The 275959-nt window shown below is 36.4% G+C and overlaps 37 protein-coding genes, 2 non-coding genes and 1 pseudogene across 72 annotated transcripts in view; 25 read left to right on the plus strand and 15 right to left on the minus strand.

Moving 5' to 3' along the window:
• Positions 1 to 458: 458 nt before the first annotated feature.
• Positions 459 to 4955, plus strand: LOC113726719 (histone-binding protein MSI1). Its single transcript, XM_027250583.2, has 6 exons — positions 459 to 1000; positions 1984 to 2310; positions 2872 to 3024; positions 3718 to 3842; positions 3959 to 4054; positions 4560 to 4955. Exons 1-6 carry the CDS (start codon positions 656 to 658, stop codon positions 4786 to 4788), a joined length of 1275 nt encoding a protein of 424 aa, XP_027106384.1. The 5' UTR covers positions 459 to 655; the 3' UTR covers positions 4789 to 4955.
• Positions 4956 to 10002: 5047 nt separating this feature from the next.
• Positions 10003 to 13816, plus strand: LOC113726720 (uncharacterized). Its single transcript, XM_027250584.2, has 2 exons — positions 10003 to 10336; positions 12434 to 13816. Exon 2 carries the CDS (start codon positions 12447 to 12449, stop codon positions 13575 to 13577), a length of 1131 nt encoding a protein of 376 aa, XP_027106385.1. The 5' UTR covers positions 10003 to 10336; positions 12434 to 12446; the 3' UTR covers positions 13578 to 13816.
• Positions 13817 to 14325: 509 nt separating this feature from the next.
• Positions 14326 to 30699, minus strand: LOC113726721 (separase). Its single transcript, XM_072076813.1, has 28 exons — positions 29764 to 30699; positions 29335 to 29506; positions 29141 to 29248; positions 28046 to 28174; positions 27556 to 27956; positions 27300 to 27417; positions 27009 to 27134; positions 25738 to 26037; positions 25546 to 25659; positions 25165 to 25386; positions 24890 to 25038; positions 24615 to 24798; positions 24151 to 24510; positions 24001 to 24048; positions 23813 to 23902; positions 22666 to 22926; positions 22417 to 22540; positions 21484 to 22290; positions 20223 to 20454; positions 19658 to 19760; positions 19130 to 19324; positions 18626 to 18681; positions 18311 to 18537; positions 17665 to 17884; positions 16676 to 17060; positions 15461 to 15700; positions 15152 to 15239; positions 14326 to 15016 (listed from the first exon to the last, which is right to left on the minus strand). Exons 1-28 carry the CDS (start codon positions 30429 to 30431, stop codon positions 14493 to 14495), a joined length of 6651 nt encoding a protein of 2216 aa, XP_071932914.1. The 5' UTR covers positions 30432 to 30699; the 3' UTR covers positions 14326 to 14492.
• Positions 30700 to 32298: 1599 nt separating this feature from the next.
• Positions 32299 to 32649, plus strand: LOC113724040 (protein FAR1-RELATED SEQUENCE 5-like). The gene has a single exon (XM_027246990.1). It carries the CDS (start codon positions 32299 to 32301, stop codon positions 32647 to 32649), a length of 351 nt encoding a protein of 116 aa, XP_027102791.1.
• A 9-nt stretch (positions 32650 to 32658) lies between these two features.
• Positions 32659 to 35516, plus strand: LOC113724041 (protein FAR1-RELATED SEQUENCE 5-like). The gene is made up of 7 exons (XM_027246991.2): positions 32659 to 32860; positions 32972 to 33405; positions 33586 to 33855; positions 34541 to 34615; positions 34789 to 34860; positions 35248 to 35316; positions 35445 to 35516. The coding sequence occupies exons 1-7, from the start codon at positions 32659 to 32661 to the stop codon at positions 35514 to 35516; spliced, it is 1194 nt and encodes a 397-aa protein (XP_027102792.2).
• Positions 35517 to 54544: 19028 nt separating this feature from the next.
• On the plus strand, positions 54545 to 58577 carry LOC113726724 (uncharacterized). Its single transcript, XM_027250587.2, has 8 exons — positions 54545 to 55314; positions 55470 to 55635; positions 56197 to 56287; positions 56407 to 56465; positions 57027 to 57087; positions 57631 to 57721; positions 57804 to 57880; positions 58044 to 58577. The coding sequence occupies exons 1-8, from the start codon at positions 55287 to 55289 to the stop codon at positions 58158 to 58160; spliced, it is 690 nt and encodes a 229-aa protein (XP_027106388.1). The 5' UTR covers positions 54545 to 55286; the 3' UTR covers positions 58161 to 58577.
• On the minus strand, positions 58409 to 63710 carry LOC113726725 (uncharacterized). The gene is made up of 3 exons (XM_072075086.1): positions 63579 to 63710; positions 62291 to 62819; positions 58409 to 58758 (listed from the first exon to the last, which is right to left on the minus strand). Exons 2-3 carry the CDS (start codon positions 62374 to 62376, stop codon positions 58653 to 58655), a joined length of 192 nt encoding a protein of 63 aa, XP_071931187.1. The 5' UTR covers positions 62377 to 62819; positions 63579 to 63710; the 3' UTR covers positions 58409 to 58652.
• Positions 63261 to 67281, minus strand: LOC140004543 (partner of Y14 and mago-like). The gene is made up of 6 exons (XM_072075085.1): positions 67146 to 67281; positions 66740 to 66996; positions 66535 to 66657; positions 65972 to 66196; positions 64757 to 64920; positions 63261 to 64428 (listed from the first exon to the last, which is right to left on the minus strand). Exons 1-5 carry the CDS (start codon positions 67264 to 67266, stop codon positions 64771 to 64773), a joined length of 876 nt encoding a protein of 291 aa, XP_071931186.1. The 5' UTR covers positions 67267 to 67281; the 3' UTR covers positions 63261 to 64428; positions 64757 to 64770.
• A 714-nt stretch (positions 67282 to 67995) lies between these two features.
• On the minus strand, positions 67996 to 72180 carry LOC140035180 (uncharacterized). The gene is made up of 5 exons (XM_072075087.1): positions 71725 to 72180; positions 69935 to 70871; positions 69729 to 69824; positions 68680 to 68816; positions 67996 to 68497 (listed from the first exon to the last, which is right to left on the minus strand). The coding sequence occupies exons 1-5, from the start codon at positions 71961 to 71963 to the stop codon at positions 68362 to 68364; spliced, it is 1545 nt and encodes a 514-aa protein (XP_071931188.1). The 5' UTR covers positions 71964 to 72180; the 3' UTR covers positions 67996 to 68361.
• A 7986-nt stretch (positions 72181 to 80166) lies between these two features.
• LOC140035181 (U3 small nucleolar RNA-associated protein 18 homolog) lies at positions 80167 to 82882 on the plus strand. The gene is made up of 2 exons (XM_072075088.1): positions 80167 to 80309; positions 80764 to 82882. The coding sequence occupies exon 2, from the start codon at positions 80781 to 80783 to the stop codon at positions 82455 to 82457; it is 1677 nt and encodes a 558-aa protein (XP_071931189.1). The 5' UTR covers positions 80167 to 80309; positions 80764 to 80780; the 3' UTR covers positions 82458 to 82882.
• Positions 82883 to 85201: 2319 nt separating this feature from the next.
• Positions 85202 to 95199, plus strand: LOC140035182 (sterol 3-beta-glucosyltransferase UGT80A2-like). 6 transcript variants are annotated; one of them, XM_072075091.1, is made up of 16 exons: positions 85202 to 85339; positions 85817 to 85888; positions 86788 to 86884; positions 86993 to 87135; positions 87623 to 87693; positions 88296 to 88377; positions 88695 to 88796; positions 88921 to 88976; positions 89555 to 89589; positions 89940 to 90156; positions 90748 to 90963; positions 92067 to 92126; positions 92213 to 92252; positions 92752 to 92973; positions 93890 to 93968; positions 94177 to 95199. In XM_072075091.1, the coding sequence occupies exons 1-15, from the start codon at positions 85274 to 85276 to the stop codon at positions 93962 to 93964; spliced, it is 1554 nt and encodes a 517-aa protein (XP_071931192.1). In that variant the 5' UTR covers positions 85202 to 85273; the 3' UTR covers positions 93965 to 93968; positions 94177 to 95199. The 6 variants fall into 6 exon arrangements, with proteins under 6 accessions (XP_071931192.1, XP_071931191.1, XP_071931190.1 ...); XM_072075090.1 differs by having other exon boundaries at positions 94662 to 95199; XM_072075089.1 differs by having other exon boundaries at positions 93890 to 95199.
• An 838-nt stretch (positions 95200 to 96037) lies between these two features.
• Positions 96038 to 97148, plus strand: LOC113731840 (basic blue protein-like). Its single transcript, XM_027257304.2, has 2 exons — positions 96038 to 96284; positions 96843 to 97148. Exons 1-2 carry the CDS (start codon positions 96110 to 96112, stop codon positions 97037 to 97039), a joined length of 372 nt encoding a protein of 123 aa, XP_027113105.2. The 5' UTR covers positions 96038 to 96109; the 3' UTR covers positions 97040 to 97148.
• Positions 97149 to 101084: 3936 nt separating this feature from the next.
• On the minus strand, positions 101085 to 101280 carry LOC113733576 (U2 spliceosomal RNA). The gene has a single exon (XR_003459081.2). It is a non-coding gene; the product is annotated as a U2 spliceosomal RNA (small nuclear RNA).
• Positions 101281 to 101838: 558 nt separating this feature from the next.
• Positions 101839 to 105137, plus strand: LOC113731839 (probable plastid-lipid-associated protein 4, chloroplastic). Of its 3 annotated transcripts, none has more exons than XR_003458605.2 (6): positions 101839 to 102330; positions 103008 to 103121; positions 103389 to 103487; positions 103673 to 103747; positions 103825 to 104059; positions 104925 to 105137. XR_003458605.2 is itself a non-coding variant. In XM_072075096.1 (6 exons), exons 1-6 carry the CDS (start codon positions 101995 to 101997, stop codon positions 104995 to 104997), a joined length of 765 nt encoding a protein of 254 aa, XP_071931197.1. In that variant the 5' UTR covers positions 101849 to 101994; the 3' UTR covers positions 104998 to 105137. The 3 variants fall into 3 exon arrangements, 2 of the variants coding, with proteins under 2 accessions (XP_071931197.1, XP_071931198.1); XM_072075096.1 differs by having other exon boundaries at positions 101849 to 102330; positions 103992 to 104059; XM_072075097.1 differs by lacking the exon at positions 103008 to 103121 and having other exon boundaries at positions 101865 to 102330; positions 103992 to 104059.
• A 2779-nt stretch (positions 105138 to 107916) lies between these two features.
• Positions 107917 to 111918, plus strand: LOC140035183 (uncharacterized). Its single transcript, XM_072075098.1, has 7 exons — positions 107917 to 108594; positions 108720 to 108863; positions 109441 to 109513; positions 110205 to 110310; positions 110396 to 110492; positions 111145 to 111240; positions 111325 to 111918. The coding sequence occupies exons 1-7, from the start codon at positions 107986 to 107988 to the stop codon at positions 111478 to 111480; spliced, it is 1281 nt and encodes a 426-aa protein (XP_071931199.1). The 5' UTR covers positions 107917 to 107985; the 3' UTR covers positions 111481 to 111918.
• A 1779-nt stretch (positions 111919 to 113697) lies between these two features.
• Positions 113698 to 113893, plus strand: LOC113733565 (U2 spliceosomal RNA). The gene has a single exon (XR_003459070.2). It is a non-coding gene; the product is annotated as a U2 spliceosomal RNA (small nuclear RNA).
• A 102-nt stretch (positions 113894 to 113995) lies between these two features.
• On the minus strand, positions 113996 to 117686 carry LOC113731841 (probable plastid-lipid-associated protein 4, chloroplastic). Of its 3 annotated transcripts, none has more exons than XM_027257305.2 (6): positions 117303 to 117685; positions 116979 to 117092; positions 116783 to 116878; positions 115848 to 115922; positions 115289 to 115356; positions 113996 to 114347 (listed from the first exon to the last, which is right to left on the minus strand). In XM_027257305.2, the coding sequence occupies exons 1-6, from the start codon at positions 117642 to 117644 to the stop codon at positions 114275 to 114277; spliced, it is 768 nt and encodes a 255-aa protein (XP_027113106.2). In that variant the 5' UTR covers positions 117645 to 117685; the 3' UTR covers positions 113996 to 114274. The 3 variants fall into 3 exon arrangements, with proteins under 3 accessions (XP_027113106.2, XP_027113108.2, XP_027113107.2); XM_027257307.2 differs by lacking the exon at positions 113996 to 114347 and adding an exon at positions 114535 to 114786; XM_027257306.2 differs by lacking the exon at positions 113996 to 114347 and adding an exon at positions 114997 to 115189 and having other exon boundaries at positions 117303 to 117686.
• A 2146-nt stretch (positions 117687 to 119832) lies between these two features.
• Positions 119833 to 132079, plus strand: LOC113731842 (uncharacterized). Of its 4 annotated transcripts, none has more exons than XM_027257309.2 (11): positions 119833 to 120391; positions 121321 to 121543; positions 123174 to 123321; positions 123523 to 123630; positions 124335 to 124492; positions 124659 to 124824; positions 125050 to 125186; positions 125527 to 126214; positions 127118 to 127230; positions 128237 to 128492; positions 129810 to 132079. In XM_027257309.2, exons 1-11 carry the CDS (start codon positions 120142 to 120144, stop codon positions 130092 to 130094), a joined length of 2532 nt encoding a protein of 843 aa, XP_027113110.2. In that variant the 5' UTR covers positions 119833 to 120141; the 3' UTR covers positions 130095 to 132079. The 4 variants fall into 4 exon arrangements, with proteins under 4 accessions (XP_027113110.2, XP_071931200.1, XP_071931201.1 ...); XM_072075099.1 differs by having other exon boundaries at positions 119858 to 120391; positions 129914 to 130168; XM_027257311.2 differs by having other exon boundaries at positions 119952 to 120391; positions 121327 to 121543.
• Positions 130607 to 132725, minus strand: LOC140035185 (pathogenesis-related thaumatin-like protein 3.5). 2 transcript variants are annotated; one of them, XM_072075104.1, is made up of 3 exons: positions 132589 to 132725; positions 130971 to 131649; positions 130607 to 130841 (listed from the first exon to the last, which is right to left on the minus strand). In XM_072075104.1, exons 2-3 carry the CDS (start codon positions 131642 to 131644, stop codon positions 130706 to 130708), a joined length of 810 nt encoding a protein of 269 aa, XP_071931205.1. In that variant the 5' UTR covers positions 131645 to 131649; positions 132589 to 132725; the 3' UTR covers positions 130607 to 130705. The 2 variants fall into 2 exon arrangements, with proteins under 2 accessions (XP_071931205.1, XP_071931204.1); XM_072075103.1 differs by lacking the exon at positions 132589 to 132725 and adding an exon at positions 131785 to 131920.
• LOC113731844 (uncharacterized) lies at positions 132590 to 133587 on the minus strand. The gene has a single exon (XM_027257313.2). It carries the CDS (start codon positions 133434 to 133436, stop codon positions 132630 to 132632), a length of 807 nt encoding a protein of 268 aa, XP_027113114.2. The 5' UTR covers positions 133437 to 133587; the 3' UTR covers positions 132590 to 132629.
• A 2175-nt stretch (positions 133588 to 135762) lies between these two features.
• On the minus strand, positions 135763 to 141181 carry LOC140035184 (uncharacterized). Its single transcript, XM_072075102.1, has 8 exons — positions 140651 to 141181; positions 139267 to 139431; positions 139062 to 139154; positions 138873 to 138988; positions 137333 to 137431; positions 136932 to 137237; positions 136681 to 136845; positions 135763 to 136314 (listed from the first exon to the last, which is right to left on the minus strand). Exons 1-8 carry the CDS (start codon positions 141041 to 141043, stop codon positions 136026 to 136028), a joined length of 1626 nt encoding a protein of 541 aa, XP_071931203.1. The 5' UTR covers positions 141044 to 141181; the 3' UTR covers positions 135763 to 136025.
• Positions 141182 to 142618: 1437 nt separating this feature from the next.
• LOC140004280 (E3 ubiquitin-protein ligase RZF1-like) lies at positions 142619 to 144786 on the plus strand. 2 transcript variants are annotated; one of them, XR_011839179.1, is made up of 3 exons: positions 142619 to 143778; positions 143872 to 143979; positions 144245 to 144786. XR_011839179.1 is itself a non-coding variant. In XM_072075105.1 (2 exons), exons 1-2 carry the CDS (start codon positions 142767 to 142769, stop codon positions 143904 to 143906), a joined length of 1047 nt encoding a protein of 348 aa, XP_071931206.1. In that variant the 5' UTR covers positions 142619 to 142766; the 3' UTR covers positions 143907 to 144786. The 2 variants fall into 2 exon arrangements, 1 of the variants encoding a protein (XP_071931206.1); XM_072075105.1 differs by having other exon boundaries at positions 143872 to 144786.
• Positions 144787 to 145816: 1030 nt separating this feature from the next.
• Positions 145817 to 149593, plus strand: LOC113726726 (RHOMBOID-like protein 10, chloroplastic). 3 transcript variants are annotated; one of them, XM_072075107.1, is made up of 10 exons: positions 145817 to 146246; positions 146934 to 147187; positions 147439 to 147493; positions 147624 to 147704; positions 147786 to 147882; positions 147979 to 148046; positions 148367 to 148465; positions 148813 to 148854; positions 149073 to 149139; positions 149234 to 149593. In XM_072075107.1, the coding sequence occupies exons 1-10, from the start codon at positions 146067 to 146069 to the stop codon at positions 149305 to 149307; spliced, it is 1017 nt and encodes a 338-aa protein (XP_071931208.1). In that variant the 5' UTR covers positions 145817 to 146066; the 3' UTR covers positions 149308 to 149593. The 3 variants fall into 3 exon arrangements, 2 of the variants coding, with proteins under 2 accessions (XP_071931208.1, XP_071931207.1); XR_011839180.1 differs by lacking the exon at positions 149073 to 149139 and having other exon boundaries at positions 145819 to 146246; positions 148367 to 148640; positions 149234 to 149376; XM_072075106.1 differs by lacking the exon at positions 149073 to 149139 and having other exon boundaries at positions 145837 to 146246.
• A 4210-nt stretch (positions 149594 to 153803) lies between these two features.
• Positions 153804 to 158345, minus strand: LOC113726727 (uncharacterized). Of its 2 annotated transcripts, none has more exons than XM_027250590.2 (5): positions 157808 to 158345; positions 156419 to 156528; positions 155964 to 156335; positions 155004 to 155655; positions 153804 to 154391 (listed from the first exon to the last, which is right to left on the minus strand). In XM_027250590.2, exons 1-5 carry the CDS (start codon positions 158073 to 158075, stop codon positions 154375 to 154377), a joined length of 1419 nt encoding a protein of 472 aa, XP_027106391.1. In that variant the 5' UTR covers positions 158076 to 158345; the 3' UTR covers positions 153804 to 154374. The 2 variants fall into 2 exon arrangements, with proteins under 2 accessions (XP_027106391.1, XP_027106390.1); XM_027250589.2 differs by having other exon boundaries at positions 153804 to 154359; positions 157808 to 158338.
• A 6048-nt stretch (positions 158346 to 164393) lies between these two features.
• On the plus strand, positions 164394 to 166795 carry LOC113726729 (F-box protein At1g10780). Of its 2 annotated transcripts, none has more exons than XM_027250591.2 (4): positions 164394 to 164664; positions 165174 to 165940; positions 166034 to 166314; positions 166415 to 166795. In XM_027250591.2, the coding sequence occupies exons 2-4, from the start codon at positions 165199 to 165201 to the stop codon at positions 166649 to 166651; spliced, it is 1260 nt and encodes a 419-aa protein (XP_027106392.1). In that variant the 5' UTR covers positions 164394 to 164664; positions 165174 to 165198; the 3' UTR covers positions 166652 to 166795. The 2 variants fall into 2 exon arrangements, with proteins under 2 accessions (XP_027106392.1, XP_027106393.1); XM_027250592.2 differs by having other exon boundaries at positions 165195 to 165940.
• A 1368-nt stretch (positions 166796 to 168163) lies between these two features.
• On the minus strand, positions 168164 to 170919 carry LOC113726730 (transmembrane emp24 domain-containing protein p24delta3-like). The gene is made up of 4 exons (XM_027250595.2): positions 170562 to 170919; positions 169167 to 169379; positions 168609 to 168685; positions 168164 to 168493 (listed from the first exon to the last, which is right to left on the minus strand). The coding sequence occupies exons 1-4, from the start codon at positions 170775 to 170777 to the stop codon at positions 168349 to 168351; spliced, it is 651 nt and encodes a 216-aa protein (XP_027106396.1). The 5' UTR covers positions 170778 to 170919; the 3' UTR covers positions 168164 to 168348.
• Positions 170920 to 173120: 2201 nt separating this feature from the next.
• Positions 173121 to 174025, plus strand: LOC113726731 (uncharacterized). The gene is made up of 2 exons (XM_027250596.2): positions 173121 to 173255; positions 173336 to 174025. The coding sequence occupies exon 2, from the start codon at positions 173402 to 173404 to the stop codon at positions 173849 to 173851; it is 450 nt and encodes a 149-aa protein (XP_027106397.1). The 5' UTR covers positions 173121 to 173255; positions 173336 to 173401; the 3' UTR covers positions 173852 to 174025.
• A 2227-nt stretch (positions 174026 to 176252) lies between these two features.
• On the plus strand, positions 176253 to 182150 carry LOC113726732 (ankyrin repeat domain-containing protein 2B). The gene is made up of 9 exons (XM_027250597.2): positions 176253 to 176440; positions 176730 to 176814; positions 178244 to 178398; positions 179379 to 179591; positions 179732 to 179880; positions 180252 to 180417; positions 180636 to 180728; positions 181633 to 181772; positions 181858 to 182150. The coding sequence occupies exons 1-9, from the start codon at positions 176432 to 176434 to the stop codon at positions 181955 to 181957; spliced, it is 1110 nt and encodes a 369-aa protein (XP_027106398.1). The 5' UTR covers positions 176253 to 176431; the 3' UTR covers positions 181958 to 182150.
• A 3784-nt stretch (positions 182151 to 185934) lies between these two features.
• Positions 185935 to 192135, plus strand: LOC113726733 (uncharacterized). Of its 2 annotated transcripts, XM_027250598.1 has the most exons (5): positions 185935 to 186111; positions 186292 to 186494; positions 187777 to 187989; positions 191293 to 191512; positions 191694 to 192135. In XM_027250598.1, the coding sequence occupies exons 2-5, from the start codon at positions 186358 to 186360 to the stop codon at positions 191958 to 191960; spliced, it is 837 nt and encodes a 278-aa protein (XP_027106399.1). In that variant the 5' UTR covers positions 185935 to 186111; positions 186292 to 186357; the 3' UTR covers positions 191961 to 192135. The 2 variants fall into 2 exon arrangements, with proteins under 2 accessions (XP_027106399.1, XP_027106400.1); XM_027250599.2 differs by lacking the exons at positions 185935 to 186111; positions 186292 to 186494 and adding an exon at positions 186497 to 187656.
• An 11024-nt stretch (positions 192136 to 203159) lies between these two features.
• LOC113726734 (phosphatidylinositol 4-phosphate 5-kinase 8) lies at positions 203160 to 212901 on the minus strand. 8 transcript variants are annotated; one of them, XM_027250603.2, is made up of 11 exons: positions 212804 to 212901; positions 212600 to 212633; positions 211284 to 211428; positions 210107 to 211168; positions 209840 to 210007; positions 209475 to 209640; positions 207595 to 207705; positions 207298 to 207485; positions 205314 to 205471; positions 204424 to 204592; positions 203160 to 203714 (listed from the first exon to the last, which is right to left on the minus strand). In XM_027250603.2, exons 3-11 carry the CDS (start codon positions 211298 to 211300, stop codon positions 203435 to 203437), a joined length of 2319 nt encoding a protein of 772 aa, XP_027106404.1. In that variant the 5' UTR covers positions 211301 to 211428; positions 212600 to 212633; positions 212804 to 212901; the 3' UTR covers positions 203160 to 203434. The 8 variants fall into 8 exon arrangements, with proteins under 8 accessions (XP_027106404.1, XP_027106403.1, XP_071931211.1 ...); XM_027250602.2 differs by adding an exon at positions 211563 to 211757 and having other exon boundaries at positions 212600 to 212867; XM_072075110.1 differs by having other exon boundaries at positions 211284 to 211757; positions 212804 to 212858.
• A 4201-nt stretch (positions 212902 to 217102) lies between these two features.
• On the plus strand, positions 217103 to 228169 carry LOC113726736 (pentatricopeptide repeat-containing protein At1g10910, chloroplastic). Of its 4 annotated transcripts, none has more exons than XM_027250606.2 (11): positions 217114 to 218228; positions 218550 to 218634; positions 219474 to 219737; positions 219958 to 220260; positions 221528 to 221632; positions 222196 to 222295; positions 222549 to 222868; positions 223809 to 223985; positions 224062 to 224190; positions 225191 to 225428; positions 226638 to 228169. In XM_027250606.2, the coding sequence occupies exons 1-10, from the start codon at positions 217930 to 217932 to the stop codon at positions 225416 to 225418; spliced, it is 2010 nt and encodes a 669-aa protein (XP_027106407.1). In that variant the 5' UTR covers positions 217114 to 217929; the 3' UTR covers positions 225419 to 225428; positions 226638 to 228169. The 4 variants fall into 4 exon arrangements, with proteins under 4 accessions (XP_071931216.1, XP_071931215.1, XP_027106407.1 ...); XM_072075116.1 differs by having other exon boundaries at positions 218094 to 218228; positions 218539 to 218634; XM_072075114.1 differs by lacking the exon at positions 219474 to 219737 and having other exon boundaries at positions 217111 to 218228.
• LOC113726737 (3-ketoacyl-CoA synthase 7-like) lies at positions 226297 to 228010 on the minus strand. The gene has a single exon (XM_027250608.2). It carries the CDS (start codon positions 228008 to 228010, stop codon positions 226634 to 226636), a length of 1377 nt encoding a protein of 458 aa, XP_027106409.2. The 3' UTR covers positions 226297 to 226633.
• Positions 228170 to 229484: 1315 nt separating the features above from the next.
• LOC113726740 (probable 3-hydroxyisobutyrate dehydrogenase-like 2, mitochondrial) lies at positions 229485 to 230698 on the plus strand. Its single transcript, XM_027250612.2, has one exon. It carries the CDS (start codon positions 229621 to 229623, stop codon positions 230530 to 230532), a length of 912 nt encoding a protein of 303 aa, XP_027106413.1. The 5' UTR covers positions 229485 to 229620; the 3' UTR covers positions 230533 to 230698.
• A 3934-nt stretch (positions 230699 to 234632) lies between these two features.
• On the plus strand, positions 234633 to 235997 carry LOC113726739 (probable 3-hydroxyisobutyrate dehydrogenase-like 2, mitochondrial). The gene has a single exon (XM_027250611.2). It carries the CDS (start codon positions 234873 to 234875, stop codon positions 235782 to 235784), a length of 912 nt encoding a protein of 303 aa, XP_027106412.2. The 5' UTR covers positions 234633 to 234872; the 3' UTR covers positions 235785 to 235997.
• An 849-nt stretch (positions 235998 to 236846) lies between these two features.
• Positions 236847 to 239107, minus strand: LOC113726738 (glutelin type-A 2). Its single transcript, XM_027250609.2, has 3 exons — positions 238757 to 239107; positions 237905 to 238634; positions 236847 to 237437 (listed from the first exon to the last, which is right to left on the minus strand). The coding sequence occupies exons 1-3, from the start codon at positions 238959 to 238961 to the stop codon at positions 237284 to 237286; spliced, it is 1089 nt and encodes a 362-aa protein (XP_027106410.1). The 5' UTR covers positions 238962 to 239107; the 3' UTR covers positions 236847 to 237283.
• Positions 239108 to 245428: 6321 nt separating this feature from the next.
• On the plus strand, positions 245429 to 251046 carry LOC113726741 (kinetochore protein NUF2 homolog). The gene is made up of 11 exons (XM_027250613.2): positions 245429 to 245748; positions 245857 to 246075; positions 246639 to 246729; positions 246806 to 246985; positions 247426 to 247515; positions 247888 to 247995; positions 249087 to 249140; positions 249724 to 249838; positions 249921 to 250078; positions 250161 to 250256; positions 250762 to 251046. The coding sequence occupies exons 1-11, from the start codon at positions 245588 to 245590 to the stop codon at positions 250846 to 250848; spliced, it is 1359 nt and encodes a 452-aa protein (XP_027106414.2). The 5' UTR covers positions 245429 to 245587; the 3' UTR covers positions 250849 to 251046.
• Positions 251047 to 252505: 1459 nt separating this feature from the next.
• Positions 252506 to 256111, plus strand: LOC113726742 (pentatricopeptide repeat-containing protein ELI1, chloroplastic). The gene is made up of 2 exons (XM_027250614.2): positions 252506 to 255414; positions 255798 to 256111. Exon 1 carries the CDS (start codon positions 252716 to 252718, stop codon positions 254762 to 254764), a length of 2049 nt encoding a protein of 682 aa, XP_027106415.1. The 5' UTR covers positions 252506 to 252715; the 3' UTR covers positions 254765 to 255414; positions 255798 to 256111.
• Positions 256112 to 256713: 602 nt separating this feature from the next.
• On the minus strand, positions 256714 to 259656 carry LOC113726744 (uncharacterized). Of its 3 annotated transcripts, none has more exons than XM_072075118.1 (8): positions 259280 to 259656; positions 258778 to 258862; positions 258498 to 258597; positions 258270 to 258390; positions 258045 to 258166; positions 257599 to 257720; positions 257344 to 257503; positions 256714 to 257141 (listed from the first exon to the last, which is right to left on the minus strand). In XM_072075118.1, exons 1-8 carry the CDS (start codon positions 259307 to 259309, stop codon positions 257024 to 257026), a joined length of 858 nt encoding a protein of 285 aa, XP_071931219.1. In that variant the 5' UTR covers positions 259310 to 259656; the 3' UTR covers positions 256714 to 257023. The 3 variants fall into 3 exon arrangements, with proteins under 3 accessions (XP_071931219.1, XP_027106417.1, XP_027106416.1); XM_027250616.2 differs by having other exon boundaries at positions 258778 to 258851; positions 259280 to 259419; XM_027250615.2 differs by lacking the exon at positions 258778 to 258862 and having other exon boundaries at positions 259280 to 259655.
• On the plus strand, positions 259594 to 261147 carry LOC140035547 (isoamylase 2, chloroplastic-like; annotated as a pseudogene).
• A 12728-nt stretch (positions 261148 to 273875) lies between these two features.
• Positions 273876 to 275959, plus strand: part of LOC113726745 (uncharacterized) — a 7330-nt gene continuing 5246 nt past the window's right edge. For 2 of the 3 annotated variants that reach the window (XR_011839181.1, XM_072075119.1), the window contains exons 1-5: positions 273877 to 274416; positions 274565 to 274697; positions 274997 to 275133; positions 275237 to 275282; positions 275794 to 275959. The exon at positions 275794 to 275959 is cut by the window's right edge and continues 47 nt beyond it. Coding sequence is in view for 2 of the 3 variants with exons in the window: in XM_072075119.1 (XP_071931220.1) it covers positions 274142 to 274416; positions 274565 to 274697; positions 274997 to 275133; positions 275237 to 275282; positions 275794 to 275959 (757 nt within the window). In the remaining variant the exon portion in view is untranslated. Of the gene's footprint in view, positions 274417 to 274564; positions 274698 to 274996; positions 275134 to 275236; positions 275283 to 275793 lie in introns of all 3 variants that reach the window. The other variant, XM_072075120.1, reaches the window with a different exon arrangement.

The following is a 275959-nucleotide window of genomic DNA, read 5'->3' on the forward strand; positions in this document are numbered from 1 at the left end:
TCCTCTTCTTGACCTAGAAAAAGAAAAAGTGCCATCCTAATTTACTCATGTGCAAAACTCTAACAATAAAATACCCCAAATAGTAGTGAAAAATTAGAAACTTTTTAGAGTGTGCAAGGATGATAATAAGTTTCGGTTGAAAATTTTTGAAATATTCTCCCAACACATTTTTTATTATTTTTTTACTTCAATCACATTACTAGAATTATTTCTATTAAACTTCAAAAATTTGCAATCCATTACATACAAAGTTTTGATGATTTTGTAGAGGCACCAAATCCAAGGTCAAAGTCTAATTTGGGGTCGGCATATGTTTTTTTTTTAAATCTTTTATATATGTAACCCAATTTCTGTAAATCGAGAAATTGTGAAAAATAGGCTTGGCCCAAAAGTGAGAAGGCAGGGAAAAATCCCTCTTCCCTCCAAATACTCCCAAACCCCTGCAGGCTGCAGAACACAAAATCCCTCTCCCACTTCAAAGCCACCCCTCCCAAAATATTAAAAAAAAAACTCTTCCCACATCCAAAGAACCGACCCCGCCAACCTATTCCGTCCTTCTTCTTCTTCCCGCGAGAAATTTCCCTACCGTCAAAAAAGGAGAGAAATCTCTTCTCTGCTCAAGTTTACTGTACTGTTGTCAAATAAGCAGATAATAATGGGGAAAGATGAGGATGAGATGAGAGGGGAAATTGAGGAGCGGCTAATCAACGAGGAGTATAAAATCTGGAAGAAGAACACTCCTTTTCTTTACGATTTGGTCATTACTCATGCCCTCGAGTGGCCGTCTCTCACCGTCGAATGGCTTCCCGACCGGGAGGAGCCCCCCGGAAAAGACTACTCCGTTCAGAAGATGATTTTGGGGACCCACACTTCTGAGAACGAGCCTAATTATCTCATGCTTGCTCAGGTTCAACTCCCCCTCGAAGATGCCGAGAACGACGCCCGCCATTATGACGACGATCGGTCCGATTTCGGCGGATTTGGCTGTGCCAACGGAAAGGTTTCGGTTTTTGGAGGTTTTTTTTCCATGGTCAATTGTTTCTGTGTGTCGATTTTTATCTAGTCTTTTGGGTACCAAATGCACTACTACTAGACTACTAGTGAGGATCTTTTATCTTAAGTGTTCTTTTTTTTTTGACCTTTTGAAATGGAATAGAAGGAGAAAAAAAGCAATCATAGGCCTATAGCTGCTTACATGCTTTACTGGGAAAAAATTTAAAGAAAAATAGAAAGAATTGGTCTCAGCTTGGAATGATTGGTTAAAGATAGAGCTAGTTTGATGTTACGTAATTTTACTATTTGGTTTTGGGAGTTTAAGCGTTAGAGGCCAGAGAATTATCCAAAATCATGCGAATACGTCATAAGAGGAAGAAATTGTGCACGTTATTGATGAAAGATCTAATTTTATTAGGTGTTAGAGCTTCTTTTTTGGCTTTCTATTCTCAGCAAATAGAGGCTGTATTTAAACCTCATGAAATGATCTACAAGCGTTCATATAACAAATAGCAGCAAGATACAACTTAGCTCGTATTCATACTGCTGTATAATCTGGATATGTTTATATACTTGACTTTGGGTATTTGGCTAGCTTAATTAGGCAAAGCAAATTTGCATTACTAACAACTAACAACTAATGTCTTTTTGCAACATTTGCTCATAAAAGGGGACTTGGTTATAGAAATTTTTCCTTTTTGGCAGGAAGAATTTGCAACCGGTCGTGTATATAGAAACTTGTCAAATTTGCATAGGTTATATGTCCACAACTAAAATAACATTTACTGGGATCATTTATTGGGACAGTTCGTGTTAGACTTTCTTTCTGTTACTTGATCTATCAACTCCAGCTAGTTTTTTTGTTTCTTTTTCTTTTTGTGGATGTATGTCGAAAGGCTGTCTCATTCAAGAGACAACATATCATTAGTCAGTGTTGTTGAGGCAGATTTTGAGGCCCCTGCTAGATAATCCTCTACATGTTTCTTGCAGGTACAAATAATCCAGCAAATAAATCATGATGGTGAAGTTAACCGTGCTCGTTATCTGCCCCAGAATCCGTTTATTATTGCAACTAAAACAGTTAGTGCAGAAGTTTATGTCTTTGATTATAGCAAGCATCCATCCAAGCCTCCTCTAGATGGTGCATGCAATCCTGATTTGAGGCTGAGAGGCCATAGCACTGAAGGCTATGGTTTATCCTGGAGTCAGTTCAAGCAGGGTCATTTATTGAGTGGTTCTGATGATGCCCAAATATGCTTGTGGGACATCAATGCTACTCCAAAGAATAAGGCTTTGGATGCCATGCAGATATTCAAGGTGTGTAACATTTAGCATTGGACATGTTATTATACTAAAAGACATACACCAGCAATTATCAGTTCCTAAAACTTTATCTGGCTACTTAATTTTTTTTTTGTTAGCTGCAGAGAGGTGGGATTTAAGAAGCAGGGAGGGGGGGAGGGAGGGGGATTAGAACCACAGACTCTAAGTCCTGCAGTCTCAATCTTAGCCACGAGACCAAGGCCTCCTCAACATCTGGCTACTTTACTTGTTAAAACTAAAATGAAAATATGGGGCAACCGTGTGGCTCATTCTGAGGGAGACTGAAAAAGTAATCAAAGAATATCCAATAATTAAGCTGAAACTGCCACTGAAAGTGGACTCTCAGTCAAGAAGAATGCGTTCTCCTGATTAATACTGGGTGGCTAAGATGAACTTGATTCAAGTTATGTTGATAGTAATGTTGTTTTGTTATTATTTACATGCTGATTAATAGCAAACCTGAAACTTTGTCCTTCCAAGCTCAGGCTATTATGTTGTAGTTGTATGTTGAGATATGTGGCTTACAGACAATGAATGCATGTATGCTACAAACAGATCCATGAGGGCGTTGTAGAAGATGTGGCATGGCATCTGAGGCATGAGTACTTGTTTGGTTCAGTTGGGGACGATCAATATCTTCACATATGGGATCTACGCTCTACAGCATCTACTAAGCCTATTCAGTCTGTAGTTGCTCACCAAAGTGAGGTGCGTATTGTCTTAAATTAAAAGTTCTCTATATTTCCATATGGATTTTTATTAATGTTTAGTGTGAAAACAATTAATGGAATTTTTTTGATAAAGAATTTTCTAGTCTATTAGTAGATCTTATCCTCTTCCCTGAGGGTTATTTCCCTAAACTTGTTTGAAGAATTGGTGAATATCCAAATAAGCTGGCAATCACTTGACAAATCTTGCGGGAATACTATGGATGACTGATTCATGGTGTAGATTCATTATTATAGGCAAAGAGAGGAAAACAAGAAAATAACAATCCAATGGTCTAAAGAGGATTTTATTTCCATATGAAGAAACAAATTACGAAGTCATTATTTAAGGAAAAAAAGGGTTACCAAGTCCTTAAGTGTGCAGTCTGTTAAGTTTCGTTATGGGTTTTCTATTGCTTGGCTTTAACTTCAAATACTCTGTTGTACTGCATCATTTGAAGATTGTGAATTAGGACATGCGGCAGAGTACTACAATTGAGAAATTGGTCAATCATGAGGTATCATGTTTTGCGAAATCATTAATTGTATGTGTCAGAATCAATTGCTTTTTGTGTACAGACATGATCAATACAACTATACCCTTTCAATTTTGACATCTTTAGTTTTTGAGCAGCATAAAATTGTGTGTTACTGGAACTTAACACAAGACTTGTCTGATCTGAACTCTTTGTAGGTTAACTGCTTGGCGTTCAATCCCTTTAATGAATGGGTTGTGGCAACTGGATCTACGGACAAGACTGTCAAGTTATTTGATTTACGCAAGATTACTACTGCTCTTCACACCTTTGATTGTCACAAGTACGAGTCTTTGCTGCTCTTCTGTTACAGTCATTATTGATAATCTTTTAAGTCATTTTGGCGGGTTATTTTTCATTTTTTAATCATTGATCAACGTTTGAATGCTTGTCCAATAGGGAGGAGGTTTTCCAAGTGGGTTGGAACCCAAAGAATGAGACCATCCTAGCTTCTTGTTGTCTTGGTAGGAGACTCATGGTCTGGGATCTTAGCAGGTACATCTCTTCATGGTTTTATCTAGGTTGAAGCACGTACTTTGCTTCGTCACATGTTGATTCTTAAGGTTAATATAACAAGATCTTCCAATGGCACCTTTTTGTGCTTGTTAAATGTCAACGGTCGATGGTGGCATTCATTATCTTGCTGCAACAAATGCTTATGAGATTATCCTTCTGTCTAATGTGCTGCAAGAAGACAAGCCACATGGTTTAGAAATTTATAATGTTATTCGGGAACTTTGTCTTGCTAATTTCTTTTACGTTTTGCATGCTGTTGTTCAGTAAAAGCCTTTGCTAATTATGAAGTTGGTTGCTGTCTGTCTGTGCTTTCAAAGTGGGTGAGGCAATCTGTGGGTTTCTATATCCAATGCTTTTAAGCGGTAGCGGGGAACTCTATCATGATTGGGTTCATTGAATCTGCTTGGGCACAAATTTTGTTGAATGAACTTCAGATGGTTTACCATAACGCCATAACTGATTGATAATTGGTATGTCTTCCCAGAATTGACGAAGAACAAACACCAGAGGATGCAGAAGATGGGCCGCCAGAGTTGCTTTTTATTCATGGTGGTCATACAAGTAAAATTTCAGACTTCTCATGGAACCCATGTGAAGACTGGGTTGTTGCTAGTGTAGCAGAGGACAACATACTTCAGATATGGCAGATGGCAGAGAACATTTACCACGATGAAGATGATCTACCTGGAGATGACCCAACAAAGGCCCCTTAGTTTAGGCTTACCATCTAATTGCAGCCCAATGGGCGGGATGTATGATCATTTACGTGGATAGACAACTAGAGTTGCACATTTTTCTTTTGTACCATCGTAGCTTTGTTACTGATATATGAGTGATTCTATTGTTCTGATCTGCTGGAAATTGAACTGCTTAATTACCACTTTTGCTGTATGCGGTTATTTGCCGCTTGCGACTGCATGGTTGTATTACCTTCTTTAGTCGGCCTACACGTCAGGGGGTGGCGGTAAAATATGAGATACTTATTTTAAGCCGCCAAATTTTGGGTCATAAATTTTTGATCCATGCTAGAGCTGAAGGCAAATTATTTTTGAGGGTCATTTGAATCTTCGTAATTATGGTTGTGGGGCTAATTGGATCTGAACGTAAAGCATTTTGCCTTCTACACAGGAGTTCACATCTTCTATGGTTGAGGAAGTGGATGGCATTTAGGCGTTTGTTAGTTCTTCGGAAACGACCCATTTTGGATATGGAATAAAAATCCTTATTCTTTGAAGGATACGAATCCTAGCTTTGATGCCATAACATTTTGCATGCAATTTTCCCTTTTCCGCATTGATTTCTGGGACCTATTAGCTGAAGAATGGAAGCAATTTGTTGCTATTCGATTCAGAGTGATGTTCTTGCAACCTCCCATTTCGGAGGAGGATTAGGTTGGTTGATACGAGGAAAAGAGTGCAAGTGAGGAGGGGTCTAAAATCTACTTGCACTACCATAATCCAAAGCAGTACTTTACAGATCAACGGGCAGCTAAAGGTAGCTAGTTTAGCTGTAATTCTGATAATGTCACGTGAAATATCAAATATGTCCGGGGAAGAGGAAGGCCCCAACCATGCCATGCCTTCTTTATGTTCTTCATACGTAGAACAAAACCTAGCCTAGTTATGCGTTTTTTATGTTTTGGATCTTTTTGGCATATTCTCCCCTTAGAAGAAAGAGAGAGAGAGAGAGAGAATTATTGTTGTCGTCAGAGCGTGAATGTTGTAATCCTGAACTGATCGATCTTTTGCCACAAGTCCGGTAAATCAACTGAGTTAACGCCATCTCATAGATTTTTACCTTTCTACTTGACCAATTACACATTCTTGCCTGAAAACTCAAAATGATGTACCGTGGAGTATTATTATTATGACTGAAAACATACGCATTATTAATTTTGCTGCATCATAAATGTCAAAGACTGAAACTTTCAGAGGAAGAAAGAGCCTCAGATTTTTTATATGGAAGTTGTGGAAAGATGTTTGAAGAAAGTACTGTTTTCATGCTTTGAAATTTGAATAGCTAGTAGCAGTAGAATGGAAGTTGGATTTAGCAAGGACAGCGACGCATGCCTTTAATATATACTTATTTATTATAGAGAGATAAGAGTTTAGACAATTCTTTTTTTTTTTTTTTGTCAAAATTAGACAATTCACAAATCCAACCAACATTCCAAAACTTGAGAGAGAGAGAGAGAGAGAGAGAGAGAGAGAGAGATTCTTTGATGAACCAACCACGAAATTACTTCACCAAACTATTTGGAGCTTTTCTGGTTGCAAATGTCGTCAGCATGTGCCGGATCTTTCTACCGAAAGCTAGCTGGAGATTGTCAGTATAAACCAAAATCAATTTTGAAGATGAAAAAATTGTAGCTGGGTAGAATCTTCAATACTAGTCGCTGTCTAACGATGGTATGCACTGTTGTCCTGAGAAGGACGGAGGAGAAGAAAAACATGACAACATGAAAGAGCAATCGAGAGAGCTTTTCAAGATGTTACACGAATTTGCCAATGACATGTATCCAGCAAAATGGACGGAGGAATAAACCGGAGCGTGTCCATCGTGTCAGTTTTTTTCGATATACCGTACACACCAAGCTACATCTGTAGCTCATATTATCGACTTGAACACGAACCTCAAAAAAATGGAAAAAGAACTCGCCCCTCTAAAACCCCTTCTAGATTCCACACAATTGAGCAAAATGATGAAGAGAAATTTTTACGCCGGTACGGAATAACTACAGGACCCGGTGGCTACTCCATGACCAAAAAAAATGATGAATCAATAATGTTATTTTCGCTCTTTTAATATCATTTCTTAATTATTGATTGGACCTAAATATTATAAGATAATTACCCTCAAGAAAGGCTGGTGTAATTTTTAAAATCTCGGGGAAGGCCAGTGAAATAATCAAAAAATTCAAGGGAAGTTTCTAAAATTATTCCTAAGTGGAACCCTCGTATATTTACATGAAACATTTTTAATAGGTGCAGAAAATAATTGCTAGACTTAGCATTTGCTCCGGACCAACATAAAAATTCTCCAAAATGGCTGCCTAGATCAAAGAAATAAAACCAAGGTCGAAGCATTTTACTTTCCAATTCTACGATTTTTTGGTCCCATAAACGTACTCATGAGTGTTTGGATAGAACATTAACTGTAGCACTTTTTGTGATATGATGCATGTGAGATAAAAAGATGACTGAAAATATAAAAAAGCAGGGTTAAAAAATGCGCTTGCGATGCAAGCGAAATATTATTTAAAATAATATATCCAAACAAGGCCAATACTATGGCTCCATGATTTTGAATCTGAACGAGAAAGAGACAAAGTACTGTATAAAAAAGGTAGGAGTGGGTGTAGAATAAAAATAGGCATAGTCTGAATCATGTGCTAAAAAAAAAAAAAGAAGTAAATGTACTCGTATATGTCGCCACGCCTCTTTGGAGAACTGGTTCCGCTTTTCGGTAGCTTTTCTATCATGGGAGAAGAGAGGAGTACGAAAAGTTGGAGGAGTAATCACGGGATTGCCATGAAATTGAACCATCCAAGACAACTACCTACTTGGCTCTGAAAATTATAACAAATAGTCATCGACGATAAATGTATTTAGGTATTTTCACTGCAGTATCTACTTTTTTTTATTTGGTTAAATACATGCACTATGTGAAAAGAAAAAATAGTCTTCTGAGTACAGAAGAATCCATGTCCATTCTTCGCTAATTACACTTTTAACTCAAATTTTGCCAACCACCATCCTCTAACCGTATAATCTAAAAAATAACAGGGTTTTTTGGATTGTAAGTTATTTGGGATATTTTTACTGTAGCACTTTTTGTGACGCGATGTATATGAGATAAAAAGGTAATTGAAAAAATAAAAATGTGTATTGGAAATTGTAATGATGATGTAAGCAAATAAAATTGGGGAAATAATACTCAATCCAAAGATTCCATGATGTTTTACTAATGTTGTAATGATGTGGTAATTTAGGGGTTGTTTGCATGTGTACATGTTGAACTCAGATGGTATCATTTTTATAACCATTGCATCTTACCTGCGACCCTTTTGATGTCTCGATAAATTTGTCATCATGTGGTTATTTTGAAATTACCCGTAGATGTTGAATTCGAACAACATTTAACGTCTCTCACGCACTAACTTTGTTTTAATTGTAATTTTTTTTTCAAAAAATTTTACGATCAATCATCATTTTATTTTATATATATCAAATTATTATCATATATTTTTTGATAAACATTTTAAAAAATAGCAATCCAAACTTGCTGTGAAGGACTTTATATCGATACCAAGACAAAGGGCAATACAGGAAATTTCTTTTTTTTTTAAAAAATAAAATCAAGTCGCGAATATAATACGACTAGTCTGATTTTTTATTTTTATTTTCAAATTTGCTGCTAAGTTTACATTACGTGTTACTTACTTTTGGAACGAAAAAAAAAAAAGGAAAAAAAGACCATGCTGTTAATATTATTGTCATGGTCACGCCTCCCCATGTTGATAAAAACTGCTACCAGTATAGCTCACGTCACCTTACTCCCAAATTCTCCCACCTCCCCACTACGCTTCGCGTGTATTCACTTTCACATCGCCACCCGCTCCCTCTTCCAGACAAGGTCGACGGCTGTGTTTGGATAAGAAGTGTTTTTTTTTTTCCTTTTTTAGAATGCTCTTTTTATTCATCATAAACGCTTTTTAATTATTTTTTTATACTTTTAATAGTAATATTTTTATCTCATATACGTTATATTATACAAAAAATTTCTGCATCATTTTAAAAAACAAATCAAAGCATCTTTGACACTAACAGATTAATTGAATTTTAAAACAAGTTCAACTATAAAAATGTGTTTGGAATTTCATTTATCATCGAGTTGTGGCCAATTCAAATCAAAACCTATCATTGCTTTAATTTTTTAATATGGACTTGAGATTTGAGCTCAATTATCTAAGTTTGAAAATTACTAAAAATCATTTGCACTTCTACCACTAATATTTACTAATTTATTCATTATAGACACGATTTTTCGTGAAAAAGTATTTACAATTTCTAATAAAATTTAAACTAACATTTAATACAATTCTCCTATTATCAAAATAACCTCACATATCAAACGCACAATTCTCACTCTCCCATTAAAAACTCGGCCTCGAGTATTAGAGCAAATTATCTCGATGATCACTAAATTTTTGCAATCGTCGAGTTTTGGCCACTGAACTAGTAAATGTCTGATTTTGGTCACTAAAATGTATAAAAGTTAAGACTCGAGGCCATTCTGTTAAATGTAATCGTTAAGTTTGCCAATCTGATTGCCCGCGCTATTTCCAAGACGAAAGAAATGGGCAAATTAAGAAGTTTAACACGTATCTTTAGAAACTAAATTAGACTTTTAATAGTTCAGCGGTCAAAACTCGACGATTGCAAAAGTTTAGTGGTCATTCAAATAATTTGTTCCAAATATTATTACAACTAAAATTTCAATATCATAACTCAAAAAAAAAAAAAACAAGGGACTTCTTGAGTTTAAAGATTCATTGAATTCAAGATTCATCGTCCTCCTATCAAGGAGTTATTTAGACTTTAGATTTTACTTCTAATTTTTTGTTCTTGAAACAAATCTTATTTTTACGCTTTCACTGCTGCATCAAATCTTGTAGTATTCATTTAGAATATATACTGAAGCTGAAATCCAACATAATCGAAGTTTTAATTAAATTTAGGCATGACGACAGAATGTGGCTAGGCTGCCCAGGCGGAAATGTGTATCTAACTCTCCCCTACGAGAGCGTGAAACTGCCATCCCCAAAGTAAAGCCCCTTCTTCTTCTTCTCTCTCCCACCCTGGTTGGACCAGTGACTGAGAGAGTAGCGTACAAACAACTCTCAGCCGAATCGCATAAATCAACCGTTCCCCCTTCCCCTTCGCTTTTCCTTTAAATATAATCTCTCTCTCTCTCTCTCCCCATCTTTTGACTCCTTTATTTATTTATTCATTCATTCATTTTTGCCATTTCCAACTCCTAAAATTGTAGTAGTAAAACATCAGCGAACAGGGAAAATTAGAAAAATGCCCGCGCTCTCTCATTTCTGTTTTCCCTCGACCTCTCCGTATCCGTAACCCTAGCTTTTTCCCTTTCTCTCTATCTGTATCTTCCTCTCTTTCTCTCTCTGTATAAATTATCCCTCCAGTTGTCTCTGCGCGAATTTCATCCCGCTATCATCCAAATTCAAGAAATATCCCGGTAAGATGAATTGGATGGAATTTGTGATGGCTTTAGTATTTGTAAATTCGTGTTAATTATATTAAGTTGGATGAATCTCAGATGTGGATTGCAAAAATGTCAGAAGCCATGTGCAATGGAGATTTTTCTTTGTAATTTTTAAATGAGCAAACTTTCCTACTTTTTTCTCGTCCAGGATTATTTTATTTGTATTACCGCGATTAGTTTATTCAATTATCTAACTGTCTAGTCGCGTGATTATTTGGGTTTTGCACGTTATCTGGTGATTTGGATGTATTATTCTGATACGGCCACTCTCAATACTATAAAAAGGTTGATTTTTTTTTTTGGGGGAATGTATGAGGAATGCTTAGGTTCATTTCATATCGGTAAGATCCAGATACGATCGAAGTGCGTAGGTGGGTTTGCTTGCTTTTGTCAAATTTAGATTGCATGTTTGTTGGAGGATTAATTCTTTGTTTCGCCATTGTTTTTGTTGTACTGATCAATAGTCAATTATTCGAGGTGAATGAAGGTATAATTTGGCTACAATTGTTCTTTGATTGAATCGAATTACTCAAGACATGTTTGTTGTGTGCCATAATTTGGGGAGAAATGATGATTTGTTGGTGGGTAGCATATGCATAACAAAAAAAAAAGAAGAAAAATTCTGAACTTTCTAATTGTCAATTATTCACTCATGAATGATGGCTGGCAGTGAGGTTAAGCAGTCTAGAGTAAACCGGATAAAGAATTGGAAGAGACCGATATTTTTGTACTACTTTTTTGTCCTCCCATTTACACCTTGAGTTGTCGTGCTGCTGAAAGAATTAATGACCAGTTGTTAAGGTCATCTTTGTTTTCTGGATCATCTGCATCTCTATTATTCAGAGTTTATATGTTTAAGGGATACATGCCTCCAATTGACCTGTTTATCTGCTTATTGTTGCTGGTTAATTTTGTCCTCTACCATCTGTTAACTGAATGCTATAGAATCTCTAAACATTGAAAACTGGTTTGCTACATGTTTTACTAAGCATGATATATCTATATACAACCAGGTCATTTGCTTTATGGCTCTTTTCTAGTAAATTCCAATTGCATCAGATTAGCATGTTGGGAAAATAGGTAGCAAGTTTACAGCAAGAATACATGGTCTTGTTCTCTTAGATGCAATTCGGAATATCTTGTCTTTTATGTGGGCCCTGAACCACCAATCTTTATGTAGTTATTTGAAAATTTTCAGTTATTTGAATGTTGATATTTTTAAGCTGTATCACATATTTCATCTATCATTGATGTGTGGAAGCAGTTCTTTTGAGTGTAATAGAGGGTGACTTGTGCTTGAAAGCGGTAGTTTGTCTGTAATTGCAAACGAGCAAGGCGCAGCTAGTGCTTGTTAGTTTGGGCACTTATTTTCTGATCTGATGGTCCTCTATGTGTGTAGAGGCAGGATGCATGTCCCTTTATCATGATGGTGGGAGCAGTAGTGGTTATCAACTATTGTTTGTTGTTTTCACATGATCTTTTGAGTCATACAAAGGTTACAGGATTTGTTCAGATAAGTTGAGAAATGCCTGTTTGGAAAAAGGAGTGTTTCTTGTCTCTTGGACGAATTTATTATCAGTCTGTTATTTAGTTAAATAGTCTTTGGTGAAAAACTAGGAGTAATTTCTTTGCCTGAAATGGATCTTTATATTCACTATATTTGGACCTGTCCAGATGTGATATGTTCTTTTACATTGTACAACAACTTTTTTTGTGCTTGGCGTGAAATGTCCAAATGTTCAGTGGTCTTCGAATATTATTCATGATGTCCCACTATTCACTGTCGATAATTGTGCCGAATGTGAATTTATAACCGTTCTATTCAACTGACAATTGTTGCATATGGTGATATGCTTTCTGATGCATGTGTTTATTGATGCTGTGTGAATCTTGTTTGTAGTAGGGGAAGATGGTTGGTGCAATAAGTTAATAGTTCAGTGCTAGATTGATTTGAGATGTTTCTTGTAGTTGAGCTTCAAATGTAGATTTTAGAGATGTGCTACATTGCTTTCTTGTTTGTCATTATCAACAGGGTATATTGTTTGATGATGTTTCCAATTTTACTTGCAGATTTATTAAGGAAATGGCAAAAGGTACCAGGGGAAGACGCAGGTTTGCTTCTCGCCAGTGCAGGCAAACCCCATACCCACTACCATGTGGTAATCAGTCTGAGAAGATGCAGCGGAAGAAATGCTCCAAAACACTTGTCAAGAAAGACTGGGAAGATGCCACTTGTTCTGTATGTATGGAGTATCCCCACAATGCTGTTCTCCTTCTGTGTTCTTCACATGAAAAAGGTTGCCGTCCCTATATGTGTGGAACTAGTTTTCGCTATTCCAACTGCCTTGACCAGTATAGGAAAGCCTACACAAAAGTGACATCAGCTGATCACAATCAACATCTTGATGGTACAATTGACAGCCCAGCCATGATTCCACCAGTGTCTGGTTGGCCCATTGATAAATGTGAAGTCACTGAACTTGCATGTCCCCTTTGCCGGGGCCAAGTGAAGGGCTGGACAGTGGTTGAGCCGGCACGAGAATATCTGAATGCTAAAAAACGAAGCTGTATGCAGGATAACTGCTCATTTATAGGAACTTACAAGGAGTTGCGGAAACATGTTAGGGCAGATCACCCTTCTGCTAAACCTCGTGAGGTGGATCCCCTTCTTGAACAAAAATGGAGAAGACTTGAGCGGGAGCGAGAAAGAGAGGATGTTATCAGCACAATAACATCATCAATGCCAGGGGCAGTCGTTTTTGGTGATTACGTGATTGAAGGAGGTCATTATGGTTTTATTTCGGATGAGGAAGACGGTTTTGATGATGATCACCTGGACCAAAGTGAAGGTTTTGAGTTTGGTGTTGATAGCAGTTTGGCAAGGATTGAAAGCAATTTGAGGAACGTCTTCCTTGTTTTGCAGAGAATTGATCCTGCAGGTAATATTGGATCAAATAGAGGTATCAGGCGGCAGGAGAGGAACTCTAACCATACATTGGAGGGAGGAACTGTGGTAGGTAGTCGCACCTCCCGTATTGGGAGCTTTGACTATTCAGATCAAGACAGTGAAAGTGACAATGATGACAATGCAGGTATTCCTCGTGCCAGTGATCGTTTGTCACTTGTGAATCGTCTCCGTAGTCAAGGCAGAGTCCTTTTAGGGCGTTCTGGGAGGAGACGGAGGCGTAGGGAGGCCAATCGGAGCCGCAGATGAAGTTTTATTGGTGGTTGGAAAATGTAGAGTTTAGGATGGATGAATTTTAGGACCTAGTTAGCCATAGAAAAAAAATTTAGCTGTACTTCTGACATTGTCTTTATATTGCCAACACCGATTCATGTTCAATGGTTTGATGGGGTGTATGATGGTGTGATTCCAGAACCTTGAGGGTTGAAGAAAGGTAATTCTTCTGTAATTTTTAGTTGTAAGTCTATGGGTACCTCTCTCTTTTCAAACGCTCGACCCTCGTTCCTGACATCTCTACTTCTACGTCTCTTTCCATATTTGTCTTGGCTTCTCCACTGAGCTTTTCTTCAGAACTGTTTTTGTTCCATCAGCGTTCGTCATTTCCTTTACTTTCTTCTCCGAGCAAAGAATTTTAGCCCCTAGTACTGGTTTGAATTTTCATTTATGACCCGGAATCCATAGCCACTCGACATCAGTCTAATTATTCGAATTCCTTTGTTTAATGATGCGTTTTAGACTCCCAGGCACCGTTTGGATTGAAGGAAGGGAAGGGAAATCAAAGGAAAGAATATCAATGGAAAATTTTAAATTTATTTTATTTTATTTCTCTCCGTTCCCACCTATTTTTAAACAAAAATCATAACTCAACAAAATATTTCCTTTCCCAAAAATTAATCCAAACAATAAAAGTCAACTCATCTCCCTTTCTTTGCCTCCCACTCAAATCCCAACGGTGCCTCGGTCATTTTCCACCATCATCCTCATAGTCAATCACACGTTCAAAAGAAAATTGCTGGAATTTTCTGGAGTTAGCAAGCCAACTCAAAAGCAAAAATGTCTAGAGGTTTTGGAGTTCGCATGGACAATAATGTAGAATTGACTTGTAGATTTGTTGGCGAATACTAAGCTTGTCAAAGAATGAAACTATTCCCTGGCAAACAAATTTCAGGGGGATAATACGACAACTCTTTTCTTTTCAGCTATACCTGTCGGAACACCATAGCAAACGGGAGAAGCTCCGATCAAGAAAGGTAGATTACAAGCTTTGCGAGCTTGCCCCATGAATGAACCAATCTTGGGTCTGCGGTTACAAGTACTACACACACTCACACAACTATCAGGTGATTTATTTCTTGTTCTTTCTTTTCCATTTCCTCTAGTCTCACCGATATTTATGGACTTAAATTTGTCCAAGAGCATATCACATCTAGTGCATCTCTCTGAAACAACCGATCTTTCTCTCAACCATGCGTCCAGCATAGCTTTACCAAATCTATCAATGTCCTTATCAGTCACTTCCCATAAATTTGCTACTGTAACAGGAGAACCAGCTAAGAGATAGCAGAGTGGGGTACCATGGGGAGCATAACATCCGCTCATAGACAAAGATCCACTACAGCAACCCATGAGTAGAGTAGCAGCACATCTATTGAGCTTCTTAATCTCGTGCTCATTAACATATTGGGATCCTGAAGTTCAACAGGTACATTCAAGTGTCATTTATCAACACGGGTAGTCTATAAAGATGCAAAGAATAAGGATAAACTAGCCACGGAAGTCATTATCCAGTCATAGCAATTGCAAAAAGTTCAAATAATCCATACCACTTCCATGGCCAATATAAATGAAGAGGTCATAGATTTTCAATGCCCGCACCAATTCTTCACTTTTAGGCACAGTTCCTGTCTTCCCCTGTAAAGCAAGTCAAGCAAGCATTTGATGTATATGCTACGGCCTTGCATTTCAAGTTTCAAATAAAAAGTAGCAAACTAGTACAATGCAGTAAAAAACACTTGACTAATGACACACGTGAACAGATGATCGTTGTCTATTCCCAGAAAGCATAGATTTGAATGTAATTTGAACTACATATTCCTGTTTTCCAACTGTCTAGCTAATCAAGAAATAATTACCTCAAACTTCTGATCTCTGAACCAATTCTCAAATTCAACCTGTGTGCGGCTAAGATCACCACTGGGATTCAACACATAAAAGGAATCCAAGGGATCTATAACTGGGAAAGCTTCACCCTGCTCAGGCAGCTGATCCTGATAGTGATGACATCTAGCAAGTGTGGTACAGATACTGCCAACAGAAGGCATGCGATAGACTTCTTCATTTCTTAGTATTGGTAGACTCTCCCAAGGAAGCATCTGCATGGAGTTTTTGATCAATTACAAGATCTACAAATTGCCTTTCCTTTCATCCATTTATTCCAAAAAATATATGTCAATGAACATGGTATGATTTGTCACCGACTGCACAAGTCACTCAAGTAACTGATTGAGCTGTATCCAGCTAGGGTAGTTGAAGAACAAACAAGCTTATGTTATTTTGTTAATACTTGCAGTTAATGTCAATCAGATTATCCAAGCATATATCAATCTTAATGTGGTTCACTTTACAATTCAAAAAACCACCAAAAGATCTACCCAATTAGCCTTTTAAAACTGTATTAATCATTATTTTACCCATATTTTGATTACACTAAACTTTCCTCTTGCTGGTTTTCCAAGGGACTTGTTCACCTGTGCCAGTTTGGGGTATGAAAGAGTTCTGCTAACAAGATATGAAACCCGAGATCTTTTGAGTAAAAAGTATCATTGTCAGAATGGACGTCTTTGAGATTATGATAGGACCAAGAGAGGGTTCCAGTTTCAAAAACTAATCCTACCATATTCTCAACTTCCACTTCCAGAGCATTTGGTTCTGAGGGAAGTGTAGACAGTGAGGGAAAATATGTTTTCTCATGTCTGTTAGGTTGATAGGAAATGTAGAAATTTTTTTTACTTTTTTACACTTTCCAGCATTTAGTGTACTCTCAAATTGCAGGATTTTGTAGGAGAGTTTTGTTACAGAAACTGCAACTATCTATTGCTACCAATTTCCCTTATAACTTTGTTGACGATACACAGTATTGTGCATTTTCCTTCATCTCATCTTATTGCAATTTGTTTTTTTGACATAACTTTCACCGTATTCAAACAAAGGGGTTGATATTGTTCATAGACTCTGTCAATCCCACACATAACTTTCCCCTAAGTACAGTGCTCCAGGAAACTTTTAATGATAAAAACAAGTGAAAAAACACTGAAGTAAACAGTAAGTGAGAGATAACCAAATCGCACCTGCACCGCAGAGTCCAAAACAAGAGTGACAGGCTTCCGGCCAAGGCTTTCAGTCTCTGCAAGTGCAAGTCCTGTTTCAAGGATTGTCTCAAACACTTCCAGGGAAAGTCTTCTGACTTCAGTAGACGCATTGGATAATGCCTCACAACATCCACCAATGTAACATCCTTTGTTAATAATAAGCTGTAACCCACATTCTCTTATTTCAGAAGAATACAAAGCACCACCAAGAATAACTTCAGCAAGATCCTTATCAACATTCACTTTACATTTGTGCAAAAGACTATCCATTAGATTCTTTCCCAGAGACTTGACATGTTTGCTGTCCAAACAATCCCCTAACAGTAAGTATTTCCAAGGACCTAGCCATGAATCTTCCAAGTACCTGAGTCAAAAAGATGCTGTATTGTAACATTGCTTGCCATAAACATCAGGATTTCAAAAGGATCTTATCAAATTCAGGAAAAAAATTGCTTAAGCCAATAATTACGGTATAACATAGAATAGGGAAGCCTAACAAGGGAAAGATTCCCACGCAACCAAGTTGCAAGGGCATGGAATATGGCTTTCATCGAAGCTAATGGTGTCATATACATGTACATATATACAAACACATGCAAATATGTGTATATGGATGTGTTTGCATACATACATATGCTTGTGTGTATGTATACAAGTAACCGTCCTCTTCATTCCAATCTAGACAACAGATATCACTGTCATTTACAACTTAGATATAACATTGCATGAGGTCCCCATCACATAAATACTCCAGATTTTTCTCTTGCTAAAACTCATTGAGATTTACTTTAAACCAAATTAGACATTACCTAAGAAAAATAGACATTGCAGTCAGATTATATCTGAGATCCATCTTAATCAGTTGTATGATCGATCACAAACAAATGAAAAAGTCTCAAATGACAATGCACACATTCATTTCTCCTTAGTGCAGGCAGAATTATATTTCCAGGGGGAGAAAGACTTACTGCAAAAATTTACCAAAGCAATCATCAAGCCTTTTCCTCTGTGACCACCATAGTACCCTGTTGCTTGTAGAGTCTTCTTTTGGAGATGCTGAAGACAAGTAATTCTCCCTTAGTATAGATCTGAAAGCTGGGGCAATTTCATCCACCACGGTATAGACCCATGGACAGCGCCACTGGCTGACAAAATCTTCGCCTTGTAGGGAAATATCAAATGATGCTTCTGCAAACAAAGTATCAGACAAGTGAAAAGGGGTAGCCTGATATTAATGTCTTATAAGAGATCCTGTATATAGTATTCTCCCAGGTTACACAAGGAGACACCAATTTTGGTGACTCAAAGTTGAATTAAACATGCAGATTATAAACTGATGATTTCCAATTTTACATAATAAGCTAAAAAGCATTTAAGACAACTGTGTACGTTAATTTGAAAATAGTGAACAGATTTCAATGCCATCCATGCTAGTTTTCCAATTATCCAACATAGGGTAAACTTTACCAAGGCATTCTCAATGTTGAAGTTCTTTTTGTCAAAATTACTCCTTTATTCAGGATATCAGAACATTCTTACCGATATTCAACTCTTTTAGTCCTCATTTGGCTCAAACATTTTCAAAGCCAACTTAAAAAACGCAAGCATGGTTACCTTCTAACAGTGATTCTATAGGCAGAACTAGGAATATGGGATGGCTTTTAGAATTCAAGCGGGACAAGAGGATCCATGCTCGAGCAGAGGTACAACACAATAGCTCTCTCAACAGAATGGCATCAGCACCTCCTATAACACTAATACAGATTATGGTAGTGCAAGGGAGTTCCTGGAAGAATCTCATCACATATTTGCCCAAACCTTCTAGTGAATCAGGTGCAAGCCTGCATCAGGAAGAAAGATCTTAGAAACATGGAAATGACTGAACTTTGTAAAATAGTGAAAAATTCTCCCAACAAGGCAAATCAAAACCTGAGGAAGCTAATGGCACTGAGGGAAACAAAATTTGAGCTAGAAAAAGAACAATCCTGTAACAGAAACACGAGGAATGAATATCAGGAAACACTGTTAGCATTCAAAACAATATGCAACTCAGTAGAAGTAAATAAGAAGAGCTATTATGAGCAGAAAATATGCACATTAGACCAGAAATCATGTTTTTAACAGCCGAAAGTCTGCTGTAGCAACAAGAAAATCATGAAACAGAGAGGCCAGAGTTCAAGAATTAACAGTTTCAGACCAACCAAAGGCAGTCTGTCATAACTGCCTCAAAACTTACTAAGGAAACAAAAGGTCAGCACCATTTTTCCTGTCCACAAAGATGGTTGTTGATCTAATGAAGGGCAAGCAAAGCCCAGTATGGTGCCTACCAAACGGTGGTATAGTAAAAGCAGAAAATTCAAAGAAATCAACAAAACATCAAAGAGATACCAACACACTACTGCAGAAGAACAAAGCATATATCAGAACGCATACCTCAAGACCCATCATGCCTTCAACTTTTGGCTTCCTCATCATGCTAGAAAGTAGCTGCTGGTTAAAATGACTACCAATCGAAGCTTGGTGGAAAAATGTAGCCCAGTGACTTTGAGAAACTGCTTCATCAGGTGACATAGAAAAAGCCTCAACTGAGGTCGAAAGCATGTAGAGCACAGTAAGCAACCTGGAAACCTGTTGCATTGCATTTTGGGTTGGATGTCAATTACCAAATGCTATCTAACTAAATGGAAGGTAAGACACCACAGTTAACCTATGTTAGACCAATCCAAATTCAAATCTGATTGTCAGAAACTGTCATTGGCAGATTAATGCATGATCGTGGTGTCCCATACTGGTACACGATGGGAACCATTATCACTAAATTCTAATAACTAACCAACCAGTGATTTCATTAATAATAAGCCAAGAGGCAATATATGGCATGGTCATCGTATCAAGCCTGAATCTGCTGTATCTAAGTTGGTTCAAAGCATGAAAAAATATAAAGCTCTGAAAAGACCTAACCTTCTGAGAAAGTAAGGGAACTTGACAGCAGAGCATAAATGCCAGCTTCAACCAAGAAAAGATTCTGGGAATCCCAATACATGACAATTGGCAACCATTCTCCCTGGTTGACATAAGAGAAAAAGTGAGACAGAGTAGCACACAAATATTAGATGGGCTCAAGAAGCACCAGTGTGAAGGCAATCCTCATCTATCAGGCAAATCGAAAATAATCACAAAGAAACAAGTAGGAACAAATTATACAGAAAAGAATAACATCATTTCAACTGGAATTGTTATCTCTATAAGGTATCCCATATGTGCCTAAACCAGAACTTATTTCCACAAAAAAAAAAAGAGCTCATTTAAACAGCTACAACCTTCTTAGTCATATAACCAGTTAACTCCTAAAGTTGTTCTCACTCTTGTGAATTTTAAATCAAAAGGAACTCCATTAATTTTGACAAAAATATCAGTGACTACTGGCTATTAAGTTGACCTTCATGACATAGCATGTAAGAGATGTATGCACATAGTATAATGTGTTGGATAGACAGATTATTGAGTTATACTCTGCAACATATACCTGGCAAACCCAAAAGAGTAGTGTTTCACAGCAATCCGGCAGATATTGTAAAGTAGCATTGCATGCTCAACAGCAAATACATCTCCTTGGATATCCTTATTGATTGAATCAATTAAGGACATAGAGGAAAATGAACAGTACTTTGGACAGGATGGATTCCCCAGCAGTGATACACTCATCAAAACAATCTTATGTGCATTATGGTCATCAGCATAAGTGCCCAAACATTGCCCTGTAGCCAACAGAGAACATGCATGGTGTAAAAGTTTCCAGACTAGTGAACAAGAAAAGAAATAAGCAATGAAAGTGACAAACAAAAATGTTAATTTAGAACTGAAATTTATGTTTTTAGATGCTTTGTACACAGCGAGTATCAGCCTAGCATGACTATCTCCATGTTTGTCCAAGCATATGCAAATACTACATTACCAAATATTCTAGCAGCCATGCAGCAACACATGCATTAAGTCCTAGTCCGTGCAGCAACACATGCATTAAGTCCTAGTTAGTTTAAGTCAAACGATAAATTTCAACTCATGCTACACTCACAACTAATATCACTATGCCCATCTTTGTCCAAGTATACTCAAAAAGAACCTGACCAACATTCTACCAGAAGTGCTGGAACACAAGCATTGCTTCAGGTTCAAACTGTAATAGATGCTCAACTTAAAATTAACCAGACAAATATGCAATCCATTTTCTCTGAAAATGATTTAGTGGTAATCCGATCTGTCTATCCTTTTTTTGACAGGCATACGTGCTAGAAGCAGTAGACAGAGCAATAGTGGCATTTCAGCATTTCAATATGATATCATGTGCAGGTATCACAATTAAAATACTTATAGATATTTAGCTAGAACCAGAGAAAGAACATGTTGATCATGGTTCCCTCAAACTATGAAAACTCTGACAAACTTTAGCAACAAATATGGTCTAATATTATCTCTTCTGCCACTAGATTGGTTGCCCCAGAAATGACACCCTAGAGTCCCTAATGTTGGAAACCCAATTCACACACCCAGTGAAGAAAGATTGTTAAAGACAAGCTCTAAAACCAAAGCTCAAGTAATTTCAGCAACAGCAATTTAGACATATAAAGAAATATAAACCAGTTAGATGCAACTGCTTTATCTGGCTTTCAACATTATTGAAGATGCTCAAGACCAAATACACAATATTACAGTACACAATATGCAACTCCCAAGACAAGTATTGCACCATAAACATAGCAAGGATTTTTCTTGGGGTTTTACTGTACCTATGCTGATGAGCAAAGTTAAGGAGCTCCGTCTGTGGACGAGGTCCCAGTTCATATGCACAAAATCTGTCAAAGACTTAGACTTGAGGGCTTCAAGAGCAAGACAATGCCAACATTTGATTTTGTTGCAAAACCTTGTGATTTCACATGCAAAGTCATCAAGAAACAATTTAGCTTCTGATAAGAGTCCTCTTTGATTAGGTGCAACATTAGAAGAAAACAAGTGATCATTGTTTGACTTTATGGGAGGCCCACATTGATCACTGCTTGATAGACTTCCACCACTTTTTTGCAAAGACCGACATCTAGATCGAGTCATCCTCAAATGATGGCCTGCAACCAAGCACTGTCCATGCAGTGAGGAAGCTTTGTCATCTTTTTTAGTCTTCCTAGGTCTTTTCATTTGAGTTTTTCTGTCTGGCAATTCATTTTTGGAAGGGAGCTCTATTGTATCCAAAGGGTCTATCGAACAGCTGAAAAATGAGCTTCTAGTTCTATACTCATCCTGCTCACTAGTTGCATCTGGAAAACAACTGGTAGAATAATCCCACTCAAAATTATTCAACTTATGCAAGGCTGATCTGTGCTTTTCTACAGCATAAGATAACATCTCAAAAGAAGGATTAGTCATGTTACTGCACAAACGGCTTTTGTACAAATCCCCCAGTTGTTGATAAATGGTACACTCCAGAAGCATCCTGCACTTTGAGCAAGAAATCATGTTGCAGTTGTCAGCCATGAGCTGTGAAGCAGCTTTTAGTTCCCTTTCTGCCAATTCCCAGAGCATCCTTTTGTGGTAGAGCTTCCCTGACAAAATTGCAACCAGTAACTAAATACACTGTCCAATCTCCTTTGTAGCCAGGAAAAGTCCAGAGATTTCCCAGGCACAAGCCTTGCATGACAAATGAAATAAGCAGTTAAAGAATTCAGTACCTAGCATTGAAGTAAAAGAAATCACAAAAAGGGGCAGACACTGACGAATGGCAATATCTTTTCCCCACAGTAGAAGAGCTTCAGCTTCCAATGCCTCTCCAAGTATCTCATGAATATTTGCTACCTGTTACAACAAAGTAGTCATTGAAAAAAGTACCCTCAGGGGAACAATCGCAACTCTCGCTGTAAAAAGAGTGTGTGCAATTTGTTGGATTCAAGTTCCTAATAAATGACGGGAAAAAAAAAAACCTGCAGTGTGCTTTCAAGATAACACTGAAGTATATTCCAAGAAGTCAAAACAAAGCTCTCAAAATCACATGGAGCACCATAATTCCAAGCTTCAGTAGCCACTAAATTGTGCATTTGGAAGTTTTCAAGGCTATAGCAATGCTTTTGGGTGCCATCTCCATTTTCATGATTAGTCTCAGCCTGATTCTTTACAGAATATAAGAATTTCTCTCGCAAGAGTTTAGTACGACATTGGTAGGCTTCCCTTGCATATGAAAGAGCCTGAAAATCCAAAAAACTTATCAAAATGGTCGGATATGAACCAAAATTAGCATGCCAGTTTCAAGAAGATAATTATTTTAGGAACATTATAGATTAACCAGAAATCACCAGAAAACAACTAGCTGATCAGAAGGTTAAGATTTCTGCTGGCCCACATTGCAAGTTACAAGTATTTTAGGCTAAATTGTGTGAAATCTCTTATCAACTTACTGCCCTGGATAATCAGCAATTATCAAATTGAAGAAATTAAGACATCCACTTTATGATTATACATCACTTATTTTAGCTAATTGTTAAATACATCATAGATCACAGTGACTAAGGCTGAGAAATTGGACCAACCATCAACACAATGCTAAGAAATTACACCAATCATCAAGACATAAGGCTTTGAAATTGCCCTGTATCTCTTCAACAAGCATGAAGGGCTCCTTTGTCAAGACATTTGACCTTTAGTATTCAGGTGTATGGGCATTATTCTTTTGTTCTGAAGCATAGACACAATAAATTCCAACTTAAATATGGGATAAGTGTAAGCCTTATTCTTTCTGGAGAAGCAAGTAAAGATTTCCTTTTAGTTTCTTCCCTATAACCTGTTCATGCTAATTGCATCCTATAATAACATCATTGCAATACACAAAAACCAAAAGCTATTCCATATATAGGAAAACAATTGAGATCTCATCAAATGCAGAAGTCATTCCATCATTTTCCCAGGTTCATTAATCTTGTTTTCAAGACCCAAACAGAAAGTAATGAATCTCAATTTCGCTGTCTCTCTCTAAGCCAGCAAGATGCACTAATAATTACCAACTAGTTCCTTCTTCCAGCAAAATGCAAATTAAAACTGAATAAACATCATTATGGTAGCGACTGTTTAGGATACCTCAACTACTTGTCCTTGCATAATTAATCTTTCACTCAAGTCATAGTAGAGATGTGCAGAAAGAAAACATCCAGTGCTGGATTCAGGCACCTAAGACAAGAAAAACTTTCAGGTTTAAAAGGTCTGAGGACACTATTAGAGCTGCATAAAGGAAAGGAAATGCAAATTCTTTCTCAAGAGGGACTCACAGGGGAAGTAAGATCAGAAGCAGCAAGTTTGACTTCTTCTATAGAAACCTGGCAAGAGAAAAGGCAAAAAGGTCAACAAGTTCCTCAAGCAAGAACACACAAACAAACAAAAAATAATAATGTGTATCGCCAACATGTTAAAGGCCTTACATGGAAAGTAGGATCAGAAGCAACTGACTTGATTTCATCATCTGTGATCTCTAGACTTTCAAGTTCAAATGAGTTTTGCGCAGAGACAGGTAATGTTGAAAAGAACCTTTGTTTGAATCCAACTAGCAGCGCATGTGAAGGCTGCATACATTTTATCCAATACCCAATAAACTCAGAAACTTTACCATAATGCTGTGACAACTTTGAGACTAAGGTTTCGCTTATAGGTGAAGCACAGATGGCATGTCCAACCCTTCTACTTCTCCATAGCATAATTAGAACCTCCTCCAAAGGAAGTTTCTTCCATTTGAACAATTGAATAATTATCTCATATATGTCTGCATGAATTTCCATATAGCCCTGGAACAAATACAGGACCACTAATTAGACCATATTTGTCTAAAGATGTTGACAGACATGATGTTTACTGTACAGATTCAGAGTTGGTAAGGTACAAAGTTTACCTTTATAGCTAAAAAATCAAGAACATGATACAACAACTTTAACATGCTCTCAAAAGACAGAAGGGGGTGAAGCTTCTGGTGAAACAACTGTAGTACATCTTCGAGAGTATTGCAATGATTAGAAGCAATGCTTTGATGTCGGTGCAACCACAGATTAACAGCAGCATGAATATCTTCAAAGTAGCTGCTCACGACAAAAGCAGGTGGAAATTAATAACGAAACAATTTTTTTGAAAAATGATCCATATAGATAAAAACCCCTTAACATATACTACTCAATGCTGGAGACTAGCCTTTTAAGCAATAACACCTTTGAGTTTGCTTCAATTTTCTCCTGTGCAGACAATGCACGTAAACAATAAGCGCAGGCCATCAGATGGAGAGCTTGACCATCATACTTTGAATTTCTATCACAGAAGTCCCTCTGGATGATTAACAATTTCAGACCACCACAACCACAAGAAAGAAACCACAGGATTCCAAATCAAAATTCAAGAACCTAAAGGGGGCTAAAAAGAAGAGGAAGAGCATCATTGAAGATAAAGCTTACTAATAACAAAATTGCATCACATAAACACTGTATGCACTCATCCAGACTTTCAATTCCAAGTTCTCGGTATTCCTCTCCTTTTGTAATTAGAATTCTTGACCTCTGGACATAGGTATCACTAGAGACGTATATTTTCTCCAAAAGGATGCCTATGATCTTCATTCGCATTTTCAGACAAAATCTTGGATCCACAGCACTCTTTGCTTTATAGGCAACTAGTTCCTGATAAAGGTTTACCAGAAATGATCAACATTGTTTCAACAAATACATGTAAAAAAGTGTATAGAATGCAAAAATAGAAGACAGTGAGACTGTGTGTGTGGGGGAGAGAGAGAGAGAGAATTATCAAACTCAGCCATTAAAGGAAAAAAGAAGCCAAACCTGCTCCAATAGTACACCGAGAGCCCTTTCAGACACATTTACTGATGATGAAAGCAAACAATACAAAGTTGGTGCGCTATGCTCACTTAAATTCTTACAGAGTTTATTTTGTATCTGAAAAAATGAGAAAAGTAAGATTCTGAATATGCTCAGAATTTGTAAAAGACAAATAACGAGGCATTTATAAGTTACCTTTACCCAACGTCTGACTAAAGCTAAAGGGGGTGGAAGTGATTTGAACACATATTCTGCAATACACCATTTTTCAAGGCTATCTTTGAGCTGTCTGTTAATCTTACATTGATTGTTTTCAAAAAGTAGGTCCAATAGAAAGGCTGTTTTTTCAGATGCGTCATTGACCAAATTCATGGCCCCATCCACAAAAGCTCTAAAACAATGTCCTGACTGATCTCCCCGAAACTCACTGGATTTGCAATGGTATACTACATGATTCCAGGATGCCTTGCAGCTTAGTGTTAGAGCTTTTGAAGCCTGAGAAAGGGGGAAAAACTACTTGATGGAAGCCAAAGCATCTAGAAGTTCATGAACACAGGATTCCATATTGTTGGTACATAACCAGATTACATTCACCAAAAAGTTAGTCAAATTCAAGGTTTAGAGACTCATAACTTATAGCATCATGCACATGAAGAAAAGAAATGGCAATCACCACAGCAAAAAATAGTTAGGATTTCATTGAATACATTTAAGACAAGCATGAATAACAAAATCCTGTTCCAGACTTTTAACAGAACTAAAGATTAATCATCTAACATCTGAAATAACTTTCGAGATTCATTAGTATAAGAACCAACCAATCACCTGTCACAAAGAAAAGCACATTTTGCGTTATGAAATCCTACAATCTGAATAACTGAAAACACCAACAAGAAGTTTTCTATTCATGGATACCTAGAATCAATTAGAGCTACCTATTCACAGTAATACCCACAATTAAATGTTTGAATTACTATGTAGCATTCTCAAATTTTCCTGCATGAGACAATAATTCATCATCTAGATCAATCAGAGAGAAAGAGGTTGCAAAATCTCAATTTCCAGACCACATAACTGGGAATTGTATTCACATCAAACAAGATTCATTGACTTCATGAAGCAGCACTTTCACATGAAAAGTATGAAACTATTAACTCCAAATAAAAATTCTTTTTATCAACAAACAACATAATTGCAGAAGCACTGAAGAACCGGTTAAACCACTAAAAAAGCTGATAACTGGATGCCATTAATCACAAATTACCAATAAACTTTTCAATTCACAGAATCTGGATAAAAATTCCAGAAAACTATTACAGAACATTAGTAAGAAGAAAAGCAAAATCAAACCCAAAAACAGGGATATTAAATATGCCAGCTTTCATTCATACAAACAGCACACTACTTAGCATGGTAGTAGTATTGAGTTTCATATTACTGAAAACAGTATCTTTTTGTGCATGTACCTCCTTCATTTGCTTATTCCTATATAAAACAACAGCAACATTGTAGAGTGAGGCAAAGAGATACTTGAATCCATCAGCCTCAATCCAATCACTTGAAGCAACATACTTCACAAGGTTCTCACTTTCCTGAACACAAATGACAAGCATAGTTCTTAATATGATTATTCTGATATACCAATAAAAATTATCAAGACAACATTGATTAACAATGAAAATCGCAAAGAGCAACAATAACCAACATCTAATTCATCACAATTACCCTACTTGGGCAACATAGTTTGCAATGCGCACCTTAATGTGATATCCTGTTTTGAGAGAGAGAGCAAAAGTCGCAACAGATACATGAGTTATCACTTTGGTATTATCATCAGATGAACAGTTCACAGATACATTACTGTTTGCACCTGTGCTGCATACAAGAAACAAGATGCATCCAAAGCTTAAAAGAACAGCAGAAAGTGCATGTTTATAATTTATACTGTTTCTAAAAATAGTATAATTTATAATCTTTACTGCAACAATTAAGACTTTGACACATGGCGCTTACCCACAAAACTGGCGACAAATGTAGCAGAACTGATTGAACACATCCTGGATGATTTTTAGATTGGTAATAAAGATTGCATGATTTCTTACAGCAAATATCTCTTTCCTCTCTTTAACAATGAAACTAGCAAGTGGTTGGCACAAGAATTTGAGAACATTACAATAACATAGCACGTGTGAAATTTGTTTCTTTGACAAGCCATTCCTACTGCCTCCAATATCGAAAAATTCTTTCATCAAATCAAGATAGATGGGCAATTGTTGGAGCATCTCTTCATCATCAAGGAAAAATCCTGTGGATCTTCGGGTTGTAGATTCATCAATTCTTGATTGACAGTCAAATGAAAAGATTAACAATCCAGCAGAATAAAGCGCCATTGTAGAGCCAATAAGTGGTATAGCCTTCAGAAAAAGTCAAATGTATTTTACTAATAAGAGCACTATTCCCAGCAGAGAAAAGGACTATAACATAGAAATGAACTATGACAAACCTGAGAACCAGCTAACCTATTTAACTGTTCTGCAACAGCAGAACAAACTACTGGAGATGCATTCTGACATCTTTGAGCACAATAATGGACAATCTCCAAAAACTCCATTATTGTGTAATCCACGTTGAGCTGTTGATTAAAATTAAATTATAGCTAATGAAAACTCACTTCAATAAAGTATAACCCATTGCTGAATCCAACATTCTCAAGATAATGAATAATTGGATAGTCATCTGATCAATATAATTACAATAAGTGTCAAACTGCATTAATTGCTGTTTATTGTGATGAATATTGCACCAAAGATTTCTTTGTCCAAGATAGCTGCTGGAGATCGCTTAATAACCTCTATAGTACAGAACAAAATACAATTATGAAAAACAGGCATTCTGTGTAGTAAGTGGCTTGTAGTACAGTAATATAACCATCATTAATGAATTGAAAAATCTACTCTAGAACCTAAAAAATTCAAGCCAAGGTGAGCTTTCTGAAAACTACTGCAATAAGCATACATCCAATCTCTAGCCAGGAACTGAAAAAATATCTCTAAATGAACTACTAAACAACAATCACTGATTTTTTATTGCATAGGGAAGAACAAAGAGTTACAATTAAAGCAAGCAACTAAACAGGTGAGGATGGAAGCTGGAAAGATGGCAAAAAAGAAGTTCAAATTAAGGGGGCAAGAAGAGAAGTTCAACTTAAAAAAAAGATAAATCAAGTTGCAAGGTCTATCGAAACAAATCAATTTGCTTAAATGTAACCAGCCTCTGGAGAAAAAAATGGGAAATCAAGTCACTCAGCCTTCATACCTCCAGTTTAATGTTAGACACATTGGCCATTAAGTTGGTACAACATTATTAGGAATTGGTTTAGCAACACTCTTGAACCTAATACTTCACTTAAGTTATTCCACCCATATTCAGTGGATTTTGCAAATTAGAAGCATCCAATTGCTTCAAAGAGTAAATAATTTCCAAATTTAACTCTAAATTAACAAAAATCAGCAACTAATCTCAAATTTAAACAACAGCAAAACAAATGGTATTGAAAAATTAAGGAAGAAAACTTGTTCATTAATTAGTCTTTCATTACCTTGCAATCAGAAGCTAAGGTGCTCAACACAAAATTTAGTATGCCAGTGATATAAGACAATTGGCAACTCTTTTTTGAGAAAAGGCAACAGCATATTCTCAAAGCCAACTGTCAAGGGACCCAAAAAAAAAACAATTAGACATAGATCCATCACCTAAATCAAAAGCTCAAACATATAATAATCTGTATTTCACCTTGTAAACTTGATCTTGAGATCTTTTGAACACAGAAAATGTCACATCACAAAATTCGAGCACCAACTCCAGATCAAAAAACGCCAGTTCCTCAACCAACTTCACAGCAATTTTAGATATATGCCCAAGAAGTACCTTATGCCATTTCTCATATGCATTGCCATCTAAAACACTGAACCATCAAAATTAAAACAAATCCTGTCAATAAACGACCCCATTACTCTAAAGCTACGACTATTATAACGACAATTACGTCCATAGGCCCTCAAACCAACAGGCAAATGCAATCCCGAAAATAGCAACGCATTTTGAACAATAAGATTGTTTCATGTGAGCACACAACACACTTGCATGTGCACAAATTGCGGTGTAGATTAGTATTCATATGGGAAGGAAGAGACCAACAAATAGACGGCGAGAGAATCTTACTCAAACCAAGGTGTGGCTTCATGAATCAAAGCTATAACTCGCTTATAATCATTCCCATCTTTACTTTGATTCACCAAAGCACATTTCGTCAATCTGACGACGGTCTCCACAACCAAGCCAGCAAATAATTGATCCGCGTCCTCTTCGTCCAACCTTGGCAGCAAGAGTTTCTTGAACTTTGCCCCCGATTTCCCAGAATTGATCCCTCTAAGACCATCTAACACTGAGAAACATTCTGTTTCCGCCTCTTTATACAATTCCCACGCCTCCAAACAGTGAACTAGTCGAAGCTGTTGAAGGTAAATAGCGTAAGTCTTACACTCTAACTGCGAAGAGACCAAATGTAGGCAGTTGAGGCAGAGGCGGTAAACATCGAACAGTTTAAAGGCTGAATCGCGGGAAATCTTGTTGGGGCTTGTGGCTTGGGCTTCGGAGGAAAGTCGTTTGGGGAGAAAAGAGATGGAATTGTTAAGAAATGGGAGGAATTGCTTCGCAAGAGATCGAATGGTGGTGGTTTCTAGGGTTTTGGGGGGCCTTGACGAGGGTTTTTTGGGTGCTAGGTGGGGTTTGAATGGGTGGAGGTAGCTGGAGAAGAGGGTATAAATGTCGGCAAGATCTGCGGAGGACTGAAGTTTGGAGAGTAGGGAGGACTCCGCGGCGGAGTTCATTGATTGCTCTGCCGTCACGGTAGTCGTGGAAGTGGTGGTGAAGAAGGGTTGGGAAATCTGAAGATAAGTGATGGTGGACTTGAAAAACAACTGGAAAAAAGTGGATGAGCGGGAAAGTTAGGCGCCTTGGATTATATTCAAACCAGCTTTGACTTTTGAGGTGTATGGCTAAGGGACCTGATCCCTGGCTGCCGCGGTGTAACGTTCAGTAGCAGTAGGATACGGGGCAGGAGCGATCGTCAGGCCGACCGCTCCTGAACGGTCCTCTCACAAGCAAAAATATGAGGAGAAAAATGATCTACGTCAAGAAGGCTTAAGAAGGGGTAAAAACGACGCCGTTCCAAATTAAAAAATTCGGGCTTCCAAACGGAATTAGACGGAGCAAACGGTAGAGTTGAAATTTTGAAAAGCAAATTGAAATTTTGAATTAGCCGCACAAAACGAAATTGAGGGAAGAGGCCTGGCGTACTCCGTCTAAAGATAGGGAGCTCAGTTTTTTTTTTTCAGAAACCTCGTATCTCAGTTTTCTTTCTTAGAAAACTGTAGCACAGAATTCAGAGAGCTGAAGGAAGAGGCTTGGCGTGCTCCGTCTGAAGATAGGGAGTTGACAGAAAACTCTTATCTTAGTTTTCTTTTCTCAGAAAACTCGACACAATTTCCGTCCAAGAGTGTTACCGAGAAACTGAGAAGAGACTTTGGTGACTGGGTCAGCAAATGTTGTATCCATTTTAAATGCTTACAAGGCTTGCAGGAAGGTAGAAGCAAACAGAGGAAATTCAACATGTCATAAAACACCAGATTCTGTCCTTCAACTTAATAGCAGAAGCAGCTGCACTCTCTGAATTTGGTGAAATGTAGAGTGTATTAGCAGACGAAGGTAACGTGACTGAACCATATAACTAACTGTGGCCAATTATTTGTCATCCAAATGCACATCTGTTAAATGAAAGATGAAATTAGATTCACTGAAGACATCATATGAAGATGATAGAAGAATAGTAAAATTGTACCGTATCTATGTGTGTGTGTGAGCATTTAGCTTTTCAGTGATGAACTATAATGGGATAGTAGTCATCGGAAGACCCAGGGGTATGTATTGAAATCAAGCGGAATTAGTGAAAGATGAGAGAAATAAAGTCACATTTAATAAGTGAACGAATGTACATCCTGTTGTAAATTAGTTACAGGTTATAGGTACTGTATTACAATTGATATGAATCATTGTGCATCTAATAGTTGGTCCATACTCATGACACAATCTTAGTTTGCCCTTCTCTCCTGACCATGCAGTGTGTATATAATGGAGGTGCAGAATTAAATGAGGTAAAACAGAGGAAAAGACCGACCTATGTGAATAATAAATGGGTGTACCTGGTGTTGTAAGTAAATTACATGATGTAATAAATATATTACAATGAGTAGAAAATATTTATTTGGCCCTCAAAATATAGAAATAGTAAAAAATACGGAGTTGGCTTAGGCGGTTGTCATTGACGAATGACATAAGGTCCAGTGAACAAAGTACCTAGAACCTAAATATAATCATTCGAGTGGATGTACATGCAGTTAAAATATACTTACAACATGTGACCAACACATTACAATATGTATAACTTATTGTACACGGAGTTGTATTTGTACATACATAATATCGTTGTCTTAGAGTATAATAGGATTTGGTGTACGAGTATTTGTACAATATTAATCATATTGATGAACGTAATAATAGGATTTGGTATACGAATAATGTGTGTAACACAACACATTATGAATGGTAATATACATTTATGTTGTCGTTTATGTACATACCATTCATGAACTGCTGCAAATTAAGGTGTTTGATGCATAATTAGTAGGAGCAGAAGTAATGGATTGTAACAAATTGGTAGAAGATAGGACCCCTGAATTAGAAATGGAGTTCAATAGTGAAGAGGATGCGCACAAGTTTTACAACAACTATGCCTTTAAAACGGATTTTAATGTATGCAAAGACTATCTAAATAAAGACAAAGACGGTGTGACGACGTCTAAGAGATATAGTTACTGCAAGGAAGGTGTAAAACGCAAGTACGAAGGTGATGTGATGCCAAAAAGGACACGAGCGCTGACGAAAACAGGGTGTGGAACTAAAATGGTTATTGTGTTGCTTAGAGAGATAATGAAGTACCGTGTACATGACCTTATCTTAGAACATAACCATGAGTTGCATATTGCTTAATGTTCGCACATGATGCCATTACAAAGAAAAGTGAGTGAGACTCAAGGATTCCAAGTTGAAACAAGCGAGAATGCTGGGATTTCATTGAAGCAGAGCCATGAGCTTATGGGAAAGGAGGCAGGTAGGATGGAAAATGTGGGATATACTCGGGAAGACCTGAAACGATATCTTCGTACTCGACGGGAAAGGAGTTTGAAATATGGAGAAGCAGGTAACATGTTGAATTATTTTCAAGAGCAAACACTCGAGAATCCATCCTTTTTTCATGCCGTACAACTGAATTGTGAAGGGCAGATAACTAATATCTTTTGGCCTGATGTAGGAATGTTAATTGATTACAACTTTTTTGGAGACGTAGTCACATTCGACACAACCTACAAAATAAATAAAGAATATCGCCCACTTGGAGTGTTTGTGGGTTTTAACCAACATAGGCAAATTGTGATATTCGGTGCTGCCTTTATGTATGATGAGACTATAGATTCTTTCAAATGGGTATTTGGTACATTTCTAGAAGTAATGTGCGAAAAGCGTCCAAATACCATATTAACCGATCAAGATCACGCCATGGCAGCCGCTCTTTCAGTTGTCATGCCAGAAACATTTCACGGTCTATGTACGTTTCACATAAGGCGTAATTTTATGAAACATCTTGGCAATCATTACAAGAAAAATAGTGATATTCCATACATGTTTGGTGCCTGCATGTATGAGTTTGAAGAAGTGGAACAGTTCAATAGGGTGTGGGAGGCGATGGTGAAAAAATACAATCTTGAAAATAATAAATGGCTTTTCGAGTTGTATCGAATTCGTGATAAGTGGGCAATGTGTATGATGAAAGAAAGATAGACCGCGGGAATGCAAAGCACCCAATTTAGCGAAAGCCTAAATGTAGCAATTAAAAATCATTTGAAACTGGATCATAATCTTGTGCAGTTCTTTAGACATTTCAATCGAGTGATTGATGATAAGAGACATAATGAACTCATCGCAGAATATGAAATGAGGCAAAAGCTCCCTATGGTTGGGTTGAGGCAAACACCTGTGCTTGTACATGCAGCAGAGACGTATTCACCCACCGTATTTGTTGCATTCCAAAATGAATATGGCGAGTCAACAGCTATGGTTATATTGAGACAACAAGATGCAGGGATGTTTGTAGAGTTTGCGGTCATGAGATATGATGGAAGATCTGAAAGAATAGTGGTATTCATTCGGAATGATCTAAGTGTACATTGTAGTTGCAAAAAATACGAGAATGAAAGAATTTTGTGTGGACACTCATTGAAGGTGTTTGATACCGTAGGCATAAAGACAATTCCTCTTGAATACGTTAAGAGACGATGGACAAGAAGAGCTCGAGCTGGAGACTGTTTTGATCGGTAAGGACGGGAAATTATAGCTGATCCAAAAGCAATCATTTCAACTCATTATCGGGAGCTCGCTCCAGCCATGATTAAGGTTGCAACTCGAACAGCAATGTCGGAGGACACCAGTAAAATAGCAATCACTGTCACATCCGATTTGACAAAGAGAGTTGAACTTTTCCTCTCAGAAAGCGAAGAGCAACCTTTGCAAAATCAAAAAAAATCTGAATATCGAGAAATAGGATAAAATTGAAATTGTAAATGAAATAAGGGAGGCAGTAGTCGCAAGAGGCATTAAAAAATGAGGTGGTGGGAAGAAAAGTAGAATGATGCGAAGTTGGGTTGATAAATTTGACAGAGTAAAAAGAAAATCTAGACTGTCAAGGACTACACAGACTACGGTATGGATCAAATTTTGGTACTTGGCGAACATTTATGCTAAAACTAAGTTATCGTTATACTATTAACTAAAGTTTAGGTACCATTAATTATGAAATAATATTATTGCCGTGTCAATACTGTAGGTCTCAGAATCGGAACCAACATCTGTTTCATTTGAGGAATACATGTTTATGGGATGCTGTTCATCTACTGATTCTGTTTCGATTAGTATAAAATAGACATGACTGTTGCTTTTATTTAGATGTTTCTAACAGCATAAATAGTTACATTGATGTTACATTGTGTGATAATGTTGTTACGCCCGTCATCCCTCCTGATATACCTATTTTATTTGTCTTAAACAATGATTTGGCCCATACGAAACTCGTAGACCCATTCAATGAGTCAGACAGTGAATGGCCCTCTAAACGCTGTTGCTCCTGATATCGATGAAAGTGAAACGGTATGCATATATTTAGTAGTTAAAATAAAGACCTTCTTGTTCGTGTAGTAGAGCTATCTTTTTTTCTTTAATTGTAATTGTGGGCACCCGAACGTTGTCAAGTCATGCAAATTATGTAGTTAACGTCTGTTCGCTTTAATAACATATTATTTTTTATTATGCGAACCTCCACCGTTTGACTAATCAGGGGCCTCCTACAAGTGTCCCTACAGAATGGATGCATCCCAGATTATCTATTTTTTTCAAACATAACGCCGTCAGAGATATTTTAATGGTCTGATATATCATTTTTGTTATAATGTCTAGTCTAATTTAACGTTATAAGTGAGCAATATAGGCACTGGTAATGATTTGTGGACAGCCAATTACTTATACTACGTAATGTAGGAGGAGCGTGCGGCAATTTCAACACACTGTGATGTTGATGCATATCATGTATTTGCACCATCACCGCAGGTGACAAACTTTTATCATTAAAGCACATGTTTATGTAATATTGTTAATTGGAGACTTGGATATCGTATATCATTAATTGTATGTTTCATTAATAATATTTGCTGATTTGCCATTGTTTCGCATTTCAGGGAGGAAATAACACTCAGGGATTGCAACTACGCGTTGATGTGGCCTCTCCCGAGAATGAGATTGATGAATGATGTGTAACTATACTTTTTTAACGAGACATTAAGTGGCTGTTCCAACTTGAAAATTCTGCATATGTATGTTACAAGCAATTAATAATCTGTTACAACTTATTGACGAGGTTGTACAGGCACCATTGATGTACGAGGATCTTTGTATTACGAGGATGAGTATTACGGATAGTATCACAAGCTTATATCAGTAGGTATTACTCCTTCAGTATAGAAATGAAGTTACAATTGATGGCTCGGCTTGGTTCCCATTGACCACATAATAAGTAACAGTTTCGTAGAAGAACATGATATTTCGTTGGAACTAATTTGAAAATAGGGTAACTAATATTTAAAATACAACAAATTTTGATTACGCGATATACATTTTGAGTTACAACCAGTTATGTATATTTTACAAATCATTACAACTAATAAATTTGCAATTGACAGTTTTTCGGATATCTAGTTAAAACTAGTGATATTATAACTAGAAATTTCCTGATATTACAACTAGTGATACTACAACTAGTTAATATCCGATGAACATTTCCTCTTTTCTTGTTTGTGCTATTGCCCTCGGTACAAACAATAAGTCCTCCCCCCAACACATAAAATTTCTTAGACACTTTAGTAAGTATCTAATAAGAACATAGAGATGGCCGATTTGAACCCCAAAACAATTGATGTAGCGAGATCTTCTCGAACATTTCATTAAATTAGCGAGATCTTCCTGAACATCATGCAATCTACTGGCTGTTCTTTGGCACCCAAGAATTTGATTTCTGTGTGAACCCTCTATTAATGACACTGCAATTGAAATTAGAGGAGGATTGAAGAATACTAATAACAAATTTCAGGCACGGGTTCATTGTCACCCTTCAGTAGAATAAAATGGAAAGTGTGAAGAATAAAACGGAAAAATTTTTCTCTAACTGGGATATAATACTGCAACCACGCCCTTTTACAGTGCGCAGGACCCTCACAATGTGCTAAAATATGCCTAGACAACGCATTCCAGGCCAAACAATTTTGTCATGGCAGTAGAAACTGTAGAGTTCGATGTATGCCATTGAACTATGTCAAATCTGTTCAGACAATAAAACAAATTATGCAGATTTTGTAATGAAATGACCTGTGCACCAATATTTAGAGTCACGTGTATAAAGAGTTACACATCAGTGACATGTACGTTTCACTATGTACGGATTGTGTTACAACCAGTTAGGTGTGTGTTACAATTCATTATAACCAATGAATTTGCAATCAGCAGCTTTTCGTCTGCTGTATTTAAAACTGAATAATATTTCAACTAGATATTCCCCGATGTTACAACTAGTTATAATACAACTAGTTAATATTGGATTAACCTTTCCACTTCTCTTGTTTGTGCTATTACCCTTCAGATAAGCTGGCAGATAAGCTGGCATCAGACAGCTTATCGAATTTTTTCATTTTTAAAATTCCTTCCTGCAACCAATAACATGGACGAGTATGAGCAGTGTAAAAGACATCAGTAATAGTGCGTTGGCTCGTAATACCAATTTAGATATGATGCTGACAAAATTTAGCACATAATAGGATACAGTCCAAATTTCAAACTCACAACTGCTAGAGGTTCAATGATGTAGCATTCAAACTTCATACTTTTGGTAGTTCTTCCACCCCAATTCATGAGACGGGCAAACATGTCAACCACCTAATCAATATCTAATGGTTTCCAAAACATGTAATTGACTGTTACAATTGCGTTTACGTATCACTAATCAATCAATAAATTGACGCTCAAATTTTTTTAATAAACATAATAAACTACTGATCCGATTCGATACATGCATGCCATTTTCGAGTGTCTTCAAGTCAAGCCGTGTCAGTGAGAATTGAAACATTTGAATAAGTATGTCCCTATCAAATCCGAGCCACAATTGAACGATTTACTAATAAAAAATAATCGTACTCCAAAAAACGGACATGTAATAATGAAGTCAATTCTCATCCATTTTCATACTATTTTCCTGGGCCATCTTACAATGAACCACATGCGTACTCATCGAAGAAAATGGCTCACAAGATCGAATTAATAGTTTTGTCAAGAATCTTACTTGGGATTTTTGTTGGGGTCCCATGCATATGCAACCACATTTTTATCGTACATGCTTACTGTCATAGGTGCAGGTAGAATGAACTCCGCTGACCGCAGAACGATGCTCTTCTTTGTTGCACGTGTAGACTTGTGCTTCATCTCAACGTCAGGACCTCCTAAAAAACAATACTCCTCCCTTAAAGGCAGCCTTGACCTCAAGGCTAGAACTCAGGAAATTGCCTGGTGATAAAATATTAATCCTCCCACGATGCCTCTTCTTCCCCTAGCTGATGCCACTTTATGAGGTACTGGATCACAGGAACACCATTGCACATGATCACTCTCCTTTGTAAGACCTCTGCAGGCACTGATCATAGCCATCAAGTTCTGGTAGTGTAGGAGTAGTGGACTGATGGGGTCCCAACTTAGGCTTTAGAAGTGATACATGAAAAACTAGATGCACCTTAAGCCTGGTGGAAGCTTGAGTTTATATGCCACAACCCCAATCTTCTCCACTATTTGAAAGAGTCCAAAGAATTTTGCAGTTAGCTTTAAATTTTTCTTGAGTGCCACCATCTGTTGTCTATAAGGTTGCAACTTCAAAAAAACCCAATCTCCCACCACAAACTGCCTTTCTGTCATGTGTTTGTCAGCAAAGGTTTTCAATCTATTCTGAGCCTGATGCAAGTGCTCTTTGATCCTGTGAAGCATTTGGGCTCTTGTCTGCAACATGTCATGAGCTGCTGGTATCAGTGTATCATGGTAGGGTCCCAAAGGTAGTGGCAAAGGCTTGTGCCCATATAGAGCCTCGAATGGGGAGACTCCCAAGCTAGTGTGGTATGCAGTGTTGTACCACAGTTCAGCTAAACTGAGCCAGTGGCTCCACTAAGTTGGACTCTCACTGGTCATGCATTTCAAGTAGGTCTCTAGACATTGATTCAGCCTCTCACTCTGACCATCAGTCTCAAGATGGTAGAAAGAACTATAGTGTAGCTCAGTTCCAACCATCCTGAACAGTTCCTGCCAAAACCCACTAGTGAACACCCTGTCTCTGTCTGTTATGACGGATTCTGGTAAACCATGGAGCTTGTAGACATTATCTAGGAAGACTTGTGCTACTTGGGCAACTGTGAAAGGGTGGGAAAGTGGTATAAAATGACCAAACTTTGTCTGTCGATCTACTACTACCAGAATAGTGTCAAATCCCCTAGAGGAAGGTAATTTCTCAATAAAGTCTATAGTAATATGTGACCAGGCCTGAGTAGGAATTGGTAGAGGGGTTGCAGTAGCCCTGGATATGGCACTCATTCACTTTTGTTTCTTTAGCAGACTTCACACTCTTGTATGAACTGTATGATATCCTTATTTATCGCTGACCAATGGAATATGTTGTACACCTTCTGTATGCAAGCTCTTTGACCAGAATGTCCCCCAATGAGGGACTCATGTAGAGCCTTGATTATTTTCTATCTAACTCCCTTGCTATTTCCCACATACAACTTCCCCTTGTATCTGAGTATCCCTTGATTGAGTTGAAAATCAGAGTCTTGTGGTTTAGGATCCAGCAGTAGTTGACTCATCAACTCCCTGCAATGTGTGTCTTCAGCAGCTATCTTGTAGCTCTTGCATCCATAAGGGTTGAACACTAGTAAGGGCCATCAACTGCTGTTGTGCAGGTTGCTGATCCAACATGGTCCTCCTGGATAGAACATCAGCAACAGTGTTCTCTGATCCTTTCTTATACTGGATTTCATAATTCAATCCTAACAGCTTTGTCAACCACTTGTACGGAGCAGTAGTCGTGAGCCTTTGTTCCAGTAGAAATTTCAGTGATTTGTGATCTGTTCTGATAATAAAATGATTCCCAATCAAGTAGTGCTTCCACTTTGTTACTGCAAAAACTAATGCCATTAACTCTTTCTCATAAACAGATAGCCCCATGTTTCTGAGGAAGAAGGTCTTGCTGATGAATGCTATAGGGTGACCCTCCTGTAAGAGGACAGCTCCCATGCCTTGCCCACTTGGATCAGTCTCTACTACAAAAGGGATACTAAAATTGGGCAGTCGTAGCACTGGGGCACTACTTATGGCTTGTTTGAGGTAGTTGAAGGCTTTGTCAGATTCAGCATTCCAGTTGTAAGCATCATTCTTCAGTAAATTAGTCAATGGCTTGCTAATGGTTCCATAGCCTTTTATGAAACATCTGTAGTAACCTGTGAGGCCTGGGAATCCCCTGAGTTCTTTAACATTCCTGGGAATAGACCATGTCTGTATGCACTCCACCTTGCTCACGTCCTTACTCACCCCTCTGCTAGACACCACATGTCCCAGATACTCCATCTCTTGCTGAGCAAAAGAGCATTTGGAGATCTTAGCATATAGCTGATTGTGTTGAAGCACCTCCAGTACTTGCCTGAAATGCTCCCTGTGGAGATCCAGGGTAGCACTATAGACCAGGATATTATCGAAGAAAATCAGAACAAATTTCCTCAGGAATTGTTCAAAAATCTGATGCATTAATGCCTGAAAGGTTGTTGGTGCATTTGTGAGCCCAAAAGGCATCACCAGAAACTCATAGTGTCCCTGATGAGTTTGGAAAGCAATTTTGTGAGTATTTGCTACCTTAACTCTGATCTGATGGTAATCTGACCTCAGGTCAATCTTGGAAAAGAATTTGGCTCCATAAAGTTCATCCTGGAGTTCATCAATGTTAGGAATAGGATATCTGTCCTTAATTGTTTGGTCATTGAGGTGCCTGTAGTCCATACAAAAATGCCATGTATTGTCTTTTTTCTTGACCAGCAGCACAAGTGAATCATAGGGACTATTGCTTGGCTTGATGATTCCTGATTTCAGCATGTCTGCAATTTGTCATTCAATTTCTGCCTTCTGTGAGTGAGGATACCTGTATGGTTTCATTTTGAAGACTCGTGCTCCTAACTTGAGAGGGATCTGATGATCCAAGGGTCTGTTAGGGGGCAACTGAGTAGGTTCCTGGAATACTTCTGAAAATTGCTCCAACACTGTAGCTATTGAACCTGGAACCCCTTGCCTTTCTGTTTCCCTATCTCCACATTGTGCTGAAATGGCATAACATTTCCTCTTCTCCTGCAGGAAACCCCTAAGATCCTTCCGTCTAACCAACTCCATGGTGACATCAGTAACTGCCCCATACAGAGTGACCACCTCTCCTTCATGATACATAGAGATTTTTAGTTGGTGGAAATCAAAAGTAATGGGACTGTAATTGTGCATCCAATGCACCCCCAAAATGAGATCCCATTCACTTAATTCCATAATTCTGAGGTCAAAGCAAAACTTGTAGTTCTGAATATTCCATAGAACATTGGGGCACTGATCCCCATTGGTTACCAAGCTCCCATCCCCCATGGTAACAGTGAAAGGTTTGACATATTCAAAGGGAATGCCCTTTGTAGTCACCAACTTGTGATGGATGTAACTATCACTGCTGCCTGTATCCACCAGAATCTTGACAGGTTCCCCTAACAGCTGTCCTTGCAGCATGATTGTATTTCGCCTGAGTGAATATGAGAGAGCATTCAGTGAAATTTCCACTGGCTTCCCTGGATTCAGTCAGCTCATCCTGTTCCCCTTGAGCATCCTGAAACTCAGTGTCCTTCTCTTCTTTATACATCATGAGATTCAAATGCTTCATCCTACACTAGTGTCCTACCCCAAATTTCTTCCCACACTTGAAGCACATGCCATTACTCCTTTTGAACTGCAGTTCCTGGGGGATAACCTCTTAAATTCTGGACTCCTATCTGGAATCTTGGAAGCTCCTTTAGGTATATTATCCTGTGGTAGTTTATAGGTGCTAACTCCCCCATTGGTAGAGGTCGGATGTTTATACATTCCAAATTTGGGTTTAGCCATTACCTTGTGGCCATCTTTGACTGTTTTCCCTTGTGACTTGAGAGCTTGTTCCTGCAGATGAGCTATCTCCATGGCTCCTGAGAGAGTGTTGGGCCTGAACATTTTGACCATTGGCTTAATCTCCTCCTTGAGTCCGCTTGTGAAACTGGAAATAAAGTATTCCTCACTAAGACCTGGATTCTGGATCAGCATTAGTGTTTTCAATTCCTCAAATCTCTCCTGGTAAACCTCTATTGAACCAACCTGCTGCAGTTTATTAAACGCCTCCACAATATCTCTGCAACACGTACCTTCGAATCTTTGGCACAGCAATTCCCCAAATTCCCCCCAGGTCAGCATTGGCTTCTCTAATTTGACCCCTTGGAACCAATTGTCAGTTCTGCCTTCTAAAAACATTTTTACTACCAATAGTTTGTGTTCCTCAGGTACCTTATTCAACAGAAAATATTTATTGCATTTCTGAATCCATTCTCTAGGATTGTCCCCACTGAACATAGGTAACTCAAGTTTTGGAGGATTATAGTTAGAAATCTTACTCAGGAATTCGCAACTTCTTATTTCCTCCTCTGCTCCTATGCTCAACTTCTGATGAATGGGAAGTGTTGGCAGCAAGAGTGAACGGTCTCTCCCAACTTTACCTCCATTATCTGAGTTCTTTTCCCTGGTCATTAGTGCCTTCATCATGGAATTGAGTGCTTCCAGCTTCTGATCCATCCATAGCGCAATCGTGTCCATCTTTCTGTCTCTTCCCGCCATTTTCTCCCTGACTTGCAGTTGCATATTCTTCACGTCCTCCAACACTTCCTGCAACTTGAGCTCCTATTTCTTGATATGATCCTCCAAGGTTTTGAAACGTGTACTTTCTGCCATTGGTGGATCTTGGAACTGCCGATGACTCGCTGGCAACTCTGATACCAGCTGTCAGGACCTCTCAAACGAAGGATGAGAGAAGGAATTGGTCCAATAGATTTTGGGGTGAAAGAAGAAGAAAGTGGAGAGAGGAGATGAGAGAATCGAGTGAGAAGGGGATAAGAATTTGAGAGGGAAATTTGAATTCTATTTCTTGTTATTCAATCCATTCAATTGTCTGGATTTATACAGCTCAATTGGTCCGAATCTACCTGGCACAGAATTTCCATGCAATGAATTGATTCTAACAGAATTCAGTTATAACGAATTTTAATAACTTTTGGCTCTCCTAAACTAATTATGCTAGCGCCCTTGAGACTTTCTATTTGATTGCAATTGGGCCCCTGGTCCTGACAGGTTTGCTTGAATTAAGATGATTTCGGATAAAATAATTTGATTTATAAATTTTAATTATATTTTAAAATTTTTTAATCATTTTTTTATCTCATATATATCATATCATGAAAAATGATACAGTAATTATCTCAAATAAATCATCCAAATAAACTCTTATGCAAACAAATCCAATATTATTTCCGCCCCTATAAATAGCACCTTCCCGTATCACGTATGTTCACAAGTTGAAAGCATGATACTAATCTTAGTGGACTTGGAGTAAACTTGGAATAATTATTTGAGGGATATTAGACTTTTATTTTTAGACTATTAAGAGTGAATAATAATAGTATGAATGGAAGTGCATTACAGGTTTAGAATATAAGTGAAACAAACTCGAGAGAAAACGAGCACGAAACGCGCGCGCGCATTATTTTCTTAGTGGACTTGGAGTAATTTTAGGCGACATATTTTAAGCTTCATTTAGAAGCCAATAACATCAGATTTCCCTCCATCACATGCACTCAAGCAGCCGAACCTCACAAGGAGAACAAGACCAGAATTTCTTTACATTCTCTCTCTTCAATCTCTTGCTCAAATCACTTCAAAATTTAACCATAACTTGCAAATTACTTGGTGATCATCTTAAGTTAGGAAAAGAGCTGCATTTCTACGATTTTCTTGGGTGTAAGGTAACCAAAAATTTCTGCTCTAGCCATCTAAGAAGGTAAACGATGATCAACATCTTGAATCTTGGTTTATATAAGTTGTATTGTACTTATGAACTCATAGATTCATATGGGTAGGTTTATATTGTTGAAAATTTTGTGAGTGGACTCTCTAAAATCCGACAATGGCTTTGATGATCTGATTTGATGAGATTGGATGTTAATTGTGTTAATTAAGGGTTAATTTGGTAGAATTAAGTGTTAAAAGTGAAAAAGAAATCAAATAAGGGGTTGCATGTTGACATGCCGATTCTACCCCTGCTTTGCCGCATCTGTTGGTGCAGTTTTTTGTGATTAAATTGACTTGATTTTGATATATATATGTTTGTATAGGTTGTATGGAAAGTTTTCACCAAAAATCATCCAATTTGGTTAGCCAAAAGTTGAGATTTCGAAAATGTAGTAAAATTGGAAACGTAACCAGAGCCTTTCTGGCAGTGATTTTTTTTCGGTCATAACACTTTGCTCTGAATCGAGTGTTGTTCTCGACATTATTGTAGACACCAAATTTTGAATAATTTTATGTAGCATCTATTTCATGATTTTCATTTTAGATTGCTTGCATTTTAGTTCGTTATTGCGTGTTTTGCACTATTAGTTGTTATGATATTTTAGTTTTATTCATTTTCGCCCTTTTAGTTGACCTATTTCATTTGCTATTTATTCTTATTTACTTTTAGTTTTAGTTTTTAGTTTTAACTTTTGAGTTTAAGATTAGCATAGAGTTTTTTTTAAAAAAAAAAAGAAAGAAAACATTAAAAATATGTTTTAGTCATTTTGTTTTTATTCAATGCTTTCTCGAAGGAAAAATGGAAATGAAAAATTATAAAAAAAGGAGAAAAGAGAAAATTAAAGGAAAAGAGGAAAAAGGAAAAAATTAAAAAATAGGCTTTAGTTGGATTGGAAAAATGAAAAAAAAAAAAGAGAAAAAAAGGAAAATTTGTTCACAAAAATATGTTTATTTCTTTTAAATTCAGCTTTTTGGCATTTTATTTTATTAAGTTATTTTAAAAAAAAAGTGAAAAATGAAAAAAATGAAAAAATGGAAAATTGCATTTTTGTTGTTTTTAGTTTATTTTTATCTAATGTTAATTAAGTTGTTTTCATCATTAATTATTATTGTTTTACTATTATCATTTTTATTGTTTAATTAATTAATTAGATTAAAAAAAAAAAAAACGTCGCGGCATGCACGCTGCAATTTTTTGCAGCGTGCAAAGGACACTCACGGAAGATCCTTTGGATGGCTGGATGTGAAGGAAGGACAGGCCCTTCATCCTCACCATTGGGGTGAGGGTTTAGTAGCCTTAAGTTCCATATAAAAGGTAAGAAAACATCAGCCGCAAGGGGGTTGGATGGAGAGCACGGCTGAAAGAGAAATTCTGAAGGAAACCAGAAAAAGGGAGATTAGGGAGTGACGGATATGCCTGGGGGAAGAAACAGAGAGCTGTACAAAAGGTTCAGGCAGGGAAAAGGGATAAAGATCTGAGAAAAGAAACAAGAGGGAAGAGAGGCTTGGGAGGCTGAGAAGAAAACGGCAAAAGAAAAGCTACGGGAAGGCCATTTGGTGGCTGGAAGAGATAAAACAACCGAGGACTACAGGGGTCTATTGGAAAGTAAGAGGCAGCTGAGCTTGAAGATAAACCTTGCCATCCCCGGATTCTTCATGTCCCCTGGTGTTTTCAAGTATTAAAGGTGATTTTTTTTATCTTTTCTATTCGTATCTCATCAGATTTTAAAAGAAAAGTAGAGTCTTTTGCTGTCTAAGTGCATTTCAGCCATGACTACAACTTGAAATCTGTTTGGGTTTGTTGATTTCATCTTCAAGCTGTAGTTTAGGATGTAAAGATGTTAACTTTTAAAAAAAAATAACATTTCCTTGGCCGATTTCATTTGATTGTACGCCTGAAATCACGTGTCGGATGTTTGTGAAGGTTCCCAGTTTGCATGTGTTTTCTATTCTGACGTTCATGCTGAGGTTTCAAAGTTTTACATTTGCAAAGTTTGAGGATTGTTTGAGGATTTTGCTGGCTGAGTTTAAATGGGGTCCGACTGTTTTGCGCATGAAAGGAAATTTGCTGCAACAAGTTTGAAGCTTTAGATCGTTGCAGCAGTTCTTTTATTGTTTTCCTTTTGGTCCGTTGAAGTATTATTTTCCTGTCGTCAACAAAACTGTCTTGTGTTGTCTTAATTATATATGATCTGTTCCGGAAGCCTCGTTCATTTGATTTAGCATTTTAGTCAATATGTGTTTCTGATATGAGATGCATGAAACAATTCGTTTGTGGAAAGTGTTACTGGAGCCATGTTTTCTTTTATATCCTGTTTTTCGGTTGTTTGATCCTAAGTGAGTCAGTTTGGGCTTTGGGGCATTATTTTGAGGTTTCTACATGATCCATTGAAGTTTATAAATATGTCGTGTGTGTGTTGAAGCCGTAGAAAGAAAGCTACGTTGGCTGCATTTTGTTTCTTTTCCTCGTTTCCTTTGGTAAAAAGCCTGGTTTGCGTTCATGTTTGCGTGAAGATCCTTAGCTTTTCTGATTTCACCATCCCCCGGCATGCCTAATGTGAACTTGAAATGGTTTTGTGATTTGAGAATGAGTCCACCATGTGAGATGCTGAATCCAGAGAGCATTGATTGCCAAAATTTCTGCACGAAAATTTTCCAGCACTTGCATAACTTCCTTGCTAATTTTTTAGCCTGTTTAGACGCGGAAGTTTTTGATTTGGTTGTTTAGCTTTTCATTGTTGATGTCTAGTGGATAAAGTTAGATCAACGTTGTACATTTGGATGGGAATCTGCGTTTGGAAATGAATTTTCCAGCCAGTTTTTTCTGCTGCAATGGCTCCTGTTTCTTTGACTCTCGGTTGGTTGCAGCAGCCTTTGAGTTGTTTAATTGCTGGAGTTTGTTCGCTGTTTCTGGGTTGTGTTTGTTGGGTAGTGGGTAAGGGCAGAAGTGTTTCTTTGCAAAAGGTTAAAATGTTTTCTTTCCTATTGTTTGTGCCTTTCTCTGTTTCACACATTCTTATCTTGCTGGCCGAAAGTTTCATGGAGTTGCAAGAGCTGTTGAATAAAAATTGCAGCAAAAGAACATAGGAATGATTCCAAACTTGCCAGTTTTCTCATCTCCCCTTGATTTGCATGTCTAAGCTAACGTTTCATGATGGTTTTGGAATCTAATGTGAGCTCCCTGGTTAGCTAATGAGGTTGTAAAGTCCCAGAGAATAAGGAAATGTTGGCTGCACTTTTGTTTGGCTGTTGCTGCATTTTTGCTGCTATCTCTTGCATCATAGTCAGTTTTCAGTCCGTTTTTTTTCTCTCTCCCTTAATCTTGTAATAAGAGTGGGGAATCCAAGTGGGCTGGTGTTTGGGAGTTGTCTTGGGGTTTGTTTGATTCAAGAGATGATTCTTGTTGATGTCCTTTTCAGTTGGACATGCTGCAGAGGAAAGGAAATCAGAAAATTGTGTTTCTTACGTATGCATGCATGGAGTTTTTTTGGAATTTTCGTTCTAACCCCTCAAGTCCCCCTTTATTCTACTATGGCCCAAGAAATTGAAAAGATTAATCAATTTGGTCCTTCAAATTTTCTTTAATGTTCAAATTGGAATTCCATTTGATGAGTATGGACTTGTTTGATTATTTGAAGAACTTAATGGTTAAATTTTATAGCCACTAGTGGTTCCTTAAGTTTTGTTTTTGAAGAATTTGTGTTGTTTGATTTACTATTAAATTGGTGCATTAATCCTCTGTTTAATGGTTTTAGCCCAAATTAGAACCTTTTCCATTTACTAGCTTCACAAGCGGGGGAAGGTATAACTTTCTTTTATCCTCTTTACCTCTCTCCTACGTGCTCTTACGTGTTACGTGAATATGCATGTCTACTTTGCTTTCTTAATTCCTTGCATTTATTTCATTTACTTTTACTTTTATTTAAGTTATTCATTATGAGGTATGTGTACACCTCTTGGCTTGTAATAGATATGGCGTAGCAAGTAATTTGGTCCATTTTCCCTTTCCCCTTTGTTTTAGTTAGCAAATATAATGGTTGCATGCCTACGTGTTATATGTTAAATGCTTTACTAGGATCTTGCATCTAGTCGAGCATGATAAGTGCTACATGATTTAGGTGATTTGCATGTCTACTCGCTTTTTATAGTGTGGATGAATGGAATGGATGAATGTATGTCACCACACTAGTCCAACGCTAGTTGTGGCTTCTTTTATCGTTTCCACTAATCCAACGCTAGTCGGAATTCATAGGAGGGGCTAGTCCAATGCTAGACCCAATAGGTTTTTTTTCCCTTTTTCATGAAGTGCATGATCACCACATATCATGCATTTTTCCTTAGTTTATCATTTGGTATGTTCCTCAAACCCCTTCCCCTTCACTTTAGGACTTGCATCTCATGCTAGTTAGGGTTCATTTGCGTGAAAATCCCCTTCCGATAAGGGAAACGAGCGAGTGTGGCTACTCGATAGCCTTAGCACGCTAGTTTCGCCTTCTAATCCGAGAAAAAATCAAAGTCGAAGAATTAGGCGTCATCCCCATACCCAATTTGTTGCATTCCCCTAGGGTCATACTTTCATTTTTATCACATTCATACACTTTTAACCACAATTTTGCACATTTCTCAAGCCATACTTTCTCACTACATTTTTCCTATCACTCGCTTATTTTCACTTCACAAATGAAATTCCACTTTACCTTATATATCTATTATTCTATTTTCACACACTTGCACACAAAAAACACTTGAATTTTATACAATTTCACACATGCACCTTTTTATACATTCGCACACTTGCACTTACATTTCTTGCATCTTTCATACACTTTCACACTTGCACACTTGAATTCGAACTCTCATTTGCATTAATCGACCTCTATGAGGTTTTCCTTTGTTGGCCGCCACAATTCATGTGGTTTGGGACCAAAAACCTCACAAGAGACATCGTAGAATTTAGGATTGCATTTTCCTTTCCGTTTTGCATTCATATAGTCATATCCAACGTGCGATACATACATTGGGTAGAAAATTAGGAAAGGTAAGGTTAAGTCGCGCAACTAGCCTTGGATAGGTCAAAGGGGTGCCTTGGATTCTATCCTTGCCTTCCCCTTTGTCAAACGTGACTCCCGAACCTTTTTCTTTGGCTTACGTGGACTAGGAGTCGTTTTAAAAAGGGTTTATTATTTGACTTTAAAACTCATTTTTTAGGTGACTTGGTACACCTTAAATCATTACCAAGTGGCGACTCCAAACTTTTCATTTCAAAACCCTTTTTAAAACTATTTTTTGGGTCGAATCGTCGCTTTCCAAGTCCCATTGAGACCCATGTCTTTTCAACTCACAAAAATCATTTTCCAATCACAAAAAATACATTTTTTAAACTATTTATTTATTTATCAAAAAATGGGGCGCGACAATTATAAGCTAGACATTTTCAATTTTTTAACGGTATAAAATACATGCCCTGATTCCACTTGAGTGAGCCGTACCAACCTTGTAAAATTGCCTATTCTGTTTCTCGTCTGTATTTGAAGTCCTGTTTTGAGCTGCGCATTGATGATCAAATATGAGCTAATTGTGGATAGAATTTTAAAATAATTCCTTCTGAGAAATTTTAGCCTTATGAATGTAGTTTTCAACGCCACCAATCATGCTCAATTTTGAGTTGAATTGAGTGAGTTGTGGCTGGATTTCAGAGCTGTTTTCGTGAAAGAAAACCCTAATTCTGGACTGATTTATAACTAATCTTGATTTGGGACTTGTTATTCGAAATTCTTGGTGTTAATCACCTACCAAATATATTTTCGGATGTTTTCTAGATTTGTTTTCTTAAATAAATTATGTTCGAGAAATTTTCATTGGTCATATGTTTGAGAAAAGAAAAACGAAAGTGCAAGGCAAATTTGTCTTAGCAAATTGTAGAACTTTAATAGTTTTGTTAACCGACTTTTCGAACTAATTTTTACATAAAATTTGACAGAGGAATAGCCCTTATATGGTAATGTAATCATACCAAATTTAGTGCCATTCTGGATCCATCTCGATATCCAACTAAAGCCTCAAAATTCATGCTTCAAATATGAAAAATCCCTGTTTAATGATGAAATTTCAGTAACTTTGAGTCGCTGTATTTTGGTGCTCAAAACTTCGATTCCTGTTCTACTCATTGTATTTTAAACTTTGATTGTAACTCTAATTGAATTTCATATTTCAGAGGCTAATTCACAGTGTGTGAATTTTGTCGAATTTTTAAAGTTGGCCAAAAATCAACCTCAAAACTGTCTGGATAGCCAAAACACCAACTTGAAACCAAAATTCGAATGTCTTCCATTTTGAAACATGAAAAAGTGTGTTCTAGGAACTTTTAGTACTTTTGAAGTGGTTACCAAATGTATCAAGTTTTTCAATTTTGGACTTACATAGAGTGAGATACGATTTTTCAAAGATCGCTCGATAAATCTGGAATTTTAAAACTAAAAGGAAATTAAGGGTCGCGAACTCTCTATTTTCCTTCGATATTTCTAAACCGTTTTACACTTGATTTCAAAGATAAAAATCAGATTTCGCCTGTGTTTTAAACTCCATTTTTGAATCTCAATTTACGAGTAATTAAGGTTCATTTTCGTAAAATTTTCTTAGATTGTACAAATATGCAATCTTCCTTGATAATTGAGGTTTATAAGTGATAGTTCATTATTAATTGCTCAGGTACTCAAGAGGACCTTCAAGAGGATCTCACGGGAGACGCTTAAAACAAACGCTTGTACTTGCTTCTTGATTACTTGGTGAGTGTCAAGTGTATGAGTACTTGATACATGATTAACTGTTATAAATGATTGGAGATTTTAAAAATGGAGTCGAGTGTGTATTTTACCGCACTCATTCTTATTTGAAATGAATGGAATGAAATGTATTAAATGATTGAATGAATGAAATGAATGATTGAATAATATTGAATAATTGAATGAATGAAATGGTATGCTATGATTGCATACGTCGTTGGAGTGAATCTTCTCGACTCATAAATGTACATGGGGGACGCCCAACTCTCACTGACCAATTTTGGACTCGAGCCGTCATTGGGTTAGTTGGGCTCCTTGGTAAACCATGAGAACATGTAAGCTTGACTTAGTGAGAGGTCTTGTTTGGTATACTCAAACAGTATCATCTGAAACAAATGAAGGCGGGCCCAGTGCAGGGGTATGTAATGCTGAACAGGAACATGATAAGTGTGGTTTTACGGACTATAACTTACCCGATTGACGGAATGTCAACTCGTGGAGGTTCTTGAACGTGTAAATTAAAAATAGCTCATGAGAGCTCCTATATTCTTGAATTGTTTCCGTGTACTTTGTTTGCTCGAATTGTCATTTACTTGAATATTATTGTTCACTCGTTAATTAGAATTGTTACTTTGACAATGTGCTTACATATGTGTTCTTGGCCTCACGAGCGATTGTTCACCGCATAGATTTGTTTTCCTTAACAGGAATGGACGGAGTGAAATTTGGTGAAGCCCTTTTGATGTACTTATGTATTAAGGTTTCAAATGTAATTGACTAGACTTGTGACTGCTGTATATTTTGAGAATTGATGTATCTTTTGGAAATCCGTATGTAAGGATTGGGTAACTTATGTATCGTGAACTTGTGGTGTAAGAAAGGATAATATTTATAAAAGTTTTTCGCACTTCTTTACTTTGTCTTGTCGTTCTAGAAACTATTGTATTAAACTTGAACGATAATTGTACCGAATCTTGGCGAGAGTTGGACAGGCGTCCCGCGGATACCTTTTAATTCGCCTTAGGGAGAAGTGAGAGTGTCACAGGCCTTCAAATGAGAGTTTTGTCATTTATGGGCGTGATACATTAGTGTGTTTGGATGAGAATTTATTTTTTCTAAAATAATGTTTTTGAGATTAATTGAAAAGTGTATATGTAATATAAGTAAAATAATATTTAGGATTATTTTTTGCTATTCAAACACATTTTAATTGTGAATATTCATGAAAACGTTACGTTCAAATTGCATTTTCAGTTGATAGTTCATGAACCTAGTGTGATAGGCTTTATCCTATTTCCAATGCCTTATTTTGAGCACTAGACATTAATAATTATCTTCTTTTACTTTTCTTAAAAGAGAATAAAAGTCCCCAAAACTCAAATTTAATAACATAATTCGTAGAGACATTAATTATTGTGAGATTTTTGATTCAATTATCTGATCATTCCTTTCTCCTTATAAGGCCTAAAAAGCTCCCCTGTTCCCCTTCTTTTGCTATTGATATTTCAAAATTCAACAAAAGTCCATGTATGTTTTTTGAAGCTAGTCTAAAGCCAAAATGATTTGATGATCGTACATACAATATTTTATACTATATAAGATTGAGTTTTGGTAAAGAGGGAGTTGAATTTTAACTGCATGGGTGGAGGCATTTTGGAAATTTTTAAAATATGTTGCTTTTTTCAACCTTTTGATACAACTGGTTGCAGCACGTATTTGGGTGTTTTTACATTAAAATTCCTATATTTGTACATTTAAAGTTTGTATTTATAGACACATCTGAGTATTTGTGAAACGTGGGCTTATTTGACGATCATTTATGCATTTTGTTCAATTCACATAAGCATGTGTTTTTGTGCAATTACTGAAATAAGGTTATTATGTAATTAAAATAGAGTCACTTTGTTGATAACTTTGATAATTGCAGTATAACTCGATTTCAATTGTCTGAAACACTTATAATTACATCAATATATACTTTCCCATGTTTGTAACTCAACAACTTATCTACCAGCAATAAAATACTATTTACATCCCAATTAAGCGCCCAATAAAAGTGGGTATGCTTATAAATTATTGTCTTAGTATCAGTTATGATTCTTTCAATTCTTCCTCCTTCACATTCTTCTGTTTTCCCTCTTTTGGCTTTCAAGATTGCATTATTTTTTTAACATTTACACTTAGCATTTCATAATGATTTTCAGTAGAAACTATATTTTTTTAATATTACTTATGCACAGTATCTTAAGTTTATATGTATTTACTTGTTCACCACAAACACCTAAAAATCCTCTTTAACCACACACGCCAAACACCTCTAGTTTTTTCAAATAAAATTCAATTTTTGGACAAAAGGGAAGACACGTGCAAACTTTACCGTGGTTAAAATTCCACAACAGGGTAGCATTATAAATAATACAACCACCTTTTCGAATTGACCTTAAGAATAGGTATACATGTTTAATTTACAGAAAAAGGGAAAATCATTCAAAACGTCATTCACATTTTGTAAAATAATTTTTTTCGTCCCTCACTTTTAAAAATGTAATTTTACGTCTCTTACAAATTTGCATTGGTCAAATTTGATCCCTACTTAGGTTTCCGACTAATTTTTTTGTCGAAATTCACCACGTACCTTGCACGTGATCATATTTTAAGGGCAAAATTGTCAAATCAAATTTGATATAATTCGATTCATAATCCCTCATATTTTATAAATTAAATTCTTTCGTTCCTTCCATTTTACAAAATGAATTTTTTCATCTTTTATTGATCATGTGTGTGAATAATTTTTTTTAAATCCATGTATATATCTATTTGATTTTACCTGAACAGTACGGATAGCATGTGAAATCAAATAGATATATTACATCCTATTCGTACTATTCGTACTGTTCAAGTGAAATCAAATAGATATACATATGGGTTTAAAAAAATTGTTAGTTTTTCACTTATATTCATTTTATTTTACTCCAAATTTGAAAATAAAGAAGACATTTAATCATAAATTTTATCAAGTATTTATATCCAATTAAATTTGAACAGAAAAAATAAACAAATGAAAAGTATGACAAAAAGAAATAAGTGATTGGCACTTTCAAATTTTAAAACAATTACAAAGCAAGTAATTCAATTGTTGGTCTTAAAAGCGTCGAGTAGAAATTCAGATTTAAACTGAAATTTGTTAGCATAATTATATAATTCAAGTTAGGACCCATTAATTAGATGACCTCATTATACAACTCAATAAATAAATTATTACCAAAAGAGAAAGGTCACAAATATTGAATAGGTTCAAACGATGAAATCATATAAATATATACATGGGTTTTAAATAAAATTATTAGTTTAAAACCCCTATATATATATCTATTGAATAGCATGTGTATAACTACGATTAGTATGTTTATATGAAATTCAATAGAGATAAATTACATATTAACTATTCAGGTAAAATCAAATAAACATATACATGAGTTTATAGAAAAAAAGCTATTCATACACATGATTAATGAGGGATGAAAAAATTAATTTTGAAAAATGCGAGAGATGAAAAAATTCATTTTTTGAAATGTGAGAACGAAACAATTCATTTTATAAAATGTTAGGGACGAAAAAATTCATTTTGTGAAATGTGAGGGACTATGAATCAGATTATATAAAAATTTGATTTGACAAATTTGCCCTTAAAAATGATCACATGCAAGGCATGTAGTGGATTCTGGCAAAAAACTAGTCGGAAACTTAAGTAGGGACCAAATCTGGTTAACGTGAATTTGTAAGGGACGTAAAATTATGGTCCTGTTTGGAACCTGAGTTTTTTGGAAATTTGTCTAAAATTTTACTGTAGTGTACTGTAGATTTTTTTGGAAAAATTTTTTAAGATGAAAAACTTTTGAAAAAATTGTTTAAGATGAAAAACTTTTTTTTTTCTTTCCTCTCTTTTTCTTCTTCTTCTTCCTTCTCCTTGGTCCGTTGCCTTTGCCTTCCCAGCACAAGGCAAGAAAGAGCAACAGTTGATAAACATCAGGTGAAAATTTTCTTTCTTTTCTTTTTTTTTTTCTTCTTCTTCCTTCCCCCTTCCTATTCCCTCACGGTACCAGACCTCTGCCTCATTGAAGAACCAGTAGCCATGGTCTCAAGAATTTTTTTTTTCTTTTTCTCTTTCCCTCTTCTCCCTCTACTCCCTTTCACCCTCCTCCTCTTCTCCCTTTCCCCCTCCCCCTTTGCCCAATCCGGTCGTTGACCAGATCTCTAAAAACTTTGCCGCGACTGGCTACGATCTGGTCGCGCGACCAGATCGCAGCCAAGAAAGAAAGAGAGTGGCTAGGGAAGGGAGGGAAGGAGAGGGGGAGGGGGAGAGGGAGAGGGAGAAAGGAAGGAAAAAAAAAGGAAGGTCGGCACCTGAAGCAGCGGCGAAGGTGGTGGTGGCCGGCGGCGGAAGTGGTGTGGCTGGCGATGAAGGTGTGGTGGATTGGGTGGAGTAGAAAGAAGAAGAAAAGAGGAAGTTTTTTGTGTATTAGATATTTTGAAGTGTGTAGGTTAAAAAATTTGATAGATTTTTTTGGATTCCTGTAGCTAAAGTTGTTAAAAAATTAGTAGCTAAAAAACTTGGCCAAAAAACTCGATTCCAAACAGGCCCTAATTATATTTTTAAAAGTGAGAAACGAAAAAAATCATTTTGTAAAATGTGAGGGACGTTTTGAATGATTTTCCCAAAAAAAAAAAGCAACTCGCATTTTGCAATTCGGAGCGGGCTCAAAGTCCTTCCGATCTGTAAATAGGTTGGGCCGTTGGGTAAGGTTTTGGAGTGTTGTTAGAGTGGGCTTACTCTCAGAGACTTGCCTCACACCTAGTAGCAAGTAGAAAAGCCCAGTATAAACTGTCAAATTAACGAATTGGCAAAAGAGAGAGAGCGGCAAAAATTTAGCAGCAGCAGCCGAGCAGGAGGAGGTTTGTAGGGTTTTAGCCTTTGCAGAGAACGCAAAACCAAAAGCCGAGTGAAGATAAAGAAACAGAAAGCCGCCCACTCACCGTTTCCTAGCAAAAATGCCGAAATCAAAGCGCAACAGACCAGGTACTTCTCTCCCATTTTTTCCCCAGTGTCGTTGCTGAAAGCAGTGGAACGATTTTAATGTTTTTAGGGAGTTTCTTTCTGGGTTTTTGTTGTTTCTGCTGCGATTTTTTCTTTTTGGGATGTGGGTTTGATGCAATTGTGTGATTGGAGTGCAGTGACTCTATCGAAGACGAAAAAGAAAGGGAGGGAGCACAAAGAAAATATAGTGAATTCAATAAGGGAAGCTATTGAGAAGTATGATTCCGTATACGTTTTCACTTTCGAGAACATGAGAAATCTCAAGTTCAAGGAGTTCAGGGAGAAGCTCAAATCTTCTTGCAGGTAACCTGTCCAAAATAAATAATTAAAACCTTCACGCGTTTCCCACTTTCTCAGGCGTGAACTGTATAATCGTTTTTGGGAGAAATGAGAAGAACATATAATGTTTGATTTGGGCACTACCAAAGAATTCAAAAGGGGCTATCGATGCTAATGTTTTCAAATGTTAAGTCGGCGTTAATCTTCAGTTGTTAGTATTCTAAACTGGCTACTTGTTGCTATGTTTGCGATTTCGGTCAACCTTCTGATATATGACGTCAAGGTGCATTTTCCTTGAATGAAATTGTCGCGCTGCAGTTTTTCATCTCTTTTCAACATATTCACGTGTTCCTATGTGTGATTATGTCACGCATAAACTAGGATGTTTCTGGTTATCTATAGTTTCATTTTTTGATTAGTCCTTCTTATGGAATTCCATGAAAAAGATTTATGCACATTATTTATTTTTCAGAGAACTGAAGAAGATATAGCATAAATTTTACACCTTGAGCTCAAGCTCCTGTGAATATGAGGTATATTCTTAGTTACTGTTCTCACACGCATAGTTCTCTTTTCATTGTTCAGATTCTTTCTTGGCTCGAACAAAGTGATGCAAGTTGCTCTGGGTCGATCTGTTGCTGATGAGCTTAGACCGGGCCTTCACAAGATCTCCAAGGTTGGGTGCGCACACACACGCACGCACGCACGCACGCACATACATATACAATTCCATTTTCTTACATCTATTTCCATGGTTTAATGCTTTTCTGAGCTAACGGATTTCTTCTTTTCCAGCTTGTTCGTGGAGATTCTGGGCTTTGTTTTACTAATCTACCAAAGGAAGAAGTTCAAAGGTACTTTTAGATTCATTCACTAGGTCTGTAAGATTTTTTTTTGAATATTTTTGTTGATGAATAACAAAGATGAGAACTGCTAAAGGCCACTTTTTTTGCTAAAGGTGGAAAAATGGTAGTTGGAATGGGTGAAGGAAAAAGGAGAGATTAGATTTTGAATTTTCATGATGACTTGGTGGTTTTAATTAGAAAACATGCAGAAAATTGCTCTTTTCAGGTTCCATCCATGGATACTAAGTTAAAGCATGTTTTTTCCAAGTTTTTTGTCTTCGAAGCCTATACAATACAGTCAACCCTTGTAGCTTGAGCTGATTGGTACAAAGAAATTGCCTTTTGGGGCTTTACTTCTCTGTGCATATGAAAAGTACTGAAGCTGTGAACTTCTGTTATGTATAGGCCTTAAAGAGTTTTTTCTTCCTTATTTTGGCTTTCCCATTCAGATTAACGAGCTAATTAATTATCATTTAGGACATCTGCTGTTGTTCTTTTCAATTGGTCAATCCATATGTGTAATTTATTCCCCTGCTTTTGGTTTGTCTGACTTTTTAAAATGGCTGGCAGACTATTCAATGAATATGAAGAATATGACTTTGCAAGAACTGGAACCCTTGCAACAGAAAAGGTATGGTTTTAACTCCCTTTCCCTCATCAGGGATTGTTTCTGTGAAACTGCCCCATCGAATTTGAGTAGCTGGATTTCGATTTGCTTAGTGCTTGTTATTTTGCTTGGTTGAAAGAATAATGCTACTATTTCTGGAATTTCTAGATCTAGGGATGAATCCTGGTAATAGGTGTTTTGCAATAGTGAGACTATCTTTTTATTTATTTATTTATTTTTGCATACTTGAAATTTGTGCCTGTGCAGCTGGCTGTTTATTAACATTTGGATCGCTGTTAATTTCGTCATCCTACGAATTTGCATTTTTTTCAGCATTTTGGGCATTTGGATCACACACAGCTCATCAGTAGGTAGTGTCACAACCATCAGCTGATAAATGCAATGACATTTTGGTTTATGCAGATGCTTCTTGGATAGTTGAGCATGTGCATTCCCATATTTGTAAATCATGTGTCGTCTGTTGACTTAAAAAAACAGGAGTGTCTTCTGTTGACTTATATGTTGTATAGCGCTATGCATAGCACTAACTTCTCATTGAATTTTTAGGTGGAGCTTAAAGAAGGACCCTTGGACCAGTTCACCCATGAGATGGAACCCTTCTTGCGCAAGCAAAACATGCCTGTCCGCTTAAACAAAGGTGTGGTTTTATGTGTATCTTTTTGTTGGACGTTTTCTTGTTAAATGCAATAAGATGTAAAGATAGTCTACTTGGTGATCAGGCGTGATTGAGCTCCTGTCTGACTGTGTTGTATGTGAGGAAGGCCAACCTCTGTCGCCTGAGTCAGCTCGGATATTGGTATGTTCCTCGTTAATAAAACCATTTCTCGTCGTCGTCGTATTGTCTTGGTCGTGATACTTAAAATGTCACATAGGACAAACTTACTTTACCTTGTTTTGCTGTGTTTGAAGAGCTTTGGGATTGTTTCGAGGCACTAAATCATGGCTTTATTGTTATGCAGCGTCTTCTTGGTATAAAGATGGCTACTTTCCGGCTTCATTTGACTTGCAGATGGAGCTCTGAGGAATTTGAGGTTTATCAAGAAGGATTGGAAGATTCAGATGTCGAATCCTCGTAACAACACTCGAACGTATGACATGTATCAATCAATATACATTGTGCCATACGAGTGTTTGAGTTTGCAGCCCCTTCCGGATCGTGTTGGAATTTCAAGTGCTTAAGTAGTACAGGCTCTGTATTCTCTCTTTAAAGTTTTAGTTGACGCTGAGTTAAAAGTTTTGCTGTTGTGATCAAGTATGGGCAGTTATTCTTTTTTGGAGACATATATTTATGTATTTTTTAATGGCATTGATGGAAGAAGTTACATCTTGTCAATCAGTAAACTTGATTGGATTTGGGGTTTCAATCAGTAACAAATACTGAATAGTGCAAGTACCGTGTTTTGCACTTGATAAGACTTCCAACTCAAAAAATGTCCACGCAAATGTAGTCCCTTCCTCTACCCTAATTCCTGGGAAACAAAAAAAAAAAACAAGAGTAGCTGGCTTCCAAGCATCCATTTGCCAAGGCTCCTTTATTTTTTTCGGATGCAAGCCATTAGCCAAGGGTCCTATTTGCGTATCTGCTTTAGAAGGCCAGATACGGAGGCACAATGTGTTGATTTGTATTTACACTCTTCGCAGCAAGCCTGCAGCAATTCAATGACCCTAACACACCTGCACGTATATGAACAAGCACAAGGCCTTAAAAGAATCAGTTTTTATCGCATGATATTAGAAATTAATCTAGGCACCATCAGTAAACTGAGCAGACACCATCGGACTGTCTTATCAGTTAATTGAGCAGCATCTTATGGGTATATAAGGCAGATACAATTGAAAAAGGTTATCCAAGTCAATTAACGATGAACCTTAAATATTCCAGAAAAAAAATGAGAGGTGGGAGATCACAAGTGGTGCTGAAACTAGACCAACATGAGCTTTGAATGAAAATTCGACATACTTGTAGTGCGACCATTAAGTAGCTTGAATGACAACCATCTCGTAATTGGCCTTTAGTTCCGTTTCACCGAAAAACCCCCAAAGAGAAGATGCCCAAGTTTTAGGTCCTTGCTTGACTACCATCTCGTAATTGGCCTTTAACTTGACTACCATCTCTCATTTTAAAATACGTCTCGGCTCTTTTGAACATGTCCAAGTTTTACAGAGTCATACAACATGACTGTATAGCACAGTAGGACCATATTTGACAAATAGGTAACATATTTACACGAAGAGGCGATAATTTATATGTGCCACCACCTATTAGTTCTTGTATCGATTAGCTTACATCAGAGGATAGTCTAAAGCTGTTCCCTTGCTATCAGTCCATCCAAGAGCACCCCTTCCTAGTCTGCTTAGTCGGTTGAGTAATCAAACTCGGATTCTTATATTGGTCGAGTAGTGAGACGGACATTTCCTCACAATCATATTGTTGATTCCAGTTAACATCAGATTGAATGAAACGGATGACCAGAAGAAGATAGCAAGGCTAAACAGATTCGAGATTATCTTTACCTGTTTCTCCTCTCTCCAGCACTCTTGCACTGATCAGCTTGCTGCAACAAAGCAGGCTGAGGAATGAATTGGATGGAAATTTAGGTCTCTGTCCGCTTGGAAGATTATTCTTTCCTCCTCAGTGAAAGAGGGCAAAGGTGTGTGGGAAGAGGCTTTAAAGAGCTATTTCCTGAGGTCTTTCGGTTAGGATTTGCTAGTAAGAAAAGAATGGGACTTTAAGCTCATATACGTGCGAAGGAAGCATTCCCTAATGCTTCCCAGTGAATGACTTTCTCGTCGGCCAGGAACTTTTTACCTGTGTTGTCCACTTTGTTTTAATGCATTATGGATAGTTCGCTGCTGTACTGGCTGTACCAGGTATTCTCACTCGCCAGCAGAGGCTAAACCTATATTCATTTTATGTTTTTCAAGCATCAGTTATGATGCAGATTTAGTGACGCTTGCGACTGGCTTAGCAGAACTCCTACTTGCTTTTCTGACAGTAAGATTGTTACATTAGCAAAGTAGCAGGTAATTCTATTTATTTCTAGCTCGTACATCGTTCCACACCGAGAAGAGGGATGTGTACCATGGGGAACTCCGGACCTAGGCCTGATAGAGGAGAGGAGTTCAAAAGCCAACCATATTTGACAATTACAAACAAGGCCTCAGTCCATAAATAACTCTCTTCAAGTGAAAAGCCACCAATAGTCTGAAAAAGTACATTATGCATCTCTTCCTTAAAGCATAACTTTCAGAAACTTTTTGTCAGGTGAAGTAGTCCACTTAACAGATGCATCGATCAAGAAAGCAAATTTAAGAACACAACAAGCCAGAAAATTAACTAAAACCAATTCAATCACTATGCACTATAATGAGTCTGCATGAATTTTTTGTTTTGAATTCTTTGAATCAGGAGAATGCCTGCTTTTGTGGTTCAGAAACCAAGCAGGGCAACTATAAGGATAATCAGCATCCATAAACCTATCGAGGAGATAATGGAGAAAAGAACAATTTTTTTTTCAAATACAAGATTTCTGGATGCATGTAGGTCACTAATATTCTTGAGTTGAAATCATACAAGAGGACCTTAATTGGGGTCTGAGGAAGGTTGGGAACTTCACATTTGACTGGATAGTCACAAAGGATTAGTTCACAAAGAAATAGGAATGATAAAGAGAGCTTTAAAATGTAACTTAGCTAATTGAAAAGATTCAATTTTGATAACAAGAGAACCTAAAGGACCACTCTAATAAAAACAAACAGGTAAATTTAATAAACAAAAAGAGTATGATACCTTTTCAAATGTGTTATTCCCTACTTCATGCCTCACTGTCTGAAACAACTAATATTAGTCGAAAGAAGATCCAGTGTTTGCAAATGCTTTGCGCCAAATTTTCCTCCCATATGTTTGATAGATTAATAAAAGATGTTTCCTTGTCCCCATAAACCAGGTTTGGTGTAGTTCTGTTTTTGTTGGAAGTCTAATATGGAGTGATAATAGACAGAAAATAGTTTCCAAGGTCATAAAGGCAACATTTTTACACAATTTACATGGACAAGGTGTCATTTCTGGGTAAATGTGTATGACTTCAGGAAGAGGTTTACAAACAATGTAGAACTGAAAGTGGCATGATTCACATCCTAATCAGAGTAAAAACCTGAAAACATGTCATACAATTTTTATCACATCCGCAATGATGAGATGCCACATCATTTAAGCCGCTGATATTTCTTTCGGTTAAAGAACGCTGAAACTAAAGAGTACCAAAATTATCCGCCTCTGTTGCCTATAAAACTGTTCCTCTATTACATATTCAACAGTCAACTGCAATTTTGTACTCATCTTCCGGCACAATAACAGTCAGCAGACACTTCTGAAGCCATCTGCAAGAGTCTTAACCACCACAACTTCCACACAGGTATCCATTCTCATCATTTTTACTATGAATAAACCTGTCAGGGGCCCACTTCTGAAGACTGTAGGTGTCTAACCAACTCAACTTCCACAAAGGTATCCATTGTCATCATTTTCACTGTGTATCAATTCTCATCACTTTCGAGTAAATCTGTCTAAATTCAAGTCTTTCTAACCGACAGTAGCAATTTGTTTTCTTGCTTTTGATGCGAAGCAACATTTCAAGAGTACCTTGACAATCTCAAATCAATTGGTCCATTATCAACACCCAAATTCTAATGGAGATGCGGACTGGGAGGATGGACTCGTCTCAGAGTAAAACAAGATTTACAAATACCTAAGAACCAGTACACGGAAAATACTTTCAATCAGCGATTTATGCACTATGAGTGATCATAAGATTTCCAAAAAGCGCTAATAGGCAATCAACTTGCCTTTAATTATGAGCTAAGAAATGCTAAAAAGGTCCACATGATCGACTAGAAGTTCCAAATTTTCTATTCCAAACGACGCATATTTACTACTCCAGTACTATAACAGAGAAAATCAAACTTTGGCGCAGGATATGTGCGTCGATACCAATATAAACAAATATCACAAACTAAAGTGAAGAGTCACCCCATCCACATTTGTATGCAAAGGATTAATGGTTCATCAAAGAAGAAAAGATGGAAAATTTTTACAGAGCAGGGGACCTTTCTTCTTCAGTTATCTGGTAGCTTTGGAAAAAAATTAGAGTACATTTTTTATTTAGAGTAAATGAGTGCAGAAATGAAATTAGAAGAAAAAGGGTACCTTTGTGGATTGAAATTGCTCTTGGCAAGGCAAGCTTGAATATCACAAGCTTGCTTCTTACATGGCTCTTTGCTAGGCTCCGGCATCTCTCTTTCTTCTCTCCGCTCGTGGAATTCTCTGCAAGCTGTTCTTCAATTCGTTTCTAGTTTCTTCCTCTTTTTTTTTTTTTTTTTTTTTTTCTGTTTTCTTGGATGGAGAAGAAATTGAAAACTTCTATTCTATGTCACTCTTCGACAGGAGTTAGCGGTGCGGTGAACGAGAACAAAGAGAAAGAAAGAGTCGCTCCCTCGCTTTCTTGATGCTCTTCTCTTCTCTTGGGGATGGGGATGATGATGATGATGATGATGATGATGCCTCCAATTAGCGGATGTGTCGAGAAACTTGGCAACCTCTTTTAATGACGCCGGCTGGCTGTATATATAGTGTTCGAGTTGGCTGGCCCTCGGCTTTGGTGGGGAATCCTGATTTTGGGGCCCCTCCAGTTCTATCCGGTTGACAATTAATTCCGTCGTAATCTTGAAATTTGTTCCTGTAATTCATATAACTAAATTAAAGTAAAATTCAAGATCCCATCACACCATTTAAAGCTGCTGTACTTATAAATTAACACCAAATATTGTAAAAATTACATCAGTTAAACTGAACAAAAATGACGTCAACCGGAGAAGCAAATCACAACATTGACCTTTTCGATTTCTTTTTATCTTTTTAGTTTTTATTACTTGCTATGATACGAGCGGCCGGCGGCCGTCTCGTGACTTGCATCACTTAGAAAAATCCTGTATTTTGATAGTAAATTATTTGAGATAATTTTGTGAACAAATACTGTAGCATTTTTTTTTGATGTGATATATATTAAATAAAAATATAATTAAAAAAATATATTGATGATACGATCAAGTCAGTGTGTGTAAATACGGAAGAAATAATAATGTGTAATCTAAAGACACTCCATGTTATCGCAAGAAAAAGAGCAAAAAAGGTTAACTTCATTTGTCCTTCACCTATATTTATCTTTGGTATCAAGACGAGAATTTTATGTTGAGTTCCCACTCCCTGCTTCAAACCTGGTAGTCAGGATCGAATCCCTAATCTATTATATCACGCAGAAGTTCAACTCTCTGACCACTAATCCCAAGACTAGGATTTATGAGATATTATTGCTCAGTTTATTTTGCTAACAGGACAGAAATGTTTGGATTTGTTACGTTCTTCACTAATGGTAACAAAACTGAAAGACAATAATATGGCGGAGGAGAGAATGCTGCAAGCTCTCTTGCTGAAGAACCTTTCCATGATGATGATGACGGGATATTAAACTCAAGACTCCAGAACCAGAAGGCCGCGTCAAAAACAAGCTCCAACTCCATAGTCCATTCTAAATCCCGAATCCAGCTCAAAGAGGTTTGGGAACCCTCGCTCGGATTGTGGGTGATCCGGAGAAGAGACGCCTCAAAATAAATGGGCAAAACTTCTGCACACAACAACGTCAATTTTGGAGAAGAAGCAACGCCAAATTGTGGTGCACCAAATTTGTTAAGACTTGATTTTCACCATCTGGTCCTCTCTTTTTTCTTTTAACTTTGTGCCAGTATTTTACGTTTTGCAGAGCGGCCTACTGTTTCTCAAGATACAAATCAATTGTTCAAAGCGCTGCTTTGAAGCCAATTGCTCCAGTTCCTATGACCCTTACCAAGTATCACCATATTTCCTAGCCACTCTCTCTCACATATCGACCCCCCCCCCCCTCTCTCTGGACAGTGCCATAAATCTTACCAAAAGCTGGTTTCATTTTCATGCTTATTAGTAAGCCACATTCAGTTTTCAGCAGATGCTAACAGACCCACTACTTAGGTCTACCATCAGGCCTCCAATGGAAGTGCATCACTTTGTTACCAGTCTCATTTAGCCTAAATATGCCAACCAAACAGACCAAAAGAAATTATAACTATGTTGGCAATTGCTATATCAATGAATCAGATTCTACTCACAGCTCATTGGGGAAGGTTCGATTCAACGAGTTCAAAAATTGTTTTAACATTAGAAAGGCCTAGATCTGACTTGCCCAACAAATTTCTGTCCAACACTGGTTCGAGCTTTTTAGTTTTTGAATTTAACACTTTATAAGCTTGATGTCCCTGAAAAAAAATAAGGGAAGAAGTTCTTCAAGAAAAAATTAAAAAAATATATAGGAAAAAAAAACCTTCTGCTTGTAAAAAATAGTAAGGAGTTGCTTTTGGGGCGTGTGTGTTGTGTGTTGCGGGGAGAGAGGAGGGAGGAAGGAAGAGAGGGAGAGGGAGAGGGAGAGGGAGAGGGAGTGGGAGTGGGGGGGGGGGGGAGGGGGAGAGAGAGAGAGAGCAGGGCTTCATGAGAACAAAATCTTGATAGAAGAAAAAAAATCTATCATGCAGTGATTACATTCCATCAACCAACATAACTAGCATCAACAGCGTCTTGTAAACCTACCACACATGATAAAATCAGGACGCTGCAGCAACCAGTTCAGCCTTCTTATCCTCCAGAAGCTTCAACTCTTCGCACCAACCTTCTAATTTTGCTACCTTCTCCAACTGCTCTGGGTTCATATCTTGCTCCATGGTTTTCTGCTTTTGAGCTTCTGTCAACCGTATCTACAGGATAGAGAACGAATGCAGCCAGAAATTAACTTCTATGGATTGGGAAGCAGATCACAAGCAATATAACCTAATATGTGTAAAAATGTAGGCCAAAGAAGTAAAGGAAAAAAGAAATGATTTTTGGATCAATAATCAGCTAGAATTTTATATTTCTGCAAGTGTAATATTTCAGCATAACTCTCTTTAACAGTTTCACTCTTTTGTCGAACCAACTACCCCTTTTGCATAATATCTTATGTGCCACGTTAAACCGTTCAGAGCTTTTGTCAAGTAAGTATAAGCTACATATAAAAACAGCCAAGGAGTTTCACATTATTAGAATGTCAATTCCTTCAAACTATCCATCTAGGAGTCTGATCCATTTAGGCACAAGCACTTTCAGGGTTAGCCTGCAGGTATAAACATAAATTTCTTCCTGCATGCAACTTGTACTATACAAGTTGCTGGCCGCTGCGATGTTAATGTGCTCATATTTGCTGCAAAAATGAGGAGTGAGACCAGGAGGTTCTGATATTTGCAAGTGACAATAGTGGCATATGCATGTTAATATTCCTTATAGAATGATCTTAATAAGGTATAACATGGCAAACAAGTAACTTAGGTGACAAATGAGTCCACCACATCATCAAGCAGACACTCGCCCAAGTCCTCAGCCTTATAAATCGAGGTGAAGCAGTAATCACCCCATGTTGGCGAGGTGAAGTAGCTATCACCCCATGCTGGTGTACCGTAAATTTCGTGGTAAATGGAAATTCTAGATTTTGCACTACTTCTCTTAGAGGACCAGCTTCCTCTTCAAGACTTGCAGTCCCCTCTTACATAGGTGCAACCATGCCATTTACTATAATCTTCCTCTCTCTCTCTCTCTCTGAGTTTGTGGAGGTTGTTTCCTACCCTTTTCATGACAAATGACCTTATCCAGAACATGTAACTCTCAGTAGCAAAAGATTGTGCCAAGGAAATCATCAGATGTAGAAATAAAGTCCGAAACACCTTAAAGAAGTCTATGCAGTCAGTCATGCAGCTACAACCACTGCAGCTTTACCTTCTTTTTCAATGCACGTATCTTCTTGTCAATATCCTGAACATGATCAGCCGGAGTCAAACTTTCTTCTGAACTTGAAGGAGGATTAACCACGGAAGGATTTGAAGATATACTGAGCTCATTCATCTGGGATGCAATTGTCCCTTCAGGCTCCAGCACGTTATTTGAATCTTCCACCGAGGAGGTATCATTTTTTTCAGAATCTTTACCCTTTTCAAGAGCAGCCTGCCATTAGTCACACAACTTAAACCCACATAACGGAAAGGTAAAATGCATGGGAGAAGCAGAGAAAAGGAAATCACTCCAAGTATGAAAAAACGATAATAACTACAAGAGTTCCCATTTTAATACTAGCGAATTGTTAAAGAATTATATGGTAAACCCTTGATGATTTGTAATCTCTAGAACTCTTATTGCAGATTTAAACAGTCACAGAGTTAATAATAGTGATTACTGAAACACAAATTCGACATTAGCTTTTGCTGGCTATAAATTAAGTATGAGAATAGCCGTAATTCACATTACGTAATTCAAATAAAAGAAGCAGGGATAGAAAAGAAAACCTGCAAACGCTTTTCCTTCTTTCGTTCATTCCTCTTAGCGGATTTAGTCTTGGGCTTGGAGGCATCCGTCACCGGATCGTACCCCGGCGGCACATCCTGCAACGACGCCATCTCCTTTTTCCACTGTTATGACAATCCACCATTCAAAGAAAATATTAGCAATTTAGTAAAGCAAAAAACACAAAAATAGATTAAAGAGGCTTACTAGGGAGCCTTTGGATTGATAAATGGCAACTTCTTCTTGAGGAACATAACCCGCCCTAATCTTAATGGGCTTACGGAGAGTGCCGTCGGGCCGTCGAGTTGGGGCCAGTATTCTCTCTCCTTCTTTTAGGGTTTTGCCCAGCTCAGCCGTTAATTGCTTCAATTCGTCTTCGCCGCCTCCTCCTCCGCCACCACCACTGCCACCATTGTACTTGGCCCTGCTCCCCATCTTGTTTAACTTAATAGTACTAATTTCTTCTGTGTGTGGAAAAAAAATACTGTATTTATTTGTACTTCAGTAAATTTAATCATGTACGAGTAAAATTGGAAGACAACTTAGATAGATGACAAAAAAAAATTTTTTTTTTTAAAAGGCAAGTGATTAGAGCATCACTGAATTGGTTTACCGGAGCTGATGTTTACTTTCGTTGTTCCACGTAGACTGTGTTCGTCGGGTGTGGTCGGGGAACTCGACCACGTCAATCTAGTAAACCAATCAGCCCAATCTAAAGTACCTACAAGGACCATGTTTCCCGGCCCACATTGTCTCTACAGGGAGTCCATTAGGCCCTCCGTCACTTTGATCTGTGATTTAATTATTGAGCCAATCATACTTCGTTCCTATTTCGGGTATATGGATTAATTTTTGATACGCTATTAATGTAATCATAATTTTTTAATTTACAGCGTTGAATATATGTACATATGTATGATTTGAATTCAATTCATATGGTATGATCTAAACCTACTAGTATTAAAAAAAATTAGAATTCATTTATGACAGGTTCAAATCAATCTGTGGAGATCATCGTCAATTTTAGCGATGGCATTCTTGTGCTTCTTGAGAAATACCCAAACACAACGAAACTACTCACCTACTACTTAATTTCGACGGTATCAAACTTCTACATATATAGAAAGGACTAATCAGAAGGATTTTGAGTTCAATGGTTTGGCACAATAGAGAATGTGTCGAGGAAAATGAGGGGTGAAACTGTTTTTTTTTTTAGCTCTCCCTGTACGCACTGGTCTGCATCGCAAACGCATACATTCTCAAATCTCATACAAACAATTTGCAACTTCAGAAGCACAACATCTACGATACTACCATAAATAGTTTTTTTACCCAGAAAATGGCACATTTTTCTCCAAAATACTCCATCAGTCGTGGCATCAACATAAGCGCATCCTTACACACAGCAAGCCGTTCCAACACGAACAATAATAAAGAGAAGGCAAGACCGAATTCGACATGGCTTCTTCAGAACTGGCCGTGTTTTGTTCAGGCCCTTCTTTTCATTCCGAAAAGCAAGTATACAGGGGTCTACCTTGTTATGAACTCACTATAATGGCGACAACAAAACTTTTACATGAATTGAATAACATCATTCTGATGCACCAAGACTTCCTTTCTCTAGGATTTCATGCTTTCAATTGATACAAAGCAACAAACAACACACTTCATCTATACAATCAAAAAATTGATCCCACCAAGTCACTATTCATCAAGTCAGAGAAGTTGGCCTCACACCCAATTTGTTATCGCTTGTTGCACCATGAGGTGATCCTTGAATGCGGCAGATGGTTACTCACAGCAATAGTTCCCCCACTTTAAACCTCCTATCAGTCGTCTTCTAAGTCAGAGGAGTCACTACCTTCCTTTCTATCCTGTTTCACTAGACTGATATCACCTTCTCTGCACAGTGCTTCACTTTCTTCATCATCAAGCTCGTCACCTTTTTCACCAGCATAAGCGTAACTGGTGATATTGCCATGTCAGAAGAACAAACCAAGAAGGAAAAGGTCAAAAAGGGGAATAGAGGACCAGTCAGAAGGTTCAACAATGAAGCCTGCACAACTTTTGCAGCTTCATGGCAATACATATGCCTTCTTAACTTGTGACATTTGAAAATTGTGGAGTTCAAAAAATCTAAAGCTTACCGTTGACAGCTCAGTGATGGTGCCCAGAGGTAGCAGATAACAGATAGCAATGCGAATGCTAGAATGTCCCAAAAGGCAGTAATAATCCAAGCACCCTGCCACTTCTCGTTGAAGGGATCTGTTGCTTTGAAATAAAGCTGAAACAGTGAAGAACAACAATGGCAAAGGCATAAGAAATTCTGAAATAATTAACAAATATTAGAAACAAAGTACCTCGCTAAGCTAAAGAACAGGTGATTGAAGGTCACAATGATCCTTTGACCTCTCACCCTCCAGTTCGAGCAAGCATAATAAACATAACAACCCATATTTACTCATTTCCAAATAACTGAGAAAGTGTTCAGGGCCGTGAACGGAAACAAAAAAAAAAATTTGAAAGAATTGCAAACAGTTTCTCATCGTCTCTTGTTGTTCTTCCAACATTCAGCCTGTCAGTGTTAATAAATTGAAAAATCTTCCACAGTAGATGTCATCGGAATTTTACTTGTCCAGATTCATGAAGTGCTTTCAGTGGACATGTTAACTGATTTCTCAGGGCCCCAAGGACGATTTAAAGCTGCATAGTTGATAAGGGACTGCAATCAATGCTAGACATGCGTCCTTGCGGAAAACATTTTAATCTTCTCCTGGCATCTTTTCTGATTAGATGACTAATTAATCAATCTTTGAAAAGTTCCCTAATAACCAAATAGTTATCAGTCAAAGAAAAATATTACATGTTGTTCGAAGGTAACATCCCCAGGTCTAATTGTAGCATCAAAAGTTTATAAAAGTTTCCACAAATCAAGAATAACAAACAATTACAATAGACAAGTAATTTAAGACTTAAATTTGCAACCAAACAATTAGAAAATGTAGTCCACATTCTAATATTATTTCCTTCGCAGGAATCACTTAACAAACAATCGACAACAGTAATTCAGAAGGGACTCCCATTAGTAAAAATTAACAGGTAACTAAATATTTTCAGGATAAAAAGGCACAAGCATAAGCCACACCATGTATTTTGAACAAATTTGAAACGTGTTTCATTCTAACAAACAATTTACCTCATAACATATCCAAGCAACTGAAGCAATAACTGTCACTGCCAATGCATTTGAAAATTTTCTGTAGATATCCAACTTTACAGAACTTCTTTTTGCCTGCAAAGCATGTATGACAAGATGGATCAGTACACTGTTGAAGAGTACAAGAATTAAGGATGACAGTTCCCATTTATTTTCAAGACAAAATTAATGTAAATATGGAGAACCTGTAGCTGCTCCAATGTCTTCGAAAGAGAAGTAAAAATCCACAAGATCAAAAATGCATCCAGCAATGCATCAGGAAGGACCAGAAAGACTCTAGCTCGTCCTGCTATATCGTTTATGGTTCCAACATACTCGGCAATATTAAGCAATTCAGATGCCAAGAAGTAAGTTATTCCGAGAAGCAGCACCTTTGTGGTAAGTCCGCCAAGAGTAGGACGGACAACACCAAAGCCCATTGCAACTGAAAGAATAAGAAGACGAAGAAGGGTCTTCCTAATGGCTCCAATTGTTACAACCAAGGTTGTAATTCCTGCAGGTCTTGTTCCAGTGCCGTTGAAGAATGCATAATCAAAGTACCAGAAAATCATCTCAAGCAATCCAAGAGCGATAACAACAGCAATGCAGTGCTGAAGTTGCAAAACATCTTTCCAATATCTCACATACTGAAAAAACCATATGGCACTGAGGACTGCATAAGCAACAGACATAAACACATAAAACTTCATGAGAGGAGACATTCTACCAGGTAAGTATCCATCAGGATTTTTCCATAATGTCCTTCCAGTCACCTTCAATCCCTTGAGCTTTGGATCACATGAGATAAAGAACAAGTTGTACATCCCAGTCTTTCTTATATAGGCCTCCTTATTTTTCATGCGGGCAGACATCAAATTTCCTCTGAAATGCACGTTCAAAACAACAGGCCAGTTGATATCAGTTGCCGAAGGTATCCTAATCACCTCTCCTTGCTTACAGCCTTCCAGTTTTGCAAGATCTGGGGTGCAGCAAATAGACCTCTGCCCACCATAAGGCGAACCACCAATATTATCCCGATCAGCTGCCTCAAAAATTACAACTTGTACCAATCCACTGCTGTATGCCATTTCAGGGTGCTGGTCTGCAGCAGATCTACCCCTCCAAAATGTGATATTCTCAAACCTATATTATTTAATTCTTAACCTTTCAGTAAACAGAGCTAATGAACGTGCTCACATAAACAAGAAAAATGCAGAACTAGCATACGAGGGTCGCAAAATTTATTACAAAATCTTGGTACACTTCAAATTCTATCGTGCTCAACAACTAAAAATGGCCAGGTCTAATTCATCAAACTTTGGTTTTGTCTCCAAAACCAAGTAAACTCGTACTCACGGTTTCCATTGACCAGCCTTCTCATTTTCCAGTCGCAATAACTTCGAAGAATACCATAGAATACAAATTTCCCACCATAAGTACACAGGGACTTTGAAGAACTATTTTATCCAACAGCATAGATTGGAACTGATACTAAAACATTCCAAAAAAGCTAAAAGAGAGAAAAATAATTATTTCAAAATTCCAGTGTCAGGACTTCAAACTCAAATAACCCATAGAACTTGTCATCTTATGTAGCTTCCGAGGATCACAAGCCCCAATAAAGTAACAAAGTCGCCGAGAATATAGGAAATTTTATACCTTTCTCGATTTTGATAAGATCGTTCATAAACTTTACTTAATGCCACTAACGAGAATTTAATTGTATTCCTGAATTTGGAAACCCAGTCATAGTTTGTGGAGTTCGCGCTACTTCACTCACTGAAGTTCAAAAAAGGCTACTTCTGAACTAAAATATCCACTCTCTTCCAATCACCGGCTACTAAGCAAAATGCTCCAAATTTTGACCCATGCATCCAAATTGTTTAATTAGATCTGACCAAATCTCGATCAATTGCACCCAAAAAAAAAAAAAAAGGCATGAAGGAAACAGTCATTCGAAAAATAGTTACCAAGTGTACTGCTAACGAGAAATTACCGGATGTAAGAGAGACCATCATGTACGGCGGAGTGGAATCCGCGGCGTGTCGACGGAGGGGAGGACTGAGATGCGAGGATGCCTTCGCTGCCACCGGAGAGTAGGTAAGCATTGCCGACTTCTCGGAATGGATCTCCATGGTAGTCGTGGATTGAGGATTCAGCTGATCTGACGGCTGATATTAATACAATGACGAGGAAGCGGAGAACTGAAGTGCAAGTATTGCTCGGCCAGCGCATTGTGGCGCGAGCCGCGAGGGAGACAACAAAGGAGAGTTAAAATCGGAAGGAAGAGAAATGAGTTGAGTACTATTTGGATCCGCGAATTTGATGCAGATTGCAGTGAGGAAAGCAAGGGAACTCAAAATATGTCAACTTCAAGCAAGATGTGAAGGCGTGTTTTTTAATATAGCTCGCCACAATTTGGCTCCTGCATCCAGCTCTTCCTCAAATATCTTTTTGCGATATCATATCCCGGTTGTGTATTGGTTATTGTTGAATATATTAGTCTTAAATTGCAAGGTTTCGTCACTGATTTTTTTTTTTTTTTTTGTCAATACGATAAATTATCCTACACGACTGAGGGTAAGGGAAAGAGGATCCAAGAGGTACAAAGATAATTCGAAAAGGACTGAACCACTGAATCAGACTGATGCACTATGCATCCACCTGAATTTTTAAGTAGAACCACTTTTAATATGGAAAATTGGTGTCCCACTCTACCAAGTTTTAATGCATTGGTGGTGGCCACCAACCTTTGAATCGGTGATTTGTTATCACTAGTCATAATGACAAATAAATTACTCCCTCCGTTCCACTTTGATAGTCTCGTTTCTTTTTTCACACAGTTTAAGAAAAAATAGTTAACTTTGTTGGAAAAGTAAATTTAGATTGCTATTTTTCTAAAATACCCTCACATTAAATATGATACAACTTTATGGGAACTTGAATTAATGGTAAAAAAAGAATCAACTCTCATTAAATGGGGTAGGTTTATAGTAACAACTACTTACATTGAATAAGGGTATTTTAGGAAAATTAAAATACAACTACATTCTTTAATTGGAAAGTGGACTACAATTTGGGATAGATAAAAAAGGAATATAGGACTATCAAAGTGAGACGGAGGAATTAGGAAGTACTACTACTATAATTTACTGCTTCATCTCTTGCTTGTTTTCGCCTTTCGGTATGGTAAATAAATCGTAGCATGCAATTCCAATTTCAAAAAACTTCATCTAGAAAAGTTTTATATATGAGTAAATCTCACCTAAAAATTAGAAAAGTGTCAAATACTAGAAACCCTCTCCTAAAAATTCGTAATGGTTGAAATTGGGAAAAAAATTTTGATTTATTCTTAACTAAAATGTTGTATTGGGTGAAACTGAAATTAAGAAATTAATTTAAGTGGCTTATAACCGAGAAAGATGCTTAGCTATGGTGCCTTATGTTTAGAAATTGCTTCCTATGCATTAGTAAATGAAAAAGCAGCCTCTCTATTGCAGCATCAAAATTGTCTCTGACATCATTTCATTTGATTTAGTACGTAATTCACCAATATTATTCGATTTAACTTTAAGCTGAAGACAAGTACATTTTAATGGCTTTGCGCCAGGAGCAATCATCAAAATGACCGTCCTTGAAAGATTCATGGTCATGATTGATCAAAAAAATATAAGAGTCAAATCATTATATGTATATCATTTTTAACATCGTGCAGGCGAGTCACAAAAATTTTTTATATTTACATTGTGTTCAAAATGAATTACACCTTGAAAAAATAAATGTACATGTTGTAAAATTGGACAAAACAGACAAAAACGGTTGACCTAACAATTGTTTGTACCCAAATCCACGTTTTAACAGATTTGCCTGATTAATAACCTTCTCTCTATCTCTCTCTCTTTTTGTGGTTGGCTGCAGAGGTGTCAGAATGAATGATTTGGGCAGATTTGAATTGGATAAAATGGGTGATGTGTATAAGTGAGTCAATCCATTTATACTCATTTAATTAGATGGAGATAAATGAATAAGTCAAAAAATGAATTGGATAATCTAATTACCCATTTATAACCCATTTATATTAACTTTTTGTAAATTTATTTTTGCAAACTAAGTTATCAATTTATACCATCATTTGCAACCATCATTAGTCTTAAATATTTACTTATAATGCACAATAAGTCTAATTATCAATTTTTTTCCCATCTGTATTCTGTGTCGCAAAATTACATACTATTTAATAATTAAACAATAATAATATAAAAATTTGAACTAAGTACTATAAAGTTAACATAAAAATTTAATTTAAAAATTTTGAACCTCTAGCATTTTTTCATGTGTAAATTTAAAATTTCATTTTGGAAAAGTAAGAAAAGAGGTTAAAACTTGTCATAAATTGGTAATGCTGAAAAATGAGTAAATTAACAAACTAAGATAAAATAAAATGATAAGATAAAACCAACAAATAATAATAATAATAATGAACAAAAGTAGTTAATATCGAAGACAATTCTAAATGGGTTAATTAAGTTTGATGGGTTATCCAATAAATGGGTATTATTGGGTAACCCATTTATACCCATACGCAAAAATTTAAGATATTCATACCCACCTATTTATGGACGGGTACGGGTAAATTTAATTAAATGGGTTTGTTTGACAGCTATAGTTGACTGGTGATGATTGAAGAAAAGAAAGAGAAGTGTTGGCAATGGACTTCGTTACACTGAAATTTTTCCTCTGTCTAGCAAAATGGGATTTGATCTTTCTCTACAAACATTCTTTTTTTTTCTCTACTAAATCAATAAAAAATAATGACTTCCGGTTCCCAGTCTTCAAGCAATTTATAAAAAAAAAAACCCATGATTTTTTTAGCTTGATCCAGTTTGATGGTACTTTAGTTCCATTATTTTGCTAAAGGATAAACAACTGGCTTTAGCTGCCGAGAATCCCCCAAATGCACTCTTCCACAAATTGATCAATAGCTACAAGTTCATCCCCCGGTCTGTGTCATTAACAACATCCAATACATGAGAAGGGGTCTGTCCTCTATCCTCGTTGTTAATTTGTCTACGTCGCGTATTATTGTGCAAGTCCACACTGCTAGGCTCACAATTATGGTTTCTGCTGGTAACTTAGCCACTTTTGCTGCTATTAGGTAAAGTTCAAAGATTTCTGTCGAGAGAAAGTGAGAAGAATCAAACGTGCAGACCAAAACCAGTACATTGGATCCCAAAAATCCACATTGACAATAACAGTACTAGAAAATGATAGTAAAAACACATTTAAAACTAGTAAAGATCCAGTATAAGTTAATACAAAGTACCATAATCAGGATAAGAGAAAGATGAATTTGTTTTTATTACATAAAATAAGCACACTACTGAGACTCTTCTTTTACAGCAACATCAGTCAATGAATAATTGTTGTTTTCTTGAGATGAGCATTTTCGCCGAGTTGCTTCATTTGTGAAATCTAAGAACTTCTCGAGAATCCAGTTTGGTGTCCTTAGAAAGAGAAGCATGTGATCGGGGCACGAGTGAACCCTTAGAAACCTTGGAAGGAAACACAGGTGGTGTGAGCCCAGGTGAAGCTTTTACTTCGTGGCTCGCCGGAGAAGAATCGCGCCGTCTGCCTCCAGTTGATGGCTTTGGCTCAGATTTTTTGGAAGAACGAGCATTGATTGCGGACACGGCCGGAAATTCTGTGGGAGGAGAAACAGCCGACTGCAGTAACACCATGCATCCGAGGCCAATCTCGTTCTCTGGTATGTAATGATTGGCACGCTGATATACTAGTACATCTTCTTCATCTTTATTCTGACTCCGAGAGATTGCTAAACCTTGCAGATCATTGCAAATTTGTTCTGGAATTCTTTCGGGAGGGGGCGAAACTAGTCGTCCAACCGCTGGCCTTTTTCGTTTGGTAAGAACCCCTAGAGGAGGTTGGACAATTCCTGTTAACGAAAAGGCAACATCTTGTTCGCCATGAATGGAGCCGTCTAAAATTAGCTTCAACTGGTATGTACAACTTCTATAAAAGAGACTACTGAATATAAGTACTGCCAAACCTCCATGGCCTGGTTGGTAAATTACTATCGAAAATTTAAGATACGTTTTTATCTTACCATATATTATATCGTAAAAAGTACTACAGTGCTAATCTAAATAAAATTTTCAAATAATCTCGTATCACAAAAGATGTTACAGTGTTCACAAATAAATTGACACGGCACCAATAATTACCATGGAATAAAAGTAGTTAGGGTCATAATGTTTGAAGTCCATTGGGTATCAAACAAAGCGAACGCATGGTTGAAAGAATCTTACCATGCACATTTTGCTTCTTAATGTAGTTCGCAGAGGATGCTGTCTTGGAAGCTGAATTTGATCCAGACTTTGCAGCATTTTTCAAGAGTGAGGACTGACCAGGCTCAGTTACTTGGTTACTCCGACTCTCTCCGTTTGTTTGTTCATGATCATTGAGAGTTTCCTTTTCTCCCAGCCTTGATCCACAAACATGGCATGACTCTGATTCTTCAGATGGCCCTAGATTCCAAAAGGGGTTGTCTGTTCCAGTTTGCCACTCTTTTAACACTTGCGTACGAAGAACTATATGACGAACTTATATGGAACAAGCAATCTAAATGAATCTTCGAGGCTAGTAAAAGGGCCTAGATAGCATAAATTGCGCATAATTTCTAATAAGTTTTGAGAAGTCCCCTCTCTTTGTTTTCCACTTCTTGAGTTCCTTCCATCCTACACTCCCTACTCCCACTAAAAAAAAAATTATAAATAAAAACTTTTTTTATTAAGTTGGGCTGAACCAACTCAAACTCAAATCGTTTTTACCCGTTCAAATTAAGGCCGAGTGTAATGAAGAATGGGTTGGGCTAAAGTTAGGCCTAAAACTTAGACCCAATATCAAAGTGAGCCGAACTAGATCTCACCTGGGCCGAGTAAGGCGGCGGCGCATTCATGTATTACTCATTTGTTGCTACTTATTTTATACATACATTCTATCTTCAACCTGTGTGAATACCGTAATATTTGTATGTCTTCACAAATAAAATAATTTCGTTGATATTTTCACGTAAAAATATTGTGTGTTGATATTATTAGTGCTTAATCCGATGCCAGCAAGCATGCAGCAGTTATTGTGTTTCATATGGAATGATTAAATAATAATATTCAACGAGGAGTCAACTATATATTCATGACCTGAGTTATCAAAAGAATTCAATATAACAAATTTTTTGCATATAAAAAAAAAGTCATAGTTAGACATTTAGACTATTGCAATTATTTATAAATGTTTTAATTGTTTACATAAAGATCATGAGAAAATTCAAGCATGGAAAATAACTGGAAGCAATAATAGACTAATTGATTTAGCCTTTTAGTCATAAAACTTTCACTAATTGAAAAAAGAAAATGTTATTTGCACTTCGTTTTTTTTTTTTTTAAATTTGTACCCCGCCATTTGTTTTATTATATTGTCTAATAAATAAAACTATATGACTAAAATAATAGTGAGGGTGTGAATAACAAAAATGGGAATGCAAATAACATTTTCTTGAAAAAAATATAAAAATAAATTTGACAAATGTCGTTTCTCAGGTCAAACTTTGAAATAAAATGCAAGTATTTTACAACTTATTTTAATTGGTATATATACATTAGTCAAAATTATTCAATCACATACTATACGGTGGTTAAAGGTAATTGGATACTTATATTAACATAATTAATTATCAAGAGGGATAAAGAACACTCACACTGATTTCTGCAATAAAAACACACAATCTCCTCGTGCAAGAGATCTGATCAGAGAATTCAAGTTCAAAAGTGTTAATTATTAGGCCAAGACTTAAAAGAAAAAAAAAAAAACAACCTAACTTATCTTTTATAACAACAAACAATTACGATTCAAGAATTCCAAATGTATAATGCTGAAAAATCTATTAAAAAAATTTCACAAAGGAGAGATAACAAGAAAAGTTAATAAATTTATCTTGCAGGTTGGAAAACAGTTAAAGATGAGGATAAAAAGGTTTTTTTTTAAAAAAAAATGAAGATCGTCATTACATACCAAGGAATTTCATTGCATCTTCACTCATTATGCATATACAAGACAGCTTGCCAGCCAATTCGAAAGAAAGATCTCCAGATGCTTGCAAAGGTATTTCAATTGTCTAAACGGAATTAAAAACGTGAATATACAAGCATTTGACCTAATCTAAAATGGCACGCCTCCTTGTCAAAATCTGAAAACATTTGTATTGACGGGCGAGCGCTAGAAAATATTTGTAACGGACGGTAACAAATTTTACAAATGGAAGATATAGTAAGAGATAATAAGTCTAAACAATCGTGAGGGGGTTGGGGGGGTGAGTTAGGCGGTAGGTGGAGAAAGTATAAGTGAAATGTTTCGAATTTACAATTTTTTACTTGAAAAAAAAAAGAGTGCAATTACACCAACTAATTTGTTTTGTCGTTTTTCTTGGAAGTATTTAAGTAATGACGGTTAAGCAGTGAGCGTAATCACAATGCAAATAACTCAGTAATGTTAAATTATTAGTGAATAATCAAAGAGTTTCGTTGTCGTGTTTGCTATTGGCGACCTGATTTTTCAAACACAAAGAATAACTTCAAATTTTAATTAATTTTCTACCCCGAGTTTTCTTGTGATAAGCAAACTAAGATGCACTGCTTCATGGTTGATAATATGAATTAGTCTATTATATTTCTTTAAAGTATAAGAGAAAAAAAAAAGAAAAGATCTCACAAATCATTTCCAGTGTCTCTCATATTTGAAAATGGTCAATCGGCAATAGCACGGGGCAAAGTCCATCCATATTTCATTCTTTGCACAAGAAAAAATTTACAATAACAGTTCTTACGCTAGTATAAAATCTTTAACAGTCGATTTAGTTCATGGATTGGATGAGAAGAAATTACTTATTTTTTGACTATTCATTATGGATTGAATCATTTTCACACAAGTAATCTCGTTATCTATCTAATGTTTAGTTGACTTTGTATTAGATGCAATATCCTAGAAAATAACTTCATCATCGTGTGTTTAGTTAGAGATGCGATGAGATATGATTACTTCAATATTCTTTATAATAGATTAACAATCAAGGGTGCATATATCAGACTAAAATACTTTTTTTTAATAGACTTACAATTAGAGGTGTATATATATAAACAACGCACATAAGTGACCTTTGTATGGTTCTGACTTGAACCAACATATAAGATTTTGTTTTGGGCTGACCGGCTGAGTTAGACCTTATTAAATGGGTTCATAAGTCTAATTTACATGTCTAACATTTGAGTAAATCTTATATATACTGGCAGTATACACATTATCACCGTTGAATTTGTGACATGTGTGTAAAAATTGAATTTTAAATTCAAAATTTGTATAGTTGTTATTCATTAAACGCTGTAGGAAAGATTAATCCCTAACTTTTTTTATAAAATAAAATTGACCAAGAAAATATGGTTATATAATTAACTAGTGGGGCCAACTTAGTAAATTTACTTTTGCTTTTAGTATGGGTAAATTAGTTCAATACTTAGTTATTTGATGAAAATGGACGAATTAGGTCAAAACATACATATTTTATTTGTAGGGACAAATTCATCCAAAATTTTGTTATGTGATTAATAGGGGCAAATTAGTCCAAAACTTATATTATATTATAGTGACAAAGTAGGTTTATATAATTATTCAAATAAAGCACTATTCTATTAGTAGGGGTAAACAAATTCCAATTGTTACACTCCACCTTTTATTCATCTTGAAATAAATCATATCACCCTTCTATAGAATTATTTTACCTCCCATATGAGAGATTAATTCAATTAGTTGGGATGTATCATTCCACACATAAACGCAACCAAACTCAATCCTATGTCATCCCCTGAACCAAATGAACCCTAAGTGTAAGATGACAATAATATGTGGTATTTGGCTAATATCAATTAGTGATTGTTAATTGTTATATATTTAGTCCAGTTTGGAGCTGTGATGCGTTTATAAAAAAAAACTTTTAAATACTAAAAATAATTTTAGAGTGTTTGGTAACTAATTTACCATTACTTGAGAGTTCCAATTTTTGATAATTAAAAACACTTTTGTTAAAAATATTTGTATTAGAAGTACTCTTCTGTAAACCATCGCAACCCCAAACGGGCTTCATTAGTAGACTTACAGGAAATGGGGAAAACAAAATAAAGAAGGCTCCTTTAAAAAATTTATATTAAAAAATAGGTCACTCAGCCCATGGTCAAAACCCACCTTAAGATCCAATTTACATTTAAACAAGCGACTGAAAAACTTAAAAGGCCGCTAGGTCCAATGTCAATTCCCAATCCACAGTCCACTCCAACCCTACGGCCACCTTCCTCAACGCCCCTCACCGTGGCCTGCCCTCTGCTATAACGTGCTCATCGTCGCTCATCACCGTCTCCTTCTCCTTGCTTATAGAAGCTTCCCGCGTCGTCTTGTTTCTTTTCCACCTCCTTGCTGTTCTTTTGAGCGTTTTCAGAGACAAGTTTGGCCTGAAAATTGGTATGGATATTACTTTCCTATCTTTTTTGGTGTATTTTTCGTACATTGATTTTGTCCAACGAATTTTACCTGTCAATCTTTTTGGAATATGTTCTTGAAGGATCATTGTTCATTCATTTTAGTAAAGCTGAATATTTTTTTTTTGTTTGGTCCGGAGTTTTAATAGTCGACTCGGGATGGCCAGCCAAGTTCTTGCGGCGACTTGTAGGAGTCAGAGTCGGACTAGTCTCTGAACCATACATTTTTTTTTTAATTTTGTGAAACTGAAATACTTTATGAAAATGCGCCTTGCTGTTAATTATGCAATTCATTTTTCTTAAGCTTAAGCAAGTTTTGTATATCCTGTTAGTGCCACTTTTTTCCCCCACAGCTGAGAGAGGGTGAAAAATTGAAGCAAATTTGTTTGGAGTGGTAAAATTTGTATTTGAGCATTTATGTTTTTTTTTCCCTGCAGCTACTTGAATTGTAGATATGGTTGACTTAATCTCTCAAAATGCTGTTCCAAAGGATAGGGTAGATAAGAGTAAAAGGCAGGCTTATGATGAGCCTTCGGGTATTGATGGCTCGGAACCGATTGATGATGGGCTGGTGTCTGATTTGCAAAAAGTTGCAACTCACAGGAAGAGAAAGAAAGAGCGGAAGGAAGATAATAAGAAAGTAGAGATTGAGCAAGAGAGGGAAATGAATAAGTTAGAGAATTTTTTGTTTGGTTCCTTGTATTCTCCCACTGAATTTGGTAAAGATGAAGAAGTTAGACAGGAGGTGGATGACAGCGCTGCTATGTTTTTTGTGGACCGTTCTGCGAATAGTGCTTTGTCTGTCTATGAAGAGCATGTGGACTCGGCTGAGACTAGTGATGAAGAGGATGCTAAGCAGAAGAAGCCTGTGTGGATAGATGAAGAGGAGGAGAGAACCAGTGTAAACATAGCTAAAGTGAACCGACTGCGGAAGCTGAGGAAAGAAGAGGATGAGAGTGTGATATCTGGTTCTGCTTATGTGTCGAGATTGAGGGCTCATCATGCTAAGTTAAACCCAGGTACTGAATGGGCCAACCTTGAGAGAAATTATCGCTCGGATGATGAAGATTCAGATGATGAGGAAGGTTACTCGGGTGTTGAAGGCATTACTGACATCCTTCGAACAGATGAGGATCTAGTTGTGAAGAGCGGCACGAAACTTTTACCTGGACTTCTTGAGTATTCAAGATTGGTTGATGCCAATGCAGAAGAGCCTTCAGGTGGTCCAATCAATTCAGTTCAGTTTCATAGGAATAGCCAATTGCTCCTTACTGGTGGACTGGATAGAAGGCTGAGGTTCTTCCAGATTGATGGCAAAAGAAACACCAAAATACAGAGTATCTTCATAGATGATTGTCCAATTCGAAAGGCATCGTTTTTGCCTGATGGGTCTGCGGTTATTGTATCGGGGAGAAGAAAGTTCTTTTATAGTTTTGACCTGGTGAAAGCAAAGGTTGATAAAATAGGTCCGCTAACAGGAAGAGAAGAGAAGAGCTTGGAAGTGTTTGAGATATCACCTGATTCTGATACTATTGCTTTTCTCGGCAATGAAGGTTATATTTTGTTAGTTTCGACCAAAACAAAGGAATTGATTGGGACACTCAAAATGAATGGAACAGTCCGTTCATTAGCTTTTACCAATGATGGGCGTCAATTGCTAAGCTCAGGTGGGGATGGGCAGATTTACCACTGGGACTTGAGAACAAGGGCGTGCGTTCATAAAGGTGTTGATGAGGGTTGCATAAATGGTACGTCTCTTTGCACTTCCCCGAGTGGAAATCTGTTTGCAGCCGGTTCGGACAGCGGAATTGTTAACGTCTACAACAGAGATGACTTCTTAGGGGGAAAGAGAAAACCAACCAAGACCATTGAGAACTTGACGACAAAAGTAGACTATATGAAATTCAACCATGATGCTCAAATATTGGCCATTTGTTCTAGCATGAAAAAGAACAGCTTAAAATTGGTCCATGTTCCATCGTTTACTGTTTTCTCAAACTGGCCTCCATCAAACAGAACCCTGCACTATCCCAGGTGCATAGACTTCAGTCCTCATGGAGGTTTTATGGCAATGGGAAATGCTGGTGGGAAGGTGTTGTTGTATAAGTTGCATCACTACCATAATTCCTAGTTAAGTTTCTTGTTCAAAACAATTGTCTGTGGATGAGCTGGAGAACTGTTGGAGTAATTTGCTTTCTGGTTTCTAATCTGCTTTTAGTAGATCAGTTTCGCGAGATCCAGGGCACCAGCAGAATCCACGGCATTGGTATGCATGAGCTATGTCCCCAGTAAAATACTCATTCTCCGAATAGGTATCGAGTTTCCACAATGCCATGAAGAAGAGAAAGCTGTGAAATTTCAGAGGCTAGGTGCATGAATCGAAGCCTTTTTCCCATCCTATATACTCCTACTTTTCTACTGTTTTTCATTGGCGTCAATGTTGCATTACAAGTATTTCAACACTTGCAAGGCAAGAATGCCATAATAGATCCAGGAATGTATTTCACTTTACCATGATCAGTTTACGTCAGTGTTGCTGTAGCTGCATCATTTTTACGCCTAGCTTGCTTGATGTTATCATGCTTTGATTCCTCCATTACAGATTCTCGTAAATTGTAGTGTAGTTGCTATGGTATTAGCTCAATTCCCTTATAAAAAGCAACTAAAAGTAAAATACGGTAATTGAGGGAGTTACCGTGACAGTATGATGGATTGGTGCCTTGCCTTGGCAATTGGCAGTACTTTGTACGAGACAATGGTACTAAAATACTAAGGGCAAATTATCCAATTGGCCCTTGAACTCTTTGTCTAGGTAAAAATAAGCCCCTCATCTATTTTTTGCTGATTTTAAGCCCTCGAACTTGTAAAATTGGGCATCCGTGACCCTTTTACCTGGTTTCTCCGGTTTTGCAACCGGAAGGTCAATTCACACTAATGTCAGTGTGCTTCTTCAAAGGGCATTTTTGTCCGCATATTCTAAGTAAAAAGGAACAACTCCTCCTTCCCTCAATTTTTGCAAAACCCTCGCCGCCGCCGCTTTTGTCTATTTCTCCCTCCCTCTGAAAAAGAAACACAGCTTTAAAATAATAATAACAATAATAAGAGAAGAAAAGTACCAGAGGCCTCAGATCAGAAATTGGGAATTGGAATGGCTTCCTCGTCGCCCGCCATCCTTCCAATCACCAACCCTTAGCCCTCCGCCGCCGCCACCACCACCACAACCGACTCCATTCAGTCGTCCGGACCCCTCCGCCTTCCGTGCTTTTATAAATCATATCAGCGATACCGTCCGCAACGGCCTCGCCAGCCGCCGCCCCTGGTCTGAGCTCGCTGATCGCTCCGCTTTCTCCAAGCCTGACTCCATCTCCGATGCCACCCAACGCATCCGCAAGAATTACGCCTACTTCCGCGTCAATTACCTCGCCGTCATCACCGATGTCGTCGCCGTTTCTCTCCTCACCAACCCCCTCTCTCTCATCCTCCTCGCTGCCCTTCTTGCCGCCTGGCTTTGTACGGCTTGATTTTGCCAGTGGTGGAGCTGATGTATCTCAAGGCAAAGCAAGGTTAAAAATCAGATGAGGGTCAGGTTGAGACAGCGGCGGCGGCGAGGGTTTTGCAAAAATTGAGGGAAGGAGGAGTTGTTCCTTTTTACTTAGAAGATGCGGACAAAAATGCCCTTTGAAGAAGCACACTGACATTCGTGTGAATTGACCTTCCGGTTGCAAAACCGGAGAAATCAGGTAAAAGGGTCACGGGTGCCCAATTTTACAAGTTCGAGGGCTTAAAGTCAGCAAAAAATAGATGAGGGGCTTATTTTTACCCAGATAAAGAGTTCAAGGGCCAATTGGATAATTTGCCCAAATACTAATAAAGTTAGATACTGAATGTGTATTTTTTTTATAGACTGTATGGAACTAAAACTATAAATTTAGATACCTTTTCTTTTTAGAGACTATATGGAATCTAAAAGTCATGTGAATAAATTGCTAGTATAATTTTTGTTTTTTTATAAAAAGTCTATATGGAATCTATAATTTTTTTTGTACACTAAATGTAAGCACAAAAGCATATTACTTGGCTGAAACATTGCATCTCTACCATTAAAAATTCAAATGGGAAAGGACCCAAAAGTCATGTGAACGAATTGCTTGTAGCAATTGTCGATGATAACAAAAATAATAACAATAAACACGGGCATTAAACACAGTAAACAGCTATATCGAGAATTTTTTATTTGCGAAACCTACTAAGGATATATTTTTTGATAAAACTAAAGTTTGGAAGTTGAAATCTGAAATTTAAAGTCTGAATCTATTAGATTATTGAATTGTTAAGTACTAAATCGAGTGAGTACATATTAAATGATAAATGACCAGTTTATCACTTATTTTTTGAGAGCAAGTTTTGTTTAGCAAATTCAGTGTTATTTAATTAATTCAAATGTTTAGCAAAAAAAAAATCTAATTAATTGATACCAAATTTTTTGGACAAAACTTGCTCAAAAATATAACTGATAAGTCATTTATTTATCAATTAATGTGATATACACTCAAATATTAATTAAGATAAGTACTTAACAATTTGATTTAGTAACTTAATGGATTAAGTGTTCAATTTGTAGACTTGAGTTAGATCAAAACGCACCTTATGACTAAATATCATAGTAGTCACACTTTCTCATGTGCAATACAATGCGTATAATTAACGGGTAATCCAAATTTTACTCCTAAGGGCAAGGGCAGCATACTAGTTACGTGAGCGAAGGCCACTGGGACTGAATGTGATAAATTTAAAATGTGGGGGGCCAAAGTTTGGACGAGCCCAGAAAATAAGGGACTGAAACAGAAAATTTTTAGAAACCGAAATGCCCCGGCCTCCTGCCCTCTAGCAGTTGGGCTTCTTTAGAAATTGGCGGGGACATTTGGAAGTGGAAGGTCGTCCATAGTCATGAGGACAACTCCCATAGCAGTATTCATGGCCTTTGGGACGAAAGGCGATGTCTATCCAATCGCCGTAAGTGTCGAACCTTTAATGGTGACTGACGTTTTAATTTCAGGGAGTTTTAAACTTTGTCATCTGCAGCAAATATTGGCTGTTGTTGATTGCTTTTCGTTGATGTCATACTAACAAATACACAGTATCAACATAGCATAAAACTACTACTGGCATGTTAATTTCTTTCTCCACTGGAACTGGTATCGTTTGATTCGTATAGAGACTTCGAACTTCGAATTCCCGCATTTGAAAGCTGAACTCTATAGTAGATTGGGTTGCGATGCAATTTTTTTTTTTTTTTTTTTGGGAAGGGGTGGTGGTGGTGGTGGGGATGCTGAATAATTCTGGAAATTCGATATGAGTTTATGACGTAGTTGGACTAGATTGGCTATCCATGTCCTTGCTTGGGTTACCTACTATTCCATTTCAGTGGGCTTTTCTTCCTTTTTTTGAGTATTAATTCTCATTCTGGGTTGACAATATGTAACTTTGCAGGCCATAGCTGCTGCTTTTGCAGTTGACATGGAGCAATATAACGTATTTTTTATAACTCATTCAGCACATGAGGTAGGTTGATGGGTGCATGGATCATGGAGATCTTGTTTTTCTGCGTCTTGCTATACTTTAAATAAAATGCATCCGAACCCTGCCTTGATTTCTTTCCAAGTGATTACTTATCTGGTCTGGAATTGAACTATCGATGTGTACTTCACATGCTTTGCCTAATCCTCTCCATGATAAAGGCCATTTGCAAATAATACAAACTTAAATTGAATAAGTTCCTCTATGCTGCCCACGGTAATTGACAACTTTGCAAATAATAAACATGCAAGCTTGTGCTAAAGACCTATGCATTTTGAGGTATTAGGCAAAAGAAACCATTTTTGAAGTCTTTGTATAGATAGCAGGTCATTCGTGTTAGTTAGACGAGGGCAAATTTTGCACATGAAACCACTTGTTTTAGAGGGGATATTGCCTTGTAAAAGATTTGGCCCAAAGCAAAAGCATTGGAGTGCTCATACAATTTTAGGCTAATCATGTATCATTTAAAAAATTTAAAGAAAAATAAATGTCACTTGTTTGCAGGAAAGCTAAGGATCATGCTAAAAACACAAAGAGAAAATCCTTTGATGGAGCTTTATTCCTTGTTCTTGGGATAATATAAATTCCATGGCATTTAATGATCTAAAAACTCCTTCACTCTGATGAAGATATATGTCTTGTCTTTTAGAGTGCTAATAAGTTCAGTTCAGTTAATTGAGAGTTGAGTGTTTTTAAATGATTTTTCTGCACACGTTATTGCTAAAATTATGAACTTTGCTGAATGTTGATGTCTTTATCATAGTTATTTAGAATCAATCAAAATGAGCTTGTATTAAGGCATAAAATTTACCCTTTTCCGTTTTGCGGTTGAAGTGACTTATACTCAACCAGTCAGTTAAACGTCATATTTCATTGACTAACAGGGCCTGAAAGTGCACTTAGAAGCAAAAACAGTTGTTTATCTCCCTGTTTCATCACCACCTGCTTTGGCACCGCATGATGATAGTGCTCCTCCTGCAGGTTAACTTCTTCATTTTACATGGTCTGTGTAGTTATTTGTGTTATTTCTGAGCTTTGTAGTAGCTGTTTAGCTTTTCTAAGAGTTGAACATTGGCTCTTTTCTCTCAGGCTCCAAAGACTTGTCTTTCTCTCTCCAGAAGAGGGAAATTACAAGAGATCACAGAAGAGAATGTGTTTCAATTGTTGAAAGGATATTTGGAGATGGCTTGAGCTTGCAGAGCGACCTTATGGTTATAAATTTCTTTGCACTGGTAATGATGCAGGCAAATTGGTATTTTCCCCAAAGAAGATTAAAATGAAATCAGTTTGGGACTGCTGCCAAACATGCACTGCATGTCAAGAATCATTTTGATCTCACCATGTGTATTCTCTGGTAGTCTGGGAGGAAAAATTTGAATCTATAGTTACTGAATGAGAGCATGTTCTGGAAATATCAAGTAAAGTTTCCTGCATTTAATCACATGTAAATGTATGCCAATGGAAGACATGTGTCAGATGGTATTAACAGTAGGGTATAATCTAACTTTTTTGTTTGTAGAAAAAGATAAAAGTGTTAACAAAGATGGGCATTTTTCTTTAAGCTTTCTGGTGCATAAACAATCAATCAAAGGAATGATAAGAAAATGCTTTTTCTCTTTCTTTAAGCTAAAAGGTCTTCCTTTAAGAGTCATTTCTTTACACTACTACAAATTTTGATGATTTTGCTTCTAAGCAATATTGTCTATCCTTTTTGTCCAGGAAGGGTGGAGCCTTGCTGAATTGTTTCACCTCCGCTGTGTTGTTGCTGCTCCCTATGTAGTCCCTTATAGGTACCAGAAGACTTTCATCTCTAGTCTTATATGCAGTGTCTATCATTGCTCAGTGTAGAGCCTTGCTGTTCTAATGGTCTATTTCTTGATGCTTATTGATGTGTAAAAAGTTCAAAAAGTCGAGAAAAAGGACACAAAACTAGTTCACTCATATAGTGCAAAAGAGAAATAGAGATATCTGACCATGGGTCTAGGTCTGCATAAACACAAAACACTTGTGCTTGACTTCTTAATATTTCCAGGATACTTTCTTACAAGATTTATCCTGTGGTCAAGGTCCAAGAGAGGTTTTATACTTGGGTATACAGAGGGTATGAATTATAAAATTTCTTGTGAAGAGCAGTGATGCTGTTCTCTCTCTCCCATGTCATTTTCTTGTTATAATTGGTTTCTTTCCTTTTTGTCTAGTTCCTTGAGTTACAAGGTGAACATTCTGCTTGAAATTGAATTTTAGAGAGCTGTTACTGTGTACCATGTACATAAAAACTTCCATGAATTGACTATAATTCCACTACTATTCACCCATAAGGTGCTTGTGCTGATTAAAGTTTTACTTTTGCTTCTTTGTTTTGATTCATAACTCACTTTTACATGCTATGCAGTGCCCCATCATCATATGAAGGAAAATTTAGGAAAGAACTTCCAGATTTATATAAATACCTTAAAGAAGCTCCAGATGATAAGGTATGTAAACTAAGTTTATTGTTACTTTAGTGCTGAAACTACTTTTGGTTTTTGTCTTTCCTGTCTTAAGGCATCCTTTGAGGCCATAATTTGGATTCACACTTGGCGAGGGCAGTCTATTCTTATTGTCATTTCAGTTTCTTTTTGATACTTAGATGGTACTTTTTGTGTTCAGATAGCAAATTATCCTACACTATCTGGGAGACTTTAAAATTCCTGCTCTCCCAGCTTGAGAAACTTGTTTCATTAGCTGCTTCTGGAAAACATGAGGGTTTGGAATTATTTTACTGGATGTTACCTGTATGTTGCCGTAATAGGTTGGTTGGAAGGACGTAATTCATTGGATGTGGCCGCTCTTTACAGATGAATGGGGATCTTGGAGAAATGTTGAACTTAGGCTGAGTGCCTGTCCTTTTACGGTTTGTCCATATTGTTGGTGAAAATTATCTTGATGTTATCTTTGAATGAGATAATGGGGCTATATGTTCTATCTTGTGGGATCATCCTTCCTTGTTGGTCTGAAATGACTTTATTCGGTTTCAGGATCCAGTAACAGGGCTTCCAGCATGGCATGATAGGCCTTCTTCCCCCCTAATACTGTAAGTTCAATTATCTGCCTCCAAAAGTTGCCTTTTATGGTAAATGATCTTAAAGACGAAAATAGAATATGGTTATCCACATCCAATTTTTTCCATAGAAAATTTTTTATCAAGGACATTTTGGCTCTTTTAGAGTTGAATGTTACATGTTTCAGTTCAATTTCTTGCAAGGCTTCGGTCATGCTCTGTAAAGTGGTTCAACAGCCTGTTGCAAATGTCTTTGGTTTCCCTTTTACATAATTCCTAATTGAATCACCATCTCAGATGACACTCATACGCTTATTTACCTTCCAGTAATGGTTGATAGGTAATGAATCCCCACTGATATTAAATGCAAGAGTGCATTTCATCTTTGTAGAGGTGTATAATGGGAAATGTAATATTGTGTAACAGAAAATTTATAGCACCTTCATAGTGGTTAATGGTTATAGAGCTATATGTCTTCTCTTGCTTTTAACTGCATTGCATGTCCATGGTGATGTATGCCGCATGATTATTTATTCCCATGGTTGTTTGTTTGTCACTAAATGGGAAAATAATGGAACTTTCTGAATTTTGTTTCTACCTTGGTATGACAGGTATGGATTTAGCAAAGAAGTAGTTGAATGCCCTGGTAATCTTTTTTCCCAAGGAAATGCTTCTATTTTATCATGTTCGTTAAATGTGATCCATGTGTCAAAGATGCAACAAGTTCTCTGAGAAGTTTTAAAACAAAGCCAGATATTATGTGTAGCTTACTAAGGAGCTTGACAGTAATAGATATCCTGAAGCCTGACTACTTTGATCTGCATCTTAAGCATTTAGTTGTTTTGATCAGGAAGAAACAAGCTGTAAGTGTTGGTTTAAAGGTGTGGTTATAGTAGTTGATTGTCTAATATGCTGATTGTCTGTGCTTGATGGCAAAATGTTTGTCATTGATATGTCTTTGTTTCATCCATTACTTTAATATCATAACAATGACAGGCTATTGGCCATCAAGGGTACAGGTATCTGGCTTTTGGTTTCTTCCCTCAGAATGGCAGTTTTCATGCAACAAATGTGCAGAAATTTCTGCTTTAGTTTCTTCAATGCCTTTGAACACAAAGGATGAGTTGTGCTCAACTCATGTTAAGTTACAATCCTTTATGTCTGCTCCTGCACCAGAGCTACCTATTTTCATAGGTCTAAGTTCCATTGGAAGGTGAGTTTCTAATTTCAGACAGATTATATCCTCTGTTCAAAAGATTGTGCCTCTACCACTTTGGTTTTAGAGACTATGGTATCCTTGTGCCTATGGTTGTTTGGACTAACAAAAAAGATAAGATTATTTAAAAATGGCCACGTAAATATGGATAAATAAACCCCAATTGCTTTGGTGTATATGTGCATTGTAGTTATAGGACTCAATCATCTAACTGTTCATTTCTCTGTGTTGCACCCTAAGCATTTAGAATACTCTCACTGGATCTTTTCTTCTTTATTCTATTTGTGCTATCTCCTGGGGGAGGCTTATAGCATCATGATGAAGTGTGCATATAAGCATTATAGGTACTTTCGTTTGCAATAGAAAGATCTTCTATGACTTGGGGTACCTTCATTCCTCATTTTGGTAGTTTCTTATCTAATCAAAATCCTTTGTGCATTCCTGTATGGTTATTTCAAATTTGAACATCTGCACAGAATGATCATCCTGATTTTCTAGTGCTCCAGGTTACATGTTTTCTCTGTTTTTTTTTTTTTTTTTTACTGTTTTCCTTCTGGTGATGAAATGGGTGTGTTTTGCCTTCTGCAGCATGGGCCTTATGAGAAATCCCCAGGCATTTCTTCAAGTAATAGAGAATGTTATAGGCATTTCAAGTCATCGATTTCTATTATTCTCAGCTGGCTATGGCCCTTTAGACACTGCTATTAATTCATTAGCACAGAATGGATTAGTTGGTTCAGAAAGAAGACAGTCAAGTAGAGATGGAGTGTCTATTTTTGGTGGCCGGCTTTTTTGTTACTCTGGGTGAGTACTTTCACCTTTTCATGTTGACTTGGGAAATGAGTAGGCTAAAGCATATGAATTGGCATGGTCGCAGTAGGAACTAAAAATGCAAGATACTCCTTTAGAATTCTTATGCACATGCTGGAATTAGGGAAGAGAAAATTTGACCAACAACCAAATAGATGTAGGGATAATGCTGCACAGCCCTCCTTAGTTTTTCCTCTGCCAATGGTGACAAGGGACACGATCAGAAAATGATGATGTTTGCATGAATAGGTGCAAAGTGGTAATAGCAACTGCATTGCAAACCCTTCAATGTAGAGTCTGTTCTGTGAAATACAATCATCTACAAGAATTAAATATAACAGTTTTCCGTGAAAATATGTTTTAGTTGAGAGTGGGAAAATATAAATGTTGATGCAGAACTTCCAAAACGTAAAGTCATTGTGATAGTTAGTGCTATCTGTAAGAACATGTACAGATCCTTTCTGCGTAAACTTTCTGGAGAATTAGTGCATGCACGTTCATGTGCAAATTGAATGTCTTGTTATACTTGTAGACAACTGGACTTTTGTCAAGTTTTGATCCTTTTCACTACTTTTCTGATTTTTTAAATTTGAAAAGAACGAGAAATCTCATGTCAAACTCTTCAATATGAAAGTTTGACAAACAAACACGTTACTGCTTTAAATAACGTTTTAATAAAGAAGTGCTACAGGAAGAGAATGGAGATTTAAGTTTTGGGATGGGTCAACTACATACAAAAAATGGAAATTCTTGCTTTTGGATTTTCCTTGTGGATGGTGGAATGGACTGATACGATTGAACAATTGGTCAAAGCTTAAAATAAATTAGAGTACCTTTGAGAGAATGAACATAGGTTTCATATGATAATATAGGAGCCTTTAGAAGGTTACACCTAGTGTGGCTTTTATAAGGACTTGAATATCATAGGCCAATATTGGTAAATACTGCTGAATTCCTTGTCTTGCTAAACAGCCTTTTACAGTTGACTGCTGGATATAACAATTGATTAAAAGACATTTGTAGGCTGTTGATACTTGTTCACTTTGGCATTTTATACATTATTTTAGAAGATTAACACCTTTTTTAGATGAATTTAGGATCATACCATACAACTGGCTGTTTCCAAGATGTGCTGCTGTAATTCATCATGGAGGAAGGTAAGAGTTCATTCTTAATGACACTATTCTGCTGCTTCTTAATATTATGTTATCTTTTGAAATTTAATGCTTCTCAATTTCAACAGTGGGTCTACTGCTGCTGCATTACGCTCAGGAACTCCCCAGGTTTGTTTCTTGACTATCTTTAAAACAACATATTTCTGTATCTTAAATGTGGTCATTCACCCGAGAAAGTGGACCGAGGATGAAATATTGCATTGACCTTTTCAGAGTATTGACTGTATTTAGGTTGGGAGTTTTATTATATTGTTTTGCATTGTTAACTTTAAATCTGTTTAAGACTACCGATTACCTGGTTTGCTGTTGAGTAGGCAATATAACTACTGATAGAAGGTAAGCATATCATCTTTCAGAGCCCTTAGCTCAGTTTTATCAAAATATCTTGAGAACATTAAGATTTGCTGTTGTTTGAAGCAGCAAAATCCAAGGTTGTTTTTAGCTTCTGATAAACAACCTTATTAGAAAGTACTAGGATTATTTGACCATTTTAGTTATCAGAAATGGAACTTGCTCTTCATGATTTAGTTGAACTCCACATGTATGATCACTCATTTGCTCCTTGCTATTGAGTATGTGCTCAGAAGTGATTAATGTTTGATATCAGGTAATTTGTCCATTTTTAATGGACCAATTTTACTGGGCTGAGAGGATGTTTTGGATTGGAGTAGCCCCAGAGCCATTAAAAAGGCACCAGCTACTTCCAGATAAAGATGAGGATTTATGCATCCGGGAAGTTGCAGAAGTAGTTGCCAGGGCAATAGGTTCTGCATTATCTGTTGAAGTGAGAGCACGTGCTTTAGATATTGCAAAAAGAATATCATCTGAGGTAAGGATGGTCACGCATCTTTAGTTAAATAACTGCAGAAAATGAATTTAGATTACCCAAATTACAGGATTGGGTTATGGTTGACATTCTGATAAACATTTGTCATCTGCACCACCAAGTTTTCTTTTTCTAAACTTGATATGTGTGTATGAGTGAAAATTTATTGTCATTTTTATCCGGCTTTACTGTTCTCCTACATAATTCTCCAAGGAGACAAATTTTCAATGGGAGAGACTATTAAACAACTGAATTTCAGTGGAAAAGCTTTGATCATCTATAGCCATTAATAAGCAATCTGCAAACAGACTGAATTTTGGAGAAATATTAGTATTGTTTTATGGCTAAATACTGATGATTTCCAAATTAAGACCTACCAAATTGGAGGCATGATGACTTGCAGATTTATCAGAAGCTGGATCAACCTTTTGAAACTGTACCCTTTTGTCTTTTGATGTTCTCATTTTAAGGTTTCACATGATTATTTTTGTCACACCTTGAATTCCAAAGAACATGCCTTACCCTGCAATGTTCGGGTTTTATTATCCATCATAGAAAAACCTTTGAATCTAACAACAATTTTCTGTGTTTTCATATGTGTTTGTGTTGGTGTGTGTCTGACTGATAGTAAATGCATGGGCAACAGCATTTGACTAAATTTTTCTATTTGTATTTTTGATAAATTGCGTGATCTGTATACATGTTCTTGCTATCATATCCTAGCATTTTGTGAACTTAAAACCTTATGACCTTGTGCTGAGTTTTGAACTCTGATGGACACTACAGCCAAAATTTAGTGTATGTTTTGTCTTTTTGGTACAGCACGATAGTGAATGTGAGATACCACTTAAATTATGCTTGTGAATTAGAACTGAAATTGACAAAGTGGATGCTTTCCGTTATACTTGCATTTTGACAGGATGGAGTTTCACAAGCAGTGCAAGCTTTAAAGGAGGAGCTGGGCTGTTTAGGTTCCAGGAAAGGTTACGATTAGCCAAGTGTGTATTAGCTACTAACTTACATTTAACGCTTCATATTATTAACTTAAATTTAACGCTTCATACTGAATTTACTAGTTTGCTTTCCTCGTGATTCATTCTCTTGTCCTTTCTGTCCCTTCCTTTGTTAACATCATAGGATGTACATTTCATACACTGAATTTCAAATTCAGGCATCTGCATACATCTGAATTAGTACTTTCTGCAGTTCAGATGTTGAAAACAATTGGCTCAAATCTAGTAGACTGCTAGGCAAACTATTCTGGGGATACATGTGGTCCGCACTCCACTCAGTTTGTGTCCATTTCGTTAGTTCAATAGTTGCTGCCAAAGTATCCTGGTGTGCGCATACTGCTACTCAGATAATGTGCTTGGGATTCCATATTTGCCATTTCCCCCTACATTTTCTGTTTTCCCTCTGGTGGTGGGACCCTTGTGCATTGATGATGTGAGGATATGTATATTGATATTCTTGACTTATCTGGTTCACCTTAGAAATGGCACAAAATAGTGCATATATTCTTGTGTTTTAGGAGCGTAATTACACTTGAGAATTGTTTTCCTGCATCTCATTTAGCCGGAGTATTGTTTATCTTTGAATGTAAAAGGTGTTTGGTGAGGTAATCATTACACGGGGATGAGGTTTGCATTTAATCTCCTTTCCTTTTGATTCTGGTTTCACTGGTCAAGCAGGAACTTCTTTTTGAGCCTCGGACGATGGGGATGCCCAGGTCAACTTTAAGCAACATTTGGACTGCTCCCACTCAGAAACATTTTCCAACGTAGGCTTACCAAGTCCAAGTTGGCAACTGTAATGAGTATGCAGAGTCGGTTGGTTGGTTGGTAGATCAATTGAATGACCAATGTCGTCAGTCTGCAAATGGTAACATTCATGTCTCAAACGTCAAGCAAGAGTAATGCCAGGACAGAGGACTGGAAGACCGAGATGGGAATCTGTGATCTCTTGTGATCCACAACTAAAGCTCGACCCTTTATATCTAAACTGGTCCTCTTGAAGTCTCGTGGACAATAATGTGCATCTACAATAACATCCTTCCATCTCGCAAGTACCCTTATTATAAAAATGCTAAAGTAAAAAAAAAAAAAATTTTTTGTTTAGAAACTACTCAAAAAACAACCATATGGAGATTTAAGGAACTTAGGTTTGTTTGGATTGCTGTTTATTTGGCAAAATATATTTGTTTATATTATTATTACAATTTTTAACACATCTTTTTATCTTTTTAATTACATTTTTATCTCACATACATCATATCATAAAAAGTGTTACAGTAAAAATATCTCTAATAATTCACAATCCAAACAAATCATTAGAGTTTTTAAGATAGCTTTTTTGAGGCCAAGAGAACCTAGCTCCTAATCGTTGTATCATTCCTCAAAAACCCATTTGTATTGTTGTTTTTGCTTGCATTTTATCAATGCGGTCATCTAGTCTAGTTTATAAAACTGATAATTTTGAGAAGTACATAAGGAGGGTTTCTTTCTTTTTTCCCCTCGCAGCTGCTTTTGTTTGACTTTCCCGGGACATTTTCAGATCCTACCTCGGAAGAAAAGAAAACAAGCAGAATCTGAATTGATCTACGAGAGTTTTTGACAATGACCACAAAAGATGGTCATTCATTTTGGGGGAAACAGTAGTGTAGCTTTACAACAAAAGATGGGTATGGGTTATCTTGAGCGATCAAAATGCTTTTGGGAGGGAGGTCTACTAACCCGATATGCTTGTAAATGTCGTCGCAGAAGTGAAAAGTCGCCAAAATCGGTAGAAAATATGCGACTAACTGGTCATTCACTGGCCGCATTGCTTTAATTAAATTCTGCCAAACCCACTACATCCACTCCACAGTCCGATTTATTTCCCTGTCCGAATGCTGAAGGGCAAGAATTCAAGGTCCGATTCAATTTTGATCAGCTCCCGTTAATGATCAAGAATGTGGGGCCTAGTTAACATTTCTTTCATTATATTTTTTGTGGTCTTACCCATTCTTCATGACCTTTTGGTAGCTGACAGAATATTAACTCTGCTATATAATGGGGTCCAAAGCCTCGCATAGAAATGCATCTCAACAACCTAGAACTGTAATCATTTCAGCTTTGCTTGTGCCGTTCTCACTTTCAGGATGTCCCAGGGAAGATGCAGTGCAACATTTGCCACAGCGATGATGCTGTGCTTGCTGGTGCTTCATTCTGGTGTGGCTGAAGCTGCGATTTACAGGGTGGGAGGAGCAGGTGGCTGGACCTTCAACACGGTTTCTTGGCCCAGTGGGAAGCGGTTTAGAGCTGGTGACACACTTGGTACGTGTAATATTAATGTCTGGCTTGAGGACTAATCTCCCTCCATAAAAACCACTCTTATGTTTAATTAGTCTCGCAGCCTTCAAACTCCATTTTAGTGCCAACAAACACCATTGAACCACTGAGTTACACTGCGAACTGAATGTTAAAACCAAATTTAAATAGAATAAATTGCATCATTAACTTACTCAAAAAATGAGCTTTCAAAAGCGCTTAATTAGAACAAGCGAGGGAGCTGAATCTTGAACAGGTTAGAATCATGGCAAAACAACACGAAACAAAAACTCTGGTGGATGCTTTTTTACGTTATCCTTTTGATTGTTCACCATGGCCTTTCCCTCACTGTGTACACGCCATACGTGAACGATGGAGAAAGTTTTTATATCTACTTTTTCAGCTTTAGTATATGCAAGTTAGTCAATAATACTAATATGTTTTCTCTACACTTGATGAAAACTGTCATAAAGTAAATAAGGAGCTTGCACAGGACAGAAGATCCTAGACTGTCTTAAAACTTGGCGGGTTTTACTAATATTTATACCTTCATGCGTCTGACAGTGTTCAGCTACAATCCAGCATTCCACAATGTGGTTGCGGTGACCAAAGCCGGTTACGACAGCTGCACTGTTCCTCGGGGTGCCAGGGTGTATCATACTGGAAACGATCAGATAAGGGTTGGGAGGGGAGCAAACTACTTCATCTGCAGTTATCAAGGCCATTGCCAATCTGGAATGAAGATTGCTGTCTTTGGTTGACTTGATCAAGAGATCCATATCTTACACTATTGTACCTTTCTGATTAAGCGCCCGATGTATGGCCATCCCACAACAATAAATAAAAGAAATGGTACATTATGCTAGCTAACCTATAGAAGCTATAAGAGTTTCGCCAGATTTCGTCTGAATTCTCATTTCCGTTGTCATTTGTTGGTCTTCGACGTAAAACAAATTTTATTTACTGCTACAACTTCAATAGCATTCCTTTCTTGTCCGCGAACTTGTTTTCTTGGGTGAGAATAGTAGTCCTCCCCCAAAAAAGAGAAAAGCATCCAGAGTATCATGTCATTTGCAAGGGACTGCATATGGAGTATCAAAGGGTTCTGAGTGTTAATTTTAGGGCAGGGAATTACGGGTCAATCATTTGATTGAGCTTACTGAATTGAAATGCTAGGATAACGCGGAGCGGAGGGAAACAGGAACTGTAGAAGAATAATGGTCATAAATTCATAACGTACCACGATGTTATGCAGGAAGTTCATCTAAATCTGAAACTGAGTAAACGCCATGCATACCCACTGACCAACCTCTGAATAACAAGAAACCGATGATGATGATGCATTGATTTGACACCCAAAAAAAAAAAGGGAAAACGATAAGGATGCATTTAGTGTGGTTTTGCATGAAGGAATTTCATCTAAAGCTGAAACTAAGTAAACGCCATGCATACCCACTGACCAATCTCTGAATAACAAGAAACCGATGATGATGATTCCTTGATTTGACACCCAAAAAATAAAAGGGGAAACGATAAGGTTGCATTGAATGTGGTTATGCATGGGGAGTATCTGATTGGACGTTTTGATTATTTGTAGACGACTTTTACAATTATTCGCATCGTCTCTATTTTCTCTCCCAGAAGAAACCTCAACGAATATTTTAATCGGGATGATGAGAATGTTATAAAAATTTGAAAATGAGAGGGGCAAGTAAGGTTGTATTTGGATTGTATTTTTTGTCATTTTTTATGGAAAAATTACTATAGCGATTTGATATATGCGAGGGAAAAAAATGATCATAAAAAACAATAATATTTTTCAACGAAAACAAGCAATCCAAGCGTGATCTAATATTTTTAGGACTTTTAAAAAGCTAGGTGGAATTGTTTAGAATCCTCAGGCAAGGTTTAGCAGAAACTTACAATCTGAAACTATTGGCCTCATAATTACTGAAGTTGGTGAATCCATGTTTAAGCAATTCATAGTCTAGAATTTTATGCAGAGCTGTCAATTCACAAATCTTGTCTGTGAAGGCCTATAAACGAAGGGTCACATTCTAGCTCGAGAAAGCAGCACATTTTTTACCCAGTACCTTTACAACCATTGACAGAATAATAAAAAGGACGAGGAAATTCTTGCTTCAATCTTACTTGAAATTCTTACTTCAATCTTACTTTATCCATCATGCTTCACACCTTTGCTTCCGTTGAAAACTTATACCATGGTCCCAAAATGTCCCAAGGCAAAAGTTATCAATCAAGTGACGTTTGGACGGTAATTTTTTTAAAGAAAATTGCTATATTTTTAGTAAATATATTTTTTAATTATTTTTTTATTTTATATATATTAAATTATTATAATAATTTTTTTTTCAAAAATTAAAAAAAAAATGCAACCCAAACAGGAAGTTTTTGGCGTAGCGGTGTTCCTGTGTGTGTTGATTCAGACTTCAGAGCACTAAAACATTGCTAGAGCAACCATCTTCACTGTTGGTGATACCGTCGTGATAGTGAGGGTTGGACTTGTTCTTTTTTTCTTGAAAATGGCGAAGGTTGGACTTTCAACGCACGTCTAGATGGCCAAGCGGTAAAATTTTCAAGGCTGGTGATGTTCTCGGTATGTCATATATATGTCATATATGTACACACTGAACACAGTTCAGTCTAGCATCCTGCCCAACATGACACGACAAAATTTCACAAAGAATTTGAGAAAATTGCGAGATTTTCACAAACTTTTTTTCTACTATCAGTGAGAGCAATCAATGATTTATTTTGGATTTTATGTTTGAGCACTTAATAAAAGTATGTGTTGAAACACTCTTAGTTTTTTTTTTTTTTTTTTTTTAATCAACAACGATACATTTGTATAATCTACGCTATCCTAATCTAGGGAAAGAAAAGAAGAGCCTGAAAAAGCTGTTGTAGGGATTAGTAAATATACAGATTCAATTAGATCAAAAAAAAAATAATATGACACAACCTCTTAAATTGTTTTTCGCTCGTTGGTGAGGGTTTCACCAACGACAGCAGCCATGAGCCGTTGGGCCAGTGGTTTGTTGAAACACTCATAGTTAGTTGCTGTCGGCAAGAGTGAGTCCGAGTCTTGCCATCCATCAGGCGGCATGACGATCGGATAACCCTCAGCGGGGGTGCAAAGCTACAAATTCATTTGTGGGTTCCCATCGTAATCAATCGTGATGGAATGAAGATGGCATCTTATAGTGCTTGTTCCCAAATGTCCTTCTTCAACCAAATCTAATAGTATATATTTATTTGTGGACACAGTCTTGAAGGCCGATGAATGAATCCTATTGAAATTGTTCCAAAAAATCAATTAGTAACAATAACGATTATTATGCAAAGGATTAAGACAAAATTTCAATTTTCAGTCATGATGGTCACCCAGAATTTGATCTAACGTCTTTGATTTACCTTGCTTCATATTTTCACATCCGTTTCGCACGAAATATCGGCCCAAGTCTCGCTTTCACAGCTGCCCAGGTACGGCCGTCCATGTGAAGTAATAATTGCATACATTTCAGGCGATGACATGATGCCGTAATCGTCCGGCCGTTAGGATGTCTGGCTTTCACCCAGGGAGGGAGACCCGAGTTCAATTCCCGTCCCGGCAACGGAAGCCGCTAGTCCTTCTATTCCTTTTGTCCTCTTCACCTTTTCTCCTGCTCTTCAAAACACCACTCGGCATTCTTCTAGATGGCACCCTTTTCGTTTTTTTTTTACCAAGCAAGTTAAGACTTTTGTGGTAATAAACTAACCGAAATCCCGAGAAAACCACAAAAGCCGGCAACTCTTGTGATTCCTCAGGAGACTAATATACTACCCCCTAACAACCCCGATATGGGATTGAACCCCCAAACAGGGCAGCTGCTACTAGGCCTAAACTTAGAACCCACTATCCCGAGCAAGGTTTTAGTCTTTTTTACCAAGCAAGTTAAGGCTTTTATGGTAATAAACTAACCGAAAATCGAACAAAAATTTGCCTAAGCATTTGTCGTTCAGCCAACCACTGAGGAGGGACTTGAATCCTTTTTTGAACTGTAGATAAAGATTCAATTCTCACTTGTAGCAGTCAAGTCAAAAAAGTTCAAGAATGATGTCAAAATATCTCTTTAATCTAGTAAGATATGTATATTTATTAACCCCTCTCTTCTGTAATCTAAGATAGAATAGATTATTATTGTTTCTGGAAAAAAAAAATTGTTGTTCAGCCAAAAAGGTTAAGAGATTACTAAACTTCTACACTTGTAACATTGGTTTAATATTATTCATAGTGGTTTTGTTTTGTACCGACACGAATCCATCCACTTGAGTAGTAATAATTAACAACTTTCACAACTCTGGTCAGTGTATAATAAACAGAAGAATGTGGTCGCAACTTTAATTGACAAATTAATGGAAGAGGCCTTCAATATGAACTTCAAAACAGACAACTAGCAGTTCATTGTATGTGTTATTCCACAGGTGTTGCAAATTTATGAAGTCCTGTGGTTTTCAATTTTTTTTTTTTTAAAAGAAAATCTCCTATCTATCAGCTCAGAATAGAGATTTGTGTCAGTGTGAACTAAAATGCATTTTTAAATAATTGGAGCATTTTCTAAGTTTAAAGATCATATTGCCTAAATATTTCAACATTGGAACCATTAATATGTGAACTTGTTTTGCAAATTCACTAAACTTCTGTTTCATTATTATTTGAACGGTAGATTCACAAAACATATTAGCCAAATATTAACACGTTTCACATAAATTATCTTACGGATAAACAAAGTTGAACTTGGATTGGTGGGGTGCGCCAGGCCCAGGCTGTAGTGCGAGGCCAAGGCGACGCTCGAGAGCCCCGGTAGCAAGCTACCGTGGTGGGCTCTCCCCCTGAAAAAATTGAGTTAATATCGTGTGGGCCGATGGCCCACGTATCAGATATTAAACTGATAAGAACAGATACTACACTTGATCTTAGCCAAAAGGCCGAGAAAGGTATGCGTTTCTCGGTATTGGGCTGTGCTTTTTATGCACCTGAGGATTTAGCGGTAGGCTTCCGGAGGCCGATGTGGGAACCTAGGATAGATAGATACTATGAAGGCTGCAGTTTCCACCCCTTCGATTTATAATAATGATGAAGAAACCAAACCCCTCAGCATCATTTGCAATTTGGCTTTCCATGACACTAACCAACTAAAATCACAACCAAAAGAATGGCTGGCATATTCATGAACCCCAAAGTTGATTCTTTATAGCATTCCCATTTCTGTTCTCTAAATCATCGACTTACAAATCTGTGAAGGAAAGTTAGGAAACCAAAGCCCACCTTGAAAGCTAATCTTGATCAAACTCAAAATCATTCGCAGGACTTCCAATTACGTTATTTATTTCCTGCGTCTCATTTTGAAGTGGTTTTAGATATTATCAGGAGAAATTTTGCTTCATTCATTCATAGTCATTTGTTGATTTATTGTCGAACTATTATTGAACTTACAAAATGACTATTGAAAATATGTAAAAGCCTTTAAAGGCGAGGAAGTTGAAAGGTAAATAAGTGGAAGGTGAGGAAATTGAGAGGTGAAAAAGTGTGGATTATTTTGTCTGGCGGGAAGTGAGCTGCAAAGCGAAGTCTATCCGCTCGAGATCTTGGCTACACATTATTATTCATTGACGGATAATCAGATTTTGAAATTACAATCAGCAGACGAAGAAAATGTCTGCTGTCTCCATCTCCTCTTCTTGCTCTCATCAGCTGCATCACTCTTCCAAAGAACTCATCACTTCACATTCTTTAGCCTCAATTCATTTTCCGCGAAAAGGGCAAAACACCAGTACTAATTTCGACGACATTAATAATGAATGCCGTGCAAAGTCATGTGTGAAAGCAGCTCCTCAACGTTTGAAGTGGAGGACTAGAGTTTCTTTCTTTCCATCGTTCTCGATCAAAGACGGAGACATTGAGACCCTAAAGCAGGAGCTTCTCGAGGCTATTGCCCCTCTTGATCGCGGTGCTGAGGCCACCGCTGAAGACCAAGAGCGTGTAGATCAGGTGGGTTCATCTCCTTAATTTGAATTTGCCTCTTGTTGGATTAAGTTGTTGAGAATTGTTCAAGTGTCTTTCTGAAACTGGCCGTTTCATGTTGGTGTTAAAGTAAACTTGAAACTTTTCTATCCAAAGGTAGAATTTTTTTTTTTTTTTTTTTGAGAATTGTTTACAGCTGTGGAATGAGGATACTGTGCCAAAATCAAGTAAAGAGCGGTTCTTTGGAACAAGAAGATATTAAGGTTGGAACATTTTCAACTGCTTCTTTGAATAAGCCAAAGGTTTTAAGAAGGAAGCCAAAATTAGCAAATGGGAACTTCTAGTCTCAAGTAGAAATTTCTTAGACACGACCCTGATCTTAAATCAATGATTAACCTTTTTATATCTTTGACAATCTCTGATGTTTACAGACTTTCCCGTTCAAGAATAGGGTGTATATTCACATCTTCGATCTATCTCCAATCAATTATTATTCTGTTGCATGGCCTTTTTTTTTTTTTTCCAAAATATTCCTCCCTGGGGACATTTTGTTTATCCTCTGGTAAACTATGTTGAAAACCAAAAGCCAATTGTTGGAAACGGGAAAATTCTTGTTTTAGCATCCATCCTATTCCGATCAACATGCCTCAGGTAATGTATATGTTTTCTATTTTAACACTCTCAGACCCTTTATTCGCGTTTAGATTGCTCGTAAACTGGAAGCAGTCAATAAAGTAAAGGAGCCACTCAAGTCCAGCTTGTTAAATGGTAAATGGGAGCTTCTCTACACAACTTCCAAGTCAGTTCTGCAGCCTCAGGTTTGACAATGTGCTACTATCACTTGCAGGTTCATAAATCTAAAACATATTAGGGAGAGTTGTTGCATTCTTGCTTAAAAGGGGTAAAAACTTTAAACATATGGTCAGGCAGGTTACTGTTGGCTACTTCAGGGGCCCAGCTGAGTATGCTTGAGAAATCACATTACTTTCATACTGGCTGTTTCTGCATCATTGGTCTAATAGGTTATAGGCATTCATTTTTGTTTATCTAATCACCGGTCTCTTCTATTGCTGTCAATGTCACAGAGGCCTAAACTTTTACGCCCTAATGGGAAAGTGTATCAAGCGATTAATGTGGACACATTGAGGGCTCAGAATATGGAAACTTGGCCATTCTTCAACCAGGTAGTTCAGAAAACAAGCAAAGCTTTTGTGCTTATTTCTTCTTAGTTGACTTTATAATATGGACTTCAATCTCTCCTTGCCTTGAGACCTATTCTAGTTGTGTACGTGCAAATGTTTGTAATAGAACTCAAAACATACATCCATTAATAATACCCACAGTTTGAGGTTTGTCCAAATTATTGCAGGCCACAGCCAATTTAGTTCCCCTCAATACAAGAAGGGTGGCAGTTAAATTTGACTCCTTCAAGATTGCTGGTGTGGTAGGTGAAGCTTTCACTGTGCTTAAAGTTCTGTATCTTGTTGTACTAGACTCACCATCATTTTTCTGGGATTGTAGCAATTTGCTGTTATAGATGTTTGTGTAGGATATTTAAGTTGGCAAAAGCAACGCAAGTGGGATGTAACTTAAACCTGGGGCATCTGCTGTGCATTGCTCCATGATCCTTTCAAGTCTTGAGCATACAGGAAGGTTGAGATAATCAACTAGTCTTTTGTGGTTCACAGATACCTATAATGGAACGTGGCAGTGGTCGTGGAGAGTTGGAAATTACATACCTTGATGAAGAGTTACGGTAAGGAATCTAAAAGCCTTTTGCAGTAACTGCAACACTAGCTAAGCGCATAAATTTTGTTGTCTCCTGTTTGTGAATGATATGAAATTCTTAACAACTAACAAGGCCTTATAAACTGACATTGAGATTGGTCTCTAAATCTAGCTGCCCTGTTCTGCTAGGTCTGTTCTTAACTTCTTCCTATTTAAAACTCCTTCATCCATTACATGCTCTTCTCTCAATCTAAGATGAAAGACTTCATATGACACATTTACCAGCTGAAAACCGTTATTGGCGGTCTTCTTTGTTGATTAACCTTGATTTCTACCTTATTCACTCAATTTTGCTGTTCTCCCTAGTGAAGTAGGTGCTCCACTACAGCTCTCAAAGATGTTTTTTATCCGTCAAATGAAGATCTTTTGAAAGCAATAATATGATAGCATGATAACTTCTTAGCATTTTAGATGTAGCGATGTGGTCCTTTGTTTTGCCTCATCATCTTTACACTGTTTCACAAGGACTTGTCTTGAAGACGACGACGCATCTACTTTAATGTGTCACAAGTCAAAGTTAAGGATAATAATAGCACGAAATCATTTCCATCATGTTGTCATATTTAGTGTGCCAACTGCAAAGTGGTTAACATCGATCATTTTTTGTGAGGATTTGTCTGTGCCCTGCTTTGCTTGGAGAGAGAAGAGGGGAAAGTGCGGTAATTGATCAAAGTTGTGTTGTTCTTAACTAGACATGGGTATGATGGTTAAGCAAATGGAGGAGGGAAAAGAAAGAAACAGATGTTTCGGATAGAGTAAAACATTTTTCAATCATCTGCTTTCAACTTGATATTGCTTGTATTCTGAAGCTTAAGTTCATCACACGCTTGCAGGATATCCAGGGGCAACCAAGGTAACCTGTTTATTTTAAGAATGGTCGATCCGTCCTACAGAGTCCCTCTATAGCGCTTACTGTAACAGTATTACAGGGAAAAGCATAGTCTTTTGTATTCCCCCTGGCTGGGATTGTATGGAGCTTTCGCCGTGATGCTCCAATATGCGCAAGGCAGCCATGCTTAATTTCTTCAAATTAGTCCATTTTTGCATTTAGTTGTCTATTTTTACCTGACGAAGTTATGTCCTTCCTTCTCGTTTTAGCCTATAGTGCTTGCTCACCCAAAAGTTTACCGTAAAAAAAAAAAAAACACGTTTCGAGGAGACTTAAAATCTTATAAGAGAGAAGAGAAAGAAGAAAAAGGAGCCTCATCGTGACCAAGGTAATGTTCATATCAATTAAAATGAGTCTTGAGATCATAGGCATTGAATTCAACCAGTATACGATTCACACATTGAATTGCACTCTCCAATAGCATTTGGAATTCATTAGATGCTGGTCATCCCCCGCTAGAGCCCTTTAAAGAGGAGTTGGACCGTTATAGACTAGACAGTCGCATTTGTCACTTGACTAATACTATGACTAGGGCTGCAAACGAATCGAGCCGCTCGCGAGCGGCTCGAGTCAAGCTCGAGTCGAGCTCGAGCTCAGAATATTAAGCCCGGCTCGCAAGCTTGGGTATATATATATATTTTTTATTTTTATTTTTATTTAATAATAAAATTACGTATATTATATATATATTTTTTTATTTTTTATTTTCAAAGTAAAATTACGTATATGTCCTTAATATTTTATTATTTATTAAGAAAAAATATTATTTTATTTATTTTTTTTAAATAAAATATTTATTTTTTATTTTTTTTCGAGTTCGAGCTCGAGCTCGGCTCGACTTGATTCGAGTCGAGCTCGAGCTCGAAATTTGCCGGCTCGTCGAGCTCGAGCTTGGTAAAATTTAGTCGAGGCTCGGCTCGATTAGCTCAAAACTCGACTCGGCTCGGCTCGTTTGCAGCCCTAACTATGACAGAGGAATGTTAAAGCAGAAGTAGACTAAGAGCTCGAGACTACTTCCTACCGTTTCGACAAAAAAAAAAAAAAGAGCTCGAGGCTACTGCGGGTTATAAAGATGAAACTAACAAGTTGATGAAATGATAAATTGATAACATCTAGGGGTGTTGGGCTGTGGTTAGGATAAGACGCAATTATTTCGAGTTTGTAAACACAAATGAGGGCACTCTTTACTTGCTGAATTTGCCATGTTGCGGACCGTTTAGTAGATGAAAAACAATTGTTTGGCTTGTTTCATATTGGTCAACTCAGCTAATAATTTGGTTAAAACGGTCCTTTACTCGGCTCCCATGCAGATGCTCCATAGATTTGATAATAATGGATGCTGTTTAAAGTATTGAATTGACTCACGCGCGAGTCTGTTTTGTAAAACAGATAAGCAGTATTGGTGAAATTAAATACGTAAGGGGACTGAAACCTAAAAGGGACACTTAGAAGGGACGAAAGCAGGACTCAGGAATTCTTTCGGGTGGGTACGGGTCATCTGCCTATTTGCGAGAGAGGCGACTGCAATATTTTTGTGCCCATTGTAATTCAAACCACTCGGCTTGAACTCAGTCAATATTAAGATTGAACTGATCAAGTCGAGTTATCGAATTCAAGTCAAATATAGATAAATTCAATTCATTCATTTGTGAGCCAATCTGATTATATTTTTTATTTTTTATTTTAATAGTGAAATTACATATGTATTCATAAATATTTTTATTATTTATTAAGAAAAAATGAATTTTTTATTCACTTCTTAAATTTTTTTTTATTTTTTAAAACTCGAGTAGGATTGAGTTTGAAGCTTGACCATGCTTGAAATTGGAGTCAAACTCGAATTCAAATTTTACATTAAAATCTCGTTGAGTTCGAGTACAAATTCAAACTTGATAAAATTGAGTCAAGACTCGATTTGATTATATCAAAAGTCGATTCAATTTGACTCGCTTGCAGCAGTAATCCATTGTCAAGTGTCAATGGAGATTCAGTAGATGGGTGAAACTGAAAACTTTGATGGATTTGGACGGGTCATAATTGGATAATGAATAAATTGAATCAAACCATTTTTGCATATTTAAATAAATAGGCATAAACGGGTATTCATTTATACCCATTTATGATTTATTTGAAAGGCTACTTAGTTTTTTTTTTTTTTTTTAAATTAACATGTTGTTTGACAAGAAATAACAGCATTTATTGTTTATCTTCTTAACATTCATTAAAAATTGAGTTTAAATATATAATTATTTTAAATAAATATAAGTGGATGAGTTGAAACAATCTATTATCCACCAATTAAATGAATTTTCTAATTATCAAGTTAGACCCATTTAAAATTAACTGACGGACTATTAATGAGAGATTGAAAGAGTCAACATAATTGGACCGTCACGATTGACAACTGTGTGAATCAGGTTTTGGAAATTTCTGATTTCTCTCGCAACCATTACCTTACCAGCTCACTAGTACTAGTAGTGCGACAGCATACGTCATACTCTCAATAAATCGAGGAAAACTAAAGTGCTACAGTATCAAAAACTGTGTTTGAATTGTAAATTATTACACCTAATTTTCATGCATTGATTTGCTTGTATTATCAATATATTTTTTAAATATTTTTTTATTTCACATACATAATATTAAAAAAATACTACAGATTTTTTTGTTTACAAAATTATCAAAACATTTTTTCAAATATTTTTTTATTTCACATATATAATATCAAAAAAATGCTACAGAATTTTTTTTACAAAATTATCTTAAATAATTTACTATCCAAACAGAATATTTGAAATAAAAAAATTTATTTCACAAATTTCAATCACTTTTTTATCTCACATACATCACATCACAAAAAGTATAAATCATCCAAACAAACTCACAGATACCACCAGACACCATGAACAGTATGCGTCATTCTGTCAATAAATCGAGGAAGTAGTAGAATTCCGTACAAATCAAAACGAGAGAGAAAAAGAAAAAAGGGAAAAAAAAAAAAACAAATGAAAAGTTGCAGCCGTCGTGTGTTCCCTGGAGCCTTGTTCAGGTTCAAACCAAACCAAGACCCACGAGTCCGCCACCGCCACGACCACCACCCCCTATTGCCCATCGCCATGGCCTCCCTCTCCCTCTTCCTCTCCAACCCTCATCGTCCTCTCCGCCCAACCCCTCTCCGCCCACTGCATTTCTCCTCTAAAGTCTCTGCTTCGGCCAAACCGCCGCCTCCACCACCCGAGAAAAAGTCCTTCGCTGTGGCCACTGGGGAGCTCTTCCTCGGCATCGCCGCCAGGCTCATCATAAGGCGTGGGGACAACAATTTAGTTGGCCAAGGGGGCGAATTTATCAATGGAGGGCTGGAACCGGGAGGCGCGAGTACGTCGGAGAGCTGGTGGAGACGGTGGAGGAAAGAGAAAGCTTCCTCTGTTGTAATTGAGGACCCCCTTCAGCCTGATGTGACGTGGGAGCAGAGGGAGGAAGACGTGGAGGCGGAGCGCCGCAGGAAGGAGCAGAGGGCGGTGAGCAGCCCTGGGTTTAGTTTCTCTGCGGCGGGACTTTTGTTTCCCTATCATCTCGGGGTGGCTCAATTCCTCATCGAGAACGGATACATTAAGGTCTCTCCCTCTCTCCAACTCTCTCCTTTATTTTTGGAATTTCATTAGTAATTTCCTGAATGTATTTATTTTCAACTTGTTGCTGTGCTAATTAGCTCTTATTGTTATTTATTTCTGCGATGCAGGAAACGACACCATTAGCTGGCTCATCTGCTGGTGCAATTGTATGTGCAGTGATTGCATCTGGGGCGAGTATGCAAGAGGCTTTAGAAGTTACCAAAATATTAGCCCAAGACTGTAGGCTCAACGGTACTGCATTTCGCTTAGGGGTATGTGTGTGTTTGTGTTTGTGTGGTTATGTCATGAAACTTGAGCTAACGACTATATGGTGCAGACATGTAACTAGATACAATTTCAATCACGTTGCCTTTTTGAGTAACTGAGAGTAAAGTTGCTCATTTAGGGTGTGTGGAACCGAATGATTGCTACAACGATGGAAATATGATGACTTGTTTGGCTTTATTTTACTTTTGCTGCAGCTGAACGTCTCTGTTTGAACATGTGTTGGAAAAATGTTAGCCTTGTAACTTAAACATGGCACACCGATTGCAAGAATATCAATTAAAGAAAGAACTATGCAAATTGTATTTTTGTTTTATGTACTAATTTGGTGAAGGAATGGCCTTCAAAGTATCATGCCTGTTAGGTGTACATTTGAAATGTTGAGGTACATAAACATGTTTTGCTTGTATAGGTTAACTGCATTCTGTAAATGTTGTCAATGTGAGCAAGCTTATGATCGTAAACATTATCTAGATGGACAATGAGCGGAAAAGGATACTCTCTCTCTCTCTCTCTCTTCCTTCTCCTTATTTGAGTACCAAATAGAGAATTTTCTTTTGTCAGGCTGTTCTTAGAGATGTTCTTCAGAACTTTCTACCAGATGATGTTCATATTAGATCAAGTGGAAGAGTTCGTGGTAAGAATTCTTTATTCCTGATGCCCATTTTGCTCTTAACAGTGATTTACGAGAGTATCTATTGATGTTGGTGAAATTTTTATATGCATAGAGTCTTTGTCCTTAAGGAATTAGGGGAAAAAAAGAGTTGAGACGATTAAATTTCCTGCTTGCCTAAACTAGGAACGATTACGTATGTACTCATGCTTCAAATTATACCGTACAATAGTGAGCTGTTGCCACTTGGATCTTCAGTAGGGTTTGGGGTGAAATGTTGTTATACCGTGTGATCTTGGATAATTATGAAATGGTTGTACCTCTTTTCGACATCTGAAGGGAAAATGTATTTGATCACATCCTTACTTCTGAAGTCTAGGCAAGTTGACTCTTTTTGAGTACTTCTCTTTTTTATCTCATCTATGGGTTGAATACATAAAAACATGGAAAAGATATGACCTTTGATGGATCTTATCAAGATCTTGAGTGCCGGAATAATGAATGCACCAAATTGCGAGAGATTTTCTATGGTCCATATAGACAGATATTCTTTAGAATAGGCTCCATTTTCTCATAATCTGATTTTTACCAGATCTGTGTTACTTCTACTTTGTTAGAATTGTTTATAAAGTAATCTCTAGCAGTATTTCACAGAATTATCTCACCATCATGTGTAAACAGCTTTCTGATAATTGGTGTTATGGTTTTACCTCAGTTGCTGTGACACAGATACTATGGAGGCCCAGGGGTTTATTGGTTGACCAGTTTGATTCTAAAGAGGACCTAATCAATGCTGTCTTTACTTCTTCTTTTGTCCCAGGGTAAGCGTTCTTAGATGCTATAATTAGCAATTACATTCTTGTGGCCTCATACATCCTGTTGAGCTAAAATTATAGTTTACCGCAGATATCTTGCTCCAAGGCCAGCGACAAGGTTCAGAAATCGGCTTTGCATTGATGGTGGTTTAACATTGTTTATGCCACCAACATCTGCATATCAGACGGTATTTTCTTGATGAATTAACTTGTTCTAACCAACTCTTGAGACATCATTTGACATATTTGCTGTAGTATATAATTTCTTTGCTTCTTCATAATTTCTTTTAATGTGAATGGATTTTCTCAGTTGTATGACTTGCATTCTTGTGTGAATTTGATTTTGCTGTGCTATATTCTGCAATAGGGCAATGAATTTTTATGTGATTAGTTTTTTGGATTCTTCTTGGATTTAATTAAAATGTAATCTGAGACCTGGCTCCTCGTGATTGTGCTAGATTTTCTGAGATTCTATGTGAGAAACCTTACAAGGAAAAGAAAATTTAATTTTTGTCAAACTCTCCTTTATGGTCTATGCTTTGAAATTCTTTAAAGCAGACAATTGATATTTGTGGCATCTGGAGAGATTTAATCTTGAATATCCTGGCATGTTTTTGAATTGAAAGTTGTTTTAAGTGTCTGTAAATTAATCATCTACACCCAGTGGTTTTGACTTTGTCTTGTTTGCGTCTCTGTTATTTACACATACATTAACCTCCTATTGATGAATCATTTGAAGGAAGAGTTACTTGTTTTAGTAAATGGGTTAGTGCTACAAGTGGAACAATCAAACTGACATCTTGGAGTAGCTAAATGATGTTCATTCTTGTTGCATTCTAGGTTCGTGTTTGTGCTTTCCCAGCCAGTCGATTGGGGTTGGCAGGAATTGGTATTAGTCCTGACTGCAATCCTGAAAATAGGGCGAGTCCCAGGGAGGTAATTGTACTGTTTGATTTGCAGCCCATTCCAGCTAAAAGACTTACTACATGCAACTAAGATTTACATGTGCCTGTGTTTCAGCTTTTCAATTGGGCACTTGAGCCAGCAGAAGATCACATTCTGGATAAGCTCTTTGAGTTGGGATACTTAGACGCAGCTGTTTGGGCTAAGGAGAACCCAGTTGAGAAATTAGTCGAGGATGATAGCTCTTCCATTCCTAGTGGCCTTGCACAATAGCTTATTGTGAAGACTGCTTTGAGTGCATAATACAAATGATACACGAGAATGCTTGGAACTCCCCAATGCTTCTCCTGAAACGAAGCCAGAGCAATGCGCTGCTGCATATTTGTGATAATGTTTATATTTTGCGCATTAGACACGATGGGGGAAAGGAATAAATGGCCAAAAGATAAGAGGAAAGATAAGTAGACAGTGTAGTGTTAGGTTAATTCTAGTAGGAAATTAAACGTTAATACCTGATATTTTCACAGTTGTATGTTTGTACATGATTCTTTCTTGGTTGTCAGCCTAGACGAAATACAAAGTCAAAAACATGTCACTTAGAGGACACTAGCGTTTTGGAACATTGAAGCCTGAGAAGCTTTTGGCTATTCAAACTGTATCACTTTGTATCGTAATTGTGAAAGTAGCTATGGTAATTTGCCTTTGGCGCTCTCCTGCTGGTTTCATGATGCTGCACTAGTCGTTGGAGATTGGTGATATTAACAGCAGTTTTTTTTTTTTTCTTGATAACAAAAAGTTTTCATGAGTTTGGCTCTGATCGCCATCATGAATCAGGACATGCCTTCAAACAAAACTTTTGTAAGGAAGTACCCGTCCTTGTTAATTGAGTTAACTTATATTGGCATTAGCAGTAGTTTATTGCAAATCGTTAGTAGGGGAAAATTTCGTAGTAAACCGCTTGATTCCAAACACGCCTTTTTTTTTTTTCCTCCTTTTTTGGGAGAAACGGTACCATAACGAGAGTACTAGTGTGATGCTAATGTTGTAATTCCCTATGAATTACAACCATTATAATTACTTTGGACTCTTGATAGTTTGTATTTGAGTTAATAAATACGTGGTTGCGTGAATATTATTACTCATTCTACAATAAAACAAAGGGAGAGCACGTGATTTGGTGTAAACAATCTATATCACTTTTTAAAATTCCTTTTTATCCTTAAAAAATTATTCTTTACCACTAACACACTCTAACTCAATCACCAACATCACACAATCAGTAAAATACATCCACTAACATACAAAACATAACTACCATATCATGACTTACAATTCCATAAAACACAACTCAACCGCTAATATTACATAACTACTATATTACAGTCTTCTGTGCTACAAATTACAACTAAATAAAAAAAATTCTTCTCCATCTTCTTCATCATATTTTTTTTTTCATCGTAAAAAAAAAAAAAAATCTTCTTCATCATAAGAAACTTTTCAATGATTGTATTTGTGGAGCTTAGTCTCAATGTAAGAGTACGTAGATTTATAATCAATCAGTACAGGTAATTACTGGATTCAATTTTTTGTTTGATTTTTATCATATCTTCCTGTATTAAACTTTTGAGAAAATGTTGTATACACTGACAGTGTACACACTATCACGGTTTGATGCACGACACATGTATAAAATTTGAATTATGTGTCATGCATCTAATGGTGAAAGTGTATATACACTGTCAGTGTATAGAAGAAGATTAATCCTAAACTTTTTACTTTACTGCTACTAAATTTTGTTGTCCAGCAAGAATTCTACGTTTATTCGATGAAATGAAGAGTTTTTCATCGAATGCGCATCAATTACTAGTAATTACTTAATGGTGATGCCCGCTCAAAATTCAAAAAATCTACCTGTCTACTAAGCTTTGTTTTTGCATATGAAGAGAATAATGAAGAGTTAATCCAAGTTTAATTGCTTTGGTCTTTTTGCCATAATACTTCTTCCTACCATTCTTTGAAGGAGTCACCCAGTACTGTTTGTTCACATCGAGCGCCTCCCGTGTTTATCAAAGAAACAAAAATGTATCTTGATCATCACCTTCAATAGAAGAACGTTTTTCGTTAACTCACGTCTCAGATTTCGTCAGATTGAACCCTCAAAATAAAAGAACCACAAAAAAAAAAAAAAGTTTCGCCAAATTTAATCACTTTTTTTCCCACTTTAAAAAATGTAATAGGACTAGTTAGAGACTCAGAGTTTGAACTCTTAAACTCAGCAGTGCCGATACACTGACAGCTAGCAAATCCCCAGCAAAATTCAAGAAAGTCACCTCAGCAAATTCCCGGCGACTCAGAGACTAGAGAGGAATCGTTGCTTAGCCGTTTTTGCATTCCGAAGCGTGGGTTCTTTTTTCTCCCACATCGGTCCTCGAAGGCAATAGAAAGGCGGAGAGCAGGCTATAAAATGAGCTATTTAGCCCCTGACAAAGCATACCTTTCTCGGCCTTTTGGCTAAGATCAAGTGTAGTATCTGTTCTTATCAGTTTAATATCTGATACGTGGGCCATCGGCCCACACGATATTAACTTAATTTTTTCAGGGGGAGAGCCCACCACGGTAGCTTGCTACCGGGGCTCTCGAGCGTCGCCTTGGCCTTTCACTATTGCCTGGGCCTGGCGCACCCCACCAATCCGAGTTGAATATTTTATGAGCTCTCATCCTTTCATGTTCCGCCTTTTTCTGTTCCTGGTGTTTTTAAAATTCAGAATTAAGCAACCTGCAAAGAGGGTGCCATAATCATTTGTATAAGCATTTGATGAATAATAATTAGCTCTGTACTCTCGAGACTGTAATGTATGTATATTGTACATGGATGCCGCTCTAGTCTATGGTTATGGCACGTTATGAAGTTTACAATATTGCACGTCTCAAGGCTAGAGGTACTTTCCAAGTATTCTGGATATGGAAAAGTAAGCAATAGTACACTCAGATATTATTCTATTCTTGCTCCTTGGTATAAGAATCAGTTTAGAACTCGTCTGTCCTGTTGCTTCTGATAGATTTTAGCTCAGGTAGGTACCCTATAAGACGGATCAACCATCTTCAAGATGAACAGGTTCCCCAGATCACCTCTTGATACTCTGCCAGGGGCAAAAGAAAGGGACAAAAATGGAAGGAAAGCTGCAGTTATTAACAGTTCTAGATGTTGCTGATCTACACAGTCATCCAATTCTATTCGCAGAAATAAGATAAGCAAGCATTATGATATCTCAATTCAGGAAGATAATTACATCTACCGACTTGAGCTGCAACGTATGCTTAGACGAGTTCTGAAAATAAAGATCAAATAGTAGGGCTTGATCCCTCTCAAATAATTCTGTTCCTACTGCACAAAAGGAGGACTCATTCTGGCAAGTTCTAGAGAACCAGAGATTCTGAACTATCCTACCAACAAATGTTTTAAAAGAAAAAAAGGGAGCAAAATCACTGGAGGGCTCCATTTTTTGGCTTTCAGAAGTAGAAACCCCACTGAATCTGTGCAAGTTGTGCTGCGAAATGGGTCCTCACAGCTTTTTATTCCTGTTCACTCCCAGAACAAGTTGTTAATTGCTATGGTAATTTGTATCCCCAACTAAATGCAACAGGTAATAGCTATGTTTGAACAATCAACCAAATCCAGACTGGTGGTTTGAATAATCTGAGTAATTTACTAATCAAGACATGGACAAAGGAGCTTTCCGCTAATGTGTTTAAGCCAATAAAACCTCATATTGAAGCTTGAGAGGATAACAAATCCTTTTGAACCTGCTTTAGTTGTTCTAATTCCTCTTACCAATTATCAGTTCTTTAGCATAATCACCTGCACTTTTGCAATCGGACATAGCAATTACTTCCATGTATATAGTAAACTAAATGGAGCTAAGTATGCCGCAACCTAATGTCAGTTCCATTTGCTGATAAGATCCTAAATTGCTGTAGATTCCTGTGTTAAGAGAAGCTTGAAGATGATGAGCGTCAAAATTACGTGGGTTTACGAGAAGGTTCATGATTAATAATCTACTGAACCAGTAATGAAGCTCACCTAAGCTCTTCATCCAAGTATGTAATCTCTAGTTCACCTTTAGCTCTTCCAGGAGCTTTGACGGGTATCTGCAAGCCAATGACATCAAGCACTCATGTTATTCTACATCTTAATTTGTTCAAAATGCCACGTTAAAAGTGCAGTCAGTCCTATAGCGTCTGAAAAAACAACAGAAAATTAGAGACCAACTAGAGGTTAGTCCCACTCACAAAGACCACTACCATTGTTTCTAAAATTAAGTATCGACCGTGAGTCAGCGATTACACTAAGTACCACAATATTGAGTGTTGCAAACATCATTAGAAAAGTTTGCTTCATTTCAAAATTCTCAGTTCAGCAGCTATTTAGAGTGATGTTATTACCATTAATATGCTTAAGGTAAACTGGGCAAAAATTCAAATTTTAATTTGTGTAACAGTTGACTGGTAATGCCATCTACTTGAAGATTCCACTAATTTTCATTATATAACCAATCAAAATAGTATAACACATATCTAATGACATGCTTTGTTCTCGCATATGTAAAAGCATTGCTAATCTGTGAGAATTAAAGGCTTACCAGTCCAGCAATTTTAAAGTAATCAAATTTTACAGCCACCTTCCTTGCATTTAGAGGTGTTAAATCTGCAGTAACCTGCAGTAGATATGAAAAAAATCCAAAGTCATTGAAGGTAGTGCAGTTGTAAAAGTTGAATTCAGATTTTGGTCTAAGGCTACTAGTTTTTTCTACTTACCTTGAGAGTTGAAAAACTGAAAAGCTTGTGGTATTCTTTGGCTATATTTCAACTACAAGACGTAATTTTCAATGGACTTGAGTTCATGGCCATTAATTATTCGTATATAACTCAAAATCCAGAATAAGGAACCCGAACTTAACAGCCTAATGTAAGGTCAACTGCAAATGGAAGGAATAAAAAAAAAAAAGGAGCCCCTGAATATTGAGGAACTCCTCTCAGTATTATGCTTTGGAGTTTTAAGAACTGCATCACTACAAAATAGTCTTTATCTCAAGCCATTCTAAAACTAGCAAGAAATTTTCCTTTAGGTCAGATTATGTGCTGAGAAGCAGTCACTAAAATCATTCTCATTGTTCATGAGCGATTTTCCTTTGTTTACCATGATAAATATGTAGAATGTGACTATAGCCAAATTCTAATTGATGACAAAAGTTTAGCTACACCACCATATGGGAAATGCTGTCGATTTAATTTGAAAAAGAAGAAGAAGAAGATGTTTATTAGCTAGAACACACTAAATCATAAGAAAAATGTATATTATCAGACAACAATATTGCTGCAACGCCACTTGATGAGGGATAAAATGCTGATTTCATCAGTCAATTATGGCACTGGAAGCCTGCAGAAGCCTACTTGATGAGTTTCTTGCTTTGAGTTAACGGTTCAGAGATGAGCTTTTAACAACTTTGTAGAACCGATATAGAACATGCTAAAATAAGAAATAAAAATGTAAAATGTAAAAGATGCCCAGAAGTACCTGATTGAAGAATGGACATGATTCCATATTTTGAGCCCGAAGTGTATCCACGTTTATCGCTTGATAATTCGTTTTAGACCTTAAGATTTTGGGCCTCTGTTTACACCAATCCATAACAGCGCTCTCATTTCACCGAAGTATAAAAAGTACTAGAACCACAAAAATTACTGGAATCGCTCAAACATCAGTTACTTACCTCGGTTTGCAAAATAGACTGGGAAGTTGTGTATATGAGTTCCCATTTGCCATTCAGTAAATCAGACTTCAATGGCTCCTTTATTGGACTTACTGCTTCTAGTTTTCGAGTAATCTAATCTAACCAAGAACAAAGTCAAGAACGAAAATGCAGAATCAAATGTCAAGAATGGTCTAATATGCATGGAGACCATTTTCACTCTTTTTTTCATGGTTAACGCTGTAGCAGTAAGTTAAGTTGGAGGGAGACTGTAGTAAATTGATATACTCAACGAAAACCAAAACGACAGGCACAATAACTAGGGAAGCTACAGAATAAGCAAACCTGATCAATGCTTTGCTGGTCTTCAGGAGTGGCCTCTGCCCCACGATCAAGAGGTGCAATGGCTTCAAGAAGTTCTTCTTTGATGGCCTTTGCATCTTTGGCCTTGTTTTTCAAGAAAGCTGGGAAGAAAGAAATACAGGTTCTCCACTTTTGAGATGGCACCCAAGTAAAAGAAGGTGGTGAGGTTGAGAGGATGCTCTTAGGATGACAGTTCTGTTGTGGTGATCTGGTTGGAAAAGAGAAGACTTTGAGGGAGGAATTGGGAGGGTGGTTGGAGCTGGTGATGTGGAGCGTTTGCGGTGGAAGGAGTGAGGATAAGGCCATGGTGCTGCTAGTCGCCATGGTGGAAGTGCTGACTTGGAGCTCTGAAATAACAGTTGAAGATGCCTTGTCTGCTTTGCTGTTTGATTCAGGATTTGGGCCTACTAAAAATTGGTCTGCAGCCGTCTGTTTATTGGACCAAAGAAAAAAGACAAGCCCAATAAAAAGACCTTTTATTTTTTTTTCCCTTCTGGGGGTTCAAATTGCGCTTTAGTTTAGCAGACAAGATTGAGACTCCAGAAAAGGCAGAGGGAGAGCACTTTCCTTCAATTATTTGTCGATTAAGTCTTTATCTTCAATTATTTGTGGTCTAATTGAAACATGGTCTAATCGAAACATGGTTCAGTTGTGATTCCTATCATTTGTAGATTAGTTTAGTAGCTATATTACTTCCTACAATCTTATCATAAAAAGTGACTAGATCCAGGTTGCAACTGTAATTAAACTAATTCTCCTAAGTAAAAGATTGTGCCACCATGGAAGGAGAGAGCACTTTCCTTTGTTTATTGTTTACATTTTTGGTGAGGCAAAATTAGATAGAGTACTTTGAATTTAACCAAGGAATGGTGTCCAAAAGCGTACAATGGTTATTGAGCTGTGGACTGTGGAGTTGAGTCCACCGAAGGTATATGAAAAATGAATCAAGTCTAAGGGTGGCAATCAACTAAATTGAGCTTGAATACAAGTGTATTCGAATTCGAAATAAATTATCTGAGTTTAAACTTGAGCTCAACCTCGACAAATATTTACTTATGAAACCCAACATCTGATTCGTGTTAAATGTAAGTGTTAAATAACAAGCTTGAACTTGTTTGAGAAGCAAATCAAGATTGACCTTAAACTCAATCTCAAGCTCAGCAAACTTTCAAGTAAAGTGTTTAAGAGGTCAAGTTTGACTCCATAATAAATTCAAGGGATAATTTCAAAAACCTCCCTTTAGATTTTTAACAATTTCACTTAGTACTTTTGAAGTTTTAAAAATTACACATACTTTACTTGAATTTATCCACTTTCAATTCTCATCTCTATTATTTTAAACTTTTCATATTCTTACATTTCAAATTAGTACCATTATCATCATGGCCACCGCTATCATCAGTTTTTAATTCTAAAATCTCAATCCAAGTCACGAAAGAAAAAAAAATCAGTACTGTTAAACTTAAAAAATTTCACTAACTATATATTAATATAACATCCCATCCCTCAAATGTTGGAGTACCAATTCATGTCTGTTATGTTTAAATCTTCAGCTTGCATCCTTTTCTATTCATCTTTAAATCTTTCAAACCAAACTAAAATTAATTTGTAATATGTTAGAATTATGTTTAGGACATAATTAGTTATTCTATAAGTGATCTTTTTTTTTTTTTTGTTTTCATTGAATATTTAATTGTGTGGTGCATTTCTATGCGCAAGATTAGGAGCGCATTATTTAATTGTATGAAAAATATTAATAATATATTAAGGTTATTATGACCATTTTATAGTATCAAGGGAGGTAAGTGTAATATTAAAAATTTTAAGAATATTAGATGAAATTGTCAGAAATCTCGAGGAAGGTTTCCGAAATTATCCCTAAATTCAAAATCGTTCGAGCTCGAATTTAGCCATCAACATATAACACACCTGCGATTTGTTGACAACTCACAAGTAGCCAATCAAATTTGACTTTCTCATTTCATTCCTAAAAAGAACTAATAAAATGATTCTCTCCGTTAACACGTTAATATTTTAATATTCATCCACGTGTCAGCCCATCACAGAGCATAATATAGCCATACCTCCTCCATGATTATCTAGTTTTTTTTTTCTTTTGGTAATAAAAATAATATATTACCTTTTATAGAGGTCTCTCATCCTCTTCTTTCATAGATTTTATTTGTTTTTGAATTTATTTTTGTCACAGGGAAGGTCCTTCTCCCTTTTTTTTTTTTTTTTTGCAATTCTTTAATATAATCATGAGTCGATTAAGTGATCAGAAATAAACGCAATTCTATGATCTCTTTAAACTATTCTCTCAATTTATATTCCTAAATGAAAATAAATATCTATATTTTAAATGATTGAAATTATTACAATCGAAGAATAAAAAAAAAATTCTTTATTTGGTCATAGAACGAGCATGTTTAATTTATGGATAAAATACCCAAAAAATTGCAATTTCAGCAATAAATAAATCCCCACAACAAACATTTCGCTCCCTTACAAAATCCGCGAACACGCAGATACAAACTGCTCGCTTCGCTCTCTTCCGTCTCTGGAAGTCCCCATTTTGTCGTCTTCACCAACAGGAAGTCCAAAGTATTCTTTCCTGCGCACCGCCGATCCCCTCATTGTTATTATTCTTGTTATTACACCCACCAATTCATTCTCACTATTACACCCCCAATAATTCTTCCTCAGCAAATAATAGTGCGACTGTGCAAGTTAACTTCATACAACCATTTCGTGTTTCTTGGAAAAATAATCTGTAGTTCTTGGGATTTCAATCAGAAAAGGAAAATACGAAGAAAGGAATATGCAGACAGGATTCTCGATAAAGGGCCACTTTAAACTTGCTAGCTCATCACCATCACCACCACCGGCACCACCTTTTGCTCTGCTCTCTTATCATCAGCATCATCATCAAGGTTCCTGCAGGATTAAGATTATTTGCTGTGACAAAACTTCTTCGTCATCTTCATCTGCCGACCAAAAGTTTAATTTCAAGATTCTGGGTCGATCTCTGCTTGATAATAGTAGACGGAAGCTCACTGAGATCGATGCGAGTGAGTTCAAATATATAACACTTGCAGCGGTTTATTTAACTTGTTCCCACTGGTGCTACTTTGCTGAAACTCTGCTGATTGTAGATTGCTTTTCTTTGCATAGAAAAATCAATTTATAAGCCGATAGGAAAATTCTCCTTTATATGGACTCCCACTTTCATTCTAAACCTTGACTGAAAATATAGCTTATCGCTGTTTGGATTTAACTTCTGGTTTTGGCTTTTTGAATTTTCAAATAGAAGCTTTCTTAGAGGCAGTTCTTGATGGATAATTATCAGCTTTGGGAAAAGCTGAACGTTATGGAGTACAGGATTTATGTTGTCTTTAGTTGCTCATTTGGTTAGTTATTGGCATATTACTCTTTTTATCCCCCGTCTATGCGTTTCACACTGACTATATATTATACGGACATGATGATGATCGAAAGTTAGACACTTTCTTGGGAGTTGACTATAAAAATTTGAAAATTTCGTGATATGGGATTGTTAATATGTTTGGAAGATTGTAAATTTGGTGGAGGTCTAGCCGTCTAGGCGAAAGATGTAAGGTTTCATCATAATGGGATATCTGCAGACGATATGTTCTCCTTAACATGCACAAAGCAGAAGCAGTTACGCCAGGATAAAGAAAAGTGAATGAAATATACTGCTAATATAATCTAGAACTAGAATGTAAATTATTTTTCTTTCATCTGTAAGTTAAGCTTTTTGAGCTACATATTACACATTACGAGTCTATTCAGAAATCAAATATATCAAAGAATGACTGAATCCAAGTTGCTGTGTTCCATGTCAGTTGTTGCTGTAGGAGTTGTAATTAGGACTACAGGTGTTTCTTGTAATGAACTTCAGTTGTTTTTGATGAAAAGCTTTGTGAATTTTCTGTATTTTCTTTCGTCTAGCTGTTCTAATTTCACGCTATTTTGGTAGATGCAGTACAAGAATCACTAAGCCATTGGATCTCAAGGACCCAAAACTTTTTGAATGAAGTCACGACTCCACTGGTAAAAACTGTAAACGATAGGAAACCTGTTGTTCAGGATGATGCTGGAGATTTGGGGGACATTTTCTTGGCTGAACAGACAATTAACAGCAAAACACCCAGTGGAGATCTGTCCCTACCTGCCATTGTTTCTATTGAGCAATTTAGCAGGTAATAAGGGTGCCATATGTGCAACGTCATGGTCCTATCTGATTCAACAGTTCTTGTCTGCTTTTTTTGCAAATCATCTGGTGGACATAAACTAACTAACTGGAGCTTTTTCTTCATTATTTTCTCCACTTGGACTAGAATTGGCCATGTAAGTTGTAACTTTTGCTGGGTCTAGTGTTGCATAATTTAGGCATCGAGTCCACCCCAGTTTTTGCTGCTTTGCCAGAATTTCAACTGGGAGAATTTCCCGAAAGTATGTTTCTGGGTTTATTAAGTATGCAGAACTGAAAAACGAGAGCCGCAAGAGCTTAATACTAACTTATCTTGTGGTGCTTAACTGAGGATTCTAACCCGAAGCTAAGAAACACTAAATACTAATAAAGTAGAGTTTCAATTATTGGACTGGATATACGCCTAGTTCGTGTGAATTCGCTGAGTTTATTGAAGAAGACGAACTTGTGTCTGCTGTCAAGCATATTACGAAATGTTGCAACTCAGATAGTTGAACTGATTCATCTCTAGCTACTTTAAGAGAGCATGGAAAGTTTATGATTATGTCCTGTATAAGCTCAAAAGAATTTGTTTCTGATGTGTAATCATCATCAAAATATATATAGATTATAAAAAGTTAATTATTTAACTTAAAAATTCAAAAGAAAATTTTTGCATTCCTAAGAACGCCCTTACTGTAAGATGGAAGGAGCTAGATGCTAAGATGGGAAGCTTCGTAACGTCACACTTTGTCTATTAGGCATCAAGGAAAGAGCTTTTTCATTTTCTCCATCTTTCTCTTTTCCTGTCCCTTTCTATTTGGTTTTTAAATCTTATTCTGTGACCTGCATAGTGTCAGATTTGCTGAGTTTCAAGTCTGTGCCCTTTCATCTTGGTTCATTTCTGTTCATGTGTCATCAACTGCCTGACTCTGTAATCATCCTGAACTAGCTTTTCCCAAGGATTAGTGTGATTTATGATTTTCTTACACTCAGATATGTTAATCTAGTGGATATGTCTCAATTTGGCAGAAAATAGATATTTCTTTACCATTAGGAGCAATGAATCCTTCATTTATGAAGGGGGCGCTATGGTAAAACGTTGGTAGACTCTGCAATTTTCTCTTTTATTCTTTGATTTGGATCATTTTTCTGACATGAATCATGAAAATCTTCAAAAAGAGACTTGCATCACAAACTTGTATCAGCTGAAGACGAGAACATTGCATCACAAACTTTAGCTTATTTGCCTGTATTATATGCGTATAAAGTTTTTGACTCAAACGAGGATATTTGTTCCTTCTAGATTTTATATCCTTTGAAAGCTTTTACGTGTCTATTACCTGTTTTAGTTTTCTTTGAAAATTTGTAGATTTTTATATCCTTTGGAAACTCTGTTTGTTTCTTCATATTATCTGTTCTTTTGGTTATCCTCTTTACTGTGCAAAACATCAGTGTGACTAATGATTGGATGTGGAAAGAAGTCCTGAAGAAAAATGAATTTTTATGAACTCAAATTATAAGAAACGTCTTGCAATGGATTCTGATAACTTTCATTATCATCATGCAATTTTGATAACATTGGTTTTGCCTGATGTCTTTCTTGGATCCATACATGAAATAAGAGTTAATTTATGCAGGATGAATGGATCGACTGGGAAAAAAATGCAGAAGATATTTAGAGCCCTTGTTCCTGGACCGATATACAACAATGCTCGTAATTTAGTCGAATACTGTTGCTTCAGGTTTTTGTCCAGAGATAGTTCAGATATTCATCCTTCCCTGAAGGTTTGTAGACATAGTACGATCGATCAAATTCCCTGCTTGTGTCTAGGTTTAGTTGTATGATATTCTTTTGGCTAACAGAGATGCCATTGTTTTGATAAAACAGAGAAGGATCAAAGTACTTTTTGTGGTTTTTATCTTATTTGTAGAAGAGGGTGATGACTTCTTTGTTGCATGAGTATTTGATTTTTTCTGTGATCATAGGATTGTGCATTTCGGAAACTTATTTTTGTAACCATGGTTGCATGGGAGCATCCATACAGCAGCGGAAAGGATTCCCAGGCTGAGGCCTCAGACAGAGACTCTTTCAAGGTTTCTACTATTTTGGCTGTTTGAGCATCATATTTGTATTGTTTCTGTACCCATTCCTTCTTTAGTCCAATTCTTTGAATGGGATATGTGCATTAAGTGGCTTATAAGATGGTGACTTGGGGTTTTATGGTAGAATATTGATGACTTGGTCAAGTTATATTTGCTGATTAAATTTCTGTACCAGTGACTCAACTGAGTAAAAAGATGTTTACTGGACTTCCTGTTACGGTTCTCAATGTCCAGTAATTTTGATGTCCTCTAGGTGACAACACGATATCTTGCTTTTAATATCCTAGCGTCTTTAGCAAAGTCTGATCCATAGAAGGATAGATATTCAGTTAGTAAAGCACGGTAATAGGGCAGAACCATATTAGCTATTTGGAGGCAAATTGAATCAATGGATTTGCATGTGACATACTTCTACCAATTTTGTCACCTAATGCAATACTCTGGTTAGTCCTAATCCTATTCTGGCATGTAAAGAGCTTCACTAGGAGTGTCATAGTTTATCAGTTGGTATGAGATGGATTAGAGTCTCAACACTCCATGCAATAAGTAACTTTTATGATTCTTCTGTATCTCTCTGGATTTTGCAGTTCCTATTGGGAAAACTCTTTTTACTTATCAAAGATATGTTACTTCCTAATGTACATCAGTATATTGACTGCAACAACTACCATGTTGCTTCTTGTTGAAACTCAAAGAGGAAGCTTGTAGGAGAAGCAGCTTTTGTTCGTATAGCTCCTGCTATTTCTGGTGTAGCTGACTGGTCCACTGCACATAACCTTTTCAAAGCTCTTGCTCGTGATGGACAAGGGATCTCATATGGCTCATGGTCTACATACATTGACCAACTTCTGAAGTGAGCATGAACTAAATTTGCTTACGAGTCTTCCAAATAGTAGATTGCATCTATAGGCATATATGTGTCAAAGAGTTATTTGATGGTATTCTCATGCTTATGGCAAGCATGTTGGTGAACCCATTCAGAAAATTTTCATTCCTTTTTCAAAATTTATCCAATATAGGATTCATGAAGGACGAAAATCATATGAGTCCCAAGGGTCCCCCAAACCTTTTGGAGAGAAAATTCTGTGCCTCAGTTCAAGCAGAAAGCCGCCAGTGTTGAAATGGGAGAACAACATAGTATGGCCAGGAAAACTAACTTTGACTGATGGGGCATTGTACTTTGAGGTACTTGCTATTTTTGCTGAATGCATGGAATGGAGCTTAGGGATGTCTACTTATTGTCTATCTTATCGGTTATGTTCATCATTAGTAAACTTCAAATTATTGTCTATGTACTCTTTTACCATAAAATGGAACTATGAAGGTTGATGAGACTTGGCGTAGTTTCCAGCATCCATACAAGGTATTCTTTTGCAGCTTAGTTCATTTAACTCTTAAACTTCTTTCCAGAGAATTGGCTTAAAAGGCCAAAGCGATGCAGTGAGATTGGATCTTACAAGAGATGGTTCACAAGTAAAGAGAACAAGAGTTGGGCCCCTGGGAACCGATCTTTTTGACTCTGCTATATCTGTTACCTCCGGGCTGGAGTGAGTAAGCTTCTTTGACCTGTTCTGTGGAATTATTTTATTCAAATTCATTCATGGGATTTTACTCATTATTTGGATTGTGAACTTGAAAAGTCCCTAAATAGTTGGTTCAAATTGTTAAAGTTTCAAGAACTGCTAAATATGTTGGAGAAACTTCCTGTTCGCTTTTTTGTTTAAAAAAAATAGATTTCATACATGAGGTTACAAGGTTTTGCCTCACAAAACAACAGAAAGCTAAGGATTTTTTAGTTGTTTGTCACTACTGAGGTCCACTTGCATCCTTATGTTGAAGTTGGTTAGGTGACAAACTTTTTGTTTACTTTGTGGTGCATCCAATTAGGTCTGAAACATGGGTCCTGGAATTTGTTGACCTGGGAGGTGAAATGAGACGAGATGTATGGTATGCATTTATTAATGAAGTGAATGCTTTACACAAATTTATACAAGAATTTGGACCCAAGGATGGTGACCAATCTGTGTACTATGTACATGGTGCTCACAAAGGGAAGGCAAAGGCAATTACCTGCGCTACCAATGCTATTGCTAGACTCCAGGCTCTTCAACATATGCGAAGACTCTTGGATGAACCTACTAAACTTGTCCCTTTCTCTTTTTTGCAACATGCTCCTTATGGTGATGTGGTTTTCCAAACTCTAGCTGTTAATTTCTGGGCTGGACCGTTGAATTCAAAAATTACAGATGGAGACAAACAACCAGGCCAACATCTAATATCCACTCAGGATGCATCTGAAAGTAGTAATCATGTGTTTGACATAGATGGAAGTGTGTACTTGCGGAAGTGGATGACATCTCCATCTTGGTTTTCTAATGCTGCAGTTGCCTTCTGGAAGCACTTCTCCATGAGAAATGGAGTAGTGCTGAGTAAAAATCATGTCATTGCTGGGGTGTCATTGGTGGAAAAGGCAGCAATAGTATGCAGAGATAAGTATATAATAGCTGAAAAAACACAAGCAACAATAAATGCTGCAATGATTGAAGGAATACCGAGTAATATTGATCTTTTTAAGGTTGGAATTGCCTGGCCTTTATCTTGGTCTTATTTATTCTCTAAATCTTCATTATGTTTCCTATATAAGCTTGATATTTCTTGCTATATGAAATCTAAGCTATCATGTATTAAAATGTCTTTACAGATCACAAGGCTGGACTCTTGGAGATTAATCCGTTTTAAATTTAATAGTGATATGTTGTGTTGGGGCATATGACATTCATTTCTACTCTGTGTCTTCCCATGCTCCTAAATTTTAGTAAACTTCTCAGTGTTAGTAAATGAAGTCTTACGTGCATTTCAAAATTTTTGGATGCTTTAGCATTATTACAGTTCAAGTTTTTGCTTACTAAACGTGCCTTTTCCTTGTTTTTCTTTTCTTTTTTTTTTGGGACTTTACAGTCTTATATTTTAAATGAAATTTCAATGTCCTAGATTAACCAATCTGCATGTCTTCTAAAATTTTCAATTTATCATCATGTCTCTTGTTATATCTCCTTGTAGGGATGCTGAAATTTTTTCTTTACTCTTTTATACCATAACTAGTGCAATAGTTGAGGTTTTTTCTATGTTTTAAAGTACTTGTCTCATGCCTATACATCTGAACTTTAGGAATAAATCTGGGTCGGCAAAATGTAATTGCTTCACTCCTTGTCCTGAGTCTAACCAGCTTGTGTCGGGGAAGATCTAGATATGCAACTAATGTGGATGTATATCTCTCGCTCTTTGTGGGATTACTTTTGCTCTTTTTGGTGCATGATGAATTAATCTAGATTATTGTTTCTGATAATCCTACTTTTCTCTCCATCAGATTGAAGATCGTCTTATTGCGTATACTATGTCACTAAGCCTCTTTATCTTTGTTTAACATGATTATTTAGTACTCTCTTTGAATATATATATGTTTTTTGGTATTTAACAGGAACTCATACTTCCTTTAACTATTATGGCCAATAATTTTGAACGACTTAGACACTGGGAGGAGCCCTTGGTGACTACATCATTTCTTGTGTTTGTGTATACTATCATCTTCAGGTAAAATGGCTGTGGTTTCATGACACTCATGTTTTGTCGTTTGAACTTCTGGTTCTTATACTAGAATAAGTTAATTTAGTAATTTTCTTACTTTCCAAATTTGCAAGTGTATTAGTTATTCCTGCTATTTTGATAAAAATAGTTTATCATTTGTTGTAGTGGATTCGAACTAATTGCCATTTTATGATCAATCAAAGCATGAAGAATCAAATTTTGTTGCCATGAATTTGCAGGAATAGCATTCTGATTTCCTTCCACATTGTGATTTTTATTACTATTTATCTTTCTCTCGAGTATGGGAGGCCTTAAACTCTGCTCTCAGTATTAATTCCTCTCATGTGATTAGGGATCCTGGCATGTTAAACAATTCATAGAAAATTCAATTCAGCTGATAAATGTCATTGCCTATGCTGATGGCTTCAACACATATAACCATCCTACTAGGGTGAATTTGTGAAGTCAAATCCTTTACATTATATTCATTTGGATAATCTCCTTTGCCAAGTCTCTTTCTTGTGGTTTTCAAATTGATTTTGTGATGACAATTTGCAGACAATGCTTTCTGTTCATACAGTAAGAAACCATCATAAGATGGGGATGCAATCCTTAATTTCTTACTTGCATGTGTGCTTGGTGAATGAGATGAATTTTGTTGAAGTGGGAACAGATTGATGAATTTTGGTGAAGTGGGAACAGACTGAGAGTTAGAAAACATTCAGTGAAGGGAACAAAAATATATTGTTTGCAGTCTTCTAGTTAGAACTTCTATACTTTCGAAAAAAAGGTATTAAAACCAACAATGTTTTTGTAATTTCCAATAATGCTTCTTTCCATTCGTGATTGAAGACTACTTTCTTAAATTGGACAAAGTTCCAACTTTTCTTTGCTCGGTCAATTTGCTAGACCACCTTGCATGACCTCAGTCCTTTGGAATTTTGACACTGACAAATGTCATCAGTGACACTTGATTACTGATCCCAAATCATTCTGCTATCTGTTTGATCAGAAACATGCTCCCTTATCTGTTCCCGATGACATTGATGCTGTTGGCTGCCAGCATGTTATTGTTGAAGGGGCTTAAGGAACAAGGTCGCTTGGGAAGATATTTTGGAAAAGTTACCATACGTGATCAGCCACCATCAAATACAATTCAAAAAATTATTGCTTTGAAACAGGCCATGCGTGAAGTGGAGAAGTTTATGCAGGATCTTAACATTTCCCTGCTCAAAATCCGAACAATTATTCTTGCTGGCCAGCCTCAGGTATGCTGGAACTTGAACTCACTTTAACTTGACTTGACAGTCAAGTTTTGAAATCGCTTGAGATGAATTTGTAGATGTATTGCATGCAATTAAGGTGAATTCAACTCTTCTCTTGTTGTCTATCCTGCTATTTATCTTTCGATTTCATTTCCTGTTAATTAATTACATGTATACCTCGACATCTATCCATATTAATACTAGATTCCACTAGACGTCAAAATTACATTTTAATATTTGACTTGAGCTTAAGATGAACAGCCCCCTAAAAATTCAGAGTTATGTCATTGATAAATGCCAAAAAGTAATGCTACACTCCAAGATAACAACTCTTCAGACAGAAGACAAGCTCACCTCTTCTTTGTAAAGCAAACAAACTCTCCTCATTCCTCTTTGGATAAAAATCCTTAACACTGCCATCTTAACACTGAAAAGATGGCAGAGGTCCACAAACAACTACAGTAGATGCACTGATAAAGAAGCAAACAGAGACAACTCAAACAGGCATACCAGGCGTAAACTGGGGGAGAGATGTTGATAGGTCTGGATTATGGACTGTGACGCAAAAATTGAGGTAAAAGGGGTGGCAGATGGTTGGGGTGGAAGGTTTCTTTTTCACCTTTTTCTTGTGTTCTTTTATCTTTTTCTCTCCCTCACATCTAGAATTCTTTCTTCTCACATTTTCCTCTGTTTAAAAACTTGTTTATCATCGTAAATTTGCACATTATATAACTCGTTCTAGTGGACAGTGGAAAACAGTGGTTCTCTTTATATGAACAAACCATAATGAAAGAAACTAAATATTATTTATCCCCTTATTTTCTCTGATAACCCTCTATCTTCGTTTGCAATCAGAAACATGCAAATACTTCTTGTTAAATCACAAGTAGGTCTAAGTGTTTCATATAAACGATTGCTCTTGATTCTTACAATAAGGTGAGGAGGGGTCTCTATCATCTGATATGCAGGTTTATCATACTAGGTTAGCTTTATAACTATTGGAGGAAAATAAGTTTTTTTTTTTAAAAAGTTGGCCATGCTAACATGATCAGATTAGTATGAAGCGTTGAAATAGCTTATTGACTTGCTTCTGAAGTTATGCAATAGAAGCTGATCCGAAAAGGTTAATGATGTATATCAAAGAGAATGTAGAGGCCCATCACTAAATGATCCGGATCTTGTTTTATTTCAGAATAGATTTTTTGGCCTCTGGGATTTTGGGGTTAAAAATTTGTGTGCGTCTTGTTGCATAACGAAATTTTTAGGATTACAGCCTTCTCTTTTTGTTTTTTCTTTCACTGGGTTCTCAATTCTTTTCAGGTAACAACAGAGGTTGCTCTGCTGCTATTACTAAGTGCTACAATTCTCCTCCTTGTTCCATTCAAGTACATTCTGGCATTTCTTATATTTGATCTCTTTACAAGGGAGCTCAATTTCCGGAGGCAGATGGTTTTAGCGTTTAGGAGATTTCTGAAGGAGCGTTGGGGCACTGTACCAGCAGCCCCTGTTGTTGTACTGCCATACGAGGTTGATGGGTCCAAGGCATTGAGTGTAAACAAAAGCACGGCAAATTCAGTAAGCATTCAGGGTAAGAGAGAGTCTTGATCAATTTTGGCAGATGATTGAATTAACAAATAAGATAGAATCAGTTTAGATACAGTCAAAACTAGTTCCCCAAAGCATTGGTGAAATTTGGGAAACAGGAAGGACCTGTTAACAGAAGCACAAAACAAATTGCCTTGAGGGTGCAAAACTACAATTTTGTAGCAGTGCTTTATAACGGTGACAGAGTGTAAATGGTGGAATCCTATGCTCTATTTGATGTGAACCTTACGCATGGTTGCCTTGCATGCTACTGATCAAGCAGAATGAGCAACCATCAGGCCTAAGGTATATAACCTTCTTTATTCTTTTTGAAGCTTTTTGCAGATGTAAATATGTAAGCCTTGCTAACATCACTTGTTTGTCGAATACAAGTGAGTATATACCTGAAATTTGTTGTCAGGTAGCATGTTTAGATCTGGATGATCAGACGGCATCATATTAAAATCTTACCAGAAATTTTTAGAATGGAGTTAGATCTTCACCCTCTTGATAAATTTATACACTTGGAGGCATTAAACGTAAAATCACCACTATAGCAAAAAGGAATTAAGTACATGATAAAGGGGAACAACATTCCATTGCCAAAATTTGTCCTGCACTAAGATTATCTATCAAAACATAGATCCTAGGTTCAATACGGCTGGTAAAGCTAGCAGCAGCATCTTCCCCACAGGAGAAAATGTGGTTGGACCCTTTGCTTCATTACAGGTAAGCGTCCTGTCATGATATGTGCACCGTGTTTGATTCCTAAAGGAAACAAAGAAACAGGTTTGGTGAGTAAATGATTGATAAATAGTTCCTCTGCACTTGAAAAGGTTCTAACATGCATAAACACTTCAGCATTAAACAGTAATCTATCACAGGTTAGTCATATACCTTGACGAGCAAAATGTGACAACATAGTCTGTGGCAGAACAGGTGATGATACTGGAGGGGTCATCGTAGGCATAGCTATAAGCTGCAGGGCATGCGGTCTTGAATGTTCTTGAATAATTTGTTGGCATGCAGGTGAGGGGAGTTGAGAATGCTCCTCTGCAACAGTACTCGTCTGTGTTGAACACATTACAAGCACTGTTGCAGGCGATGGATTTCCCACTGGAATTGACTGCAAGCTCCGGTGGACAATGGGGCCTGAGGTCACTGTCGCAACCTGCGGTGCTGCAATTTCCTTTACCGGATATTGGTTTTACCGTGATTGGCAAGTTGAAGCCATCGACAAGGCTAACATCATAATAATCAAGGTTACCGAAGGCAAATTGGGCAATTGAAGCAGGCGGTTGCCCCGGAGTTTTGCATTTTAGGGTGCTTCCGCAGTCACCAGTTTCGCATTTACCACTGCCTTCTTTGTCAAAATCGCACCCGGTTCTTCCCCATATTCTGCCATTCCATCCTGGTGGAGCTGAAAATACAACGGATTGGTCAGGCTTCAATTGAAAACCACCTCCGCTGATGTTGGTGTCAGGTGCTGAATTGTCGTTTGGTGTTATACCAGGCCATATGGTTTCGTTGCAGCCGTTTATAATGGTCAAGTTCGTGGACTCGGCAAGCATTATCCCTGTTATTCAAGAAAACATACATTTTTCATGTCATAAAATCTGACAAATTTAAGCTGAGAAGTGAAGCATTCAGCAACTAAAAATTTGGTCGGAAACATAACCACTGACGCATCCCCCGCCCCCCTTCTCTATACCTGTTACAACTACAAGGCAGGCAAACAAGATGGTCGAAAGTGCACCAGTAGGAGATGCCATGTATCACTTCTTGGTCTTTGACTGGGGTATTAAGAAGCTGAAAGATGATTAGTGTGAGTTTTATAAGAGTGAGAGAATGCGTGTTGAGGAGAGTTACGAAGAGACTACTAAGAAGCGGTGGCCTGTGGGTTAGGTAGAAAGGGAGAAGGCTTCCTTCCTTGGTTCCCAATCAACTGATACCTTGCCTCTGTCTGGCACTTTCCATACAAATTCTCTCAGAGAAACTTGTCGTCTCTTCGCTCTGTTCATCAACTTATTTTGCTACAGCTTGATGAATATTTCCCAGTACTCAAAAAAATGTTTCTGCGGGGTTCCAGTACCAAACGAGCATAGTAAATTAAGAAGCTAACTAAGCTTAAACTAATGAAAAGGGGCAACAGAACTCAAAGTATCCAGGAGCAGGGTAATGTTCCCTTTCCTGTAGTGTAGAGTTGGTTCCATCTTAACCATTTCCGATCCCCTAAACACACGTTCTTTTTGTCCTTTTCGAAAGGAAAAGGGAGGAATTTTTCCATGGTGGAGCATGGTTAGATTACCGGCTTATATGAGAAAAAAGATGATGCATAATACTAACAAGTAATCAAAATTTTCTGCCTTTGATTTTTAGTCATACATAATTACCAAATTCAGCTACTCATTAGCAATAGGAAATGTTTTTTTTAACATGCTAATTGGCAATATGGCTAGTAATACTACGTCATAAACTCGAAACCAAAGGAAAAAAAAATAGAGAGGGCAATGACATCAATCAAATCACCGGGACAGCAGTTCATCATCATCATCATCATTGTTTCTTTTTGTTGGCATAATTCTTGGAATGAAAATCAACGAAAAGATACAAAAGCGACGCATTAAACACGGCATTGAAGCACCAGCCCAGCAGCCCGGAGCATCCCGACCCGGTAAAATGATAATACAGCATCAGACCGGAAATCCCAAAGCTGAAAACGAACTGGATAATCTGACAGTCCGTCACCAGTCTCTTCCACCGCGGACGCTGCCCGAGCGCGGCCAGCAGGTAGTAGGCGTACATTAGCACATGAACCGAAGCATTGGTAACGAGCGCCACCGGGAACAGCGTCTGCGAAGTAGAGAGCCAAAGATGGCACATTATCACCACCACCGCGTGGTGGTACACGTGGAGGAACGACAGCCGTCGAGAGCGCGACCCGCTCAGAATAATTAACAGGGTGTCGATGAACTCGAGAATCTTGGACAGGTAGAAGACCTGGGCCCAGAAGAATGTGGGCCCGCGGGGAGGGGTGCGGTTGGCGGGGAAGCAGACTGCCCACGTCCAATCATTGTGGGGCATTTGGTGGAGGGTGGAGAGGGTGCAGCCCACGGCCATGACGAGGGAAGCGAGGCAGAGGATGAGGTTGTGCGCGGCGGTGACGAGGCGGAGGGTGTTGGGGCTGAGGGTCGGGAGGAGTGGGAAGCGGTTGAGAGCGTAGGTGAGAGTGAGGTAGGTTAGGACCGTGAGGGTGAGGAAGAGTGGGGTGGAGGCAAATGTGTGGCCTTGTTTCCATTCAAACTGGCTGACCAATGGCTGGTCCACGAGCCAGTAATGGATGGATGAGTAGAGGCTATCCATGTTGTGAGTTGTGTGCCCCACGCTCCGCCGTGGAAGGAGAGGAGAGTGGTGGCTCGATGGGAATCAAGATGATTGCTGGGTCCGAACGCAGATGAAGAAAGCATATACCATATGCGGCGGCTGAGTGCTGAACCTTTTAATTTGTATCTAATCTTTGAGCCTGAGGCACCCCAAATGCTGCCCATGCTAGCCTTTTAATGGGATGTTTTTCATAGTACTACTGCGAAAGTAAAGGGGAAACTGAAATTTATTGGCTATCAGTTTCTTTTTTCATCTTTCTTTCGGGAAGGCCGCCATCTTTTCCTTCGAGGACTTAAATTCGGCCTTCTTCTTCGAGGACTCTATATTATTGTTTCTTTTTTTTTTTTTTGAGGCTAATTCCTTCAATGATTGTCTAAAAAATAAAAAATCGAAAGAATATTAGGATTTTTTTTTTCTTCAATGGTCACATTTTCTTGTAACTAGTTACCCGCTTACGGATTTGGTCAAATAGTATTTGGCCATGCGGCTCATGCATAAACGACACACACACAATAACAAATGCATAAAGAAGAGTGTCTAAAATTTGTTCTACATTTAACATGTGGAGAACAGAGTTTAGGGTCTTGCAACTTACATATAATTGCTTGCTAGGATGATTATAGATTATTGACATCTTAATTGAGCACTGGAGACTAAAACGAAGTTACTTTAGTTTTTGTTTTTCTTTTTCGAGGCAAAGTTTGAGAGGATTTCTTGAAAAAAAGACCAAACTTCAGTGCATGTGGTTTGGTTCTTAAAAGGATAGGGAACTAACGAGGAGATTAAAAGAATGTGGAGAGTTATATTATATGAGTTTGGTATATTAAAAGTGGTAATTGAGTTGTTTAAAGACAAGGTGATAGTTTGTATTGTCCGCATATTAAATCAAGATTCAAAATTAGAAATTTTCATATTGTTATTTGATAGTGTTTTAGTTAAATTAGGGTTTTAGTAATTCTATTGGAGTTAGATTATGGTAGTTTTATTGTTTAGGAATCAATATCTTATTAGAAAATTTCTTATGGTTATAAGACTTGTTTATCAAGTCATCTACAGAGAGTCATATTATTGTGTTTAGTTGAGAAGGGTAAAAAATTAAGAGTCTTGCTTTTATGATGTGATTAATAGATTATTGTTGGTATTATTTCTCTTCCCTCGTACATATTTTTTATGTGTGTAAATTACCTTCCCATATATCTATTGATTTTATGAAATATATATCTTATATATTTTTTGATGAATTTTTTGGGTTCTACATGTATATTGATTGTGAATAATTTGTAGGTAAAATATGGGTTTGATTTGTGAGGAAAATAGTAATTTTTATCGTAGATAGAGGTAGATGTCTAATTAAACATGTGCACAATTATAAATTTGTGCCGATGATAGGAATTTGGGAAGGAAGCTTAGGCAAAAGCTCCTCGACGATGAAGAAGCAAAAGCTACACCGTAGCCAAAAGTCGGCAGGACACGAAATGGCCCGCTACCATTAGTCCTTCTTCAATAACGGAGGATAGTCAAAGCACAAAGTACAACATCAGTAATACACAAAAATGCTTTCTTCTTTTCAACAATGCTTGAAAAACAACCATTCAAGGAGAGACATTAAACTCATCTATTTAAGCAATTGCTGATACAAGAATGCTCTCGAACACCCATAAATGCCTACCAATATCTACAGAATTACCATCGAAACCATGGACTGGTTTCGATGTAGCAAAACTCCCTTCTCGCTTCTATATGGTTAGGATATATATTTAAATATATCAAATTTAGAACTTAATAATTTAATAATTTAATAAATTTAAATTTCAAAAACTTCAATTTTATCAAATACGTCCATAGTGAACACACCCTTAGTCAATAGTGAAATCTTCACAAAACACAAGGCCACGATAACTCAAATAAATAAAAGAAAAACACTACGATAATTCGTTGATTTGTTCTACGTTCATTTAGAAATCCTTCTAATATTTCGCCGCAGAATGTGTTTCTTCTTTACCTGCAACTATCTCGTTCCTGGTAAATTCAGATTTAGAAGGATTCAACAGCTCACCAGTCACTATTTAACATCCAACTTCGTATATTTGAATTTTCTTAGAGCTATCAAAAATCAACACAAGAGGATCCTGTAGATAAAAGACCATACGACATAGATACCTGTTACAATCAGGGACGTTGATAAAAGAATTTTCAACCCATTTTCAGTCCACAACGAAAATTTTACTCACAGCCTACTATGAGTTGTCCTCCAGAGGTTGAACCAACACAGCCATTTAACACCTTAACTAATACCAAATCAATATGACACTGGAATTCTACACCATCCATTAATCATTGAAATCGTGAAGAGACTAAAATTGGACAGGTTTCACGAAAAAAACAGAAAAAAAATTCCCCGACATCTCACTCCACTTCATCTCCTCTCCGCCTGACCCGTGATCCGCGTCCAGAATGGTTGTCGCGATTAAATGTATCCTCGCCGGTCTCCAGTCCACTGTTTACCAAAACTATCAGCGATGATACAGCAGGCTGCAAAATTGAAGTGATGGCTATTGCATTACCAAACTATACTTGACTTCTCGCCGCCTTTTTCCGCACAACTCTCTTCCTTCGAACCTTTGGAGTAGGTGCTTCACCCTCAGTTGTAGAGTCGCCCTCCAACTGTTTAATGCCCAGAAGACCAAGTCCAGAAACAATTGCATTCTTGGATATGAACCATTTTGAAGGGGAAGTCCTATTGACACTTTCTGATGGTCTATTGTACGCTTTCAAGAGATCTGACTCGGCCAGGGGATCCACCTCCACACCAAGCCAAGCCAACCTCGATGTCTCTCCTAATTGAACATTCAAGACCCTGCACACATTTGAACAACCAATTTGTTGCAACTGCTTGGTCTTTAAAAAAACTAGTAACACATTCCTGTAAAAGTTTGAATAACAAGACCAAAGCAAAACCTACCAATATAAAGTAAAACGTTGTTCAGCTCAACAAAATGATAACAAATATGAACCAATGACCGATATTAAGTAACCACAATTAAGCAATAAAATTCCAGAAAAAGCAAGTCCTAAGAGTGTTCAAGAAATAAAAACAGAATCAAAGAAGTAAAAATTAGTTTACTACATCCTGAGTGCGTATACACACATGTATCTGACCCATATAAGTTTGGTACAAAAGGTATCACACAGGATTTATTGATATATGTAAAGGAACACATACCTTAAGGCTGTGCTAAAGAACAGACCCACTCCAATGACATCAAAATAGTTCACTACTGCTCTATCGAATCCACACAATAGCTGATAGCGCAGGTTCGCATATAAGCCAAGGAAGGCTCCATAACCAAGAGCATTAGTGCTTACAGAGGGAATAGTTACAGATAACCTACCAAGACACCAAAAAGGCAAATTTACAACTAAAATTATGAATCTGATAAACAGATCTTCTTTATGTGTATATGCAATGGTTACCTTCCCTCCTTTTTGGTGGCAGCAAGATTTGAAACTGCTCCCTGCACAGCTCCAGCAGTTAACCCAACCATACACAATCCAGCAGCCTTGTAGAAGAAAGAATGAACCCTCTTTTGCAAATCAAATTCTCTCATAGGATAACTCATTTCAAAAATGTTGTTTGGAAGCTTTTGCAATGTATTCTGCAAATCAAACCGAAATGTATTCCCATATGAACGACAAGGAGCAAGCGACCAAACAACAATAGCATTGCAAGCCGTCACTGTGAGCACATTAATGAGGGCAAGATCCCATTCTTTCTTTATCCTGCAATTACAAAAGAAATTTGTCCATTAAAGGATGAGAACTAAGAAATCAAAACAATTTCAAGTCAGTTCACATGATTTAGGTAAAATTCAAACCTCTCCTTGCGATTTTTCACCTCCCACCAAACAGAGCAACCAATTGTAGTTGCCTGTTCCAGAAGCAGCTTATAAAGAAATGCTGGATCTGCAATCATCCTGCACACAATAAAGGACATAATCAAGGAAACTACATGAATAGAAAGGCCACAGGCAAATGGTGTCCAGCTGTTAATACTAGTAAAGCTAACAGAAAGCAAACTACAAATATTATCAGTACATTACTCAGATATGTAGAATGTTAGAACGTAATGATCCTGATTTGACCTCAATATTTGAAGACTTGAAAAAACGTGACCATTCTATCTCCAAAAAATGACACACATAATGGAGCTTTCACCAAATATACAGGTTCAACCTTATGAATGCAACCACAGTTATTATCACTGAAACATTACATGGCCATAAAATGCATAACAACCAATCAAAACATGACAATACTGAGAATTTCACTAGGGATGCACGTGTATTTCCAGTCAATGGGGTACTCCAGCAGACTTCAGTATGTGTTTTAGTTTCTTCATTTTGGTTCCTCCATAACCACGTTTGCAACTCATTCTACTTATCCTGGCATGTCCAACTAAAAGAGAAGTATCAGATATTTACCGCATTTATGCAAGACCTATCAGCATAAAGAAAGAATATTTGCGGATAAAACTACAGCTCATCCAGCAACATAACACTTTTTAACAACTTTTATCTTACAATCATCTAGGAGTCCCTCTCTGTCATTGCTCATCTTTCCATTTTAAATTCGTCTCTCTCAATCAATATCAGGTATTAAACCAGCCAAAGAGACAACTGATTTCCCCATCAGACTGGGAAAAAAAACTCCAGTTTCAATACTATGAGATCCACTTACTTTCAGATAATAATACATGGATATGCCAAAAGGGACATGCAATTTCAGCATCATTTTCTAAATCATAGAGCATCTTTTCTGTTAACTTCCCTAGCAATTTGATGCATGCATAACCTTAATACGAACTACAGATACACATTTCAAGCAAGATTTCCAATAAAATAAGAGGCGAATCAACACTGAAAACCAACAAATGAGTTGAGAGGAAATTAATAATAATGGAAAGAACAACTCACAAATCTTGACACCTAAAACTCAGAAGACAAGAAGTATGCCCAACTACAGCGAGCTATGTAATCAAATATCAGGCATACATTGAAGGTCTTCCATACAATGTTCAATGATAAACTCAGGAATGAAAGGAAATTCCAAGGTGCCATACTTCATGCTCTTGACCAAACAATGTTTGAAATCTTCAGGCTTTGGGCGTGACAAGGATCAAGAATCAAACCAATTCCAGCTCAGCTGCCTTCCAGTCCCCCCAACCACAAGAAAAACATAAAACCCAAAAGAAATCTCCAAGAACAAACTAAGACTTCCTTCAATGCACCCTGTGATATAACACTTACCCAAACCCATGAACATTTGTCCAAAATGCGCAACTAATCTATGCAAAAATCAAATCATGACGTCTGAAATTGCATTCACCAGTTTTAAAGAAAGGATTAGCTAAATTACCTGCCAATAAATGCCCTAGACAGCCCTTGAGGAAGCGAACGAGAAATGAACCTAGTAGTAGTAGGCCTGGCATTAATAGCCAAAAACTTCACCATTTGAGCAGAGCTCACCAAACCCTGAATGCAACCAAACATCAGTAAAACAACCTAAGGCTACTCCTGCAAATATCAATAAACAAAAATGATTTACCATTTCATAAGCTTGCCGAAATCCAGCTGGCAAATCCATCATTGTCCTCTGCCACTCACTCAATACCGCATCAACAAATTTTCGGTCAAATAACTGCCAAAATGTAGAAGGCCATTATTCATATATAAATGTCAAATCTATTATATTTAATCAGTCTAAAGTAGTAACAAAAGCACAGTTTTGTCAGTTTGTGTAATGCCTTTACCTCCTGGAATACAATCCTTCGCCTAAAAAGTCCACCTTCATCCCCCTCATCACCATCATCAAAGTCATCAAAGTAGGAATCGTCATCACCATCATCATCACCCCCATCACCACCACCATGATTAATTTTCTTTCCAATATCACCACCACCTCCACCAGTTGCCAGCTGCCACATTGACAAGTAATAGCCAAATTATTACCAAAAGAGCTGTCATGTTAGTCAACCAGTAAGATAAGCCACAAGAGAAGTACTTTTTTCTTTCTTGGGAGGCTAGCTCCTGTTTAAGGGGCAGCAAACCAGCTGTGGCTACTATTGTAGTTAAGTAAGACCAATTAGTTAACTACATTTCAATGTAGTAAGTATAGTTTTTATAGTTGTTTTTTCCAGATTGCACTATAATGCTGTATTATGGAAGTTTTTAAGCAAGTCACCTAAAATGGTAGTAGCTTGCTACCATGTAAAATGATCATTTCAAATGTATAACAAGAAGCTTCCAGGTCGAATACATGTAAAGGCAAGGGGCGCTTTGCCCCTAATGAAGACGAATGCCGCAATAAAAAGATTTTAAAATGTGAATTAAGATCCAGGTTCATGTAAAACATGTATATTTACTTCAGCAATGTCTTCAAATTAGATCTTAATCCACCCAATAACAGTACAAAGCAATTCCACAAGTTGAGCCACAAAACAAAAGGCAAATGCAGCTCCAAAGCCAACTGTTATTATTAAAGCAGCAGTACTCTGAAGAATGGGAAACTTTAGAAACAGACTCAAAAGATCACTCTCTGCTCAAATAAACCAACAGCACCCTCCTTAAATATACCAAAAACCAAAAGAAAATCTTAACAACTAATTTCTGGGTTAGTATGCCACACATATCATAAAACCTGTCACTGCACTTCTCAGCAAACTCTCATAAAATCAACCATAAACAATCCTGCTTGTTCTCAGACTAGAATTCCATTCAAACAGTCAAAAGTCCAAAAGGATATATAGCCGAAATTTCAACCTTGAAACAAACAAATACAAAAGTCTTAATTTCTCTAAAGTTGCACTTCAGCAACCGCATACTATAGGAGGAAAACACCAAACAAGTAATCCAGTTATTTCCCATACTATTTTTTATCTTCTCACTTTAACAAATAAACCAATTACTTTCCAAAAAAGAAGTAAACCACTAGTCTCGATTAAACATCACTGTCCGCCATATCAAGCCAGTCATATTTCTAACTCATACAACAGGAACAGAAAACTTCTTTAACATTGAACAAATTAACCACAAAATTAGGACATCAATATGCAAACTAAAACAAGATTGCCAGTTAAATAGCAGCAGAAATGAACCAACTTTACAAGAATTTTCAACCAAAAAAAAATCTCAAACCTCGGGACTAGACTTGGCTTGCTTCTGCGTCATGTCAAGCTTCGATTTTTCCAACGTAACAGCACCAAAAGCTCCGTAATCCTTCTTCATAACGGGAGACGACGACAACGAAGCAGCCGCGGAATCCACCGCCGGCAGAGCCTGAAAACACCGCTCCAGGTGAGGAACAGTGCCTCCAACTCTATCAACCAACCCAGACGACGAGGAGGAGGAGGTGGAGGAGGCTTTAATTAAAAGAGGCTTGCAAAGCTTAACAGCGGCGGCCTGCGACGGGAGTGGGTAGAGAGGAACAGTGGAAGGAGGTAAAAGTGAAATTTTGGACGATAAGGTTTGGGTGGACGGAATGGTTTTGATTGGCATGATTTGGGCTGTTTGAAAATTTGAGTGGGACATTGTCCGTTCGATTTTTCTTTACCTCTTTCTTGAGCTTTGGGAGATTATAAGGAGATTTTCATGGAGTATATGGGAAGGGGAACTTAATTCCTCCTTTTCCTCTCTCTCTCTCTCTCTCTCTGCGAAGGAGTCTCAGTAAGAGAGAAAGAAAGGAATTCGGGGTAGGGGATGAAGTTGGGGTTTTGATGTTGACGGAGGGATGGCGGAAATATGCGACAAACCCAATCCGGATTTGGGAGTCGGCTCGGTTGGGTATTTTGGGTCAGCTCGGCTCAACCGGCCCTTGTAGATTGGGAGAACCCGGTGTAGGCACAAAATACATCTTTTTGGACCTAATTGCCATCTTAACCCAATACCATTAAGCGTGCCAAATTTATTCATGTCTACTCAATCGAATTGAAGAATTCTAGATTGCAGATATGCTAATTGAATTACATAACATCCCAAGATTAAACAAGCAAGATCAAAAATCCAGAACTAAAGAGTTCAGATACTAATTATGCTTTATAATGTGTTGCTACATTTTTAGGTACATTAATATTGAAAAATAGTTCGGTTCAAAAAGATTTCAAAATGACACATTTAAGGAGGAAAGTTATATATGCATATAAGGATGTATTCAAGTCGGTTTATTTGAATTGATCATTATTTGAAAAAAATTTGTTAGTTGCACCATCAACACATTCTTCAATTATCATTTTATCTTCTCAATTATATTTTCATATCACATATATTAATAATAAAAAGTGTTACGATATTATTCTAAAATTTTTTTCTACATATTCTTCTATCTAAACACACAACTTATGATTAATAGCAAGTTTGATGGTCAAGAAGGTGCATTTTAATCATAAGTGCGCACAAAGATATTCGATACCTACCAACTAGGGCTACAAACGAGCAAAATCGAGTCGAATGTTGGCCTTATTGAGATGAGCCCTGACTTAATTTCATCGAATTCGAGCTCAAGCTCGATGAGCTGACAATTTTGAAGCTCGAGCTCGACAAACTGATAATTTTGAAATTCGAGCTCGAAAAAATAAAAATAATTATTTTATTTTTAAAAAATAAATAAAATAAATTTTTCTTAATAAATAATAAAATATTAAGAATATTTATGTAATTTTACTATTAAAATAAAAATAATATATATGTATATATTCTCGAGCTCGCAAGCTAACGAGCTTAAAAAATAAATAAAATAAATTTTTTCTTAATAAATAATAAAAATATTAAGGATATTTATGTAATTTTACTATTAAAATAAAAATAATATATATATATATATATATTCTCGAGCTCGCAAGCTAACGAGTTTAATATTTTGAAATCGAGTTCGAACTCGACTTTGATTCGACTAGCTCGAGTTGAGCGAACGGTTCGATTCGTTTGCACCCGGCTACCAACTAACAAGACTTTAAAAAAAAAAAAAAAAAAAAGGAAGAAGTTGACGTATCCCACTTGTTTTCCTGCAATCAAGCAGCTCCCAAAAAAAAGGAAGAAGAAAGGATGCCCGATAAAGGCACTGAAGCTGAGATGGTCAACTTCAAACACAAGCATATGTTAATGGCTTCACCAAAATGGGCATTCAGAGGAAAGAAGGAGACTATTAATTGTTACAATTTCCAGGAGGTATGTTTGGGCTTGCATCATTTCTCACACATCCTTTACTTGGAACATGGGAGACACAAAGGATTAAGCAAAGAAAGCTGGAAAACTAGCAATGCTTCTTAAATCGCATGTGCAATTCCAGAAAGCCATTCCTTTCTCTTCTGTTCAAATTATGTCCAAACTCTATAAAAGCTTCAGCCATGAATCCCTCTTGTCCACCTTTAATTCCTTCTTGCACATCAATACCAAATTGAGCATGTCGTTGACTCCTCGTTCCCGGGTTGTTGTCAATGGAGTCCAGAGAATGAGAACATACCATTTCTACTGGTGTCGCCATTGCCAAAGATCAATCAGAACTACTACCACAAATCCTTCTGAAATCATATGTCCACGTTGTTTCGGGGAGATTAGGCATGAGCTTGATGTTTCAAGGCCTAGGCTCCTTTCTGAAGATCTCGCGAGGCCTGAAACAACCTCCGCTTCTCAGTTACTGGATGCGCTGGCTTTCATGCTTGATCCATCAATTAGGCGTCAAAATCTTGATGAAAGTCATCAAAGGCATCGAGCACGCGTAATAATCCAATTCATAGGTCCTGATCAGCCTCCAAGGCATGTCCCCCAGTTGGGAGTGGGACATGCCGTCTCTTCACAAACAAATTCAAGGGAGGAAGGTTTGGAGGCTTTGATTCAAGAGCTGACTCAAAATGATAGGCCTGGACTGCCTCCTACCCCTGCTTCGGCCATTGATGCGTTGCCAACAATTGTTCTCACCCCAACTCATCTAGCCATTGATTCTCATTGTCCTGTTTGCAAAGATGAGTTTGAGGCTGGGGAAGAAGTTAGAGAATTGCCTTGCAAACACTTTTATCATTCTGATTGCATTATTCCTTGGCTGCACATTCGCAATTCTTGTCCAGTTTGTCGTTACCAGATCAGAGGTTTATCTAATAGCCATTTCCGAGAAGAACAAGCTGATAATTTCCAAGAAGAAGAGGAGGTAAGTAGTTCTCCACACCGGAATTGGCTATTGCGAGTCTTTTCTCTGTGGCCATTCAGCCTATTCGGTGATTGGGCATACCGGCACTTCAATTATCTCGACAACTGGCCTACCACTGATCATCAAGGTCTGGTTCAGTTTTAGCATATTCTACCCTGATCATCATCGTACAAGTTTCTTTCTCCAGCACTAACGTACCTACCTGCAATTCTTTGATCAGATTTGTACAGGTGGTTCTCTTGGCACATGCCATAGCTTTGTACAACTACAGCCTCAGAAGTCAATCGTGCATATGGTAGTTTTCACCTTAACTCAATCTTCTAGGCAGGTAAGCATAGCGTTTAACCCTATTTCCAAAACCCCCCAAAAAAAAAAAAGTAAAAACGAAAATAAAAGGTCAACCTCCATCTTGTGAATGGGAATGGTATTGAAGAAGTCAGGAATATAGATGGCATTTAACAGGTATGGATTTGCATACTGAACTTTTTGCTTATTGCAACAAATTACAATCCTTTCTTTTCTCTCAACTCTGCAATTACAAACTTACAAATTATAAGCTTTTTGTGGTAGATATATTCAAATTGTTTCTTCAGGCCAATCATGAGGATGGAGATGCTAAAATGCATCGTGAATGTCACATAAGCAAAGGAGAAGTCAATTTGTTCTAAGTAGATCATGCATCAAAGGATCGCGAGGACTGGTCCGGGAAAAGAAAAGGATCACCGGGGAGGACTTGGCCAGAGTTGAGCGTGTTATTCCGCCTTCTACCAAACCAAAACACAAATTCGTTTGCTCGATTTGTATCCCACAGCTGTTTCTGACATTGGAGGGCGACCGAATTCTTTGCGGGAGTCCATAAACGAGAACAGGTCACAAGCAGAAAAGAAATGGAAAGAAGCGGTTCCAGGGAGTAAAATATTTGGAAAATTTATTTATGACCTCAAAAGAAACAACTAGGATTATTATGCAATGATCCATGATAAATTAGGATTGCACGGTCTAAAGTTTTCCAATGGCCTAGGCAATTATATACTTTTGGTAATCTTCAATGTACAGATCTCAATTTCTTTCATTCCACCAACAGACAAATGTGGTTGTTGATTCGCACCTAGAAATCACACATTCTCTACCCTAATGATCCAGAAAAACAAATTTTATATATAGATTAATCTTATATATATTGACGCTATAGTAGAGATGCATGCCATCATCTAATTTTATATTAAATTTTAATTTTAATTTTTACATTTATAATATGTCACCGTATCTGCCAATGTATATCTTTTCATCCTCTCAATATATACAAGATTAATATGTTATATGCATAAGCATCAATTACTTTATATGAAAATGTTTCTTATCCACATATAAAAAGCAAAAATAAAATTCATTAATTGTGTAGTGTTAAGCAGAAACAGTAATGAAATTAAGCTACCTATCCTCCTCAAAATCCATTATTTCAAGGAAAATAACCATTGGCGGAGTGTGAATCAGTTTGTTTAAAAAGATGAGAAAAATGCAATTTTGATATCTAAATTTTGACATACGAGCGGTTTTAATTCCCAAAATTTCGACAATGACAAATCTAGCACCTGATTGATTAACTATTTAGCGCATTTAGTACCCATGATGAATTTTTTCAAAATTACTACCAAAAAAGTCACGTGATAGTCATATTTCTGACACTATTGTATAAAAAATGTCAAAAAACGTAAAATATCTTTTTGACACTAAGTGTCATGTCAAATATCCTTTTAGAACTAAGTACTAAGTTTAAAGACTAATAATTTTATCAAGTAAAATATCCTTCTAATACCAAGTACTAAGTTTAAAAATTAGTAATTTCATCAACACTATGTGTCATGTAAAATATCCTTTTAGAACTAAGTATTAAGTTTAAGAACTAATAATTTTATCAAGTAAAATATCCTTCTGATACTAAGTACTAAGTTTAATGACTAGTAATTTCATCAAAAGGATATTTTACATTTTTTGATATTTTTTTATACAATAGTTGCCGGACATGTGACTATCACATGATTCTTTCTAGTAGTAATTTGGGAAAAAAACTATCAAGGGTACTAAATGTGCTCAAAAGTTGAAAGTTTAGGTATCATATTTGTATGTCCAAAGTTTGGGGACGAAAACTGATCATTTGCCAAAGTTTGGACATCAAAACTAGAGTATTTTTCTATAAAAGGATAACTACATAAACGAGTAGCAGCTGCCCCAGTCCAGTCATATGTCGAAAATCTCAATCCAATCGCGTATTGATTGGTTGTCCACGGATCATTGCAAGAAAGAAGTGCCCATTTGAGTTCTGGGGTTGCTGGTGAATCTGCTGCTGCATTTGCAGTTTTCACTGGAACATGGGGAATAATCAATCATACTACTGCTAAATAATATTTAGTAAATATGATGGTTGGTTCAGCAGCTTTCCACCCCAAATTCTTCCCATTCCCAGTATCCCAGGTGGGCCCCACAGCAGCCCACCTCATCACCACCGCTGCCGCTCTCCGCCTGGGTGACTTCCTTCGCCACCGCATCCACCTGCACTTTCTTCTTCCCTCCGCACCCTCCTCCCCCAACTTCAAGGTATTTACTTCCTATAACACGCCATTTTCTCCCAAAAAGGGTAAGTTCCAATCTTTTCTCGAATGAGACCTTGTAATAGTTCCCAAAGATTGCAATTTGCTTGTAGCATAGTATAATTCTGAACTAGTTTACGAATATGTATGAAAATTCATCTATAGTTTTATGTTCTGATCCATATTAATGATCAATCTTTCTTCATCGTTATACACGTTCAGTAGCTTAAGTTATACGATATGGAAATGAGTGAATGGAGAGCATATATGGATGATTAGGAAAGATAACTTCATATAAAACACAAGGAAAGGAAATGGATGGAAACTTTTTTTTTTTTTCCCCTATTACTTCTCTTTGCTAATTTGGTTACGCTGGGTATATTTTATCTTTTCGCTTGTGCTGCATAAAAGAGTTGAGAATAAGAATTTACTAGCTGATTTCTGCTTAAAATTGCATTTGTGACTGCGCAAAACTCCGCAATGGTGAATTGATTTGAGATTTCTAGTTGAAGGAATTCGAACAACTAGGAAGTACAAGTGAATGATACATACTTTGGCTCTTGATATGGTTCTTCAATCTGGAAAGGCTGTCAGAATGGAAATTGTCGTGCCTATGATAAATTTTAACTTCTTCCTGGTCCTGATATGATTACATAGTTGAAAATGTAACCGCCTGGCATTGCTTTAAATGCAGAGCATATTTGACCTTGGCTATTTGCCTTTCTTGAGGGATGTTTGGAATGAAAGGGCCAACCTATATTCTGGTTCCAAAATTCTTCAATGGACACATGACTCTATATCTTCCACATGTATGGCATTATATTTCTTTAATAGTGGTGAAGATGAAAACGACTCAAGCCATGTTAGGAAGACATACTCAAAACCTTCTAGAAGATCCTCATTCAACGGAAGGAAATGGACCAACATCCTGTTAGCTGCTAATGTTTTGTGAGTATTGCTTTCTTGAAATTGCACTTGAGGATCTGCATGTAAGTAGTAAATTATGGGTGGATTTGATGGTCCTACTTGTGAGTAAATTTTTTCAGTTTCAACCACGTTGCATACCTGTCACCCCTGCCATCCCCAAAAAAGGAGCGAAGAAAAGAACACTAAACCAGACTCTCAAGTAATTATTTGAATTGCCCAAGCATTTAATGTTCGAAACAATAACAGCTTTTCTCTCTGGTTCCAACCTGCAGAATCTATGTAGCACAAATTGCAACTCAAGGAAAGCTATTATTTTGGGGTGCCAAGGTTAGTCTTATGACTGAAAATGAGAATTTTAAGCCTAAAAGGAAGCAATAAAATTACTTAAACATTTACTTCCTATCATCTTATAAAGCTTTACTTTGTGTGGTAACTACATCACACTTACCATGTGCAGATTAATAGTCTAATTGATAAAGGGCAACTTTGGAGGCTAGCCACATCGTCCTTTTTGCATGCCAATATCGGGCATCTCATGGTGCGATTTGAACTTTTTCAGCTAATTTTCATCTTTCATTTGTCTTTCACTTTTATGAATCCTAACAGTTAGGGGTTGCAGGTGAATTGCTATTCTTTAAACTCTATTGGTCCTGCAGTCGAGAACATTAGTGGTCCTAGAAGATACCTTGCTGTTTATATCACATCTGCAATTGCAAGTAAAAACCCATACGTCCTTAAACTAGGATTGCTTGCTTTTCCTAAAAGAAACAATGATTTTGCATCTCATTCTGATTTTTCTATTTAAAGATCAGGTTCTGCAATGAGCTATTGGCTATCTAAAGCACCTGCAGTGGGCGCATCTGGAGCAATATTTGGATTAGTAAGTTCTTGATTTCCTAAAGCTGGTTTTTTTCCTTTTACCCATACATAAACAAGGTTCCTCCCAATTTGAATTCCAGAATGAAAAATTGACTCCTTTATTATTACATCTTGCAGCTAACATTTATGGCATAACTTTGTCAATTTTCATGATTTGGTTTCAATGCACCGTGTTTTTGTTTAAGGTCAGCTTGTTTTAGGGTTATCTTGTATAGTATCATCAATCTAGATTACACAATGTTGAGATTATGGATCATATACCAATTTCAATAAGAAGTACTAAAGTTTTGCCTCTAATTTGCTTATTGGCTCTATCATCAGGTTGGATCTTTTGCTGTTTTCGTCTTGAGGCATAAGGGCATGATTAAGGGCAGCGAGCAAGATTTACGACATATAATGAATGTGGTTGTTCTAAATATGGTATGCCTTTTATTATCATCTAGAATTTGAATGCCTTCCTTTCACCAAGTCTAGCAAGCTTCCGAGTCAACCGAATGTCATCTCAAGAACTGTAAAACAATGATTACTCCTTGAACCTGTTGATGTTCAACAAGCAGTATCTGTGGTGTTCCTGGCTTTCTTCGTTCTCCATAAAGTACAACAATTATTTTCCCTTCGATTGTAAATTGTTCTCAAGTTTAGTCTCATCTCATATGCATTTTCTCTGTTTAAACTCTGACATCTGAGAATACGTCTGCTACATTTTCCACTTTGTTTTGACCTTGTTAATATATTTCATCTAACACCATGGGTTATTTATCCTGTAGGCAATTGGGGTTTTGTCTAAAGGCATTGATAACTGGGGACACGTAAGTGTAGAAACTTTATTTTCTGTATTATGGAATGTTGTTGATTTTTATTGGCAATCACTCTTGGCAGAAATATTTCACCAAGTAAAAACTTCCACAGCAGTTATTCGAGTATTGAGAGGGTTAATTCTAATAGATGGACTTCAAGTACAGTGTGCTGACAGCTAAATAACATTATTCATGTCCAATCTGGTGATCTTGGGTTTTGAAATCTACAGCTTGAGAAATTATTTCGTTGGGGAGAATCATTATGTTGGAAAGAAATGTTTTCCCAGTCAGCATCCTGTTAAGCATACCCTTGTACCTTTTGGCAATTTTTCCCCTTTGCATTCTGAAGAGATCCCGTATGATTGTCCTGACATGATGCTTAAATTCTCAGCTTGGAGGCTTAATAGGTGGTGTTGCAACCTCATGGTTTCTTGGTCCTGCTTGGAAGCTGGAGTCCATTTCTAATGATGGCCATGAAGTTTTTGCTGACAACGCACCCATTTTTACCGTCATTAAGCATACAAGAAATAGCAATAGATGACATCAGTCATTTGTATTGAGGGTTGTTCCATGAACATTACATCAACTTTGCTTTAGGTTTTTGTCTTGAATTTGAATCTTAGAGATCAGGATGGAAGGTTTTAGTACTGTAGGTAAGATTATGAATTAATTTGTATGTACTGGGAGGTAGTATGTTTGTGGAACCTTGGTGGCTGCTTTGAAATAAAGTGTGTTATTGGTTTGCTGTGAATTGTCAAATGTACATGCTAATGGCAGATTATGCTTGCTGTTGTAACTTATCTACATTTTGTCTTCCTCTTTTACTGTTCTTTCTAAGTAACTTTGGGACAGGACGTCAAAGCATTTGAAGAACCAGACTTACAGGCCAATACTCAAGTCACTTTTCCATACAACCGTGGCAGCTATAGCTCTACTGATAAAAATCGGAATACATCTCGGCTATGAGAGTAGGCGAGCTTTTGTATCGAGTGTTCTCCTTCCCTTTACCTTGTAATATTCTACATCAAAAGCGAACTTCCACTCACATAAAGGTGGCCATCACAAGTTTGATGATCACCCCATTGGCATCAACTATCAATTATACTGGTGATATCAGGGAAAGATGAAAGGGTTTTCAGTTCCAGTTGCAATTTGAGTAAGATAGATGTTTGTAATGCCTTATTTCCAAGAATGAATCTGTATTTATCCCTAAAGAAGATGATTTCAGGCTTCTACTTTCCATCAACTCCAAAATTATTGAAGGTATAAATAAATAAGATTCTCGACAAAAAGCCCTTCATCCTTCGACGAAGATTTGCTGTATGAAATGTTTTAAGGCAATCCGCCTAATTTTCATGTTCCTTTGAGATGTTTGATGTCATGGAAATTTCTGCAACCATAAGTTGGTTTTATCGCCAAAACAATAAACAGCTAGATTAAACAAGTGGTGAGGTTATCACTGTCAAACATTTGAAGTCAAGAGTTCAAGTTAAAGTATGCACTATGCAGGGGAGAGATATTGTAGTAACATATAAGGAATGAATAAGCAAGATACAGAAACCAAACTTAAAATGGCGATGGTGGCAACTAAAGCAACTTCCCCTCTCTTCGGAAAAGCCATGCTTATGTTTCTAGTTTATCTTATTGGCAGGCGGTGAGCAGCGCGGTCCATCCAACATATGGTGTGTAAGTGCTGAGAGATACTTACATGTCAAGAACTCAAGTTCCTGATCATAAAGAAATGCAAAAATAAGCAAGGATAGGGATAAGAATTTAGAGAGAGAGTTGAGAGGGAAAACAGAAATTGGATTTGTTATTATTCATCAAGCTTGGTTGTTACAATTCATCAGAGTTGCTTATATTCAGCTCATTTCCACCGACTTAGTAATGCATCAGCATTCTAACTAACTCTACTGGCAGTTATTAATTTTTAACTATGTACTGCTAAGGTCCTCAAAACTCATTAAATTGATGTTAAGTCCTCATGTGCCTGACATTACACTAGAAAATTTTTATTTATCTATTATCAATGTAAGCCACGGTTGAGATTCACTTTAGCAAATTTTTTTCTTTTTTCATGGGTAATATTAATTAATAAGTGTCATCCATGCACAGAATAATACAACAGACCAAGCTGATGACAAAAAAAGTATTAAAATATTAAAATGTCCCTTGGTCCTTCCCACCGAATTGTCACCAAATGCATCTATATATGAATTACGAATATATTTTTCTCTACATCATCCCACAGACTACAAAAAATGAGGCGTATTTACCGTCCACCAAAGGCAAGGGTAAGCAAAATTCCCTTTTCAGGATATGTGAAAAGACAAACTGACATTTCAAAAGTATCATCTTGCTCGTTATGTAACATAGCTTCTTGTTTTCACCATCAGAGTTTTGGAATCCTATTTGTACATGAGTTTTTGTAAAGGCAAGAGTTCCAATGAAGATGAAATAAAAAAAGAGCTTAATTTTTGTGAGTTTCAATGTATAGATAAAAATTTTTCAAATGAATTGTGGATTAAAAGTACACTGAAACGTGAGGAAGAATAAATTGATAAAATTGAGTCCTTATTGATTGATTTTGACCCAATTGTGAGCGGTGATATGGTTTTTTTTTTTTTTTAATTTTGTTGATTTGTTAAAGACCAAGTTAAAAAAAAAAAAGGTGACAAACAAAGAATAACGTTTATAAATATCTTATTGAAAGATAGTGGGACAAGACTCCATAATTATGAGGCAATAGTTATAATTTCTGCATATATATAATTCATAGATTTTCAGAGGGACAGAGGTAGAATAACCTTACTGCCCCAATGTATCTCGGTCCCTGTCTAGCCATACACTTCAGCAAATGAAACCATAAAGATTTAGGTGGACAGCAATAGAACATTTGTAATTACTTGTCAACAACTCTAGTATATTTTAAACAAATTTTGCATTTTTTACTATTACAATATGTTCTTTTATACATTACATACATCTTTTGTTTCTGATAATTTAAATTAGTAAAAAAAAATTTGTATATTTTCTTTAAGTATTATATGAATGTGTTTATTTTGTTATTAGACTTATGTTAGATTATCTATTTCTACTATTCAAAATTTCATGTTTATATTTGTGTGCCTTAGTTTGTGACGGTTGGGGTTCTTTGACTGAAAAACTTGACCTTTGAGATGGCTTGGGTAGAGTGATAGGTTGGTAAGTGTAAAAACATGTAGAATTATTAATTAATGTGGCCTTTGATATTAGATAGCTAGTTTTTTTCTTTTTAAAGTGTATAAGTGGGAGGGTTCAATCAGGAGAGTTCTCATTTGCACTTCCTTTTCTTATACCATCTAACCCATTCCATAAAATATATATATAGAATTATTGCGGTAGCTTTTGATATTAAATAGCTAGTCTTTTTTTTTTAGTGTAAGTGGGAGACCTCTCACTTCCCCCGCTTACACTCTTTCCCCTATACCTTTCAACCCATTTCTCCCTCCTATATTAGTTAGCTAGTCTTTGTGCTCTTAAAGTATTTTTCTATGTCCATCCGGATTATTCATTTTTGCTCGTAGGCTTTTTGACAGTAATTTTGTTGTATTGATATGTCAAGTCTTGGTTGGTTTCGCTTTGTTACATGACGGAGCCTTGTTTTAGTCCTTAGATTGACTATGGCTAAGTTCCAGTAATTCGTTCCTTGGCACTTCCGAAAGCTTATTTATTTTCGTAATTGTTGTTTTTTCTGTAGCTCTTTCATTAGCCTTCTTGTGCTGCTCCTTTAGTTGCTTGAAGAGGATGAAGTGGATTGTTGTTCATTGTTGCTTTATGTTGCCGAGGCTCAACTAGCCTCCGTTTCTTTTGACATTTTTAATGCTCTTTCTGGAGTTGCAAATGCTATCCTGTGGGCTGCTAGGTTAAGTTGGAAATGAAAAACTTGTTTACACAATCACTCATATCTCATGTTATTGAGAGGGGCCAATGGTACTACCTTTTATATACAAATTACTAAAGGAAGTGCAAGATTCAATTATGCATTGAAAAGGAACTAAAACATCAGAATTGCAAAATACAAATTTCGCATTTAGATTTAAAACGAACCTTACTAAAGGAGAATTGACTTGCAAAACCAAAATAATAGAAGACTTAATGAATATCAAAGAGATCAAACCAAAATAAATAAATACACCATGGTAACAGGATAAAGAGGCAAAAAAAAGAAAAATGATAAACGCTAAATAAAATATAATTAATGAAAAAAAATTAAGTCCATATATGGCAGCTTGAATCAGGGAAAAAAACAGGAATAAAAAAAATATATAATATACTAGATAGCAAGAGTAGAGATAAAAGATCTATTGTCTATGCTTCTTCTAAAAAAAGAGATGATCATGAATCATGATTTTTGAACAAAAGAAATATTCATTCTCGTGTAAAAAAACATACATCTAGTTAATAATAGAGGAAGGAGGAAAAGATGCACTGATTGAGTGGGAGGATGAAATGCAAAGAAAAATTACGATGAAGGAAAAGAAAAAGGGGAAAAGCAAAATTTTGAATTAAAGAGTTAAAATTGATAGAGGAAGAAGTGACAACATAAATCAATTAATTGTTATGATACCTTTTCATGATTAACAATAATCATCTAAAACAATAGTAAGAAAATAATCTTAGCATAATTAATTTTAAAAAAATTTTTAAGGGCAAAAAAGAAAGATGAAGAAAAAAGAGGAAGATAAGGATTGAAGGCAAAAGCAGAAAGAGAAAGAAGAAAAGAATTCGGAGGAGAGTTGTTTATGATTTTTGGCTACTGAAAGAAAGTAGTGGAGCAAAAATTCAACTTAAAATGAAAACTACCACTTGTCAAAAGAAGAGACTATACACATGGCAAAAAGCGAGATTGCTACAGTAACCTCTCTCTTTTTTTTTATCCAAGGCATGCAAGGCAGAGTAGAAAAGGATGAAAACTCATCTGCAATTAACATCCTCAATTGCTTAATAATGGTATTAGCATCAATATATACTCGAGAACATTAATTTGCGATCATCTAGCTAGTCTCCTATGTATTTGTATAATTGCGGTTAGCCCGTTGCAGATGTTCAAGGAGAGCCTGCACTGCTTTCAATTAGGCTTTCCTTGAAAGACTGCAGTGGAGTAGTAGTAGTAACTTCATCATCAGCCTTCACAGTCTCGAGGAGTTATTCCCTTCGGGAATATCATCCCAGAAAATACCGTCCAAATATTTCGCACTTAAAGAGAGTGGCCAGCCACCTTTATGGCTTTAACCTGCAGCTTTCTGATTCATAAATACTAGCATTCCTTGTCTTCCTACAAACCAAAGCCTTCTGCCAAACTTTTTATCATCCTAGCCAAAGCAAAACTGTAACCTGCCATGACGCATGCTGGTAACTCCGCTTTCAGTAGAATGTGGCACAAGTGTCATCAAAATGGGTAAGAAAGAAGATGGAATATGAAGAGGCCGAATAAGCAAACCCAACAGATATGGTAGGGAGAGGATAGCGCAGGATCTGCAAATGCACACCTTAGTTAATCGGCTTATCTGTTGTATCCAAAGACAGTCAAATCATCATGAATGTGAAGATTCACAAACTTCTGTTATCTCTATTGTACTATTGTCCCTTGTCTCCCTCTTTGCGGGTAGTAGGGTGCAAGAAATGAACTAAGCATAACAAAGAGAGACTTAAATATCATCAAAAACTTACTTAAGGCATCATGAATCAACATATAGCATCAGAAGTGAACCACAACAATAACATCCAATCAAGTGGTCAGCAACAAAAGGTCAAATGCCAAACTATCCTGATGCAAAAGAAAAACTCTAATCCTATCCCTTCAAGTGTAAATTCGAAATAAAGCACAGATTTCTAAGGTTTTGCTGGTATTCTAAAGGACAGCTTAATCCTAGTAAAGCCTGGGTGTGTAAATCCTAGGTTATCTTTGTCCTATATCTAAGAATCAATTTTTAGGTTTTTTTATCTTTAAAAACAAACCCTATTCCAGCTATCATCAGGATCAGATTAAATCCATTAAACTCAAGATCTCCTACACCAAAGTGGTGTTGAACAACATAGATTATTTGGGAATGCATTTCTCATCAATAATTACTCACATGATGGGACTAAGAATCAAAGTATTGGAAGCAGCAACTTACACATAGAGGAAGCTGAGATTGAGGGCAATGAGTGTGGTGGCGACGCCAATCTTCTGCCATTTTCATTTTCCCAGCCACGACCAGAACCAAAAGATACTACAGGTAAAGGAGAAGGGCCAGTCTGTGCTATAGATCCTGTGGAAGGAGTAGAAGAACTTGGTGATAAATTAGGACTAGGTGGATGGGCATGAGAGATTGGTGAATAACTTGGAGAAAGCCCAGAACGACACTTTGGGTCATTTTCTGCTGGTAAAGGTGCAGAAAAATAGTCAAGATCATTCTCTGGGCTTGGATCAGAAGGTGCATATACATCAAAGTTAGAGCAAGGTGCTGAAAGAGGAAAGTTGGGCACAGGAGCTGGAGGATCAGATCCATAAAATGGTAAATCTGGGGATGGAGATGGAGACGGCGATGGAGTTGGTGGCAAAACGTCAAGGGAATGCTTTAGAGAAGAAGATAAACTGACTTCCTTAACTTTACCAAAAACATACATGTCAAGGCCAAGATTTTTTGGAGACCCCATAAGTTTTTTGGCCAATTGTCTCATTCTCTGAGGTAATAGAATCCCCCAGTTTGAAGTAATTGAAGCTTCAACTACAACTGGAGGATCTCTAGTAGATCCATTATTGTTTGTTACCTGTATGTAAACGGTCTGCAGACAAGCGAAAAAAAACTTATAATCTTGTGATGAAAAGTTGTATCACTGGGAATAAATAACTTAGGACCAAGCTATTCAAGCAAGTAACAAATACAATTTCAGTTTCCTCTTTTCAAAATTGCAGACAGATTATCCCTTGATGTGAACTTCATCAAAATGTGCAAATTTCTGTATGTTTAAATATCAACCTTGGGAAATTTTGAACCACATTATTCTCGTCCAGAACAATTGTTACACTGTAAAAAGTAAAGTAAGTAAGACCTCATCAAAAAATTATCAAGTCAACAGTTTTGCGAGTATACCTCATCAGGCATCAGATCCAAACCCAACTTCAACTGTGTCTTCAACTCAACAAACTTTTCTCTAATCTCATAAATGGGGTTGTTAAGAGTAAAATTAAAGAGGATCTGTGGTACGCTCCAGATTGAAGGAGATTGCTCAGGAATTAATGTGATTCCACCAGGAAACTTCAGAATTTCAAATGAAGAGGGCTCTCCGAAAGTTGTGTTGGTCAGTGTCAAGTTGGACTGTAGAAGAAATAGCTCCACAAAAGACGACTTAAGCACGCTTATGAACACTGGGTTAATGGGAACACTCAGTGGATCAGAAAGGACGCCAAAGACCACATCCGTAACGTTAGATAAACCTGCCCGGTGCATGGATAGGACAGCAACCTATTTAAATGAAGTAATGTTATGTTAAGTGTATCTTATTTCACCAACACAAATAGAGCTAGCTATAAAGGCTTGTTGCAAACCTTTGTAGAAGGAACACCTATCTCCCCAAAGATATCATATTCTAACTCATTAATGTGAGGCAGAAGCTGTGCTACAGGCTTCTGCAGTCTTAAGTATGCTTGAACTGTGGCTGAAAAGAACAGAATGAGAAGAAGAAAAATAAGTAACCTGTCAGCTACATGTAAAGAAAAATCACCAGTTTCTTGTGTTTTTCAATTTCAGATAGGGGGTATACACAAAAGTCATGTGCTACTATCGTAAGCATGCTAATCTTGCATAAATAGAGAGAACCACTCAAGAAAAAATCAAACTCTAGCAACAAACAACAAATTTAGGCAACAAAAGAGTGGACAAACTTTGCTGTTCATATATCTTCCCAGGAAATTTTGGCACACCAACAGCAACATATACTGATTAGTTGGAAGAGAAATCTAATCCAGAATATTCAAGGATATCTTTGTTTCTCATGTTTTCAGGTAAAATCAGTTCTGCCGAAAAAGTCTCATTTAAAGCAGAAGGAATATGAACTGCCCAGGAAATTATGAGCTTCCAGGGACGACCCGCCAATTTGAACTACTTCTGTAGATAAATTTAGAGAACAAGATACCAGATGTAACACTTCAATTATGGATTTTGTGAAAACCAGAAAGAAAGGAAAAAAACTGATGGCAGTCAGCAATTGCCAAAAGACACTAGCAAGAGACACTAAACATTTGAAAGTTTAAATGTTCAAGCAGTCTTGGGACAAGAAGTGAAAAAAAAAAATATTATGCGGCATATAACCGTGCCCATATATACTCATACAATCAACACGTTTCAATGCAGAAAAACGCAAGGTCTTTAAGTCAAACCACGCTACCAAGACGTATTCATCTTCATCTTACAAATAACCTCAGCAGCCCAAAGTTTATTACCCATAATTGGAAATATCAACTCCAGTAGAGAGAGGGAAAAAAAGGCCCATGAAGGACTACATTATTGTATCTACCCTTTTTGCATATACTCAAAACAATCAGCTAGAATTGACAAAACTGCTTGAAATTTAAAACCATCTTAACATAGCTCTCCCAGTAAGAATCTCTAAAGGAAGAGAATTTGCTCACATACTTTCAAACAAAAAAAAAAAAAGATTAATCCAGAAAACTAAACAACAATCCACAGAGGTTTCCCAGGAGACATCATTCAAACAACGTAATATCTAAAAAAAGGCGAGGTGCTGCCACTTCAACAAACAACTGAAAATCCAAATTATTGATCAATATCGTGAAAAAAAAAATACCCACGAGTCCAAAATACCCAGAGAAAAAAGAAAACCCTCATCACAAAATTCCAGACAAACAAAAAGCCCTCATCACAGCGATCCAAGCGCAAAATGGGAAGTAATTTGAACTGAATATGGGAATGCATACCACGGATTTTGATGGCATCTTTTGCATCATACCCAATTTCCTTTGATGAAAGATGAACGACGGAAAACAAGGCATAGACAAACACGGCAACGCTTAATAACAAAACAAAAACGCATTTACAACCGCAATCTCTCGGAATTCTGTTGAAAGCCGCCGAACATCTCCGACAGCAGAAGATTGAAGAACCGACTCCGCCCTCCTCAGTCGGGCCTTGTCGTTGTTGTTGCTGCCGTGCGACTGGCAGTTGCTGTTGCGACAGTTTCCCCATCTCCACAGCATCTGAACCGCCCAACTCCAAGCCCACACTCCTCAATTCTTACTCTGCTCCACTTTCTCTCTGTAGGAGTTAAGTTTTGGCGAATTTTTCTCTCTCTAAAAGTGGTAGAGACAACTGGGCCTTGGAATGGTCAGGGACAAGTGAATTCCAATATTCCATAGTGAGCATATGCTCTCTCTCTCTCTCTTATTCCTTCCCTTCAGTCACGTAGTTCACTATAAGACCGTGTTTGGGTTGGGATTAGCGTCGAACTTATTCATCGTGGAATATCGCGGTAAATTGCATCATAAAAAAAAAGAGATTGATACGGACACTCCATTTGATACTATTACCCATCAGCCGTTGATTTGGGGCCAAAACTTGGACGAGCCTGATTTTTAAAAACTGGTTATATTCAAGGAAAAATTTGATTATTTGGCTGCGGAACGTTAAGGGGAAGCAAAGGTGAAAAGGAAAGGTGGGAAGAGGGGGAAAAGGCGTGCCCACGAATAATGAATAGTATTTAATAACGCTTAAACAAAACAAAGGGACCAAAGCGGATAAAGTGCAATATTTGTCACCACTCCCAGCAGCGCAGTTGTCTTTGTTGCTACTCATTTTTCATTAGAGTATAAACTAATATCCCATAATAGCTAAGTAATCTGGTCCCGTCCCATAATGCTTCTTTTCATCATTTTCTTAATTCCCAATGATTGAGATAATCCATGTTGAATTTCTTGGGGCTTACTCTATGGATCGCTTTGCGGTACGAGTAATTCCATAATTTGACCATTCACATGCTCCCAAGTGGATCCCAAAGAACTTTACTTTCACGTACGTAAACCATATGTACCCACGAGGATAATAACTGCTGCTACAATAGATTAAAAGTCATAAAAAATAGTAGTGTGTGTTTGGATCGTAAAATTATTTGAAATATTTTAAATATAGCATTTTTTTATGATGTGATGTATGTGAGATAAAAAAGTAATTAAAAATATAAAAAATTATATTGAAAATTGTAATGTTGATGTAAGCAAATATATTTAAACAAATATAATCTCCTGTCCAAACGCAGATAATGGTGGATCATTTCTTCTTCGTTTATCCGCGGGATAAGAAATGGCCCACTATACTTGTGTGTTATTACGTAATAGTATGTTTTTAATATTTCATAGAGAAAACGTATTAGTTTCGGCATAACGGAGGTCTATCTGTATCATGGGGAAAAAAATTAGGAAATCCACAAAAAATTGCAAATGATGGTCGAAATTTTGATGAAGCTATGTTGTAGTTGTGATTGGATTTGATCTTACAAATTCGATATGCGCATATAAAGATATTCATGCAAATTTTTATGTATAAACCTCATCTTTAACTTGTGTTGGAATAAATCAAACCGCTAATTAATCCTACCTGTACTATAATTTGTGACCAAGTTCATCAAAAAAATATATAAAAAAAAAACAACTCAATCCACATTTCATAAAGCGACATTAGTCAAAATGTAAATATCTATATGCTACTACTTCATTGCCATCTCACCATGACAGACGCCATGTCTCGCGATGCTCGCTATGAAAAAAAAAAAGAGCCAAATGTAGAAACGGAAATTTCTCGACTGTCTAAAAAGGGAAATTTCTAGTTATACGAACGGCTTTACTGGATTCTTACTCGAGTCATTCAATACGAATACTAACTCCCATAGTTTTTATATAAGTTTCTTGATTTTTGTTTTTTTTTGTATTCGTTAACGTCTACTTTTATTGCTATTCTAATCTATTGTAAGGGTGCGATCCAATTGAATCAAGAAGAATCGACGAAAACTGAATTACCATCGAATCATACGAATGTACTACGCATCCATATGAATCTAAGAAAAGTCAGGGCCATGTGAATGTATCACGCACTCAAATGAATATAAAAGAAGCCACATTAGTGTAGTAAATATGATAACCAACCACTCTAGTGATAGTCGATTTAGCGGAGAGATTTTCGACAGTTTTGAGAGTCACAAGAAACAAGACTCTGTCGTCGGCTGGAAAATAATTGTATAGATGCAATTTGAAGTAGCTGGATCACGTACGCTATCAGTTCGTAATATGAATTGACGTCTAACTAATAATAATGGTACGCGAATGCTGATTTATCCTTTTTGGTCAAGTTCAAGTAATGTGCATGATCTGGATCGGGGAGGACAAATAAACATGGGTATGGGCAAGATGATGATAGTTTCGCGTGTTTGTGAGGGATAAACATTGCATATGGAATCCAAAAAAAAAAAAGCATTGCATGTGTCTGGAAGTCTAAACACGTACATTTGTCTTGCAAAATGACGGCTATCATTTCTGATCTAGTTAATTTACCTATATTTTACTTTTATTTCTAATATAAACAACAGAATTACTTTTTTTTTTTTTTTTCATCATCTTGTACTGACCTGATGAAAATCAGACACTAAAACACAGACACGGTCTTATAAAGTTCATTCCTTCCTTTTATTTCTCTCTTTTTTTCGTTCATTCGTCCCCGTCTTTATTTTATTTTTTAATATATATATATATATATATATGATGGCAGGCTGCACGTTGCATGAGCAAACTATCACGAAATGTTGTACGGAGAAGGGTTGACAAAATTTAACTATCAAATGCCAACTCCCGCAGATGTCTTCTTTTTTTTTTTTTTTTCAACAAATGGCAGTATCATTATACTCCCTCCGTCCCACTTTGATAGTCTTGTTTTCCTTTTTCGTCTGTCCCAAATTATAGTTCACTTTTCCATTAAGAAATGTAGTAATCTTTCAAATTATCTAAAATACCCTTATTAAATATCTTATTATTAATACATTGTTATTAAATACTAACCCACTACATTGAATACATTGAGCTTTTCCAATACTAACCCATTAGCTGTAACTAGAGGTGGCAATTTGTCCCAAGTCCCAATGGGTTACCCATGCCCATAGGGCTTTGGGCGGGATGGGTATTGGATTTTGATATTGGGTTTAAAATGGGACAAATCCCAATTGTACCCATTAATTGATGGGAATACTTGGGAAATACGTGGATACCCATTGGACTCAAATAACAAGGGCTCTGTTTGGTTTAGCTATTTTTGGGGGGTTTTTTTGAAATATTTTATTATAACAGTGTATATGAAAAATTTTTACTATAAAATTTTTTTGAAATATTTGATATACTAATATGGATGGGATGTTTTTTGAGTTATTGTATATTACTGTAACATTGTATTTGAAAAACTTATTTTTTGAAAAAATAGCCAATCCAAACGGAGTCTTAGATTCAAAAATTATCTTTAACAATTTTTATAGTCATACTAGAGAATATAATCTAGTAGTTTTCCTAGTCATTATCCACAAGAATTTTCAACATTTCAGTCAATTTAGACCTGTCATCTTTGGACAATGATGAAAATAAATATTCAACACCTTAAGTACTTTGGCCATCTTGATATATGTTGGAATATGACTGTATATCTATTTTTTCCTTTATTTGTTAATCCAATTTTTGATGGGAATCCTGAGTATAAAGCACTTGCATGTTTATTTAATAAAACTAAAAAAAATTTAATAAATCAAAAATATTAAAATTATATAAAAAATAAAAATGAATTAAAGGAAAAAAAAATATGTAGAAAATAGATTTGGGTATTGGGCGGGATCAATCTAAACCCATCCCAAAGTGATCCCGCCCAAATTAGTCCCAAAACACATATGGGTAAGGTTGGACCCAAACCCATATAACTCGGTTCCATCACAAACCCAAGCAAATCCCGCCCATCCCGCCCATTCTGCCACCTCTAGCTGTAACTGATATTAATTGGCACTCTTCGTGATTAGTATAAGGGTATTTTAAGAAATTATTAATCTAAATTTATGTTTCCAACCAAATTAATTACACTTTCTTAATCTGTGTGAAAAAAAAAATCAAGACTAACAAAACGGGACGGAGAGAGTATATATTAACATTTACTAATACAATGATTAGTTACAAAAAGGGCAACAGCCCTCTTATCTTTCCTAGCTGCTTTTATCAACCAGCTTGGGAAATCATTTGCCCAATCTATATATCATTAACTAGCTTTGTTGCAAAATATGCTAGCATATGACTTGCTACATTAGACGTTATAGGTACAAAAGATACTGTACAATACTCAAAGCCTTGTGTTAGATCCTCAACGTCCTCTACAATGGTTGCTAGAATACCATCCTGCACATTGTTGCTTCTAATTTGGTCCGTGGCTGTTTTGCAGTCTGATAGGATTGCAATTTTCCTCCAGCCTGCTTCTCTTGCCATTTGGAGAGCCAATCTAATGGTTAAAGTTTCTTCCATTAGAGCTTCACCCGTAAATGTCTTGTTAGAAGAATTAGATCGTATTCGAAAATTTTTATCAAAATAAAAAATGCACGCCGCTCGAGGGTATAAATTAGATATACAACATAAATTGTAAAGCGTTTGCATTTTTTTTTTAAAGAAAACAATTTCAACATTAAGCATAACCTTATCTTTGGATTTTTTATTTGTGTTAGCATTCCAATAGGGAATTTACTAGCATAAGCCAACAAAAAAAAAGGGAAAATATAAGGCAGGGTGGCTTGATAAAACTGCAAATTGAAGTCTGAAATTTAATCATTAAACTTTTGATTTGCTGAATTTATATAGTCAATTCTATTTGATTAACCAGCTAAATTACACATGAAATATTTTATTTCATGTGTATTTTATAGTTGAATAGTAATATTAGATTTTAAGTTTATATGATATTAATTTCTTGAATATTACTTTTTGACACTAATGAACTACTTGCAAATATGGAAAATATGTTTTTTGTGTGTTGTGCGTATATGAAAGAATGGTGTTTTGAGTGTGAAATATTTTGTATGTTTGACTGAGAAATTATGATCTGTATGGATTAGGTTTTTTTTTTTTTTTTTTTTTTTTGTAGCCTGTTTGAATTAGGTATTTTTGAAATGTATTTTGGAATTGGAACATTTTTTAAAAATTTGTTGAAATTTCCTACAACAACCATCCACCAACCTATCCCCTCCTCCTTTCTCTACTGACACCGTCCCCCTCCTTCCCTCCCTCTCTCCCTTCCATTTTTATCGAACTTTCCCTTAATCTTCACGCTTAGGGTGCCTTTGGGATTGAGGATTCGAACAGAAAAGAAAGGGAAAGAAGAGAAAGCTTGATTTTCATTTGTTTGTGAGTTTTAAGTAAGAGAGAAAATAAAGGAAATGGGAGGATGAATAGTGGATAAAACTTTTCCTCCCAAATTTGAGAGAAAGTTGGAGAAAGCTTGTAAAAAAATTTTAAAATACCTCTTTTATCCTTAAAAATGTCTTGAACAAATATTTAATGACTTTCATATCCAAAATCATACCGCTAATTTTCAAAATTCCCAAACAACATAACAATCCTTTCTCTTCTATTCTCTTCTCTCATAACTTAAGTTTTCCCTTCTTCTCTTTTCTATCATAAACTCCCAAACTTAGCCTTAAGCTTTCTATACCATAAGAATAAGTCTAATCATCAAAGAAGACGTGCTTACAACGAAGGCTAATATGTACATGTTTCATCCAAATACTAGTAATAGTTTATAACGTGGTAGTTGTCCTAATCCAATTTGAATTTCCAAGTCTATCGTACTTGATAAAATACATCTAATTGAACCAATTTGATTAATTTTAGCTTTTTTTTTTATGAAGCAGCATATAATAGCTAAAGTAAAGAATCCTCATTACAGAACTTTATAATCATAATAGCAGACTCTTCATCCCAAAAAACTTATATTTGGATAGCTCAATTATGTCAAATAATATTTGACTTGTATCGTGAGAACATTTTTCAATATATTTTTTTTATAATTTCAATCACATTTTTATGTCACGTATATCATATCACAAAAAATACTTCAGTATTTTATTGTTTCAAATAATACTCTATCCAAACAATATTGAAATGTATTAGAGCCTATATATTGAAAAAAGCAAAAAAATGTAGATTGCTGGAAGTCAGTAGTTTTCCCTGGTAACACAGAGAGATAAAAATAAAAATAAGTTTGCTGTTGATATGTGAGTTTCATTTCAACTGAACTACCATACCATTTCGACTTTTGATTTGGTTAAGAGTCTAAAATGTCACTACTAGAAGTTTAGGAAGAGGCCAAGACCAAGACCAGACTCGAGTAAACTACAATGCCAAAAACGGTCACAAAATTCAAAAAAATTCAAAAACGAGGCGGGCCTTCGAGAAATTGCATGCTATGAGATTCAAATCAGATACTAGGGATTCAGAGGAGAGAGACGAGAGAGAGAGAGAGAGAGTCTGGCGTCAAAATGTGCAGAGCCAAAAATATTTCCCCCACAGCAAAACGCACCCTCACCTCACCACCTCACGCACAAACTTTTGAAATTTGAACAGCTTCAGCTATACCACCAGCCCCTCCTCCTTATAAACCCGCGCCTACTCTTTCCTCGTCTTCTCTTCTTCTACTGCTCTCTCTCTTTCTCTCTCCCATAAGCTCTAGCCCACAAACAGTAAAGCTCTGATTTGGGCTTTTTCTTCACGTCCTGATTGTAAGCTCCTCCAACTCTTGTTTCTTTACATTCAATTCAATTGCGATTCCTCGGTGCATTTTACGTAGGACATTATTGCATCTTATTTCCCATTTTACGCTCGGAAGAATTTTTTTTTTTCGCTTGATTTACGCAGGTTCTTTTAAGATCTTATTTCCCATTTTGGCTTCTGTTGTTGATGAATCTTCAGATATTGAGCTTTTAGCTTGAGGCAATAAGCTCAAATGTTTATCGGTTTTGGTTTAACAAATCTGGTCATAATGAAGTCCTAATATAGAATCTTCTTGTAGCATTTGAAACTTAATAGACGGTTCTTTAAAATTTGTTTTTAACTGCTTTATTTGCTTAAGATTGATTTTGTTGATTGGAGTTTTGAATTATATTCATTTGTGCTTGAAACCCAGTAAAAATCTATTGAATTTGCTCAAGATAATCATTCTTCTGAGGAATTCTTCCTCACCCCCTTGCTCAAGTTTGGATTTTTATAGCTAAATCTAATTAAACATTAGCTGTTTGATTGTTGTACCCAGATATATGGACTCTTTGCCTGATGCTGTTGTTCAATTTATCTTGTCCCATATCAATAATGCCAAAGATGTGGCATCTTGCGCTTGTGTGTCCCAGCGATGGAAGGATTCAATTCCCCATTTTCGGAGTCTTTACTTCCCTCGCAACATTTTTGATAACCTCAAATGTGGGCTGACCCCGGATTTGGTTGTGTCGCGGATGGTTTCATCCATTGATCGGTTAGAAGACCTTGTTGTCTACTGCCCTTTTACCAGTCTTGGCCTTGCTTCTTGGCTACTGCACCAAGGGCCATTCCTTCGGAACCTGGAGCTGCGTATGGACAACATCATTGATCATCAGTCTTGTGTTGATATCCCTTCCAAGTTGGACTGCATTAGGGCTGCGTCAAATTTGGAGTCCTTGAAGCTCTGGGGAGTCTTAATGATTCATTCTCCTAAGTGGGACACATTTCATAGGCTAAAAAATCTTGAAATAGTAGGTGCTAGGATGGAAGATCCCGCACTATCTGCTGCCCTACGAGCTTGTCCCTCTTTAACCAATCTCTCTCTCCTTGGTTGTGAGGGATTGGGGTCCGTATCAATTGAATTGGCTTTTCTGCAGCAATGCAAGCTTGACTTCTATGGCTTGGGTAATTGCTCGATTTCTATCACTTCTCCTAGGCTCGAACTACTTGAAGTTCAGGGCTGTAGCTGGATTAGAGTCAGAGAAACACAATGCTTGAGAGATCTCACCATTGCAAATAATTCAGGTATTTGTCATGTGATTTTAAGCCAACTCTTTGCCCAAAAAATTTCTTTATGGAGTTTGTTATGTTCACCAATCATGGCTTGTTTCGTGCCAGGTCGAGTATACATAGTGGATTTTGGAAAACTTGTGGCCCTGGAGTCATTGTCTATGAGAGGAGTGCAGTGGTGCTGGAATGCTATAAGTACAATGCTGCAATTGGCCAGTGAGGTGAAGCACCTCTATATGAAGGTAGAATTTACGGGTGATTTTGATGCCCTATTGCCCTTTCCGGAGGTTGATTTGGTTGACTTCTTCAATAGCCACCCCAAGCTGCTAACCTTTGACATACATGGTGCCATGTTTGCTGCTCTTTGCCAGAAGAACAGCCTAAAAAATGTGAGCATGAACTAAGAACTCTCTCTTGGTTGGTGATTGATGTTTAATTAGGCACATAGTCACTGTTCGGGGGTCATGTTGTTTTTCCTTTTCTTGGCAGGTGGACTCAAGGTTTGTGATTCCTTGCCTGGAGAAGCTTGTAATCACAATCAGATCTCCCTTAAATGCTGAGCAGAAAATGAGTACCCTGGAATCCTTGTTGCGGTATGCAAGGAACTTAAGAAAGATGACCATAAAGATTCTTCAGATGAAGAGCAGCCACAGCAGTGCAGATGATTTCTTTGAGGATATTTGTAAATTCAGATACATCAACCGGAGAATTGTTTCAATTGAATAATCATCACTTTGACAGGAAAAAAATTTCCCTCAATTTTCTAATTTCATGTTGTAATTTGCATTGACAGATGCATTGTCAACCCTGACTTCCGTCGCTATTCTTTCGTAGTGTCAATCCAAATTTTTTTAACTCTTCTTTGAATTCTACTTGGAGTGATGTTCCTTTTTTGGGTCATTCAGTGATGCATTTTGAATCGTAATGGACATGCAGGCACACCTTATCTTGAACTGAATAGAAAATTCAATTGCAACAATTCTTTTTGACTTGCAACCCCTCTGAGCATAGCAGTACCTCAAGTTTTGGATATTTTGCCAATTAACAGGAGTATCTCCTGGGATATTTTGGAGCAAAACATGAACGCATTATGTTATCCAATTGGCTTTGTTTAGATTGTGAATTATTTATCAAATTATATCTGTTTATATCATCATTACAATTTTCAACGCATCTTTTTATCTTCTCAATTACCTTTTTATCTCACATACATCACATCACAAAAAGTGCTACAGTACAAATATCTCAAATAATTCACGATCCAAACAAACCCGTCCCCCCCGGCCCCCTGAGGGGGAGTGCGCTTGAAGAACGACCGGAGGGAGTTGTGATTTCTATGATTGTAGCAGCTTCTGGAAAACACAGACAAGGTGTCTCCTCAATTGGGAGGTCATCAGGTACTAGAACCGAGCAATGGCTTATTAGTTAGCTCCCACGCTCTAAAGAATACATGTTTTAAAAAATAAAATATTAAATTTATTCAATTTATTCAATATTATAAATTAAATAAAGAGATAAATACATTTAAAAAAATTTAAATTATACATCATCTAATACAATAAATACTTATTCAATTATGTATTCAAACAATATATTTAAAAATATTTAAGCATTTAATAAGTGCTTTTTTTATCAAAAACTTTATTAATGAATTACTTCAATAAGTTACTGCAATCTGAATCCTTTTTTTTTTTTTTTTTTTTTTGATGATCTGCAACCTGAATGCTAAAACTAGTAAGTGCAATATATGCCTAAAAGATGAGACAAGAACTTGAAACAGTTCATGTAAAGAACCTTAACTATTTCTGCAGTTTACTGCCAAAGTAATGGATGAGGTAGATTACTGCAGTTTGGACTGCATTTTTGTACCCAAAAATTCTTACGATGAATATATTTTCTCAACACTTTTTTGCCTAACATGCATCAAATTGCTACAGTCAATTGAAGGCGTGAATTACTAATAGTAGTATGCTTGAAGTATTTGTTCAGCACTACTCATAAAGCAGACTTTAAAAGATTCATTCAATAAATCTCACTATCATCACGGAAGCAGGTCTGCGACCAAAAATAAAACAAAGAGTAGCTGAATAAGCAACCAATTCATAGACAGTAAAATAAACCCATACCGCTGAAGCACTAATAAGCAAGAAGACGAGTAGGAAAAGCTCATCATGAGAAAACAAATAGCAGCTCATCAGCGAGCCAAAAACATTTGGGGGGGCAACGGACGAAGAAATATACTATCCGAACATGGCATGTTAAATTAAATTTCTCGTATCTCTAACAGTAATAGTTGGGTGATCAGTATTATACCAAAAATTTCATTCTACATAACTTGGATAAAGAACAAAGGCAATCGAAAAGGGGGAAAAAGAACATTAAGCTCAATTTGCTAACAAGGACTAAAATCAGATTAACGAAGCCTAAATTAGTTTTTTCTTCTGGAAAAATCTCTTCAAATACATTATCTGTGCCACTGAAACTGAAATGCAGACGCCCAAGGACATGATACTGAACCAGGCCACCCTGGCATTTGTTGTTTCACTAACTGATCGCATCTCTGCTTCTCTGAAAAGAAAAAGAAATTAGTGATCAATAACCAATGAAAGAAAACAGAAAAGAAAAGATACGATTATTAAGCACAATAACTAATGGACCATTTACAACTCAATACACACTTTACCTGGACTTGAGATATATTAAATTTTCGTGAATGGCCTCCACTGCTCCTTCAAGCTTTCTTAGCTCAAGCTCAACACCCTAATATGGCCAAAGAAAAAAAGCAGTTAGCGAGAACACTACCATAACTCTTACTAAAATCAGAACATGCTTTCCACATTGCTACCTAGGGTAATCATTCAAACCACAGATAAAAGTAGGCCTCTATTTTTTCCCAAACAAAGCAGCAATATCAAGGTGGTGGTCTAACAGGTTTGAATTTTCCCAAAAAAAAAAAAAAGAAGATAATCAAAATGCATTTTACCAAAAATAAATGAAATTTGAATTTGAAGTACATGATATTTTTCATAACCAGAGTTATAACTACTAGACCGTTGAACGGATTCTTTTGACTAAAGAAGGGAAGTTGGACAAGTCAATCGCCAGACTTTATAGATAGATGATGATACATCCGTGCAGAAGAAACAACAATTGATGAATGGCTTGCATGCTAAAAAACAGTAGTAACTGAAGTTTGGGGAAATGCATGACAGCAAAGCATACATAAACTTCAACTTCGCACCTCAATTTTCTCTTTCCTGGCAACAGACTCCCAGTCCTTTGCTGCAATTCCAGTCTTCCAATCGATATTGATGCTTACATCCCCTTTTACTGAATTATGTTCAACTAGCCAAAAACATGCAAGATAGTTGCCAGCTTCGGTAGTTGTAAATGCAAACTGACCATGTGTTACATTCTCTAAGTGATGAACGGTATTCCCATAAGGTGATGTTACCTGCATGAACATATCGAGTTTTTCACCGGACTATTAAGCAAGGAAGGAACACCACTAAAGATGGGCTCTACCAGATAAAGAAAAAATATGCATGAAAGAAAGAAAAGCGTCTCAGAACATTGTGGTTCCACCACATGATGCATCAATTGACACCTTCCTTCTTCTTGCATAAATTTCAAAGGTCAATAGCAAGAATCAAGATTATAAAAAGGTAGCAGATCCATGCCTTTGCCTCACACAGGCTGATCAACATATTGTTTCAGATTAGGCATATTAGTAATAAACACTACTAAGCAGGAAGAATCCCAACCAACCACTTTGTCAGCTGCCAAGAGAAACATATCCTAACTGCTCTACCCATACCATACAATATCCTTTCTATAACACAAAAGCCCTAAACTTCAAAAAATCTTTTCAAATAATATAGTGCAAGGAGGCATTTCTGCTTGTTTTGGAAATCAGTTCATATTACAATGCTTCTTGATATCAATTATTAAGTATTGACAATCTACCCACTGTACTAATTTTTGAAAAATACCAAGTATACAACTTCATTAAATTTTTGTTCTCAGAAGGGTGGCTACTACGTTAGAATTATTAATATTGATGAAGTTTAAGAGAAGATCTAGCACTATGGCAAAGTAACTCTTATCAGTAACTAGTCTAAAATTTGTCCTAAACATCACAGCCTTTTCCCCTCCGGAAAGAAGGCTTTGGACATCAATCCTCTACACACATCATATTGACAGGAGCCTTGTGCCATGAATATGCCCTTCAGTTGCACATTCACCCAATCACAATACGTACCAGAAATCTTCTCCCACTCTCTCTCTTCGTCAGTTCATTATTCGTAGTCCTGCTCCTAAAGCTATGAGCCCACAATAACTCCAAACACATCTATAGACTTTAAATTCATGTAATTCCATTTCCTAACTTTTCTCCAACCCTGATATTACCTTGTCATATAGAAAAAATAAAAATGAACATAGAACAATCTCTACATAGTGGGAAAATATTGCAACTTTCTTGGCCATCTTAAATATCTGGTATAAACAGAGTCTAATTTCTCTAATAAACAGCTAATAAAAATAAAATGTACAAAATAAAAGTTGTAATATTAATTTAAAGAAATGGTAAAATTGATTAAACCATAGGATATGAAATATATATATATATATATACCTTGGTGGAAATAGTTGGAGTGGGATGGGAATGATCATCGGAAATTACGACATAATCGGCTAAAACGACGACGTTGTTGTGGATTTCCTCCGATACGCACTTGGTACCAGACGCCGGTAAGCTCAACCATACGGCTCCGACCTTCTCCGATAAGCATAACAGCGATAACAGCGCCGAGAGCACTAATCCCCTGTGGACGTTAGCTCTTCTCCCCATTACTCACTCCTTGTCAGAATTCGTGTTGTGGAGATATATCAATCGGATCTTCAGAACTGGATCTTGTCCCCTCTGATTGGCATTCGGGGCGGGGGGTATTTTCGTTTTTTTCCTGTTACTGTTTCTTCGGGAATAATATTTGGAAATTTTTTAATTTAGTTTTAGGTAGAAAAGATGTTAATTGGGCCAATATGGTACGAACGCTGAAGAATTAGTGTCGAATGGCCATGGGCCTGTCCTCTTTAATCAACTATCAATTGAGGCCCAAACTGAGCCTTAAAGATTTTCCTATTTCAGTTTCTTTGGCAGCCTTAATTTATTTTATTTTATTTTTCTGACAAAAACAACTGTCAAGGAAACAAATTAATATAGAATTAGGTCTTTAGACAAACATCTTTCCTTTTGCTTGTTCAAAATTTTGACTACTTATTTTTAAGTTCGTTTAAAAGGCCATATCTTCGTGATAAAGCAGCTAAGATTTATAGGAACAACTTTGAATATATTGTTAATGCGATTAATATATATTGATTAGGAATTTTAAATTAATGTCATAAATCGGGGAGATGGACGTTTCTGCTAAAACACAATCAAGTTCGGAGTTCGGACCAACCTTAAAAGGTTAGTATCATAAGTTAAAATATGCAATATCAAGTCTTTTCCACTTTGCCCATCTCCCACATCGGTTCGGTGAGGGTTGAGTGCTGAGAGTTTAAGTCCCTTGATCCCTCTCGGAAGTCAGCAATTACCTTTTGAATTGAATTGAGGAAATATGTTTAATTTATTCCTCTTAACTATTGTTGGAAAGAAACAAGAGTCATGAGAGCGCTAAAAACTAGCGATGCGTCCGTCGAGTGTTTCCCCTTTCCCCATCTCCCACATCGGTGGTCTAGTGAGGGTTGAGTGATGAGAGTTTAAGTCCATTGGTCACTCTCGAAAGTTAGCAATTGCCTTTTGAGTTTGATTGAGGAAATAGATTTAATTTATTCCTCCTAACTATTGTTGGAAAACAAAAGGTCTTTTCCACTTTGCTATCTTCTTTATTTATTTTAAAAATATATAATGTAAATCAAATACTATTGTTTGAATTGTAATTTTTTACAAAAAATTCTTTACGTTTCGTGCGAACGTATTTTTAAATTATATATATATATATCAACTTATTACAATATATTCATGATTTTTACCTTTTCTGCGGTTTCATCACTCCCAGGTTTCAACGGTCATTATGGAACACTCTTGCCAGCTAATGCCTAATTTTGTTGGCTGCCAGAGATGTGTGGGCTATGAGTCATAAATGCGCAGGGTCAACGTCATCTTATTCCAATTGAACTAATGCTGGTGCTAGATTTCTAACTTGTTGGTTATTTCAATTTTGACAAATGATGCTCCTACTGGCCCACCCTACCAGCAGTAATCTAGATTCCCCAACTATGAAAGGGATAATCTTACCCAAATCCCATAGAAAAAGGAAAAATGTAGCTACATGGGAAAAGATGCAGAAAAGGATAAGCCAACCAATTTGCACGTATTTTCATCTTCAGAATCAGTCCTAATGAACCTATCTCCTTGTAACACTTGCAATTTTTCCTTCTGTTAAAAGGCATACACTTCTTTGGGTTTTTTTATTTCTTTACTTTCCTCAACGATAGTAGAATGGTGGGCATATTGTAATTTACAGTAAATCTTGTTGTAAACGGTGCATTACATAGGTAGAAAAGAATTAACTAAGCTATATCCAATTCAATCATGCACTTAAAAATTAGAAAAAAAAAATTGTAGTTTTGGTATCTAAACTTTGATACATGAGTGATTTAAGGCCCTAAACTTTGCATAAAAGTAAATCTAGTACTCAATCTTTCAACTTTTGAGCATATTTAGTACTCTTGATCTATTTTTTCCAAATTGTAACTGGAAAGAATCACGTGATAATCACAGTTTAGACAATTATTGTATAAAAAATGCCAAAAAATAGTCCTCGGACTTGGTGCTATAATAAAATTTAGTCCTCAGACTTGGTGTTTAGTGTCAAAAGGATATTTTATCTTAATTTTTTGGCATTCTTTATAAAATAGTTGCCGAATATGTGACTATCACATGACTATTTTCAATAGAAATCTGGAAAAAAATTGTTAAGGATACTAAATGTGCTCAAAAGTTGAAAGAATGGGTACCAAATTTGCTTTTGTTTAAAGTTTAGGGACTAAAAACGCCCATGTATCAAAATTTGAATACCAAAACTGCTTTTTTCTCTAAAAATTTCACTTATTTGTGTCCTCAGAAGAAAGGAAAAATAATCTGTAATTGCAAGTATGATGTACTGTCTGCAGCATTGCAATAAACGTTCAAATTGTCAAAAAGGACAATCTTACAATAGGAGCAGAAATGAGACAAGAACCCAAAATAATGGAATGTGATAGCCTACCGTTGGAAAGTGATCTTTCTGTTCAATTTTCTCCACACAGACAAAGTCATGTGGCTGTAAGTATAGTGGTAGTATTGGATGCGGCCCTTAATATGTATGATTCTCTTTCCACTCACTGCTCACCTTTTCTCCTCAGGTAAAACCAAGCCAGCCATCAACAGCGCCATCACCGGTTGATCATCTCCGCCCCTGATTCAAGGAAATGGAAGCTCTGATTTATCAGTTCACAATTCTCTCCGATGAGGCTCTTCAAGACAAGAACTTTGATCCATCTACAATAGAAGATCTCATGAGGCTCTTCGAACTGGAGTCCTACAAGGCCTGGGCAGCCATGGAGCTTGAACAGGAAAAAGAAGTGCAAGAAGCTGAGAGTTGCGTGGAAGAAGCTGAGGAATATCTTGACTCTGTCATGGAGAGTGCCATGGAGGAATTTCGTCGGTTCGAGGAGGAAATGAACAGGGCTTGCCAGGCTGAATATGATAGCTTAGTCAATGTGGCTGAAAGTGCAAGGACGATGGGAAGGTCTTTGGAAAAAGCAGCTACAAATGCTTCCAAGAAGTATATTGAAGCTGCAATGAACTCAGCTACTGCATCAATGAAATCAGCGATGAAAGCCCTTTCTTCTAAGTATAAAAAGGTTCATCCATCTTAGGTCAATTATCATTTACTCTGCTCCCTGTTAATTGTTGGTGGCTTTTGGACTTTCCAGCGACAAAACACTAGTACCTGGCTAGATCCCTTTCAATGGATCTAAGAATTTGTTTGATTGTGCTCCTGACATTGGTAATAATCTTACTGATATCATGATTTACAGTCTGTTTTGTCATCATCTGATAAAAGATGCTCCAGTAGAAGGATATTAGCTCCTTTAAATTTGAATATCTCTGGGGATTTTCGTCCCTTGAATCTACTTGGCTGTTAGAATTAGTGAACCTGTAAACTGTTTATTACCCAGTGGGAAAGAAAGCAAGTGGTAGAGAAAACCTTTATTGCTTAAATGTGTGATCTTATGTTTTCACTCGGTGACAGAAGTTTGTCATGGCTAATGAAGAAAGTCTTCACCTCAAAGCTCCTGAAGTGCTTGTTGAGGCTCAAATTTAGAATTTGGGTCACAATTCCCAAGTCCTTTTATGCCTAGAAAGTTTTCAATCTCTCTGATTTTATTTGTTTCACAATAATGTAAGAGGATCTAAACGTATAATTTATCCCAAGATAATCACTCTGAATAACGAAAGCTCTAAATCGTCTGTTTCAAGCAATAATCACTTGTCGCAGACCCAAGTTCAGCATGGTTTCGATGATCCTATATTTGATTCCAGTTGGTGCTCAATCTTCCCGTGAAATTTGCATTTGGCATGGTTGCCATCTTTGTCTATGTTTTTTCTCAGAAGAATTACCGAGGAGCAACATCTTTTGCTCTCTACCCTCCTCCTTTTACTTGGGTGTCTCCACTGAAGAGAATTAACCATGCACCCTAAAAGCCTCCTTCTAGTTGGCAGCTAAGACCGATTCCGAAGCAGTGAATGTTGGACTTCCACAGTCTTCCTAATCTGCATGGAAAATTATGAGTATCTCGTTTGATTCTGGTTCACAATTGAACCTTGCAAGAAATATATATCCAGACATAGAAGCTCATTCAATGCATGTTTCTTGATAAAAAGCAATGATCATTTCATTGAGCTTTAAGGAAATCTGCACAAATGACAAAGTGATTACATGCATCAGATACTGCAATACATTAAGATGATGGCAATTAGGATTAGTCTTGTATATGGATTCAAATTTATGCAAAAGCATCATAATGGTTGATGCTTGCTTTCTGAGAACGACTTGGGATTATGGTCAGATTGCAGATACTATATAGTCTTTTTTTTTTTCGAAACGATAGATGATGAGTGCAGATACTATATAGTCACTTGCACAAATGATGAGTGCATCCACCATAAGTTCTTTTAAGTGGTTAACACCAGAGCAGGACCCAGCACTGAAATTGCTTTCGTAACTGGCCAAGTACAGCAAGAATTTTTCACATCCCAACAAGAAGTGATCTGTATTTAGGAAAAAAAAAAAGAAGAAGTGATCAGTATGTAATTCGCTTGACAACAAGAAAAGGAGATGAGTTAGTGGCAGTGTTTTCCATACATATATCTGTGACTCAATATGGATGTTTGGATATCAAATTTCGATAGCAAATTTCTCCAAATAATATTTCGCTTGCATCATAAACACATTTTTTAATTTATTTTTTTATTTCACATACATCACATTACAGAAAGAGTGCTACAGTAATTATTCCAAATAATAATATTTCAAACAATACTCTATCAAAATAAAAAATTTTAAAATATTATTTTACTTGTATCATAAATATATTTTTAATTATTTTTTTTATTTAATATACATCATATCACGAAAAATGTTACAATAATTATTTCAAACAGGTTGTTTTGCTAAATTAGGCAAGGGTCTTCCTTTAGACAATGGTCTTCAGAAAAAGAAAAAGAAGGGCCGATTTGGTGCACAGAATCCAAAAACGATTTACAAAGCAGGGCAATCGTCAGGAGCAATTTTTCTTCATCTTCATTATTAGAAAGCTGTAGTTGATTATCGATCCGTTAATATTTTGTGAAATAGTTTGAGGCAATTTTTATCTTCTGCAAATAATTCGCAACAAAATTTTCATGCAACTCTTTAAAAGTGATGAAATTCGTACCACTGTTAACGTGATAAATACCATAAAGAAAGAAGGAAAATAATAAATTCCAGGAAATGGTTTTGCTCTATCTGGATTTGGATGTCCTCTGCACCCCAACTTCACTTGGGAACTAATAGGCCTATCAAGAAGGCCCAAAAGAGCCAAAATTGGGTCGGGTAAAAGTTGCGCACTCTCAAACTTAAAATGCTATCCAACGGCCCAACAAGATCGTCCCAAAAATCAGAAATTGTTACTAAACGAGAAATCACGGCCATTCATTTCTCGGGAGGGATGAGGATTGAGATGGCCCACTAAAACTCTCAAAGTCCTTTGTTGTGTAGCAACCCGGGCAGCCTCGTGTACACATTTTATCACAATTCACTCAAACCAAAAACCCTTTTGTTTCGTTCACTCCCAAATCACTCTTCAATCACACACTTCCTCTCTCTTTCTCCGTCTCGCTTATATATCATCCTCTTCCAGTCTTCCTTCACAGCAAGCAAGGAACTTCCACATCTCTCTCCAATCTCTCAAGCCATGTCTGAGGTGCTTTTCTTTTCAAAATTTTTCAGTAATTTTGCAATAATTCGCTTAATTTCTCCTTGTTAATCGCAGAGCAGATAATTGCATATAATTCAATCGAGTAGTCGTAGGAAGCTAGTAAATCAGTTGCTCGAGTTTTATGGTTTTTTTTTTCCGGTGTTTTCGTTCCGAGTTTTGTCTATATTATTATTTATTTTTTTTTGTCGATGACTATAGATTAAATTAAGTAGTCAATAATTAATATATTGATTACTTTACATTTTTTGAAAATTTTTTTACCTGAATTTTGCAGGAGGTTAAAGATGCTCCAGCTTCCCCAGAGGTTGTAGATGCTCCAGCACCGTCGAAGGCTAAGGATGCTCCTTCACCAGCAGCTGGTACTCGCTCGTTCTATCCGTATTTTTATTCCTGAAGTCACATATACGTGTCCTTCGTGTGTGTGTTATTTATGTTCATAATTGATTCATATCGGAGCCGGTAGATAAATTTTATAAGGTTGTGAAGGTTATAGTCAACTCGTTTGCAACTTCCGGCAGTTGCCATTAGGGGAAGAATTGTTAGATTTCCGCTATTTGCTTTTTACTTTTTTGTCAATTGCCATTCAGCTTAATTTGTCGAAAATGTGCGCCATTTGGCAGTCATTTTCAAGGTTTGGATGCAAGATTGTGTGCTCTTTCAGGTTGTGAGTTGATTTAGATCAAATAGTTATACTTGTCAAATTTGTCCCTAGCTGCAATATGCCTTACAACGAGACTTCCAGATGTAGTGAAATTGTTGTCCATTGGTCAACTACTGGTTTATTTTCCCATTGAGAAATGGACGGTGTCCAGTAGTATTATGATTGACTGGGTATGATGACCATCGAAGGCCAAGTTTGGTGGTATCACCAGATGATGTCAGCATGATCATCTGAAGCATATCATTCAGTTTTGGGAAAGCTTTGGTTACTTAGAAAGTAAGAACTGCTGGAAGACCTTGATCTGCTTTGCAACATGTCGATGGTTCTTCTTAGAAACCTAAAAGCTTTAGTAACATGTTGGTGATGGGAAGTGAGTCAACACTGAACAGCAATCTGAGATGAGAATTCTGAAATTCAGCTGCTTATTGTTTGTTTCTAGGAACTTTGAGGGGATCTAGATAGTAATACATTTGTGCACACATATTTCCTAGTCATATCCATCTATGAGATCTGGGACCTACAAAACAACAGTGGAAAAGAGTACAAAGAGTTCTCGTAGTGCGTTAGGGCCACCATAATTTTGTAACATTTCAATGTAAAGCAATGGTGACAATAGCAGGCAATAAGGTTTTTCTTTTTTATCTTTAAAAATGAAAAGAAAAACGCGTTCATAAGGTGTAACTCTTTTCAAAATAATTCTACACATGAGAACAGACTGAGGTTTCATCTTCTAGTGGCATGTAACTTTCTTTGTGTTACAGTTGTCTGTTCCTTAATTGGCATTCCATCACCGTTCTAAATGTGAAAAGTGTGATGGATGCATGGAAGGATGAGACAAGATGTAGCATTCCAAGCTAATTATAAGTTTGATATCTCTCTCTCTCTCTCTCTCTCTCGCAAGAGGGGAGAGGAGGTGGTGGGCCAAGCAGTTTGCTACATGTGGCTTGCTGCTGTTTGCTTTTGAAAGTGATTTAACATTTTATCCAACCAGTTTTCTAAGCTATATGACCATTTGAGGGTTTATCTTGCACTTTCTGCTAAATTCTGATATCTTCAATCTCTAAATTTAAATCATCTCTGAAGAAAATTATGTATTCTCTTCCCCCCCCCCCCCCCAAAAAAATCAGAAGAAAAGGCTGGTGCCATGGAGAATAAACGTAGTTCTGAATCAACCTCTGTGGAGACACAATCAGAACAGAGGAGGGCTACAACCACAACCTCTGCAGCTGGAGTGCCGCTACAAAATCCTTTCGATTTCTCTGCAATGACGGGCCTACTAAATGTAATTCTTTTCGGCATGTCTTTTTGAGTTGAATAGTAATTGTATCATTACATGTTGAGTGCACCATAGCTTGACACTCTTCTTGTCAGTTGCTAAACAAACTTATTTTTTAATAATTCATGGAAAATGACAATGAAATTGACATCCACATTAAGGTCAATGTGTGGCTGGAATCTGAAACCTGGAACTTTCACTATGGGAAACATATATTGAGGATGGATCTGGTTGCTTTTTAACATAGAATTTTATTCTGGGTACCCAGTTAAAACATTTTTTAAGTGTACTGACTTGGATATCTTCCAAATATGTTTTAAATATTCTTGTGTAACATTTGATTTATGTCCTTATGGCTCATGGTGACATATCCATGGTGCTGTTTTGACTCTCAAGTACTAAGTTATGGATGTTTCTGATGATGCTTGTAAGAAAAAAATTCTAAACATGTTTACCCATGCCTTTCTCTCTGATGGTTGGCTTTGTCTCTGTTGTCCAGTCCTGAATTTTTGTTTTTCCTACTACGTTACATGTCCTGGTAGCTATTCTCTTGTAAATCCAATCTATACAGAAGAAATTGCTGACTACTTAGTTTTCAGTTGAAAATGAACATAGGGCTCAAGTCATACCCTGTGTCTTCATTTTAATTTATGAGGCTGTTGTCTCTCTATGAAGTGTTCAATCATGATGTGAGTTTGGCTTCTTATTCTCTCTGTCTATCTATCCTTCCATGGTTGATAGATTTTCAGGCTTCTCTTTTCATCAAGTTGTAGTATTTCATTTTGTAGCACTATACAGATTTGTCTGTGGATACAAAACTCGTTTAGCTTTTTCCCTGGAATGAACATTCTGTGACTTGTCAATAAGGTTCACAACCTACCTATCTAGTTTTCCTCATACGTTATATTACTGCATCAGCAATTATAAATGGTAAATGTAGTTATTTAATATTGCTTTCTGAAACCCCGGTAATGTGACAACTATAGGACCCGAGCATCAAAGAATTAGCCGAACAGATTGCAAAGGACCCTTCTTTTAATCAAATGGCAGAGCAGCTTCAGAAGACCTTTCAGGGTACTTCAGTGGATGAGGGTATCCCTCAGTTTGATACACAGCAATACTACACTACAATGCAGCAGGTTATGCAAAATCCACAATTTATGACAATGGCTGAGCGGCTTGGCAATGCTTTAATGCAGGTGTGTGCCAATTTACTTTATGTTGGTGCTTCATGAATATATGTTTATAGGAAGAACAGCAATAAAATAGAGTATGCTCTACAATGGACCTGATTCTGACATTTCATTTACTATTGCTGTTTTATGGAATATGAATTCAGGATCCATCTATGTCCAGCATGCTTGAGAATTTGACCAATCCAGTTCACAAAGACCAGCTTGAAGAACGAATGTCACGCATCAAGGAGGATCCTTCTTTGAAGCCTATTTTGGATGAGATAGAGACAGGAGGTCCAGCTGCAATGATGAGGTCTTATACTTGGTCTTTATGACTTTTGCCATCATCCGTGGAATCTTATATTCAATAAATATCGTGTAATAACTTTATGTAATGCCAAGACTAGAAATGTTGTTGATTTGGCTCTTTTTACCCTTTTTTTGAAAGCCTGTTCATCTGACTAAGAGATCCATATACGAAATAGTGTGTAAACCTTTCTTGAACGCTTGTTGCTATATTAACAACAACAGGGCTTAAGGGCATAAGGACTATTTCTGAGCAGTAATGTCTGAAAACTACAGTTTGGCATTTTGCTTTCCATTTACTGGCTTGGAGCTCTTTTGCATCGTGGGGTCACTGCATTTCTTGGCATTTAAAGTACTGAATTTGTTCCTGTTGTACAGGTATTGGAATGATAAGGAGGTTCTACAGAAGTTGGGTGAAGCAATGGGTTTTGCTGTTGCTGGAGAACCAGGTTCCTCTGCCGACAATGCAGAGCCAGATGAAGCAGAGGAAGCAAATGAAGATGAATCTATTGTTCATCATACTGCTAGTATTGGTGATGTAGACGTAAGACAGTTTATTTTTATTTTCTTAGTGAAGAAACTACTGGATATTTTAGGAACTCGTCAATTTTTGTCTCTATCTTTGTGACTAGATCTCTCAATGCTCATTTTGATCTTAATCTTTGAGGTGCAGAAGCTCGTAATTCTACTATTTTTAACATGTTTTTATTTGATATAAGTAATTTATAAAACTATAATTAGTTTTCTTTATGAAATTTCTAGCGTTTGAAGAACGCACTTGCTGCGGGTGCTGATAAAGATGAAGAAGATTCAGAAGGAAGAACAGCATTGCATTTTGCTTGTGGTTATGGAGAGGTAAAAGTTTTAAAAAGATCCAAGTGGTAATTCTGTAACTTCTCTATTCTTGCATGTCACCAGCATACTCTGCTGACTGGATGTGTTTGTTTGAGCTTTAGATAACTCTTGTGAGCAGAATATTTAGCTGAATCTGTAGTCTAGATATAAGAACTAATTCTATGTACTGTATGGTGTATGGATGCTTGCTCATAAATCACTATTGGTTGTAGCCTAGTCTATGGGTGTACTTGTTTTGAAAATATACAATCTTGTAACGGAAGTTTATAGGAACTTATTGTATTGAAGGTCATGGTGGGAAGAAGGGGAAATGGATATTAACTGGGTATCTTTGGAATTTGGAATCACATAATGATCACACCAAAAGCACACCTCTTGCTTTACATGGTTAGATGCTATGTAATGTGTATTCAGTTTCGTCCTGAAGATTTTGTCTCTTCTTGGTGAGCTCCATGGTCATTTATCATTTTGTTTCAGGTACCCATTGTGGTGTGATTGTCTCGTTGTCCTAGTTTGCCTTTAGTTGTGCTGAATAACTAAAGTTTATGACTTACTATTCTGATTTATTTCTGTGAAGTAGATATGCGGTTGTTATAGTCAAAATGATTTGTTTATGTCGGTTTTTTTGACATTCTTCAAGATTGTATTGCTTCCCTGTTTTGGCTACAAAATGTAAAAGCCAAAATCTCTCTCACAAATGGATTTTCTTCCTTTCATGAACTCTTCAAATTTCTTTTAGTTCAAGAGTTTGTTTATTAATATTATGTTTTTAACGATTTCATCATCTTTATGTTTCTTAGGGCATCCTTCTGATATAATTCTTTACCTTCTTAACGTGTCTCTTGATGCAAGTCCTGTTAGACTCATGAAGAAACTTTAAATTTTTTTTTGTTTAACTGTGCAGGCGAAGTGTGCACAAGTTCTTCTCGAGGCTGGTGCAAAGGTGGATGCTTTGGATAAGAATAAGAACACTGCTCTTCATTATGCAGCAGGTTATGGCAGGAAAGAGTGTGTTCAACTCCTGCTGGAGCATGGAGCTGCTGTGTAAGCATAGTCCATCTAGTTTACAATCTGCTGCTGCTTTTAATTTCTGTCAAGCTAGCTTAATCCCAATTCTTTCATTTCACAGCACTCTCCAAAACTTGGATGGAAAGACTCCCATTGATGTTGCTAAACTGAATAACCAGCATGAGGTACTTAAGCTGCTCGAGAAGGATGCTTTTCTATAAACTTGGAATATAGAAGTGAGGTACTTGAGCTTTTCCGTCTATCAGGGTGTGATTGTGTTAGCCCTATGTATTTTGAGAGGCTGTCGTCCCGACTTCCTGTAATTTTTCCATTTGCTTCTGTATGATCATTATTTTTACTGTTTCCTCCACATATTACGCACATAATTGATAGTATCTGGGGTACTTAATATCTTGTCCGCTTCCTTTTATGTGGTCGGCAAATAGCACCTGTGTGATATCTGGAAAAATGCTGAAAATAGGCTGCTCCTGTGCAGTGTATTGTGAATTTTAGGCATGTGGTCATCAAAGGCTTTGCTTGTACTACTATTTTTCTCCTGCATCCAAATGGGGAAGGCTAGAAAATGCAATAATATCACGTATCAAAGCTTAATTTAACTTCGATTTCTGCATTGGCAAGACGCGGAATTTCTGCTTTGCCTCTTTGCCCTGCACAAGGTGCATTTCTACAGTCCTAAAACAATGCCCAAAAAGAAAGGCAAATGATAAAATGATAAAAGTGTGGAGGAGGATGCATTTCTGCAATCTGAACGATACGCGAAAGGAAAGGCATATGTGATACAATAGCACGAGTATGAATGGGGATTTGAATGTTCCCAATCCTTGAAATGAACTTTCAACTACATTCTAAATAAAATATCCACTTGCTACTATTTATGATTTACTTTTCCACCGAAAGCCAATGGCGTAAAAGTGGGTCATATATTATGTTTTGTAACAGATGACTATTTATTGCAATTTTCTCATAAAAAACGATTATGATTAAAAAGAGCTAATTATATGCCCTGCATCATAGTGAGAGCTCGGCATGTGCATAGCCCATAAATTCAATTCATTTTTGACAGAGCATCTAGGGGCTAGGGCTCCCCATTTTTTTTTTTAAGGAATTAAATGGGTGATTTGGGCACTTTGAACGGGTTGAAATTGGTAATAGATATAAGTGAATCAACCTATTTATATCCATTTTATTAGATGGGTATAAATTGATAAGTTAAAAAATGAGTTGGATAACTCAATTATTCATTTATAACTCATTTATTTTACTTTTTTTGTAAACTGATTTAAACTCATTTTTGCAAACTGAATTATCAATTTATACCACTCCTTGCGCCTATCATTCGTTTTAAATATTTGCTTATAATGCTCAATAATCTTAATTACCAATTTTTTTCCATCCATGCCCTATGTCACAAAATTACATATTATTTAATAATTGAACAATAAGAATATAAAAATTTGAACTAAGTAATATGAAAGTTAACATAAAACCTTAATCCAAAAACATTGAACTTCTAGCATTTTTTTCCATGTGTAAATTTAAAATTTTATTTTGGAAAGGTAGGAAAGAAGGTTAAAACTTGTGATAAATTGGTAATGTTGAAAAATGAGCAAGTTAACAAACTATGAGAAAATAAAATGATAAGATAAATCCAATAAATAATAATAATAATGAAACAAAAGTAATTAATATCATACCAAAATGAAGAATTTGAAAAAAAAAAAAAGTAGGATATCTATCTGTGTCAAAAATGCATCAAATATTTGTTAATGTTGAAAAATAAAACAATTAACTGTATACAAGGTTTCAACAATGTTAATGCCTAAAAGTCTCCGACAATGAGTTTAATAATCAAACGTAGGCCTCAAATTTCTTTTAAATAGGTAGGGAAAGAGAGAAGGTTTTGGGAGAACAATTTTAAATGAGTTAATTAGATATGGTGGGTTATTCAATCCATTTATATCCATATACAAAAACTTAAAATATTAATATTCAACTATTCACGGGCTGGTATGGATAAATTTAATTAAATGGATTTGTTTGTCATATATAATTATAGCTATTCCCTTTTTAAAGTGGAAGATTTTGAGCCAAAAATTTCTTATTTATAATCATTTCTTTCTTACCATCAAACCCAAACCCTTCCCCATTATACCTATAGCTTAAGTGTCAATGTGACCATTTTTCTTAATAAATCAAACTATTTTTTTTTGTAGAAAAATAAAATTACATCATGTAACTACAATAAAAAAATCAATATTAATAGATTACAACTCGATAAAAACTAATATGAAAGGAAATTGTTGGGTTTTGAGAGAGCCAAATTCGAGGAGAATTTAACCATGAGTTAGAATGGGAATCACAACCATGGGTTTGACGCCACATCCAACCCAAAACCTTAAGGCATTGGATATATGGATCATTCCCACTTATATGTTTCTCCTTCTACTCTTTCCGATGTGGGACATTGATTCACACTTGATATCCAAACAATCTCCCCATCAATTATGAATCTCTTTCACATCGAACCTCTCTCCCTAGCCCATCCACTCCATCAAACCCATTTCAATCTGGAGTGTACGATTCTTGCTCAAGAGCTCACATGCCCTTGCCTCATTGCAAGTCTGCATGATTTTTTTCCCCCGCTCTTATCCAAGTCACGCCTTACCACTCCCACTGATTTTTTACCCTGGAGTCACTGCCCAGCCGAACCATCGATTCTGATACCACTTGTTGGGTTTTGAGAGAGCCAAACTCGGGAAGAATTTAATCATGAGATAGAATGGGAACCACAACTATGGGTTTGACACCACATCCAACCTAAAACCTTAAAGCATTGGATCTATGGATCATTCCCACTTATATGTTTCTCATTCTACTCATCTCTTTTCGACGTGGGACATTGATTCACACTTGATATCCCAACAATCCAGTTTGTTAGGGAGAAATACCTCGAGAGAGTCCACTAAAGAGCCCAATATGTAAGTTAGGAACCCAACTCTGATCCAAAAGGTTAAACTGTTAGGTTTTGGATTCTTACTTACATATTAACCGCTCTATCTCCATCTCTCGGATTAATGTGGAATACAACCCTTTACTTGTGAATCTAACAAATCTTTCCCTTTATGAGTAACCCCCACATTAAACTCAAATTTACAAGCTCTTTTTTCGAACCCACTTTAATACTCAATGCAAGCCCACTTTTATCACCAAGGTCACCTCTTCTCCCAAATATGGACCCACTCTTTTTTAACATCCAAATTATATTTTGGACCCTTGCCAGCCCTTGACTCCTTAGTCTAACATCAACCGGACCCCCTGCTAGACCCATGGCACACCTGGTCCAACAACAACCAAACTTCTTGGCACTTCGGTCCACCATCAAGAAGAGAATTTTCACCGGTCCAACTACGAGAAGAGTCCACTTGTTCATGAGTAACCAGTCTCGCAACTTGAAACTCTGATACCAGTTTGTTAGGGAGAAATACCTCGAGAGGGTCCACTAAAGAGCCCAATATGTAAGTCAGGAACCCAACTTTGACCCAAAAACTTAAGCTGTTAGGTTTTGGGCCCTTACTTACATATTAACCGCTCTGTCTCCATCTTTCGGACTAATGTGGGATACAACCCTTTACTCATGAATCTAACAGAAGTTTACCTCAAAACTCGTAAGTCTTGAACCAGAGCCTTTACCTCTTAATAATTTAACTTCAGTTAATTCACCACCAAATTAAAGTCTTATCGATATTATTAGTTCACCTGCTTATAAGCATGCTTATTTGAACTGCGCATATCATGGGAAAAAATGATTTGATTTCCCTTTTAATCTTACCAGAGGCACAAGCGATTGTATTGAAGTAATATCTTAGGCCTTTATCAGGTCCTTAAAAAAAAGGATTAATCTTTCCTACACTAACAGTGTATACGTTATTAGTATTGAATTAATGACAACTATATAAAAATTAAATTTAAAATTTAATTTTTGCACTCATATCATGAATCCAACGATGATAGTGTATACACTTTCAGTGTATAAAAGATTTATTAAAAAAAAAAAATCATTTGTCCTCTTTGTTTAAGTTTCACTGGACACCCGGGGTTAGGACGATTGGTCGAACCAATCGAGTGAAAAACCGGTCTTTCGTCTGTATGCTCCGTACTTCTTCGGTATAAATGTTTTTATCAGCCTCCCTTTGTTTACTTCCTGCCCTCCTCTCAAACCAAATTCTCATACAACTAAAATATCAATCTCCGGTATAATTTTCGTTATTATCGTCATATTCTATTCCGACCTCAAAAGCTTTTCGCAGGAAATACGACAAACTACTTATCTGCAATTCGTCTCTCAATTTCTAGGGTTTGTATACTTATGTGATACTCTCACAGATCCATTAAATTGCTAATTTTCCTGGTTAAACTTGTCACAATTACTAACTCGTCCGTTTCCCCTAAAGAAAATATCCAGATCAATAACTATACTAGATGTGAACATAATTTAAATTTGTTGTTTAACATTTTTTTGGGTGTTTTTGGATAGGTGATAGTTGCGTTATGGCAGGTAATTGATTAATTAATTAATCAATTATTGAGGTTGAAGGAGGAGATGGGGAGAGAGAGGGATTTATCGAGGTCACCTTCGTATCGGCGGAGGTATTCGCCGTCGCCGTCGCCCGTGGGGCATAGGTATAGCCGGAGGAGTGGTCGGAGAGATAGAAGCCGATCACCTTACTCTCACAGCAGGTGATACCCGATTGCTCGGACTCTGTGTGTGTGTGTTTGTGCATTTATAACTCACAGATGTTTAAGACTCACCTTTTTTTATGTCTTTGTTGAATCAATTACAGTTTATTCAGGCTTGTGATGTTCGTGTCTTGATCCGTTAAAGTATTGATTGCTTGTCTGCGCCTTTTTCGTGTCGAAGATATATTTTGCAGCTTCAGAATTAGGACTTTTTGGTGTACTGTGGTATAAAAAATTTGTCAAATTGGAGATATTGGGTTGATTATCTTGTCATTATATTTAAACAAAAACCAAATCAAATTGCAGTTGAAGTGGATATTTCCCCTCCTTGTGAATATGTAACTTTCAATTACATAGTTCTCTTCATTACACTCATATAAAGGCTCGAATGGAGAATGTTTAGGTTGATCTGTCGCAATGATGCCAGTTGCAACCATTACTTCCTGAAAGGTTCATTTTTGAAGGACTGCAAAGATATTTGGGTAGTGTAGATTTGATCTGTATTCTCCACACTTGCTGAACATGAGATTGTGAGAGCAAGGGACCATTCTTTTGAAGGATCATTCTTTTCGATTTGTTAAACTTCTGTTATGTCTGAGAAGCACATTGGTGGATGAACCACTAGTCTTCTGTAGTAATTCATGTTATATTCCTTCAGCAAATGGTCATATATCTGCAACAACTCACCAGCAGACTCTTATATTACGTCAAGATCTGTGATTTCTGCTATTGCATCGTGCTGTGATTCTGCATATGAGAATTGTCAACCATCTGTCCGCAATTTGATACTCTATGTGCTTGTAGTTGATGGCTGTCATACTTCTTCAACTCTTGCTCTTTCATCTTGAGTATATAAGTTGCTCGATTAGTGTGAAAGGTAGTTGTTGGACTACACCTGTTGTACACTCTCCTTTCTTTCTCTTTTAGAGACTAAAAGATCTGACTTGGGGGAGTTTGGGAAAAGTCTATTAAAACATGAGTCACACACTACTTGTCTTCTTGGCGTGAAAATTTAAATTTAAAAAAGAAACCATGGCTTCCCTTTGATATGGGAAGTTAGCAGGTGATGGGTGGCGATGGGTGTCCTCCTGTTGCTTGTTTGTGACATTAGCAGTATCTTATGGTAAAAGATGGAGCAGTCAGTTTAATATCAATTAATGAGGTAACTGTACATGTTTAATTTCTATTCCATACTATGGCGAGTTTGTATGATGCAATATTGTATAATAAGTGGCACTTAATATCTTAGTTTGATGTTCAAGTATTCTATTTTGTTACACAGAAGAAGACGAAGTCGTTCGATGTCCTCTCGACATCGGAAAAGTCGTTCCCCTACCCCAAGACGACGTAAAAGTCCCTCTCCAACACCAAGGCGACACAAAAGACAAAGAACTAGAAGTATCTCACTCAGTGCATCTCCCGGTGTTAGTGTTGGTATAAAGGAGCAGAAAGATATTAGTGAAAAATTAAGAAAAGAGGAAGAAGAAAAGAAAAGGTATAACTGTTCTTTATATCCATTCATGTTTTTTTTTTTTTTCATTTTTTCCCAGTCTGTACATGGGAGCATTTAGTTATTTCTAATGGGGGTTTGTTGTTAAAAAAGCATTTTATTGAATCATTTCTTCATCCATAAGTTGTGAATAAATGTTTCTGCATGCTGTAAGTTCTTTGGAAGTTTAGCCTTTCTTCTTGAAGTTTTGAATATGTGTCTTGTTAAGATGACTCTGTCATGGAGTTAGATCCTCATTAAGTGTGTATGTACTTCTTGTATCCTGTGATGACTGCATGTTGTTCAAATGTGTGAAACTGTCTCACCTTTCCTTAATTTTCGTGGCTCTGTGTCTAATATTCGAGCATACAATTGGTAAGGTGTAAACTCTCTGATTCAAGACTTATATTAATGGTTTCCCTGAATGGAAAAGAATAAGATGGGGGAATCAATGGATATCCTAAGTGTCTAACGATACTCATTAATCATCAAACCACCATCTCAGAATGGTGTTTGAGCGTGTTGTTAGGTGGAAACACACGTACACACGCATACATACATACATGCACACACACACACACATGTATTTTCTTTTTTTGACTTTGCTTCTTTTGCTTCATTTTGATTGAAGATTTGGTCATGTGGATGCTGAAGTTGCATGAAATTATATGCCATCCAAAACAAAGGGGAATACCTGTACTTTACTCTTTAAAGTATGTTATGACTCGGTTACGAGTTAAATTGCCTTCAGATGTTGCTTGGTTCAAATAATGGGATGGAAATCAAATAATGTGAGGAGATGTATTCAGTTTAGGCAAAATAACACAAGATGTTTACACATACTGCAATGGATAAGAGTATAGGTCTTTTTTACATGACCGGTGACACCCTGAATTTCTGTCAGCTTCTTGGTACACCTACCCTTGAACTCTTTCCTAGCTTGAATTTTTTTTAAAAAAATATATTGGACCTTTTGGTCTGTATATATTCGAACTTACTGTTGTACCGGAACCTCCACAAGATATTTCAATAACCTCCATGGCCCATAATCCACACAAATCCCCTCAAACCACAAGCACAAGTCAGATCTTCATGAATTTTTTTTTTCTTTATCAGTCAATTCAGGGTGAGGGGCAGGAGAGCTGAGGAGACTGGAAGCTGCATGGTCTTATCTGTGATTTTCCTTTTCCTATTCTAAATATACCCAGGAACCAAGTGAGAGTATGGATTGAAAACCACCAAACTTTCAGAAATGACTAACTTCATAGATGGTAGGTTTGATTTCATTGAGTGGGTGTTTACTCAATACAAATTCGGAATCACTTCATGTCGATTCCTTAACTCTGTGCAAACCAAGAAATAGAAACCCAATAGAGAGCAAACAATACCATTTCACCAAGTGTCAATTATCAAATTTAAGGTTCAGGTTCAGTTCTTGCAGCTAATTTGTGACACAGTACGTACGACTGCAGCAAATTGGCAAAATGACATTTTTCTCTTTTCTTATTTTTGTTCACATTCCAAATATTTGATGCCATGCAGTAGTCTCTCATTTGTCTTAATCATTAATTGTATTTAGAAAGTCAGCTAACATTTGTCTTGAGATATTTCTCCAATTACTCAAGATACACAAAAATTTTATTACAGTCCATACCAACTTGGCAAGCCTAGTAGTTGGTCTTTGACCAATGAATTAGCACTGACTGGACAAATAAAGAACCCCCAATCTTATTTGGATTGTATGTAATGTGGAATTAGGGGGCTCCACAATCTTATTTAGTGCATTTTCATTGGTCAAAGACCAGCTACTAGGCTCACCAAGTAGTTGGTCTGGACTGTGATAAAATTTCTCCAACATACACTGTCGGTGCTGTCTGCTACTACTTGTCTAAGAAGAAGAAACGTGACTGCTTTACCTTTCGCTTCTGCTATCTAGCTCAAGCAGATTCATCCTGAATACTTCTGTGGTTAGTGGTCATTTTTCAGATGATTAAATTATAAATTGCAGCAGCCATGCATATATAACTATCAAATGTTAAATGATATTAATTACTTTCATGATTAGAATATCTTTCTGCTGGAAAGGGCTTCTTTTCCCTTCTATTCAAGCATCTGGTCTGCACATTTATTAGTTTGATCTCAATACCTCCGATTGATTTTTGCTTTCTCTTCTTGCATAATTTGTTCCTTGAATCTAAGTTTAGCAACTGTTGCTGTGCTATTAGGCCTGCTACTTCCCCGTTTCCTCTTGGTGTGTGACATTTGATGACTCGTATATTTGAGCTTTAGTTGAACAGAGGTTGTAATTGCTAGTGTTTTCATTTTGTGGAGCTTTAGTTGTATATTTATTCATGTTCATACGTACCTGTATTCGTTGTCTTAATTTGTCGTGCATCCTACAGGGTTGCTCGATCTTCTCTAATTTATCTGATTTCTGAGCATTTGACATCTGCTGACTAGCCATATTCTGATCTATGCTCATTTTCCTGTGTTAAAATTATCAAGGTTTTACTCTTTTGAATGTTGTGACAATAGTAGAAAATGGATAGCGGATGGGGATTTATTTGATTATCATGAGCAGAACGTGGACAGAAACCTAGTTTTACTTTATTGTTGCTTAGTTGGGGGCTTTCTGGATTTTGTCCTGGAATCTGTTCTTTTCAGATAAGATTGGTTCCCTCCTTTCTCACTTCAATTGTTTGTGTCTGTGCTTGTGCGCGTGTGGAGCTAAAAAACTAATAGGCTGCCAGGTGTTTTGTCTTTGCCTTAGTGTGCTCAAGTGTATGTCCAAGATCATCATTATATATTCTAACAACTTTTGAGTTTGCTTTTTAATGTGAGGGCTGAGATATTATGGTGATTTTGAAATTGCCACAGTTTACTTGACATTCTTCTTCACAGGGTAATTTGAAGGAAGTTTCTGCTGTAATTGTTTATTTTGATGCAAATTGGCTGCCTGCTTTATCTACTGTTCACCAGTTTTGAAACTCATTGTTTGGATCAGGAATCAGTTAGAGGTATGCTTTTAAAGCATAAGCATATATATTTAGTGCCTTTCTCGACAAGGAGGTTAGTCTGTCATTCATTTTAGTTGTAAACTAAGGAGAAAGAAAAGGTGGTGATTTTCTAAATTAATGTTGTTTGATATTTCTGCTGTTAACCAGAAAATTAAAAGTAACTGGAAAGGAAGCTTGTAGTTCTTTGCAGATAAGGCCCTTTCTATTTATTATGATTAATAAAGGAAAATTTTATGTCTTGCTCCAGCACACGGGCATCTCCCCACTTAACTTCACTTTTGTTTTCTTACAGGCGTCAACAGGAGGCAGAACTGAAGCTAGTAGAAGAAGAAACTGCAAAGAGGGTAGAAGAAGCAATTCAAAAGCAAGTGAAAGAAAGTTTGGACTCTGAGGAGATTAGGGTTGAAATTCAGAGGCGACTGGAGGAAGGTCGGAAGCAACTAGTTGAAGAAGTTGCTGTTCAACTTGAAAAGGAGAAGGAAGCAGCTCTTATTGTAGCTAGACAAAAAGAGGTAAGAAACTTGTAGATTCCTTCCATCTCCAGGGGTTTTTTAACCATCTTAAAGAGTATGTTGACGATGTCGCGTCAATGCCTTTCTATCTCCATGGTTTCTGTCTACAAGGTTATATGTATATGAACTTGCTGCTGTTTGATCTAGTTTAGAGTCTAAATTTACGTACATATGTGTGTAGGAACAAGGCCGCAAAGAGAAAGAAGAGCTGGAAAGAATGCTGGAAGAGAACAGAAGAAAGGTGGAAGAAGCACAGAGGAGGGAAGCTTTAGAGCAGGAGCGAAGAGAAGAGGAAAGGTATCGCAAACTGGAAGAGCTTCAAAGACAGAAAGAAGAGGCCATGCGAAGAAAAAAACAGCAAGAGGAGGAAGAACGAGCAAAGCAGATTAAAGTGCTTGGCAAGAACAATTCGAGGCCAAAGCTGTCCTTTGCCTTGGGTTTGAAATGATACGGAGTTGTCGTCTTCTTTAGGTTGGAAGGTCTTGTAGAAATTTTGTTATTCGATTTTCTTGACAACTTTTTGTATTTAGCAGCTACAAGTGGAAGCTTGCATTGTAATAGGAAATCTCATGCTGGTACAGGGTTTGTTGTCTTATTAATCTGTTCGTTTAGTTTGTTGTCAATGCGGCTCTCTTTTCATTCATCATCAATGTGTGCTTCATACTGTGCCATGCCATATAAAGTTAAATAAACCTCCGCGTATGCAATCAAAAAGATTTCAACCAACCATGAATTTTCGGGCTCGCATTTCACCTCCTTTCCACCTACAAATAAATATTATGCCAGCAACTTACAATGATGAATCCACAGTCCCTCGTTCACGTCGTTGTAGGAGCGTCACTTAAATGGAATGTACGTTCACTTAGTTGCAGACCTGAGGGCAGAGGTTAAGGCCTTTCATCGTCGAATGTGCACTGTGTATGCATCTCTATCAATTTTACTTCTTATTCTTTCTGTGTTATTTGTCATTGTCATTTTTTAAAATCTTTACTCCTGAATCTATTCTAGTTCTAGGTTGGCGGCTCCTGCCATTTAGATTTAAAATGTGAAAATGAGCGTAAAATGTATTGGGTTCCCACCCAATGCTTTGATTGGCTTCTATAAATAAGACCGCTCCCACTCATTCTTTCCCGTGGACAAGAGACGATCCAATCTCCACAGAGTTCATGGACGATACTAATCATGCATGGTCTGTAAAAGCCGGGCTTGGGCTGGTTCACGGATAAGGGCTCATTTTGCCAGTCTCACATATGATTACATGAGAAAAGCAATGTCGAATGTAGGTTTTGTGTGGTCATCGAGTGTGTCGCACGGTCCACGGATGATTTTATATATAATATGAGTTTGTTTGGATTGCCATTTTTTTGTCCTCCAAAAAAAATTGTTCGTTACATCATAAACGAGTTTTCTAAGTCCTTTTTAAAAATTTTTCTTCAATCATCTGTCCACATTTCTAACTAACATACATTATAATGTTAAGGGTATAAATTAACGAAACTACTTGACTTGAACTGGCGACATTGATCAAGTTTGAGTTATGTTTGAATTACTAGATAGGGCAATCGAATTGAGTTCGAGTAGAAAATCTCAAAATTTGAGTACTTGTCAAGTCTTATCGAGTAGTACAATTATAATATAATTTTTAATTATTTATTGTGAAATTAAAAAAGATACCAAAAAAAAAAAAAAAAAGCTTGAGAGGCAGATTGAGCTCGATTGAGTTTGATTATGCTAGATTTTGGTTAAACTCAAATTTGAGTTCGAATAAGGCAAAATCAGATTGAGCTTGAACTCAACTATTAAAATCTCGAACTCGAGTACAAGTTTAAGTGTTTTTACTCGAGTAGAGCTCCAGTAATTTTGCTAAAAGGACTAGTATCAAAACAACAAAGAGATTTTCAGCCATCTTTTAATTTGTCTAATCACACATCCATCTTTCTAAGTAATAATCATATCATAAAAAGTACACTATTCTATTTTTTTTTTCAAATAATCTTTAACTGAAACACACCCTAATATCTACCTAAGTAATTTGGCTAAAAGGAGCAGTATCAAAACAACAAAAAGATTTGAGTTGACTATAAACGGTATGCACTAAATGAGCCATGGGGAGTTGCAGCCTCAAAGATTTTATTTTTGCTGATTTTTTTAGTGTAGAAGGATATTCGTACCTTTTGCTATATTTGATGCGTGTGTAGCTCTTCAAATCAATGAAATGATTTTTTGTTATTTATAAAAACAAAGGTCAAAATATGTCATCATAACACTCAACCATTTATGTTTTTATCCCCCAAAAAAAAAAAAGAGAACTCATACATAGACTATATTTTTATCTTTTTCGTCTAAAAGGAAACCAAACTCTGCACTTAGTCGGTGGTCAATTATGATTTTGCTGCTTCCATATCAACGAAAACACAGGAAGAACCCCACCCACCCCCCCCCCCCCCCAAAAAAAAAAAACTTGTGAGGGAGTTTTTGATTTTGAGATACTGAACCAAAACTTGTGAATCTAGAGTGTGGTTCAATTCATGAAGCTGAACAAAAAACTACCCATGTCACAGTTGAAGGTGTTATAATATGTTTTTGCTTCTTATAAAAATTATCTGCGATGTCGCCCTCTACCAAGTAGGAGCCTAAATGGCAACATGTCTGCAGTATTATTCCATTTAAGACCAATGTCAAATTTCACTTCCTCTAATTAAGGTTGAGATCTGTAATTAATTTAATTCCAGAAAATCAAGTTTTGGTAAACTGAACTTTCATTATTCATTAGGTCAAATGCTTAAGGTTGGACACTCAAGACTGAAAATTGAGGGTGATTGCACTTAGGAACTCCTCAATTTATCGTATCGAAAGATTGCTTTGCCACCCCAAAAAAGAACAGCGTCTGTATGTGTTTGGATTGCAATTTTTCTTGAAAAATTGCTACGATTTTTCGTGAACATATTTTTCAGTCACTTTTTTACCTCGCATATATCAAATCGCTACAATAATTTTTCTACAAAAGAATCCATAAAAATGCAATCCAAAATACAATCACCTTTTTATTTTTTCCTGCTTCCCCGTCTCCTACATCCAAAATTGGCAACCAGATTCAAACCCTATTCTGCCAAACAAGACATCAAATCCCCAACCAACAGTCCAACAACTGTTGGTCAAATAGGAATGGAAAGGGCGGGCGGGAATAATTAAGTAAATCCAATCTATGAAGACAAATCTATACATTAACCGGTTGCTATGTCACATAAGAAAGGAAACAGAATTCAGAGAATTATGCACTGCATGCAAATTATATCTCAAGAGGATTAGTGCCCTACAAATATAAATACATACACGACCAATTTACAAAAATGGTGACATTTGTTTCTCGTCTTGATATAAGGGAGGTTTCAATTTTAACCCTCTAAATTTTCCTTCTGAATTTCCCCACTTCTGCTGAAAAAAAGAAAGAAAGAAAGAAATTGAATAAGGATGGGTGGAGGGATCAATAATTATATTTTGAAATGCAGTGAGCTGTCACGGTCATGTCTGACTGTGTACTGGCTTATCATTAACACATAATTGTTTCCGCAGTGGGGTGGGGTGGGGGGAGAGGGACCCACAGCAGTAGTAGCCGGCTCAGACGGCAGATGATGTCACGTTGTCAACGTTGTTCCGGTCCACTCCGTCTAAAAACAATGGGACCCACAGATCTCTGAAAATAAGCTGGGTTGTTCGCGTGGGTCCGATCCGAATTCAATTCGTCTACGTGGCAATCCATCCCTAGGCGCAAGGGAAGTTGGTTATTTTGACCGCCTTTTACCGCTGCAAGATTTCGTGGTTTTAAAGCTAAACCCACGACGTTCGTATTTACACGCTTTCTCTATGTTAACGTCAACAGCGGCTTGGAGGAATGTTTCACATGCGATGCGGCGCGCGTCAATAAATTGACACAGGAGTACCCTGCTACCTTGTTTCGCGGGCTGTCCTGCTCGGGTTCCCGGACCCTCCGTTTACGCTGACAACTCAGCCAATTGGATAATGGTTCATAACTCCATGTTTCCATTTTCAAAGGAAAAAAAAAAGCACGCATATTTCACATGTTTAAAAGTTTATCTTTTTTTTTTTTTTTTTAAGTTAGGTTTTGGTTTATTTTGCTTCTTATTCTTCTAAATAATAGTCATGTTTGAATTATGATTTTTTGCAGAAAACTTTTTACGTTTTTCATGAATATATTTTTCAATCACATTTTTACCTCAAATTAATCAAATCGCTATAGTATTTTTTTTCTACAAAAAAACTCCTAAAAATAACAATTCAAACAGGATATTTTAGTTTCACGGTCCATCATTTTTAGTTTCACGGCCATTTTTTTGTACAAAGTGCCACCCAAAATTACCCTTCTCATGTCTAAATGCAATTTGGAATTAAGAAGGATAGTTTTGATTTTTTAACATAAGCTTGCTATGGAAATAAAATATGGACCATGACATATCATTTGCCATAATGTTGTCAATTTAATAACATATTTGACATTAAAATGTGAGTTGTGGTGGCAATATGTTTTCCTGTGATATGTACTTGGAGAATGGCTAGTCTTCAAATTTCTGGTACTCCCAAATAGATTAATTAACAAAACCAGGCATTGTTGAGTACCAACTACAACTTTGTCAAGGAACAATATGTGAATTTGCAAGAGATACATGGGTGTAGTGCAAATTACAATAATGTCCCTCTCGGTCCCTTGTGCAGTGTTCTTACACTGATAGTATAAACACCTTTATTATTGGATGCATAACACATAATTTGCATTTGAACCAAATTTTACACATGTGTCGTGCATCCAATATATATATTGTCAATAATAGTGCATCCAATCATAATAGTATATATACTGTTAATATATATAAAATTTACTATTTTGAATTTGCAAGAGATACATGGTAGTAGCTAGTACAATAATGTCCCTCCTGGTCCCTTGCGTTGCGTTCTTACTTCTCGAGAGTGAAGATGGCTCTGCAAAAGGAAAAGATTATTATGCTTCTCAAACATGGCAGATCGGCCCCTTTAACTCTTAGCTCGTATTTGCAATCGACGTCCTTGTATACTCACTCTACTTCCCAAAACCCAAATCTACAAGCAACTAACGTTATGGATCCTGTAACTTTGCCGATAATTTAGCCTGTTCAAAAACGTTTAATGTGAAAGCTACTGCTTTTCTTTCTCATTTCTTTTCTTTTTTTTTTTTTTTTTTGGGAAAAGTGAAACCTCCTTAAGATATATATAGTGCTAGATTGTTGTCTGAACTGCGTAGACAATTAGAAGAACCTTTCTTATAGTGGATGAACATCAATTTGGCAAATAATACGGCCAAGTCTGTCAAGTAATAATAACTAGGATAAACAGTCAAGTAATTAAGGCACCTTTTGTTCTCTAATCGGTTGTGCTTTTAGGTAAACCATTTTTAGGATTGATAGCATCTATACCATCTATACGTAGTTTATATTTCTCCATTGTTCTTAAAGGGTTGTGATTTCTAGAGTTAAAAAGGACAAAGAAATTATGATTTAACAACATTATGTCCTCTTAAATTATCAGACACATTAGTAGAGATCCTTGGATTGTAGTTTTCTACAGAAAAATTTTCTATTTTCCATGAATAAATTTCTTAATTAACTTTTTTACTTCACATACTCAAATGGCTACAATGTGTTTTTCCATCATAATTTCTAAAAATAGCAATCTGAACGGGGTCGAACTAGCCTTGTAACTTAATCTAACTAACAACCATTGATTTGAATTCCTTTCATTCCATGGTATTTAGATTTTAGAAAACAATAACATCCCACGCTACTTTTTTACTATATGAATATATAGATTCATATTTAGAACACTCATTAGAATACTTAAATGTTATCTAATTTACACTTTTCCAAATTAACATTACTTTTATAAAAAAATAACATTCAATAATATCTCTTTTACAAAATGGTCATCACTATCCAAACCGTTAGAATGAATTTTTCTAACGAGAGCTCTTGATTATATATAAATTATACCTAACTTAAATATTATTCAATGTACCCATATATTTAAATACATTTTAAAGTTAGTTTCAATTTCACCAAAAGTTTAACAATGGAGACCTTTCTTAAGGATTGCCTGTTAACCATACCCAAGAATAATTTGTGTTTGGATTGCATTTTTCATGATTTTTCATGAAAAATTACTGTAGCGATTTGATGTGTGTGAGGGAAAAAGGTAATACGAAAATGTGATTACGAAAAACGACATAATTTTTCGACGAAAAACAGGGGTCCAAACAAGGCCATATCCCAAACTCTTGCACTTCGTAGTGCACAAAGAAATTAAGATAGAATCTTTCAAACATTGCATCGACATAAATAAGGATGGTGGAAAGGAATCTCGCTTAAAAAATGAGTGGGGCCAGCATAAAATGACCCTATTCACCCAGCCTCTTGCCTAGATCTATTTCCCATCTTCCCTATAAAAAGCAGCAATATGGACTAGGGTTTTCGAAACATACAACTTCTATCTATGCTCTCTACATAGAGCTAGCATAGTGGCAATTGGGGTTTTTGTCCTTAATTTGTGCCCGCGGCCACGCTATCTATGGTGATCGGTATTCTGATCTCTTCCTTACTTCCTGAGAGAACAAGAAGATATACAGTAAGCATCAAGCGTTTGAGAGGAGTGTTGGCTGGTCCGATGCAATCACTATAGCTATGTGTGAGCTTCTGCGGTGCCATGACCGTTCGTCATGTTGACACGCAGAAACACACACTAATAGCATGTATGGAGGCCTCGGACCAGGCTTCATTCCCCTCAAACCTTCTGCAAGTTAAATCCCATCTATCCCTGTGAAACCATGCAGAAGTTTTGGTCTTTTCAGTTTTAATACGTTTTTTTTGGACCATGGGGTTTCTAGGTTTTGGTTCCTATAAACTCCACCATCATCAGAGAGACAAACCAGGCAATTAGCCTTCTTTAACTCGTCGTGTGTCACGCATGAACACGCTCATGCACACCATATAATCACAGATCCAACGCTAGTCAAGTGATAGCAGAGAAATCCTTTTATCTTTTATATTTTTCTTAGAATTTCCAACTCCAAGAAAAAAGTCGTACACAAGCGGTGTGCAAGTAGCAGCATGGCCATAATTTGCACTGTTTTCCTGATCTTTCTTCTTTGACTAGTAGAGAAACTGTTTGAACTAATAAATACAGAGTAGATTCCGGGCCTGAATTTCAGTGCTTTGGCTGGTTGGTCATAGGCTTCTTTTCTACGGTTTCTGAATGAGGAGACATCCCTACTCCCCAACCTCCCCCCCCCCCCCCCCCTCCTGCAGCCCTCTTTTTTGTTTTTGTTTTTTATTTAATTTGCGTCGTTGCCAAATTAACAAGTCATTTGCATCTCCAAATCCAAAAAGTGACGCTTCATTTATTCATCGTACGTGTTGGTCATTTCTGTCTATAATCCATTATGTAAACTTTTCCCGCTTGTTCTTTTCGAGCAAAAATCTTCTGATTTTGGTGAACGTCTACATGTAGAGCCATTTTAATTAGTGTAAAAAGATTTTAAAAACCCATATTTTCTTTTTTCTTGGGTTGGTACGTACATCCATATATCGTTGTTAGATCTTACTATTGCAGACTTTAAAGCATGAAAGATGGTAGCATGACTTAAACCGATTCCTCATTACGCATATGTATGCGTACCACAATATTTTATGGCAATGAGGAAATTATTAATTAATTTTGTTTAAAAAAAAAAAAAAGATCATGTAAAAGTGACTTTTATGCAGGGTGGGAGGAGCGTGGAAATTTGATTGATAGAATGATGGGATTCGGATTTGGGGCGCAGCAGTAGTTTTAGCATCTCATTAAAAGCGTTCAAAAGAGAGAAGGTGAAGAAGAAGCAGAGTGGAGACAAAGTCTTAATTGCGAAGCCATTTATTAGTGCAGTTATGTCACTTAGATATCAGAAATTAATGGGGCCAATGTGCATGAATGGGATAAATGGATCTCAGCGCAGAAAAGAAAATACAAACTCGACTGATGAATTGAATGAAAAGTTCCCAATTTCCAAAGCATTAGATGTTGTGGCACCATTGTGGTCGCCATTTCCATCAAGCTGACTTTTTCTACGGTTTGGACTCAAATCTTAATCTACATCTACTATTATTGTTTGGTTGTTATTTGTACTACTAAATTTGACCTTTTGTTGTATATATAATGATTGTGGACTAAGACAGATTTCCAAATGCATGCGAACAATAAAAATACTAGTAGCTAGTAGTACACCCTTAAAAGAGGAAAGCAGTTGCATGCAGCATGTTTTCACGGGCATACATTTGCCAAGCAATCCTGTCTATTTATTTGCCGAAATCACATCAAAACAGCTTCTTTTGCCCAAAACGAATGAACAGAGGCAAAAAGAATTCTGGCCTTTGTTTTGGGAGTTTGTAGACAAAGAGTAAAAAGGAGCCCGCTTAAATTATGAGAAAAGAAGAGATCAAAAACAAAATTAAACTGGTTTAATTTGTTATGGTGCATATATATTGCTATTTCATCTGATTCATATTGCTATTTCTTTGAGGATTCTTTAATATATATATGCTTCATGTAGAAAGCATGTTTTTATACTAACATGGGCATCTGACTCTTGTATTAACTTTTCCTGTTAACCTCTTCTTGATCCCTATGACATGCAAAACTAGTACGTGTAGGAATTTTTTTTTTTTTTTTTTTAAAAAGAAAGAAAGAGGAGGAGCCAGTATATTATTGTGACAATGGGCTCTATTCCCTAATTCCCATCATTATTAATGGCGACCATGAAAAGAGAAATGATTTCTCCTTAGCCCTTTAACACATCCTATGCACATGCAGAGGAGGTCACTGAGCATTGAGAGGAATGTTGGCTGGTCCAACGCAATTACTATCTATAGCTACTGATGATATCGATGGTGTTAATATAATTACATAGCATGAGCACGAGGAGGAGGGGTTGGGGTTGGAGCAGGGTGGTGCACCACCCTTGAGATTTTTTTCGTTATAGATGAGATTTAAACCCTTACCTACTGCAACTCAAGAACGGAGTTAAGTCCTACTTGGTGGCCACCGAGCCAAGCACAGTAGTTTTCAGAGAACATTCAATGTCCAAATTATGGAAGCAATCTTCCCTCTTTCAACAAAAAGAAGAAATCTTATCAACGTGCGGCATATTTGCTTCTTTATAATGCCAACAAGTACCAATAACTTGCATGAGGAGAGGGGCTAGCAAACTTTGAATTAGTTGTCAGGAAGTTCAACAAAAATCAAAATGTATTTACACAAAAAAAAAATTACTAGTGTGTACTTTTTCTACAGTACAGGTATGTGCAATAGAAATTTGAGGCACGGCGCAACAAATTTAAAAATGTCTTTAAATGTGACTTAATGTTGAACCGTTTTCATGGTCCAAATTTAAATGAGACTCAATGATTACGTTCACAACAAAATGATTACGGCTGAATGAGTCCAGATTTAAAAATGATTACGGTTCAACATCCCTACTCCCAAAACCAACAAATTAAAAAGGAACGCTTAAAATTTGGAGTCTATAATTCCTGTTCTGATTTTGGGTTTTTTTTTTTTTTTTTTGAATTTGAAAATTTTGAACCAAACGCTAGTTAATTAGATGACAACAACTGCAATCTGATTGAAATAGTTTTTTCATGTTTCCAAACTTTGTACTCCGTACTAAAAATGGAGAACCAAATATCCGCAAATACCCAACTTTTCAATACTGCCCCGCTATTTTTTAGTGCTAAAAGTTCTCCGTTTGGATTAGCTGTTTTTGGGGTTGTTTTTCAAAAACAGCACTGTAGCATTTCGTTTTTCAAATACAAGTCCGTTTGGATTAGTTGTTTTTGGGGTTGTTTTTCAAAAATTATATAAAAAACTTTTACTGTAGATGTTTTATGGATTATTTTTAGATGTATTTTTAAAACATATTTTCGAGTATTTTTATAATTTATAATTTTTATATTTTTATAACAATATATAATTATACATTTATAAATATTTATAAATAAATAAATTTATATAAAAATATATAAATGTATTATATTATATATAATACATAATATAAATATATTTATAAATGTATAAATTATAAATGAATATTATATAAATGTATAAATTATAAATTATAAATTTTATATTTTTATATTTATATACATTTATGCATTTATAATACATTTATTAATATTTATAAATATATATATTTAAATATTTATAAATAAATATATTTGTACTTTTATAAATATATTCATATATTTATATATAAATGTATTATATTATATATAATACATAATATAAATATATTTATAAATGTTTAAATGTATATTGCTATAAATATATAAATTATAAATGAATATTATATAAATGTATATTATAATTTATAATTTATAATTTTTATGTTTTTATATTTATATACATTTATGCATTTATAATACAATTATAAATATTTATGAATAAATATATTTATAAATATTTATGAATAAATATATTTATAAATATTTATGAATAAATATATTTATATATTTATGAATAAATATATTTATATATTATTCTAAATAAGTAAGTGTATTATATTTATAATTAAATTTATATATTATATATAAATAAATAAGTGTATTATATTTCTTTATTTATTATATATTATATTTATAAAAAAATATATAAATGTATTATAAGTGTATTATATTATATATAATACATAATATAAATATATTTGTAAATGTATAAATGTATATTATTATAAATGTGTATAAATTATAAATGAATATTATATAAATGTATAAATTAATATATTATAAATATATATTAATACTACGTATAAATGTATTAATGTAATAAATATAAATGTATACATTTATTAATATTATGTATAAATGTGTAATTAATATTATGTATATTAATATAAATGTATAAATGTATTATATTATATATAATACATAATATAAATGTATATTATAAATATACATAAATATATATATTATGTTTAAATGTACATTTATATAAATGTTCAATATATATAATATATATTATGTATATATTAAATATATATAATATATAACATTTATATAAATGTATAATAACATATTTATAATATATATAATATATAATATTTATATAAATATATAAAAATATATTTTATATAAAGTAAAATATTTATAATATGTATAAATTAATATAATATATATATATCCTATACATAATTGAAATATATAAGTTGAAATAAACATATTAAATATGTATTTGGAGTTGTTTTTGATATATTGTTTGGATATTGGTGTTTTTGGAGTTGTTTTTGAAATACACATTTACTGTAGCATTTGGATTGTGAAAAACAGTTTTTCAAAAACAGGCCCAAAAACAAGAATCCAAACGGACCCTTCATTTTTACGGACCAGTATCCTCTGTTGGAATTAAGACGGCGGCAAACCTTTTAACTTCGACGAAAATGGAGCTCAAGATTTCACTTCACGCTTTGAATAATTCTATTGTACGAGATGTAAGATAGTTGAATTGAAAACAAATACCACTCCCTAATTGTATCCGCTGCCTTATTATATCTAATTAATCAAGTCGAAGAAAAAAATTCTCACAATGGTAATGGGATTTAATAAAATTACCGAAAAAAAATGGAAAAACGGGCCGCACCGGAATACAACGGAAATAAAAATACAAATTTGACTCGGTTCTTATTTCCTTCCCAAAAAGATGAAAAAGAGAAGGAAATGCTATTATGCCTGTACAGGTAATTTAAAGAAAATCTGTGACGAATGAGGCCTCATTCACCTTACAATGAATTCTGAACAAAAAGGTGTGTGTACAGAAGGGCAACGACGACTCGACTGAAGCGTGCCAAAATCTTCATGGTGCAACTGGGAAAACTCTCTCCAGAAAATTGATGAATCGTCTCGAATAGAGCTTGGGTTCAACAACAGAAATTGACATGGGGTCAAACTGCAAAGATTTACATGTGTGCTCTAATTTCTTCCTCACGTTGTATTCCTGCAGTATATCAATAATGCCGAGATAGAGTACGACGTCGTAAACCTCAAAGAGTTCAACTTCTGCCGAATCAGTCTTATCTTGCAGGACCTTGAGATTTGCCTGTGCCGGCATGTTCACACCTAGTTGCACCCTCAACCTGAAAATGCTTTATCCAGTTAATACATCAGAAACTGCTAAATTAAAGCAGGAAAAAAGAAACCCCTGTACTTCAGGAGAAGTTTGAGAAGCTTGCAGTTGCAAGTTCCAATGCTTTGCCCTACAAGCAGTAAACTTAAACAGTGATATCAACCTGCTGGCAAACTTGTCTGAAATGACTCTCATAGAGGCTAGACCAGAAACAAACTAGTAGGTTGCACAGAGTTACTATTGCCCTTGTAATGATGTGAGGTGTCAAATTGAATGGAGATCTAATTATCTAAATAACCACATGGGAGACTTCAACTTCTGGAGGCATCAACTCAACGGCTGCTTTCCAATGGTCAATGCTTTCATTTTCACCAAGTCCTGGGAGGTGTAGGCATGCATATTAAAGATTTCAAGATAAAACCAAATCCTAAAGGGCATTAACGTGTCCTACATTTCTATGCATGAGATTGATTTGGATGCCAACAAAAAAGGAAGCCAAACCATCATATGACAAATTTAAGTTGTAGGAGAAAAGGTAAACTCAGAAGGGCGAAGACTCGGACATATAAACTTCAAGTGGGTCACTCTAAAACCTGTAAGGGAAAAAACATCCCCAAAAGATTGTGGATAGGACTCTACAAGGAAATTTGCGAGCTTAATGCTGCCACTCAAAAACTAAAAGATGTGCAAATAATCAACCAACAAATGAGGCAAGTTACCTTGCGGTACCAGGTAGAAGAAGATCAACTTCTTTGTCACCAACAGACATTGCTCTCAGAGTACTTCCTCTTATGTGAGGACCTGGCTCAGTACTGACTGAACTGGGTTCATGGGTCACTAAAAGCAATCCCCTTGGAGGAATTGACAGCTCTCCCTGAGATGTCATGCCTTAAGGATGAAAAGATGAACTACTTTAAGAAGAAGAAAAACCGGGAGGAAAAAGCGCTGAAAGTATCTAGACAAACAATGATAAAAGACATGAGATCAATTTCTTCTGTTCTGTAGCAAGGCATACAGTGACATAGTAAAAGAGAGATCTAAAAATAAAACATGGATTAATCTTTTATACACTGACAATGTATACACTTTCTCTATTAGATGTATGACAATGACACATAATCTAAATTTGAATTTGAAACCCAAATTTTGCATATGTGTCATGCATCTAACAGTGATAGTGTGTACACTATCAATGTATATAAAACAACTCATAAAACATTCTTCTTTTTTGCATCAAATTTCAGAGCTGCTTAGGCAGATCTGATTTGCCATATCAAACCTACTTGTAGTTGTAGTGTATCCTTTCCTCTTCAGTTCTCACCCCACTCCCCACCCCCCCACCCCCAAAAAAAAAAAAAAAAAAAACCCATCCCAAACAACAAACCTCCCACCAAAAATAATGAAAAAATAAAAACCCAACCCCAACCTTTCTTTGGCACCTTATCCAATTATGTATAATAGTAATTCATGCTTGTCAGTTATGAGGACGACAGTAACTCTTCAGGCACAAAGAAGCTCCCAAAACCAAGCAAAACTGAGAAATGAAGGCAACTTAACAATTTCATCCATTTGACACGAAAGACGGCAGATTAGTTCACAAGTAACTTACCACCAAGAGTAGCTTGTGCACTCGCAGGCTTGTGTAGTGAGTCAGGTGGCTCAAGCAAGGCTTTAAGATGTTCAGGAGCTCTAAAATGCAACCCCAGCAGAAGACTGTAATCAATTATCTGCTGAGACTCTAAAAACTCACAGTCCAGAGATAGTTGCCTGCAAGAATAGAAGCAAAGAAAAAGAATTTTCTGGTCAACATTGGATGTAAAAGGAACTTACAATCAGTGAAAGGGAGATCAGGAATTCAAAACTGAAAAGAAATGTATCTGTGGTAAATCTGATTGAGAATAATTGAAAAAATAGACAAAGGAAACATGAAAACATTTGTCTTCATTTTCCTTAACAAGATATAATCTTTCCAAGTAAATCAGCATATATATTTTGAATACTACATGGAAATTTAAAACATTACTGGAGCAGACCTTAATTCATGCCGCTATATAACCTATTTTCCACATCTATACAACTGTTATGGGTCATTAAAATTTATTCCTTACTGAAGGTAGAGTTGCAAGTGTACACGATAAAAAAACTGAGAATATCCTGTAGTTCAAAAAGGTTCTATGCTTGAAGTCAAATCTCAAAGTGGGGGTTTAGACTTTTTATGGAATGTCAAGTTGCCAACAGATCCAACCTCTTCCATAAGCTAACCTAACCAAAAGTTCCTTATCAAGCCTATGCCCTGTAGCGTACCTCAATACAATTTGCGTTTGTGCAAGGGCAGAAACCGTAAGCATAATAAGAAGCATGAAATGCTAAGCAGGCCGATCGAGATTTTAAGTTGAATTTGTTTAGATCTAAAAGTTCTTCACTGTTCATCTTGTTTTAATAAGTGGACAGTAATCGGGCACAAACTCCAGATCTAAGCTAGGTGAGCCGTTGTCTTCAAAATAGTTTAGAGAGGTGTTGGCTTGCTCATACAAGAGTACTCTCTCTGTCCGCACACACAGGAATCCAACTTATTCTGGATAGTGGAAAGGTGTGTCGTGATGGTAATCTAAGTTCCATTCTCACCCCTGCTTCAGCTTCAGATTAAGTTGCTGTACACGATCTAGAGTTGCATCATTACATGTAGAACTGGGGATGTCATAACATGTGGGATCCAGAAGCTTATAAATTTTTTCAAGCCCTATGTCACCGGGAAATTCCATATGGGAATCTGGCCGACATGGCTAATCTAGTGCAAAATGAAGAGTCAGACAAAGTGAAGAGTCCTGGTAATACAGTTTAAGCCATTTCGTGGAGGTATCTTGCATGGTGTTATTCCATTATAAAGTGTAGTCACACGCCATCAAATGCTGCATTTGCCTTGGAAAGTAACTTTTGGGGACAACTTAAGAACCCATCAAAAGATATAATATGTGGTAACATAAGGGTACAGAGTGGAAAATGATGAAAGTTTTCTTTTCCATCTTAGGGAAGTGCCAATAACTTTGGGAAAGACCAAAAAAAATAAAAGCATAACACTTTCAATGGGATCAAGGGAGTACTTGATATGACAGTGATGCACCGAATCAATGACATCAGGCTCACATCATATTTTGAAGACATCATCAAGTGCAAGCACATCTGTGCAAATCCATATACGCATAAATTTGACTTCCGTATAGAGATTATGCTATTTTTTGGTTATGCTACTACAATCGATAGCACTGTGAATGAGACCACTTCCTACAGATTTCAAAGTCTAGACATTGGACGCTAAAGCATGTTTGGGTATTAATAGATGGCCAATATTCGAGGACCTATCTCATCCATCTCGCATTAAAGATAGAAAGTGGGAACACAAGTAAAACAAAGAACGAATTTCCTCTTACAGGTTTAACATAAAATTTCAAATATTTTGATATAGTCAAATAGGTAAATTTGTCTTAATTTTAGTAGCATGAACAGTCAAATCATATTAGGTTTAAAAGACAATGGTTCATTCTATCTCAAGGAAAACATGGAAGAAACAAACAAAGACATGGTGGAAAACTAACTTGAAAAGTGATTCACGCAATAACTTGTCCATATGAAATTCATAAGTCAAATCAAGATCTTTTAATGTAGTGCCCTCATCAATCTTGTCTTTCTTCGTAAATCTCCCATGAGATGAACCTTTCAAATCATAGCGACGATGAATTCGCAATTCAGTGCAGAACATATTTCCCATGACCACAAAGCGTACCTGGAAAAGGGCTTGTTATGGATAGCCAGAAACTATCACAAACACAAACATCTACACGTGTGTATAATGTGTGTATGTAGAATAACAAATTGTAAGAATGTCAACCAACCTTTTTTCCATGTTTCAATTTTATTCTGTGTAGGCCAAAAAATTTTGTTATGAGTGTGTTTTCATGCTGGCTTACATGTCTATAGTAGCGAGGTAACATCCTGAGAAAAACCTACACAATGTTACAGGTCACAGTGAGTTGATTAACCTTCGAAACAGGAAAGATACACTACTGAGACAGTACAAAACAGCAAAGATGCGAGTCCAATTGGTTATCACAAACATACAAATGCAGGATCTGAATACAGACACTAGAAATATATCAACTGCATGCAAATAAAAGGAAACATGAGTAGGACAAGTACAGGGAACTAAAATGGGTGCACTTTACTCTATGAAAAAGTTTACATGGTTCAACTACATCATAACGTTGAAATGTGTTTAGCCATTCCAAGTCCTACTAACAGCCAACCCTGTAAAAATACTGGTTGAACATCTTTAGTCGAAATAGTGAAACAAATTATGCTTCCAGATGAATAAAAGGTAAGAATTAAGCTCCCAGAGTGACCACATGACAGAGTATAATGATTGACTGTGAAAGGAAAAAAATTAATTTTGTAACTAACTCCATTATAACCTAAAGACATACTCCCTCCGTCCCATTGTTATTGTCATAGTTCACCTTTTTTCATGTCCCAAAATTTGAGTCACACTACAATTTTTTTCTCTAACATTCCATTTGTAGCCTCAAAAGAGACATTGATAAAATAAAAAACAAGTATGATGGAACCCACAAAAGCAATAAATAGACATCCAAAAAAAAGGTGCGTGGACAGCACCAAAAATTTTGATGGCCATAAATAGGCGCGTGCTTGGCAACAGCATGAAAAAGAGCTTACATTTTACATGGACCCACAGATTCTTTTCACATCACCATAGACAGCAATTAAGATTTGATATCGGTCAAAGGGGCACGATTGGAAAAAAATGTCTCACATTCAAATTGATTGAACTGTGCATAATAAGTTAGAATCCCCAAAAACGTCCCTTATTTTGGGACGGAGGGAGTACAATAATTATGGTTTCAAGAAGTCTTCAAAGATCCTGATAAAGCTGGAGCAATTATTATAAGTTCTTGCTTTTATATTTGATCACATGCAAGAAGGATTTACATATAGTGAGATCAACTAACAAAAAGTAAGGCAAAGGTTGAGCATACAGCTAATTTGCAAAGCACAGAAATAGTAATCGATTTGCCTTCTGATATCAAGTCAAATTCCTAGTGGGAATATATAAATGATATCAATCTTTCCTAGTACAGAACAACAATGCAAGAAGAGCTCATTCCTTTTATAGCTCTAAGGTATAAAGGAACATCTTTCTATTCCTGCTAGAAAATCTAAGGCAAGTACTCTCTATGAAGCTTTTGGAAAAGGAAAAGATTATGCATGCTCTTGCCAGCAGAAATTCAATGTGCTATAGAATGAGTAAAACTGAAATCTGCCCCGATATGATAATATTCATAGTCTTTGTTATTCAGAATCTTACCATTACATGAATTAGCAACTGTAATTCTTTTGCTATTTTTAAACTGTGATCGTGTATGTATCCACATATATTACTTAAGCATGCAGGGTGTACGCATTTACATCCAGATAAACCTAAAACCGATGACCCAATTCTGTATGCATTGCCCAACAAAAGAAATAGGATGAGGAAGAAAAGGAGGGAAAACTAGAATTGCCATAAAAAGTCCATGAAAACTAGAGTTATCAATGAAAAAAATCTACCTCATTACCATAAAGCCAACATGAAAGCTTGTATTAACTTGACCTAATAATCGAGAATTACCAATTAATATAGAACTTTTACATGCACTATCAAATAAATGAAAACACAATATAAAGGTCATCTGCCAAATAGTATAGCTTTAGTTCACACCTTAAGCTCTGATCTCTTCAAAGTCTTGATCACAAATCTATCGTCACCTGACAGAAAGAAAATGCTGCCACTTTTCCCTGGAGATGAAAGCTCTCTCAGACCGTCATCTCCACAGATAGACATCATGTACTCTGCCGCATTCAACTTAAACATTTCTCTCAAATTCCTGAAAACAAGATGCATGAAACAAACAAGTAATTGTTAAGCAGTAATCATTATTCCCAACCAAAACTTGAGACCAGGCCAGCCAAGCTCAACATAACATTGACAAAAACTTTACATGACAAAACACTCATAAGAAACTAATCACTGTTGGCAATTCAAAGTATAGGAAAAAACTAAGCTACAGAAAGATAATGAGCTACCTGAATACCATTGGGCAATAATCCTTCCAATAGAAGTCAATTGAATAATGTGGAGGTGTAAACTGCGAACCTTTTCTAGGAAAATACATTCGAATTCTTGCTCGTTCTCCAAAGTCAGAAGATCTCACTTCACGGGCAGGAACAGGCGTAATCTTACCCACGGTGTACCTGTGAACTTCCAAAAAGCATTAACCACATAATGAAAACCACAAAAAAAAGGTCTAACATATGAATTCATAACTAAGACAGCAGAATATTACACTTTACCTGATGCCAAGTTGCAAGTTAAGCATTAGATAATAGCGTCTATGGCCTTCAAAAATATCCACACATGACTTGCTTTTTACTTCTTTTGCATGAAATTTGTATCTCTTTTTGCTCTTTAGAGACAGCCCACTTATACTTCTAACCCTTTCCTTGATTAAGACTCCTTGCATATATTCCCTTTCAAAAGCAACAGAACTATCACCCTGCAACCCAGATTGGTCATCATCAGAATAACGAGATGAAGCGTCAAATGACATATCAACACTGATATCATCAAGAGCACTATCTTCACGCAGTGATGAAGTCCTGTGTGATGTTTGACTTGAACATCTCAAAAGGGTATTAGATATTTTCTCAGAATGGCTACGCCTAACATGAGGTCTCACAGAATTCTCAGTGTTAACTGATGAACTATGAACCAATAATCTTTTCTTTTTCTCCCCATTTTTATCGGCACTAGACTTCCTTCGTGCAGAATGTTTATTACCAGTAGGATAAAATGTCCCTTGTCCATCCTTGAAACCTTTAGTCCATGTGCCAAAATAATAACCTCCATCAGCAAACCTATAGCAGCCTGTCCCATGTCTTAGTCCATTAGACCAAAAGCCATCAAAAAGATCGCCATTAAGCCATTTCATAACCCCTCTACCACTCATTTTCCCATTTTTCCAACTTCCAATATACATGTTGCTATTGCTCCATGCATACCTCCCACTGCCTTCCCTTTTGCCCTCTTTCCAACACCCATCATAAACATCAGAGTTTTGATATTGCTTTCGTCCAATTCCATGTTGAGAGTTCATCCTCCAGCCACCCGTGTATAAAGAACCATCAGAACCAGTAAATGTTCCAAATCCGTGGAGGTAGTTCCCAGAAAAATCACCCTCATATGTGGCTCCTGATGCCCAGGAGATCCTTCCCTTGCCAGTCATTTTTCCTTCTTCCCAATCTCCCTCATAAGTAGTCCCATCTGACCATGTATATTTTCCTTTTCCATGGGGGAGCAGTCCCTTAAAGTTACCCGCATAGACACCACCACAAAGGAAAACCTTTTCAAGAGTCCTGGAAATACAAGTGAGATTAGCTTAATCGTAACCTTCAGCATAGAACTCTAGAAAAGAATTTTGAGCTTTTAGTTTGATTGAAAGACACAAAATGAAGCTAAATCTTTCAATACCTTTCACTAGCCTCCATATAAGATGATGATTAGAAATTAAATTTCCTAAATGATTCTAAGAAATCCATAATATGCATCTCCCCTTGGAAAAGCACTTGATCTTCATTCCAGGCCTCGAAAAGAATACGGCGTCCAGTTTACCATGCTGCTCAATTCAAAGCAGTTAATGCATTGGGAATATAAAGAAAGGAAATGCAAGTCTATATACTATGCAAGTTAGATTCTTTTCCAACTATATGAACTTTGACATCTTGTATCTTCCGCTTTTTCTCTCTTCACCTTATCTTCATGGAAAGTGGAAAACATGGTGAGTCAGACTAATGTAAATGCTTCCACTACAAAAAATTGGGCCATAATTGTCCATCATCCAATTGTTGTCTACGTTCAAACCTTCCTTTCAGGCCAAAGATGGAAATTTTGGTGAAGCACAGTCACTTGCATATAGTTCTCAAATTATATGAACAAATTTGCAATCTGTCAAAAGAGCAGGATATAGTCTTAGCTTTGTCCAAATGTCATTACTACAGATTCATCTGATAAAACTTTCCTGTCTTGTTTACAAAGAATAAAAAATATCTAACAAAGGTTCCCTTCTCTCTTAGCGCATTGAACAAGCATGCACTCACTGGAAAGAACTTTTTGCATCAACGAAACTCTCAAAAGCTACAAGACGTACAGCATCCCTGGTGTTGTCATAAGTTTCAAGAGGAGTGAAGTTCCAGAAAGCATGTGCACGGAAACCTTCATTTGACAAACTGAATGTACAGTCAACATTCACATTGCTTAAGTTGTTCATTTGAAAAATTGAATAAAAACTTACTCTTAGACTTCAATAGCACTAAACTAGTCTATGTAGCTCCCTGGCATGATTTTTTCATATTTAAAACAATTCTACAGGACATTCAGTTCCATGAAAAATGCCTCCCAATATGCAGGGCCAAGACTTTGATATCTCAACCTTCTACAAACCCCACAGAGCTAGAAGCTTCAGCTTAGCCTACACACACATGTAGTACCCCGAACGCGTTCTAATAAAAAACAACCGCAAAAATTGAACAAATAAAAAACCAATTTTGGCAGTCAGCTCACGAGTACGCATCTTAAATAGGCAACAATAATAACCAATCTCAGCAGTTCATTAATCAATCTTAAGAATACACTGGCAGCCTAATCTGAAGACTAATACGGCGACTCAACTGTAAGACAAAATCAATCATTCACTCATTACCAATTTGTTTCTAATTGAATTCAGAACGTGTTGATGAACTTAAAACAACTTCCAGTAAATTAAAAGAGCAGAATTAAACTGAACTCACCATCAAACTGTCGAATCAATCGCCACAGTAACCCCTACAAAACCCTAGATATCATCAGCAACAAAAGAATATTACTTCCAAAAAGATATTCATTTCATTTCGGAAAAATCAAAGCTCCATGCAATTCTAAGCTTTCGAATGCAGTATTAAAATTGAAAATTTTTTGGTTTTTCAAATTTCCTTTGAAATTTATTGGATAACAACCAGGGGCTCTAGTGGACGAATATTTAGGTCCTTGGTCTGAATTCAGACAGCAGCATGCCTGGAAGACAAAATGGGATGGGATGGGTTGGTATACAGTCCTGTGGACACGTGGCAGTCATGCAAGTAGTGGGCTCTGTTATCGTTGATCGACTATTACGTGGGCCATGTGGACTTACAGTGTAGCCCACGTCATTTTGTTAGTGTGTGCCGACTGCCGAGATGCAGACTATACTCCTATGGAGGGTTGAACTAATCTTCCTACTTTTTTATTTAAACCAATTTCATCCTTCATTTTTTATTTAGATGTTTTTAGTCACTCAACTTAAATTTAGTAGCCAATTTCATCCTTTTGCGCCAGTACTCATTTTTGACACAAAAATCACCACCAAATTAAGGGTAATATAGGAACTACAAATTCAATGAGCAGCTGCATCTCTGATTCTTCTTCTTCAGCTAGCTCTTGCCAAACTTCCAAAGACAATATGTCTTTAAAAAAAAAAAAAAACTTTCATCCACATTATTTTTATACATCATCATATGTCTTGTAATTTTAACTTACAATTAAAACTTACTAACGTATAAAATTTTCTTGATAAACTCAAGAAAAGTATTCAAATTAGCAAATGGATTAGTTGTTTCCTAAGCATTCCCTTGTCGATAGCTACCTCATGATCATCGCATCAAAGATTGGGAAATCGCTTCCTTAAATCATCATGTTAAATTGCATTTTCACTTTGAATTTTCAATTTACAATTCAAACTTTTTCTTCGACCTTTTTATATCTTTATCCATCCTCTCTTGTTTCATAGCCCCCGTCGACAATTTAACTCCAATGCCAATAGTGGATTTTGTCGGGGGAATGAGACTTGATGAGCAAGCTTGTATTGGGATTCCAATAAATAAATGAATTAGCAGTTTTGAGTCGAGTTTTGGGGATTTGGGTTTGGAATTCCACCGGTGAGTTGGTTTTTTGCAGTTTCATGGGGCTTCGACATCAGCTAGAGGTACAGAAGAAGAACAATTTGGTTTATTGCATCTTTTGTTTTACTCTTAAAAATAATGGAGAATTGGTTTTCTCCCCAGTGTAACAAAAATATTTTGCATTCGTTGTTTTAAAAATGATCCCTATTTCGTAATTCCTATATTGCCCTTGACTTGATGGTGATTTTTGTGTCGAAAAGAGTTTTACTGGCGACGCTGCTGCAAAAGGATGAAATTGGCTATACTAATTTTAAGTTAAACGACTAAAATTACCTAAATAAAAGATGAAAGATGAAATCGCCTTAAGTTAAAAAAGTTGAAGGACTAAATTGGCCATTTTTCCAAAGTTTATAAACATGGAAAAGTAAAACCTCATGGCAGCTATCGACAACATCCTAAAAAGTTTGGGTCGCTTGCGAATAAGAGAAAAGACTTTGGATTTTTGTGGGGGTAAATGTACAGCTCGGATGACGGGGACACTTTTGTTGGTCTGTGAAGGCAGCCAGAGGCCACCTGGGGCATTACGTATGGACGAGGGGGAGCATTACGCCAGATGAGGAGAGCAAAGATCAATTTTAGGATTTGGTCGGAGCCTACAAACTTTCCACATTCCTTCCACATTTTCTTTTTTGTACAGGCATGGCAGATGTAACAGAGGCGTAATATTCAATTATTGAGGGTACCATTGTTTAAGAACTACTACATCCATCCTAAATCTTCTACTAAATAAAAATATGGTAGTAGTAATATCATGCCTGCATGTGTAGAGAGAACAAAAATTATACGGGCAGGGACAGTCATCAGAAGGATCGTTTCTGAATAGTTTACGGATAAAATTTGGCTAAAAAAAAATTATACGGTCCAAATTTCATCTTGTATTTCAATTTTAACAACATGTGTGGGACCTACAAAATTTTGTTCTAAAATTACACCGTGTGCAAACAAAGTTATATTACGTACAAATAAAATTACGTCGCGTGCAAAATGCACGTAATTGCGGAGAACGGTTGCACCTGGTCCATACATGAAGACATAAAAAATTGTTCTCCATCGATGAATACTGTGATTATGGGTCTTTCTTGGGAAAGCAATGAATCAGGACTCAATGTGTAGTAACCATCCTAGCTGGTTGTGATGAATAATACTTGAACTTGATCAAGTAGAGTCCGATATTAAATTTCATAGTTTGGGGCTTTCCTGATGAATAATCAGATATCCGTTATTTTTAATAATCTGACATTTTAAAATGAAAAAAAAAAAAATCAGTGCTATGAATTCATGCAGAATCGAGACCTTCTATCTAAACCCAATTAGAAAACATTTTTTTTTTTTCAACAAACGTCAATATTGGTTATATATTTTACCACTTGAAAGTACAAGAGTTAATTACAAAAAGGGCCTCAGCCCTCCTATCATTTCCTGCAGCTACTTCTGTTAGCTAAACTGGAGAGTTATTTTTTTTCCATTCTATGTCGTTAACTAGTTTTGTTGCAAAAATATGTTAGCGTATGACTTCGTACATTAGCTGATCTATGTACAAAAAGGAACGTGCAAAGCTCAAAACCTTTTGCAAGGTCGTCAACATACGAGCAATTTATCATTAGCCAATGCCCATGGTCGCCTATTCTTGGTACTAGCAAAAGGCACGTGCAGTCCACGTATATAATTTGGAAACTGATTTTGAGAACCAAAATTTTGGAAAATGTCTGTTATCTTGATTTCTATGTTTATCCTGGCATATGACACAAAACCCTATTTCAATCTTATCCAATCGAATTTCCTTCTTTTCTTTTCGTATGGCATGATGCACTTTGTCGGAAACATACCCGAGTTTGGCACTTAGATGTTTGGCCAACAGCATGAAATTTTTGTGACCGGTAAACTTCTAAAACATGTCATGGTTATAACTTCTCACGGGAGATTTTTTGTGTTTCTTGCTAATTCTGCAAGCTATGTTTTCGCCTCTTCTAAACAATGACAAATATAACCAACAAAAACTTCTACCCATGCATGGAAAAACCTCAGAACTGAGCGAATTAGACAAATCAAGGTTAAAGCTCGTAGAGATGATGCATGATGCTATATATTGAAGGTTTGAGAATATAAGTAGAACCTTTTTTTACTTTCTCTTTTTTTTTGGGGGGGGGGATTATATTAGGGTTGTACAAGTAAAAACAAGATGTTGAACTTGAATTCATGTCAACACGAATTGACACCAGAAAAACCTTTGACAGTGGCACCGCAATAGTTTATATTAGCGTTTGACAGTAGGAAATGGTAGCTTCTACCTGGCAAAGCAATCAAAGTCGGTAGATATGCATGCTTGTTTGAACATGAACCTACGCACGTTAACCATGCTCTACAGTGTACATTAACATCAGTTCTTGTCAAAATACACAAGCACCTAGATTTAATACCTTATTTCCAAGGGAAAAAAAAAGGAAAAGAGCAAAAGAAAGAAAGAGAACCAACGGCCTTTGGACGGTTGGCCACCACCAAAGACTCTAAGTCTTAGTAGGGTGGGAGGTCAAAGGTTCAAATCTTACCTTCCATCAATGTGTCACTATTTGTGACTTCTTCTAAATCCACACAGGTACGTGATGTACCCGTCTGATCCGATAGTGGTTCAGTTCTACTTCTGTTGGACCTCTCCCTCCTGTATAAGTTAGAGTAGGAATAAGACTAAGAGTAGATTAAGCTAACGGTTGCCGTCTGTCTGATTTAAAAAAAAGAAAAAGAAAAAGAAAGAAAGAGACTAATTGGGGCACATATGCATGCAAATACAGATATCCAAAAAGAATCCCACATGATGACAAAGCTTTGAATCAAATAATATATCCTTGAATGGAAAATACTTAAGTAACCCACTTAGGCACTTATAACACACATGCCAACTTTTCTATCCCAGTACCTTTCATCAAGTTGACCTATCCCGCCTTAAGAAAGTAGCTAGTTTAGTGTTTTTAACAAGTCCATATTAGATTTTTTATGCCAAATCGATCGGATTAGTTTATACAACTTGATTGTATAGTATATGATTCCTACAGCTTTCAACCGGCCGAAAGAGATAAAAGTGCCATCCTTGAAGGCTTGGACTAAAGCTTAAAGCAACTCAATACGTGGGGAGGGCATAAGAGCCTAGCTGTTGAACGACATGGACATGAATGGTATCTTTTGCCGTCCTCAAGAAAAGATATTCTTTCGGGTTTCGCAAGGATTGACTCGAACATTCCTGTATTGACAAAAAAAGAAAAGAAAAGAAAAGAAAAGATATTCTCATTCTAATTGTTTGAGTCACGTTTCAACTCGGAAGCTCCTTGTATTTTTTTTTTTTTTTATCAAAAAGAGAAAGACGACTTCTTTTTGGTGAAAAATCAAAACAGGGTTTCTTTCTATCTAATAACGAAGGTTTTGAACCAAGAATTCCACGTGAATGGAATAGGGTATATAATATATAAGCGTATCTAAAGCAGAATGTGATGTCAAAGCTCTTCAAGCTGTCAATAATGTCATTATTATTTCTTTCAATTTCATATTTGGCTCATTTTTTTTTTGAGTTAATTGGATGCTTAATTTTCTTCTTTAATTTCCGTTTTAAACCGGACTCCATTTTTCAGATTCTCTCATAGGAAGAATAACAACAAATCAATATTGATAGTAATACGTGGTGGCTTAATCGGATCTATAATTTATATACTGTAGAGCATAAAATATTAGCATTGAAATTTCTCTCTTTGATTGTGTCGCGTTGATCTCCTGATCATTAATTTTTTTCACCTGATCTATAATTTATATACCGATAGGACTTGCTTCTACGAAATGTTGGGGAAAAAGTTAAAGTTGTGTTGATTGCAACTCGGTTTCAAATGAATGTTATTTGTTATGTATTAAAAATTAATTGCTTGTATAAATAATTGATGATGGATCGGTTTCCAAAAAGTTTTAGCGTCGGAGTACAGCTCCATAAGATAAGACACGAAAGGCCCGTTCGTAACTAAGTGGCTTCGATACAGTGGCCCGTCCGTTATCATCTATCCAATGATTATTTTTCTGGCCCATCAATGGCCAGTTAAAATGATAATCTTCAGCAGCCACGGTTCTTCCCCTCAATTTTCTTGAACCGAGAAAGATTTTGAGCAGAGTTGATGGAGATATCTCTTGTATCTGGAAATGGGATTACACCTATCCCCAATAGCCAGTCTCCATTAACGCGTTCTTGTTTCCCATTTTTACCATTTCCCTTTTCTGCAACTGCAGTTAGACCCTTCAAGAACTCCAAATTCACTGTATTTGCCACAACAACTGTTGAGCTCAATGAGACCCGAAATTGGCAGAGAAATGTCCCTCCAAAATCTTCAAAGATTGTTTCTTTACGCAATAAAACGAGACAATCTGCAATTCTTGATGTTCAGGAATCCTCTGACTTGGACTCTGCTCTTTCAAGGTCCCTCTTCTCTTTCTTGTTTTAATAATCTTCGTGTGGTCTGATTACCTATTAATCTATACGTATTACTCAACATTGAGCAGTTTTAGTTTATTGGGACTGTGGAAATCAGCTTGTTAATCTGTTGAAAAAAGAATTGAAGTTTATCTAACTGTTGAGTTCGTATCATTAAAATCATGGAATTCTTTGCTTGCTTACTCTGGTATTATGTTTTTGTACTGCATATTTAGAATGTTCTGAATTGGTATTATTACTAAAGGGTTCTAAAAAAGATTGGTAATTAGCAAGTTTAAGTGAGCGATGGTATCAGCTGGTTTGTAGGTCTGGAGGTAAGTTGAAGGCTCAAGATTTGAATGTTATTTTGCGCCATTTTGGGAAGCTGAACCGATGGAAGGAACTTTCCCAGGTTCGTTTTGATTTTTCTAGTTTTACAATTTTTGATAATCGGTTGCCGCTATATGCTAACAGTGATTTTTGATAGTTTTTACACCTGTCACTCGTAACTAAATTATCGTCTATGCTTCCCCCTTGAAATGATGTTAATTGTGACCTGAATTTCTTTGAATATACTGCATTCTCTTAATCCTAATCGCCCTTTTTGTGCTGAACAGCAGTTGTAAACTTTGTACGAACTCTTCCAGTTTCTTCTATCATATGGTTCTCAAATATAATATATAAGTTAAATCATCCTGTAACTCTCTCCTGGAACAGAGTTCTCCAGATTGTTATGAGCATGTTGATTGTTACGTTACTTTGGGGTTTTCACATAAATTCTTTAACTTGTGAATGTCTATTACCTCTAATTATATAGTGGAGATTACACTGCATATCCCAGAAGCTTTACAGCAAGGAATATTGCTGTTAGTTTCCAGCAGTGCATTTAAGTAATAAGCTTTTGTATAACGACAAGTTTTTAGTTATTTTTTAAGCACCCAAGTCTCATGTACTAAGCATTGTACCTATAATTCACTAGTTCAGTTCCTCTTTGTTGCATACATCTATTGAGCATTGTAATTGCTGCATGTGCATGTTTCTATACTTCTTTTTTGGTTTAAGCAAGGTTTCAATTTCTCTTGCTATTTCTATGCCTTAAATCTCAGTGTCAATTCGTGCATCAGTACTTTTAGCAGGGGAAAAGCTTTTCTGCTTGGTTGTCCTTACCATCGACCTCTGGACACGTTTATTTTAGTCCCTTTTGTTTGCTTGAAAATAATGATTATGAGATTACATTTTAAATGGTTACAGCTTTTTGCCTGGATGCAACAAAATGAGAAGACGAACATTGCATCTTACAGCGGTTATATAAAATTCGTGGGTAAAAGCCTTGATCCTATGAAGGCATTAGACATCTACAACAGCATTAAAGATGAGTTGACAAGGAACAATGTATCAGTTTGTAACTCTGTTCTTGATTGTCTCGTTAAAAATGGCAAGTTTGAGAGGTGCCTCAACATGTTTCATCAAATGAAGCAAGCAGGCCTAAAACCAGACATTGTAACTTATTCTACGGTAATCTATTTCTTCACCCACTATTACTAGAGTTGTTTGAGGTAAAAAGGTGGTTGTATCAGAAATTTGGCCATACAAAAAAAAATGTTATCAACATCTAAACTCTTGATTGCTATTTTACTTGAATTTGAACAATTGTAGTTTTTAAGATTGATGACTTCTGTTAATAAAACCTAATGCTTTGTAGAAGTTCGTGATTTTTTCCTTTTTCCATTGTTAGCTACTTGTAGGCTGTGCAAAAGCCAAAGACGGTTATTCTAAGGCGACAGAACTGGTTCGAGAGCTGAAATACCATGGGCTGCAGATGGACAGTGTAATTTATGGTACACTTTTATCTGTATGTGCTTCCAATAATCAATGTCAAGAAGCAGAGCGATATTTTATGGAGATGAAGAGTGAAGGTTATTCTCCAAATGTCTTCCACTACAGCTCATTGATCAATGCCTACTCGGTTGATGGAAAGTATACAAAGGCGGATGAGTTAATTCAAGAGATGAAATCAGGAGGGTTAGTGTTGAATAAGGTTAGGTGTTTTTTTTATCCCCCTCTCACTCTGACTAATGAATGCAGCGATAAGTATACAAGTTTTTTTTAATACTTCCTTCTGCTTTTGGTCACTGCTAATTCTGTAGAACTTACTTTGCAATTGAATTGCGAAGTTGTTCTTAAAATTTTTGTTACCTGTTATAAGGAGGAGAAGCTATAATGAGAAAACAAAGGGGGGAAAGGAGAAAAGGAAAGGAAAATGTCAAAGAAATTCGAAGAAGCAAAACCGCCTTTAGCTACAGTGGTGTTTTATCGTTGTAGCTCAACAGATATAAGTTTAATTTGGTTAGCCTTTTGATTTTGAGGTGTCATGGGTTACTATGATGTCCATATGTAAGTTCAGTGTACCTTAGTGTAGTTAGGATCTAGACACAAGATGCATCAGATGGTAATATAGATTTCAACAGGCTCCAAGAATAATGGGCCAGCTTTTCTTAAACTGAGTTGACAATTCATGTGTGAACATATTCGTTTCAGAACCATGAGTTGAAGAGGTGGATTCATTGCTCGAATAGTAATGAATCTTTCTTTTTTGACTGCTTTGAAATTCAATAACATGGGGCGATATGTTTACATTTGTATGAGTTGGGAATAAAGACAATAGGCTAGTGATTGAGTTTTTTTTTACAGGATAAACTAGTCGGTCTGATCAGCATGTTAGTTGAGAACAAATAAAGTGGTTTAAGTATGTACTGGTTTTGATATTAGAAGCTCCGGCAAGAAAAATATGTCTTTTGGACTATCTTGCTGATTATAAGTTTTGTCTTCAAGAAATTTGTTACCAAAGATATAGTACTTTGGAAATTGGCGACTCCCTGAATCTTATGGTTCAGTTTCTTAAACAGAGTGTAGTTAACACTGATTCTACTAAGTACTATTATCATGGTGAAGTTGTTGTCAGAATCTGTTCTTGTCATGTTCAGAAATAATAGAATTGAGTATTGGCAAACACTGTCTTTCCCTTTTCTAAACAGTCCTATTATAGATTTTTACGTTTTCATGCAATTCATAAAGTTTTCAAATGAGTCTTCTCTCTCTCTCTCTCTCTCTCTTTTTCTGTCTCTCTCTCTCTGAGGTGTTAAAACTTATGCCATGATACAGTATATGTTCTTGGTTACCTATTGTTCGAACCGCATCTTTTCATTAAGTATACTGAATATCTTATCTTTGACATTTATGATTTCATAGTTTTATGGAACAGGCATATCTTTTCAATTATGTTCTCAAATGCTACATTCTTACAGGTTATTTTGACAACTTTGCTAAAAGTGTATGTTAGAGGAGGTTTGTTTGAGAAATCAAGAGAGCTGATAAACAAATTGGATAAACTAGGCTACGCAGAGGATGAGGTATACATACTTCTTTGCAATTGATATATTTTATGCATCTCCAAAGTTGTTAAAAGATTTAATGCAATTGTTGCAGTTAGTACATGAATCCTTTTAGTTCTTGCTATGGGAAGGTAAGGAGGGGAGAGGGAAGGGAGAATGCATTTTTTTTTCCTTGTCTCAAGATGCTCATTAGCTCATCATTATGGCATTGGTATGATGCTCTAATGCCACACACACACACAGAGTAGTGGATATTTTTGAGCTCTTACAATTTCATGCATACTACAATTGGTTGTTTCATGCTTGCTCAATTGCTGACTAGTTTTGTTTTACCTTAATGTTTTTTGAAGATTATTTATTTATTTTTGACATGACTCTAAGGATCTTATTGACTTGCCTAGTCCTTATCTGAAAATAATAAATGATCCCCTAGTTGGCCAATTTTTGATAATGCTTCTCTGTTCTACCTCCATCATCCTCTATATATCGCTTTCATCATCTGCTGAAAATGGTGTAATTTATGATGGTTCAGTTTTAAAAGCTTCCCTTTAGAATGTTTATAAAATTCTGTTTTACTGCAGATGCCGTACTGTATACTTATGGATGGTTTAGTAAAGGCTGGAAAAGTCACTGAAGCAAAAACACTTTTTGATGAAATGAAGAATAAAAATGTGAAAACTGGTATGTCTAGTTGCCACAATGTCCTCCTTGCAGCAATCTTTTAGTAGCCATCATCTAATTTACATTCAGTGTAAACTTTCATCCTGTTGTATCATGTGAATTTATTCAAAACTGGTTCATGAAACAAGTTGGAAGAAAGATTACCTAGGGGAAAACATAAAAGCATGAGAAAAATGTGCTTCATTGTTTTGTGATTTAGGAATGCCTGCTTGACTTAAAAGTGACTTAAGCAGTTTATTGTATGTATCTGCAGATGGCTATGCCTATAGTATTATGATATCAGGATTCTGCCGTGGTGGGCTCCTTCAGGATGCAAAGCAATTGGCTTCTAGCTATGAAGCAAAATATGATAGATATGATATAGTTATTTTAAATACAATGCTTTGTGCTTACTGTCGAGCGGGAGAGATGGACAATGTGATGAAAATGCTGAAGAAAGTGGATGAGTCAGCAATTAGTCCTGATTGGAATACCTTTCATATTTTAATAAGGTATTTTTGCAAAGAAAAGCTGTATATACTTGCTTACCATACCCTGGACGACATGCACAAGAAAGGCCATCAACCAGAGGAGGTAAACTAGAATCTGGCACTGAGGTTCATGACAGATGATTATGATGATAATAGTATCTGTGGTAATGTTATAATATGTCACTTTGTCAACAGTCCCTAGTAACACATGCTATCATTCTTGACTATGCCTAAGGAACTTCAGTATGGCTCTGCCCAGAAAAAAAGATCTCCTTCGGCCAACAGTGCTAACATGTGATTTGTGACCCACTTGCAAAGCTTTTTAGTTGTTTATCCTATTGATTGCTAACCAACTGCTGTTTGAATTCACCGGTACTATTTCTTTACTGGAGCAGCATTTCGAATGCCTCCTGTTGCTTGGGATGATGAAAAAATTGCACGCATCACTGGATATACATTTTCAGTTTGCATAGAATGTGTTGACCCAATATTATAAGATACACACTACCTCAGATTCATGCCATGACAGAAGCAAAGCCTGCACTATGTGTACCAAAAAAGGTGTTCTCATTGTTAAATCATCATCTAACAAATTAACTTAGATGGTTGGAATTTTTATTCGTATTTCAATGGTGTTGGCCAAATTTTTCTTCAACTGAAAGACAATAAATATTTTATTTGTCTTTTCTCATTTATCTTCATCTGCTAAAAGATTTTATGGCTTTTATGCTACTAACGCTGTTATACCACTGAGTTTGGAGGCAGATATCCCACATTTTACATCTTTGTGCTTCTTGGGAAAAAGCTGCGTCTCATTATGGTCCCGGAGTTCATTTGGTTTTACAATTGTGGCTTCCTGATTCTTTATATCTATTCTTTTGAAAAATTAGATTGTGCTGCAATTTGGGGCTTTGAACATGTGTAACTTTGTAATATTCTTTGGAACGTGCTGCAACTGAATTATCTTAGATTTTGATAATTTGGTGCAGATTGAGACTCAACATTTATCTGCTTACTGGTTCTTGTGGGTTTTCGTGTTGCAGGAACTATGTTCTTCTTTAATTCATTATCTTGGTAAAACTGGTGCACATGCTGAAGCATTTTCTGTATATAATATCTTGAAATATAGCAAGAGAACCATGTGCAATGCTCTTCATGAGAAAATTTTGCACATTTTAGTTGCCGGACGACTTCTCAAAGATGCATACATAATAATCAAGGTATGCAATGACTTTTAAGTCAATCTTTGTATGAATTTTTCTCATAAAAACGTGCTAAGCACTCTCAACTGTGCAGGACAATGCAGGCTCCATTTCTCAATCTGCCACACAGAAATTTGCAGTTTCCTTCATGAAATCAGGCAATATAAACTTGGTAAATGATGTAATAAAGGCCATTCACAGTTCTGGGTACAAGATTGATCAGGTAGCGAAGTGATATTTAATTTGAATAAATCCTTTAAGAAAAATTTATTTGTCACTCTTGAGGTTAGTTGCATCAATCTGAGTTGTCTCCAAATATTTTAACTGTTTCCTAGGCTATTTGGTGCTATGCTACTTGAGACATGACCCATCAATTATCATATTTGAGCATGATCTATTACCGACAGCAATGGTTGAAGTTTTAAAGAAGTGGTCTAGAGCAGATCATTGACTTTTTAAGTGTTGAAATCAGACGCAAATTAAGATCTTTCAATCTATGCAGAAAATGTTTTCCAGGGAATAAGTGCTGTACATATTGTGGTCCCTTCTTAGATGCTGGCAACCTTCCCTTGTCATTGAAATTTCCAGTGGCTAATCAGGCATTTAGGTTGATGTTGAGTAAAATCCTAGTGCTCAATGAACGTCCTAATTACGTCCATTTTAGGAACAGATTTTGTAAACTTGCATTGAAGCTCAAAGAAGATGGGAGAGCACTTTCCCTGCTTATTGCAATGATGGTCGGAGTGGATGCTATTTGGACTACACTCATACTTGTCCACATTCTGCAGACAAAGACATTGGGACATGACTAATGCTTCATAGCTCCTAGGTTGTCTAATCTGTGGTTTAGGAAAAGTTTGATCTCCTCTTATATATCACATGCAAAATTGATTTTCTTATTTTCCTTCTGCGCTGATTGTGTTCTATATAAATGTGCCAAGAGCAGCTCATGGGAAGAGTCAAAGCTGCTTCCTTACTTTATTGTGGAGTCAGAGTGGCTGATATGTGAACTGTGTATGCCATTCATTTAGACATATTTAATGCATCTAAGGTCTGATTAAGTAGACAAACAACTGGCAAAAGATTTCTATGCTTATATGCTTTCTATGCTTCTCAACTTTTGTGACTGTCAATCTGGAAAGATTTATCCTGCTAAAGTGTCTAGCTTAGTCTTCAGCTTGCAGATCCTGGAATTAATCTGTTTGTCATGTTATTTGTCTTAGAAATTATTTCATATGGCTATATCACGGTATGTTGAGGACTCTGAGAAGAAAGACTTGCTGCTTCAGTTGTTAAAGTGGATGCCAGGCCAAGGCTATTCTGTTGATTCCTCTACAAGAAACTTAATCCTCAAGAAGTCTCACTTGTATGGATGCCAAATTGTTGCTGAATTATTATCCAAGCAGCAGGTAGTGTCAAAAACAAAATCTCGTCGGACAAGGACTAAATGAGGCAGTACAGGTATTTTATGGTTCCTTCCTGCTCTCTGGGTAATTATTTCTTTGGCAATTTTGAAGTTGGTTTCCAAGTTTATTTGGATCCATTCTTTCTGTCTCTGGTTAATTCAAATTGTTCCTGCAAATTCCACTTAATTTCGATGAAGTCGCATCAAATGCATTCTTTCTATGAACTTGTATAGAGTGTATTTTCTAAAAATAAAATTTTTATAATAAAAAGTATTTAAGTGAAAATGTCTGAAATCTGAATCCACCTTCCCACCCGTCACAAATAACCCTCAAAGCTTCCTCTGTCATATGGACCAATTCCTCCCTCCCATTCCCCAGTAATAATCAATGTCTATTGCACTTCCAAAATTTAACACCAATATCTCTGAGCCTAAATTCCTCCAACCAACTTAATAATCACACATACTCAAAATTATTGTCATAGAAAATCAATCATAATAAGGTTGAAAAAAGGCTAAAAATTGGAACTTTAATTCACAAAAAAAAGCCTTGGGCATTCCATAGTAGTGAAATGCTGATAGCAGCGCCTGCATGTGTATTGTCATGGAAACAATCAGGAAATAAAAGAGAAGAATAGTCGTGCTATTCATCAACTTTTACAGGTGAAGTTCATTTATGTAGCTGTGTCCCTATTTGAGAATAAGTTGATCTTTTACCATCGAGTTTAAAGTTGACTTTTACATCATCGCTTAACACATTCCAAATTTTGGTAAGTCAAATTAAGCCCCTATTATTATTTTTTTAATTCCAATAAAACCCACAACATTCTTGTAAATAACCTGAATGGTGTAGGAGGAGAAAAGGTGCCAAAAATTCTGAAGAATCCTAAGGGGATTTAGAAAATTTAGTGATAGCAGCAATAGTTTAGCTAATTACTGTAGAAGCTCTGGCCTTCATTCTCATGTGTTGCATTAAGTTTGCCAGGTTCTACGATAACCTGCAGAACCTGGTACACTTTCTCTTGCTAAGCCTATAATTGATTTACATTCTGTGCACTAAATTGTCCAGCAGATTAGATTGTAACTTCTAGGAAGATATGTCGGAAACCTCTCTCTACATGCTCCATCTTATCTATCCAGGTCTGTTCATAGATGTAGAATGGCCACAGGTTTCCATCCAACCATACCAATTTTTGTCATGGGTGTAATTTCAACATGCATTAGTTGTCGTTTATGAACTAATTGATTTACACCCGAATTTTCAGTGATCAGCGATGATTGGGATCTCCACAGGATACAAATGAATTCTGTCCGACCATGCATTTCTTACATTTGGGTCAGGGTGAGAGATGCATTCCCAAACTGCACTGTTACATTTAAAGCCACTGCCAAAAGAGATTTGCCAGATTCTGTCCCCCTTTTTTACCCTCCCTTTGCTCTCCAAATAGCATAACTCGTACCAGACAGAAGAAGATGATGTGTTACCAAATCTATACAAAGTCATTCTGGATGCTTCTCCATCTTCCTTGTTCAGCCCAAGATTTTCCTCAATGGCATCAATTACTGCCCTTCCTCCAGCATGTATGCAAAAATGGTCAAAAGCCTTCTTGAAATTGGGCAGATGGATTTCGTTCTGGGTACTAACTGTCCAGATCTTCTTGCGGATAACTGACCATCCGTACAGAAGTTGTTCCGAGTAAGGCAAGACAGCTGGTGCCAAGTCTGTTATGTTTGTCTTTAGCGCATTTCCGGCCACATGCAGAAGTGATCTCAAAATGGACACCCCAAGATGACCAGATTTGTCATTCTCTTGGTAAACTGACATATATGATTGATCATTAGAACCCATGTGTGTTCGATAGAGATGTTTGAGTTTGTATCTAGCTGTCTGTCTGTCTCGCTTCTTGTTGGACAACAAAATGGCTACACCTCCCATCCGAAACAAGGCATTGGCTAAAAGCATGGACTTGACATTTCCTCTATAACCATTTGGAGTTACGGCTTCAATGCTTAGAACCAAAGCCAATGAATTGCTATGGACTTTTAGGAGGTCTTTTGCTAAACTTACAGCCAAGAGTCCGGCACTGCAACCCATTCCACTAAGGTTGGCACTCTTAACATTGCTTCTGAAACCAAATCTATTTATGATCATAGCTGGGATGGATGGTATGGGGCAGAATATACTGCAGTTGGATACAATTATGTCAATGCTTTTTGGATTAACCTTGTGTTTGGAGAGAAGGTCTTCTACGACAGTGAAGAGAACAGTTTCTATTTCTTCTCGACATCGTATCAAAGAAGAATCAGGAGGCATCTGATGTACAGATAAAGGAGCACAGGCCTCATTCCCGACACCTGATCTTTCTGCTACTTTTGTGTGAAAATCAATTGCCTCCCTCTCATGAACCTGACATCTTTCAGAGTGTTCAATGAAATGGGATGCTGGGACGCGCAGGTTATCAGGTGGTAGATAGCAAGAGAAATCAATAAGGTAAATGCATTTTGATCTAGTGTAGAAAAGATAAACAACCAAGAGAAGAATAGTGGTTACTAGGAGATGAAAGTAGACGTGGGAAACTGCAGCAGCTAGGAAGCTTGAATAGTCTGTTAGAAAAAACTCCTGTAGTAAGGCTATCATCTTTATGTTTTAGTTATTCTTTGTGTTGTGTTATGTTATCTGGCTTAAATACAGTAGGGATTGCAGAAGAAAGATTTTTAGGGATTTGGTTTGGCAGACACTCAACAAACTATGGAGCGATGATAGTAGTAATGCAAAAACATGGCTATCTTCTGTGTCTGTCATGCCAAATGCATTGCCGTGGATTGAAAGGCCTGGCAACCACATGCGTGGTAAGAAGTTAGCCAACGACTAGTTGCAGAATCCTGTTATACTAAAAGAGACAAGTTCATAATCAAACTCTTTCCCTTCACCTGAAGTGCCCAGTTAGATGCACCTTCCTCACTCCTGACGTGTTGGAATAAAAAAGGTCGATAAAGTTCCTTGTTATTCTCTTCCACTGTTTATCACTAAATCCAGATACAACTAATTGCCTTTTGCTTACGAAAACTCGACTTTCTTTTCTCATTTTGTTTTCGTATTGATAAGCAATTTCATGTTCAATCTAGTAATCCACTAAGTTTTGGCACAGTGGTCACCAAAAAGGGACTAAGGTTCCTCTTTGGGTTGTAGGTTGGAGGTGTCAGAGTATTCTTTTGATCTAGTAAGTTCTTACACACAGTGGTCTAATGTTGATATTAGTCTCTTATATACGGTCTTTTTAGACTCCATCGTTGCCGTAAAAAAAAAAAAAAAAAAAAGGGACTAGTATCAACATTAGACCATACAGACACTTATCCCCCACGGGTCAGGCTTTTGGATTACAAGAATGGTTTCTGAATGAACAAAACCTAAGACAGATTCCATGTTCCTAACGTCGTATACTAGGCAGTAGCCAACCAGTTCAAATTGGTTTAGGAATTCGGTCTTCATTAGCTTTTGAAAAAATGGCAAATGACAGATGCATGAGTTCGACATTTGATCAAGGTGTAAGCGTCAAGTTGCCAGCAGAAGAAAATGTAAGAGGACCAAACAGGAGATTCGGCCAGTTTACCTCCATAAATCTGAGAAAACATCTGCTTCAGCTTGATTCGATTGAAGCTCAATTGAAGCACCAAAACTTTTTTTGATTCGATTCTAAGTCACATAGGTTGTGTTTGGATTGCATTTTTCATGATTTTTTATGAAAAAATTATTGTAGCTATTTGATGTATGTGAGAGAAAAAAATAATAGATAAATGTGATTACGAGAAACGACGTAATTTTTTTACGAAAAACAGCAATCCAAACAATTGCGCCATGACAATCACTGGTATAGAGACTTACTGCACTTGTGTTCTATGAAGCTTAGATTGCAAAATATTGATTCAAAGACTTCTCTCTTCTTTAGACAAATTATTATGCTTTTTATCTATTTGTATTAAGTTGATTTTCAACTCCATTATAGATTAGATTTAGAAGGCTATTTTCATATTTTTGTGAATCATCGAGTTTGTGATCCAAACACCAAAAACTCCAAACCGACTGCAGAATCATGATTTTGAAAATGTGAGCCTGGATATTCAAATTAAAAATGAAAATAAGGATCCGAATGTAAATAATTATACTTTGGTTTACTTTAATCACTTCTCTCATTACTAATCAAGCACCTTTACACGCTTGCTCCTGCAGTTCACTCTCATCAGTGAAGGATGAGCGCCCGCTACCCGACAACCATAACCCCGACCCAAACCCGAATAGGCTGGGTAGGCATAGGCGTGATGGGCTCCGCCATGGCCTCCCGCCTCCTCTCTGCGGGCTACTCCGTCACCGTCTATGACCGAACCCCGTCAAAGGCCGCCCCTCTCCAATCCAAAGGGGCCCATCTGGCTCCCTCCGTCGCCGACCTCGCCCGTGCAAGTGATGTCGTCTTCACGATGCTGGGACACCCATCAGATGTTCGACAAATTGTGCTAGAGAACCTTGTTCCTTCTCTCAATCCCAATAGCGTTATTATTGATCACACTAGCAGCCACCCCACCCTGGCTAAGCAGATTTATGATTCTGCCCTTGAAAGACACTGCCACTCCGTTGACGCCCCAGTTTCCGGAGGCGACATCGGAGCGAGAGATGGCAAATTGGCGATATTAGCCGGGGGAGACGAGGATGTTGTGAAGTGGTTAAAACCACTGTTTGATGAAATGGGGAGGGTGACTTATGTTGGCGGCCCTGGGAAGGGACAGCATTGTAAAATAGCGAATCAGATAACCGCTGGGGCGAATTTACTTGGGCTGAGTGAAGGGCTGGTTTTCGCGGAGAAAGCCGGTTTGGACAAATTGAAGTTTGTGGAGGCTGTGAGAGGCGGTGCAGCTGGATCAATGGTGATGGAGTTGTTCGGGGACAGGATGATCAACAAGGACTTCAAGCCTGGCGGGGTCGCGGAATATATGGTGAAGGACTTGGGAATGGGAGTGGATGTTGGCGAAGAGGAAGGGGATGAAGTGGTGGTATTGCCTGGCGCTGCATTGACTAAACAATTGTTTGCTTCTATGGTGGCTAATGGGGGTGGGAAGCTGGGCACCCAGGGGCTAATATCTGTCATTGAGAAGATCAATGGCAGTTAAGATAACAAAGTGAAATCATAGCCTCAAGCAAATATCAAGTTAAGATAGCACACTAGACTAGCTGAGCTTGTTTATGTAATGTAATTTTAATCTAAACCTCTACAAGGGCTCACGTAGCTTTCGAGCTGGACGTGTTTTTTTTGTCAGCAACGAATCATTTGTATAACCTACTCTATCCTTATCTAGGGGAAGGGAGAGGGGGGGAAGGGGGAGGGGGAGCCTAAGGAGACTGTTGTAGGGACTAGTGGGTATATAGATCCAACTAGACCAAGGAAGTGCTGGACGTGTTGATGGCGTACAAACTGTAAAATAAAACTCGGAGAAGGGGAATATGTGACGGTTAAAATTAGCGATGTCTACGTGTTTGCTTTTCAGCTTATATCAGATTAAAGTCGAAGTAGTGAATTACAATTGGGTGGCAAGAGAAGTTCTCGAGGCTTTCATTCATATTCTTCAACTCAGAAATTGATCAAACCCAAAAGAACTACCAGTTAAAAGCGCAAAAGAAAAAAAAATACCCACGGAATTACACTCCTCGATTATTTTGTAGTAGAATTATGGAAAAATGGAGTACTTCGACCCACAATTGAGGAAAAAAGAGATTTATTTTTATTGAGTTAGTTGAAGAAGGGTTGAATGTCAAATGTGTACATCCAATTACCAAAAAAAAAAAAAAAAGAACCATCTCTTCAATTTGTTTTATATCTATATATATAACGAAAATTGGGACCCTGATGGGCATAAACCCGTTAAATAAAAAATCTTACATGACTTAAATTTAACATAATAGAATGATCATCTTCACTCTTCAAACTTCAATACCTTTCTTTCTGACTCCAATTTTTGTTGAATTTGATTAATTTCTTGTTTGAAGATAAAATTGGTCAAAAAATTAATAGTTTAAATACTAAAAATCTTATACTAATAAGAATGAAATGCATCCATGACCCAAAGTTAATTGGCCTTTTCCCCCATTTATTACTTTAGAAACCCCCTTACTTCACTCCTCAAGCTTATCTTTATTTCGTCATTTGAGATCTGACTGTTTTTGCCCTATTTCTTTTTTTTTTTCTTATCAGATAAAATTAATCTTTTTAGACGTGAACAAGTAGGTAAAAATATGATTAAAATCACATATGTCAAAAAACTTGATAATTAGATTTCGGAGAGAATAATTAAAGCAGATTACAGCAAATCAAATTAAGTGGCCTCCCAAAGTTCATTAGTCTTTAGATACTTGTATATCTTTTTGTAACCTTTGAGGTAGAAGTCCTCAAAGGCTAGGAGTCCTAGCCACTGGCCCTTTGGCCTGGTGATCACTGCCAAACATTTAAGTCTTGGTAGTATTGGGAGATCAAGGATTCAACTCTTGCTTCCCATCAAATTGTCACTATAGGTGGCTGCTTTCAGTGACTTTCTCCGATGGAGTTTCTACTCTCATCGGCTCCTCCTCCTTAATTAAAATAGATTAGATTATAGAAATATTATCGTTGCGATTACAAAAAAAAGGTAGGAGTCCTCAAGTCCCAATTCTCAACTCATTCCTTTGGAGGAACAAAATTTTTGCCCTTGCCAATCTTGGTGTTGAAAAGTTCCACCAGCCCCGGATCCACGTTGAAAGAAGCTTGTAGCACCGAGGGATCCATTGCTTTCCAAACTGATGTTTCCCCAGCTAGCTCAGCAAAATATGGCCGGTAACAAACATACATAAATGATAGTAGTAAATAGTAAATAATAAGAATCTCCAACAATTACTCCCAGTAGTAAATAGTAAATAATAAGAATCTCCAACAATTACTCCTTTTTTTTTTAAATGAAAATAAGGATTGTGATTTTTTGCAGAAAAATTTTTATACTTCCTGTGAATACATTTCTTAATCACCTTTTTATCTCACATGTATCAAAATTGCTACAATACATTTTTCTTAAAAAAAAACTAAAAATAAGAATCCAAACGGAATTATTATCCTATCTTTTCTATTTCTGTGTTATAAATAATTATCTCCACTCCTTATAAATACTTTACAACTAGCATTCTTACCCGTGCTATGCACAGATTTATATTTCAATTAAAAAGAATAATATATACTTATATATTATAGTATAGGATAAAATATATGAAAAAGGCAAAATAATTCAAAAAAGTGTATACTTAACATGTTAAAAAAAGTTTATTTCGTAAGTACAAAATGGACTTTCTTAATTTTAATATCTTAAATAAGTTAAAACCAAAATTTTTTACCTATTGTCTGTCAATATATGATAACAATTTGAGTAAACTAATTTAATTTATAATGATTTACATGATAGAGCAATTGTAAACCTATTTATCAATATATCATGTTATACCCATATATCAAAATTTTTAATATTTAAAACATAAATTTTAACTAATTCATTTTCCTCAATTTTAGAATTTTTTTCTCCCATTTTATAATCCTAAAATTGTTGAGTGCTTATAAAATACTGTTCTTCATAAACTTTAATATAGATTTTAAAAAAATCTTTGTAAGATGTGTTTTTAAAGTTTTCAAAATTATTAAATACTATCACATTTTCCATCCTCTCTTATTTGCTAATTGGCTATCGATTGCTTTTTATAACTTTCAAATCTCTTACCACATTATCATCTTTTCTGTCATGTCTCTATAGTCCCCTTCTTTCTTCTCTTCTCTCTTCATCCAACCTCGTTGTAGTTCATCTTCTTTTTTCGTCATTCTTTAACTCCTTACTATATCTTTTTTTCCCCCATAGTTAGTCTCTAGCTTCCTATCCTTGATATCCAATATTTCTCTATTATTTATTCAAAGTATAACTTAACATATGTTTATGTTACACTACTATAAAGTAAATTTCACTGGTAAAAACACCACATTTAGTTATTTTTCATATTAAATTTGAATTGAATAATTTCAAATTTTCAAAGAAGAAATATTGTCATTGAATCTACATTCAACCTCCAAATTGAAGAGTTAAAATTTGAAAAAAAAAATTCCATAACTTGCAATTTGGTTTTACGATTTTAAAATATACTTATATTTGTACTTTCAAAATAACTTTGAAAAGATAAAATTTGAAGCAAAAGAAAAAAAGAAAATCATAACCTTCAATTTGATTTAATATTTTTACAATATATTAACTTTACCTCTCACAATATGAAAAGCATATAAAACTTAAGATTGATCACAATAGTTGCAAGTATTGACATTTAAAAATGCAAATGAAAAACTGATAATATCTTATAAAACCTTAACTACTACAAAAAAATATATAAAAATGACTTAACAATTGCATAGTTACATATGAAGAAAACAATAAAAATACATAAAATAATTAATCATACCCAAGATGATTCTTAGCATTTGGGTTTTGCACTGTTATTGATATTTAATTAAGGTCAAATTTGGATCAAATATATACAAATTTAATAGATACATAGTTTAGGGTCAAAAGTTCTATATGGTTTCTTTAAATTGCATTGTTATTTTTTTTTATTTTTGGTATAATTGGTGTTGTTTTTATTATTGTTTTTTATCAAAAATAGAGATTTCAAATAAAAATTTTCATGTTGAAATGCTAGTAGTACTTTGCTTTTTATTTAGTAATTTCATAATTTAGGGTTCACGAGTGATACCATTCTTGATTTTTTTCGATCCATGACCAATGAATATTATTTTCTTTTTTGTTTTCTATATAATTTGTCTTTTTAGTTAGGATTACTAAGTTGAAGGATAAAATCTTGTTATTTACTTTTTTACTTTGAGTAAGTTTAGTGATGTTTCCTTCTTATTTACCTCACATTAATAGATTTCAAATCAAATTCCTATATAAGTGGATCCACTTCTTACTTTTTAAATTCAAAAGACATAAAAGGATATATAACAATTAAAAAAAATTAAAATTCTATATAAAAAAAAAAAGAATAAGGAGTTAGAAGCATTCAGATTTAATCATCCTAAAAACCCCTCCTACAATACATATAAGATTATTTTAAGTCTTTGTCCAAAACTTTACGAGCAACTGTCACCTAAATATGAAAGTAATAAGCTAACCATTAGTGCTCGCCTTGTTTTGAGCACGAAAGAAGTTCAAATCTTCCTTCCATTTTCCTTTTAATCTTCATTTGCTCCTCGTACCTCAAATTGCAAAATATCAGAAACCTTCTGAAATTATCCCTAACTTTAATTTTTTCACCGACAAACTTAACATCTAAGCTAATTCACGAGAGAATCCCAAAAGGCACTAACTCCGATTGTTACCCCTAACTTTAATCGCTTCTCTCATTACTGATCAAGCATCTTTACACACTTCCTCCTGCAGTTCACTCTCATTAGTGAAGGATGAGCCCCCGCTACCCGACAACCATAACCCCGACCCAAACCCGAATAGGCTGGGTAGGCATAGGCGTGATGGGCTCCGCCATGGCCTCCCGCCTCCTCTCTGCGGGCTACTCCGTCACCGTCTATGCCCGAACCCCGTCAAAGGCCGCCCCTCTCCAATCCAAAGGGGCCCATCTGGCTCCCTCCGTCGCCGACCTCGCCCGTGCAAGTGATGTCGTCTTCACGATGCTGGGACACCCATCAGATGTTCGACAAATTGTGCTAGAGAACCTTGTTCCTTCTCTCAATCCCAATAGCGTTATTATTGATCACACTAGCAGCCACCCCACCCTGGCTAAGCAGATTTATGATTCTGCCCTTGAAAGACACTGCCACTCCGTTGACGCCCCAGTTTCCGGAGGCGACATCGGAGCGAGAGATGGCAAATTGGCGATATTAGCCGGGGGAGACGAGGATGTTGTGAAGTGGTTAAAACCACTGTTTGATGAAATGGGGAGGGTGACTTATGTTGGCGGCCCTGGGAAGGGACAGCATTGTAAAATAGCGAATCAGATAACCGCTGGGGCGAATTTACTTGGGCTGAGTGAAGGGCTGGTTTTCGCGGAGAAAGCCGGTTTGGACAAATTGAAGTTTGTGGAGGCTGTGAGAGGCGGTGCAGCTGGATCAATGGTGATGGAGTTGTTCGGGGACAGGATGATCAACAAGGACTTCAAGCCTGGTGGGTTCGCGGAATATATGGTGAAGGACTTGGGAATGGGAGTGGATGTTGGCGAAGAGGAAGGGGATGAAGTGGTGGTATTGCCTGGCGCTGCATTGACTAAACAATTGTTTGCTTCTATGGTGGCTAATGGGGGTGGGAAGCTGGGCACCCAGGGGCTAATATCTGTCATTGAGAAGATCAATGGCAGTTAAGATAACAAAGTGAAATCATAGCCTCAAGCAAATATCAAGTTGAGGTTCTGTTTTCCTGGATAGCACACTAGCTAAGCTTGAAATCAGCTTTTAAGTTCCTGTCTTCGATCATATATGATCAAGTACTTGCTTTTGCATCGATCATATATGATCAAGTACTTGCTTTTGCATTTGTAATTTAGTTGCATTCTTTATATTATACGTGATGCAGAATTCCTGGTAAAAAGAATTGGTGGATCTTAATTAGACGAATAAGGCCGACCTAGTATTGGTAAAAAACCAAGGCTGTGACTTTTACTTGGTGTGTGTGTGTGTGTGTGTTTGGTTAAAGGATGTACCAATAGGACTAGAAAATCACAAGATATGTCTTGAGAGATACAAGGTCTAAGGATGAAATATCAAAAAAATTTTCGTGCAACTGTTAATTTCTTTGCTTGTTCTCGATAACTTGTAGCACTACCGGTTAAAAGCGCAAAAGAAAAAAAAAAAAACCCATGGAATTACACTCCTCGATCATTTTGTAGTAGAATTGAGGAAAAATGGAGTACTTCAACCCACAATTGAGGAACAAAGAGATTGACTTTGATTAAGTTAGTTGAAGAAGGGTTGAACGTCAAATGTGTACATCCAATTACCAAAAAAAAAAAAAGAACCACCTCTTCAATTTGTTTTATATTTATATATATAACAAAAATTGGGACCCTGACGAGCATAAACCCGTTAAATAAAAACCCTTACACTACTTAAAATTTAACATAATAGAACGACCATCTTTACTCTTCAAACTTCAATACCTTTCTTTTCGACTCCAATTTTTGTTGAATTTGATTAATTTGCTGTTTGAAGATGAAATTGATCAAAAAATTAATAGTTTAAATACTAAAAGGTTTAAGAATGAAAAAATTAGGAATAAAAATTGGCATTTTCCCCCATTTGTTACTTTGGAAGCCCTTTTACTTCACTCCTCGAGCTGCTCTTTGTTTCATCATTTGAGATCCGACTGTTTTTGCCCTATTTCTTTTTTTTTTTTCCCTTGTTGGGTAAAATTAATTTTTTTAGACGTGAACAAGTAGGTAAAAATATGATTAAAAGTACGTATGTCAAAAAACTTGACAATTAGATTTCGGAGAGAATAATTAAAGCAGATTACAACAAATCAACTTAAATGGCCTCCCAAAGTTCATTAGTCTTTAGATACTTGTATATCTTTTTGTAGCCTTTGAGGTAGAAATCCTCAAAGGCTAGGAGTCCTAGCCACCGGCCCTCTGGCCTGGTGATCACTGCCAAACATTTAAGTCTTGGTAGTGTTGGGAGGTCAAGGATTCAACTCTTGCTTCCCACCAAATTGTCACTATAGGTGGCTGCTTTCAGTGACTTTCTTCGATGGAGTTTCTACTCTCATCGGCTCCCCCTCCTTAATTAAAATAGATTAAATTATAAAAATATTATCGTTGCGATTAAAAAAAAAAGGTAGGAGTCCTCAAGTCCCAATTCTCAACTCATTCCTTTGGAGGAACAAAATTTTTGCCCTTGCCAATCTTGGTGTTGAAAAGTTCCACCAGCCCCGGATCCACGTTGAAAGAAGCTTGTAGCACCGAGGGATCCATTGCTTTCCAAACTGATGTTTCCCCAGCTAGCTCGGCAAAATATGGCCTGTAACAAACATACATAAATGATAGTAGTAAATAGTAAATAATAAGAATCTCCAACAATTACTCTTTTTTTTTTAATGAAAATAAGAATTGTGATTTTAAGTAGAAAAATTTTTACGCTTTCCATGAATATATTTCTTAATCGTTTTTTTTTATTTCACATGTATTAAGTTGCTACAGTATATTTTTTTTATAAAAAAATTAAAAATAAGAATCCAAACGGAATTATTATCCTATCTTTTTATTTCTGCGTTATATATAATTATCTCCACCCCTTATAAATACCTCACAATTATTTCAAGTCTTTGTCCATAACTTTACGGGCAATTATCACCTAACCAGTGTTCATTTGAGAAAGATGCACGTTCAAAAGTCGGTAAGATGTGAAAAATCTTTTAGAAATTGTATCAATCAGCAAGAAGAAGAAAACTGTAAATCTTCAAGATAAAAAAAAAAAAAAAAACTTACTCTAACGATGTGACGACACAGAAATACTCCAATCCTTCCTCATCCGCAATCTTGGCAACAGGGAGGAACTTAGGCACGACGCATAACTGCCCGCTCTGCACTTTGGCTACCAATGCATTCTTACCATCCAATCCCGCGATTTCAACAACGCCGCTGCCTTTGGTGATAAAAATCAATTGGAAGGATGCATCGGCGGCATACATCGGGGTTGACATGGAGAACGGATCCAATCTCGCAAAATTAGCACTTAGTCCCACTTTCTTCAGAAAAGGAAAATTTTCAGCAGTAGCAATGGTAAGTGATCCGCCCTGATTCACGTGGATGCTGGGCTTTGCGCTTTCAAAGTTGTATAACATATTGATGTTAGCATCTTTGCATGGATCTGGCAACGTTTGATTCTTTGCAAGTTTGACAATCAAAGAACCAGTTTGACTTTTAAGGAGCTGGTCTGATTCATCTTGGGTGAGATCGAAAGCTCTAGTGATAAAGTCAGTCGAGAAACCCCCAAGAACACCCCGGACTCCTGCCAAGAAGAAATAGTCAAACTGGGCAGGAGTATAAGATTGAGCAGTTACACCCAAGAATACTATTTCCACGTCAGAGTTGTCTTCCCCGGCATTATACCACCACGAGACTGAACCCAAAGGCACCGGGATTGCATCTCCCTTCTTAGCAGCTAAAACAACTTCTTTTGGGCTGTTTGGTAGTACGATTCCAACCCTACCGCTACCTGCAGTTAATACATACATAGTGCATAAAAAATAATAATATATATAGGCCCTAATCCAAGGATGGCCAGAATGAAATGAAAAAAGAGCTATATTTAGTTCATGCGCGCAGTTCTGCGTTTACCTTGAACAAAGTAACCGATCTTGTGGCAGTCAGCATAATGGGGTAGAGCGAAACCCCGAGGACGCAAGACAAGCTTACCAGCACCTAACTTAGCCTCACTCAGCAAGGGAAACAGGGAAGCTGACCAAGTGTAGTATCCACCGCCTTCTCCCTCGAAGATAGTTACATCAGTAAACTGGGGTGCTAAGTTAAACTGGGATGCCATGGCCGGTTGAAGACTTGTGGAGATGAAAAGAAGAAATGGAAATACTACTGTAACGGGAGAATGAAAAGGGGAAGTAGCAATACAAGACTTCAGCTAAAAACAGAATGAAGCAGATTATAAAGAGCTAGAGCAACTGGTCCGACGAAGGACGCAGTTGAGAACTTGAGATGTCATCCATTTACTTTATGGACGGCGGAGCACCGAAGGGCTCCAACTAGCAGCTATTAGAAGCGATTTGTCTCATTCACTGAGCCAAATTTAGCATCAAATGGTCCTTGATACATGTCTCCCCGTCAATCTTACTAACATTTTAGATTTCAAATTCTGATTGTATTGATTGATGCCCAATTTGTCTACGTAATTAAATCAATGTTGTTAAATTCAGATCGAACAGTGACTCGACTAAAATATTGGGTTATGAATCAACTGGTCGAATCGATCGGACTGTTCTAAAAAATTTGCTGACATCAGTGTGATGTCATAATTTTATATTTTTATAAGTTTCAAAAATATTGAAATTAAATTCTTGGTTACATTCAACATTTCAACCAACCATATAAAATGTTCAAAAAATGTTAGACTTGCAATCAAATATACAGCTAAAAATTATATATAAAAGTGTAAATTCATGGCTGAAATATGCCCGTTTTCCAAAACTACTTGAAAAACTAAATTAAGACAAATTAATCCAAGTTGAAATTACTAATGCTAAATTGATAAAATGATAGAGATGAAAACTCCTTAATTTGGAAATCATTTAGGAAAGCGAGTAATTTTGGTGTTTACACTAAGTGGGTGGTATTTTCTTATTCTTATTAATAAAAGAAAATTTTACAATTTAGGTAATTCAAATTATGTTTAGGGGAAAACAAGAAAGAAAAATTTGAAAATTGAGTCAACCAATCGAATCGAGTCACTGATTTAGCTGATTTTGAAAGGTTTTGACTAATTTTTGATCAAAATGATTTTAAGCTATAAACCAGCTCCAAAATCAGGTCAATTCCCTATCGGACCGATCGGTCCAGTTCGAGTCTAACAACAGTTAATCAAATCATATACGCTGTTTCATACTTTCATTTACCTAATAAAATTTCCTAACTAGGTGCATGCAAGTTTATGTGGCATTTCTTTCTGTATCCTAGTGGTATCTTTCAACCGGTAAGGGGAAAATTAATTTGTGCCTCGTTTATTCATATATTTGACAAACTGTATTTGAATGAATCTGGCAGTTGTAATATTTTATTTTATTTTTTTTTAGAAAAATGTTATTTGCACTCTCATTTTTATTAATCGCACTCTCGCTATCATTTTTATCATATAATTTTCATTTATTAGACTGTATGACAAAACAAACAGTACAAGTGCAATTAACAATAAAAAAAATAAAGTATAAATAATATTTTTTTCTTTTTTTATTACGACCAATCCACTTAAGAGAATAAAAATATGTCCAACCAAATCTCACAAAGAGTCAAAATACTACTATATTTTTTGCTACAACGTGTTAGATAATTTAGACTATAGCAATTTGGTATATGTGATTCGATATTCAGATGAATAATACTGCAATCCTTGCCGACGCAGTTTCGAATTTGTTCCAAAATCTATTTTCTTCTTTTTCATGAGCATCAAATACACTCTAATCATGGGCACAAAAATTCCACATGGTTTGCCTAACATGAACCATAATAACAGTAGTATCATTTCACATTCAAGGAGGCAACGTGATTCTCCAAAACGTGCAAAGGGCTGTTTACATATTGCTTGATCCAGCCGCCTGCAGTGTTCATTAATAACGTAAACAACAGTAGCCGCATCTGAAGATCGAGATTTGACTGAAAAACACATTAAGTGCTGTCGATCATTCTTCAATATAACCTGTCCTGGATTAATATTCCCCTAAAGAACTAATTCCAATTGAACAACAATATCAACACTAATCAATAAAGATGAAACAATGGAAAGGAATCAAGGTGCATGATTAAGCTAAATTAACAAGGGAATGTAACGAGAAAATAAGAGTAAAGAGAGCACTTATTAAATGGGTTATCCTTTGAGAGTAGAATGTTTTTGCTTTTTTTTTTAAATAAAAAATGAAAATAACAAAAAATATATATATAAAGAAGAAAGATTTTGCAGAACCACTAATTTGGTTCGACCGAGAGAGAACGAAAATGTGTATCAGCCAATCTTGTAAGGATAGAAAGACGTTTCTCTCCTCAGTGACATCACTGAAAACTGAGAAGGAATTCATATTGTCTAATGAATGACCTAAAAATAAAATTGGCGAAATTTAGGGTGCGTTTGGAGTTGCGGTAGTTTATTAAAAAGTACTTTTTTAGCAGAGTTTTTAATAAAAGTACTTATCAACTATTTAAATAATTTTAAATATATTGTTTGGAGATATAGTTCAATGAGTACTTATTATATTGGGTAATATGCAATTTAAAAATTTTTAAAAGTGCTTATCTCTTTATTTGGTTCATAATATAGGATAAGATGATTAAATTTGATATTTTATTTTTTAAATCACAAAATCTACTCTAAAAGCACCAAATTTTAGCTTTTGCTAAAAGTGCTTTTAACGCCAAAAGATCTACTCCTAATTTAAAGGGATGATATTTACCACACACTTTAAAAGTAATTATACTTTTAGCACCTAAACTACTTTATCACCAAAAGCACTGCAACCCCAAACGGGGCCTTAGCAATTTAGACCTTGTTTGATAACCTAATTCAACATTTAAACTTAATGGGTTTATAGCTTAATATGTTCAAAGGCGTTCAATAACAAAAAATAAGACATCTAAATTAATTGAGTGGTACTGAATTTTTTAGACAAAATTTGCTCCAAAAAATAAATAATAAGTGAAAAGACGTGTTTAATAACCAAAAATAAGACATCTGAATTAATTAAGTGGTATTGAACTTTTTAGACAAAATTTGCTCCCAAAAATAAGTGATAAGTTGTTCACTTATCACTTAATGTGATATATATTCAAATGTATCGAATTTAATATTTAACAATGTCAAATATCCTTAATGAAATTTGAACAGTTCCATTTGAAGCAGGGGTGGATCTACTGTGGGGGCACGGGCCCCCACTGCTCCCCTTAAATTTCTATGAATTTCTATAATACTCATAGAAATTGGATATAATTTTAAGTGTGTCCTCTGGAGTTTTGTGTATTTTGATTGATTTATATGTTTTTAAAGTTGGTTTTGATTTTGTCTATTGTTACAACTACCGTATAATGAGCTTTTTCAGTTATAAATATAGTGAAGAATTGATTACGAAATAAAATGAAAGACACTTGGATGAATGATTGTTTAGTTACTTACATTGAGAAAAATATATTTCGTGAAGTACAAAATGAGAAGGTTGTAAATCATTATCAAAATATGAACACTCGTCGCAACCAATTGCAAATGGTTTAATTTGCTTTTTGAAATAGAATTATTATTATATTAATAATTTTGAGTTTGTTTTTTTTTGTTTTTCATGGAATATATGCATAATTTGTATTTGTTGGTGAATATTTTTCTTTTTTGCTTAAAAAACTAGAAAAATAGTAGGTAAAAAATTTTAGAATTACTTTTGCACCCACTGAAAATTTTTTCTGGCTCCGCCGCTGCATAAAAAGCTTACAGACAAACATATTTTAACTATTTACAAATGTGGGCTCCAATTAATTTTGAAATCGGAGCTATTCTCATTAAAAGTGAGTCGCAACAACTCTCGTCTACTCAGTAGTTTCTCCATTGGTGGTGTGAACCTCTTCCATCTAACCACCAACTTCAAACTTGTCTTTTCCCGGAGATGATCATGGTCTAATCCCTACAAAATACTACTACTACTAAACAAAAACTTTTTTCTGTTTAAGCTTTTTGGAAAGTTGTCGTATGACTTAAACTTTCATTGGATCAACCACGCATGCACCAATCAAAAGCCCAGTACTCGTTAGTAGTGCTGATTTTACTTCTCCACGACTCTTGTCAATTGGGTCACGTGTTTTGTACGGAGTTCTGCTTTATTGGCTGAGGACCACGTACGTTGTTGATGAGATAAGGCATGATAATTAGTTTGATAATTAGCAAATGTCGACTAGCCACCCTCCTTCAAAGCCTCAAATTCCATTTCTGTCTTGGAATATTATGTACTATTCGTTCACATTTGGACTCGAGAAATCAATCAACATCTGAGAGCAGGTTTATATTTTATTGGGTATCTGTCTCTTGTAGCTTTGTATTTTACCACAATATCCTCTTATAATTCGATAATATCTCTTCTAGTTTTACCCCCACCATCTTTCACATTAAGTGGAAAATGGAAGGCAGTCACATTAAGTAACAACGGAATTAATTTCAGTTCTGTCCTCGATTAAATATTAAACATAACAAGGTCTTTTTAATTATTTTTTTGACTACTCTAAACTCCCGTACTGTGCCATAGTAGGCTGTATTTTTGGAAGAAATTATAATCAAGGGAAGAATTTAATAAGAGTAAGAAATTTATGTAATTGTTCATATAATTTAGGGCACATCAAAATATAGTTAAAAAAAATAAAATTTTGTAGCAATAGTTCAAAGTATGGTAAAAACATCTCCATTATTTATAATTAAACTACCACTTTTGATGGAAGTCGAATCCTGAAAAGAAAAAATAAAAATGTATATCATAGACTAAGGGTCTAATTAAATGTAATTGAATATTTAATTTGATAAGTAAATGAAATACCTACCAACATTTTGTATTCGATTTGATAATCTTCTACGAAGGTACGAACATTCTTTACACCAATCGATTTTAAGTACGAAACACCAATATTGGGGGATTAATTAATTCTGTTGAATTTTGTGGAGTTCGTACTACAAATGAGAGGGCATTTGTTTTTGCATGAATTAATGTGTTGGTCAAACAATGTACCTCCATTTTCCTATAACTAAAAGCATATGGAATTCAAAAATATCATTTTTTTAGAATGTTTGTAAATAATATTGTATAAAAATATATACATATAATTAATTTATACCTGTCTTGAAGATCGAGGTACAGGAAAATATTTAACCTTATAAGGGGTATGTTTCATGATGAAATTAAGTTGAGGGCTAAGATGGATACCGTAAGAAAGCTGAAAGAGATGATAGATTCTTGTTTTTGTTTATGAAATGGACGAATGAACATACGGGGCAAGCATCAATGAGAAGAGATGATAGATGTCGATGAACTATTATGAGAAATGAATAGATGGGATAAGCAACAAAAAGAGATGATAAATAACAATGAAATATTGGGGTTTTTGTCCTTTTCTTTTTTTTTTTTTTTTTTTGTTGAAACAATGAACTGTTGTGGTTGAAGGATGCTATGTTTTTATCTCTTATTATGATTTTACAAAAGTCTTAATTAGAGTGAAATTCATATTTGATGCAAGCCAGTAGGAAATGTGATGAATTCAAAGGCGAAAACATCTCTTATTATGGTCTTGATGAGTCTTAATTGGAGTGAAATTTGTATCTGATGCATGCCAATGAGAAACGTGTTGAGGTTAAAGATAGAAATGTGGTAGTGATTTAAGAGACATGCACACTAACGACTTAAAATGGTGTTGAACATGCATATATTAATGAGTTATTTCAGTTGTAAAGGATAATGTTTACACGATGAAATGTTTTTGAAAAGTAACTAAATATTAGTAGTATATTCGGTAGGAGTTGAGAGGAATGTATTTTATGGACTAAAATAGAGAGGAAAAGTTAATGCAAACCATTTGTATCACTTTTTATAATTTCTGTTTTACCCTCCAAATAGAGGGTAAAAATGTAAAACGCTATCATCTTCTTTCTAAAATAAACACACATAAATATATACATGGATCTTTTTTTTTCCCTAATTAAACGTCCAATAAGGTAATAATTGCCAACAACTTTCTATAAAAAAAAAAGGAGGGAAAAGTGCAATTCTTCCATTCATATTTACAAAAAAAAAAAGAAGCATCCAACAACTAGTGAATAGTAGCATATTGCATGTAAATTAAATATACTAGTGTTAATGGCATACTCAATGTGTGTGCCATTAAAAAATAATTAAAACGAAGTAAATTTATACAGATGCTGTCCTTTGTGTAAATCGAATTGCTGTAAAATTTTTATTAAAGAAATTTGGTTTATATGAATACAAAAAAGAATGCATATTGCAAGACATTTTTACTTTTTGGAAAAAAACTTTTTGGGGGTGTTTTTGAAAAATTTTGCTGTAACAGAGTTTTTAGATTATATTTTGAGATATTTTCAGAAAATATTTGGAATATTTAAGAGTAGAAGAGTTTTTAGAATATATTTTGAGATATTTTTTTACAAAATTTTGAAAATGTAAACTAATTTTTAGATTACCTTTTAAAGTATTTTTAAAAATTTTTTATTTATTTAAAAAATTAGTTTTTAAAAAACATTCCCATCTAAACAGATTCGAATCGAAAATTTCACTTCTGTTATTCCAAACACGCGGGGAGAGCCGGAGAGAGTTCTATTTTACTTCATTTATTCTTCAAAAATTTGGGCGGGAAACCAATTTTCCACTTCTTCTCTTCACGGGAACTGGAGATTGGAGTCACTGCGAAGAAAGAGAAATGTCGAAGTTCCAATACCCAACCCTCTCCCGGAGCGACGTCGTCGCCGTGCTTTCCGAGTATGAAATCGCCAAAATTTCTGACGCCGACCTCCGTCGCCCCAATTTCAACTTCCTCACCAGCCTTTACTCTGCTGTCCTCCTCTACATCGACATTCTCCCGTGAATGTCCTAACTGACTTATTTCTCCTCCTTTAAATTTCTTCCACATTATGTTTTTTTTTCGAAACCCTAATCCTTTTCTTTTTTTTTTCTTCAATAAACCTACAGGGAAGAACCTGATCAGTTCGATTTTGAGACTCTGGAGCGGATCGACAACCCGGACCATCACCGGGATTCATTTCGAGTGTTGAATTTGTTGGATAAGATCAGAGAACTTTTGGCTTCTATTGATTGCCCTTTAAATTTCACTCTCTGCGATTTGCTTAAGCCTGACCCGGGTCGAACCGACTTCTTTCTCGGTGCCATGCTCAATTATATCGTTCACAGGTATCCCGCGAAATTAGTTCTACATTAAAATTCTCCGTTAGTGCGTTTCTTTTAATTGTTTCTGAGCCTTAAAATTTAGATTTTTCTTCAAATCTTCGAGGATTGGAATTTGGTTTTATTAGATGGTTAGAAGCTGCTTGCCTACCGTCCTCCCCGGAACGTTCATGCTATGATATACAATTTTGTAAATCTGGCAAATCTGCCACATAGTTTAATTATGAATGCTGCTTGTTCTTTTAGGTTGTCTATTTGGACTCCTATTTGATGCTTTTTTTGAGTGGTAAGAGGGACTTGTTCTGTTATTATGACGCTTAAAAGAGTGAGGTTAATGATATAAGCATCTATCTTTGATGTTGAGCCTAATTGTTTTTAGCTTGTGGGGATGGGGCAAGGATGGATTTTGGACCTAAGTGTTGCCGTTGAGGAGCATGGAGTGGAATTAGGATGGATTTGCACCCACCTGAAGCTCTTATCCACTAGGAGCATTCATTCAGATGCTCGTTTTTGTTGTCAAATATTACTTTGTTTTTGTTGTGTTTATTTTTTGTTGGTTTGGGATGTAGGAATGCAAAATTGGACTTATTGAGGCCTATTGTCGACGAGTTAACCCTTCTTGAAGAGCGAAAGCAAGAATTGGAGAGCAGAATGTCTCAGGTACAATCTGGAATGCAAATGTGCGGTCATGAACGTGATCTCATCTATGAAATTTACAGATTTATCTTCCTTTCAGTTGAATGAAGAGATATTCCAGTTCAACCAATTAAGAGAAAGTGAGATGCCACTTGTTCAAGAAATTGATGCTAAAGTTAAAGAGTTGCAGCAAACAATTCAAAGTCTGAACAATCACCAGGTGTCCTTGAAGGCTAATAGGATAAAAACGAAGGAGAAGGTTAAAGAAATGGAAGCGAAGGTAGTCTTCTTAAATTATTTGCATTAATCAAAGCAAATTTGTTCAATGGGGGTCAGAAGTTATATGTATCGAAATCTTGACTGCGAGTGCTATTCTGTGCAGAGCTTGTAATAGAAATAATCAGTTGTCTCTACTCAGAAAGCATTTCCTTGGACCATATTGAGTGAATCTTGTTCTATTACATGTTCAAAATCATGGTTTTTATTTGTTTTTAATTTATTCTTCTGATTTTTTCCTCCTAGAATGCAAATTATATGTAAAACCATCCCAGAAATGGAAATAGAATTAAAAACAAAAGGATATATTTGGTTAAACTTTAAATCGCCTTTTCGAATAACTAAGATGGTCTTTCCTTCTTAGTTGTCTAAGAAAGTGACTTAAGGGTCTTTCTTGAGCTTGAATTAATTTTTGATTTTTTCTTCTTCTTTACTGTATCTCAGGTTGAAAATGCTGATTTTGCCTTGGAGCAATGTAAGCTAGAAAATAAGAGTTTACTTGCTGAAATAGTTCAGTCACCAGACAAGCTTCAGGTACTAGCTGTATAATCTTTATGTGTACTATTGAACTCATTTTAGCATTATAATTTGTTCAGTTGCCCCTTGTCAGACGAGCATTGTGTATCATATAGGAAACATCTCTATTTGGGGGTGGGGGGGGGAGAGAGTATATCTTTAAGATTTACTTGGTTTGTCTTTCATATTGCTTCTTGTAAATTATTCACTGCTTTGACAGTTGGATTTTGTTCCTAAAGGATTTGGAACCTTTCTCATTGTTTTACAAGTTAGTAAGCCTGCGAGTTTCCCTCGAGTCTTTATTGGTTAGCTTGGCTTGCATATAACAACTGTATGTTTCCTTAATGTTTTCTTTTGATGTGTATAATATTCTTTCTTTTCGTAATCCAGAGAGGACTTGAGGAGAAAAAATCACTTAAAGTTGAAGCAAAGAATGCTGAAAGAGCAGCGATGCACTCCTTTCATGCCAAGGAAGCTGTTTCTGAGATTTATGCAAAGGTTGTTTTTGACACTGCTTCCTCACTGTCATATTACAAATACTTATATTCATATAGGCCAGTCTGATGTTCAATAATTGCTTATCAATGAAAATATGATCACATCTTGGTTAGTGCAAATTATACCTCACAGTAGTTATGATATCCACTGCAAAGTATAGGAATTTGGTCGACTGATTTCACTAGATGATCCTTTCTTCTTCCATAGATTGGAGCACCTATTACATGAGCTAAGTAAGAAGCATCTGTATGCCAGAAATCTTGTGCAACGTGCCATCGCATTCTTGTGCTAGCTTCCCATGGTTACATTAGCATATCAAGATGCTCAATTTGTAAAAAACACAGTGTTTCACGATTTTATCCCTCTTTTTTGTTTGTCTCGTGGTTGCACTACTCTGTTTTATTGTTTTCTTGTGAATTAGGATGACCTTTGTTGAAATACTTTCCCTTTTCTCTTTCTGCTTGAGGTTTACTCTTTTTACTTTAGCATATTGAGTTGGGGGAATTAGTGAACCAAGATATTGACCTTGAACTAGAAAACAGTAATAAATAATAAATAACTGCTCTGAATGATGAAAGGATCAGGTAAGTTGAAATTGAATGGGATCTGCAGTTCCAGCTATATGCTGGCAGTTTAAAGCTTTTATTTTTGGCATAAAACTTTTGAGCGTCTAATCTTAATAATCCCTGTGTTCATGTTGGGTCGGTCTGACAGCTACGAGGGGGCATATAGTGATTGTACTGCATTTGCTTTGACGTTGTCCCTTATGGCAGTTTGTGTACCTATAAAAAATAAAATAGAAAGTTACACGGGTAAGAAACTGAACTAGAATAGATCTGGGGGAAAAAATGAACAGTATGTAAGGAAATTAAGTGGTTATATGTACTTCAAATAGGATCATCATTTAGGTGATTAAAGTTGGCCAAGATGATTATCAGAGAAACAATCATATGACATGGGTAAATGGTATCTCTTTTTTCTTGTAACATCAGACTGATGCACTTTTTGCATCCAAAAAAAGAAATAATGCTGCTTGAAACTTCCAGTTGAAAGTGTTTGATAGGGTCTTTGCTTGTTTTTCATCATTTCAGGCTGGCATGAAGCTGTCCAAGCAGTTAGCTCGGATGAAAGTCCTGCAAGATCAGGTTGATTTATGATTGTTTCACCTTCTTTGCCTTGAGCAATCTATTAGGAAGTTTTGACTAAAATGTTTAAAATGGTTCAGTAGCCTTTGAGGTAGTGTAGTTGTACCCGGCATATCACAGTTTCTTCTAGAAGTTCTATCTTATCATGGTTTGATCTTTTTATATATCTATATCACCTGGCGGTCCTAGCCCCCAGCTGCTGGATGGTGCTCAGCTTCTCAACCATATGTGGGTTGAATTTGCAAGATATAGGTATCTCAAGAAATACTTAAATGGGACAGAAACTCATGGATTTTAAATAGTTGCTTTGTGCCACGTACCTTCTGGTACTTGCTATCTGCACTTTCTTTTTGGAACTTTAGCTTAGGAATCACTTTCCTTTTGGAACTTTGGCTTAGGAATGATGTGCCTCTTGTGAGATAGTGGGAGTTTTTGTAATTTGACTTATTCTTTTGTGCCAATCTTTGAAGTAGATATGAGGCGTGTTAGATTTATTAGGAAGCTTTTTTCTTGAACTGTCCTTGCATAAACCCTTATTATTCCCCAAAGGCAACAAAAAGCTGACTCCGGAAGTTATTGGTAGGTGAACTCGGCCAAATCAATTGAAAAGGATGTTAAACTTCTCAAAGTTAAACTGAGTGACCAAGGAGTATTGGATAAGTCGCTTGATGCTAAATTGGTTGACCTGCAAGCAAAAGGTTGCTTCAATTCTGTTTGCCATTAATTGGTTTCGTTCTACTTTACTTGAAACTCAGTATGATGAACATGTCTTCTGTTCAGTGGACCAACTGGATAAAGTAAAGTGGCAACTAGAGCAGGAAAGAGGTCAGACCTTTGAGCAGGCTACTAAAGAACTAAAGAATGTGAAGATGGAAGTGGAAGCAAACAGGAGTGCTCTACAAACTCGTCAAAAGCAGGTGGAAGCTGTTGTCATGGAGGTACTGTTTACAGTTTTAGTTCTACCGTTAACTCTTGCACGAGTGGTGGTTCTGGTTTTAAGCCTTCTCCTTCATTTATCAGGCAGATAGTATAGGTGTAAGTATTAACTCAGTCAAGGAGGCTGGAGCAGCCAAGATGCACGAAATGGGTCTAGTATCTGAAGCTATAATGAAACAGGTACAATTGTCTCAATGTCTTACAATTGATTGGAAAGGCTGGTGAGAAATTATCTAACATAAGCATATTTTGATAAGCTATTCTATATACTCTTCTATCATGGTTGAGAAAGACATGGGTATTGACATATTTAGAACTGGTTATGCATCATCCTCGGATTGTCATGTGTGTATTCTTTATTCAGGCAATGGATATTGCAAATTGCAATGCTTAGTCTGCATTTTAATCACAAGCTGAATAGGTTTTCGGTGCTTTAATAATGAAACTGGCTTTACTTCAAAATTATTTCTTCCTAATGTTTTCCAAGGTTGCAGATATTGCATGGACTACACACTGCACATTATTGATTGACTAGTAAATTTGTTATTTTGATAAGGGGAAGCATTTAATAGAATGGAAAGACAGGATCTTATCTGGCAGCTGTATGCTACTAATTGCTAGCGAATGGTGCCTTTTGACTCTTCTATGACTTCCTAAGACTAATACATTACCAATTTGCCTGCAGTTTTACGAGTATTCAGATTCTATAAGGGACTCGTTGCCAGGGATTGAAATTGAAGTGGACATGGTAAATATTCAGGCTGGGAACTGATGAAGTCTGGCGTATCTTGTGTAGCTGATCTTGCATTATCCGCGATCTACACAGCACAATGGATGCAGTGACTGGCATGCTTTGAAATTGTATAGTTTGTGCTGCTACTTGTAAAAAACAGTTGCATGTGTGTGCCGCTACTTTTGCTTCTTGGGAATGATATATATAGAATAATAGAAACGTTCTCTTCGGGTGGAATCTGTGAAGAGCACTTGTGCATTTTGAGATGCAACGCCAGTACAGACATAAGTTAACAATCATGTGGGGAAGGTTCTATGCCAAGAGTCTTTGTTGCACTACTGTCCACTGTAATGATTGTCATGTAACAAGTAGCAGGCGGCTGTTTATGGTTCAGGTAACTAATTAGGTGAGTTGGTTATCAGGTCAAGTATAAGGTACAGGTTTGGCTGTAGATCAGGGAGGGAGTTTAAACTTTAAGCCTCTATACTTGCCTTAAAATCCATAGGGGTGTAGTAGTGCATTCATTTGATTTAGAGGTAAGAACCATTCCCTTTAAACCCCTCAGTCCAGTTGGATGGATAAGCTTATGGTTCAGGTGAACGGTAGGTAGATGTGTATTGCAACGGAGATTTCTTCGCATGAAACTTCCCCTAATTTGGTCCTAGGCAAGTTTAACCTTTTGAATTGGAACTGAACCAAAACAATTTCACTTGTACGATTGTGAAATGCTCAACTATTAGGCGTTTTTTTTTTTTTTTTTTTTCAACCAGAAGAGGTGTTCCTCGACACATGTTTGACTCTTGTTAAATTAAATTACGTAGCGTAGGAACCTTGCTTGAGTTTTATGTTGTAGAACGTTCTCTCCCAAGTCCTCTTTATATCAGTACCTTTAAGGGCATCTGCAACGGAGTGTAATGATGCGTGTATTGTCTACCATAACACGAGTCTATTACACAGTCATCTATCCATTGTGGCCGTATAATAGGTGGGTCAGTGTCAAAATTCAGCAATGATAAAAATTTATACTACTAGTAAAGTTAAAGTTAGCAATGCTCATCTTTTTTTAACGGTTATGTTTTAATTATCTATATAAACACATAATACATTCCTTTTTTTTTTTTTCATATTCTACTATTCTACTCTATTACTTCTTTTACTCTCTCACTCATTTTGCTCAACCTCTTTGTACAGTTTTGTAAAATTTCAATTTTTTGTGATTATGGATGAGAATTTTAGTAGTTTTACAAATATGTTAAATACTCCAAATATAGAAGATTCATCCTCCTCACAAAATCAAAACCCCCAAAATTTTTTAAATTACCCATTTTCTGGTATTCCTACAAATGTGCAAAATTTAATGAAAGTTAATACTTTATTTTTTAAAAATAACAAAATTATTTTTAAAAAATTATTTTATTTATTTATGGGATATGAGTTATGCATTATTAAAATAAATTTTTGATTTAATTGTGAATCCATGCTATTATACCTTATGAAATGTAATCCATTGTAAGTGGAAGTATAGTAAAAGAGAAGAAAGTAAAATGCTGATGTGACACGTGCATTACACTCTAAAGAGAGTGTAAACCATCGTGGATTCTCTAATCCTATGATAGAATAATTATTAAGATATAATCAACTAGACTGGCCGAAAGCCTAAGCCACAACAAATGAGGCAGTTTTTAATTGTCTGTGGCAGATCATGTTACATAAGTTTAAATCAAGGGATAGTTTTAGGAACCTTGAGGTTTCTGATAATAGCAGCTACTTCTCTTGGAAGTTACAGAAATCTCTCTTGTCAAGTATGTTTTGAGAACAATTGGTGATATAAGCACAACTTGATAAAACATATTTATATCTGCTTATGAGCAAACAAATAACCAATTCCGTTACGTATTCCTGAAGAATGAGACACTTTCTGAGTATTTCTACTACATGTGCTAACGTTAGTGCTGCAAAAAAACTCCATGATCAACAAGCTGGGACTTGGGAGATTCAGAATTCCATGAAATGCATCCCATCAACGGCAGCTTGTCAAAGAGGAGCAGCAGCAGCAGCAATGTTGTTGAACAATCTAATGCAGCCACTCCTCCGCAAGTACCCGTCATCTCAATTCCAGCTCTCATTCTACGCCCCAGTTTTTCAGTTCTTAACAGGCAAAAACTACCTCAGACTAGGCCAACAATTGCACGCCCACATGGCCCTCCGCGGCCTATACCCCAATGCATTTCTCGCTGCCAAGATGGTTGCAATGTACGCCAGCTGCGGCGATATCAACTCCGCTGTGCAATTATTCAGCGCCGTTGAATACCCGTCTACTCTTCTATTCAATGCAATTATTCGCGCGTTTACTTTATACGGAGAGTCCCATACGACTATCCTGATTTATAGTCAAATGCATTCTCTTGGTTTGCGCGGGGACTATTTCACTTTCCCATTTGTGTTGAAGTCTTGCGCGGATTCATTGTGTTTTGAGATGGGAAAGTGCGTTCATGGGCTGAGTTTGAGGAGTGGTTTAAATTTTGATATCTATGTAGGGACTTCCTTGATTGACATGTATGTCAAATGTGGTGCACTCGATGTTGCGCGGACGATGTTTGACGAAATGCCTGTTAGAGATACGTCTTCTTGGAATGCATTGATTGCTGGGTATATGAAAGATGGATTCGTGAATTCTGCTGAGGGGTTGTTTCGGGCTATGCCCAATAGGAATATCGTGTCTTGGACTGCTATGATTTCGGGGTACACCCAGAATGGATTTGCGGACAAGGCACTGGGATTATTTGACGAGATGATAAGTCGGGACACAGATGTGGTGAAGCCCAATTGGGTGACGATAATAAGTGTTTTACCTGCGTGTGCACATTCAGCTGCGCTTGAGCGCGGGAGACAGATTCATCAATATGCCAGGGAAAGGGGTTTTGACTCCAATACATCAGTAATGACGGCTCTTATGGCCATGTACTCAAAATGTGGCAGCTTGGCTGATGCTCGTGTATGTTTTGGTCGGTTGAGGCCAAATGAGAGGAATTTAGTAGCATGGAACACTATGATCACTGCTTATGCATCTCATGGATGTGGCAAGCAGGCGGTTTCCACGTTCGAGCAAATGATTGGAGCTGGGGTTCAACCTGATGCAATTACATTTACGGGGCTGTTATCAGGGTGTAGCCATTCTGGCCTTGTGGATGCTGGATTGAAATATTTCAACTGTATGAGATCAATGTTCTTGGTTGATCCAACACTTGAGCATTATGCTTGTGTTGTAGACCTTCTGGGCCGTGCTGGACGATTGGTGGAAGCTTATAATCTCATCTCTCAAATGCCAATGCAAGCTGGACCAAGTGTCTGGGGTTCCTTACTTGCTGCTAGTCATAAACACAGAAATTTAGAGATTGCAGAACTAGCAGCTAAAAAGTTGTTTGTCTTGGAGCCTGCTAATGCTGGGAATTATGTCATGCTTTCAAACATGTATGCAAAGGCTGATATGTGGGAAGAAGTGAACAGTTTAAGAACTCTATTCAAGTCGAAGGGTGTGAAGAAGACTCCTGGGTGTAGTTGGACTGAAGTGAACGGAAAAGCACATTTATTTCGTTGTGGTGATACGTCTCACCTTCAGACAAAGGAAATTTACTCCTTGTTGGAGGAGCTACCAGAGAAGATCAAGGCAGCTGGTTACATGCCAGACACTAGTTTTGCCCTGCATGATGTTTCTGAAGAGGAGAAAGAGCATTATCTCGCTACACACAGCGAGAAGCTGGCTGTTGCATTTGGGCTTCTTAGCACAAGCCCTGATACTGTCATTCGTGTCACAAAGAACCTTAGAATTTGTGGAGACTGTCACATAGTCATCAAATTCATTTCTAAAATATATAGACGTGAAGTCATTGTAAGGGATGTTAATCGGTTTCATCATTTTAAAGATGGATCCTGCTCATGCGGTGATTATTGGTAAATGCAGATATAGTTGCAGTTTTCAGTTCACTATAAGTTTTCTCAGAAGCTGGATATTCGCAGGTCCTCTTTTGGAGCTTTTTGCAAGGAAGCTGCAATGTTGCATCTGGATTGATATTAGCTGCTACGAAGCAGAGAAATTCGTGGTTTTAAGATATTGAAACAGTATGGGAGACTTATTGCATTAGTGTTCAAGATGAATCATAAAGCTGAAAACTTTAGGGGGTAGAATGGCATCTATTTCCAGATTCTTCTACTTCACGCTTGCAGGCCATAAGAATGTCTATCCTGGACTGTAAAAACATCATCTTTGGTATGTAATGGTTCACTGGCGAGTTCAATATCATGATGACCTCTAGAGATGATACTTATAAGGAAGGTCATTGTCTTCATCATTCTAAAGATGGTTTTTATTTATTTGGACACGACAATTCCTCGTGATCAGATGAATCATCTTGTGGATTGCAACTGGAGGAGGTATCAGCTTTCAAACTCGTGGTGATGTACTTTGTCCTTTGGGCAGACTATCCAGATTCTAAGTACAAGGGCAATTCAAAGAATAAGTGTTGGAAGAGTGAAGAATTTGATCAGCTGACTGGTGATTCCTGCTTCGAGAGCTTCAGCTGTGTGACTGTGGTTCATGCCATACCTGTAAGTTTGCGAATTGCTTTCTGTCAAATAAATGCATATCATGGCGACTTTATGGTGTGATATCTTGAATTTTCTGCTTCTTACTTCATCTAGTTTGAATAAGGATGATAATGGGATTATATAACTTAGGGTCATTTACCAGGATATTGGTATTTTATTGCAATTTTAATAAGTGCTTCTATTCCTACTCCTATAATAGGAAAATTGACTTTATGTAAAGTCATGTTCTTTATCATTGAAACTTTTTGTTTCTGCTTATCAACTTCCATACGTTTTAGTATGCAATTTGGTTCATTTGGGACTTGCTTTCACCGTACTGGCTCACTTCTAGCCCCTCAATTGTTACACCCTGTTACAGTTCTGAGGTATATCGATGATTGTAGGTTGTCAAAATTGCAGACTGGGGAAACCTGGAGCCTGGGATGTAGTTTCCATTTACATCCGTTTGTGCCTTGAGTGTTAGCTTCAACTTTGTAAACCGGTTCATCTGACAAGCCTACAGCCTAGTTAATGATTTGAAGTGTAAATGTTTGTTTTGCCAATTAGAATTATATTACAATTCGTGAAAAGAGATGCTAATGTAGTAGCTCATTGATTAGGTAAATTTGCCAAGAACTATGAGATGTTAGAGTGGGATCATGTTATTAAAGATTGTGTACATTCTGCTCTAATCAGAGATGTTGCAAGTTTGAAGCAATCCAATGCAAGTATTTTTCTGTCCCAAAAAAAAAAAAAGAACTTATTGCAGTCGAAATATGCAGTCGCCACTTATCGTTCGACCAAGTGTTTAGCTTGCATTGCTATTTATATACTTTGTGACATGAAGCTTCGGTCTAAGCAGCTGAATTTGAAGTTGCATTTACTTTTTTTTTTTGGTGAAGTATATTTCATTCATAAATTGAAAGCCAATATAAATGAGAACGTCAGAACACTGAATTTGCAGTATGACAAGAAACACGGGAAGGGATAGCACCCAGTTTTATTGGCCGAGAAAAACCAAAAATAGTTTGCCAGTTAATCAATTGTCCTTTTTCAAAATCTACGACTGCAAGACAATTTTGTGACTTAAGGCGCTTGGAAACTTTCTAATCTGCTGTCAGTACTGACTCGGGAATGTATATGGTGAGCAATTATGGTGATTCATGTATGCTGAAGCAGGAAAATCCATGTGTCTGTTGCATATACAACATGGTCTACAACCAAGTCTATACAAGCATTTGCCTCTCAACTATTTTAAAATAATAATGATACTAATAATATTTGAACAGCAATCTAACAAGAATGTAAGGCACAGGCTCGTGTCTAAAAACATGAAACACTATCAATCTAGCAAGAATGTAAGGCACAGATTCATGTCTAGAAATATGAATCACTTGGGTTAACACAAGACTTGGGAATTAGTATTCACACTCCCATTTTAGCCTCTGGCACTCCAATTCACTCAATAAATAATATACCTCCAACGAATATTAGAGGCTAATTGGAGAGTGCAAATATTACTTCTCATGAACATATATGTCCCCTTTTAGATAAGTCAATTGGGTTAGTGGAACTCGTTAATGAAATTTGAACAGTTCCATTTAAAGTACAAATCCGGAAAAACGTATAGTTAACACCGTGACTCCTCAACCGGAACGTTTGTATAAGTACAGGAATAATTCTCCACCTTTTCGCCATTTCCTTTAACCTTGGTCCAGGATATTCGCCATGTCTGGAACAAACTTCGTCTGCAGCAAAAAGGGAATGGATGCATAACAGTGTTAAAAAAAAGGGAATTTTTGTTTAGAGTTCAAGGGAAAAATGGATTCAGACACGAAAAACACATCATAATGTATCCTTTTAAAAAGAACACCAGCTCCTAACCAAGCAAGGGATTATTAAAATGTATCGTTGTCAAGGGTCATATTTCAGGCAGAAATCCAATACTACCTCTCTGTTTCAATAACCCTCTTCATTAGCATCAGAGTCAAGAAGACAGGGACCATAGCTGCAAATAAATGCTTAAGAGTGTGCCCGCTCACAATGTGATGAGTCCATTTGTAAATTGGTTTATCAGCTGCTTCTTCAACCTTAGCTATAACATAAAACCCTGTGTATTGTGCAGCAACGTCCTAAGAAGACAGTATAGAATGGCAACTAAAAGTAGTACAAAAAAGAAACATCTGAATCAAGAATGTTACAAACCTGCAGCCCATAACCAATACAAAGAATGTGTATACATTGGAGGCAACAGGATAGTCATCAAAGGAATGGCTATGCAAGGAACAAACTGGACCAATGCATATGGACGCAGATCATCAAAAAACCTAAGACAGAAATGTACGTACAGTTAGACCACAATTCAAACTCAAAAAGTTCAAGACATAATTTCAGTTGAAATGCTGCTTCCACTTCAGTTATCTACAGCCGTGAGAAAATTTTAGAGTATAAAATGCTTAACGCAAAAAAATGAAAGGAAAAAGAAGATGGACACCTCTCCTAATGCTACCACAGGCAAATTATCCAAGGCTACATGTAAACAGAAATAACTCATGAATGTAGATTCAATCATCACTGCCTATTAGCTGTAATAATCGATTAGTAAGACTTGAAATATATCATGCACTCCTTGCTAAAAGAGAAGCACTTACCACCAATAGAGAATGCTAACTATACCAGTCAAGAGCAGAGGAAGAATTGATAGAGTCCCCCATTTTTCATCCACTCTTTCAATAATGAAGATTGAAATGATGGAAGTGAAAGCAATAGTCATCTGCGGCAATTATGGCCCTCACATTAAAATAATAACCAGAATATATAGCTACAGAATTATGGCCTATCTGAGAAATCCCAAGTTTCATCGCAAGAAAACTTACAGGCAAGCGGTCCCAGACAAGACGAGCATCATTTGGTTTGAGATGATAGTAAGCGGATCCAAAAGCAACAGCTGTAACGCCAATGAAAAAACATGTCCAACCCAATAGCTCACCTTGTGATCTTTTGGCACCATTGTCAGGAACATCACAGTCAACTCAGCAAAAGGGGAGCCAAAAAAATTTGAGAAAATGTGACATATTGACAGAAATAATGATAAAACATTATACCTTAGCCTGAAATAGTTCCGATAATAACAAAGTATAAGCCCAATTGCGCCAATTACAAAAAAAGGAAAATTTGATACCACATTCAGCATGTTCGGTATCCCTGTTAATCATAGCACACGTTATTTTCTATGAATGGACAATACAGGCTCAATCGCGTTTCAAAGTGCAGAGACAACTTGAGATGAAGTATATTACAGCCCCTCAATTACAGTTTAATAAGTTTCTTTGAACATAAAACATGTACATAAGCTTGTGGCAAACATGGAAAGGATGCAATTACATGTACTTTGAGCATCTCCAACAGCGATGCAGTTTTCCTTGTGCATACAAACAGGCCCAGAATAAAGCCAACCCCTAAAATTCCACTAACCAAACAAAATGAGTTAATATACTAGATAAATATTCAGTACCATGCAATGCTTCTCCGGTAAGGAACAAATCATGACGCACTCATCTGGATGCTAGGATGCGCAAAATACAGGTCTGCTTGAGTTTTTTTTTTTGGCATAATTTGAAGGCAAAAATACTAAAACACACGTACTTTCCAACTTTTCGTGCCAGTGAATACTGAGGCTAGAAGTATAACAAATTTCGAGCAGACCCACGTTTACATACAAAATCACACAAAAAATAAAAACGAAATTGAGCAGGGCTGGAGCCCTAAATTTAGCATATCTCAAGCATCAGATTCCGACGATTCGACAGGACAAGAATCATAGTAGGAAAGGTTTTAGGTGCAAAATAAGAAAGAAATTCGGGGGAAAATAGAGAGATATCTTTACCAAAGAATTCACGCTGATCAGCAAAATCATGGTATTGTTCGGACTGGGGAATTTTCGGAGTGACAACCATTAAAACTATAAAACACAAGATTGCTACTCCCCATACTAACAGAGTTCGTTTACTCATCATCTCCTCTGTCTTTTTTCTTTTCAGATTTCTTCTTTCTTTCTTCTCTCCTCTAATTTCCAAACAACCATAATGACGAGGGAGGAAGGAAGTTTCCTCAGCTAATACGACAGTTTGGTCGTCAGCGCGGTAAACTTGTAATTCAGCTTTCCGTTGAGGGGTTAGTTTGTCCAATTCCCTCTGTCCAATGTACGAAGGGGAACTTCCGAGTTCTTACCAAGGTTCCGTTCACTTCGAGCCACGCCTTCTACAGTTCTACTCCGATTTGTATTTTTTTAAATAATATTAAAATAATAATAATAATATTTAGTGTTTGGATTGAGCAGTGTATCGGGAAAATCGCTAATTTAGTCCTCAAACTATTTCACTAAAGCTGATTTGGTCCCTCAATATTTTATCGCATGAATTAAGTTCCTTAATTAAAATTCTTGTGCCAATTTAAAACCTATACGGTATTGCCGCCCAAAACACACATTTCTGTACATAAACCAACGGCGAGGCAGGGGTTTTTTTGAAAGTACACAGTAGGATTTCTACGGAAAGCAAGACAGCAATCATTTTGCATCCAAATTGGGAAACCTTTGAGTAGTGAGAAAATAGAGGAAGCAATAGCTTTTGATCCCTTACTTTCAAAGGTGAAGATAATTGCAAATTCTTGGGATCCACGTGAAATGAAGGTAAAGGAAGTCCTCTTCCCTGGAAGAAATGGGCAGAAATAAATAACAAATTTTGTTATGACATAAGAAACTTCTTGAGGGGTGAAGGTGAAGGTCTTCTGAGCGACCTTGCTACTCGTATATGTGGAAGCGGGGTGTCTTCTTGGATGGTCGAGACCCTGCCTTCTCTTTCAATTTTATTACTAGAAATTTTGGACTTTCGTTGGTGGATTTAGTCAACTTCAGTAGCTCCAAGTTGGCTAAGGAGTTTAGTTGGAATTATGGGGAAGAAGGTGCTACAAATAAAAATGATGTGTTAGAAAGACGACTTAAACAAATTCGCAATTTTCTGTTCATTTTGTTTATTTCCTTGGGTGTTCCGGTCCTTAATATGGGAGATGAATGTGGTCAGTCTTCTGGGGGTTCTCCTGCATATGGTGACAGAAATTCCTTCGATTGGAATGCTCTAAGAAGTGGCTTTAGTATCCAAACAGTGTAGTTTATTTCTTTTTTGACTTCACTGAGAATAAGGCGAAGTGATCTTCTTCAGAAGAGGAATTTCTTGAGAGAAAAGAGTATTGAGTGGCATGAAAGCAACCAGGCTCCACCAAGATGGGATGACGCAGCTAGCAAATTCCTAGCTATGACCTTGAAGGGCCAGTTCTGAAGATATCGAGTCTAACTTTGTTCCTAATGCCTGTGGTGACTTGTTTGCTGCCTTCAATGGCGCAGATCTGTCAGAGAGCATTACTCTTCCCCCACCTCCAGCAGATATGGTATGGTTTCATTTGGTTGACACGGCCCTTCCTTTTCCTGGATTTTTCACAGCAAATGGTGCTCGTATCGAGAATGGGTTGGCCACATATGAGATGAAATCTCAGAGTTGTGCTTTATTTGAAACCAGAGTCCCTAATGATTGGTTTCCTCCAATTTGGATGCAAAATGATTGATGTCTTGCTTTCCGTAGAAATCCTACCGTGTACTTCCAAAAAAGCCCCTGTCTCGCCGTTGGTTTCTATACAGAAATATGTGTTTTGGATGGCGACACTGTATAGGTCCTAAATTGACACAAGAAATTTAGTTAAGTGACTTAGCGATAAAATGTTGAGGGACCAAATCGGCTTTAGTGAAATAGTTTGAGGACTAAATTGGTGATTTTCCCTAATGTATTTGAGATAAAATAATTTGTTTCGTAAATTTCAATCACCTTCTTATCTTATCAATTATCTTTTTATCTCACATACATTACATCACAAAAAAAGTGCTACAGTAGTTATTTCAAATAAATCTTCCAAATAAACTTTTATCCAAACAAACTCATTAACACTTGGTTGACCTAAACTACAATTTGAAAGTTCTAATGTCCAAACATATATATTAGTTTTTGGATTTTTTGAAGGAAAAAGAAACTTTCTATCCTTACTAGTTTTTGGTTGGGACTTGGGACTCAAGTGGTAGTACAAGTTTTTTGTTTATACCTTTCTCTGCCTTTTTGCGAAGATTAAGGTGTAGTACAATTCTAGCTACAATGCTAATGTATACTAAGAATGTATGCATTAGGAATATTAGAAACATCTCAAAAAGTGTAATATTTACAAATTAAAATTGAAATTTACTTGTGTATCGTATTTATGTATTATATATATATGTGTGTGTGTGTGTGTATGACATGTTGTAGGAAAGGTTTTAGTGGAGGTCTCCTAGATGGCTTCCAAATCTCTCATAATTTTGTTTTGGATTGTTCATTTATTTTAATACATAAATTTAATTAAAAAGTTTGAAATAGTGATTTACAACTAATCTTATGACATTCAAATTTAAATTTTAAAATTTAAAACTTTTTAATAAATCATTTATAGTTTGTTTTTAGACTTTAATCCCTTTTTCCTTCCATAATTGAAGAAAATAAATTTGGATAATTTGATTAGGCCCATAGTAAAATCATTCATCCTATTACAACTTTATCACTTTAGCTCATTTTACTCCTTGATTAATAAAGATTGATTTGCCAAATATGAGGAATAATGTGATTAGTCCCATTTTTTAATTATTTACATTATAATATTTTTTGCACTTTCCCTCTAGTTATATACATTGATTTGTCAAACATTCCGATGACATATCCAATTAACTTATTGCAACTAAATCAATTTTTTTATCCTTAAACTTATCCTATTAGACAATTATTCCAACCAATGAAATAAACACTTTGACATACAAATGTCATCTAGATAATTTTCGATATACGCAAAAGTCCATCTGGATAATTTTTCATATAACATGTATATCAAAAAGTGGAGTTTTTGGCTAAAATAATCTACTTTTCAAAAAATAATCCCAAAGTAACGCTCTTTCAATTTTTATTCCCTTATTAATCTAGTTATTGCCATGTAGACTCCCTATCAAAGGAAAAAAATAACTTATAAATCTTTTGTTTATATATTACACAGTTTTTTCTTTATTTTGTGCCTTAAGGACATTCTGTAAACAAATTAAAAAAGGAAAGTAGATCCATAATTAGTGTTTTAAAATTGTTGATCACCCTCCAAATTGCAATGATTTTGTCGAAGAATTTTTTTTTTCTGCCATTATTCCTCCCTAGCTTTGTTCTTGATTATTATATCACAAGTTCCTTTCTTTTTTTTTTTCCTTCTTACTTGCAATTATATATATGGTAATCTCCTAACTTTGTAAATTTTAAGAAGTTTTGCAAAAACTCAAATTGTTTGAAGTACGAGTAAACATTTCAAGATATATAATAATCATAGTTTACGTGAACTATAAAAATTCCACTATAAGGGGAAAGAAAATTTGAAAAAAATTCTCTTGCATTTTTTGACTTATCAAAAGAGAATACATTCCAAAAAAATAGGAGAGAGTAAATATAACTAGATCAGTATTAGTATCAAAATTAACACGCTATATGAGCCAATCTGATTTGAGAAATACTAATTAACTCAATAATAGATAGAGAAATATTTTTATTTATCTTTAAGATTGTACATAAGTAGCAAAATTTGAACTATTGAAAGGTTATTAAAAATCTATTGATATGAATTGTATCTCTTAATATAAGATGGAAATGTGAATACTTTCCATACTCAAAGTCCACATGGCAACAAGTAGGTTAACAAGGGAATATATTTTGAAAGTGCATTAGTTTGGGAATATGTTGACATTGGTCGATCAATCCTTGGTTTTGATGATTAACAAACCAAAATGTAGATTTGGGCTAATATTTTTATGTGAGTAATTTGTTAGAACAGATTCTTGTGGCATAAAAGAAGAAGCAAAAACAGGGCACTCATGTCGGACGCTATCGGACGTCCGAAAGGATGAAGAACATCAAGAAGGAAACTCTGTCGGACGCTCGTGAGGAAGCATCGGACGTCCGGAAGGATCGGACGCACGCCTCGGACGCACATCGATCGCATCGGACGTCCGAGAAATTTCGCAAATATTTGATGACTCTCTGCCTACGTTCGGACGCAGGGTTCGGACGTCCGACAGGTGGTTCGGACGTCCGACAGGCACCTGTCGGACGTCCGACAGGCCAACGGCTAGTTTTGACAGCAATTAATATTTGACCGTTGGAGAGTCTTTTGGAGTCATTTCTCACCTTCTATAAAAACCCCAAAGCACAAGAAGACTAGAGACTTTTGCCAACACAAAATACAAGCTTACAAGTGAGATTTTTGAGTAGAAAGATTCTTTGTTGGTTGTATAAGGGGTTGGGAAAGTTGGGTTGTGAGGTTGCTCAAGTGAAGGTTATTCTCTAAGAGGAGTAAAACCTTGGTGAAGGTGAACCTATCACTTGAAGTGGTAAAACCTTGGTGAAGGTTGCCTCATTTGTGTAAAATAGTTCTTAATTTGGTGAGTGATCTTTCAAGTGTAGGTTGTTGAGGGTTAACTAGAATAGTTGTAAAACTCCTTGGCTCAACCAAAGTGTGTTTGGGGTGAGGAAGGAGTGAACCTTCACTTGTACATCTTAGTTAGCATCGCCATCAATTGAAGAGGCTATTGGATTGATATTTGGTTTGCATTTCTTATCTTTTCTCTTTAATTAAGTTTTCTTTATTGTGCTTAAATTTGATATATCTTTGTGCATTATTGTGAAATTGTTTGTACTCATTGGGTTGCACCGGGAACTTACAATTGGTATCAGAGATTGGTCTCTTTTGATCAAGCTTAACCGCTTAGAGTAAAGATCATGGCAACCATAAAAGTTTCTTTTTTAGAAGGGCAATCTATTGATAGACCACCTATGTTTAATGGTTCTCATTTTAGCATGTGGAAACAAAGAATGATGATTTTCTTACAATTGGTGGTATGTGGTAGAAGATGGTCCTTATGAAACTAGAATAGTTGACTCCACCACCAATCTGATTTGAGAAATACTAATTAACTCAATAATAGATAGAGAAATATTTTTATTTATCTTTAAGATTGTACATAAGTAGCAAAATTTGAACTATTGAAAGGTTATTAAAAATCTATTGATATGAATTGTATCTCTTAATATAAGATGGAAATGTGAATACTTTCCATACTCAAAGTCCACATGGCAACAAGTAGGTTAACAAGGGAATATATTTTGAAAGTGCATTAGTTTGGGAATATGTTGACCTTGGTCGATCAATCCTTGGTTTTGATGATTAACAAACCAAAATGTAGTTTTGGGCTAATATTTTTATGTGAGTAATTTGTTAGAACAGATTCTTGTGGCATAAAAGAAGAAGCAAAAACAGGGCACTCATGTCGGACGCTATCGGACGTCCGAAAGGATGAAAAACATCAAGAAGGAAACTCTGTCGGACGCTCGTGAGGAAGCATCGGACGTCCGGAAGGATCGGACGCACGCCTCGGACGCACATCGATCGCATCGGACGTCCGAGAAATTTCGCAAAGATTTGATGACTCTCTGCCTACGTTCGGACGCAGGGTTCGGACGTCCGACAGGTGGTTCGGACGTCCGACAGGCACCTGTCGGACGTCCGACAGGCCAACGGCTAGTTTTGACAGCAATTAATATTTGACCGTTGGAGAGTCTTTTGGAGCCATTTCTCACCTTCTATAAAAACCCCAAAGCACAAGAAGACTAGAGACTTTTGCCAACACAAAATACAAGCTTACAAGTGAGATTTTTGAGTAGAAAGATTCTTTGTTGGTTGTATAAGGGGTTGGGAAAGTTGGGTTGTGAGGTTGCTCAAGTGAAGGTTATTCTCTAAGAGGAGTAAAACCTTGGTGAAGGTGAACCTATCACTTGAAGTGGTAAAACCTTGGTGAAGGTTGCCTCATTTGTGTAAAATAGTTCTTAATTGGGTGAGTGATCTTTCAAGTGTAGGTTGTTGAGGGTTAACTAGAATAGTTGTAAAACTCCTTGGCTCAACCAAAGTGTGTTTGGGGTGAGGAAGGAGTGAACCTTCACTTGTACATCTTAGTTAGCATCGCCATCAATTGAAGAGGCTATTGGATTGATATTTGGTTTGCATTTCTTATCTTTTCTCTTTAATTAAGTTTTCTTTATTGTGCTTAAATTTGATATATCTTTGTGCATTATTGTGAAATTGTTTGTACTCATTGGGTTACACCGGGAACTTACAATTGGTATCAGAGCTTGGTCTCTTTTGATCAAGGTTAACCGCTTAGAGTAAAGATCATGGCAACCATAAAAGTTTCTTTTTTAGAAAGACAATCTATTGATAGACCACCTATGTTTAATGGTTCTCATTTTAGCATGTGGAAACAAAGAATGATGATTTTCTTACAATTGGTGGTATGTGGTAGAAGATGGTCCTTATGAAACTAGAATAGTTGACTCCACCACCAATTTGAGTAGATTAAAGACTAGACAAGAATTGAATGAAAAAGACAAGAGATACCTTTCTTTGAATGCCAAGGCCATGTGTATATTGTACAATACATTAGATGTAAATGAATCTAATAGGATTAAAGGTTGTAAATCTGCTAAAGATATTTGGGATAAATTGTGTGTATTTCATGAAGGTAACCAAGAGTTTAAAGAACAAAAGAAATCTTTGCTTGTTTCTCAATATGAATTTTTCAAAATGCATTCTCTTGAAAATGTTGATAAGATGTGTAGTAGATTTTGTGACATTATTGAAGATCTTAAATTGCTTGGAAAAAAATATTCTTTGGGTGAGAAAAATAGAAAGATTTTGAATGCCTTGCCAAAAGAATGGGAAAACAAAATAAATACTATAGAAGAGGCAAAGGATTTAAATTCTATGTCCATTGAATCTCTTGTGAATTCCCTAACCTCTTATGAATTAAAACTGAAACTCAAAGTGCAAGAGGAAGAAAATGCAAGAATGTATATGAGAGGCATAGCTTTTAAAGCATCTCAAGTGGGGGATAACCCATCCTTCATGGGTAATGAAATCATGGAAGTGGACAATGATATAACTCCTCACATCAAAAGTTTCAAGAAGATCTTCAACAAGAGATGTTCAAGAGGAGATTGCAAAGTTACATGGGATGAATGCAATTCAAAAAGAGAAAAAGAAGAGTTGGCCCAAATAGCACTAATGGCCGTTGGAGAAGATGAGGTAAGTTCTTATCACTCTTCTTGTGATGAAGATAATGAAGATGATGATGTGAAAATTCTTATGATTAAAATGCATAAAAGTTTGAGAAAATCTTATGCTAAAAATAAAGATTTGAAAACAAAAATAAATGATTTGTTGGAAGAAAACTCCAAACTTTTTCAAGAAAACAAATGTTTGAGAATGGAAAATGATGATTTAAAAAATCAAAAAAATGTTTTGAAAAGGAAGTTGGAAGAGACAACAAAGTTTTATGAAAAAATGTTGGAAGAACAAAATTTGTTAAAGAAAAGAATTAATGACTTGAACGAGTTTTTCCAAAATGAAAAACAAAAGTTTTCTCAAACAAAAGAAAGCAAATCTTTTCAAGGCACAAATAAGTTTGTTATGATAAGAAGTAAGAAAATTAGTTGCATTAAATCCACCTATGTGCAAAATACTTCTATCATGTGTCACTTTTGTTGCAAATTTGGACATATGCAAAATGATTGTTATGTAAAGAAAAATATGAGAAAAGGAATGAAATTCATGTGGATTGCTAGATCATGTCGTATTAACTCCCAAGGACCCTATAAAGAAAGGGTACCAAATGAAATTTCTCATATTTAGGTACATCATGAAGATTTGATCCAAGTAGTGCTATATGGTTGTAAGTACATTTGAAAATTTTGATATTCAATATGGTCTTGATTTGAAAAATAAAGGGGGAGTTTGTTTTTGATTGATGCCAAAAGGGGGAGTAGGATTTATTGAAATTTCTTTGTATGTTGGCACTTTCTAAGGGGGAGCTTTATTTGAACTTATTTGATAAAAGAAATCTTCATTTTGTTTGTCATCATCAAAAAGGGGGAGATTGTTGACCTTGGTCGATCAATCCTTGGTTTTGATGATTAACAAACCAAAATGTAGATTTGGGCTAATATTTTTATGTGAGTAATTTGTTAGAACAGATTCTTGTGGCATAAAAGAAGAAGCAAAAACAGGGCACTCATGTCGGACGCTATCGGACGTCCGAAAGGATGAAAAACATCAAGAAGGAAACTCTGTCGGACGCTCGTGAGGAAGCATCGGACGTCCGGAAGGATCGGACGCACGCCTCGGACGCACATCGATTGCATCGGACGTCCGAGAAATTTCGCAAAGATTTGATGACTCTCTGCTTACTTTCGGACGCAGGGTTCGGACGTCCGACAGGTGGTTCGGACGTCCGACAGGCACCTGTCGGACGTCCGACAGGCCAACGGCTAGTTTTGACAGCAATTAATATTTGACCGTTGGAGAGTCTTTTGGAGTCATTTCTCACCTTCTATAAAAACCCCAAAGCACAAGAAGACTAGAGACTTTTGCCAACACAAAATACAAGCTTACAAGTGAGATTTTTGAGTAGAAAGATTCTTTGTTGGTTGTATAAGGGGTTGGGAAAGTTGGGTTGTGAGGTTGCTCAAGTGAAGGTTATTCTCTAAGAGGAGTAAAACCTTGGTGAAGGTGAACCTATCACTTGAAGTGGTAAAACCTTGGTGAAGGTTGCCTCATTTGTGTAAAATAGTTCTTAATTGGGTGAGTGATCTTTCAAGTGTAGGTTGTTGAGGGTTAACTAGAATAGTTGTAAAACTCCTTGACTCAACCAAAGTGTGTTTGGGGTGAGGAAGGAGTGAACCTTCACTTGTACATCTTAGTTAGCATCGCCATCAATTGAAGAGGCTATTGGATTGATATTTGGTTTGCATTTCTTATCTTTTCTCTTTAATTAAGTTTTCTTTATTGTGCTTAAATTTGATATATTTTTGTGCATTATTGTGAAATTGTTTGTACTCATTGGGTTGCACCGGGAACTTACAGAATAGTTTTAAAGAATGAGGTTATTGTGGAATAAACTCCAAAATGTGCACATAAAACAAAATTTTTATATGAATTTTAAATTAATAAAAAGGCATTTAGATTCATCAAAAATTTTAAAACAAATATTTGTTAAAACAATTATCTTGGGTGGTCGTCACAAAAATAATAGTATTTCACTAAAGTTATACCCAATTACTCTTTTTTTGAGCATTATAATTCTAAAATTTTGTTTGAAAAAATGCATGCAAAGTGAGGTAATGAATTCTAAATAATAAAATGAATAGAATAATAGGAGTACAAGACTAGAAAGGGTAAAAGTGAGGTAACGAATTCTAAATAGTAAAAGGAGTATAAAGACAAGAGTATAGGCAATGATGGAGCCAAGGGGGGGCAGAGGGGGGCCATGGCCCCCCCTAAGTTTTGAAAATTTTAATTCATAATATGTAAATTTGTGTGTAAAATAAAATTGGCCCCCCCTAAATTTTTACAATTTTAGTTTATATTATAAGAGTTTATATCATGACTCAATTCATAATTGTTAATGGGCTAAAACAAAAATAATTATTTTATTGGCCCATATACAACTATATAACTTAGCCCAATGGATAAAAGATTTAAAAAAAAAATATTTTATCTTTAGTATTCTAAGAAAAGCTTACAAAGGAAGCTATTTGCCCACTTTTCTGATATGCGGATCAAAAAGGAAGTGTGGGTCAGTGGGTGACTTTTCATTTCCTTCTTTCTTTCACGGTGGCACTTGATTGTGGGTAGACCGTAGACAAAAGTAAAGTGAAAAAAGCAAGAAGACAGGATAACTGGAGTCTGGAGAAGAAAACAACAAAGATTCAAAGAAGATTCATCAAAATTCAAGGGTGTCGGGTGATTCACACCATGATTGGTTTGGACCGTTTGGTCATTGGTGGCTTCCGTGGCTTGGTCACTTGGTGCTAGAAAGTAGAATCCAATAACTTGAAGTGAAGTGGCTGGCTCCATTCTCTGGTGCCTGTACTAAACCTTTTCCTTTTATAATTAATTTATTATGAAATTTAATCTTTTCCTCTTTCCAATTATCTTATGCTCCTGTAAAATACATTTCTAGTATCAAAATTGTGATATTATACTATATTGGTAGTATATTTTTCTCAAGAAAAATAATTTGACATGTATAAAGTATTTTATTGTTTAATAAGTGTGTATCATTTAAAATTGTGGTTCCATACTCTATTTGTGGTTCAAAGAAATACTAATATAATGCATATATAATATTAATTTGGCATACGTATAATTTATTATGATAATTTGCTAGAGTTGTATATAACTTATGAAGTGTGAATTAAATTCAGGTTTGAAATTTATTCTCCATGGTTAGGTCAACAACAATTGATGCATTTTTTAAAAGAAAAATTATTGAAGATCAAAAGCACAAGGAGAGTGATGCTACTCCATCATCTATTCTTAGTGAGAGTTTGGTTGTTGAACCTCCCAAAAAAATTCAAAGAGTTGAACTTGAAAAGATTGATATTGCTTCTTTGGAACGTGATCCCGGAAAACGTCCACCTATATGGAGCTATCCTCTTAATCAACAAGATGAAATTCGTCGAGCTTATATCAATTGGGGGCCATATCAAGTTAAGCTTGAAAATTACCCTTCAAGTGGTTCAAAGAAACATGCTCGTCATTTTTGTAGCTCTTGGTTTGAATTGTTTCCATCTTGGCTTGAATATTCTCCATCAATTGATGCTACCTTTTGTCTTTCATGCTATCTATTTAGTAAGCCGAATGGACGAGTTGAATTAAGTGCATTTGTTCTTGGTGGCTTTAAGAATTGGAAGAAGGTCAATAATGGAGATAATTGTGCTTTCTTACGACATATGGGGAAAAATCCTAACTCATTTCACAGAATTGCTGTAAAAGCCTGCAATGATTTGATGAATGCTTCTCAACACATTGGAACTTTCATTGAGAAACAAAGTTTTGAGCAAGTTGAGATTAATCGATTAAGGCTTCAAGTTTCAATTGATCTAGTTCGATGGCTTGCATTTCAAGGTTGTGCCTTTCGAGGACGAGATGAGAGTGAAAAATCTCTTAATTGTGGAAACTTTCATCAACTTATTAAGTTGTTGGCTTCTTATAATGATAAGGTAAGAGTGATTTTCTTCCAGCTTTGCATTCTTTCTTGAATTTATATAATATGCATGCTTGAAAGAAATCTTTTTAATTCATAATATGCTTCCATTTAGTTATTATCTTTATAAAATTATAATTATGCTCTATTAACTGGAAGATAATTATGCTCTATTATCTTTATAAAATTATAATTATACTCTATAATTATAGATGGAAGATAATTTCTTGAATGATTGTTTAACTGTGTATATAGAAAAGGAAGTTGCTGAAAAATTTAGCAGTGATTCAATCATAGATGAATTTAGTTCTATGAAAGAACGTAGAGCTCAATTTACTTCTAAGAAAAGATGTTGAAATTTCAAAGTATGTTAATATAATTTTTATCTTTTTTCAATTGAAAATAGTTACATTTATATTACATGGTTATATATATATCTATTGCATAGGTGACATATTGGAGAGCATTTTTTCATGATGTGCAAATTGGATGGTTTGTAATGTTATAAGATATTTAATCAAAGGTTTTTTTTTTTGTTAATTTTTGTTATGATTGTACCACATATTTATGAATAGATATATCTTTATAATTAAATTTAATATTTGATATTATTAGATGTCATATATTTAAATAGAAGAAAATTATTTTGAACATAATATATTAAAATAATTTTATTAGGAAAAAATTTTGGCCCCCCAAACAAAAAAATCCTGGCTCCGTCACTGTATAGGGTTGAGAAGACTAAAGTTAAGGGAACCATAGTCGTGGGTTGGGATGAAACTATCAAAATGGGTGATTTGTGTGGGTTAAAGATATATAGTTTTACATAGTTTTGGTTATCTTACCTATTTATGGGCCTGTTTGGAACTTGAGTTTTTTGGGAGTTTGTCTAAAACTTTACTGTAGTGCATTGTAGAAGTTTTTGAAAAAATTTTGTAAAAGTTTTTTATAAGGTGAAAAACTTTTTTGTAGGAGTTTTTTTGTAAGGCGAAAAACTTTTTTTCCTTTTCTTTTTTTTTTCTTTTTCTCTTTTTTTTTTCTTTTTTTTTCTTTCCTTTTTCTTTTCTTTCTTCTTCTTCCCCGTTACCTCTGCCTCCCAGTAGCAACGCAGCCTACTCCACCTCCTACTCCGCCACCGGCCCCACCTCTAGCACCTCCCGCCACGATGTTCCTGATTTCGCACCCCAACAGCTGCTGCTCCACCGTGTGCCTCTCCACACTGTCCGTCCCTATTCCGTCCTCCAGCACATCGAACAGCGCCGAGTAGTAATGCAGCGCCTCCACGAACCGCCGCAAGAAGCTTCCCCCGTGGCTCAGGTCCTGCTGGTTGCTGGCGCGTCGAGATAGTTCATGGCCACGCACTCGGCGCATTGCAGGAGGAGGCCCAGGAGACAGAGGCCGGAGGACTTGGTGTCGCCAGCTGCTGCTCCACCCAAGGAGGCGGTTGCGGCGCCGGCTTCGAGCTCAGCAACGTCGTCGTCCTCGTTGTCTAAGTCGATGGTTCTGTCAGCGGAGGTGGAAGGGTTGTCGGGGCCGAGGGAAGAGTGGCGGCGTTTGAGGAGGAGAGGTCTTCGTGGTGGGCAGAGGAGGAGCGCTTGGACTGCATAGAGGAGGAGGAGTTGGAGGAGGGAAGAGCGTTTCTGCTGGGGGGAAGGAGAATGGGAATGGGAACGGAATTAATGGGGTTGGAAGCAGAAGTAGCAGTGGAATTGGAGTGGAGCAAACTCTGGAGCATGATAGATAGATAGATTGAATTGGAAGCGGTAATTGAACTGGAGTCTAGCCCGGAGAGGTGGTGGTGGGTTGGGATGGGAGAGGAAGAAGAAAAAAAAGGGAAGGAAATTTTTTTTTTTTGTGTGTTTTGTATATTTTGAAGTGGATAGGTAAAAAACTTAGAGAAGTTTTTTGAGGTTCCTATAGCAAAAGTTGTTAAAAAACTAGTAGGTAAAAAATTTGCTTAAAAACCTGACTTCCAAACAGGCCGTATGATTCATTACAAGATTTTATTTGTTTTTTCTCCCATATTCTTTGAGCAACAAAATAAGATATCATTGTAATCAACAAAAATAAAAACACATTATAATAATAAATAAATTTTTACCTAAAAAAATTACATAGAAGAACCAATAATGGTGAGTTTCAAATTTTGCACACTAGAAGAATCTCAAAATAATTTAAATGTGACTGCAAAAAATAAATTAACACTCAATGAATTAATTAAAACTTTGATGGAATAGAAGGAGGAAATAGGATAAAATGTAACAAAAATTAAAGAATAGGAAAAGAATGTTGAATATATCTTTGCAAAAAGTAGAAATCAATTATTGTATTGGTAGCGATTTAAATTTACTTACTAATGAATTTGAATTCACGTCTGATTTAATTAACACTAAATAAATAGTCATAATCTATCCATTTAAAAGCTAATAATTAATGGGTTCAATTGGGTTACCTGTTTGAAACTAATAAAATTGCATACCCATATTCATTTGTTGAATAACGAGTTGAAAAATTGGTCACTATTTATAACTATGAATGGGTGGAAAGAGTAATAGAATAAGAGATAAATAGATTGTGAAATTGGATAAGAGATTGCGTAATTTGATAGAATTAAGGTAGGACAAAGGGAATGTAGAGTTTGTGAGAAGGAGGAGTTGGAGGGATATGAGAAGTTGGGTTTGGAAGGTGAAAAAGAGGGTAATGAGAAGTAAGAGAATGTTGAAAGGAAATAATGCAAAAAAGAAAACATGGAAAGGAGGTGTAACAATGTTGTAGTTGATATGCTTTTAGGATTTCTTTAGGTATTTTTATGATCTTTGCTCATATTTTTTTAATATATTTTAAGGTTTTAGAGAAGATATATAAATATAATATAAATTAGATACTAAAGTACTTTTTTAAAAATTTTTTTAATCTTTTTTCATGTAACTAATATAAATAATTCATTTGCTATTATTATTATATTAAATGTAAATTCGTGCATAGCGTGGGTTACAATACTAGTTTGTATGTGTCCACATGTGTATACAATATCAATTTATAAAAGATAAATTCCAAAATAGAATATAATAAATAAATTAAAGATCTTTTATTGGATGGCTCCTCCAATAAAAGATTTTGAACGATTTTTTCTTTTTATTTATTAGATTATGTGATAAAATAAATGGTGGGAGCGTAAATAATAAAAAAATGGAATGCAAATAACATTTTTCAAAAATTATCTAAATGCAGAAGTTCAGAAATAAAAAGAAAACCAACAAAACACCCAAACATGTGCCTTTGACGTGCCAACATATTCTTCCCGGCACTGTTAAACCCCAAAAGGAGTTCCCAGTTAAAAGACCGGCCCCACCACGCTTCAGTCTCTCCCGTTCTTCACATTCACCATTCCACCGCCGTCTTTCTTTGGTTTGCCTCAATATAAAGCATCTCGAAACCCTCACAACGCCTTTCTTTTTCCCTCCGCTTATTGTAGGGTTTCTCGTCTCCGCCTTTCTTCTCTCTCTCAGACACGCCCACACACATTACACGCGGTAGAGCAGAGAAGAGATGGCGCAGTCGCTGGAATTGCTGTTAATTCAATTCCTGATGCCTGACAATGACGCCAGAAGGCAAGCCGAGGACCAAATTAAGCGACTAGCCAAGGATCCCCAGGTTGTTCCAGCTCTCGTCCACCACCTCCGCACTGCCAAGACCCCCAACGTCCGCCAGCTCGCCGCCGTCCTCCTCCGCAAGAAGATCACTGGTCACTGGGCTAAACTCTCGCCTCAACTCCGCCAACTCGTTAAGCAGTCCTTAATTGAAAGCATCACTGTGGAGCACAGGTTTTTTCCTTCAATTTATTTCAAAACTTAAAAAAAATTGTTTTTTTTTTCAATCACTGATTTACTGGTTTTTGGTGTTCAATTCTGCTCGACTTTAGCAAGAATGATGCTTTATCGTTTACAGTGGTTTTTGTCTTCAATTTGGCAGTCCACTGGTGAGGAAAGCCAGCGCGAATGTGGTGAGCATTGTAGCCAAGTATGCAGTGCCAGCTGGAGAATGGCCGGATTTGTTGCCATTCTTGTTCCAGTGCAGTCAGAGCGCGCAAGAAGACCATAGAGAGGTGTGTTTGCTATTCTTGATCACTTCAAGAAGATTCTTTTACCACTGTTCTGTAAGATAATACTGTTTGTTCTCATGGATTTTAAACCGTAAAAATAGAAGTTACACGAGGGTTCCTCCATTTGTCATGCACAGCTTGAGGGATTGCTTTATTTAATTCGAACATGCTGTTTATGTTGGAAATTTCTATCCTTTAATTTTCTAGACTGAATACTTTCGTGCTTGCCATGCTTTCTTTAGTCACCGTGGCTAAATGTAAAATGACTAAGCATTGGTTGCATGCTTTTTTGGTGTTGCAAGGTTGCATTGATACTTTTCAGCTCCTTAACTGAAACAATCGGCAATTCATTTCGTCCATACTTTACAGACCTACAGTCTCTGCTACTCAAGTGCCTTCAAGATGAAACCAGTAACCGAGTCAGAGTTGCCGCCCTCAAGTATTGTTTATTTGCATTTGTCCATTGATAATTTTTTTGGGTCAAAATTTAGGAGATGGTGAAAATCTTACTTGTGTGATTGTTGCTTGATTCATATTAACAGGGCAGTTGGCTCATTCTTAGAGTTCACCCATGATCAGGCTGAAGTAGTAAGTGATGTTGCTCTTGCAATCTCCTATTTTATTGAGATTGCATAATTTGTTGTACATTAAACATTTGTCTCACATGACCAAATATTGACTGATTGAGCATAAAAGACAAAGAAGGCAAACAAGTTGTGACAAGGCATTAGCGTACTCTCATTTACATATATATTGAAATTGTGAACAAATTCTGCAGATTGTGACATATGCTAATCTTATGGAATAGGTCTACAGATGTCAGTGAAACATTCTCAACTTTTTAGCCAGAACTGTCATGCTTATAAATCCATTCAGGAATTGATTAACATTTATTTAAAGTCAATGAGAGCTTCCACTTATATCATGACTTCTTTATAGAGCTTCTGAATAAATCACGGCTTCTAGATTTACCTTTATACAACAGGAGAAAGGTGGTAACTGGAAATCAAATTTGGTTAATTGCTGGTAGTTTTTGGTTAATTCACATCTGCTGGTAATTAACATTTATACCCTGGTTTATATATATTGTTCCTTTTAGGTCAAGTTTCGAGATTTCATACCAAGCATTTTGAATGTGTCAAGACAATGCCTTGCAGCTGGTGAAGAGGACATAGCTGTAATTGCATTTGAAATATTTGATGAGCTGATTGAATCTCCTGCACCACTTCTCGGGGAATCAGTGAAATCAATTGTACAGTTTTCAC

The sequence above is a fragment of the Coffea arabica genome, chromosome 2c (assembly GCF_036785885.1).
Source record: "Coffea arabica cultivar ET-39 chromosome 2c, Coffea Arabica ET-39 HiFi, whole genome shotgun sequence".
In the NCBI taxonomy this organism is placed as follows: domain Eukaryota; kingdom Viridiplantae; phylum Streptophyta; class Magnoliopsida; order Gentianales; family Rubiaceae; genus Coffea; species Coffea arabica.

Coding starts and splice junctions, on each gene's coding strand:
- LOC113726729 (XM_027250591.2), top strand. CDS start 165,199: ATGGACTCTTTGCCTGATGCTGTTGTTCAATTTATCTTGTCCCATATC. Junction 165,941..166,033: donor CACCATTGCAAATAATTCAG/GTATTTGTCATG, acceptor GTTTCGTGCCAG/GTCGAGTATACATAGTGGAT. Junction 166,315..166,414: donor AGAAGAACAGCCTAAAAAAT/GTGAGCATGAAC, acceptor TTTTCTTGGCAG/GTGGACTCAAGGTTTGTGAT.
- LOC113731842 (XM_027257309.2), top strand. CDS start 120,142: ATGCAGACAGGATTCTCGATAAAGGGCCACTTTAAACTTGCTAGCTCA. Junction 124,825..125,049: donor ATGGGGCATTGTACTTTGAG/GTACTTGCTATT, acceptor ACTTCTTTCCAG/AGAATTGGCTTAAAAGGCCA. Junction 127,231..128,236: donor GTGTATACTATCATCTTCAG/GTAAAATGGCTG, acceptor CTGTTTGATCAG/AAACATGCTCCCTTATCTGT.
- LOC113726736 (XM_027250606.2), top strand. CDS start 217,930: ATGGAGATATCTCTTGTATCTGGAAATGGGATTACACCTATCCCCAAT. Junction 218,229..218,549: donor TTGGACTCTGCTCTTTCAAG/GTCCCTCTTCTC, acceptor GCTGGTTTGTAG/GTCTGGAGGTAAGTTGAAGG. Junction 223,986..224,061: donor ATGCATACATAATAATCAAG/GTATGCAATGAC, acceptor TCAACTGTGCAG/GACAATGCAGGCTCCATTTC.
- LOC140035182 (XM_072075089.1), top strand. CDS start 85,274: ATGAGGACAACTCCCATAGCAGTATTCATGGCCTTTGGGACGAAAGGC. Junction 88,378..88,694: donor AAGAAGCTCCAGATGATAAG/GTATGTAAACTA, acceptor TTGCCGTAATAG/GTTGGTTGGAAGGACGTAAT. Junction 88,977..89,554: donor CCTTCTTCCCCCCTAATACT/GTAAGTTCAATT, acceptor TTGGTATGACAG/GTATGGATTTAGCAAAGAAG.
- LOC113726738 (XM_027250609.2), bottom strand. CDS start 238,961: ATGGCATCCCAGTTTAACTTAGCACCCCAGTTTACTGATGTAACTATC. Junction 238,635..238,756: donor GATCGGTTACTTTGTTCAAG/GTAAACGCAGAA, acceptor TATTAACTGCAG/GTAGCGGTAGGGTTGGAATC. Junction 237,438..237,904: donor TGTGTCGTCACATCGTTAGA/GTAAGTTTTTTT, acceptor TGTTTGTTACAG/GCCATATTTTGCCGAGCTAG.
- LOC113724040 (XM_027246990.1), top strand. CDS start 32,299: ATGGATTGTAACAAATTGGTAGAAGATAGGACCCCTGAATTAGAAATG.
- LOC140035185 (XM_072075103.1), bottom strand. CDS start 131,845: ATGGCATCTCCTACTGGTGCACTTTCGACCATCTTGTTTGCCTGCCTT. Junction 131,650..131,784: donor CTGCCTTGTAGTTGTAACAG/GTATAGAGAAGG, acceptor CTTGAATAACAG/GGATAATGCTTGCCGAGTCC. Junction 130,842..130,970: donor GTCACATTTTGCTCGTCAAG/GTATATGACTAA, acceptor TGTTTCCTTTAG/GAATCAAACACGGTGCACAT.
- LOC113724041 (XM_027246991.2), top strand. CDS start 32,659: ATGATGCCATTACAAAGAAAAGTGAGTGAGACTCAAGGATTCCAAGTT. Junction 33,406..33,585: donor ATAGGGTGTGGGAGGCGATG/GTGAAAAAATAC, acceptor AATCTTGTGCAG/TTCTTTAGACATTTCAATCG. Junction 33,856..34,540: donor GAAGATCTGAAAGAATAGTG/GTATTCATTCGG, acceptor TCAATACTGTAG/GTCTCAGAATCGGAACCAAC.
- LOC113731840 (XM_027257304.2), top strand. CDS start 96,110: ATGTCCCAGGGAAGATGCAGTGCAACATTTGCCACAGCGATGATGCTG. Junction 96,285..96,842: donor TAGAGCTGGTGACACACTTG/GTACGTGTAATA, acceptor TGCGTCTGACAG/TGTTCAGCTACAATCCAGCA.
- LOC140035180 (XM_072075087.1), bottom strand. CDS start 71,963: ATGCGCTGGCCGAGCAATACTTGCACTTCAGTTCTCCGCTTCCTCGTC. Junction 68,817..69,728: donor TTGCTTGGATATGTTATGAG/GTAAATTGTTTG, acceptor TCACTGTTTCAG/CTTTATTTCAAAGCAACAGA. Junction 68,498..68,679: donor CCATCACTGAGCTGTCAACG/GTAAGCTTTAGA, acceptor CAATATCACCAG/TTACGCTTATGCTGGTGAAA.
- LOC113726724 (XM_027250587.2), top strand. CDS start 55,287: ATGCCGAAATCAAAGCGCAACAGACCAG. Junction 56,466..57,026: donor CCAAAGGAAGAAGTTCAAAG/GTACTTTTAGAT, acceptor AATGGCTGGCAG/ACTATTCAATGAATATGAAG. Junction 57,722..57,803: donor GCCTGTCCGCTTAAACAAAG/GTGTGGTTTTAT, acceptor CTTGGTGATCAG/GCGTGATTGAGCTCCTGTCT.
- LOC140004543 (XM_072075085.1), bottom strand. CDS start 67,266: ATGGTCCTTGTAGGTACTTTAGATTGGGCTGATTGGTTTACTAGATTG. Junction 66,658..66,739: donor ATCAATCCAAAGGCTCCCTA/GTAAGCCTCTTT, acceptor TTGTCATAACAG/TGGAAAAAGGAGATGGCGTC. Junction 66,197..66,534: donor AGAAGGAAAAGCGTTTGCAG/GTTTTCTTTTCT, acceptor GACTAATGGCAG/GCTGCTCTTGAAAAGGGTAA.
- LOC113726734 (XM_027250603.2), bottom strand. Junction 210,008..210,106: donor AACTTGCAACTTGGCATCAG/GTAAAGTGTAAT, acceptor GGAAGTTCACAG/GTACACCGTGGGTAAGATTA. Junction 205,472..207,297: donor TTGCGTGAATCACTTTTCAA/GTTAGTTTTCCA, acceptor CTATTCTTGCAG/GCAACTATCTCTGGACTGTG.
- LOC113726741 (XM_027250613.2), top strand. CDS start 245,588: ATGTCGAAGTTCCAATACCCAACCCTCTCCCGGAGCGACGTCGTCGCC. Junction 246,730..246,805: donor TGGAGAGCAGAATGTCTCAG/GTACAATCTGGA, acceptor TCTTCCTTTCAG/TTGAATGAAGAGATATTCCA. Junction 250,079..250,160: donor TGGAAGCTGTTGTCATGGAG/GTACTGTTTACA, acceptor TTCATTTATCAG/GCAGATAGTATAGGTGTAAG.
- LOC140035183 (XM_072075098.1), top strand. CDS start 107,986: ATGAAAAGTTGCAGCCGTCGTGTGTTCCCTGGAGCCTTGTTCAGGTTC. Junction 109,514..110,204: donor ATCAAGTGGAAGAGTTCGTG/GTAAGAATTCTT, acceptor GTTTTACCTCAG/TTGCTGTGACACAGATACTA. Junction 111,241..111,324: donor ATAGGGCGAGTCCCAGGGAG/GTAATTGTACTG, acceptor CCTGTGTTTCAG/CTTTTCAATTGGGCACTTGA.
- LOC113731841 (XM_027257305.2), bottom strand. CDS start 117,644: ATGGCGACTAGCAGCACCATGGCCTTATCCTCACTCCTTCCACCGCAA. Junction 116,879..116,978: donor AGTCTATTTTGCAAACCGAG/GTAAGTAACTGA, acceptor TGGTGTAAACAG/AGGCCCAAAATCTTAAGGTC. Junction 115,357..115,847: donor ACTTTAAAATTGCTGGACTG/GTAAGCCTTTAA, acceptor ATTGGCTTGCAG/ATACCCGTCAAAGCTCCTGG.
- LOC113726727 (XM_027250589.2), bottom strand. CDS start 158,075: ATGGGGAAACTGTCGCAACAGCAACTGCCAGTCGCACGGCAGCAACAA. Junction 156,336..156,418: donor TAGGTGTTCCTTCTACAAAG/GTTTGCAACAAG, acceptor TCATTTAAATAG/GTTGCTGTCCTATCCATGCA. Junction 154,360..155,003: donor AATCTCAGCTTCCTCTATGT/GTAAGTTGCTGC, acceptor GTGCATTTGCAG/ATCCTGCGCTATCCTCTCCC.
- LOC113731839 (XM_072075096.1), top strand. CDS start 101,995: ATGTCTGCTGTCTCCATCTCCTCTTCTTGCTCTCATCAGCTGCATCAC. Junction 103,748..103,991: donor CCTTCAAGATTGCTGGTGTG/GTAGGTGAAGCT, acceptor TGTGGTTCACAG/ATACCTATAATGGAACGTGG. Junction 104,060..104,924: donor TACCTTGATGAAGAGTTACG/GTAAGGAATCTA, acceptor ACACGCTTGCAG/GATATCCAGGGGCAACCAAG.
- LOC140035184 (XM_072075102.1), bottom strand. CDS start 141,043: ATGTCCCACTCAAATTTTCAAACAGCCCAAATCATGCCAATCAAAACC. Junction 137,432..138,872: donor TCTAGGGCATTTATTGGCAG/GTAATTTAGCTA, acceptor TATTGTGTGCAG/GATGATTGCAGATCCAGCAT. Junction 136,846..136,931: donor GCCACCAAAAAGGAGGGAAG/GTAACCATTGCA, acceptor GTGTCTTGGTAG/GTTATCTGTAACTATTCCCT.
- LOC113726721 (XM_072076813.1), bottom strand. CDS start 30,431: ATGAACTCCGCCGCGGAGTCCTCCCTACTCTCCAAACTTCAGTCCTCC. Junction 24,049..24,150: donor CTTCTGATCCTACTTTCCAT/GTAAGGCCTTTA, acceptor TTCTCTTGCCAG/GTTTCTATAGAAGAAGTCAA. Junction 17,061..17,664: donor TGCTTTGGTAAATTTTTGCA/GTAAGTCTTTCT, acceptor TTTTTGACTCAG/GTACTTGGAAGATTCATGGC.
- LOC113726719 (XM_027250583.2), top strand. CDS start 656: ATGGGGAAAGATGAGGATGAGATGAGAGGGGAAATTGAGGAGCGGCTA. Junction 2,311..2,871: donor ATGCCATGCAGATATTCAAG/GTGTGTAACATT, acceptor TGCTACAAACAG/ATCCATGAGGGCGTTGTAGA. Junction 3,025..3,717: donor TAGTTGCTCACCAAAGTGAG/GTGCGTATTGTC, acceptor AACTCTTTGTAG/GTTAACTGCTTGGCGTTCAA.
- LOC113726725 (XM_072075086.1), bottom strand. CDS start 62,376: ATGCCGGAGCCTAGCAAAGAGCCATGTAAGAAGCAAGCTTGTGATATT. Junction 58,759..62,290: donor AGCAATTTCAATCCACAAAG/GTACCCTTTTTC, acceptor ATATACGTGCAG/GTGTGTTAGGGTCATTGAAT.
- LOC113726730 (XM_027250595.2), bottom strand. CDS start 170,777: ATGGGGAGAAGAGCTAACGTCCACAGGGGATTAGTGCTCTCGGCGCTG. Junction 169,380..170,561: donor CTCCAACTATTTCCACCAAG/GTATATATATAT, acceptor ATGTTCATGCAG/GTAACATCACCTTATGGGAA. Junction 168,686..169,166: donor CCAGGAAAGAGAAAATTGAG/GTGCGAAGTTGA, acceptor TGGCCATATTAG/GGTGTTGAGCTTGAGCTAAG.
- LOC113726739 (XM_027250611.2), top strand. CDS start 234,873: ATGAGCCCCCGCTACCCGACAACCATAACCCCGACCCAAACCCGAATA.
- LOC113726737 (XM_027250608.2), bottom strand. CDS start 228,010: ATGATAGCCTTACTACAGGAGTTTTTTCTAACAGACTATTCAAGCTTC.
- LOC140035181 (XM_072075088.1), top strand. CDS start 80,781: ATGGTTGACTTAATCTCTCAAAATGCTGTTCCAAAGGATAGGGTAGAT.
- LOC113726742 (XM_027250614.2), top strand. CDS start 252,716: ATGAGACACTTTCTGAGTATTTCTACTACATGTGCTAACGTTAGTGCT.
- LOC113726726 (XM_072075106.1), top strand. CDS start 146,067: ATGATGGTTGGTTCAGCAGCTTTCCACCCCAAATTCTTCCCATTCCCA. Junction 147,494..147,623: donor TATTATTTTGGGGTGCCAAG/GTTAGTCTTATG, acceptor TACCATGTGCAG/ATTAATAGTCTAATTGATAA. Junction 147,883..147,978: donor TATCACATCTGCAATTGCAA/GTAAAAACCCAT, acceptor TTTAAAGATCAG/GTTCTGCAATGAGCTATTGG.
- LOC113726720 (XM_027250584.2), top strand. CDS start 12,447: ATGGCAAAAGGTACCAGGGGAAGACGCAGGTTTGCTTCTCGCCAGTGC.
- LOC113726732 (XM_027250597.2), top strand. Junction 176,815..178,243: donor TGCTCCTTCACCAGCAGCTG/GTACTCGCTCGT, acceptor CAAAAAAATCAG/AAGAAAAGGCTGGTGCCATG. Junction 178,399..179,378: donor CAATGACGGGCCTACTAAAT/GTAATTCTTTTC, acceptor TGACAACTATAG/GACCCGAGCATCAAAGAATT.
- LOC113726740 (XM_027250612.2), top strand. CDS start 229,621: ATGAGCGCCCGCTACCCGACAACCATAACCCCGACCCAAACCCGAATA.
- LOC113726744 (XM_027250615.2), bottom strand. CDS start 259,409: ATGATGAGTAAACGAACTCTGTTAGTATGGGGAGTAGCAATCTTGTGT. Junction 258,598..259,279: donor TGATCAGCGTGAATTCTTTG/GTAAAGATATCT, acceptor TATGATTAACAG/GGATACCGAACATGCTGAAT. Junction 257,142..257,343: donor AGGGTTATTGAAACAGAGAG/GTAGTATTGGAT, acceptor TTTTTGCTGCAG/ACGAAGTTTGTTCCAGACAT.
- LOC140004280 (XM_072075105.1), top strand. CDS start 142,767: ATGCTTCTTAAATCGCATGTGCAATTCCAGAAAGCCATTCCTTTCTCT. Junction 143,779..143,871: donor GCCTACCACTGATCATCAAG/GTCTGGTTCAGT, acceptor TTCTTTGATCAG/ATTTGTACAGGTGGTTCTCT.
- LOC113726733 (XM_027250598.1), top strand. CDS start 186,358: ATGGGGAGAGAGAGGGATTTATCGAGGTCACCTTCGTATCGGCGGAGG. Junction 186,495..187,776: donor TCACCTTACTCTCACAGCAG/GTGATACCCGAT, acceptor TTTGTTACACAG/AAGAAGACGAAGTCGTTCGA. Junction 187,990..191,292: donor GAGGAAGAAGAAAAGAAAAG/GTATAACTGTTC, acceptor GTTTTCTTACAG/GCGTCAACAGGAGGCAGAAC.
- LOC113726731 (XM_027250596.2), top strand. CDS start 173,402: ATGGAAGCTCTGATTTATCAGTTCACAATTCTCTCCGATGAGGCTCTT.
- LOC113731844 (XM_027257313.2), bottom strand. CDS start 133,436: ATGGATAGCCTCTACTCATCCATCCATTACTGGCTCGTGGACCAGCCA.